General features: G+C 34.2%; 3 protein-coding genes across 3 annotated transcripts; 1 reads left to right on the plus strand and 2 right to left on the minus strand.

Moving 5' to 3' along the window:
• Positions 1–200: 200 nt before the first annotated feature.
• On the minus strand, positions 201–171,519 carry LOC129004634 (uncharacterized). The gene is made up of 42 exons (XM_054433182.1): positions 171,462–171,519; positions 157,777–157,810; positions 143,188–143,543; positions 140,432–140,465; positions 139,476–139,804; positions 135,990–136,029; positions 121,442–121,854; positions 121,197–121,230; positions 118,602–119,017; positions 117,931–117,964; positions 112,567–112,889; positions 112,131–112,170; positions 110,165–110,529; positions 107,915–107,945; positions 105,905–106,302; positions 102,555–102,594; positions 100,753–101,183; positions 97,228–97,332; positions 94,022–94,073; positions 93,469–93,830; positions 92,758–92,788; positions 90,078–90,481; positions 88,553–88,583; positions 85,394–85,776; positions 78,131–78,238; positions 70,106–70,166; positions 69,015–69,370; positions 68,493–68,523; positions 55,706–56,091; positions 54,232–54,256; positions 51,461–51,816; positions 50,002–50,032; positions 44,456–44,919; positions 40,371–40,407; positions 26,190–26,614; positions 21,765–21,798; positions 19,766–20,193; positions 17,480–17,510; positions 6,990–7,411; positions 5,709–5,742; positions 1,772–2,118; positions 201–367 (listed from the first exon to the last, which is right to left on the minus strand). Exons 1-42 carry the CDS (start codon positions 171,516–171,518, stop codon positions 299–301), a joined length of 8,388 nt encoding a protein of 2,795 aa, XP_054289157.1. The 5' UTR covers position 171,519; the 3' UTR covers positions 201–298.
• Positions 171,520–230,234: 58,715 nt separating this feature from the next.
• Positions 230,235–232,781, plus strand: LOC129004681 (uncharacterized). Its single transcript, XM_054433241.1, has one exon. It carries the CDS (start codon positions 230,235–230,237, stop codon positions 232,779–232,781), a length of 2,547 nt encoding a protein of 848 aa, XP_054289216.1.
• Positions 232,782–251,315: 18,534 nt separating this feature from the next.
• On the minus strand, positions 251,316–251,748 carry LOC129004614 (insulin-like growth factor 2 mRNA-binding protein 3-A). The gene has a single exon (XM_054433146.1). It carries the CDS (start codon positions 251,710–251,712, stop codon positions 251,419–251,421), a length of 294 nt encoding a protein of 97 aa, XP_054289121.1. The 5' UTR covers positions 251,713–251,748; the 3' UTR covers positions 251,316–251,418.
• Positions 251,749–288,358: the final 36,610 nt, after the last annotated feature.

Below are 288,358 nucleotides of genomic sequence, written 5' to 3' on the forward strand. Positions count from 1 at the left end.
AACAAACAACATAAAATGAAGTTGCTAGACAACATAATTCTACCAATAAGCTAAGCTTTTCTAATAAAAAAAGGTTGATTTTGTAAAGTGGTGTGTTTGTTGTTTTTAAGTTTGAAAGAATACTGTGATGAATATCGAATGTATAGTTGTTACAACAGTAAGCCTAACATCTAGAACATCAGGATTTATTAATGAACATATTATTATCATTTGCATTATATTGTCTGCATTACAGTTGGATTGTTTTTGACCACTATCTTTTGCCCTAGGGATCAGTAAGTCGGTTAGTTTAAGGCCTTCATTTCCTACCAATCTTCGCTCCAGTAAAGTCCATGAAATTCAACATTGACAACCTTAAATTGGAAACCTGCAACAACAAACATTGTAAATATTGCATCATCCCTCTGGGGTTCAACATGGATGACATAGGTTAATAATTTAAATGAATTTGTGTGCATATAAGATACTGTGGTTCTTCACTACCTTGTCCAATGTGAACTTGTAGATGAGGCTTGTTCTTGATTTAAATCAGTTTATACAAACTTAAACCCTCTTCAACAGGGCCCATTTATTAAAGCGGCCCTGAGCCTTCCACAACATTAAGCGTGGTGGCATTCCATGGGCACAAGCTGCAATCCACCTACTTGAAATCATCCAGCCAGCCGCTTGGGTTCGATACACCAAGCATGCCATTGTAGCCTGGGGTTCTTGGTCGCCCTCCTGACATCACAGCTACAGGCTGAGGCTCATACGCCTCTCATCCTAGTAGGCTGGTATGGGGCCAGCCTGGCCGTCGTTGCCATCTAGGTCTTACGTGACCTCTTTTCGTAGCTACTACAGTCATGACTTGCACTCCCAATTAATTGGTAGCCGCTGTCGTTTCACACGCAGATCCCTGTCGGTGCTGTCGTCTGACCCCCGTCACTGCCCCTTCCACTGCATGAGCCGTATTGGAGGTTCACACGCATTAATTATTGCTCCACCAATGAACTACAGTATCATGATTGCTCGGCACTAAGAAACGAACCGCAATGAGTTTTATGAGAACTCCGACAGCGAGTTTAAGTTCAAGTTGTCGGTTTATATTACTCACACCGCAATACCGTCTTTGGTACGGATTTTCAGCCTAAGGATCTTCGTGTTTATCAAGTGTAGAAAATATCATCCAAGTCCTAAGACCCATAGCTAAGCCCTAGCTTTCGAACGCATGTGCTGGTGACCCAAAACGATATAAAACTCTGTTAAGATTTATTTCACAAAAATACAGTATAAATAACTCACATTCTACACTTGGTTTTTACCAAACGTAGCAGTTTAGCATGCCTATGTTTTAACCGGCGATGGTTGAAACATATGCTAGACTTCTAACCTCTAACCTCAGCTAGGGGTTTGCTTATGGTTACGCCAGGCTATTGCAAGACTAGCTTACCCCCTCAAACAGGCACGTTAAAACTTACCAAGACTAGATTAACAGATTTGCATAGGTACTTTAAACATAAAAATTTCTGAAACGAAATTCTCTAAAACCTTCGAAGTTTTATGAGTACAGTATTACTCATAACTGTGGTACAAAGTCTTCACACAGTAGATCCGTACATTAGATTTACGCGAAATATACTTCTGTACAACATATATTCAGAAAGTTAAATTTACCTAAGTAATTATCGTTACTTTCACTAGTCGTACCACTCGTGTTTATTTTTAACACAATGTCTACACCTTTACGTGGTTCCATTACAACTTAACCGTAATTTGCTGCATAAATTCTTACCAGCTTCCACTCCAGCTCATTGCTCATCAACTCCTCGTCAAATATGAAGACTGTCTTCTCCTGTGCGGTTTTCATTTCTTCAGTTATTTTCTGTTTTTGGTTTAGTCTGACTAGGCTGTACGAACGGTCGTTATATTTGGTATGTAAATACACCACTTTCACGACTAAATCGCATGCAAATCTTTTAACACTGAAGAGGTATCCATTTGGCCCCTTTACGATTGTCTCAAATGATGACTTTCCCTCATACCTTTCCCAATATACCTCATAACATTCCATACTGTAATCATTATTCTCAATGTTAACATGCTTCGAAAACAGTTTTCCTTCAGACAAATCCCGGTTTTCTGTAAAATAGTAACACAGTTATGGTATTTGGTGGGATCATATTGGTTTGACATAAGACTGACTTTTAGTGACTTTCCTATAGGGAATAATATATTAATGTAGGTCTCATGGTGAGACTAAGACCTGGGTTTTAATTTTTCGTTTTGATGTCCCAGAAGCCAAAAACGCTATCCTTTCAATTGCATATGAATATATATGCTTTATTGTTGGGGGAGGTTATAGAGAAAAATAGTTTTTTTACGATTTTTAACCATAAAACATAAACTTTGGAATTGCATTCCAAAATATTTTGTTGCGCGTACAAAAAAATAATTTGGTAAACTGAAGCATTGTTGTAGAACAATAAATTAATGATCCTACAAAACTATAAATTAGAAAATCCTATGTTAGCCTACTCTCATAGGAAATAAAAAATCTGTTATAGTTTGATTGTTTAGGTTGTTTTGTTTATTTGATATCATATATATACATATGCCGTCATCACTGTACGCGATTCACTTACTTGTGATATCACAGACGAAATGAAATTCAGGAATGAAAAAATATAGGGTTTAATTTAAAACACAAAAATGAGGTTGTGTTCTTTACCAATTCAAACAACAAACTAAACATGTTTACATTATTCATAAAACAACTAAAACACATGCAAATAGCTTATGAAAACAAAACAGACTTAAGCAATAAGTAAAACCAGTCTCTCAGCAAAAAGTGATTTTAAATATATATTGAAGTTTTAACCAATGACTTATAATAGTCATATAACGGCACATATTAAAACGTGACAGGGTTTTTTTTATTTCACGATTCTGAATCAACCACTAGACGGATTTTTAAGGTTTTTGTGTTAAAATAAAGATAATTTTGAGTACTAGGGAATGTTGAAGCCAACATTTTAGTTTAGGGTTTCAGTTTTTTAGAAAATAAGTTTACATTTTTAAAAAGTCTAGCAGCCGACGCCAACATTATAGTTTGGCTTTTTGTACTGTATAAAACTATTTGCTTAACGTAACAGCTGTAAACATGTTTGTGACACAAATTCAGCATTTGGATAGAAATGAAAGACATACGTAGGATTGACTTATTTATACTATGTGTAATGCTTTAATAATACGTTCATTTATTCGGTAAGGGGATGACAGATTATTCTAAAATACATCGTAAATATTTTATAATCTAATATTTTTTTTAGAGCAGTCTTTAAACTCTTGGGTTTGTTTTAGTGCAATATAATTTGTTTGAACTAACAGCTGGATGGATATAAAAATATTCTATGGAACTAGGAGGTTATTTAATTTAGTCATTGATTATAGGAAATAAGTAAGATTAGTAGGGATTAGGTAGACAGTAGAGATAAGGAAACCCTTTGCCGTATACAAATCGAGGCTCTGCCCACGACTCTTCAAAGAAAAGCCTATGCAAATTATTTTCGAGATTTATTCTGAGATAAACAAATGGATGACAGAGTTATACGATTTTATCATTGACCTAGGATACTGCAAGTAGGCCTATAATAACTATCCTTTTGTCAAATCCAAAACGTTGGCGTGTGTTTATGTGTGGCTACGTTTGGGTGCGCTGATGTACGCATAATGTCGATTTTATTTTTTAACTAATTATCTTATAGTTTGGATAAAGAAATGTGGGAAATGTACATAGATTCAATGAGGGTGGGTAATTATCACAGATATTAAAACGGATAATAGTATGGATAGTAAACATAGAAAAATTACGTCACTAGCTTACTTGCGTGTGTACTTTTTTCAAATTCCTCTACAAAATATGACAAGAGATTTTTTTTCAAATGAATGTTATTTCAACTGAACATCTCTTTCAAAACAAACTATCTGCTACTTTTTTTTAATTTTCTTCGTTTACTAATTTAATTATCAATAATTAATGCAGTGAAATCGATGCAAAGGATAGGTATGGATGATTTATTTAATAATGTCACAATATGTTGGCATACCAAATCTTTGGTTGGTAATTCAAATGTCAACAGTTGTAGTAGGTCACTAGAAAACTCTCCAACAAGCTGCAGGTTGTCAGTAGATACTGAATTGGATTCATTTCATACCATAATATCCCAGTAGTGTATAGTTCAGAAACTTGGGCACTGACCAAAGAACCGAAAAACCCTATTGCTGGGTTTGAGAAATAGAGTGAAGATAAAATATACGGGCTATTTATAATAATGGAGGTTTAGATACGAATGAACAGAGAGCTAAGAGGAATATTTAAATACCTAGATATGCGTGGAGGAGAGAAGATACATAAAATTTTAAAATCTTACCAATGAGTACCACAAATTAGATGACCCCTTGGAGGACCAAGCAATGAAAGACTTCTCCAGACTGGGATCAAACATTAGAACAGGCAAGGGATAGAAGATAATGGGAGGCCAAAATCCTCTTAAGGTTTCAGTGTCCATAGGTAAAATAAGGTAGGCCTACAGTTAGTGATAATATGCATTTAAAGGTGGTATGTAGCTGTACTTTAAACCAGTGTGTGTGAATCGACCGCAAATCTCACTTCAAGGTTATTAAATCGACACAATTGTAGTTTTTACTGTAAAATTATCGGATTTAAATGCATATCGTATATGCCTATAATCAGACGAAAGAATTAGATGGTCACGTCGTATTAACAAGACATTTCCTATATTAAGTCTGCCAGAATTTTTCTTTATGCGTGTAAACTAGCAGTTCCAATTGACTACTTGATTCCCGTACGTAGGACGGGCTAACAGCTAGTTAAGATAATAACTTTTCAATGAAAACATACTTTAGTATTACCTTTACTGTGGTGGTAAACCTAACCTCATTAAAATTTATTTGATTTAAAAAGGAAAAATCTTACATTTATAGGTGAATATTCTAAAAAATATATAATCAAGTAAACATAAATTTTCGTTGTACAAGAAGAAATTTAGAATACTTAAGAAAATACTTTACGTCAGACTGCAACAAAAACAGCGGTTTTTAATCCATGCGTTTCGGGTCTAAAGTAGCATTTTTAGCCTCTAGGGAGTAAAACGTGTTTTTAGCCCCTAGAGAGTAAAAGTCAGCTGTTGTCAACTCAGTGATAAATTTTGATTGTTAACAACCACATACCGAAAGTATATATGGATTGTTTAATTGATTTTAGCGTGTTGTTGTATTGTTGTATTGTAAATAGTTCGACATGTTGATAGTATACAGTACGTACACTAACACAATTGTAATCGACACGTATGAATCGCTTACAAAACAACTGCTCGTTTCAATAGCGAATTAAATTGAAAACAAGTTAGTAGTTTCGAGAGGTTATCTTTAAATAACAACTGTTGTAGTTTTGTAACATAGTTTGTTCGAATAATTGTGCGATATGACAAAACATACAGTTCATCACATGGGAAAAAAGTGTCTTTCCAAACCTCATTTCCCGACTTCCGCTTCGCCTCGATCGTTAAACTTGAGGTTGGGTCGAAAAAAGTCACTTTACGCCCTAGTGATAAAAATAGTTACACTATTAAATCGAGTATCTCAATTCATATATCTTATAATACGGTAAATAAAGATCAGTATTTATAGTACGTGCTTGCAAAACTTACCAGTTTTGGGGTCCGAGGACACGTCTATTCCATTCTGTAAAACAATTAATTTATTAAGTTAAGAAACTTGTATAATCACGTCCGTATTTTTTATAAGAAATGATTCTCGCTTATCAAACAAACATTCAACATATGTCCGTTATTGCGACAACTCGAGCAAGAATGATCCGATTATGATAAAATGTAGTACAAACGTGAACACCTACGTTTATTCGAACGGGTTTGCGATTGGACAGGGCCTTTTGGGTTTTATGGGGGAAAATTGGTTTTCCCCATTTTTGTCTCTAAAAACATACAATTTCACAATTTATTTCCAAACCATTTTGTAGAACTTAAAAAGAAATAATTTTGTATATTGAAACGTTGTTGTATGCCTAACGGTTACGGAGATAATTTAAAAATCCCCAAGATATTCTTATCGAGAATAACCAAACTGTTGTAGTTTGCTTGTTTATGGATATATTTTAATCAAATTTAGAAGTTCTGTTTATTTCTTACTAAGCTATCAACATATCAATAAAAATTACACCTTTAAAACCTTCTTTGTAGCAGCAAACTCATTAACAATCAATGTCATTTATATAAGAAATGAATATGACAATTTTAATGGAATACTCTTATTTTAGTAAAAGTCCAGCCAGGTAAATGGAAATTCGCTTAGTCTGCAGGTTTCCTGCGGCTGGGGTATTTTTTTCATCAGATTGAGTGGTTTTGAACTGAACCCGGGTCGACTTTCAATGAATTCTCCTTATAAAAAACCTGACCTTAAAACAGGACTGGGTTCAAAGAATTTGTATTAATCTAATATCCTCTAAGGTCAACTTTACTGTTGAAAAGGTCACAAATAAAATTGTATGTTACATTCAGTAAAAAAAAAAAAATTACTGATGAATTACTACAGTACAGGCTGGGATACTTAAAGCTGGTTTAGATTAGATTCAAATCCATACGGTGCCCACCAATCTGTGTGTGTCAAAAGGTGATGGATAACTGTAAAAATAATTAAAGTACAGATTTTTATTTTTTTGTAAAAAAAATAAAACAATTTTCCGCCGTAAACCAGATCAGAGTAACCATAAATAAACCGCTGACCTTTTTCAGAATACCCTCCAAAGAGTAGGCGATGAGTTTATTCACTAATACAGGTGTTATGTTGGATACCTTCTGATGTATAAAAACAAAAGCGTAATGTTTTGTCGAGAAAAGGAGTAAACATTATTTGCTTGCTATAATGGACAATTATAGCCTAATGGACAAGTTATTTATAAATAAAAAACTTACCTGCCACTTCATCCTCCCGCCATAATAGGCAGATTTGGTGTCTACCATGCTAATAATCTCTTTACTTTGACACTCAACACAAACGTCATAACGGCACCAATTTTCCGTTTGAGTAAATTTTTCGTCTTGAGTTATGAAAGTGAAATATGTTTTCCCACCATTTTTCTGAACATAAGTATACATCCTTTTTGTTTTCTCAGACAGATTGTATTCATTGAACGTTTCGGGTGACGAGCAGTCAATAGAGGTTATCGAAACAACGTGCGTTCCATCCACTTTTTGTACACGTGTAGTAAATTTACCATCAGCAATCTTAAAGCAAGTCATCAAGAACGTGCTTTCATTCTCCTTACTATAATTTATTAGTGAGTTGTGTTTTCTTACACCATCTCTGACTTGGTCATCCAAATGTATGTTTTTTTCTGTAAACAATACAAATATTTAATAGCAGGATTTGGATATGCATGAGTGTATGTACATATTCGAACAAGGAGTTTTTTTTTATTTTAAGTACCATATAATCTATACTATTATATAAAAATTTAATGGTGTCTGTCTGTATGTTTATTGCTAATAGGCGCATAAACTACTGAATCGACTGGGCTCAAATTTTACAAAAATATAGTTACCATACCAAGGATGGTCATAGGACTATCCACACTTCGGTACTGACCGTGGGCTTTGCCCCTTTAGTTTTAAAAGTTCTGAGGTGAGGATTTCAAAAGTAAATATTGATTGGTCTCCATGGCTGCTATGAGAACATTCAATGTTTAAATTTGTATTTCAATGTAAACAAGAACTGCCAAATTGCTTATTTCACAATTTCAGGCAGCTGATCCGAAAAAATAAATCTCATGTACTAAAAAAACCTTTGCAAAACTTACGACAGCTAGCCTGGCCATACTACTTGACCGAATTACGCGCGGTTGGTACTAAATGCAAGATATTTTCCTGTAGATGTGCAGAATCCCTTTATAAATTAAAATAGGCTCAACAATAAGCACGAAAAATGAATTTGAAATTTAAAAAAAATAGCATGGGTCTTATGGGTTGTTATGCTGGTGACAAAATAACTAAACAGAAAATTTAAACAAATTTCAATCACATGTTTTATTTAGAGTGTGGGGGAAAATGGAGAAGTCTATCGATCGTCTGTACATTACATATTTTTTTGCGAGTTTTCAACCACTAGACAGATGATTTCTAATTTACTATATTAACTATTTTACGGAGTCGTTCAAAGAAGGAATTTTCTGTGGCAGTTAGATTAATGTATTCGCCTGCAATACTTAAATGATATGGGAAGGGAGGGAAACAGGTCCACGACGCTGGAAGTGGTAGAGGAAGTCGTAAAGGCAAGCAGTGCGGTGTGTGGGAACCGTTTGTGGCAGTTGGATTATCGTATCTGCAATACTTAAATCACAGACAATATAATACAGTACTTTAATGCAGACGGTCAGCTGGATCTGCGCTAGGCGCTGTTTCATGATGCGGCTGTATTGCCGCGCCACTGTAGCGGAAGACGCGAAGCGTTTCCTCCTCGAGTGGCGCCGTGGGATTCTATTTAAATTTGAATGAACGCGCTTTTAATGAGATATTTCTCGAAAACTATTTAAGATATCTTTATGAAACTTGGTATACAGTTTTAATAAGTCATAATGTATTTAAGGAAAAATAATCATTAAAAAATATGATCCTGTTTCAAAATTGCTGTGTTTTAGCAAATTTCCCATACATAGAATAAGCTATTACCGTAGTAAAACCTGGACCTGGGACGGTAGTGGCGAACTACCGGTTTAACGACACTTTGAGCGTTTTTTTACGGTGAGTGCCAACATCTATATGGCGTTAAAAAAGTCTCACAGGAATCCGCCCCACTGGGTCTCAAAGTTTCAATGTAATCCTGATGGAAGCAGTATTTGACACATAAACAAAGACATAGGCCTATGATCAGCTGTTGACTTTTAAATGCAGTAGATAAAGAAATAGCTGTTAGGATTATTCCACAGATATTAGAACAGAAACGGTATGGATTAAAAATATAATCAAATAACGACACTAGCTTGAGGTCAGTGACGTAGGAAGTGGCGAAGGAAGTAGTAAAGGTGAGCAGTCTGGAGTGTGGAAACTGTTTATGACGATTAGTTTTAGGTATCTGCATTCCTAAAATTCTTTGGGAAGGGAGGAAAACGGGTCCGCGACGTAAGAAGTGGTGAAGGAAGTAGTCAAGGCAAGCTGTCCGGAGTGTGGGAACTGTTTATGACTATTAGATTAAGGTATCTGCAATCCTAAAATGCTATTGGAAGGGAAGGAAACAGGTACGCGACGTAGAAAGTGGTGAAGGAAGTAGTCAAGGCGAGCTGTCCGGAGTGTGGAAACTCTTTATGACGATTAGATTAAGGTATCTGCATTCCTAAAATTCTATGGGGAGGGAGGAAAACAGGTCGGTGACGTAGGAAGTGGTGAAGGAAGTAGTCAAGGCGAGCTGTCCGGAGTGTGGGAACTGTTTATGACTATTAGATTAAGGTATCTGCAATCCTAAAATGCTATTGGAAGGGAAGCAAACAGGTACGACGGAGGAAGTGGTGAAGGAAGTAGTAAAGGCGAGCTGTTCGGGGTATGGGATATGTTTATGGCCATAAGATTAAGGTATTTGCAATCCTAAAATTTTGTTGGAAGGGAGGAAAACAGGTCCGCGACGTAGGAAGTAGTGAAGAAAGTAGTCAAAGCGACCTGTCCGGAGTGTGGAAACTGTTTATGACGATTAGATTAAGGTATCTACAATCCAAAAATGCTATTGGAAAGGGAGGGAAACAGGTCGGTGACGTAGGAAGTGGTGAAGGAAGTAGTCAAAGCGACCTGTCCGGAGTGTGGAAACTGTTTATGACCAATAGATTAGGGTATTTGCAATCCAATAATGCTATGGAAATGGAGGGAAACAGGTCAGTGACGTAGGAAGTGGAGAAGGAATTAGTAAAGGCGAGTTGTTCGGAGTGTGGGAACAGTTTATGACGATTAGATTAAGGTATCTGCAATCCTAAAATGCCAATGAAAGGGAGGGAAACAGGTCCGTGACGTTGGAAGTGGTGAAGGAAGTAGTAAAGGCGAGCTGTAAGGAGTGTGGTTTTCGTTTATGACCAGTAGATTAAGGTATTTGCAATCCAATAATGCTAAAGGAAGGGAGGGAAACAGGTCTGAGACGTAGGAAGTAGTAAAGGAAGTAGTCAAGGCGAGCTGTCTGGAGTCTGGGAACTGTTTATGACGATTAGATTAAGGTATCTACAATCTTAAAATTCTATGGGAAGAGAGGGAAGCAGGTCCGCGACGTAAGAAGAGGTGAAGGAAGTAATAAGGTGAGCAGTGTGGAGTGCGGGAACTGGAAACCGTTTGTGGCAGTTCGATTAATGTATCTGCAATGCTGAAATGCTATGAGATGGGATGGCAGCATGACCACGACATAGAAAATGGCGAAAGAAGTAGTAAAGGCTAGCAGTGAGGAGTGTGGGCAATGTTTTTGGCAATTAGATTTACGTATCTAAAATACTAAAATGCTATGGAAAGTGATGAAAGCGGGTCCACGATGTAGGAAGTGGCTTAGAAAGTTGTAAAGTATGAGTATAGTGTGACAACCGTCTGTGGCAGTTAGAATAATGTATCTTCAATCCTAAAATGCTATGAGAAGGGAAGGAAACAGGCCCCACGACGTAGGAAGTGGTTAAGGAAGTAGTAAAGGCTGGCAGTGCAGAGTGGGGGAACCGTTTGGGCATCTAGATAAAAATGTATATAATTTTTAAATTCTATGAGAAGGGAAGGAAACAGGTCTATGACGTAGGAAATGGTGAAGGAAGTATTAAGGCTTAATTTGTAATATAACCCAGTTTCAAGAACATTTTTAATAAATTACATTTTTGTTTTTATGTTGCGTTGAAGTTCTTGTGGCGAAATGCACATCAGGAATTTAATAACATCAAGAACTTCAAGGCAACATAAAACAAAAAGCTAATTTAGTAAGGCTTGCAGTGCAGAGTGTGGGAACTGTCTTTGGCAATTACATTAATGTATCTGCAATCCTAAAACGCTATGGGAAGAGAGGGAAACAGGTCCACGACGTAGGGGGTTTTGAAGGAATTTGTAAAGGTGAGCAGTGTTGGGTGTGGGAATGGATTAATGTATCTGCAATGCTAAAATGCTATGGGAAGAGACTGTAGACTGTAGGTTAAAATGATTACGAAGCACGAATCGATACATATTTCGATACATGCAATCACTTTCAATAGATATTTACAACTGATTTGACAACAGCTGATTTTTACTCCATAGAGGCTAAAAACGATTTTTCCTCACTAAAGAGTAAAAATGATACTTTAGAGCCGCAATGCAAAAAAATTAAAAAATTTAAAATTAAAATTTTAAAGCTTAAAAATTATTTAAAAACGACTGTTTTTACTGCAGTATGACAAAAACAATATAATATGAACCCTTGATGACTCCGCTCAATTTTGTGGATGCCTCGGCGAACGCCACCTAGTTAAGGCTACATCTTTTAATAGGACACGCATATTCGTTACGGAAAACTCTGACCAGGGCTATCTTCCTGAAGGTAACTTTAAGGCTAAAATCGTAGTATTCATGGAAGTGCTTTTGTGATAAAAATATTGTTTTTTTAGTGTTTATTTTTAAAAGTGTGTTTTCTTCAAGCAGCATTTTTATGACTCTCAAAATATGCTACATAGGCCTATTGGTTTGATATGGTAAAACGTTTTGTTAAATGTGTTTTAAAAATCTTTAAAAAATAACTACCCTACAACCTTGCTCGCTGCCTATAACATACTTGAACTTGAACACTTATTAATTAACTAAATATAATCAAGGCCACACTAAAAAAAACTATTTTTTTAGTGTGGCCTTGATATAATACACATACAGCTAGGAAATGGATGGACTGCTTCCCTTCCAAGGCTTCATTATTACTGTATTTAATTTTCGACGTCAATATATAATACGATGAATTTGTTTTCTAAATTCAAATGTTATTTTGCGGGGCATTGAGCCGCACAGGTTCGCTAGTATCTATCTATATATTAATAGGCAAGCATGTTTCTTTAAAACCTTTTTTCTCAGCTCGTGTGCATCGTAGGGAAAATCTACGCATACCGTTAGAAAGCTATTTTCCTGTAGGTGTGCAGAATCCCTTTATAAATTTAAATAGGCTCAAAGATAAGCGCAAAAAATGAGTTTAAAAATTTGAAAAAATTTACATGGATCTTATGCGTTGCCATGCTGGTGACGAAATAACAACGAAATATAAACAGAAAATCAAAACAAATGGAAGAAACTCCAATCACATGTTTTATTTACAGTGTGGGGTGAAACATTAACATAAGTGAGTGTAGGAACATATAGGTATAAGTGAGTACATTACATATTTTTGGTCGAGTTTCGACCACTGGACATTACTCGTACTTATTTAATACGCAAGCAGGTTTTTTGTGACAATTACTCCTCCGAAACTACTGAACCGATTGACATGTTTTTGGTGTCATTGGAAAGAGCGTAACGTGAAGTTGTGCAGGAAACTTTCTTTTTAGGGAAATAATTAGAGAGTGAGGCCCTAGGGCCCTTTAAAGTTTCATATTTCTCCATAAGATTAACAAGGGAAACAAATATTGTTATGAAACTCCAGCTGTTGTCAGAAATTAAAAGTGAGAAGAAGAACATATGTTAATTGTAAAATTGTGACAGAGAGCTTAAATGCAGAAAATAAGTAGTTAATGGTTATTTGGTGCTATTAAAATAAAGACTGAAATTTGTAAACGTACTGGCGACAATGGGTGATACTATCATAGACTAACCAACACAAGTAGACTTCTCGTCCCATTGTAAATTTTGAAGCACGTTTTTCGTGTCTAGTTCATGTAAGTGGCACAAAGGCGCTAGTGTCGATGAAACTTTGTTTCCGTTATTTTAGGGTTAATTTCTTGATTTGTGCTTTACTGTTTGGTTATATAACTAGGGGACAAGTTATTGTTCTGTAGTCGGCAATCTTAATTCTTAAGACTGGGACGGGTGGCGTCGTCCTGTAATCCAGCTACTAGGAGGTCACGAATTGTGGATATTTATAGGGATGCACTGTGGATGCGATGCTCACTGGTGTGGATTAACGTCCGCACTAGTGAGTACTACGACTATCCGCAGTACTATCCTGATAATTAGACCAATTCGTAAATTACAAGGAAAAATGTGGTTCGGATTCCACTATAAACTGTAGGTCCCTTAGTTGCCATTAGCTGTATGGGCTATTAATTAACAGCTGTGTCTAAGGAACATGTCGGCCTTAGTCACTAACAAGACTACAAGATCGCGCCACTCATCCTACACTCATCCTTCACTCATATTTGGGTTAAAATACGCACATAGTGGCGTCCCCATCTTAAATAATTGATATAATTGATTGATTTTATGATTAGATCGAATTATTTGGTTAAACGAGGTTTTAAATGGCTGTAATAACGGGAAACAAATTGTAAACAAAACACGACCTCTACATAAACCGTACATGAAAAGTGTTCGACAAGTTGAAGAATATCCTGTCATTAGAGAAGACATTAGTCCCAAACGACATATCAAAGCCGATCATTGTTGAATGTGATGCTTGTGAACAAGGGGTTGGTGTAGTACTGTTACATTTGATGCCGGATGGAACGGAAAGGCCAGTCATGTACGCCTCGAGAACACGTACGGAAAAAAGGTATGCTACAGTTGACAAGGAAGCGATGGCGTTAGTTTTTGCAGTGAAGAAGTATAGACAATACCTCAGTGGGAGCCTTTCATGGTGTGGACTGACCACAAGCCACTTGAAAGAATATTCGAAATGCATCGAGGTCTTACCAAAGTAGTAAACAACCGTTTGGTTCGTTGGGCTTTGTATTTAATGGAGTATGATTTTGAGATCCAGTACATCAAAGGACAGGATAATTGTTTGGCTGATTTTTTGTCTCGGTTTTCACTCAAGACACAATAAGTATTGGATCAAGATGAGAAAGAGATTCGAGCATTGGTTCAAGAGAAAGTTATCCAAATCATGAACTTGTACTGGAGTATAAGAAATACCCAAATATGAAGAAACTTATAGACTACCTGGAACATGGTTGGCCAAAAGATACAGGAAATTTACCACCATCCATGAAACCATATTGGAATAAGAGAGAAGAGCTGACATTAGAAAACGGTATAATCATGCGATTAGGAAGAGTTGTGGTGCCACAGATTTTGAGAGAAAATGTATTGAAAGAACTCCACAAAGGACGTCCTGGAATAGAGGCTATGAGGTCCCTATCAAAGTATTATGTCTGGTGGCATAATCTGAATAAGGATGTTGAGTTGTATGTCCGTATATGCCACCCTTGCCAGAGTAACCGCTCATTTGACACAGAAGTACCTCTATATCCTTGGGAGCGAATTCATCTCGACTTCGCAGGCCCATTCGACAACCGATTCTGGTTAGTAGGAATCGATGCTTACTCAAAATGGGTCGAGATTGAAGTAATGGACCGTACAACAACTGCTGCTCTTGTAAATAGATTAAGGACTTGGTTTTCGAGGTACGGCGTTCCTAAAAAAATTGTATCCGATAATGGCACCCCCTTTACGTCCAAAAAGTTTAAGACTTTTTGTAAGAACAATAACATATGTCATGTCACATCGGTACCGTATCATCCAAAAAACAATGGTTCAGTAGAGAGGATTATCAGAACGTTCAAGAGTAGATACAGTGCTTGCAAACAAGAAGGTCTCAGTTCATCACTTGCACTTTTACAAGTGTTGCTTGCTTATCGGAACACCCCACAATGCCACAAAAGACCACAGGACAACCACCATCAGTCCTTTTCTATGGTAGAAGAATACCAACAGCTTTGGATATGTGGAGTAGTAATAGCAGAGAGAGAATAGAGAATCAAGTGTGGCGACAGAAGTACTATCACGACTTAAAATCCAAACAAAAGGAGTTTTCTATCAAACAAGAAGTGTGGGTTCAAAATGAAACGAAGAAGGGCTGGAGACCAGTAATTGTACAAGAAAGGACGAGAGGGCTATCATACACAGTTTTAGTTGGGGGAGAAATAAAGAGAAAACACGCTGACCAGCTGAGAGCAAGAGAAGGTGCAACTGATCCATTCCAATGGAAAATGCAAATGGAACCTGAAAGTGAGTTTCGGAAACTCAGCCTAAATTGGGTGGGGAGAAATGTAGGATTATTGTTATCAGCTGAGTTATAAAGTTATGAATCATCTGCTATTTGGTTTGTTTACATTATTGGTTGGTTTTTGTAAATAAATAGTTTTGATCGAGTTTACTTAAAATGAGTTTTAATAATTAATCTATATAAATAAAATTACAGTTTTGTCTGTACATTGCTTAGAATCATGCAGTTTTTGGTTACTTTTACGTTTCATAGCCTAAGAAAGCCGAAACGAGTCTTATCTCAATTTCTGTCTGTATGTCTGTTTGTCTGTTTGTTTGTCCATTCTGTGACTCCGTCTGTAACGCCAAAATGTCATTTTACGCGGCCTACTCCTAGAAAACTAGAGTAACGATCAAGGTTCTAATCGTTTTTCTGTATTTACTGGATTGGCGAGAGTGTCTTTGGCTATAAAAACATGGCCTCGCTTCTTTGAAAACAAAATAACGAACCACCAAAAACACAATTTTGTTCGATTTTTGTCAAATTTTCTCCCAATGTTTACTATTACATTTTATGAAATAACGATCAGCTGTTTGGATTAGTTCTCACTTCTAGCTGTCACTGATATGTTTACATTAAAAGTTGTTTACAAATACCGCAACCATTTCCGATCAAGTTTAGTCAGCACATCCAAACCAAGTGAGATTAAAAACGTTGTGCCTTACTTAACCGGTTTAATTAATCGCAAGTGCAACGATTGTTCTTGAGTTTTGATAACCGGGGAAAATACCGTGAATCAGTGTTGTATTAGTGCAAGGAAACTTATTTTTTTTTAATCATCGGCACCAATACCGTAGCTTACAAAGGTTTCCACTCATTGACGGCGCTTCAAGGACAGTTGTGTAAAGTGCAAAGTAAAAAATTACAACTGCAGTGGGTGATCGTGGATGTTGCTGCGATCTTGGAAGATCTTTCTGATTTCGCTGTGATCGTACCGTAACGGAGGTTTAACTTAACAGATGTAGGCTAAACTCGCTTTTCCAATGTGTCACTTTTGGTTTCTACTTACTTACATTTCGACAACGATATCGGTACGTTTCCTACTTAGGAAATAAAACTACAAAAGTACAAAACCCCAGATTTGTGCGTTTTTTGTCACATTTCCTCCGAATGTATGCTAAATATATGTACCTACCGATTATCGTTTAGAGATTACGTAGTCTTTTAAATGAGAAACCTTTGTTTGGATAAAGGTGGTTTCTTCAAACTGCCATTAATATGTTAACATTAAAAGCTGCTTACAAATAATGCTATAAATGGGAAATAACTTTGATTTTCGAAAACTAAAAAAAAAAAATTAAAACCAAAGGAGATTAATAACTTCGGTACTGCACCACATCAAGTGAAAGTTTTTTTAGCAAACCATAGTAAGTTTTTAAAGCTTTACGTTGTTAATGTTACATGTTACATGTTTTGTGGCCTGTGTATTTATTTATTTATATATTTGCCAACAGATTAATTAGCACCTATAATACAGTTTGATTAGAAGGACAGTTTGAATTAGTCGTAAATACTACAGTTCTTTTCTCAAATGTAAAAGTTGGTTTTTGGTACTGCTACTTTTCCTTAGAACCGGTGGTAGCAGTAAGAATAATTTTTACATAAAAACACATCACTATTTTCATTTTCACTATTTATTTATAAACACTGCCCCTTATTGCTTATTAAATTTAATTGATGTATTACTGTATAATTTTTAGCGTTTTCTGTCTGGACTCAATTCTGTATTTGTGTGTGTATGTCTGTTGGTAACGCAATTAAGTCCTTATTTTTCGTGGAAAAGACAAGAGCACCATTGTTAATAACAATTTCGACCCGAATAAAGTGGGCAGTAGTGAGGTTGAGGTAGTGTTTTAACTACTTTTAACCAGTGTGAAAAGTAACTTTAAATTACAGGCCTACCTTAGGGCTATGCCTCATAGACCTATACTGTAAAGCAATTATTTTCATCGTTTGATATAAAATATGGACTAACACGATCGGGTGACATTTAATTGCAAAGCATTCGTTATGGCTTTGAAACTGTCAGATATTGTATTTGAGAAGGTTTATATGTATTCCTAAACAGTTATAGTTTTGCCATCATATCTGGAAAAATGCACACTAAATATGCAAACCAACTCCTGTTCTGAATATAAGGTTTTAACTTACTACTAGATTCCCGTACGTAGAACGGGCAAACAGCTAGTTATTCTATAAATAGCATACGACGAAAATAATTTCAGCAAAACTTATAAGTCATACTCACCTTGGAATTCTTTACAAAATGCGGTGGGTAGCTGAAAAAATAAAAAAATAGAGTTTTTACAAGTCATAAGTAGATTCTGTTACTATCGTTAACCGTTGAAGCCGGACTCTCCAAAGTCCATTCACAAATGTCGGTGGTTTCAGGGGAAGGTTTCCTGGAAACCCCCACTACTTTTTAGCTTAATCTCTCGTATCATCTGATCAGCTGTCGGTTGTAGTTTCAACGTTGGAGTGGAGGGGATGGAATCGCTGCCCCTCAAACCGTCTACATTTTTTGAATGGAGTACTAAGAGCTTGCTTCGTCAAGTCAATATATAAGCAATACATAAGCAAAGGAGTGTGGTATAAATGACGTAAGTCATGTTAATGGTAAAAACTAGGTGATACTTCAGCCAGGAACATCACCAAATAAAATAAACTATTGATGATTGACTAATGGCCAACTTAGCCCAGTTACGAAATGCCTAATCTTTTACCCACTCTTATAGACTTATAAATTATTTTGCACACACAGGAAATATTTTACATCACTATACATCCATTCTGCTCACAACTATTTATATAGCCTATGAAATCGCTATTCTAACTATTCCAGTTTGATTTCTCGGCTGTACATCGAAAAACAAGTACAGAAAACACCCATGAAAACAGATTATAAGAGCACATGAAATCTGCTTCGACTGTTAAATAATTTTTCCAATAGAACAATGTACGGAATGTTATGAGCTTTGATACATAACTATGTAATTTACTGTTTAAACGTAAATTACAAGTTTGAAGCATGGATTTTTTACAGCTAGAAAAAAAACTACCTTGACATTATTTAGTAGCTATTGATATCTGTCGGTTATCATACATAGTATTCATTCCATTTTCAAGAGTGAAATTTAGAACTTTGTTTTTCAGAGGAGATATTTTAATATGTAAATAAAACTCCTATACAAATTAAGTATATTTTAACATTTTATTTCTAATCTTTTCAATTATAACAGTACAGATAAATGGAAATCGGAATTAGTCTGAGCCATAGTATTCCCATATGGTATTTTTTTTACCATATGAGAAACATAAATATAAATCTCAACTATACATCCAGGGTGCCCCAAGAAGAGGTTTAAACTTGGATTTTAAATTACCTGCCCAATTTAGCACAATATTTTGAAAGGGTGGTGTGGTGAAAATTTTTTTAAATTTGTTTCCCAATTACTACTTTCTTCAGCTATTACCTGATATGTTTACTGTTATGTAGTTTTAAAACCCTTTTATGGAAACTCAATTTCTAGGAATAACTTTTGATGTTACACAAAAAGTGATGTATACAAAACCGTGAAATCGTCTGATTTCTTCGGTAACATTACCAAAAGTAATATTCCTCAATCAAACAGCCGTTCAGCATACGTGACGATAATAAGTGACAAATAAGTGATAAAGCTGTAACCCACTAAACGAACCAGGTAACAAGTTAATGTAATTAGTACTAGCAGCCAGCGTCACTCACTTCGTGACTTAAAAATCCGTGATATATTTGAATTAATTTGCTATTTTTTATTGCTCTGAGTTAAGTTCAATATCATATATTTTTACGTGATAGACTAATGATTGACTTATCCCTGACTTGTAATTTTTCAAAGCAAACCCTTAAAACTTTGTAATTAGTTTTTTTCAAATACTAATGAAACATATTACGAAAATACAGAATCTAACTTAAGTCATTTTCTTCTTTACGTTTTATACAAATGACATTAGAATATTTTACTTGAATTCACCAAAACATCACCAACTGTAACGATAGTCCCATTTTCGTATGGATGTAAACAAAATTGTATTATGGCTATCTGTTTTGATATAACCAAATTTAAACTTGAAAAAGTTCAGATGATTGACAACAGAATCCAGCAAAAATTCTGAAATTTTAAAAGCCTATAGGACGAAAAGCTTTCACGAGATATCATCCAAACCCGCAAAAGGCACATCTAGAGGATAAGAACTTAAAATTGATACCCATTATGCCTATAAAAATAAATATTCAGGGGTCGATTTGCTGAATACAAAAATCCAACAAATTCTTTCAATAATATAGATAATTAACTTGCAATATGCGACTATTTTGCTTCTGAATATGTTAGGAAACTATTTTTTGCTAAGAACATGTTTTTATTCTTGTTTTAAATCTTTCAGCGCATAAATTGTCAATTCATATTAAATCCACAATTTAAACGTCTTTGTGGGACACCCTGATACTTATTTGGAATCTTCGCCACCACTTGATTCGAGTAATATTTCGTACCATTTTCCATTGATCGCTTTTACTGTAGGAATTTCCCCAATCGTAATATTTCCAGTTTTTCACCTCACAATTTTCACAAGATATCAAAGAGTAGAATGTAGCAGGACATGTGATTCTGACCGTAAAAATAATCAATTTAACGTCGTGTTCATTGTGTTCTTTCACGTTAAAATCACGAAGTGTGCTTAGAGAATCGCATCGACGAACATTCTGTATGATGCCTAAGGAGGACGTGTCTTCTTTAAGAACTTGCAAATAAAACTGACGCTCCGTTTGATCTTTTTCATTAGGTCTCATAATGGACTTTTCGTAGCATTTTAGTGTAAGCTTTTTAGTGAGGCCACTGTTTGGATCAGGCGTAAATTCATATTCTGCAACCAATTCATGTTCTGGTAGGAGAGTTCCAATATCTCGTTCATTTGTATAATCTGCAAATAAACAAACATTGATTACCTAAATTTCCAAATTATTACTAGAAATTCAATTGAGACTTATTATTAGATATTGCTGTTAGATAGTTTATTTATGAACCTGGTGTATTCTCACAAAAATGCATATTATTTGGTCAATGAAAACATAGCTTTTCTTAAGTCTATGATAATGCACAATAAGCTTCGGTTGACGTGCTTGGACCATGAGTCCTCCCCTCACAAACAATCAAGTCTATAATAAAAACACACAAAAACATGTATTTGTACCGAAGATGGAGTTATACGAAAGCAATCATTATAATTATTGTAGTGAATGCAGAGAAGTTATAAAGTTAAAGGTTTTGAGGTAGCCTATGTTTTCAGGAGTATAAGAGTGATTTGCACCCTAATGTTTACTGTAGACGCAAAAAATGCTTGTTTTTCAAACTATACTGAGTTTTACAATTTTAAAACAAAACCAAAACCTATCAAGGCAAGGGGCAATATTGTGGAAAGATACAGTAATGCTTTTGACTGTTTAAACTTACTTAACGTGTAATTACATAATCATTTTTATGCCTTGGTGTATTAGCGAATTTCCCTATAGGGAAGTAGCTATTTTTTATATTGTTCGCTTTTTTAATTATAAAAGCTATTGTCCTAATAAAAATTGGGGTGTACCGGTACATTAATTTTTTTCCATACCCTACAGTCTACAGTTTTAAATGCTCATTTATATATTGTACTCATGTCGTGTTTTGATCTGATGTTCTACGAAACTAGATTTCATAGTTGTTCTATTTACTCATTTTAAAGCGTACACTCATACTTGGGATATAATACACAGTGGTAAATATAACTAAGCGACTATACAGAAACATTTTAGCATTCATTACCGAGGAACAAACACGATTAACTTTCAGCACCTTATTCAAAATTAAATACAGTAAGAAATTAAATAGAACTAACAATTTTAAACAGACTTTTAAAACAGAGGTAAGAATCTTATACTAAATATTATACAACAATGATAATAATAATAATGAATGTAGTTATTTAAATAGCAGTGAAATGAAATTCGATTTATTTTCCTTTAGGCATTGTACAAATGCAATGTGCATCGTCAATATATACAAACACTATACACGACTTAACCTAAGGAAAAAACATGCAAACACAGCACGCAAAATAGGCTTATGCCATAGACAAAAAGAATTCTTTTTGTCTATGCTTATACTCACATTTTGCTAGAATGTTAGGTAGCTCGAGAATACTGACTCTTAGAAAAATATATACAATTTGCATCTTAAAATTATTAATTTTTTATTAAATTTTGTATACGTTAATTTAATTTAAATTTTATTTATTAAAATAATTATTAGTATAATATGCATTTAAATAGTGATCATTGATGTGCCGTGATCTGGCAATGGTTCTAGTCATTTCCTACTTAAATTGGTAAAACCTTTAAATCTTGATATTGAACATTGTGATGCGTTGATATGGTTTTAAAAGAAGTAATATTCCTATATATTTAGGATTATTAGAGTTAAACTTAAATGTAATTCATTTGTAGTTCATTCACTTACGAATTGTAGGACATGTATCATCGCCATCGCGAATCTGAAAAGGTAAAAAGAAACAAACATAAGCTTGAAGAATAAATGAATATTGCTACTCAGTATTCAGTAATATTAATACAATATTCGGTCAAAAGCATGAGAAATGGCAAAGCCCCTGGTTTAGACAATATTGCGGCCGAGATCCTAAAATCTGGCGATGTCGCCACGGACCTACTTCATCCACTACCTTGGCAAGAGGGGAGAACACCAAAGGAATGGAAGAAGGACATAGTTGTTAAAATACCAAAGAAAGGGGATGTAACAATCTGTAACAATCGGAGAGGTGTTACCCTTTTGTCTGTCCTAAGCAAAATGCTGGTCAGAATAATCCTAAACCGGATAAAAGGATCCATTGAACTGAAACTAAGGAAATAAAAGGTAGGTTTTCAGGAAGCAAGAAGTTGTGTGGATTTTATTAGTACTCTCTGAGTCCTACTAGAACAGAGCAAAGAATTTCAAAGTACTCTCTGCCTGGCATTTGTCGATTTCGAGAAGGCCTTTGACGCATTGAAACACCAGGTGCTGTGGCATGTTCTACAAGAATATGGCCCCCTTAAATCATAAATATTATCAAAGCCATGTTCAATGGTTTCCAGTGTCAGGTTTCGCAGCAGGGAAAGTTGACTGCAGCAATCCTAGTTAAAATAAGTGTTCGCCAGGGCTGCATCTTATCACCAATACTGTTCCTTTTGGCACTCGACTCAGTTATGAGGAAAGTAACAAATAATAGAAGGCGGGAAGTGCTGCAGTGGGGACTGAGGGAGTGGCTGGAGGACCTTCACTTTGCTGACGAGTTTTGCTTGATTGCTCAGAGGTACACCGATATACAGGCGAAACTAAGTTCTCTACAAAGAGCACTTACTAAACCTAATGTTATCAATGTAATGATTTGAAACTGTTTTTCTTTGTCTCCACTAATTTCAGAGAACGACTGGGCGTAGAAACTCGGTAGAGGTGTCTTAAGAAAGGTCTTGGTGTGTAGATAAGCCCTCAAAAGAGAAAGAGGTCAATTACTTTTGGGCTCTGCCCCAGTGGCCTTTAAAATTCCATTCCTATGTTGTTATTCTATGGACGATAAGAAACAGAGGTTTTGTCACAGCTTTAAGAGAACGGCTGCGCGTAGGAATTTGGTAGGGGTGTCTAAAGAAAGGTCTTTGTCTGTAGATGAGCCATCAAAAGAGAAACGAGGTAACATCTTGTACGAGGTACCGAGGTAACGAGGTCCCTTGGGGCTATGGCCTAGAGGCCTTTAAAGGTCCTTCCCCAGATGGATAAGCTTACAAAATGTTTTTATGACACAGCTGTTAATAATGGTTGTTCGTATTGTAAAGGTCACGACGTGATATAAACATTTTTTTAATCTGTAAAAGTGAAATGGTGACATTATTTTGTGACTAATATGATCAGGTACATACCTTTACGTCAACAGTTCCATTTTGTAGTGAATAACTCACAACATGTTTCGCCTATTCAGGCATCGTCAGGTGATATCCTAGCAAGAATGCTTTGTCTTCATCCATGATGGAGTCGTCAAGAAACATTTAAATAAATACACAAACACGCACGAAAACATTTAACAAATAGAGTAGGCCTACTATTACCGGTCGCGGTACGGAGGCAGATCTCTGCCTCCGTACCGCGACCGACAAAGGTGTGCTATTCCCGTAATTTGCTGTTGAAGTCACAGTCACCAAGATTGCAAACACCATTTCACCATTTAGAACAAAAATATATAAACAATAACAATCAAATCAAAAACAAATATATATATATTTAAATATGGCAATACTGTACAATCAGGTGATTTTTCGTTTGCAATCTGGGTGACGTCAGAATATGACGGGAATAGCACACCTATGTATTTTCCTTCCACCATGACTTGAACCTCATTGGTCCGTTACCTGTGTTATGATAAAACTATGATGTTATGAGAAACTTTTAAATTCTAACAACTGAACTGAAACGGCTATTTTAATAAACGGTCGTAGGTAAATGTATTAAAATGTGAATCCAAATATATAAAGTTTTAAAACTGTTTCGAGTAAACATTTGTTTGATCATTCACACAACAAATTCAGCAGTATCTGATGGTTCAAAAATAGTGTTTCCTCCCATGCAACACCTAAAAGGTTTAAATTCTTGTATTTTGAAATGTTTATAATTCTTATGGGTCATGTAAGGGATGTCCTTACCCTCAATGTATAATGGTTCTCACTGTTATAATTTATTTCTGAATGTTGTAGAGCAATGAAACATCACAAAGTAATTGTTGGAGTCTCTATAGATTGACAAACCTAATATTATTTAGCATTTTCGAGCAATATTGCTGCTTTTAAATACATCGGAATACATTCAGTGATTATACATAGTTCCTTAGTGAATTTTCTCAAACCTGCCTAATGACCTTGGACCAAGGTCCCTTTCATATACCAACTCCCTGATTCCTGGTCCTGCTTTAATGACGCAAGTCCAAAGTACAGTAAAGAAAATGTTTTGGTGAAAAAGTATTATGGATTTGGTGTTAGTGCCTTAATGAAGTTCAAACTGCTTGAGCAGCTGATCAACTGATATGAATGTGGATAGGCCTACTGTTAAATAACATTTTTTTATGTATGAAATGGTCTTCGTTCATTCTCATACGTGACTTCGGAGCGTACTCCTAGTAGTAGGCCTACTCTATTTGTTAAATGTTTTCGTGCGTGTTTGTGTATTTATTTAAATGTTTCTTGACGACTCCATCATGGATGAAGACAAAGCATTCTTGCTAGGATATCACCTGACGATGCCTGAATAGGCGAAACATGTTGTGAGTTATTCACTACAAAATGGAACTGTTGACGTAAAGGTATGTACCTGATCATATTAGTCTAATAAACAGTTCAGGGGCTAAATCATGAATTTTAATTATTTTGTGGTTTTAAAATTGATTTTCCCCTGCATGATACGTTTTTAATAAATTAAAACAGAAAAAATTAAGATACGATTTAAATTTGATTGTTAAAAAATCTATGCTTTAATGCATTTAGAAAATGTAATAGGCCTAAAATTATGAACATATGAATATTAAAGGAATAGATCATTATTCCTTATAGGGCTTGCGTATATTTATTGTAGGGGTTTGGTACTCGCCTTTTTGGTCTAATTTCAATAATATGATTTATTATTACATAAAATAAACGCAAGAGCTTTCGTGAGATTATTAGCATACATGTTTTCTATAATCGGAATAATATAGTTTTTTCGGGAGAATATTGTGTCATAAAATAAAAACCATGCAAGTGTAAAGGAGTACGTTGAGGAAGTGAGCCATGTTCAAGTTCTATCGTTCAAGATCCATGGTTTTGGTAGAGGAGAGAAATTGTAATAGCAACTAAGTTTATTTTTATGATGTCAATTAGAAGTTTGTTTTTGTAGAGAAATCTGAGGTAGATGCTATGATCTTGACAGTTGATTTATAGTGACCTATTTCGACAATGGCTCACTGCTCTCGAATGTGATATTTGTAAAACACTGCACTTCAACTGTGAGGATATTTAGCACAAGAGTGATTGACCTTCCTTCCTGGTACAACCTTTTCAACAGAAGATGACTTGATACAAGGTTTAATCTCCTTGAAATCAGATCCCACCATTCTTTATACGGGAATTTACTACATAGGCCTACATAAGATTCGGAATACAGCTGCCTCCCGCTGATAAAAATTCTGTATTGCTTATGACCAAAAAGGGCGATTCACTGATACGGTCCAAATACCATCCAAATAAGATTTTAATAACTACACTATATCTAACGTAGTTTTATGAATTTGTGTGAAACCTCAAGATAACAATCGATTTCGACGGGTTTCATCTATTAATAGTAAAATATAAATGTGGCATTCTAAAGGAAGCATTTTAGTGACAGTCCAACCAGGAAAATAAAGGTCCGCCTAGTCTACAGTGTTGCTGTGTAGCTACTATACTTGGTTCTTAATATTATGTACATAATCAACAAATGTGTTATTATTATGTTATTATTAGTAATATGGCACGAATCTAAAAATTTCTTGAGACGGTTTAAGGATTAATTCAGAATGAGTTTTAAATAGCCTGAGCCTGGGTACTAACCCAGATCATCATAGTTGTGTGAAGTTTGCATAGCCACTGTTAACTTATCTTTCCTTTGGGATAGTGATGTATATTGCTAGTATGATTTATTGTGGCAAGATTATATGAAATTTATTGAACTCAAACAATTAATTTACAAATATAATATACAAGCAAAAGGGTTTGAATGCTCAATGTAAACTTATATTGACGAGATCAAATTGTACCCGTCACTTTAGGTGGAGTAACGTATAATCTTTTATTGTTTGTTTTTAAACCCATTATTGTACTATTGTAACTTACGTACCATGCTCCATAAATTATAATGAGGACTTTTTGACTTTTCCATGAACAAAATAACTTCAGTATCTGCAGTTGCACTTCCGTAGAACCAAGACTCTTGGCCAAGTTCTGGTGGGGTTGTGAAGTCCAGATCAAGAGACGCTCCGCTTCCATCACCTTTCTTTATCATAACATAACTCAAAACGATTTTAAATATATTTGAATCATCAAAACAGTTTAAGGCTTTTACTTTTGCCAAAATAAGTCCTTGCGTGGTTTTAATTACCCCGAAGAAAGTTGTAACTCCTCTTGATGATTTTGGATCACTAATTTTGTAGCATTCAAGGATGATGTATTGTATTACTGACGTTTTGGAATGTTTTTTAAAGTATCTTTTAACTTCAAATTTCTTTTCTTCAAAGCTTGAGTCGTCCTCAACTAATCTTTGATCTGAAAATTGGTTTTAGGTTGTTAATACAATAATTATAAATTAAATGTCATTTCAGAACACAATTGCAAATAATTTTAAAATGCCTTATTAATGATAACCTTATGAATGAAAGAGTTTATAGGAAAAAATTTTTCTCTTTGCCTAAAGTAAACAACAAAATTGTTGGAGGTGAATGTAAATAAATAATACCCCCGCCGCAGCAAACCTGCAGACTAAGCGAATTTCCATTTGCCTGATTGGATTTACACTAAAATGCCTCCTTAAAAATATCACATTTATTCCCTATTTAAATATCATTAGTTTAACGAGTACTTAGGTTTGCTGCAACAGGGAGGGTAAAAAGGTGTTTTTGTAAAATGTTAATAGCTTAGTATGAAATGAATGCATTATCCAAATTTTATTAAAATATGATCATAAACAAGCAAACTGCAACAGTTTACTTATTCTCCATAAGAATAACATGGGAATTTTAAATTTACAGTTTTTTGGAATTTTCTCAGTAATCATTAGGCGCATAATAACGCTTCAATATACTAAATTATTTGTTTTTTTAAGCTCTACAAAATGGTTTGGAAAGAAAATGCTAAATTTTAAGTTTTAAGGGGAAAAAATGGGAAAAACTAATTATTGCCCCATAAAACCCCCCATAAACCCCTGTTCCCATAGTCCGATCATGCTGGTTCGCGAACTTGTTCAAATAAACGTAGGTTTACACGTTTGTACCAAATTTCATCAAAATCGGATGATTTTTGCTCAAGTTATCGCGCAAACGGACACATATATAAATATATGTATATATAAATAGATATATAAATAGATATATAAATATATATATATATATATATATATACATATATATATATATATATGAATTTGAACGGATGGTGTTTTTGGTCTCTAGGGACCTCAAAACGAAAAAGTAAATCGGTCCCGGGTCCAGGTCTTACCATGAGTACTACGGTAATAGCTTATTAGTACAGGTATAATTTATTTTTGTAAAAAAATACAACCGACTTCAAACGCTCTAAAAAGAATGAAATAATTTCAATAAAGTAAACTTTTGTATTAGGCAAGCTCACGTATTTTAAGTCGGCGCGGCTCTATGGTGATTTTTGATACAAAATTGAAAGAGGGTGTCCATACTGCAGGTGACTATAACTAAAGGTGTTAATCTGCATGTCTTTTTCATAGTTATGCGTTAAGTGTTATTTTATTACCGTAACCAGAGATCGGCATTATAGTGGTATTAACGAGGATCTTTAAAAAGATTATAACGCATTTAAATGTTTCTAACTTGGAAAAGTAACGTTTTAATACTAAACTAGCTTTTTTTCCTATCATAATATCAAACTAAATTATTTTCCTATTCATATAGAACATTTGTGTGCGTTATTTTCATAATGCATTTATTCTGAAGTAAACAAAAAATACAAGAAAATATTTCCTTTAATATATAAACAAAACAGTTCAGTATGTGTTTTATATATTTATGTTATCCAGCTACAATTTATTGATTTTCAAAATACACACACAACATTTAATTTCCATCATATTTGCAGTTTGAGCCGCGCCGACTTGAAATACGTGAGCTTGCCTAATACAAAAGTTTACTTTATTTAAATTATTTCATTCTTTTTAGAGCGTTTGAAGTCGGTTGTATTGTTTTACAAAATAAATTATTTCATGATTTTTAGTGACTGTATAATTTTTTATGTATTAATTACTTGAGGTTTTTTGATAAGCAAAACTGTTTGAAACAATCAAAAGTTCCCCAGAACAATTATTATTTTAAAACTGCTTGAGTCACCTGTTCAGGTTACATAATCAATGGGTATGAAAATAAACATTTTTAGATATTCCTTAAGAAAGAAAGAGTTGTCCATTACATTAGGCCTAATGAAAAACTAATTGTCTTTTCTAGATACATTGAAATGTCAGACATCATCGTTTCTTGCAATCGGTGTACATTATAAAAAGAAATACAGTAACGTCTCAAGCCTTTTGGAACAATATGAAAGTTATTCCTCAGCCACCAGCACAAAAAAATCTTTCAAAAGTGGAAAATTGGTCGTTAACACGTATAGTACCTTTGGAAAATATTATATGAAAGATTGGTTCAGCTAAAAGTGGTGTAAGTCATGTAGGGGGTTTTGTTTGATCAAGATATAGCCTAGTAAAAATTGCAAATCATCTTCCTCTAGGACTTTCCGAAGCAGGCATGATAGTATTGATATGTTATAGTAACTGGGTAGAAAATATTAATAAACATTCCACATCTGCAAATGAAATATGTATATGAAAGATTGGTTCAGCTAAAAGTGGTGCAAGCCATGTAGGTGGTTTTGTTTGATCAAGATATAGCCTAGTCGAAATTGCAAATCATCTTCCTCTAGGACTTTCCGAAGCAGGCATAATAGTATTGATATGATATAGTAACTGGGTAGAGAATATCAATAAACATTCCACATCTGCAAATGCATGTTTAGTAATTAAAACATTTAACACTTTTAAGACAATTGACGATTATGCACTGTCACACTTCTTAGGTAGTGTAAGGAATAATTGCATTTAATTTATATTTAGACCTGTTTTACGAATGCTTTGGTTTTCACAATACACCTTTATTTGTCAATATCATACAGCTATTCACTGAAACATATATGTTTTTGTAAGTCAGAATATTCAATACTAATAAAAAATGAATTACTGTATACACAAATCAGGCCAAACGTTAAAATACATTTTTTATAGTAGCCAAAACAAAATGAATTTTTCTCAATGTAATTCATTTAGGCTCCATGGCAAGAAATAGTTTATTGATCAATATGAAGCAACTGTTTCATGAAGAATTGTCTGTAGCTTCATTTAAATGGTTTCAACTAACAGCTGTAGGAATGTTATTTATTGCATTCTCGGCACAAATGTAAACAATCTGCACAAATGTAAACAAAATAAATGTTGAATATTTAAGTTTTTCAGAATTTTTCACCGAAACAAATATTATACCTAAACATAATATATAAGGTACCAAATAGAAACTCTCCTGGTTATTTTGGTGGTGGGACCACACTGATCGGTAAAAGAATCACGGAGAAATTGGTGAACATACATAGAAAAAAAAAAACATCGCCACAAACAAATTGAGAACCTCCTCCTTTTGTTGGTAGTGGGGAAGTCGGTTAAAAATAGGGTTTTATAAACAACAAAATTTGTACATTCATGAAATTTCACCTGTGAGTTACTAATAATATGAGAAATGAGGATCCGATGAGTCCCCAAAATTTTGGGTGTCCTAAGGCCCTTTTTGGGGCCCTTTTTGTTCCGAAGGGCCCTTGTTTCTGAATAATTTTGTTTTTACGTTTAAGGTCGAGTGAAGTTTGGTTTTCGATGGTTTTAGTTATTTTAAATCGATTGGGACTAGTTTTAAGTGTATTAAACCACTCCATACAGGGTGTTTCGAAATATTATTACTTTTTACGATATTTAAACATTTATTCTACAAGGAGGCTAATAAAGTGTGTTTATAGTAAAATATTAATAGCCTAGTAAAAAAATAAAATAAATTTGACAAGTTTGATCAAAATATATCTATTAACAAACAAACAAAATCATTTTACACTATTCTACATAAGAATTACATGGGAATTTTAAATTTAGAATTTTAGAATTTTTATCCGTAACTAATAACCATACAAAAACACGTTAATACTAAATTATTTATTTTTAAGCTATTTAAAATGTTCTAGAGAAAAATTGGGAAACTTTGTGTTTTGAGGGTAAAGTGAATAAGAAAACCCAATTTTTACTCCATAAACCTCGTTCCCATTGTTCAGGACAAAAATGCTTGTACCGACAATGCTGCTCTGATGTCTTAGTGCTGTCCTGGTCGTCATAACCACGAAAGATAACTGTACTTGTATTGATTGAAAATAAGTTTGAGGAACTTAAGATACAAGTTGCAAACGTCAGTATGTATGAAAGATGTTTTTGCACCACATTGTTCGTGCTTTAAGATTGGTGTTGCCTGTTCTGCAATATGCAAGGTTTTAGGTTTGTAAAGGGGAATCCTGCTTGAACACCAACTTGGACAAAATCAGTAAAGATGGACAAGTTGCTAAGAATAATAAAATTGTTAATGAGTCGTCTGAGAATAATTATTGTGATGATTAAATTGTAAAGAGAGATACTACATAAATTGTAGAAAAATAGCTTTAGTTTAAGTACTTCATTTTAACATGTAATGTGAGGTTTTACACAAATACAATTGTTTTAATTTTTAATAAATGTAAAAAAATAAATTAAATAACTACCTTAGAAAAATACATATCAATTTGAAATTGGTCTTAATAGATTTGCATAAAAAACACGTTGAAAGATTATTCACACCACCTTAAAAGTTGAAATTTTTGCTTAGTAACCTAGATGTTATTATGTTATAGTGTAAAACTTAATCCATCACCTTTTAGCGAACATCCCATTTAGGAGATAAGATATTACCGAAGGTCTTATGGTAAAACATAGACCCGAAACCGATTTACGTTTTCATTTCGATGCTCCCAGAAGCCTAAAGCACCATCCACTCAAAATATTATACATGTGTTTATATACAGGGTGTTTTTTTAAAAACTTGCATCTTTATTTATGTAAAAACCGCAATAGATAGAAATATGCAGTTTGCGGGAATCATCTATTGACGTAGGGGGACCAATTGTTTTGAATTCAACGTTACATTCACATTCCCCCCCTTTACCCCCTGCCCCCAACTTAATTTTTTTAAATAGCAAGGTACCCCTTGTGACATATCAAATAAAAGAGCATGAAAAAAGAAAATGTTTGATGAAAAAAATTGAAAATCGGTTCATAAATTTGTGAGATATTCCCCCCCTCACCCCCCCGGAACTTAATTTTTTTAATAGCAAAGTACCCCTTGTGACATATCAAAAGAAAGAGCATGAAAAAAGAAAATGTTTGGTGAAATTTATTTTTCATTTGATATGTCACAAGGGCGGGTACCTTGCTATTAAAAAACAAGTTATGGGTAGGGGAAAAGGGGGGTGATTATCTCACAAATTCATGAGCCGATTTTAATTTTTTTTTCACCAAAAATTTTCTTTTTTCATGCTCTTTCATTTGATATGTCACAAGGGGTACTTTGCTATTAAAAAAAATTAAGTTCCGGGGGGTGAGGGGGGGAATATCTCACAAATTTATGAACCGATTTTCAATTTTTTTTCATCAAACATTTTCTTTTTTCATGCTCTTTTATTTGATATGTCACAAGGGGTACCTTGCTATTTAAAAAAATTAAGTTGGGGGCAGGGGGGGAAAGGGGGGGAATGTGAATGTAACGTTGAATTCAAAACAATTGGTCCCCCTACGTCAGTAGATGATTCCCGCAAACTGCATATTTCTATCTATTGCGGTTTTTACATAAATAAAGATGCAAGTTTTTAAAAAAACACCCTGTACATATATATAATATAATATATCCATGTTATATACGTGTCCGTAAACATGATAAATCGAGTAATTTTGGTTCAATTTTAACGAAACCGGCATAATCGGTCCATAGAACAGGGTTTTATGTGGTAAAAGTTTGCAATCTTTGACCCTCAAAAGACAAAGTTTCCCAATTTTTCTCTACAGCATTTTAAAGAGCTTAAAGAAAACAAATAATTTAGTATATTAACGTGTTTTGTAAGTGGATTAGTTACGAATAAAATTCAAAAATTGTAAATTTAAAATTCCATATTATTCTTAAGGAGAATAGTGTAAAATTATTTTGTTTGTTTGTTTATAGATATGTCTTAATAAAACTTGTCAAATTTATTTGTTTTATACTAGGCTATTAATATTTTACTATAAACACACTTTATTAGCCTCCTTGTAGCAGCAAACCTAAGTAATCATTAAACTATTAGACCTCATTTCATTAAACTATTAGATTTAATTGAAAATCGGGCAAATGAAAATTCGCTTTGTCTGCAGGTTTGCTGTGACGGGGGTATTTAATATTTTCTCTTACTCCTTGAGATCCTTCCCTCTTATATAGTAAAGAATTACAGTTATTTTCAATCATCCCTTTTTATATAGAGCATGAGGGTAACTAATTTTATTACTTTATGAATAAATGTTTAAATATCGTAAAAAGTAATAATATTTCGAAACACCCTGTATGGAGTGGTTTAATACACTTAAAACTAGTCCCAATCGATTTAAAATAACTAAAACCATCGAAAAACACACCTCACTCGACCTTAAACGTAAAAACAAAATTATTCAGGAACAAGGGCCCTTCGGAACAAAAAGGGCCCCAAAAAGGGCCTTAGGACGCCCAAAATTTTGGGGACTCATCGCATCTTCATTTCTCATATTATTAGTAACTCACAGGTGAATTTTCATGAATGTACAAATTTTGTTGTTTATATGGAGTGTTTTTGTATTATTTTACCTGTACTATATTCCCTATAGGGGAATTTCGCTAAAAAGAAGAAGGTAGCTTCTAATGTTATTATTATGGGACAAATTTAAAATTGTATTTTTAGGGTTTTATTGTTACTACCAAGCATCGATGTATATAACCTAACTGGATCGCGCTCGGCTGGTAAACGAAAACGGTCCGCCGCCGCCGCGCCGCTCCCTCCACCACAAGTGGGGAACCGCAGTGGGCCATAGCATTGAAGTAGCATTGTGACCGCCGACATATCGCACATTTTTACTTATTTATTATCACCAAAATGTTTTAACGAATTTCTCTTTTCGTGTATGGTACTGTATGTAATTATTTTTCATAGGTACATTCTTTAAATTATAATATTCCGACCCAGAACACATATTTAAAATTAAACTTTCTTGTAGTCTTGGATTTATAACACAGTTTTGATGGTATATGTATTGATATGGATTATTTTATTCTGTCATTTGGGTTGGATAGTACATCCGTTGACATTAAATCATATTATATAAAATTATTTTTTTACTCTTACAATATTAAGAAAAACTACAGTACTGTAAGACATTTCCTGGGTATAGTAGTTACGATGTAGAATAATCAAAGCTAATAAAACTAAACAACTGTCGTAGATATATTTACAAGTTAAATAATCTAATCAACAATACAACTTTTACATATAACAATCATTTGCCATTGATAGACCTGGATACACAAAATAAGTTTATTTAGCTTCTGCCGAACGCCGAGGTTTGAAACATTACTTTTTAGGTTTTTTTAAATACTTTTGGCAATATACTTTTTAAAACAACATGCATATAATTTTAATGAGCGTAAGATCATGATTGTCTTCACTAAGACCTCTGTTTGATCCGTGGTCTCGGAACACAGCCACCATTTTGTTTCTTTCACTTATAATTTTTTTTTCGTAAGAGTGGTTAAAGATACGAAATTGAAACTTTGCACAAACATTTATGACAACAATTCAAAGCTACAAAGAATTGAAAATATTTCAAATTCATAAAACAAAATGTCGGCTATTTAAAATTTTCTTTCATAACTAACTCAAAATTAACCACTTTTTAGAAAAAAATTAATAAGTGAAAAACAAAATTGCGGTTGTGTGAGTAAATAAGGACTTCCGGACAAATTAAATATCATATATAGATCTTTTTCTTACTCAGGAGCAATGCCCCACAATATTGGTAGTGAGTTGGAGCTCCAGGACACCCTGTACATATTATAGGGAGCTATAATTCTAAAAATTGTCTTATAGCTTTTCATATATCTTCAGTTTGAATGAAGGTAGCCAAAGACTTCGTTTTGGTCTTGAAATAACTGTTACATTACGGGGTTTTATATGAGACGTCAATCATTCAAATCAAACAAGATTAAGGTAATTTATAAGCCTCTAATGAAGGAATATTTGAATTTTTCCGAAATTTTACTACAATTAAAGATTAGTATCTCAAGTTAAGATTGTGATACGTCATATGTTTAGGTCTAAAGACATTTGGTGAAATACCGGCTTTCATTTAAGCTATTAGTATTCAAATCGGACGAGTTTCAAGCAAATGCAAGGTGAACAACAAAAATAAAATGTATCTTTTATTAGGTCTTTCGATGATTAAAAATAAATAGCTTCAGTATTGTTCATGTATTTTATATGTTTCAAACTAAAAATAATCATTAAATTATGGGCCTTAATTTGAGGTTTTAGCTATTCAAATCGGACAAGATTCTTTCTGAACTGTGAGCCTCCAAACAACGAAAATAAAAAATGTTTTGTTTTTAATCGACGATCCATAACTCCAGTTCTATTCCAGTTAGTTTATAACAATTGGTATCAAATTATTTATTAAAATTAGCGGTTTTCATTTGAGCCAATGAGCATTTAAATCCGATAGGTCAACATGTATCATTTAAACTCCGAAGTCAACGCACGAGTCATTCTTCGGCGCCGCGTGGGTATGGTGATACCCCACTTGTGGTGGGGGGAGCCTATTGAGCGCCGACTCGTTTTCAGCGCTGTACTCTCGTTGCAGGGCGCGATCCAGTTAGGTTATATACATGAATAATTTTCTTCTTTCAGTTTTAATTTATATTTTATTATTAGGTAGCCTTATCTTAATTTATTTGTAATCTCAACTAGTATTTTGATATTCAGGATTTGGGTTTGGGGTCAACTGTTGGCCAATATCATACGAAGGGAGTATGTTTTATATATGTTAATAAGTATGTATAACAAATTGAGTACTGTATCTCATTTAAGTAATAAATGGGCGAACTTTTCTTAAACAATTTATTATAGGCCTACCACTGTGGAAAAACAATTTATTTCGTTTCTGTTGTTCAATAACTCATGCATTTTGTTTCTTTAAGCACAAACAATGAGCTATATTATTTCATGGTTTGTACTGAGAAAGGTAATCGAAATACCTGTTGTAAAATGTAGTTGTAGGCATTCAGTACAAAGTATTCAACCAATTGTCGTGTTGACTACTGCAATGAAACCCATTTGTTTGTATATACATATTAACCAACAGTTCCAAAAATCTAATCCCGAATCTCGAATATCAAAATCTATATATATATATTATCTATATATACTTATTTAATACGCAAGCAGGAATTTTGTGACAATTACTCCTCCAAAACTACTGAACCGATTGACATGTTTTTGGTGTCATTGGAAAGAGCGTAACGTGAAGTTGTGCAGGAAACTTTCTTTTTAGGGAAATAATTAGAGAGTGAGGCCCTGGGGCCCTTTAAAGTTTCGTATTTCTCCATAAGATTAACATGGGAAACAAAAGTTGTTTTGAAACTCCAGCTGTTGTCAGAAATTAAATATTGAGAATTGGTCTCCATGGAAGCATGAGAAAATTCACAATGTTTACTTTTGCTTTGACATTTAAATGTAAACAACCAGAACTGTCAAATGCCTATTTCACAATTTTAGACAGCTGATAAAAAAAATAAAACAACTATGTGGTAGGTTTATTTAATCTTAAACTATATGATAGATTATTATAAATCTATTTCAATAATTATGAAACAAATTTTTCCCGTTGCGAAGCAAAAATTAATAGCGAGAAGAAAAATATATGTTGTAAACAGTCAATGTGTAAATTATCGAAGTTGTATTAAAAATGTGTATAGTTTTGGATGTTGGTTTGTGTTTAATGATATAAGTTAGTTATTAAATTTTTATTTTAAGTTTTAAGGATTTGGCATATGACTAAGCCTATGATAAATAACACCATTTCAGATTTCTGCCAGTTATTACCTAACTCTGTCCTGTAGAGTTTAAAGTAGCCTACACCTTATTGTCTACGAATTGGCTAGATAACTTAGGTACGATACTTAATAAAAGCTGACAGCCTTTTTTTACGTCGACCTTAAATTGTAAGCTTACCTTTTCCCGTCCATGGGCAGTTTGATTGTTAAAAATTCACCCTTTAAAATGGAAAAGGACTGTTATGTAAATTGTAAGTCCATTGGTTGATAATCTTTTAGTTGGCTCTTTTGCTTTTTTAAAATCATTGGAAATTATGACTGTTATAAGTTTTCAACCAAGTAATTTGTTTGTAAATAACTCCTGTACTTCTTTGCAATTGCTCGATTTCGAGCAAGATGTACACTAGTATCTATACTTATTTAATACGCAAGCAGGTTTTTTGTGACAATTACTCCTCCGAAACTACTGAACCGATTTACATGTTGTTGGTGTCATTGGAAAGAGCGTAACGTGAAGTTGTGCAGGAAACTTTCTTTTTAGGGAAATAATTAGAGGGTGAGGCCCTGGGGCCCTTTAAAGTTTCGTATTTCTCCATAAGATTAACATGGGAAACAAATATTGTTATGAAACTCCAGCTGTTGTCAGAAATTAAAAGTGAAAAGAAGAACATATGTTAATTGTAAACAGTCAATAAGTTTGCTAATTTAACAGTTAGTTTGCCACAAACATTTACTTACTCGGTTGAAATGAAATAGTTACTATTTGAATTTGGGTTGGTGTAATTATTACAATGGGAAAAAACGAGAGAGCCTGGATAAATTGATATACTAAAAAGAAAACTGAATTAACACTGTACTGAATTTCTTAGTAATCATTGAAAGAGACGATTTGCAAACTATGGAAATATAGGAAAGTCATAGAACACCACCAAGGGGAAGAAATAGAAATAATGTGTGTTATAAACACTAAAAAACAAAATCAGCTTTTGAAATATGATAAGATATTTGCAAGAAATTTTGATTATATCGATCTGTTATGTACATCTTTAGTATTCCATAATCTTTGAGTCGAATCTTTTATAGTCATAAAAAATATGACTGTTATTCGTTTTAAAATAATGCCTGTAATACTTAGCAATAATTGCTCGATTTCGAGCAACAGGGACACTAGTACTTATTTAATACGCAAGCAGGTTTTTTTGTGACAATTACTCCTCCGAAACTACTGAACCAATTGACATGTTTTTGGTGTCACTGGAAAGAGCGTAACGTGAAGTTGTGCAGGAAACTTTTTTTCTAAGGAAATAATTAGAGAGTGAGGCCCTGGGGCCCTTTAAAGTTTCGTATTTATCCATAAGATTAACATGGAAAACAAAATTTGTTATGGAACTCCAGCTGTTGTCAGAAATTAAGAGTGAAATATTTATTAATGGTATCCATGGTAACAAAGAACAAACCCACAAAATTAAAAAATGTAAACAAACAGAACTAACTGTCAAATTAATTTTGATTTCAACACAGCTGGTTCAAACATATTAAATACTGCATGATTATTAGAACAGGAACGGTAGGGATCATAAACAATTATCAAATATGTCACTCGCCCGAATCATTTTTGTCTATGCCCGAATGTTAACATTTAACATTGATTAAATGGAACTGTCAAACTATATGTTAATGTCATTAGTATGGAATTCTTTCAACATCATTTGTTGATCGAGTTAGTTTCAATATTTTTGAACTGCTGTAATAATATTTTACAGGAAATAATTGTTAGATAAATTCATGGTATAAGTAATTCAGATTCTTCAATCTTTGCTGTTATTAAAATTGTGTTTCCGCAGCAAACCTTCAGACTAAGCGAATTTCCATTTACCTGGCTTAATTAATACTAGGGTTGCTTTCAGAGAGGTGAAAGCCAGTTGAGCGGAACAAACGTGATTTGAGATTAAATATCGATTTCGATGCGGTTCGATATATCGCTTATTAAATTCTGATTTCTAACATTGGCTGTTTCTAATCAGCTGGCAACACATATAGGTTCCCAAGAAAGTAGTCACCGGTCAGTATCCCTCCGCTCCTTGTTTATGCTCAACGTATTGAGAAAGTAGTGAGAAAGTTTTCTCGATTTGCAGTGAATTCCGCGCCTTAAAAAAATGTTTTAACGGTATTTTATGGTTTATTAAGATCATAGGAATGGCTTAAAAACGTTTAAAAGAAAAGTCTAGAAGGTTCAGAAATACCTTATGGGTATCTTGTTTACATTTTTCTTGTAAACAAAAAACCTGTCATGGCTACTTTAGTCCCATAAGCCTAATGTTAAAAATTGGAAATTTTAAGTTCGTTTTAAATTGCATTAGCAATATCTAATTGAAATTTGTTTGTTTAAAAACCATCTCACTATTAGTCTAAGTAATTTTGTTAAGTTTTACTAAAATGCGTTCAGCCGTTATTGAGTGATGTTTCTCTATTTGTTGCATTGAAGTTGATCCCAAAGAGCTTCGCTCGCTCCGCTCAACAAAGGTTAGTTATTCCCTTAAAATGGTCATTTTTTCCTATCTAAATAATATTAAGTTAATTTTAATATGAGTACTAAGGTTTGCTGCTACAGGGAAGGTAGGTGTGATTTTGTTGAAATGTTGATAGCTAAGTATGATTGTTATTGCTTTGCAAATCCTGTAATACTTTACAATTGCTCGAATTCGAGCAACATGTACACTAGTTAATATTAAAAACCTGTTTGATTAGTTAGGGTTACAGATAAATTAAGATAGGCTACTTAATAATACAACGTTTACTATTAAATTAAAACTGAATAAAAAGAAAATATATCTGGCCATGGGGTAAAAGTCCGGGGGTATAATTCCGGCCCGTACACTCTAGGTTTTTATAATTTGATGCGTTCTGATTAAATTCACAACCGTAAAAATATGCGTTTAGTTTCACCTTTAATCCATCAAACTGATGTTGTGCAACTCGAAAGTTCGCGGCCGGAATTTTACCACCTGGTTTGTGACGTCAGTTTTGCCCAGGGGTAAAATTCCAGGGGGATAAAAATCCGCTACACCGATTCGTTCACTTCGTTCACTCATCTATCAACAGATAAACTTTTATTTAACTAAAGTGTGAGTTAAGTAAACGAGGACTCCAATGTATGAATCTTAGTACTATTAGTTTTAATCTAATAGAGAAGACTTATACTTCTATACAATTTACTGAGGCGATGGGATGGTAGAAAATGAGTGATATGAATTCGAACGGACCAATCAGAGGTACTCTTTGTTGACCTCTGGGCGAGCTGGTCTAGTGGAAGAGTGTGGATCTTCGGAGCCCCAGGTCTCAGGTTCAAATCCCGCCAATCACCAATCGACTTTATACATATGGTAATGCCGCAACCCTCTAGAACTACCCTGAGAAGATGTGAAATAGTTCTGGGCTAGAACCTAGCGTTTTTGGATGTGAAGGTGGACATATCTACCACCAATATTCCCACTTTAGTGTAGCAAGAATCCCTAATAGTGTAGCATATTGTTGGAAAGCTTATAAAATGACGCAGTTTTTAACATATTCCAACACTTTCTTGTATACAGGGTGGGAAAAATGCAATAGACCATTGTTTTTTTTTTAATTATTATCAAACATCTTAATTTTTATCTTTGAATCTATTTACAATGGAGTTTTTTCAACTGATCCTCCATCATTTATCCATTATTCTTGTTCAAAATTTAATGTAGAACACGAAAATGACATTATCTACTCAAATCCATATACAGGTAATTGAGAAATCGCTGTACTAAGTTTAAAAGCATGGTTATTTTTTTAAAACATGAAATAATTTTTTGGGAAGCTAATTTTTAGACTTGGAACATTTGATATGCATCATCACACTTCATTTACTTTGTACTTACACCAAAAATGTTGGTCACACTGAGTACCAATCACCCTGTATAGATAGCAGTAATGAGCTGATGGAGTAATTCATAAACAATTTGGTCTCTATTCATAAGTTTGTATCTTAGTAAAACCAGTAGGTCTGAAACATTAGCTTTCAAGTAGCGTTAACTTACCCTTGAATGAAGGGTTTTTATCCAGCAAGACCCCTTCCTGAAAAAAAAACATATAGCATTGTATGAGAGATACGGTAGGTCACGCAGTGAAGGTCTTTAAATAAACCTACCTGAGTAAGCCTACAACCTTTAGCTCGCTTGATGTACAGTACGTGTGTGACCATGGTCGTAAAACTTTATATACATGTGTTTCGTGAACTGTGTTAATATGTTTTGTAAATTGTTACAACCACTTCTGTGGGCAATGTTGAGACCTGTGACAGCGACTGAAGATGCAAACGCGTCTCGCAGGAGATAAGAATTTTGGACACCTTAGGCTACCAAAAAGGTAAAAATATTGATTTTAAATAAACATTGTTCATCGGTGTTTTACTGTTATACGAGTATGTTAGTAAAAAAACTAAACCCAGAGAAAGATTTTACTTACGATTGACTTAAGAACAGGTATAGCATAACAATATTGAAATTATCAAGGTTAGGACCATTACTGTATATTGTAATGGTCAGTATGTGCATTAGTCAGTATTTATATATTTAATTACGTTAGCCGATTCTTTGCGTCAGAATTGTGGGAAGTCGTAGAACGACGAAAAAGATTTTAAATTAAAGGTCCCTATCCCGTAATGGCGAGAAAAATAGTGAAATTCCAAAATTTTTAACACAAAATAAGATATACGTAATTGGACTTAGAATGGCTGAAAAATAATGAAGTTTCAAATATTTTAACGGAAAATTTAATAAAGAGTATAATAATTTTAATAATTTACCTGATTAAAACACTTTGTTTTTTATTTTAAAACATATGTTCGCGAAGTTAACAATAGTTATTTGTGTAACTAGTGAGCAAAGTGCAGCAAAAGCCTTTTGCACTCGTGTTACACATTATATTTTTCCTACAGTCACTATAAAGCATATAAATAATTAGTCTTTCAAACACTATACAGCACGTTTTTAGGTTCAGCTGCAACACAAATAGGTGCCCTAGAGAAAGTAGTCCCCGGTCCGAATCGCTCCGCTATTTTTTCCTCGGCAAGCAATGAGCTCCGCAACTTGAGAAAATAGTACCGAATATTTTTGTAATTTGCAGTGGTTTCCGCGCCTTAAAAAATGCTTTAAAGGTATTTTCTTGTGTATTAAGATCGTAAGAATGTTTTAAAAACGATTAAAAGAAAAGTCCAGAAAGTTCAGAAATTCTGAAAAGAGAACATAAACTATAAACACGAAATGACAGGTTAAATCGTAGTTATAATAGTCAATCAGCTGCTCATAGTATTATTATCTTTAAGTGTTGCCAACCTATTTCCAAGCGTACACGGATTACGTGCATAATAGAACCACGCTTATTTGTGTTGTTTCGTTGGAATCCTGATGTGCGCCAAAGCATAAACCGTACGACAAAGTATAAACCGTACGACAAAGTATAAACCGTATGACAAAGTATAAACCGTACGACAAAGTATAAATATGCAGCAATTAGCAGCTTTCTGTACTATAAACAGTACAAGAAAGCCAACTTTGTCGGGCGACAGTAGGAAAAATTATTTTACTTTTTTACATTACTTCACATTTAAAGGTTATTGTTGTGTTGAAGGAATGTTAAACAAAATAACCACACTGACTAAATAATCAACGTTTCAAAATTAAATGGAACCCGTCTGCTTTGTTTTTATTTCAAAAGATATGTTGGCGATGAATTCTAAACCTTTTTGTAACATTTAACTTGACGCTTATTGTAGTGTTTAATTAATTGGTTAATTTTGTATGAAGTGGAATAACCGTAATGGCTACTCTAAGAAAATAACCTGGGAATAAAGATGAAATAGGTTCGTACAGGCAATAATGTTTTACTAAGTAATTAATATGACACGTTCCAATGGGCGGAAAAATAATACTGTCTGGAGGAGAGTATAATCAGGTGAGGAACTGCCTGTTGTTCTAAGGGAAAAAGTTTGAAATAATATAGCCTAGCATGAATAGTATAGATTGCAAAGGGAGCATCTATATATAACAGTAAACCTAGAGTTAGTTTCCATTTCTTTAATATGCATGTCAATGCTGATGAAAAGTAATTTCGTGATTTGTTTCGATGACTGGGTAATGGAACCCCCACCAGTGACAAAATATTTAAGCCAATCAAACAAAATGATAACTAAAAATAGGCTTTACATTCGTCATACCAGCTCAAATGGTGTAACTACGTGTGTTACGGCCGTTTCGGCAATACGACAGTCGGCACCTTGCTCGGAACGGGAACATGTCAACCTGTTGCATTTAGTACGACAGGCTGATAGTTTTTGTGAAATGTGTAAATTTAATTCGTATTGCTCTTGAGTGTTATGTGTTTTAACATAGATAAAACAGGGACTATGTATTATGTATGGTTTTAACTTCAACGACGCTACTTCAGCCGAGATTTCGATGTCTGACGATGGCATTGTAATGCCAAAACAGCCGTAACCAACGTAGTTACATAATTTGAGCAGGATTGACGGATAAAGCCTATGTTTGGTTACGATACAGCTCAAAGGCCAAACATGGATTTTAATTCCAAATAATAATGTATCCATTAAATGAAAAATGTATACTATTCACAATTACATAAAAAAAGCGGACGAATAAGCAAATGAATAACTCAGTGTGGTCTTAACTGTGAATCCGATGAACGTTTAAATATGCCTATTTTGATAGAATATGTAAATTCAAACGCATTTTTAGGAGTAATACCACCACATAATTTTAAACTAAGTGTAGTTTCTATTTTTATGTTGATCAGAAACAAATCCAGGATTAAATTTGGTCAATAGGATACCTTTTCATTAATTTACAAAAGGAGTTTACCGAGAACTACTGGACTGTAAGCTTATCTCAACACACCTTTTTACTATGCCTTTTCAAATTTCACCAAGATGGTTTCCGAAATTCCTTACAGGTAAGCTTTTTTTGTTATCTTTTAAAATTAGACAAAAAATAACTTAGTAAACCAGTATTTTATTCACAAACAATTATATGTTTGCTGCCTTCAACACTTAAGACTTAGGAGAGGAACCTCTGATTCAAATTATTTATTGAAAATAACATTAACAAAGCAAACAAAGAGACTGTTTTCACACAAAAGATAAGGTGTACAGTATTCATCATAACACATACATAATTTGATACTGAGCTTGTCAAATATTACAATATTTGTTTAACATTTGAGCTTTTTAGGGACTTATGTTCCTAAAAGCCAATAGTGCAAATTTAATGTCATAAAGGTGTTAATATAATTTAGTGTGATCAATGTATTTTCCTAGTAAAAAAGGTAAACTTACCTGCTAAACCTGGTAAACTTATCTGATGAATAGCTATTGGAAAGTATAAGTGTCACTTTCGATGGCAAGCATTGACTAGTAACAAGGACTAAGAGTATTTTGAAGCCATCTAATACTTTTTTACAAAGTGTGATTAAGTAACTATCCGTCTGTAAAGCTTGTTTGATGTAACGAACACATCAGAGTACTAAGTATGGCTTATGAATTTATAGCCTTTTTAACATAATTCAAAGAGGTGAATATGGAGTTCCATAACTATTTTACAAAAAAGTACTCAAATTATGTTGAATTTAAAATGGTCGTGGTTCGAAAACAAACATGGCTCTGAATCAGCTCTACATAGTTAAGTAAAGTTTTTGACCCTTCTTTAAAGGATTTCTTAAGAATGCATGTATTTTAAAGTCTACAAGAAGGACCTGAAATAGTTATTTGTGTAACTAGTGTGCAAAGTGGCACTTTGCTGCACACTAGAGAAATGTTTACGCATGAGCTTCCTAACTAAAGCTGTAACTGTATTGTAGGAAAGAAAAAAAATTATATTTGTAAAATAATACTATATTATTCTTAATGGTAAAATAAAGTTTGTTGGAACCTATCGAAAATTTAAACAAAAAATAAATTTTTAAATGGTTATTTCTCATATTTTTACTCTAAATATTATAGCTCTAGGATAAATTAAATTGTCAAAATACCGTTATGATTTTCTATGTAATGTAATATCCTAAGATTCTAGGTCATTTTGCAATATTAAGGTACTTAATGTTATTGTCGTACCTTGATTGATTCAAACCCTCCTGGGTTGGCAGCATATTTCAAGAATACCTGGTCCGAGTCCTGACACTTCTCTACACAAATATCGTACTGGCACCACTTGACAGTGTCAACTCTACTTCTAAAAGACAAAATGTTCTCTGACCCGTCTTTGAATGTGAACATGTACACTTTTTCATGTAAAGGGCGATTAGATTCAGGAGCGCAGTCGAAATCATCGAATGCGGCTAAAAATACAATGTTATCCTCAAAAGGCAGTTTTTCACGGTATCGATTTTCGGCATTACTTTCTTTCCGTTCTGCTATCGTCAATATGTATTTGGCGTCTTTATCATTTTTACGATAGCATTGAAGTATAAACGTTTGTAGTTCTTCCTCCTTTTCTTTCTTGACATCAACTGAGTATGTAGATACAAGGGTTTTACTAATTGTTTCTACTTTTAGAGAGCTTGTAATTATGTTGGCCCCTAGAAATATATTCGTAAATGAATTATTAGTTTCTAAAAATAAAAGTGCTTAGTCGCTTTACTACCATCAGTGATACAGTAATAATATTAACTAGGTGAAACCCGTCAAAATCGACGGTTACTTTTAAGGCTTACGCTAATTCATCTAACTGCGATAAATTGAGTGAAATCTTACTAATTTTATAAATGTGAATGTTAGTGTGTTTGTTTGTTTGTTTGTTTGTGTGTTTGAAGTTCAATCACGCATAAACCACTGGACAGATTGGGCTGAAATTGGACATGACGATAGCATACATTCCCGATTAACAGATAGGCATATTCTTATCTAAAAAATTCTTTCGGGCTCCACCCCAGTGGCTCTGTTAACCTTATGAGTATTCATATTTAAAGGGAATTAAAGAATTTAGTCAGCTGTTTCAACTAAAAAAAGTTGGTTCTATGATATGGAAAAGCATTAAAAAGTTATAAGATTTACCAACAAGGTGCAGCACTATATTTTTTTGCATTTGTGAAACAGCTAATTTGAACTAAGCATTAACAAAAAACTGTGATTCGCAATGAGAACTGTCAAAGTAGGATTGTTTACAGTTATGTTTATGTTTTTCATTTCATGAATAATTTGTGATATTTTGCGAATTGTTGATAATTTATTTTTCTCTATTGTTTAGGTGAAGTGGTAGAACATTATGGCTATGGTAGATGTGTAATACTATAGAATACTGTAAATTTAAATAAGTTAATGATTGTATAATTATTATGTAAATACCACGAGTTGTATTATGCCGTTGGGAAATAAAATATTTTTATTTTTCTATCTATAATATTAAAACGTAACAGGGTTTTTTTATTTCACGATTCTGAATCAACCACTCGACGGATTTTCATGATTTTTGTGTTGAAAGAAAGATAATTTTGAGAACTAGGTAATGTCGAAGCCATAATTTTAGTTTAGGGTCCCAGTTATTTTGAAATTAGATTTTAATTTTTTATTTAATTTTAAGTCTAGCAGCCGACGCTAGAATTCTAATCTAGCTTTTGGTATAATATAATTTGCTTAACATAACAGCTGTAAACAGTCAGCGTTTGTAACACAAATTCAGAACTTGGATCAAATTAAAAGACATACTAAGGGTTGACTTATTTATACTAAGTGTAATGCTAATCATTGATACGTCCAATCCTTCGATAAGAGGATGACGGATTATTTAAATAGGTATACATAGTAAAATACTAGGATGTTCAAATAATTTTTTGTAAGTAATCTTTGTAATCTTCGGATTGTTTAAGTGCAATGTAATTTGTAACTAACAGCTGGTTAATTATAAAAATGCCCTATAGAACTATGAGGTTATTTACTCAGATTTTGTCATTGATAGGAAATAAGTAAGATTAGTAGACCACTAAGATAAGTAACACTATCGATGTGTACAAGTCGAGGCTCTGTACACGAGTAAAAAAAAAGTAATATGCAAATTATTTTACCCCTCAACTTTTATGGAAAGGGTAGGAAAATCACAATTTTTACATGTTTTAATTAATCTTGGCAGCTTTTTGTTTACAATCAATGTTTTTGAATGCTTGAACTTTGTTTGGATTAGGCCGGAAATATAGATGTCATAAAGATGGAGATCAAGAATCCTCAGGAATACGATTTTAAATTACCACCACAACCTCAAACGGGTTTTATTTAAAGATATACAGATGAATGACATAGATTGAACACAACGTCATCATTGACCTAGGATACTGCAATTAGACTAACCATCCTTTTATGAAATCTAAAAAGTTATTTGGAGTGTGTTTAGTTGTGGTTACGTTTGTAGGCGCTGAATATTTTATAGTTTAAATAAATGAATATGGGGAATTACGATGGACATTGATTCAATGAGGGTGGTTTGATTATCAATAGACAATTAATTACGTCACTAGCTTTACTAGCGTTTTTACTTTATAAATTCCTTCAACATGTGACCAGTTCTTTTGTCGAAATGAATATTATTTTATTTTTGACTCAGCTGTTTACAAAACAAACTAATATGTTGTTGTGTTTACTTTTCTTTGTTTACACTTATTTATTTAGCAATTGATGCAGTGAAATTGACATAAAAGATGTCTGTGGACGATTCGTTTAATGATGTCAGGACACCAACGTTATAATTATATGTACTGTGAATTTTATTGGATGTTTTCGTTTTATTTCAGTTTCAATTCAGACCTACTGGAAATTGTGTATAGTATGAGCAATTGTATTGTGATGATATTGATTATGGAAGAGACAGGTATGCGATGGAAGGTGATATCATTGACTAGGTCTATACACTTCTCAATTGATAATTACTCTTTTTACTGTAGGCTGCAATAAAATTTGTCTTTATACGTGTAAACTAGCTGTTCTGAATTATAGGCCTACGCAGTTTTAACTGACTATACGTAAGACGTACGTAAGACGGGCTAACACCTCGTTTCATTTCATTTCATTTCACATTACTGCTATCAGTGAAACAGTACTACTATCAGTGAAACAGTAATACCATAAGTGATACAATACTAGTGATAAAGTAATACTATCAGTGATACAGTACTTCTATCAGTTATATGGTACTTAATACTATCAGTTATACGGTAATACTATCAGTGATACAGTAATACTATTAGTTATACAGTAATACTATCAGTTATAAAGTAATACTATCAGTTACAGTAATACTGTCAGTTATACAGTATATAAATAAGTATTCAGGGTGAGTTTTAATTGTCCCCCCCAACTTTTTTCTACATTTTTTCAAATATCAATCCCAGACCACTTCCAAACATTGTTGGGTAGTAAGTACTTCATTTTGACAAGGTGGTCATTTCCGGCCGCCATCTTGGATCCGCCATATTGGATGCAAAATATTTTTTTCAAATGTAAAGGTGGGGTTGTGACCCATTATTTCGAACTAGAGTTTTACCCTGATTACAATACAGCAAACAGTTTTTAAAAATCTCGATTTATTCTAAAGTTATGAGGCCTTTTTAAAACTTTATTTTTAGCCCATTTTAACATTGTGCTTGTACAAACTAAGACCATAATCTCAAAATAGTGCTAGATAAAGATAAGTATACACTACCAGTCATTGCCAACCTATTTCTACTTGATTATGAATGATGTATTTTTTTCGGCCGCCATCTTGTACTTTTGTCTGATACTTTTTTAAGCTGAACTCAATTCCATGGTCCATTTTTATTTCATATTTTGATTTTGAAATATTAACATTTTTAACAAAAATATCGCAATGTTTTATAAATAAAACTTCATAACAAAAAATGGATTAAGGCATTGAGTTTAGCTTAAAAAAAGTAGTTCAAAATGATGGGTCACAACACACCCTTCATATTTAAAATAATTTATCCCATTTCAAAATGGCGGATCCAAGATGGCGGCCGAAAAAAATACATCAGTCATAAATAAGTGAAAATAGGTTTACAATAACTGGTAGTGTATACTTATCTTTATCTAGCACTATTTTGAGATTATGGTCTTAGTTTGTAAATGCACGATGTTAAAATGGGCTGAAAATAAAGTTTTAAAAAGGCCTCATAACTTGAGAATGAATCAAGATTTTTAAAAACGGTTTGTGGTATTGTAATCAGGGTAAAAATCTAGTTCGAAATATTGTGTCACAACCCCACCTTTACATTTGAAAAAAATATTTTGCATCCAATATGGCGATCCAAGATGGCGCTTAGAAATCACCACCTTGTCAAAATGAAGTACTTACTACCCAACAATGTTTGGAAGTGGTCTGGGATTGATATTTGAAAAATGTAGAAAAAAGTTTGGGGGGGGGACAATTTAAACTCACCCTGTATACACGATTGGTATATACACTATTCCGTCGTGTCCGCCGTGCTACCTGCGTCAGTGTGTCCCTTATAAATGTGGCCAGCTACCACCATTAAATGTCTTTTGTGTTAAAAATGTGTAAACTTTATGTGTCGTCGTGTTGTATCTCATAACGAAGACTTCTGTTGGATTTATGGAAGAACCAATTTGATGACATAAGTTTGAAAACGGGTCATTTCTGACCCGAAACTAGTCACCCTTGAATATTTTAAGGACTGGAGACGGAATAAAAAGGTACGTAATATATACGTAAAAAGGTACGTAATAATATGGTTTGATTGTCAAAATATACACTCACGTAAACGTGTGATTACTTGAAACCTCTACCTTTATTTTTGTCTGTTTGAAAAAAAATAGTCCTATATTATAAGCTATCGTAGTGTGGCAGTAAAATAAACTAGTGTACCTGTTACTCGAATTCGAGCAATTGAGAAGTATTACAAACGTATAAAGTATTGAACGTATGAAGTATTTAAAACGAATGACAGTCATAATTTCTGATGACTTTAAAAGAGTCGACTCAAGGGTTATGGAAATACTCACGATTTACATAACAGTTCGATATAATGATAGTTTCTTGCAAATATCTTATCATTTTTCAAAAGCTGGTCTTGTTTTTTAGTGTTTTCTAAAAATGTTACCCACTCATAGCTGCATTAGGTTGTCCATAATAACGAGTATAAATGTAAATAAAAAAACATTTCTATTTCTTCTACTTGATGGTGTTCTATGACTTTCCTATGTTCCCATAGTTTGCAAATCGGCTCAAGAAATGCAGCGTGTTAATTCATTTTTCTTTTTAGAATATCAAATTGTCAAAGCTTTCTCGATATTAACAGCAATCAAATTATCCATCTGATCATAATGTAAACAAATATGTACTTCATAAGGATAACATGGGAACTTTAAAAGCCACTGGGGCAGAGCCCATGGGACTTTTTCAACCATGTAGGTTCAGTTTGCAAATCTACATCTACACACCTATACAAACATTTTGGTATACTGTATAATATGTGGGGTTTAATCTTAAAACAAATAAGTCTTATTGTTTACAAAGTTTCATGTAGCGTTTTAATGATATGGATTAAGTAGACACAGATCCCGAACTAAAACTGTTAAGTACGTAGTATATGGTAATATACAGTTTGCAAAACTACAATTTCGCATGTATGAAGTATCTAGTTTTCGGAACTTACGTGAAACGCTGGGACACTCTGCTTGAGAACCCTGAAAATGTTATAGTTTGAATTAAATTGGTAATGGACATATAATAAAAGAAAACAATTTGTATTTAGTTAATACTCTGTAACGTTATTTGAAACATTTGGTATTCTATTATTATTTTAAAACTGAAAGAAATTGCATGTGCATAATTTTAAATTGAGCTTAGTGACTGTTAACTTAGTTCTTCTTTAACTTCTTCTTTAACTAAGTTCTTCTTTAACTATGCGAAATTAATTGACAATTAATTAAATTAATTAAATTAAATTAATTGATTTAATTGACAGGTAAAGCTCTCCCAAAACACTTAATGCTTTTTACCATGCGGTTGGCATTCTGGGTTATAGTAGTATGTTTTCTGTGCTTTCAGCCACCAATTAACGTATGTAAAACAGCTAAAACCATCATAGTGTGGTGAAAAAATCATTTTTCCTACAGTTACCTAACAATGTACATGTTCTCTCACTGATTTGAGAAAGCAAAGTGGCCAATTCGCTCATCAGTGAGACAGTTAACATTGTCTCACTCCAGATTTGCAACGTGAAGGCACGAAATAGTGAGCGCGTAACATGCAGGCAACGTCGTATGCGCGCGAAATACGTTTGGCAGCACTGGCTGTAAATCAGCTGGTCAGCTGTTGTACTGTTGTATTTGTCACTTCACATTAAATGTTATATTAAAAGTTCACTTCTGTGTAAAAATAGGTTATGTTTTTTCACCAATTTATTTGTTTTATGGTAACTGTAGGAAAAGTATAATGTGCAACTCGAGTTCAAAGTACAATTGCCTTACTCGAGAAACCATTCCTCACTCACCTACGGCTCGTGAGTAAGGATTTCTCTCGAGTGAGTCAATTGCTCACTTTTCTCACTAGTTGCACAAATAACTATTTAGCCCCTAGGGAGTAAAAATTAGCTGTTGTTAACTCATTTGTAAATTTCAATTGTAAACAGAATTGCATGTATCGAAAGTATGTTTCGATTGTATAATCGATTGTAGTTAACTGTTGCCTTAGTGTAAATAGTTTGACATATTGATAGTATAATGTACAATAACACAATCGTAATAGACAAAACTATTGAATCACTTTTTAAACAGCTGCGTGTTACCGATACAGTACAAATAAAATTGTAAACTAGTTAGAAGTAGTTTTGCGAGAATAAATGAAAACTATTTAAGTTTTTTAGCACAGTGTGTTCAAATAATGGTGCAATATGACGAAAAATATAGTTCAACACATGGGGAAAAAAGGGTACCTCGTCTTCGCCTCGATCGTAAAACTTGAGGTCGGGTCGAAAAGAGTCACTTTGACCCTAGTGATGAAATATACTATTTTGGTATTTAATCTTATTTCCAAACGAGGCACATTGCGTACCAAAAGGAGCTACGTTCACTCCTAGTGATGAAATATACTATATGTAAGTGTGTACTTACCATGTACCATCGAGAGAGCAAGACGCTTGGATCTCGTCCACCTTCTAGTTTAATGTCTTTATCTTTTTCACGTGGAATTGCATAGTAACACCAAGATGAAGTGGGGGATGGTCTACTTCCAATAATGATGTCACCGGAGCCTTTATCTTCGTCAGCAAGAAACATGTCATCTATTTTGTTGACCGATGCACAGTCCAAATCGATTTTAATTTCGTAACTGTTTATACTGAGGATAGCGTGTGGTTTCTTTAACGCGTTTTCATAACAGCTCAGTTGAAAAGGATTCGATCTTCCGTTGTAATATGTAGCTTTTACTCTACCGGTAGATATTCCTTCCAATCTAGATATGTCTCTTGCTGAAAAATATGTTAGATTAATGTATTTCAACTTAATGATCGAATACAAATAACTGATATGATTCTTAAATAACAGTGGAAAGTCCTACGTAAAGTACATTTAGCCAGTAAAAGAATGTTTGTCTTACATGAAATTGCTTCGTCAAAGCCTTTTCTGTTGAAGTGCATATTGGGGGGAGGGAGGGGGAGGGAGGTGGTTAAAATGCGTTTACGGGTATGTAAAGTGAGTGATTCAATGTATTCTCAGTAGTGCCGGAATCCCTTGCCGTCCCTGGGACGTCGACTACAGGCTAAAACCCCCCCATCTCGTAGGACCCTAGCCTGGAACTATTTAGCACAATAATTTGAGCCTTTTGAACCCTGCCATTATTACTTTCCTTCTTATTTTTTTCCGAAGGCTAAGGCCGATCGATATCGATCTTCTTAGCCGGAAGTATAGCCTCGATGAACATTTACACAGTTTCAGTATTACAGTTTCAGGTGCCCTCTCCATGGAGCACAGCTCCAACTAATATCGAGAGTAATGTCGAAGCCGATTTTCGAGATCAAATAGGCTCGGTGGACATGCCACCTATCACAAAAGAAGAAGGTTTGTTCGGCCGTGTCTGCAATGCTGAGACAGTACAGACAGTCTGAGCTAGCGGTTTTCCCTTATTCTGTGCAAAAAGGCCACGAAGTACCTGTGGCCCGACAAAAACTGGAACACAAAATACCCAACCTCACGATGCTCCCGTTCCACCCATGTTAAGAGGCTGGGAATGAGCCTGGTGGCCCAACGTCCCTAGTCTCGGCGTCCCATTCGCGTTGCCAGAGGTTGAAACTGCGGTCTCGTTCTTCTGTAGCTGTAATCTCTCTGCCTACTTCAGGTCTTCTGCGGTAGATCACCTGTCGCTCCTTTGAAAAATGGAAGTCGTTGATCGGAGCACTGCCAATCTCCATGACTGCAGGCTCAGAGACCGTGCGGTAGGTAAAAGCAACTCGCAAGGCCCCTCACAGCTAAACGTGGGAAATCCATTTACTGAAGACACGCCTCTCCAGCACATGGGCCCTGGCCTCAGCACCGTACAAGAGCACTGATTAGACAACAGCCATCTGTAGGTGATGTTTGTAGGAACAGGAACCGCCAGCGTTTGGCATTGGCATACTAAAGGCAGCGAATCCTCTTCTTGGTTAGGACCACGATCTCGGCCATTTCGACCACCATCTACAAGCTGTGGTCCTGCATCCATTCGTTGATATTGAGCATCACTACACACGGGTTTTAACTCTGCCTCTTTGACGTTGGTGACTGCAAACCGAGCAGTGACGTCATCAGCGTAGCCAAAGAGGAAGGCATTTCAAGTCTTAGCTGACACTCTTAAGACAGGTTCCAGAGATTGGGTCCCAGGATCGATCCCTGTGCAGCCCCAGAAGTGATAGATATCAAATGCTGACATTCAGTGATGTGATAAAACAAAACATGGTAGGAAGGTAGGACTCGAAGATTCGGGGGATGTAGAGAGGAATGCAGAACGTATGCTCGAGCGCGCGCAGCATAACAGAGGAGTTAAACGCGTTCCTCACGTCAAGAGTGACGAGGTACTACCACCTCCGCACTCTGAGTGGGTGGGCCTCCGCACTCTGCATTGCCTCAACTACCTCTGGATGGCACCAATCAAGTGACCGAAAGGAAACCCATGCTTCTGCGGGGAAAAATCACCCGCAGAGACGTTAGCCTCAGTCTGACACGAATTAGCTTCTCTATCACTTTGCCAGTGGTGTGACGCATAGACATTGAGAAGAAAGAAGAGAGGCCTTCTCCGGTGCACAATTCACCTTGGGAATCAAGACAAGGTAGACCACGGAAAAACGACGCTGACGGAAAATGCTGTTTGCCAAGCATCATTGAACATATCCAAATGTATGTTTGCAACGTAATTAACGATGAGCTTGAGGATTTCCGCAGGAATGCCATAAGCCAGGTGCTCTACGATCTCTCAGTGATTGGACATTGGAGGAAAGTTCCTCTTCCCGAAAGGCTGGGAACACGCCCAAATCCCCGAATTTCCTTTAACTGGAATAATTTCATATTGTAAATAATAATTTTTATTGTTAAGAAATAAACATGTATCAAGAGTTGTGATCATATATTTTTTATTAATTTTCATTTAATACAGGGGATACTTCTAATCTAATGACATAGCCGCACGACTATTAAGATATTTTAAAAGTGGCAAAATATAATAATATAACCCTACGGAAACGAAGCATGAGGGAATGGCGAGAGAGTTAAGAGAGACACTGGTGAGTACAAGTTATTGGCTAAAGTAAGAATAATTTTAACAAAAACAAATTTGATTAAATAAACTTACTTATTGCCAGACCTAACATAAAGAATATACTGCCGTACTGTAGATAATATTTGTTCAAACTTACATTTTATTGCACGGCATTCTCTCTCCTGAAACATAGGTTTACATTAGATTGTCAAATGAAGTACACTCCGTTCTTAATAACGTAAAAACGTATTTAAAATTATCCACTTACTCCCTCTATACATAGTATATTATGGAAAAAGTATTGTTTTGTCAACATTTTCGAGAGTTTTAGGGGGATATATACGTTTTGGGTCGGTCCCTCTGAACCCGAAAAAGTGGTTTTGGAAGTAGTGTGTGTGTGTGTTCTGGTGTTTGTGTATGTGTGTAGTGTCTGTATGGGTGAATGGGTACAGAGCTACAAATCACACCTGTGGTACCCGATTTTGATTAAATTTTGTATGTAGGTAATAATCCGTAGTACCCCTTGTTGGTCTTATACTTATTTGCATTTTTTTCTTTTTATGGTGATTTTCATATTAAAACCCATTACAGTATATACAGAACAAATTGGATTTTCAAACACGACCTACACGATTTTAATTCAAATGTAGTATGTAATATCGTCTTTTTAATTTCAAATAAAACAGCGCAACCCCCATTAATGTAAAAGTTACGGCTCAAAAGTTATGAAAACTTTTGTGAAATGCTCCATAAAATGTCATAGTTACTCCCACAGCTTAATCATGCAGGCTTGTTAACAAACTAATGAGAGAAAGTATATGTCAGACTTCTGACACCATTTCTTATTAGAGAATAATGTTTTTAATTTTATTGAGGAAAAATATTTATAACACTTAGAATAAGAGCAACGCAAATATGCTTCCAATAGTTTGAACATTCTTTAATCACAAAGCATTTTTAAGTAGTGCTTGTATTCATTATTAAAATATAGTTTTATTAGTTGTGTACATAGCATAAATGTTGTTAAATTTCTTAGAGGAACTGAATGTCGTCACATTTACTGTGATGTAAAAACGACTAACAAGGAATTAGGGTGTTAGGGGTTTCTTATGGTTATTTTAATAAAACTTAGCGATATAAAAAATGATAACTATTACAATATGGACAGCAGTATACTACAAAAATAGCAGTTAGAAATGCACGTGCTAAAGATTTTACACCATGACATGCTAAATGTATTTTCTAATTTCTAACTAAGATCCTAAAAAATTCATACTCCTAATCATTTGGCAATGGATAATCATCACTAACTTAAATTCAAAAACAATATCATTAAATCGTGTTATACCTTTTTCGTTTATTAAAACAATTTTTAAATTATTTTTGATATATTTGCAAATAAAAAAATAACTATTATTATTTATAGATTTAAAAAAATCTTGTAATTGCAGCGCTGGTTGAAATGTATAAAAAAACACTAATATTTTACCTAAACGATATACTTTTACTATGGTCTATCAGATCACATATATCCACTTCAGCACGAATAGGATTGTAAGTTTATACAAAACTTAACTAAGTTATGTGAATCTTTTCTTCTAAAAAAACAAAAATAATTGAGTGTTATTTACCTCAATCCATTTAATAGACTCTCGGAGTTTGTCATAGTATTCCGGTGCGATGACGTTGGGTACATAGACTTTGTAGACACACCAAGGATGTTCCAGTTTCAAAAGTCTGCCGTTTTGACGGGACTCCGGTAAGGTTGCATATACCCTCATCACATTCGGGTATGGATGTTCGAAAAGAAACATGGAATTCACATCCTTAGAATACGAACAATCTAATCCTTTAATAGATATTATAAATCGGTTTGATTGTCTTATGACCAATATATGTTCCTTTCCTTCACTTTTATAGCAATATATATTATAGCCATTTGGCTCACTGATGTATCTGGCGACTAGTTTATCTTTCTGTACTGCTAACTTGTTTTCGTCTACGTATATATCATCAGCTGAAACAGTATGATAACCGTTAGGTACTGACGAAGAGACAACACTCTGTGATAAGTTTCAAAGATTGTAAGACTGTTTTTTGTTCGAAGTGGAAATAGAGTTAACGTAATGCAAATATTACACACATACATAACAAGAAGCATCCTTAAATACAGGGTGTCCATAAAAAACGTATCAGAACTTTGGGAAATGAATCATCATACTAAAAGGAAGAAAAAAGTTTATGTGAAGGTATGACCGAAAATGCATATTTACCCTGTTATCCGCCATTTTGTTTTTTATACAAAAATATTTTTATCTGTGAAGTTTTTCATTCGATGATTATGAAATTTGGTTACCATGTTAACATATACAAGACCTATTATAGAAAAAAATAATAAAGTTGTTCCGATTGTAAATTTCAAAATGGCGGCCGTTTGAATTCTTATAACTTAAATAACTCAAAAACGGCTAATTTTATGAAAAAATTTCAAGAATACTTTTGTTGGCATTTTAAATTCCCTATCAAACGGAACCAAGATCAAAAAGGTCGGACAAAAGACAACTGAAATAAAAGGTTTTTTAGCTGTAAGACAAGGCCAAAGGGTTCCCCAACTAACTTTGCCTTTATTTTTACACAAAAAAACGTTATATTTCAGTTATCTTTAGTCCGATCTTTTTTATCTTGTTATTGTTTGATAGGGAATTGAAAGTGCTAAAAAAAGTATATTATAAAATTTTTTCATAAAATTGACCGTTTTCAAGCTATTTAAGTTATAAAAATTCAAACGGCCGCCATATTGAAATTTACAGTCGGAACAACTTGATTATTTTTTCTGTAATAGGTCTTGTGTATGTTAACATGGTTACTAAATTTCATAATCATCGAATGAAAAACTTCACAGAAAAAAATATTTTTGTATAAAAAACAATTTTTTTTAAAAGAGGTTGGCGGCCTCTTTTAACCTTGCATTTTCCCGTCCACATAGACTACAGATCTGTGCGTGGAACGCATCCAGCAAAGCAAGGGGTGAGCCGGAACAGTACAAAGGTGAACCGTACTGATAAAAGTTAGTGGCAGTGACCAGGATCCGAACCCACGACACTACTGACTTGGGCCCGAAGTCCGCGACGCTACCGACTGAGCCACCGACTCACCCGCGTGAAGTTGGCCCCACCATAATGAGCACAAATTATAAAAACATGTCCATAATTTAGTGCTGAATTTGTGCTTCTCAAAGGTATTTATAAAAAAAAAATGTGCTCAACAATAACACACCAAAAAATTATAAAAACTGTTGGCGGGGCTAACTTCACGTTCAGCCCGCCACCAAAAGAATTAACAATGTATCATACATAGGCCCGATTTCACCAAATTCTCGCTAACGATGGTTTAGTTAAACTTAGGTTAAAACTAACCGATGATTTAAACCACAGTTAAGGAAATCTGGTTTAACCAACGAAAACGCGTCAAAACTAACGCTGGTTTTATAAACGAGAGTTTAGAGTAAAATCCAGGTGGCAGTGGCAGTGAACTGTCATAATACCGGGCTGTTACGGGAGCAAGTAAACATAACCTAGAAAATAAATCAGTGTTTATGAGGTAGTGAAAACAAAACTGGAGATAGCAAGCTTACAGGAATACAATAGATTCTGAGCAAAATAACAACAGAAAGCAAGAATAAATACCAAAACAATTAACATAAGTAATTAAAGGCAAATCAATGTTGATCAAACACATTCGAGGAACAAATTGGTTGAGTTTTGCGGTCGAGTCAAGACTCACCAATCCAACTTTTTACAGGGATGTTCAATATTCTGTTTGTTCGCTAACCAGTTTGGTACATTTGAAGTAGTGTTAAAAACTGGAGTCAAAAGAATTACAAGAACGAGACACAATGTAGATAACACCAAAATAATTATTTTCTATAAAATACTAGCAGAATAATGACAATTTAGGTTTAGATTTTGGTTTACTTAATACCTTAATACCTGCTGCGACGTCGTTGACCAGAATTTCTGGATAGACTGTGTCATAAACTAAAAAATAATATTTACACTATTTACAATACTTTTGGCAAGATGGCGTTGAGCCTATACTCGATGGAACGCATCAAAATACTCGTCAACTGAGTACAGTGGTCGGTCGACTAGCCAGGCTTTAACTTTCTTTTTAAAAGTGGGCGGTTCACAAGACTTAAATCTTTGGGGGAGACTGTTGTACATCTTCAGAGCCCTGATGCGGAAAAAGCTTTGCGTTTTGGACAGCCTGCAGTAAGGTATGTGGAGCTGGTCTCTGTTACGAAGGGCGACGAAGGGGTCTCTGTTACGACAATTGTTTGAATGTTGGGTTAGGGTTACCCAAAGCCGGGAGAAGGAAAAGGGAGCCTATTTTTTCGAACAATGAAATAATAAATTTGATAATGTTGGTAGAAGAGCCGGGACACTCTTTTTAGCCGGGATAAAAGAGTACGGCTCTTGATCGCCAATCATTTCAATGCGGTCGCTGATCACAGATATACGCCTTAACTAAAAGCCTTGTGGGATAACCTAAAGCAATGCACTATGTGGGATAGCCTAAACACAAACCACTACAGTGGTTTGTATTCATTTCCTAAAGAAAAAGGCTAAACGTTTTGATAGTTCATATCTAATAATAAAATCAATTTCATCTTTGTTATTAAAATCATTAACCCTTTCTCTTATCCACCTAGTTAGGCGAACAACATAGGCTACTTTTCATTGCCATCACATCACTTACTTTCAAAAGCTAATTCGTACCGTATTCTCTTCTACCATTTCGCCTTTCCATATAAACTTTTAACTTACAACCAGCTGATATTTACTTAACGAAAGATTAAAGAAGTTAACCGGTCAAAATTGGGCAGTTAATTATCTAACGACGGTTTAGTCTAAACTAGCGCTAACGGCGAGTGGTGAAATCCGATTTCGTCAGTTAAGAGCTAACTGCAGTTAGAGCAAGGCTTAACGGCGGTTTAAAAGTTTGGTGAAATCGGGCCATAGAAATTTAGTGCTCATTTTGTGCTACAACAATATATGGTTTTTATAATTTGTGCTCTAAAAACAACCGAGTAAATGAGGAAAAACTGCCGCTGGTAATAACGTCATCCGCCCCGCCACATTGAACAAATCGGTTGAAAATGGTGTCACGATTTAGTGCTCATTTTGTGCTACAACGATATATAAGTTTTATAATTTGTGCTCTTAAAACACCCGAGTAAATGAGGAAAAACTGCTGCCGGTGATGACGTCATCTGCACCGCTACATTGAGCAAATTGTTGAAAATAGTCACTTAGAAATCTCTTATTGAACACCCTATATTTTTATCACGTTTTCGGATAGAAAATGCAATTTAAAAACTATTTTATCCATACATTTTTTCCGTAAACCCACTCGTTTAGGAGTTACAGCCTATGAAAAAGAGACTTCCGGTGTAAATTTAACTGTATGTAGCCCCTAAACAAGTAAGTTTAGAGCAAATGTGTGAGGATTAAATACATCTTAAAATTGCATCTACAATCCTAAAAAAACATAAAATACACAGTTTTCCACTTTCCAAGTTTGCTGCCATACTTTTTTATTCTTCACATTTTTGCTCTAAACGTACTCGTTTAGGGGCTACATGATATTAAAAGTACACAGGGAATTTTTTTTCATAGGCTGTAGCTCCTAAACGAGTGGGTTTACGGAAAAAATGTCAAGTACAAAATAGTTTTTAAATTGCATTTACTACCCGAAAACGTTATAAAATATAGGGCGTTCCATAAGAAATATCTAAGTTGGCCGCCATGTTGGAAAAATGGCGGCCATTTACAAACATGACGTTTACTTATTTTTCAACATCTTTAAAAACAAGAGAATGTTCCCGATTTTTTAAGTTTACTGTAAGATGTATCGTTTACAAGAATCTAATGGTGGCTAAAACACCCTATATACTGTATGAATTTAATCTAAAAGTGACTATTTTCAACCGATTTGCTCAATGTGGCGGGGCAGATGACGTCATCACCGGGGGCAGTTTTTCGGCATTTACTCAGGTGTTGTTAGAGCACAAATTATACAAATTGTATATTGTTGTGGCACAAAATGAGCACTAAATCGTGATACCATTTTCAACCGATTTGCTCAATGTGGCGGGGCGGATGACGTCATAACCGGCGGCAGTTTTTCCTCATTTACTCGGGTGTTTTAAGAGCACAAATTATAAAACTTATATATTGTTTTAGCACAAAATGAGCACTAAATCATGACACCATTTTCAACCGATTTGTTCAATGTGGTGGGGCGGATGACGTCATCACCAGCGGCAGTTTTTCCTCATTTACTCGGTTGTTTTTAGAGCACAAATTATAAAAACTATATATTGTTGTAGCACAAAATGAGCACTAAATTTCTATGTATAATACATTGTTAATTCTTTTGGTGGCGGGCTGAACGTGAAGTTAGCCCCACCAACAGTTTTTATAATTTTTTGGTGTGTTATTGTTGAGCAAAAATTTTTTTATAAATACCTTTGAGAAGCACAAATTCAGCACTAAATTATGGACATGTTTTTATAATTTGTGCTCATTATGGTGGGGCCAACTTCACGCGGGTCACCGACCCACCACATGGCGCATAACTGGGTAAATATACATTTTCGGACATACCTTCACATAAACTTTTTTCTTCCTTTTAGTATGAAGATTCATTTCCCAAAGTTCTGAAACGTTTTTTATGGACACCCTGTATAATTCTGTAAGACAACATTTTTATTACATTTATTTATACTGTCTGGTAAGTCACAGAAAAGCGGGAAAGGTCTTAAATTAAAGGTCTTGACTCCAGGGACTCGGGAATAATAGCAGAATTCCCAAAGAGTTACCAGAAAACGAGGTAAAACGTAAAATTGTCTCCATAAGAATAGCATTAAAAGCCATTTACTGCTGATTTTTGTTTACTTCAATACAGCTGATTGTGATCTATCATCAAGCCAGTACGCAATGTTAACATTTAAATTACTTTTTTGCCAGTTAATTCTGCAATGTAGGCTACTATACAGGGTGAGTTTTAAATGAGTTCCCCCCCCCCTACTTTTTTCTACATTTCTTAAGATATCAACTCCGGACCACGTCAGATCATTGAAGTAGTAAGTACTTAATTTTGACTGGGTTTACATTTTTTGCCGCCATCTTGGATTTGTCATATTGAATACAAAGTTTTTATTTTCAAATGTAAAGGTAGGGTTGTGACCCATCGTTTTAAACTACATTTTTATGCTGAATACGATGCTGCAATCCGTTTTTAAAAATCTTGATCCATTCTAAAGTTATGAGAACTTTTTATAACATTATTTATAGCCCATTTTAAAATTGTGCATTTAGAAACTAAGAACATAATCGCAAAATAGTGCTAGAAAAAGATGTATGTATATTATGTGGTGTATACTTATCTTTATCTAGCACTATTTTGTGATTATGTTCTTAGTTTCTAAATGCACAATGTTAAAATGAGCTAAAAATAATGTTATAAAAAGTTCTCATAACTTTATAATAGACCAAGATTTTTAAAAGCATCGTATTCAACATAAAAATCTAGTTTAACGAAGGGTCACAACCCTACCTTACATTTGAAAAAAAAAACGTTGTATCCAATATGGCGGATCCAAGATGGCGGCCAAAAATTTATACCCAGTCAAAATGAAGTACTTACTACTCTACAATGATCTGACGTGGTCCGGAGTTGATATCTTAAGAAATGTAGAAAAAAGTAGGGAGGGAACTCATTTAAAACTCACCCTGTATAATAAAACCAAGGATAACGTTACCTATCTATCTATATATATAAAATCCAATGTATGTTTGTTTGTATGTTTGTTTGTTTGTTTGTTTGTCCTTTATGGACTCCGAAACCGCTTGACAGATTGTAATGAAATTTTCAGGCATTATTAAGCATTATTTAAGGATGGTTTGTTCGAAGTTAGGTCCAGATCCGTCTAAAGGGCTCCGCCCCAGTGGCTGTGGAGTTTCCCATGTTAACCTTATGAGTACTCATATTTAAATGGAATTAAAGAATCTTAACAGCTGGTTCAACCAAACAATTTGATTCTGTGATGTTCAATAGCATTAAAAACTAATAGGTTTACCAACAGGGTGCAGCACTATTATTTTTTTAAATTTACTAGCTGTACCCGCGGGCTTTGCCCCGCTTAACTTCATAAGTATTCGCATGGCTCAATCACGTCCTGGTTGAAGTTCGTTCGCTACGCTCAAAATATGTACCGGGCAAGAAAGCGAGCTAATAAAAACGTTATTCATGATTGAGGTATCAAATTGAAGGTATGCACGCACAGACTTCACATCATGCATCGGCATATATTAATCTACAGTCCCACTAGGCTTATAAGTAAACGAAATTTGCTCCCTATATATTTCATATGGGATGAGTTAAATTTGATTTTCTTTTCCGAGTGTTTGATTCTCTCTTCTACCCGACTGATTTTCATGATTGAGATCTCAAATTGTATGCACGCATAGATTTCACATCAAGCATCGGCATATACTGTATTTATCTACTGTATTACTTGACCAAAAAACATAAATTTAATTTATTTAATATTCTTAGTTCAATGTAAGACGTATTTCACCAGTTATAATTATATAATCATACTAATATTATAAATGTGAAAGTTTGTGTGTTTATTTTGTTTATTTGTTTGTTTGTTAACTACTGGTCGGATTGTGTTGAAATTTGGTATGATGATAGCTCACCTTCCCGATTAACTTATAGACATATTCTTACCTCAAAAATCCTTTCGGGCTCCGCCCCAGCGGCTCTAGAGTTTCCCATGTTAACCTTATGAGTATTCATATTTAAAAGAAATTAAATAATTTTGCCAGCTGTTTCAACTAGCCTACACAATTGGTTTCTATGATGTTCAATAGCATTAAAAGGTTATACGGTCTACCAACATGGTGCAGCACCATTAGTTCTTTATACATTTATGACAACAGCTAATTTGAACCAAGCAGCAACAAAACCTGAGTGTGTGAACTTTACTTCTTTCTATTGTTTAGGTGAAGTGGTAGAACATTATGGCTATGGTAGATGTTCTATATACTATAGTATACCGTAGATTATAGTAAGCAAAATTTTCTCAAAACGTGTCCTCCCTCATTGCAAATGCAAAGCACGAGTATTTAACTGCAATAAGCATTGTATACCAACCCCGTACGAAGGACGGGTACTCAGCTAGTCCTATATATTTTGGTCCAAGCACCTTCAGTGAAATACCGGCTTTCATTTAAGCTATTAGTTATTCAAATCGGAAGAGTTTCAAGGTCAACAACTACCATAAACATTATTTGAATAAGGTTTTTCTATGATTTAATTTTTTTAGATTCAAAATAATCAGTAAATTACAGGCTTTAATTCGAGATATTAGAGTGATTGTTTGAATCATTTCAGTTCAAGATACTGTATTACTCAATCAAAAATCATAAATTTGATTATTTCTCGGATATGATATTTATTTCAACGCTGCGGAGCAGCATGGGTCCTCTAGTTTAATTATACTGTACTGCATTTTTGTTTTAGTGAATGATACTGAGGTATTGGCCATTTAAATTGTAGGTATGCATTCAGTCTCTTTTAGAATTCAATGTAATACCTAAGTTTTTTTTTTATATGTATTAACGGCACTAGGCTGCCTATAGAACCTTTACCATAAAATAAAATACAACGTCGTAGGGGTACCTTCACCACAACTAAAAGAAAAGTATTTTTTAATAAAGGAGTACAATTTAGGTTTAGTTGTTTTATCAACTGTGGATATTTAACTCTATAGCCTAACATCCAATAACCAATGACTCTACAGTAGATGTTTGTAGAAACCGCCTCTGTGTTGTATCCAGTCAAAGGAAGGTTTATCCAACTAGTAATGAATACATGTATTACCAATACTAAATGTTCAAGTAACTAGATATACTATCAATGTTGATTTACATAATTGATTTTTCCGTCTGTTCACTCATTTACGCAAACTTCGCCCTTTTAGCGAATTTCCCATATAGGGAATAAGCTATTACCGTAGTACTCATGGTAAGACCTGGACCCGGGACCGATTTAATTTTTCATTTTGAGGTCCCTAGAGGCCAAAAACACCATCCGTTCAAATTCATATATATATATATATATATATATATATATATATATATGTGTGTGTGTCCGTTAGCAGGATAACTCGAGCAAAAATGATCCGATTTTGATGAAATTTGGTACAAACGTGTAAACCTACGTTTATTCGAACGAGTTCGCGATCCAGCATAATCGGACCATGGGAACGGGGGTTTATGGGGGGGTTTTATGGGGTAAAAATGGGTTTTCCCATTTTTGACCCTAAAAACAAAACAAAATTGCAATTTCTTTTCAAACCATTTTGTAGAGCTTAAAAAAATAAATAATTTAGTATATTGAAGCGCTGTTTTATGCATAACGGTCACAGAGAAAATTAAAAAATAGTGTAATTTAAAATTCCCATGTTATTCTTATGGAGAAAATGAAAATTGTTGTAGTTTACTTGTTTATGGATATATATTGATAAAATTTGGCAAATTTATTTATTTCATCCTATTCTATTGAGGTATGGTCAAAAATCACTTTTTACCTTCCCCGTAGCAGCAAACCTAAGCACTCGTTAAATCTAATGTTATTTAAATAGGGAATAAATACCAATGTCTTATTTATGGAAATATTTTAGTAAAAATGTAATCAGAGAAGTTGAAATTCGCTTAGTCTGCAGGTTTGCTGCGGCGGGGGTATTTAAATATACTTACTGACACGGTAAAATTAGTTTAGATAGGAAAGAAAAGAAATATGTTCAATTTTTCCAAAAACCCCTTTCTATATAGTTAAGACCTTACGTAATACATACACGTAGGTTATTAAAAAGCCAATCTATATATATTACAATTTCTTACAACAATCGAAAAAATATACAAATACAAATTTTTTAGTAGTTTTTCTAAAAAAAAAGATCTATTATAACATTCTGCTTTAAGTAATTTAAACTTGAAATGTTTATTTACGTTATTCGATCAGCAGAAACACGTGAATTAAATTAATCAAAACAAACGATTAACTCCTCAGATCCGGGTGTTTTGTTTTTACTTCATCCATGACAACCATTCGTGATGACAACCAACAAACTTAGTCTGTGCTTTCTACGAAAAATGACCCCGGAGTTGAAATCAGACTATTCACTTTAAACAAGTCTAAGCAAGAACAACTAAACAGTAAGTACTGGATGGATTCTTTTGCTTTTATATTTAATTACGAGAAACCTTGCTCAAAACTGCCCATTATTTCATAAATTGCCCTTTAAGGTCATAATTCCTTTCTAAAGGGAACTTTCCACCTAATGGACCTAATAACCTGGAGGCGAGTTAGCGTAGCGAACGAGCTATCCTGAAAACAAGTGAGCGCAGCGAACGAGCTCCAACCTAAAGGTGAGTGAGCGTAGCGAACGAACTTCAACTGGGACGTGATTGAGCCATGCGAATTAAATACTTATGAAGTTAAACGGGGCAAAGCCCGTGGGTACAGCTAGTCATAAATGATGCTGTAGCCGATGTGGTAAAATTTGGGAGAAAACTTGACAAAAATTGCACAAAATTGGGTTTTTGAACGTCCGTTATTTTAGTAGTGAAGCCATATTTTAATGGCTAAAGATACTCTCGCAAATCCAGTGTGAATATCGATCTATGCTCTAGTTTTTAGGAGAAGGCCGCGTAAAATGCCTTCTGGTGCATACATGTCAGTGACAGCTAGAAGTGAGAATTAATCCAAACTGTTCGTTATTTCATAAAATCTGATAGTAAACATTAGGAGAAAACTTGACAAAAGTCACACAAAATTGGGTTTTTGAGGGTTCGTTATTTTATTTCCTAAGTAGCGAGGCCATATTTTAAAAGCCAAGGACACTCACGTTAATCCGGTGAATACTGAAAAAATGATTGGAATCTTGATCTGTACTCCAGTTTTTTAGGAGTAGGCCGCGTAAATTGACATTTTGGCGGTAAAGACAGAATGACAGAGCGATAGACAAACATACAGACAGACAGACAGAAATTGAGATAAAACTCATTTCGGCTTTCTTAGGCTATGAAACGTAAAAATAACTAAATACTGCACGATTCTACGCAATGTACAAACAAAACTGTAATTTTATTTATACAGATTTACTACATAGCCTTAATTTTGACAACTCTTGTCTATTAAGAATTCCACCTTCAAATATCACCTCTTATATTATCTTTACTACAGGCTTCAACGAATGGTTGTGTTGTGTCAAATCTTATACTGACAGGAAGCGGTTTATATCCGTTTCGATTCGACTTTTACCAAGGGACGTAGAACACTCTGTTGTATCCATTAGAGTGTTTTTAAACTCATTAAGCTCACTTGGGCACCTACACTATCAATGCGAAGTCGGCAGATTCTAGTCATACTACGCAATAGTCTGCAATCCTTTCAAACTGACTAAGAAGAAATTTCCCTTAAAAGCTACCATTGCTATGACTTCCACTATGAGATCCACTTCGATCAATCTAATTCTCTTTGAAGACCACATGGTTTTGGCATTTGGGTAAGGACTACATGTTGACTGCATTTATCTTGATTACTCGAAGGCTTTTGACCGAGTAAGTCATAAACATCTGCTGGGCAAGTTGGAGGCCTACGGTGTGACCGGTGCACTTTTTAATTTAATCAAATTATATCTGACCAATCGCTCCTTGATGGTAAGGCACTCGTTGGCCTTATCATATCCGATTAGTGTCACTTCGGGCGTCCCTCAAGGGTCTCTGCTTGGCCCTTTTTTATTTAACATCTTCATAAATGACATCATAGATATCCTGGACGTTAGGTTTCTCCTCTTTGCAGATGACCTGAAACTCTTCTGTGAGATTTCCTCAAAGGATGACAATGCTCGCCTTCAGAGAAACCTTAACAATGTTATTCATTGGTGCCAAATCAACTCTATGGACCTGAATGAGAAAAAGTGTGTAGTAATGCAGTTTCAATTACCATATAGGTCTTCAAGTTCTGCAGTCTGCCAAAGAGGTCCGCGTCTTGGGGGTACTCTTCTCACCCAACCTTCACCCTGGCGCTCACATATCTTGCATATGCTCCAAGGCCTACTCCGTGTTCGGTTTAATCTTCAGAGCAACTAGAGGATCCTTTTCTCTTACCACCATTAAAACTCTCTACATGACTCTCGTTCACTAAATTCTGGAACACAAATCAACTGTGTGGTCCCCTTACCAACTGGGATTGATTAATTAACTATAAAAAGTCCAAACCCGTTTTCTTAGATTGATTGGAGTCAAGATGGGTCTTCGATACCCGGAAGTTGAAATCAACGAGATTGGTCAGCTTCTTGGCCTCCCGCCGTTGCTTATCGAAGAGAGTTTATGGACGCAGTATTCCTCTACAAGATAGTAAATGGTTCATTTGACTGTTCTGAGCTGCTGGGTAAGATTGATTTCTACATCCCTCGTCATTCCAGACATCAACAATATCTCTACTCCCCCACATTCAGCACAGCCAGATCTCGCCTGATGCGCACAGGGAACAGCAACCGCGGTGACGTCAACTAACTCTTCTTTGACCGCAGTGTCCCTCCTCCTTCAAGTCAGAAACGAGTGCCGTACTCAGAAGAAACTACATGTAGTATCAGTCTTGTCAATAGTGTCATTCATCTGTTTTTCATTCTAATATGCTGTTAAATGGTCTATTTATTTTGTTTTTATTGTTAAATAGTATATTTATATTGTTTTTGTTGTAAACGGTCTATATTGTCTTCTTGTAAATGGTTTATTATGTATTTTTTGTTGTTAATAGTCTATTTACATTTGCTTTTGTTGTTTTAAATTGTCTATTTATATTGTTTTAACGCAACATGCCTGTATAGCTGTTACGTCCTGTTAAATCTCTGTATATTTAATTAACAAAACAGTGTTGTATATCGTATTTCACATTAATATTAATTATTGCTCACCTCTATATCTATTTCCCATAACATTAAGTTACCTGTTCTTATCAATGTCAACTCAACACTCTTGAAAATGGTGTTTGCCGTGCATGTAATAAATAAAAAAAAATAAATAAAATACCAAGTTTCTTAAATATCGGTTGAAAAAAATCAAAAAATCAAAATGTTTATGTAAAAAAACAAAATGGTGGATATCTGGTTAACGAAGTGGTTTTAGGAAAAATGTTATTCTTATTTTCTCTTTATTTTGACCCAAGGAATCAAATTCGTAAATTATGTCCCCACCTTTTTTGAACACCCTGTATATGCCACTAATTTTCTAGTGTTCTTATTCATAACAAAGTGTGATCAATATTTATAGCGCTTACCTTTCAGAGGGCATCCTTCTATTATAAGCTCCTGAAAAAGATCTATTATGAGTAAAACTGTAAACACCACAAAACAAATTTCGTGATACCTATGTGTACAAAAATGACTGCTTGTCCTAAAAAAAAAAAATTAAAAAAAATTAAAACTAGATCCTAAAATGACATTAAAAGTATTTTTGGTTTCAGTAAACAGGTCTAAGAAAATACATCCAGCCAATGACAGTTAATTTTGAAATGCTAAATAAATAAATCATCCCAACTATGACCCTAATAGATAATATTTAGCAATAATGTACTCAACATCACTAACAGCATGATAGGGAATTTCTTGGCTTAATATATCTTTTTGCAGAAAATAATATCAGACACAAATAACAAGGACTGCAATGGAATTCAGCCAAGAAAAAAGTAAACAAAACCACAACAATTGTAATTAATAACTAAAACATAATATGGTGATAAATAAATACAAAGTACATAGAACACTGTGTCGTCATGAAACATATTACACTTTTCATTTACCTTTTTCCATTCAAGAGGTTTCCCGTTGTTGTAAAGGGACAGATGAGTAACTGACTTACAAACTCTACAGACGCTAAACCATTTATTACGAACCCATATGAAGACAAATTCTTTGCCATTTGTTTCATCATTTTTATCAACAGCAATCGTCAATGAATCAGATGGTGATAAATAAATTGAAACCCCGGAGCAATCGTAATTTACAGTCAAAATGTGATTGTCGTTGTCGAACAAACTAAGGTAGTATTCGTTTTGTTCTGATCGTAGGCAAAGTAGTGTCAGTACTGTATACTTCTCTTGTTTGTACTTTGCAACCAAAACCATCGACCTGGTGTTGTCTTCTGTAGTGATACCACCTGTAAAACAGCCAGCAGTGAATTATTAGCATAGTTATATTGATGTGTTGTAATCGTAGCGTATTGCAACTATCGTTTTTAGTGAATTCCCCATATAAGATATATAAAAATAAGATTTTACTATAGGTCTCATGGTAAGGCCTGGACGCGAGAGTGATTTAATTTTAAGTTTTATGTCCCCAGAGGCCAAAAACTGCAGCAGTTCAAATGCGTATATTATATAATATTATATATAAGGATAATTATGTGAAATAGTAAATCTTATTAAAGCTAATACATTGGTATAGGCCTACTGAAGCGGTTTTTTGGAGGATAAATCAAATAATTGTTGTATTTAGCCTAAGGATATATTTTGTTCAAATTTCGAAAACAACTGTTTCTTTTTTCTACCAAGCTATTATCATTTCAATAACAATCTCCAATTACCTCCAATGTAGCAGAAAACCTAAATTTCTAACCACAAATTAAATAATTGTCATTTAATTAGAAAATAAATAACAATATAATGGAAATATTTTTATGAAAATCGAACCAGGTACATGACAATTCGATTAGTCTCCAGGTTTGCTGTAGCGAGGGTATTTTAACAATTAGATGGTTCATTATAAAACATCATATTGGAATTTATTTTCTTAATTTAATTATATTAATTTAGGATATATCTTGAACGAACCCAGAAAAATGGACTTTTATTACCATTGTAAACTAAATACAAGCATTGTAATTAAAACTTACTCGCTGTAACAACTTCGTCGTCTTTGTTTTTGGTCTCTCTATTTTGGGTAGACTTAGTTGGCTGGAAAAGAAATTCACTATTAGGACCAAGTTTAAGGCTAAGTAGATATTCTACGAATCGCACATTCATCGTTGCTTACTTCAGGGTCAGTTTATATTCATTTAGAGTAAATAGTTTTATATTGTGTCAGTACTTTAAATGAATTTTTCCTACACCGAAAATATACTACTTCTTGTAGCAAGCAATGATCCTTCTGCTGCCTAATGTAGCAATTTACCTACATGTGGGGTTTTTTTTAGCTAGAAGTGGTTAAGGTGTGGTGGAATATTATGTAGATGAACCTTTTTTGGCTATTGTGCGATCGTGTGTTCATATGTGTCAAATTTTGAGGTTAAATCAAAACAAACAAACAAACAAACATAGATGTTAAGAGTTTTTAAAACTAAACGTAAATCATTATTACTGTATGTACCAACAGTAATTTTATGTGTATTCTAGTCACAGCAACCACATTATTTTATTAATATAATGATTGAAATTAATTATGGAAGAAGATTCAATATTTTAATATTATCTCATATAATTAGCTATTTTCATAGCAACCATCAACTAATTTGGAATACAATAATTAAATAACAACTTATAAACTATATAATAAACTAGTTGAATTGGATTTAGGAATCACGTCTGGTTTTCACAGTAAATATTCTCTAAATGGCTAAGTACTTTATAAAAGTAGGCTAGAGTAAGTTTAAAGTATATTTAATCATTGTCAATTCCAAAAATATAATTATGCCAGTTTGTTTTGATTTAACCTCAAAATTTGATAGGTATGAACACATGATCGCACTACTGCCATAAAGGTTCATCTTCAAAGATATTCCACCACTCTTTGACCGCTTCTATCCTGGGAAATCTCTTGAGCTGGTTTGGCAGCTACTTGTCTGGAAGGAGTCTCTGTGTAAAATTCGCTTCCGCAGTATCAACTCCAATTCCTACTTCTTCAGGAGTGCCACAGGGATCCTTGATGGGACCCTTCCTATTCTCTCTTTTCGTGAATGGCCTTCCCAGTGTTTTGCTAGTCCGTTCTCTAATGTTTGCCGACGATGTGAAGCTCATCCTGGAAATCAACACCGTGCGAGAGTGTCTCCACCTGCAGAGAGCCCTTGACTCTGTCCTCGAGTGGTCAACAAAGAACTTAATGTCGCTGAACCCAACGAAGTGCAAAATCATTTCATTTCATAGAAACATTCAAACAATCGAATTTCAGTATATGGTTGACACTACTTACTTAAAGCGTGTCACAAGCATTCGTGACTTAGGGGTGGTTCTCTCATCTGACCTTTCACCTGACTTTCATGTTGATGAGATTTGTCGTCGAGGCCACAAAACTATGGGTCTCCTTTGCAGAGTATCTAGGGATCTTTAAAAGTGATATCAAAATTTGTAGGAGAGCGACTGGCAAGCTTATAAAAACAAGCCCATCCCCATGGGGCGTAGCCTAAGGGAAATATGAAAATTAAATGATATAATATTGCATTGTCATCCATTTGTGAGCTATGTTTCAAGTTTCAAGTCTCTAGCTCATCGGAAACTTAGTATAAAATTGATTGCAAAATATGTACCTGACAAGAAAGCGAGCTAATAAAAACGTTTTAAAAAATAGAACAATGATGTTTTAAAAATGTAAACTATTTGCCTGATGCTATTAGAGAAATGACATAGGTGTGTAACCTATCCATGCATTTTTTCTATCATTCACATACAACGCACTAATAATTTCATTCTTAAAGTACCTCAAAATTTGACTTATAGAGATAATAGTAAACAAATAAGAAGTGAGCGCCATACGAATTTAATGCTAACGTAAAAACAACAAATATTCGTTACTAGTGTACAATGTATTTTTGCAATACTTTGTTGTATATTGAATGAATAAAACCAGTAGAAAACGAAATTACCTTTAGTTAGGCTCTATTGAACAAAAAATCTAGCATGATATAAAAAGCTAACAATATGAACCAACTAACATCAAAGTAAACAAAAACAATTTATAAACATTTGAACACATGTCACAATGTACAGAGAAAGGAATTATATGACATTCTTCCCCTCCTAGCTGACATAGTCTTTTAAATACAAAGGTGGGTGTTTACTCCTGGAGCTTCTTTTTCAATACACTACGGCTTTAGTTGAAATTGTGAATTGGTCTGTTTTTAAATCCTTAGAGCAACATGGTCTTGACTCAGTTTTTCTTCGTCTTGGAAGATAGGCTCAAATTCGACCTCAACTTCAGAACTTCTTTAATTTATTTGTAGATTTGTGTTTGTGTCTTCTTCATGTCTTAGATTGGAGTTTGAGTCTTCTTCATGTCTTAGATTGGAGTTTGAGTCTTCTTCATGTCGTAGATAGGAGTTAGAGTCTTCTTCATTACGTGACACTTCTCCTACAGATGCTAAATGCCTGGAACTCACTGTAGTTTCACGGACATCTGCATATCTTATGTGAGAATACTTAGGATTCCCCTCAAGGAGCAGTACTTCTTCAACGAGTGGTTCGTATTTTGAGCTCCTGACAGGCCGTTTGATGAGCACTGGACCTAGGTTCATGAGCCACGAAGGAGTTGTCTTACCATTACTAGAAATTATAGAATAGAGAAATAGTCTTTCATGTGGTGTTGTATTTTTTGAGGTACACAATAACGACCGGATAGAGTGCAAAGCTTATAAATGTACTTTCTCCTAATCAGATATGTCCAGATGTTTACTTTTAAGTGATAGTTCGATTGTCTTCCAAATTATACCAACATACCTCTCTGCTTGTAATGAACATAAAAATGACTTGGGTTCTTGAGACATAAAACTTGAACCTCTGTCAAAATGAACATAAGCTGGTACTCCAAACATTGAGAAAAGAAGAAGTTCCTTAAGTCTCAGAATAACAGTTCTAGCAGTTGTATCTTGAGTAGGGAATGCGAATGGAAATCAAGAATATTCATCCACGACTATTAAAAGATATCGATTTCTACTTGTGGATGGAAGTGGCCCTTTCAAATCGATGCTAAGTCTTTCAAATGGTTGAGTAGCTTTGATGAGTTGCTTCATGTTTGTGGAATCGAGGTTTTACCTCTAAGCAGGTTCGACAGGAGGAAAGTTACTTTTCAGATCTCATCCAGTGAATAAGGCAAGTTTTTACTCCAAGTCCAATGATACATCCGAGACACTCCTGTATGACTTAAAGCGTCATGAAGTGATACTAGATTTGATAAGCTTCCTTCCATTGATGAACATACCCTGGATAAAGCATCTGCTGTTTTGTTCTCTTTCCAGCTCTATAAATAATCTCATACTTATAACAAGATAACTCAACTCTCCATCTCATTATTTTATCATTCTTGATTTTGCTTGCATTTCGATCACTGAACGTGAAGGCTACAGATCGTTGATCTGTTATAAAACTAAAGTGTCTGCCTATGAGATAGTGCCTCCATTTTCTTAACGCTTCCACTATTGCATATGCTTCTTTCTCAATAGATGAATGTTTCCGTTCCGAGTTCGTTAGTGTTCTAGAGAAAAATGCTACAGGTATACCATCAATAGCCAAAGCTGCTCCTATTGCATTATTTGATGCATTGGTTTCGACTGTTAACAATCCATCACAGTCAATTGAAGAAGTTACTGCATTAACAATGGCTTCTTTAAGTCTTTCAAATACACACTTAGCTTCTTCATTGAGTGGAAAAGAACTTCTGTTTAAACAGCTCACCTTCTCAGAAAACTTAGGAATGGATTGTGAGTAGTGGGAGAACATACCAAGAGCTCTGTCAAGAGAGTTTGAGTTAGTTGGAATGGGAAGATCTTGAAGGGGTTGCAAACTATCTGGATCTGGTCTTATTGATTTTACACCGATTACATAACCTAATAGATGGACCATGGTTGTAGAAAACTTGCATTTATGTTTGTTCAAAGTAAGATTATATTTGGAAACAGCTTTCATAAAAATTTTCAAGTTCCTGTCATGTTCAGCCTGATCATTACCACAGATTGTTATATCAACCCCTTCAACCCCTTGAACCCTTGAACCCCTTCACGTTTTTCACAAGTAATTATGTTGGTTAAAGTACGTTGAAAAGCAAGGACACCATTATGAACTCTAAATGGCACTCGGGTAAATTGGTACAAGTTCCCGCAAGCCTCAAATGCCGTGTAAGCTTTGTCATTTTCTGTTACTGGGATTTGGTGATAGGCACTCCTAAGATCAATAGAACTACAAATTTTGTGTGAAGCTACTTCGTTGACTATGTCATCAATCCTAGGGAGAGGAAACGCATCAAGTTCTGTAAAACGATTAATTGTCTGTGAATAATCCACAACCATTCTCCGCTTGTGGTTATCTGATGAAACAACAAGGACTTGTGCTCTCCATGGAGACCTGCTCTCTTCAATAATACCATCTTTCAACAGTAATTGAATTTCACTTTCAATAAATTGTTCGTCAATTGCTGAGTGCCTTCGAGATTTTGTTGCAATAGTCTTGCAATCTGGAGATAAATTACCAAATAGTTCTACTGGCTCAACGTTAGCTAAGGCTACACTACATATGTTGAGAGGAGACTCTTTTCCTCCAAAATGGACTTGTAAACTTGAGTGTCTTTTCAGAATGTCATGCCCTACAATAATGTCAGAACATAAGTTTGTAAGTACGCTGAAGACCACATTCTTGTAAATATGATCTTGCAATTTGAGATTGATTTTACAGTACCCTTTTATTGAGGAACGCAGAGTTTTTGAAGCCATAGATACCTCTCCCCCATTACATGTAATGACAGGAATGTTGAATCTAAGGGCTGAGCTTTGATTGATAAAACTACCAGAACTACCAGTATCTATAAGAGCGTATGCATCGACTCCATTTAATTGTACTGGGACTACAGCTTTACTCAAACACGATGGTACTGAGGCAATACAGTTTGACTGATGGACTGAGGCCTTTACTGTAGAGGTTTGTGTTTTGGATTTTCTACATACCTTTTGGTAATGTTCTTTAATGCCACATCCTCTGCATATAGCTTCTTTAGCTGGACAAGCAGCTCTGTTGTGTTTCTTAAAGCCGCAGAAGTAACATGTCTGATTGAGTGAACATGTTATACTTTATTGAAATGGATACGATTCTGGTTCGGCAGCATAAGGTCTTGGATCAGGGCTAGACAAGTATCGATTCTTTTCACTGATAGTCTTTGAAGCTGCAGCGTTAATGGTTGGTAAACACTTCTCTAAATTTTACTGTTCAGAATGATATTTAGCAATTTCGAGTGGTCTGGCTTGAGAAACGGCTTCATCCAAAGTCAAGGCAGAGCTTTCCAACAATCGTTGACGAATGTGAGGTACTAGCAAGCCATCAATGAATGTGTCTCTGATGTATTCATCTCTACAAGATACAGCATTTAAAGCTTTAAAGTTACAATCCTTGGAAAGGCGCTTCAGAGATTCTACATAAGTATCAATGTTTTCACCAGTATCTTGTCTTCTGATTCTAAGTTTATGACGTGCGTAAATTCCATTGACAGGTTTCAAGTACAACTTTGTCAACACATCAATTGCTTGATTGTATGTTTTACAGTCATTTACATACTCATAAACGGAAGGTGAAATGAAATTGGTTAATACCAAATTGGTATTTGGTAATTGGTTAATAAATTGGTTAAGCCTCAGTTCTTCACTGATTTTACTAACTTCGATGAAGTTTTCAAAGGTGTGAAACCAATGTTTCCAATCTTGGACTTCAATAGGATTGACATTAAATATCTCAGGTCAAAGTATAAGTTCCATGACAAAAGGTTGATGTATATTTTAATAAAAGATTCTTTGTTCAATAAATTGTTGTAGATTGAATGAATAAAACCATTAGAAAACGAAATTACCTTTAGTTAGGCTTTATTGAACAAAGAATCCAGCATGATATAAAAAGCTAACAATATGACAAGCTAACTAACATCAAAGTTAACAATAGTTATTTGTGTAACTAGTGGTGAAAGTGGCACTTTGCTGCACACGAGAGCAATGTTTACGCACGAGCCGCAGGCGAGTGCGGAATGATCTCGAGTGCAGCAAAGGCCTTTTTCACTCGTGTTACACATTATATTTTTCCTACAGTCACTATAAAGCATATAAATAATTAGTCTTTCAAACACTATACAACACGGTTTTAGGTTCAGCTGGCAACAGAAATAGTGCCCTAGAGAAAGTAGTACCCGCGGTCCGTATCACTCCGCTATTTTTCCTCGGCAACAAATGTGGTCCGCGTTTTGAGAATATAGTTCCGTATGTTTTTGTAATTTGAAGTGGTTTCCGTGCCTAAAAAAATGCTTTAAAGGTATTTTCTTGTGTATTAAGATCGTAGGAATGTTTTAAAAACGTTTAAAAGAAAAGTCCAGAAAGTTTAGAAATACCGAAACTATAAACACGAAATGACAGGTTAAATCGTAGTTATAATAGCCAATCAGCTGCTCATAGTATTATTATCTTTAAGTGTTGCCAACCTATTTCCAAGCGTACACGGATTACGTGCATAATAGAACCACGCTGTTTTGTGTTGTTTCGTTGGAATCCTGATGTGCGGCAAAGTATAAACCGTACGGCAAAGTATAAACCGTACGGCAAAGTATAAATATGCAGCAATTAGCAGCTTTCTGTACTATAAACAGTACAAGGAAGCCAACTTTGTCGGGTGACTGTAGGAAAAAAGTATTTGCAAAGTTATTTTCTGATTTTAAAATTGATTTTTGTCTGTATCATGTTATGTTTTGCAATATAACATCCCATTACGAAATCAGTAGAAAATCCTTTTATCACAGTAACTCTTACAATTATTTGTTATTAGACTATCTTATATTTATTGTACGGGTTGGTGTCTGCCTTTTTCACCACTTTTGGCTATATTTTTTCATATTATTCTAGACAGATCATCATAGGTTCATGAGATTAATGTCATAGGTACATGTTTTCAATCATTGGAAAAATCTTCGATTGCGTAATACAATACAGTACTGTACAAAATAATACAAGTGCAGAAGTGTTTTATTAGCTTTAACAGTAACCCCACAACTAATTTCTCAAAACTATGCTAGAGGGTTATTCTTTGACACAGAAGTATGAACTGACGCGACGTGACAAAGGAAAAATCAAACTTACACTGTAACGGATGGACCTCCCTTTGAAGCTAGAACGTGTCTTCTCAACAAACAGATATTTTTTCTCAAATAAAATCATAGATTAATCTTTATTGCACTGATGAAATCGCATAAGTTTTTAACTACAAAAGATCCACCAATACGATTTTAATACTATTTAAAGGTTTTTCCAAAGTATGGGAAATATTTTATTCGTTGAATGATCAACCATATTATTTGGTAACTAACGCAATTAATATCATTATTGGTTTACACTTATTACTCTTTAAACAATGCTAAATGCTCAAAATATTTATAATTTCACTCAATTTATCGCAGTTAGATGAATTAGCGTAAGCCTTGAAAGTAACCGTCGATTTCGACGGGTTTCACCTAGTCAAATAAATAATGTTATAGGCAGCTGGTATGGTAAGGTGTAATGTTGGCAAGCTGACTATGCCACAACACTTGTCATTGGGAAGAAAACTATATAGAGGGTATATTACACTCACAGTTTAGGTGATTTTTACCGACATTTTATAACCACTTTTTGTAATTACTACAATTTTTTTAATTAATCTTAAAATTTGTACAATAATTTATGACCAAGGTATTTCTGAAGACCGTGATATTGCAAGAAACCAATCAATGCATTTTGGAATAGTGAAATTTAGTTTTAAGTTAGACATTATAGAACCAATAATGAGTATTCAGAGATATCCGTACACTAGCTTTAAATTACAGAATACGCTTCATACACACTACCTCTCAGACGACAAGCCGTCTCAGTTGTTATAACTGCAAAAAGACCTTCACTTACGACAAAGTTCATAATTACAACCTAATATATACTTGCCTGTAATGACTGTCGTTGTGTCTGTGTTGTAAGTGCTGAGACCTGATTCTGGTTTTGGTCATTTGCAGGGTTGTCTTCGTCTTCTGGTTGTAAAGGCTCGAACGGAGACTGGGGTCCAACAAACATATAGTTTACTCTTTTTATTAACGAAAATTACTTATATAATAATTTTTATTTATCCTGGATGATTGCCTTGATCCAAAATAAAACTTTAAAATTTTGATTTTGATTTGTTAAAATATGCTTTTAAATTCAACTGTTTAAATTAAAAAGATTCACTTTGCCGCATGATTTGCTTACTTTACAGCACTAGTGTGGTAAAGACGGACCAGAGAGAATGTTTCAAGGAGTAAAATTGTAATGCTAAAACGCCAACTTGTCAGCTGGTAACGTCCAATTCAATTGTCGATCTCCCGACTTCTACTGATAACTCAAACATAACCTAAGAATTATTGAGCCAAACGATTTGTAAACCACGAGTTTCAGGAAAGTATATTGAAAGATCTTGATCAGTCCTATATACGAAATAGAAGTAAGGGCTTGAACGGTTTGTACTAATCTTTTACCACCTAAATTAAAGCCAAGTTACGAAAAAATAATACGTTTGCAAAAATGTTTATTGATTCTTCTTCAATAATAATGTTAATAATTTAAGAGACATTTTATTTTTAATTGTTTTTATTTAAATTTGGTAACTAAACTGTGTCCATACATTCAGTTTTGCCACAAATGTGCAATATTTGTCTATTTTGTACCTAAAACAGTACTTAGGATGTCTTATTCAGCAAGTCAAAATAAACAAAAAACTGTAATATAACATGTGTCCTATCTCATTCCGTTTTCAGTCCATATGTGTGTATGCTTTTTTAACCATTTTTTTAACCTTAACCACTTGAGCCAGAGTGTTTTTTTTAAATGTTCTTTTTGACCAATATCTTTGTGAAAAATACCAATAAAAACTCATGAACCGTTTAAAATTGTCGGATTTTAAAAATATTCGATGCCAAATTCCATGAAAACCGTTAATTTTACAAAATATTGAAAAGTGATGTAAAATCTATTAAAAGTTATGCAGATTTAAACAAATCTATACTATTATATAAAAATCTAATGGTGTCTGTCTGTATGTGTGTTACCAATAGGTACAAAAACTACTGAACCAACTGGGCTTAAATTTTACAAAAATATAGATACCATACCAAGGACCCTTATAGGATTATTCACATTTCGATACTGACCGTAGGCTTTGCCCCTTTGGCTTTAAAAGTACTAAGGTGAACATTTTAAAAGTAAATATTGATTGGTCTCCATGGCTGCGATTAGAACACTAACAACGTTTGTTTACATTTGCTTTGACATTTAAATGAAAACAAGAAGAATTGCTAAACTGCATATTTCACAATTTCAGACAGCTGATAACAAAGAAATTAAATATAATATTTTCCATAACTATGAGGTAGGTTTATTTTAATCTAACCTTTTATCATGGATTATTTATTCTAAAGCTATGTCAATGATTATAGAAAAAAAAGATTCTTTAACCATTGCTGTATCAACTCCGGCTCTGCTTTGGATTTTTTAAAGCGTCTAAGTTATGAAAATAATGTTATTGATATGTTTTCATGGAAACAGTATGAAAATTACAATGTATAGATGTTTTGTATGAATTTGGAGGCTACTGTAAATAAATTCTAACTGCTTAACATGTGTTAGATTAACTTAACATAACTTGCACATAACATTGTTTTTTATATGTATATTTAGGTAAACTAAGTTATTGTGTTTTGCTAAACCTATGCTTTAATTAAACTAGAGAATATCATCAATAACTAAATTGTATGTCGTTGATTTTTGTTTTCTAAAATATGTTTTATATGTGTAACTATATTTACGCCACACTACATTATTTAGACGAGCCTCCCACGCAAGGATTCAGTCCAGAAAACAGCTGTTTGCCGCCAGCTTATTCAAATGGGGTTTCATTGCGTGATACTGTTCTGCAATGAGTTTTACCGGACACCAATCAGCTGATTATACTGTATTTGCGTAGGTAGCAATAATTGGTTATAAGCAAAAACATAACCTCTCTTAGAGGTTATGACTAGTGATTTTTAGTCCTTTAGTTGGTGGAAATATATAAGGATTCGTACGGATTAAGTAGTATGGCGTAAAATATCGTACGTAACTCGTCCAAAATGTGTTTACCGGACTCGTATGGTAATCCCGTACTCGACTTCGTCTCGCACGGGAACGACCACACTCGTCCGGTAAACACTTACTTTCAGGACTAGTAACGTAATATACTATTAATTATCAATACATAGCGTATTGTAATGATGCTATTAGAGAAATAACGTAGGTGTGTAACATATATATGCATTTTTTCTGTCATTCACATACAACGCACTAATAAATAATTCCATTCATAAAGTTCCTCAAAATTATAGAGATAATAGAAAACAAATAAGAAGTGAGCGCCGTACGAATTTAAGGCTAACGTAAAAAAAAACGTTTTAATTAACAACAAACATTCGTTACTAGTGTACAATATATTTTTGCAATACTTTGTTGTAGATTGAATGAATAAAACCATTAGAAAACGAAATTACTTTTAGTTAGGCTTTATTGAACAAAGAATCTATCATGATATAAAAATCTAACAATATGAACCAACTAACATCAAAGTAAACAAAAACAATTTATAAACATTTGAACACATGTCACAATGTACAGATAGAAAGGAATTATATGAAATTCTTCCCCTCCTAGCTGACATAGTCTTTTAAATACAAAGGCGGGTGTACTCCTGGAGCTTCTCCTTAGACCAACATGGTCTTGACTCAGGTTTTCTTCGTCTTGGAAGATAGGCTCAGATTCGACCTCAACTTCAGAACTTCTTTCATTTATTTGTAGATTTGGGTTTGTGTGTTCTTCATGTCTTAGATTTGAGTTTGAGTCTTCTTCATGTCTTAGATTGGAGTTTGAGTCTTCTTCATGTCTTAGATTGGAGTTTGAGTCTTCTTCATGTCTTAGATTGGAGTTTGAGTCTTCTTCATGTCGTAGATTGGAGTTAGAGTTTTCTTCATTACGTGACACTTCTCCTACAGATGCTAAATGCCTGGAACGCACAGTAGTTTCTCGGCCATCTGCATATCTTATGTGAGAATAAAGGATTCCCCTCAAGGAGCAGTACTTCTTCAACGAGTGGTTCGTATTTTGAGCTTCTGACAGGCCGTTTGATAAGCACTAGACCTAGGTTCATGAGCAACGAGGGAGTTGTATTACCATAACTAGATCTTATAGAAAAGAGAAATAGGCTTTCATGTGGTGTCATTTCAAATACATTGTTGAGGTAAACAATAACGACCGGATAGAGCGCAAAGCTTCTAAATGTAGTTTTTCCCAATAAGATATGTCCAGATGTTTACTTTTAAGTGATAGTTCGATTGTCTTCCCAATTATACCAACATACCTCTCTGCTTGCCCGTAGCCCAGAGCATTGTAAGCGTGTTGTACGGCTGGTGGCAACTCCTAGTGAACATAAAAATGACTTGAGTTCTTGAGACATAAAACTTGAACCTCTGTCAGAATGAACATAAGCCGGTACTCCAAACATTGAGGAAAGAAGAAGTTCCTTGAGAAATTCCCTAAGTCTCAGAATAACAGTTCTAGCAGTTGTATCTTGAGTAGGGAATGCGAATGGAAATCGAGAATATATCCACGACTATTAAATGATATCGATTTCTACTTGTGGATGGAAGTGGCCCTTTCAGATCGATGTTAAGTCTTTCCCGTTTGAGTAGCTTTGAGTATCGGGTTGAGTAGCTTTGATGAGTTGCTTCATGTTTGTGGAATCGAGGTTTTACCTCTAAGCAGGTTCGACAGGAGGAAAGTTACTTTTCAGATCTCATCCAGTGAATAAGGCAAGTTTTTACTCCAAGTCCAATTATACATCCGAGACACTCCTGGATGACATAAAGCGTCATGAAGTGATACTAGGTTTGATAAGCTTCCTTCCATTGATGAACATTCCCTGGATAAAGCATCTGCTGTTTTGTTCTCTTTTCCAGCTCTATAAATAGTCTCATTATTATAACAAGATAACTCAACTCTCCATCTCATTCTTGATTTTGCTCGCATTTCGATCACTGAACATGAAGGCTACAGATCGTTGATCTGTTGTAAAACGAAAGTGTCTGCCTATGAGATAGTGCCTCAATTTTCTTAACGCTTCCACTATTGCATAATATGCTTCTTTCTCAAAAGATGAATGTTTCTGTTCCGAGTTCGTTAGTGTTCTAGAGAAAAATGCTACAGGTCTGCTATCAATAGCCAAAGCTGCGCGTATTGCATGATTTGATGCATTGGTTTCGACTGTTAACAATCCATCACAGTCAATTGAAGAAGTTACTGCATTAACAATGGATTCTTTCAAATACACACTTAGCTTCTTCATTCAGTAGAAAAGAACTTCTGTTTAAACAGCCTACCTTCTTAGAAAACTTAGGAATGAATTGTGAGTAGTGGGAGAACATAGGTACCAAGAGCTCTGTGAAGAGAGTTTGAGTTAGTTGGAATGGGAAGATCTCGAAGGGGTTGCAAATGATCTGGATCTGGTCTTATTGATTTTACACTGATTACATAACCTAATAGATGGATCATGGTTGTAGAAAACTTGAATTTATGTTTGTTCAAAGTAAGATTATATTTGGAAACAGCTTTCATTAAATTTTTCAAGTTCCTGTCATGTTCAGCCTGATCATTACCACAGATTGTTATATCAACCCCTTCAACCCCTTGAACCCCTGAACCCCTTCACGTTTTTTACAAGTAATTATGTTGGTTAAAGTACGTTGAAAAGCAAGGACACCATTACCAACTCCAAATGGCACTCGGGTGAATTGGTACAAGTTCCCGCAAGCCTCAAATGCCGTGTAAGCTTTGTCATTTTCTGTTATTGGGATTTGGTGATAGGCACTCTTAAGATCAATAGAACTACAAATTTTGTGTGAAGCTACTTCGTTGACAATGTCATCAATCCTAGGGAGAGGAAACGCATCAAGTTCTGTAAAACGATTGTCTGTAATAATCCACAACCATTCTCCGCTTGTGGTTATCTGATGAAACAACAAGGACTTGTGCTCTCCATGGAGACCTGCTCTCTTCAATAATACCATCTTTCAAAAGTAATTGAATTTCACTTTCAATAAATTGTTCGTCAATTGCTGAGTGCCTTCGAGATTTTGTTGCAATAGGCTTGCAATCTGGAGATAGATGACCAAATAGTTCTACTGGCTCAACGTTAGCTAAGGCTACACTACATATGTTGAGAGGAGACTCTTTTCCTCCAAAATTTACTTGTAAACTTGAGTGACTTTTCAGAATATCATGCCCTACAATAATGTCAGAACATAAGTTTGTAAGTACGCTGAAGACCACATTCTTGTAAATATGATCTTGCAATTTGAGATTATACAGTTTGACTGATAAACTGAGGCCTTTACTGTAGAAGTTTGTGTTTTGTATTTTCTACATACCTTTTGGTAATGACCTTTAATGCCACATCCTCTGCATAAAGCTTCTTTAGCTGGACAAGCAGCTCTGTTGTGTTTCTTAAAGCCGCAGAAGTAACATGTCTGATTGAGTGAACATGTTATACTTTCTTGAGATGGATACGATTCTGGTTCGGCAGCCGAAGGTCTTGGATCAGGGCTAGATAAGTATCGATTCTTTTAACTGATAGTCTTTGAAGCTGCAGCGTTAATGGTTGGTAAAAACTTCTCTAAATTTTATTGTTCAGAATTATATTTAGCAATATCGAGTGATCTGGCTTGAGAAACGGCTTCATCCAAAGTCAAGGCAGAGCTCTCCAACAATCGTTGACGAATGTGAGGTACTAGCAAGCCATCAATGAATGTGTCTCTGACGAATTCATCTCTACTAGATACAGCATTAACAGCTTTAAAGTTACAATCCTTGGAAAGGCGCTTCAGAGATTCTACATAAGTATCAATGTTCTCACCAGTATCTTGTCTTCTGATTCTAAGTTTATGACGTGCGTAAATTTCATTGACAGGTTTCAAGTACAACTTTTTCAACACATCAATTGCTTGTTTGTATGTTTCACAGTCATTTACATACTCATAAACGGATGGTGAAATGAAATTGGTTAATACTTTAAGCCTCAGTTCTTCACTGATTTTACTAGCTTCGATGAAGTTTTCAATGGTGTGAAACCAATGTTTCCAATCTTGGACTTCAATAGGATTGACATTAAATATCTCAGGTCTAAGTATAAGTTCCATGACAAAAGGTTGATGTATATTTTAATAAAAGATTCTTTGTTCAATAAATTGTTGTAGATTGAATGAATAAAACCATTAGAAAACGAAATTACCTTTAGTTAGGCTTTATTGAACAAAGAATCCAGCATGATATAAAAAGCTAACAATATGACAAGCTAACTAACATCAAAGTTAACAATAGTTATTTGTGTAACTAGTGGTGAAAGTGGCACTTTGCTGCACACGAGAGCAATGTTTACGCACGAGCCGCAGGCGAGTGCGGAATGATCTCGAGTGCAGCAAAGGCCTTTTTCACTCGTGTTACACATTATATTTTCCCTACAGTCACTATAAAGCATATAAATAATTAGTCTTTCAAACACTATACAACACGGTTTTAGGTTCAGCTGGCAACAGAAATAGTGCCCTAGAGAAAGTAGTACCCACGGTCCGTATCACTCCGCTATTTTTCCTCGGCAACAAATGTGGTCCGCGTTTTGAAAATATAGTTCCGTATGTTTTTGTAATTTGAAGTGGTTTCCGCGCCTAAAAAAATGCTTTAAAGGTATTTTCTTGTGTATTAAGATCGTAGGAATGTTTTAAAAACGTTTAAAAGAAAAGTCCAGAAAGTTCAGAAATACCGAAACTTTAAACACGAAATGACAGGTTAAATCGTAGTTATAATAGTCAATCAGCTGCTCATAGTATTATTATCTTTAAGTGTTGCCAACCTATTTCCAAGCGTACACGGATTACGTGCATAATAGAACCACGCTGTTTTGTGTTGTTCAGTTTGGAATCCTGATGTGCGGCAAAGTATAAACCGTACGACAAAGTATAAACCGTACGGCAAAGTATAAATATGCAGCAATTAGCAGAGTACAAGGAAGCCAACTTTGTCGGGTGACTGTAGGAAAAAACAAACATTTGAACAGATGTGACAATGTACAGATAGAAAGCAATTATATGACATACTTACATCCAACCAAACCACTTTATCAATTTGTTGCGGATCAGCTGGAGTGACAGTTTTAGTCCCACTTAAATTTACGTCATACTGACACCAGATTTGTTTCTCGGGGCTATATAGCCGAATGAACCCTACAGTCATTTTCATGTTGTCAAGTGATAAGAAGAAAACTGATTGTAAGCTTGATAGGGACAAACAGTTCAGTCCTTTAACAGCTAGTTTGAAGGATCCAAGTTGTTTGATGACAGATATATGTTCCGAAAGTCCACTTTTGTAACACAACAAGGTGTAATGGTTACTCCGTCCATAGTCAGCATATTTACTTAGGTATACGGCTTTAAGATCACTCTCTTCTACAGTTATCTCATGTTCTTCCAAAAGTATATCTTTCTCTGAAAAATACAATTTAACTCTTATTAAAATTAACTTCACAATTTATTTGTGATTCGCATCACTTTAATGCAATATCTGACTTGATTATTGTTACACACTAGTAGAGCGGAGGGTGGTCTATACCAAGGCCGCACTAGATATACTATACCCCCCTCCCCTTTGGTGGGAATTTTTGAAATATACATTTTTGTGCTTGTATTGACACGTACATTAAGATTTTAGGGGTTGCCACTTGTGAATTACAGCATGTTCCAGAAAACACGAAAATATCATGATAGTTAGAATATATATACATAAAAAAATTAGTTTTACTTTTCCGATTTCGTTTGGTTGTTTTACCCGACCGATTTTCATGATTGAGGTCTCAAATTGAAGGTATTAATGTACAGATTGCACATCAAGCATCGGCATATATTTGTCTACAGTCCCACTCGGCTTATACGTAAACGACATTTTCTCCCCATGTATTTCTTATGGTAGTTAAATTTTGGTTTTCTTTTCCGAGTTCGTTTGGCGCTTCTACCCACCCGATTTTCATTATTGAGGTCTCAAATTGAAGGTATGCACGCACAGATTTCACATCAAGCATCAGTATATATTTATCGACAGTCCCACTCGGCTTATACGTAAATGAAATTTGCCCCCTTGTATTTCTAAAGGGAGTTAAATTTGTTTATTTTTATTTTCCGAGTTTCTTTGGCTCTTCTACACGTCCGATCTTCATGATTGAGGTCTTAAATTGGTAGTATGCACACATATATTTCACATCAAGCATCATCGTATATTTATCTACTTTATTACTCGACCAAAAAACATAGATTTGATATATTTTTTAATTTGTATTTCATTTTAAATTGTACGTAATTTTACCATTCATAATTGTACCCTATATATTTTGGTCTAAGAACCTTCAGTGAAATACCGGCTTGCATTAAGATATTAGTTATTCAAATCGGACGGGTTTCAAGCAAACGCAAGGTGAACATCCAACATAAAAAAAAACAACATGTTCTACATAGCTGTATAACAATCTAATCCTGTGATTTGAATGGCTGATGTTTCTCCTGATATTATGTCCAATACGTGTTCATTGTTGTTACTTTCATAGCAATTGAGATTGTAGAGTCCGTCGTCACTGATGTATCTGGCGACTAGTTTACCTTTCTGTAGGCCTACTGGTAACACTTGGTCCCCTCTGAGTATATGGGTAATAGTGTTAACGGTAATCTTAATAAGGTTTTTCTATGATTGAATATCAATAGCTCCAGTATTGTTGAAGTTTTTTTTATATGTTTTAGACTCAAAATAATCAGTTAATTATAGGCTTTAATTTGAGCTATTGATCGTTTGAATCAGTTAAGTTTAAGCTACTGTATTACACAATCAAAAATCATAAATTTGATTATTTTTCGGATATGATATTTATTTTAACGCTGCACAAATATGCATAAATTCAAACAAGCTTCAATACACGTTTCTAGGGTAATGTAAGGTTCTTTTTGGTGATATTTTGAAATTCACCCCCCACCTACAAACAGGGTTGATAAGAGAAACTTATTTTTTTTTTAAGGCAACCCATATCAATCGGCACATTATTTTAAAGAGATTTAAAAATAAAGTCAGTGTCGCAAATCCGATTTTGATACGAGGAAAACAAAGTTTTAGACGTTAATTTTACTGAAACCTTACATTCTAGTAAAATTTACATCAAAAATTTCTCAATAAAATTAATTTAATTTAAATAGAATCTCTTAAAATCTCTTTCCTAGAGGTACTCGTTAAATCTAATGTTGTTTGGATATATTTAATTGAAAATCAATTCAGGCCAATTTGAAATCCGCATTGCCTGCAGGTTTGCTGCAGCGGGGGTATTTTATTAACTTTTTTTATTTTTATTTGAAGCCTTTGTGTTAAGGCCCAATTGATATAATCCTAATTGATATAATCAACCCTATGCACTTTCATGTTATACTGTAAAGAGAAGAAATAGAAACATATGTTAAAAGAACAACAAAAACAATGATACAAGAATAATGTTGTAAAATAAAGAATTAAAATATGAAGTGAGTGTTACATTTATGTCTAACAAAAGTATTTAAAACCAGTTTATCTGAAAATACACTTTAAATACACACTGAAGAAGTCCATAAAAAATATTTCACCAGTAATTAACGTAGGCTACCCTTATGTAATCTTAATAAAACAGTTTTTTTTAAATTTGGCAGTTTTTCTTTATTTTCCGGAATACGCTGTAATTTAAAAGAGGCAAACAACTGAATTCTTAATCTGGTAGGTAATACAAAAAAAAAGTATAAGTCATAAATTCCCACGGGGGGGAGGGTTTAATATTGGTGGCTCATGGTCTATAGTACAAGCTACTAATAAACTGTAAGAAATCATTTCTGTAGAAAGGTGAATATTATTATAGGCCTGGGGTTTTATTATTGGTTTTATGGGGCCTTGCTTGCTGATTGGTAATTCGGACACTCTTGTTTGATTCCGTTTACAGGGATCTAAAAAAATACTCTGTATTAAAAAGCCCGTGGATTTCAAGCTACAATTTCAAGGTATTATTGTATTATTTAATTATAAACAGACAAGTATTCAGAAAATCTTAATAGCGTATCCTCGTACAATCAAGATTCGATTTTTATTCTATAAGCATTTTTATTTCTTTATTTAGTTTATGGTACCAAGATATCATTTTTGTAGTTTTCGGTAGATATAATTTTACAGCATTAATTCTACCTCCCATTCGTTTAGCCTATTACTTACGTTTCACCAGCAAGTTAAAATCTAATGACACCTGAAACAATTTTTTGAATTACTATGTATTTGCCATAAACAGGCAATCGCTTGTATACTTTAATACTAATCAGGTTAACTAGTAACAGTTATAATTAGTTTTATAGCCAACTTTTTACTGTAACAAACAATAAATTAAACACATCTCGTCATACATATTTTCATGACATGTAATCGTAGAGTATATTTTATGCATACGTTTTGGGGGTTATTTATTAACCGTTTAACCCTGGGCTATGAGGGAACCTATTTATTATGGTGCCGTAAGGATAACGTAAATATAATTGTGTTATTAATAACAATCGTTTCCTTACCGTGGACACGACTGAAACAAACTGATTTAAGCTATGGAGTAGGCCTACTGGCGAGTCTCATGATTGACCACTGCTCAACTGGTCAATTGAAGATTGAAGTTGAGGAGAACGGTAAAATGCAATTTTACTCGAAAATGGGACTCCCATTTAAAATTTGTGGAATATTTCTAACGGTTCATATTATTTACTAGCTGTGTGTCCGTTCTACGTACGGGGATCTTGTAGTAGTCAGTTGAATGTGACAAAAATCACACAATGTTGGGTTTTTGGACATTTGTAATTTTATTTCTTAAGTAGGTAGGCTATGTGTTCTATGGAAAAGTACTGGTATCAAGGATCGTCGTCGAAAAGGTTGTTATATGAATAAATATGAAGGCGTACGTACCCAAGAGATGAGCTATGGGCCTATTTGCTGTATGGTCCAGCGATTGCATCACACCCCGCAATAGTGTTAAAATCCCGAGACTTCATATTTCATATATTCAGCTTATCATGAATCATGGGGGGAACTCAGTGAGGAGCCTATTTTCAGATCCTAGGCCAAAATCTTTCCGCCATGCCACAGTAAAATGTAAATATCGTAAATATTGTAAATATTGTAAATCGTGTAAATATATCTGTTTATTGACAAGCTCTTATAAGTTGACGCAATTTATCCGACAGTGTCGGTCAAAAATGAAGACCTCAAGTATTTCAAGTAAGAGTAAGCACGAATACTAGAATGCTTTGACTATAAGTAAGTAAATATTTCAAGTAATCAAAATTTGCGAAGAGCATTGTAGTGAACGATCGTTATTACATCAATTTTGGCTCGATATCTATAGGTACCGAGAACAGGTCCACAGGTCCTTTGTCACGAGATTCCAGCTCTTTTAGTAATCCAATAGTTTGATTTTACAGAAACGAGAATTTTATTACATTAGCCTAAATGAACAGATTTACTTACTATGACTGAACGTGTAAAAATCGAATGTTCTGCCAGTAAAGCCACTTCGCTAAACACAATCATTGACTAACCAACACCAAGAACACAATTAAAGAATGCAAAAAATACTTTTTTGCAATTCGTTGTTAATTTTATCAGCTGACTAAGTGCACGAAGCACATAATGTAGTATGAAGTAAATAGTTTTATTAATATTTTCTGCTCGGAAAAATGTAAATAAATGAGGTTAATTTTACCTTGATCCATTTAATATTTGTCAGGGCTTCATTATAGATTTTCGGTTCGATTGTGGTTAATTCAGCTAAGGTGGGGGACCAGGCATTGTAGATACACCAAGGGGTTTTCAGTTTGAAATTTCTGCCGTTTTGGGGGGACTCCGCTAAGGGCACTCCTACAGTATAACTGCCATAACTGGATGCGAAATAAAATACTGAATTCACGTCCGTAGAACAATCTAATCCTGTGATTTGAATGGCTGATGTTTCTCCTAATATTCTCCTGATGTCCAATACGTGTTCATTGTTGTTACGTTCATAGCAATTGAGATTGTAGAGTCCGTCGTCACTGATGTATCTGGCGACTAGTTTACCTTTCAGTAGGCCTACTGGTAACACTTGGTCCCCTCTGAGTATATGGGTTTCTGAAACGGTATGATAATCATTAGTTACTGACACAGAGAAAATACTCTGGGATAAATAACTACCTAATATACTTGCGATTAATAAAACCCGAAATTGATTGCATTTACATTAAACTTTGTGGCAGAATCAAAACTAATCAATTTATCACAATAGGCCATTCTATACGAAAGGCAAATGCGTCGCGTTAATGCCGCTAACGTTCAGCATCTCGAGCCGGCAAAACCATTTCGGTCCTTGGTACGAAAGCTATTTTTCACCACACACTATACCCTATTACAACTTCACCGGAATAATACAGTCAACACCACAGTCAACAAAACACAGCTTTAAGATTATGTGAAGAATTATTTTGAGGAATCGGCAAAAATAATAATAATAAACAGTTGCTAGGCAGTGGTGATAATAAAACAAGTATATTGCAATGCTATGGATACTGATTGTGCATTTAATATGCATTAATCTATACTCTATACTTATTATATAAAAATGTAATGGTGTCTGTCTATATGTGTATAACCATAGATAAAACATACTCCCTTAGTAGATTTCTCATCCTTGTGGAACAGCTGAAGACAATTTTATTGTTAGTTCTGTACGGTTTATTGTAGAGGTCGTGTTTTGTTTACAATTTTTTTCCCGTTATTACAGCCATTTAAAACCCCGTTTAACCAAATGATACGATCTAATCATAAACAATAACTTGTCCCCTAGTTATATAACCAAACAGTAAAGCACAAATCAAGAAATTAACCCTAAAATAATAGAAACAAAGCTTCGTCGACACTAGCGCCCATGTGTCACGTACATGAACTAGACATGAAAAACGTGCTTCAAAATTTACAATGAGATGAGAAGTCTACTTGTGTTGGTTAGTCTATGGTATAACTAATAGGTGCAAAAACTACTTAACCAACTGGGCTTAAATTTTACAAAAATATAACTACCATACCAAGGACCATTATAGGACTTCGACCATTATTTATACTTCGATACTGACCGTGGGCTTTGCCCTTTTGGCTTTAAAATTTCCGAGGTGAGGATTTTAAAAGTAAATATTGATTGGTGTCCATGGCTGCAATGAGAATACTCACAATGTTTACATTTGCTTTGACATTTCAATAAATAAAAAAAAAAAAACATATTCTAAAAGCGTTGCTGTACCAACTCAGGCTATGCTTTTGATTTTTAAAGTGTCTTAAGTGTTATGAAAATAATATTAAATATATATTTTCATGGAAACAGGAAGAAAATTACAATGTATAGATGTTTTGTATGAAGTTGGAGGCTACTTTAAATAAATTCGAACTGCTTAACATGTGTCAGATTAACTTAACATAACTTGCACATCACATTGTTTTTTTATATGTATATTTAGGTAAATTTAGTTATTGTGTTTTGCTAAGCCTATGCTCAAAGTAAACTAAAGAATAACATCAACAGCCTAACTAAATTGTATATCGTTGATTTTTGTGTTCTAAATCTGTTGTATATGTATAGCTATATTTAATAATCAATGGTAATACAAAATACTCTTATTTCATCTTAACATAGATTTCAGTTCACATTTAATTTAATTGACAAATTTATTATTTGTGTTTTGCCACACCACTGATTAAATTAAACCAAGGAAAATATAATGAAACTGAGCAGTGCACAGTGTTCTTTTGTTTCTAAAATCAATGAAATATCTGTTACGTTGTGTTTTATAAGAAAATAAGTGAACAGCTGATTTTCGGCCTTAGGATGTAAAAACCTGCTCGGCCACCAAATAACTATGACAGCTGGAATGGACATCCATACGTAGCTTTCGGCCTCCAATAAATTTTTGTAAAACGGCTTTTTAGCCGATGTTTTTGAAAAAATCGTAGTGTGTTGAAAAAATGTCACATCTGATGCTTCTGCAATAGTTGTGATTAATTACAACCCTTTAGTTGAGGTTCGTACCCTTAGGAGAAGGTTTATCGGAAAACTGATATTTTCACACTAAGACCTTTCATTCAAGTATGCGGATGATATTATTGGTACCTAAAATGGAGTTGGACTTACATAGCGCTGATAATTGTATTTTAATGTAAACAATTGTACTTTGTATCCATCTTAATAACTATTTTCATGTTTAACCCATATTATTTCATAACATGTTGAATATCTCCTTATTTTGGATGAAAAATATATCTTTTACTAAAAGGTGCTAGCCATTTTTTTATAATTCTTTGTCATATGTTCATAACAGACTTTAACAAACACTATACAGTATAATCTCATTATTACTTACTTTTCAGTGTGCATCCTTCCATTATAGGCTCCTAAAAAAATGTTATCGTGAGTAAGATTTAAAACCCATCAAAACATTTTTAGCCGCCCTTAACCATTATGCATAAGATTTTACTTACTTTTTAACGGATCTTGCGTACCACACCAAAACAACTGCTTTCCTAGTTGATTTATACTGAAAATATAGATGGAAATGCCCTTGTCAACCATTATGTTGTGATTTTAGTAGATAGTACTGTTCTGACAAATAAATCATCGGTCTTGGTAGTAGCCTTAAGAGATCGAAAAAAGTGTCTAACGAGTAACGGTTAAGATAATAATAATTACAAAACTCTGTAGTGTAAGAACTCTTAAAATACCCCCGCCGCAGCAAACCTTCAGACTAAGCGAATTTCCATTTTTGCCTGATTGGATTTACACTAAAATTCCTCCTTAAAAAATAGTAACGGTTAAGATAATAATAATTACAAAACTCTGTAGTGTAAGAACTCTTAAAATACCCCCGCCGCAGCAAACCTTCAGACTAAGCGAATTTCCATTTTTGACTGATTGGATTTACACTAAAATTCCTCCTTAAAAAATATCACATTTATTCCTTATTTAAATAGAATTATTTTAACAAGTACTTTGGTTTGCTGCAGCAGGGAGGGTAAAAAAGGGTTTTTTGTTGTAAAATGTTAATAGTTTAGGATTGACATTTCTTTACATTTACCTGATACCAAGATGAACGTTTCCAGGCTTGATAAGCAGGAAGATATTCAACTGACTTACATTTTCTACAAATGCTAAACATGGCATTGGCTGACGATTTTACAAAGACAAACTCTTTCCCACTTGTTTTGTCTCTTTCATCGATTGAAACAATTATCAAAAATCCAGAATCTCTCTTGGGTGAGCAATCGTGATTTGCTATTGTAAGAACGTGAACTTCGCCACTGAAAACACTAGAGTAGTATTTGTTGTCCGCTGATTGTTGGCAAAGTAGTACAAATCCAGGATCGTATTTCTGTCGGTACTTTGCTACCAGAACCCATGATCCTGTACTGGTAATGTCTTCCAGTATTATTTCCTCACCTGCAAAAATCGCACAACAGTAGATTTTCAGCTAAATTGTTTAGCTCAGTTATAGTTTCATGTGGTTCAATTATTTGTTTTATTTTAAATTTACCATATAATGGCTTATTTTACATAGGTTACATTAAAAACGGTTCCAGAAAAAATGGGGCTTAATTTTAATTGCATACTAAATATATAGTGAAACTTACGCTTTATAATATTCTTGCCTTCTATGTCAATGTTCTGGAGATGTCTAGTTTTCTGGAAAAAAAATTTACTCAATTAAAGTTACACATTCTAAAAATTATTCCAGAGATGTATGAGAATGACGAAGCCCAAAAGGTATATCTTTATATCCAAACGAATTCGTGGAGAACTAACTGAGTATAGAGTTTCAGAATAGACACTGGGCGCACACTGATCCAGCATTTCACCTGAATCAAAATATTGCACAACGCTTTGCTTCAAGTGTTTTCTTCTTTGCTCATCGAGTGTATGGTAGGTTCAAGCACGACGCAGTATACTGTATTTTCAAACAACAGAACTTCATTATTATTTGTTCATTCGCTTCTACAGTAGATCCTCAACATGTTTGACGAGGAAGTCAACGTTGCCTTTACTGTATGGCAGGTTTTACAAATGCTGGACCCAGAACAAAGAAAACATTACGTTCGCCCAATCAATCAGGTGACAGACATTAGGTCTTTCTTCTCAGAAATTAAATCAGATCCAGGATAATTTTACAATTAAAATTTTTGAATATGAGTGAAATGAGAGTGGTCAGTGAGAATTAAGAATATAATAATGTGTGATGTGTGAAATTAATATGATTTTTTATGAAATTATAAATCACAGTTTGTTATATTACATATTTTTGTTTATTTGGACATGCTGAATAACGTGACAAAGTTTGTTCATATGGACTCTCCTATTAAGTCCAATGCTTTTCTTCAAAGTAGCCATGAAATCCACTCGAAATGCCTCCCAACCCGGTACGGAAATCAATAGTTTTATTTAATACTGTACGGGTTGTTTCATAAAATATCAAATATAAAGCAGTTTTACAGTATATAGTAACCGCAAATAAATAATAATTAAAACTAGCTGTTATACCCACGGGCTTCACCCCGTTTGACTGCATTAGTATTAGTAAGACAGCATATGTAATCTTTGGTAAGACTATTGACTGATTAAGTTAAGCTGAAATAAACAAAACAGAATACAGTTATACAAACAAATAATCACATCTGATTTTAATAAGGTATTAAGTGAAAGAATAACAAACAAATAAGTACAGCTGAGGTATTTTGAACATTAGGTCTATGGAAAGTTCCCTTTAGAAAGGAGTTACAACCATTAAACAATTAAAGAGCAATTTATGAAATAATAGATAGTTTTGCTTAAGGTTTCTCGCCATGACGAACATTTTAGGTATATGATTTATAGGGGTGTGACTTGTAGTTTTCTCAAAAGTTCATCGGTACTTTGGGATTTTTATATGGATGTCAGTAATTAATTTTTTCTTGTACACTAGTAATCTTGATACTGAGGTCAGTTAATGTTTGATTCATCAAATGAATGTCATACACAGCTGGTATGGTGAAGGTCTAATGTTGGCCAGCTGACTTATGCCACAACACTTGTCATTGAGAAGAAAACTATACAGGGTGATTGATATAAGTGTGCCAGTCGTTTTATTCGATAACTATAAGAGATATCAAAATACCCCCGCCGCAGCAAACCTGCAGACTAAGCGAATTTCCATTTGACTTATTTGATTTACACTGAAATGTCTACTTACAAATATAACATTTATTCCCGATTTAAATAGAATTAGTTTAACAAGTACTTAGGTTTGCTGCATCAGGGAGGGTAAAACTTTTTTGTTTTGTAAAATGTTAATAGTTGGTAAGAAATAAAAACATTTTCCAAATTTGATCAAAATATGTTCATAAACAAGCAAACTACAACAGTTTACTTATTCTCCATAAGAATAACATGGGAATTTTAAATTTACAATTTTTTGGAATTTTCTCCGTAACCATTAGGCGCATAATAACGCTACAATATACTAAATTATTTGTTTTTTTAAGCTCTACAAAATGGTTTGGAAAGAAATTGCAACATTTTATGTTTTTTGGGTCAAAAATGGGAAAAACCTATTTTTACCCCATAAAACCCCCCGTAAACCCCCGTTCCCATGGTCCGATCATGCTGGATCGCGAACTCGTTCGAATAAACGTAGGTTTACACGTTTGAACCAAATTTCATCAAAATCGGATCATTTTTGCTCGAGTTATCGTGCTAACGGACACATATATATATATATAAATATATATATATATATATATATATATGAATTTGAACGGATGGTGTTTTTGGCCTCTAGGGACCTCAAAACGAAAAAAAAAATCGGTCCCGCGTCCAGGTCTTACCATGAGTACTACGGTAATAGCTTATTCCCTATATGGGAAATCGCTAAAAAGTTAAAAATGGTAAGTGCCTTGGATTTTTTATTTAAAAAATTGTAGTCAAGTCAAAAAAATTATTTTAGCCACCATTTTTCCAATATGGCCGCCAACTTTGATTTTTCTTATGGAACACTCTGTATTTTATTATGTATTCTGGTAGAAAATGTAATTTTAAGACGATTTTATTCTAGTGATTTTTTTCATAAACCTAACCGTTTCAAAGATAATAATGGTTAAAGTTTTGAAATTTCTGCTTGAGAAAGAGTTTCAAAAAAGGCCTAAGCAAGCATGCCAGCTGTTTTATTCGAAAACCATTCAAAGTTTCACAACTTAAACCATTATTATCTTTGAAACGGTTAGGTTTATAAAAAAAAACACAAGAATAAAATCGTCTTAAAATTACATTTTCTACTAGAATACAAAATAAAATACAGGCTGTTCCATAAGAAAAATCAAAGTTGGCGGCCATATTAGAAAAATGGCGGCTAAAATAATTTTTTTGACTTTACTACAATTTTTTAAATAAAAAGTCTAAGGCACTTACCATTTAACTTTTTTTGATATCTCTTATGGTTTTCGAATAAAACGGCTAGCACACTTATATCAATCACCCTGTATAGAGGGTATATTACACTCACAGTTTAGGTGATTTTTACTGACATTTTATAACCACTTTTTATAATTACTACCATTTTTTAAATTAGTCTTAAAATGTGTACAATAATTTATGACCAACTTATTTCTGACCGTGATATTGCAAAACACCAATGAATGAATTTTGGAATAGTGAAATTTAGTTTTAAGTTAGCAATTATAGAATCAATAATGAGTATTCAGAGATATCCGTACACTAGCTTTAAATCACAGAATACGCTTCATAGAGCCGTCTTAGTTGTTATAACTGCACATCTAAAGTTGATAATTACAACCTAAAATATACTTGCCTGTAATGACTGTTGTTGAGTCTGTGTAAGTGCTGAGACCTGATTCTGGTTTTGGTCATTTGCAGGGTTGTCTTTGTCTTCTGGTTGTAAAGGCTCGAACGGAGACTGGGGTCCAACAAACATATAGTTTACTCTTTTTATTAACGAAAATTACTTATTTAATAATTTTTATTGATTCTGGATGATTGCCTTGATCCAAAATAAAACTTTTAAATTTAGATATTTTTATTTTTTTAAATATCCTTTTAAATTCAACTGTTTGAATTAAAAAGATTCACTTTGCCGCATGGTTTGCTTACTTTACAGCACTAGTGTGGTAAAGTAACGGACCAGAGGGAATGTTTCAAGGAGTAAAATTGTAATGCTAAAACGCCAACTTGTCAGCTGGTAACGTCCAATTCAATTGTCGACCTCCCGACTTCTACTGAAAACTCAAACATAACGTAAGAATTATTGAACCAAACGATTTGCAAACCAAGAGTTTCAGGAAAGTTAATTAAAAGATCTTAAAAAAGGCACATCAGTCCTATATACGAAATAGAAGTAAGGGCTTGAACGGTTTGTACTAATCTTTTACCACCTAAATTAACATATTATTTTCCAAGTTACGCAGCTTTCCAAGTGACGAAAAAATAATAAGTTTGCAAAAATGTTTATTGATTCTTTTTCACTGATAATGTTAATAATTTAAGAGAAATTTTAATTTTATTTGTTTTAATTTAAATTTGGTAACTAAACTGTGTCCATACATTCAGTTTTGCCACAAATGTGCAATATTTGTCTATTTTGTACATGAAACAGTACTTAGGGTGTCTTGCAACCATATGAACAAACTTTGGCACGTTATTCAGCACGTCAAAATAAACAAAATACCCCCGTCGCAGCAAACCTGCATACTAAGCGAACTTCCATTTACCCGGCTTGATTTCTACTAAAATATTCCCTATAAATTTTCAGATTTATTTCCTATTTAAATAACATTAATTTTAGTGAGTAGTTAGGTTTGCTGCTACGGGGAAGATGTTGAGGTGTGTTTTTTCAATTGAAATATTGATAGCTTAGTATGAAATAAACCAAATTGCCAAATTTGATTAAAATATATCCATAAACAAGCAAACTAGAACAGTTTATTTATTCTCCATAAGAATAACATGGGAATTTTCTCCGTAGTCAATGAACATTCAATAACACTTCAATATACTAAATTGTTTGTTTTTTTAAGCTCTTCAAAATGGTCTAGAGATAAATTTAGAAATTTAAAGTTTTTAGGGTCAAAAATTAGAAAAACCCATTTTTACCCCATAAAACCCCCCATAAAACCCCGTTCCCATCGTCCGATCATGCTGGTTCGCAAACTCGTTTGAATAAACGTAGATTTACACGTTTGTACCAAATTTCATCGAAATCGGATCATTTTTGCTCGAGTTATCGCGCTAACGGACACACATATATATATATATATATATATATTAATTTGAACGGATGTTGTTTTTGGCCTCTGGGGACCTCAAAACGAAAAAGTAAATCGGTCCCGGGTCTAGGTCTTACCATGAGACCTACGGTAATAGCTTATTCCCTATATGGGAAATTCACTAAAACTGTAATATAACATGTGTCCATTCCGTTTTCGGTCCATCTGTGGGTATGTAATTTTTACAAAAAACATTCATAACTCCTTAACCACTTGAGCCACAGTGTTGGATTTTTTTTTATGTTCATCTTATTGACCAATATCTTTGTGAAAAATATCAATAAAAACTCGTGAACCGATTAAAATTGGCGGCTTTTAAAAATATTCGATGCCAAATTCCATGGAACCGTTAATTTTACAAAATATTTGCAAGTGATGTAAAATCTATTAAACGTTATGCCGGTTTCAAAAATATTTTATAAGCTTAGTTTGTACAAAGAATAACTGAGAAATTAGTTTTATGTCTTACCATACCTTCATCTTTCTCCGTTTAAACAATGTTATTCGTTGTACAAACTAAGCTTATAAAATAGACCAAGATATTGGTCAATAAGATGAACATGTTTACAGAATTTCAACAATGTAGCTCAAACAGTTAAGGAGTTATGAATGTTTTTGTAAAAATCACGTAGTAGACAGATAGACCGATAACGGAATGAGATAGGACACATGCTATATTACATTTCGTGTTTGTTTTGACATGCTGAATAACGTGACAAAGTTAGTTCATATGGTTGCAAGACACCCTGTAGTAAGAGTGCTGCTAGCAGTACATATTCCCTAAAAAAATTAAAAGAAATAATTTAGGTTATGAAGTTGTACAAACCTAATTGACAAACGATCGGAAAGGAGTGTAAACAACTCGCTTAATTAGCCTTTACGGCACTCGTAGAAGTTTTTGAGGCATTCACTAAGTCTCGTGCCTTAAATTTCTATTTGTGTCGTAGAGACTATCTTTAGGTGCTGGTTGCGTTAACAACTATTTACCATTATTGCATTATAAACAGTTTCTGAGAGACTTTAGAAGGAAAAAGATGCAACAAATTATTGCGAAAATAAATAACTAGAATAGTTTGTTTTAATGAGAAAAATTGTAAACTAAATATCAGCTGTTACGGTCTTATCTCGATCAAAATATTTTGGGAATTGCCTGAGTCCGCAGGTTTGCCATAATTTATCCCTATATCAGCCTTTAACGAAACTCATCACTATTTTACACACAGCCACACCTTTAACTCCAGGCCACGGTCTGGTAGAGTTGGCAACGTCGCAAGTAGTGTTGTTTAGCACCTGATGGCTGATGTCCCTTGATAACATGGCAAACAGGTGACAACAGCTAATTAATTCGCGTATAATTCATTAAAATTAAAATTTATAAACATAAATTTGTTATGAGATTGAAAATAAAAAAAAATAGAATTTAAAACGAAAGCAATATACAAGGTGTTTGGTAGTCAGTGGCAAATAATTTCAAGGCATTATTAAACACGCAAATTGCGATAAAAATACGCTATTTGGATAGTTATATCTCACTCCTACTTCCGGCAACAGCCATTTTTACAAATTTATTGACATTGCCTAATAAAATCTCATATTTTTCAACTTTTAAACTACATAATGATAATTTCAATTGCATTTTTAAAATTGAAATTAAATTTTTATCAGAACACGTATAATATGGTACAGCTTAACTCATTCAAAAGGTTATATTTTTATATTAAGGTATTAACACGATTTCAGCTTGCTGGGAATGAATTTCTCAAAATGTGTTTTTAATTCTAATTTACTGGCCTAAATAGTAAATGAGTTTATTTTGTATAATTTTATTCTAAACCTTAATAAGTGAATATTTTACGGAATAATATTGCTAGTTTTACAAAACGATTGTTGAATTATAATCGTTTACTTTGACGAACATTCCAATAACCACTCTGCCGGTGTGTTTCATTGATGTTATCCTTAATTATTCTCATAATTTTATATTGGTTAATTTAATTGTATGATTGGCTAAACTATAGCTTGGACCGTGGTATTTAAGCATTCCATTCCCTCACCTCTACGATACGCCATCCAGGTTTAGTGGTTGTTTGTATTTCTCCATTAGTGTCCTGTAAAGATCCCGTTGATTCTTCGGGCCAAAAGAAAAAGAATATCATGACATTCTCATTTGGGTCCTTTTCTTCGTCACACCCATAATACCAGCAATATGGTTCTTTCAGACGATTCCCATATTTTAATCTGTCTTCGGAGAGAATCCATTTGTTACCCTTAGTAGTGACGACCTTATACTCGTAAAATTGGTTTTGTAAACAATTTATGCCTGTTATTGTCCCAAATTTGACTCCGCTAGGAGAGGCAATTACAGAAATGTAGCTGTTTTCAATTTTGTAGCAACGAATCAGAAATCTTACGGACGCATTTGAATAAAACATTTTTTTGAAGTCCTTTTTTTTTAGCTCCTTGCCGTTAAAATAATCTTTTTCATCTGAAAAAATATATAAAACAAATTCAATCGAAAAGTTTGTTAAATAAATGTTATGTCAATTAAGTAGATAAGCCGAGGAAAAAAATATTAGTAAAATAAAAAATAAATAAATATGAAATACGACCCAATTTTTTAAGGGCAGCTAGCAGCAAGTTTAAATTATGTATATCTACACTATCTAGGCTATGTTCAACAACTTTCCTCAGACTCACTGTGAACCACAGTCAACAGGAGTCGTTGATTGGTAACTGCAGAGATATTCATGTTTAATAGGTTTGGGACTATTGTGATACAGGGCAAATTACTCACTATGTTGTTTGCTTATGCCATTGGATATTGGATACTGAAGTAGACATCCCATCCATATGGACCAGCTGTCGAAAATTTTTTATTAAAAAAGAAAGTAGATGTGTGAGCCAATCAAAGAATGCACTAGTGTCTAAAATTCTAATTTATACCTTATTGTTTGTTGCTGACCACGTTGATGGATCATAACAATTGTTATAGCTCACCACAAGTCATACCCAATGTTTGACTTAACAAGTAAACAAGTTTGTAGGTGACTTGTGACTTGTAGTGCAATCTGTAGGTGACTCACACCAACTACGACGATTTGGATAAAAAATCTGGCTACAAATTTAACATGGGGATGGAATGTCTATATACATTCCATCCCCATGTTAAAGTTGTAGCCAGGTGTTTAATAAAATTTGTCTTAGTTGGTCTGAGCCACCTACAGATTGCGCTGATCTAAATTACTGATTTATGCCGATTACATGATGGTTTTTACCAAGTCAAACTGATGGAATAACTTATTATGAGCTATAGCAACTGTTGTGACCCAGCAACTATGTCAGTAACGAAAAATAAGGTACAAAATAGAGTTTTAGACACTAGGGCAATCTGTGACTGGCTCACACAACTACATTCTTTTTTTATTAAAAAAATGGCGACAGCTGATCCATATAGATGGGATGTCTTCGTTATACCTAAAAATATATCATTGACTGATATATTTTTATTGACTGATACTGCGACTAGCAGAAGTGACAATTTGGAACTTATTGTTTTATCTCAAGAGTATTACGATCTGTGTGTCATGCGTGCTTTGGTGTTGGAAATAAATGTGTTCTTATTTTTAATAAACTTGATCATGACATATTGTTTTATAAATTGTGGTTAATTTAGTTGTTGTTTAGATGCACAGCGGCTTCAATAAAATCAACGGCGTTATTTTAAAATTAAGCTGCTTGCCATTATTTTCAAGGGACCAAAATTGTCTCTTCTGGATCTTAACCCCGTTGCAAGGCACGGGTATAGCGGCTAGTTTTTTTTCTAAAATAATGAAATAAGTATGCAAGTTTTACTTACGTTTGAATGTTATTGGCTGACTTATGATTGTAAAGCCTGGCTGCAACGTAAAACTGTCATTAGACTCTAGTGTCAATCACATAATAGGTCTTTATCATAACACAACAAAAGTGCATAGTAGTGTTTAGGCATGTTTCATGGAATTAAAACGGACTGTTTAATAGTTAATACAGTTAGTTTAAACACCATCAAGATAACTAAATGTTTTCTAGGTTATTAGTATATAGTAGTTATTAGTAATATTAACATATTAACATATTAGTTATTAGTATTAACAGATATTACTGTTTATACATTATTGACCGGAGTGTGCCAAGCTCTTATAGGCTAGGCATATTAGGAATATAAGTGACAGTTAGCGGAAAGTTTAGGTACAGTCCTAATCATCACTTTTCTTTATGTTTTTTGGGTCGCTGAACACGAATATGAGGTTTGCTGACAGATATTTTGCCCGGAACATTGGTTATTTTGTGAAAAACCTTCAAATTTGGGCACATTTTTTGGTTCTCTTGGCAAATCTCAGTAAGTATGGGGTTTTGAGAAAATCCTGCTTTGTAAAATTAAAGATGACAAAATTTACTACAAGTTTCCTATATAATGTTTGTTTCTACGACGAACCGTTTTGCCACTAGAGCACATTCAAAAAGGCCAGAAGTACAAAAAAATTAAAAACATTGCTAAATGCTACCGTTTTACATTACGTTTCCATGGAAACAACCCATGTTACGATAATTTTAACTATTTATTCATGATAACAAACTGAAACACACTTAAAAATACCCCCGCCGCAGCAAACCTGCAGACTAAGCGAATTTCCATTTCCCTGATTGGATTTATACTAAAATGTCTCCTTAGAAATATCACATTTATTCCCTATTTAAATAAAAGTTTAAAGAGTACTTAGGTTTGCTGCAACAGGGAGGGCAAAGAGGTGTTTTTTGTAAAATGTAATAATTTAGTATGAAATGAATGCATTTTCCAAATTTGATCAAAATATGTTCATAAACAAGCAAACTACAACAGTTTACTTAGTCTCCATAAGAATAACATGGGCATTTTAAATTTACAGATTTTTGGAATTTTCTCCGTAAGAAGGACAAGAAGTGTTTTAGTTCTTCATCAGAATTCTTAGCGATGCTGATACGTTGAAACAATGTGTTGGGGTTTACGGGTAAGAATTCTCTACTTTCATCGCGTTATTTATTATGGCAAGTAGCTGGACACGGTCTACTCGTCTGAATTTGACGTTACCAAAGTTAATTATCTACAACTCTTTTAATGTATTTCATCCTTTTTTCTCAACCACTATAGCAGTCAACCCTGTGGCCAGCAACATCCCTGTGCTGAGAAAATAAATGGGGGTTTTGTGGGAACAGGAAATGTTCCAGCAAGTCAGTCATACATCTTGGCATAGATTTTAGATTTATCAAGTGTGTTTCAGTTCATTATCATGAATAAATAGTTCAAATTATCGTAACATGGGTTGTTTCCATGGAAACCCAATGTAAAACCTTTGTAAAACGGTTAGGGGTTATTTTTATTTTTGGTTTTACATCGGACTATGGGAACAGGGATTTATGGGGGGTTTTATAGGGTAAAAATGGGTTTTTCCTATTTTTGACCATATAAACTAAAAAAAATGGCTGCGATTTCTTTCCATACCATTTTGTAGAGCTTAAAAAGCAAATAGTTTAAGCGTTTAAGTTAAAGCTTTGTTATGCGCCTAATGGTTTCGGAGAAAATTCCAAAAATTTGTAAATTTAAAATGCCCATGTTATTCTTATAAGGACTAAGTAAATTGTTGTAGTTTGCTTGTTTATGAACATATTTTGATCAAATTTGGAAAATGGATTCATTTCATACTAAATTATTACATTTTACAAAAAAAACCTTTTTGCCCTCCCGGTTGCAGCAAACCTAAGTACTCGTCAAACTTTTATTTAAATAGGGAATAAATGTGATATTACTAAGGAGACATTTTAGTGTAAATCCAATCAGGGAAATTGAAATTCGTTTAGTCTGCAGGTTTGCTGCGGCGGGGGTATTTTTAAGTGTGTTTCAGTTTGTTATCATGAATAAATAGTTAAAATTATCGTAACATGGGTTGTTTCCATGGAAACGTAATGTAAAACGGTAGCATTTAGCAATGTTTTTAATTTTTTGTACTTCTGGCCATTTTTAGTGTGCTCTAGTGGCGAAACGGTTCGTCGTAGAAACAAACATTATATAGGAAACTTGTAGTAAATTTAGTCATCTTTAATTTTACAAAGCAGGATTTTCTCAAAAACCCATACTTACCGAGATTTGCCCGAATAACCAAAAAAAGTGCCCAAATTTTAAGGTTTTTCACAAAATAACCAATGTTCCGGGCAAAATATCTGTCAGCAAACCTCATATTCGTGTTCAGCGACCCAAAAAACATAAAGAAAAGTGATGATTAGGACTGTACCTAAACTTTCTGCTAACTTTCCTAATATGCCTAGACTATTAGTCGTCAACTCTCGTGCATTTCGTAATACGCAAACTCCGCCTAGACGGCTGAAGCAATTATTTTCAAATTTCGCATGGCGATAAAGACTATATCAGTGAGTGCTAAAATCGATATGGCGTTAAACAAATTCTCTATGGAATCCGCCTACAGGCTCTCAAAATTTCAATGTAATCCTTGGAAGCAGTATTTTACACATGAACAAAAAAGGCATAAGAACAGCTGTTGACTTTAAGGAATGATTGTAACTGTTATCACGGATAATAATAGTAAACTGTAATAGTAAAATGTATGGCTCGTAAACATAAATCAATTATGTCATTAGCTTGAACCAATAATAACAAAACGTATGGTTTGAGCGATAATACAAACATATTTGCATCCGGGCTAGTGACGTCAAATGCCGTTTCTGTTCTAATATTCTTGCTGCTTGATTAATTCTTGGTTTAAGTTGACTAGGTATATTTATACCGGGTGAATACAAAGTCAAGAGCCCCCTCTCTAATATTTTTCTAAGTAAATATACAGAGATATCCTTTTGGTGGTCATGCAACCTTAGAAGGAAGTTTTATTTTATGATTGTAAAATTGTTGAGCGTCCCCCATAACCCCTTATGGGATTTGGGGGGCAACTCAAAACTTTTTAAATGTAAACCCCCATCAAGCGACACCTCATTTTGAAGTGTTTACAAAAACTTAAAGAATGGTGAAAACCAGAGTTCGCTATCTCTTCTCTATCCAAAATGGTAGCCAATATTACCATTACGAACCAATATTACCATTGATTTTCCACAACATTTGACGGGCTACCATTTTGGAGCGTGTATCCTTATCTACTCAACAACGTTGTTCAGATTTCGTACCTCTGACCACCTCGTTTCCTCCTTTGGCTTAGCTTCGTCAATGTTAAGTCTGAAGTTTTGCGACTTGCAAGTGACGCATGCGTCGTAACGACACCACCTCGGCCCAACCTGGATTCCAACAGACAAGTAATCTTCAGAGAGTCCTTTCCATGAAGACACGTGCAACTTTTGAAGATCGCTTTTAGATGAACATTCCAATCGTTTAACTTCAACGGAAAATAAAACCAAATCTTCTCCTCTCAGTAGGATTTCTGAAGAATAAAACTTTCCGTCATTGTCTTCGTAGCATTCTAACTTTACTGCGAATTTTTTCGTCATGGCTAAGTATGTTATTTTCTTATTGCTCGATTCTTGTGTGTTCTTGAGTTCAGGTACTTTCTTAAAAAGTATGTCCTTCTCTAAAAAAAAAACAAACGAAAATGTATTATTTGGGAATAGATTAGGCCTACACAACGTTGTTCAGTGATGCATTTTCTTAGTTACACTTGAGATTTTGTGTAGGCCTGATAGAGTGAATGCTTGGTTAACTCATTGACAAGGTAGAAAAATGTAAGGGAATAAATAAAATAACTAAATAATTGAATTATGTAACCCCAGGAAAAAGGGAGGAATGTGTTACTTCAGATATTGCTTCGAATCATTTAACATCAACCACTACAAAGCAAATTGCATACAATGTGGTAAACCATATTTATTTCAAAATATAAAACAGTAAAATTTAGGTAACCATAACCCATTCTTTTGAAATCCATAATACCATGACGGAAAACAGGATATAAGCGAATCACTAGATTTTATTGAATGTTGTCCAAGTCAGTACGAAGTTAAAGGAGGTGTATGTTAACAATTGCTCAAGTGCAGTATAACAATTTGACGCTCAATAAGTAAACAGGCGTAACCCGAGGAAAACACAAATAAATGAGGTTTCTTCAATTGGGTTTTAAGTAAAATTATTTATTTATTTATTCGTACATACGGCAATCACCATTTTACAAAATATGTTTCATTAGGTATACAGAATATTATTATACATTTTTCTTTCAAGCCGCTTATTCAGTTTTTATTTTTTGCTTATTCAGTGGAATAAGCCGTTTCCCAAGTTAAGTGAAGAAGATTCCATAAAACTTCCATCTATTGACATGGGATAAAAGATAATAACTGCGTTTAGTTTTCAAATAATTAAATATTAGGTGTTTAATTAGTCCGAATTAGTAGGAGGGTGAAATAGTCCGTACTTTAAGAAGCATTAAAAAGTAGGTTGCAAAATATATTTAACAACGAATAAAACTTATTGGCAGGTTTATAAATATCTGTTCCAGTTATTAGAATTAAAACAAGCCTGCAAAACATAACTTTCGTCTATCAAATGTCCTTCCAAAAAATAACTGATATGACTATATTCTGGTTAAAAATAATTGATAACAAACGACTTTGATGGTTCCCTAGTATAATAACACCCTTCTCGAGGGTAAAACTACTTATGGAACCCTACCCTGGTTGAAAAGCCTCAGTCAACAGGGCCTAGCATAGCAAAGCCGGGTTTACACGAAGCCAGTAGGCGAGACAATTGTCTTAACCAATCGTCATCGCGTTTTTGCGGACTTGTCGTAAGCTTGTCAAGTTGAACGAGAACCTGTTCACACATGGCCAACAATTGCCTAGGCATTTGAAAGTGAATTAGTATACAACTACCAAAAGACAAGACAGCGCTATTGGCCAACACCGTTTACACAGCGCTAATGGTCGCGACAACTGGGTTTTCGGGTGGTGGGGGCCTCGCTGGGCCCAGCTCATTGTCCTCAGTCTACTCTCGGAGACAACTGAATTTTGGGGCAATTGTGAGGGCAGTTGGCAAGGCAAATGTGTTTACACGAAGCCAATAATTTCATGCCAGTCAGTTGTCTTCCGAAACTTGTCTCATTAACTGGCATGTAACATGAAAACCCGGCTTAAAAAGCCGCAATCCCCTCCTCCATCTTTAAAATAAGCAAGTAATCTTAACAAACTTACTTGTGTCGAAAGGGCAATTGTTTGAATCCTCCTGAAACAATTAACTTTATTAGAAAACTTTCAGTATCAATGATTGATTATTATTGTAACTAAACATTAGTAATATTTTTTCGTAACTATTGTTTATACAATTCTTAACCGAATTCAGCTAAAATGTAACACGGAATTTATTACCACATATACAGGATGTTTTTTAATGCAACCTAAATAATCACAACTACATCAAGACACCTTTTACCGAAAAAAAACAGCTTACATGTTGGTATCCCTGTATTCTTGAATTAATTACTAATCAACTTTATGAAATTGGTGCGTAGTTACTCATGGATTTTAGAGTTATTGAATTATATTGTCGTAAATAAGACTCAACGTGGTGTTTTCGCAAGCTCAAATAGAGTATGCATATAGGTTTACGTTTTTTGTTTTTTCCATAACTGATTTTGTTAGTTTTTGAAAATTATAAAAACGATTGTTTTTTTTTCAGGAACTGGAATTGCAATTGCAAACTTAACTTCAAGCCTATCTTGGCATAATGCCAATGATTTACTTTTAATGTGCAATACATTTTTTTTGAGCATGCGAAATCCACACTTCGAGACTTATTCACAACCAATTCTTAATTACATTAAAACTCATATAACTATGCAAAAATGCATATCAGCTGATTGAAAATGAAGTACAAAAAACTGGGATACCAACATGTAAGGATGTTTTGTCGTTAAAACGCATCTTAAGGTACTTTTCATTTGGGTTGCGTTTTAAAATAAATGTCCAGTATAACATGAGGGTTAGCCTGTGTATAACATGTGTGTATCACATTACATAAATGGCGAAGAATACGTTGCTAAAAATTACTAATAATGAAAAATACCCCAGCCGCAGCAAACCTGCCGTCCAAGCGAATTTCCATTTGGCTAAACTGATTTTCAATTTATCTATTTTAATAACATTAGGCGTAACGAGTACATAGGTTTGCTGCTACAAGGAAGTGTGTTTTTAGGTAAAATAATTATAGCTTAGTACAAAATTAACATATTTGCCAAGTCTGATCAAAATATATCCATAAACACGCAAACTACAACATTTTACAACATTCTCCTTAAGAAAAACATGGGAATTTTAAATTTACAATTTTTTTAGTTTTCTCCGTAACTAATAACCATATGAAAACACTTTGATATGCTGAATTGTTTTTTTTTTTTAAGCTCTTTAAGAAGGTTTAGAGAAAAATTGGGAAATTTTATGTTTTGAGGTTCAAAAATGAGAAAAACCCATTTTTACCCCATAAAACCCTGTTCCCATGGTCCGATAATGCTGGATCGCGAACTCATTCAAGTTTATCCCGCCTTACACCTTCAAACCAAATTTCATCAAAATCGTATAAAAATTACTCAAGTTATCGTGTTCGAGGACATATATATATATACACACACACACACACACATATATATATATATATATATATATATATATATATATATATGGGTACCTATATATATTCTTGAGGAGATCTTGATAGAGTTTATGATAAATGAAACATGAAACATTGCAAATTTTCGTTTAATACAAACGTTTTCAAGCAAAGAGAATGAAAAATGTAAAGATGAACAAATAATAAATATGAACTGTTTACAAATACAGTAGTTTAATTTGAGAACATATGATTGAGTACAGATCAAAGAAAATAATAAAATCAGCCTAAAGGAAAATTAAAATTCAGCTGAGTTGAATCACCTTTTTACTATCTTAAATTTAAACCAGAGGGGAACTTTGTTTTCAGTACCAACTGGTGAGCCAATTCAGAATTTCTTAAAACCAGTTGGTTGCATTTAGGTATTTGATGTGGGTTTACTTTGTGAAGGGCTTTAAGGGTATAGCAGCCTTCAAAATTTTGGTTGTGGTGAGCGGCATGATTATAGATTGGTTTTCTCTTGTCTTCATGTACCACATCAAAACGATGGCCTGACATTCGAACTCTTAAAGAGTTATATATATATAAATCTATATATATATATCTAAAAAATTTGAACGAATGGTGTTTTTGGCCTCTGGGGACATCAAAATGAAAAAGTAAATTGGTCCCGGGCCTAAGTCTTACCATGAGACCTACGGTAATAGCTACTTCCCTATAGGGAAATTCGCTAAAAATAATATGAAAGAATATTTTATGTGTACAGAGAAAATGTCCACATTGGTCGGGTTCACGAGTAACATTCGCCTACGTGTTTTAAACACAAAATGGTTACCCACCTCGTACCACTGATGCGGTGGATCAACCTCAGGTTTGTAGTTGATGAGAACATTAGTATAAAGTTTTTCTTTAGTTCTGACCATATTGTGCCAACACACTACTTTGTCTCCTTTTCTTACTCCATAAATTAGTTCCTTGTTTACTTTCTCCGCGCTGGAGGTAAACATGAGTAAATTCTTTATGTTAACCTTACTTGAACAATCAAAGTCCTTCAATGTCAAGAAATCATTTTCAACAACAGCTGTGTTTTCCTTTGTGCAACAACGCATTGTGAGTCCTGGGTTGAAGTTTGTGGTGTAAGTCGTGATATCCTCATCAGAACATAGCTCGTGTCCAAATGTTTTGCCTTTTCCTAATTTCTTTCCTGATAACAAAACCTTGACTTAGTACATCAGAGGCAAAACATTTACCATTTATATTTATGTTGCATGTATTGATATTTTAAATTTAAATGATTACCTGATCATTTGAAGTACAAAATACCCCCGCAGCAGCAAACCTACAGACTAAGCGAATTTCCATTTGCCTGGTTTGATTTTCAATTAAATCTATTTAAATAACATTATGTTTAACAAGTTCCTAGGTTTGCTGCTACAGTGAGGATAAAGTGTTTTTTTGTGAAATATGAATAGCTTAGTATAAAATATAAATTTGCCAAGTTTTAACAAAATATATCCATAAACAAGCAAACTCCACAGTTTACTTATTCCCCATAAGAATAACATGGTAATTTTATATAAACGATTTATAAAATTTTCTTCGTAACCAATAACCGTAAAAAACACTTCAATATACTAAATTATTTGTTTTTTAGCTATTTAAAAATTTTAAAGAAGGAGTTGGGAAATTTTTAGTTTTAAGTGTTTAAAATGTGAAAACCCAATTTTTACCCAAAAAACACCCCGTAAAACCCTGTTGCAATAGCCCGATCATGCTAAATTGGCGAACTCATTCAAGTTTATCCCACCTAACACCTTCAAGCCAAATTTCATCAAAATCCGAAAAAAATTACTCAAGTTTTCGGGTTCACGGACGTATATAAATATAAATGTAGGTATGTATAAATTATGTACATGTATACATACATACAAATTTGATCGAATAGTGTTTTTGGCCTCTAGGGACATCAAAATGAATCCTGGGTAAGGGTCTTACCGTGCCACCTACGGTAATGACTACTTCGCTATATGGTATACAATACTGTTGGAACTACTATATAAGTCCGGTTACAAAACAAACATCGCTAAACTCATATTGTATGGATTCCAAAATGTTTTATATAATAATCGAAATAGTTATTTGTGTAACTAGTGGGCGAGAGAAATGTTTACGCACGAGCCGTAGGCGAGTGTGGAAAGTTTCTCGAGTGCAGCAAAGGCAGTTTGCACTCGTGTTACAAATTAAATTTTCCCAAACCAAATTTCATCAAAACCAATTAATTAAATTAATTTAATAGTAACTTTTAGTAATTTTATTGTTTATGGTTTGTCATTTACTTAGTTTTTCAAACACCGTTCAACACGTATTACGTTAGGTTAAATCCGAACGAATTGGGAAACGCTGCACCAGCTGATCGTAGTCGTAATATCTCTAACCTATATATCAACCTATAATATCTCTAACCTCTTAGTTGCCAACTTATTTTCAAGCGTACACGGATTACATGCATAATAAAAGCACACTGTTTTGTGTTGTTTCGTTGGAATACTGTTGTGTGCCAAAGTAAAAACTGCGCACCAAAGTAAGGCTTTCTATACTATAATCTGTGCAAAACAAAGTTTCACTTATTTGGTCAGTCAAAATGTCCTTTTCCAAATTACTGTTCATACTCCGTGTTTTATGCATTCCATCTTAATATCTTTACAATAACTTGTTACACTACCGTTAAATTTCATGCTTATAGAGTTCATGTTAAGTGTTAGTATGTATTCAAATATAGTTAATTAAATAATTAGGACTACTCACTATCTATTATAGACTGACAACCTTCCTTGTCTTCGTATTTCTGAAACAGGATTAAACTCAGTAAATACAAATGTAAAAACGTTGAGGTTAGCTACACCAATGGCAAAACTATTCTTAACATATTTCCATTCTAAGCTAAAGTGTTATCTACGTATCCATGTAAGATCGTTATTCAAAAGTAGACTAAAGCAAACTTTGCTTGGGATGCAAATCTGCTGTGCCGTACTTTCTTTAATTGGGAATAGATAGCATAGTGATATTCCAAAATCAACAATATGAATCATACTAAAATCAAGTGTATCTATTCCCAATTTAAGAAATTTGCTAAAATGACAAATCAATGACCGTTCCATTCTCCATCCTTTCATATTCCCATTTCTATACGCATGAAAAGTGCTTTGGTGTCCTAACTAAAAGAGTAAGAGGTAACACTTACCACGAAATAGGAGTAACGGTACGATGCCCTTTGACCAAACTCGTAAAAAAAGAGCCAAATTTTCTTGTCATCTCTCGTCAGCTGTTCTATACACGATCTATTTTCACAATCAATGTAATCATATCCCTTTGTTTCTTTTTTTCCTTCAAAGAATCCCATGTATACTTTTTTAATGTCATTCAAATCTTTTAAAACTATGGGTGAAAAATGTGTTCCAAACGAATTTCTGAGTACAAAGCCAGTTTTGGACGGATGCATAATTATAATATTATAATCTTGTGGTTGGTAGTAATAATTACTAATGACGTCTTCATCATCAAAACCTGTAAGAAAGATGAATGAGTTATAAATATTAATTATACGTTTTTACTTTCCCTCCTATAATTAAGAATATTGAATAGTGTGGTGGATACGGATAAAGTATTGTTTTCATCAAAATGGTCGAGTTTGAGTTTTGAGTGGATATATACGAAGGGTGCACAGAAAGATCGATCACAGTCCAAAAACCAATATTTTTCAGGAGAGCGTTTTAAAAGTTTAAAACATTATACTTTCTTAACTATTAATTTTAAGTTTACTTTTGCATATGTATTACTTTGGAGTACTATCTGTTTGTAAAAGTAAAGTACATTATGAAATGTATCTCCATATTAAACCTCCCAAAAAAAGTTTTATTGTATCATGGCATGGACTCTGATCGTTATTACTCTGGATTTAATCTATTTGAGTATGGAGTAAAAATAATAAAACCAGTTTAGTAAAGAGTTTAATCTTAAAAATGTTAAATTGAAACATTAACTTAATATTATAAAATAAAAATTGTTTTTAATGAAATATACAAATGAAATAATTATATAAAAGTTATTGCAAGAAGACCTATTAATGTTTGAAGGTTAACTTGCTAAGCACAAGCTTGGGAACTATTTGTCTTCTTTTGCTCGAGTCTTAAATCTGAAATACAATAAAATATTGTTAAATCTAATAATATACATTCCTGATTTTACTAAAGACTAAACAATACCTAATCTTAACTTTAAAAATCACTGTTTCTTGCTTCGTCATCTTCTCCAACGTTGCCTGGCCGTTGGTGGTGAAGTGAGTTTATAAAATCCTGAGCTTCTTGTCTGCAATACCGTTTTAAAGATTGAAGGTCATTAATCTTCTCGTTTGACAAAGGAATCGGTCCATCATACGCTTTTTCAAGCTGTACTTCTTGTAGGTGGCACGGTCGTTCATTTTTATTCTTCTTATTTTGTCCTTTCTTGACGATAGCTGTGGAGCTAAAAGCACCATTGTATGTATCACGATTCTGGACTGTCTGCGTGTTTTCAGATCTGAATATCATCTGTTTGATAGGACAGGTTTCTGCGTTGAACTTCATTTGGTAGTTAGTAGCCAAAGCCTTTTCCCAAGCATAAAACATTTCCTTATTACAATCCACAACAATAAAAGGACTAAGCTTCACTCTTGCGCTAGCGATTGCATTTCGCCAGTCTTCTGGTGTTTCCGCAGGGGTTTTTTGATTTACGAGTCCGACATTTTTGTCACACTCCATGTATGAGTGTCCTCTGATCGGGTATGTTACTGTGATCTTGTCAAACCTTTTCAGAGCTACTGTTACATAGTGTAAAAACTTTATAATAGTCTTATTTTTATTTTGCCCTCCACACGAGTCACAAAAAATGTGGATTTCTCGGACATCAGGGCTTAGAATGTTCATGAAAAAACTGTACATCTGCAAAGCTACATCATCACTTCCCTTTTTAGCTATAGTTTGGTCATACGTATAAAATACAGATGTGCCATTTGAAAGAATATGAATGTTAAACATATAAACACTTAGTTGTCATTTGTAGTAAACTTCCCCTGTAGATATATTTGGAATAGGAAGATTCTTGCCATAATCCATTGTGATTGCTTCAAATTCTTTAATTTTCATTGCACGCTTCCTAGCTGATTTTTTTCCGCATAGAAACTGTCTGCTTTTCTTTTATGTAACTCCATTTCAGTTTTTAGAGTTTTCAGTTGCTCATCTAGTTTTTTAATTTCATTCAAATCGGTTGCATTACATTTAAGTGTCTGAATTTTTGTCTCCTGTGCTTTCTGAGCATCACATGTGCTGCTTGTGTCAGAACGAGGATGGCCGAAGGCAAATTTATAGTTGTTTTGAGCATATTGCCTAAACTTTTAATACGAAATTTCAATACCAATGTTTTTCTGTAAAAAAAGTTCCAACAATTTCTTGTAGTTTAAGTGCTCAGAAAGATACAATTTTTTCGAATCTTTCAAACTGTAGTGAGCTTTACGTCCCTTTAGGGATTTAAAAAAATCATCCATTGCATTGTACGTTTCTTGTGATAGTTTGTTTTTCCCCCTGTTTTTGTGTTTGCCACGTTTATCAATAGGTGCTAATCCAGTTGATGCAAGTGAATCTCTAATAGTTTGAAGACGTCGGTTTGTAATACCAAATATCGATAAAAAGCCCTTATAACAAACAGGCACTTCTGCCAAGCAAGTGTCCCTACTAACTCTTACTTTGTAGGAATATGAAAAATTATTTAATTTTTCATCCTGTTCAGCCTGCCTGGGTCGTCTACGGTTAATCGTCTTAACACTAACCATACCTGATAAGTACGCATTTTGGGCATTCCTATCCGCTAAATCATTAAAATGTCGAATTAAGGCACCCCTCTCTTCTTGTGAAACATTTTCGAAACATTTGTAGCGAGGAACAGTGACAGTCAACGCCAGTTTCGTAGGTTGAATTTCTCAGTTTTTTAGAGGCTTCGAACATACTTCTATATTTCCGCTTTTTGATAGAGACACTCTCACTAACACTTCTATCTTCACCTTCATCACTCACTTCATCCCTCATTGCCACAAGAAATAATCTTAAAACACTGTTAAGCAAATAAACCAACACTCATATAAGACCAACACACCAACACACCAACACATCAGACTGACTGGAGTGACTGCACTACTAAAAGTAGGGTTAGGTTCGTGCGACTGGTGACTTGAGCGCTGAGCAGCTGATTGAGTCATTTGGACTATGACTGATACTTCTCTGTTCGCTGGTGACCCTGATCGTTACTTCTCTGTGTACTAAAACTTCAAACGTGAATAACGAGGACCCTGATCGAATATTCATTGAAACATTTACACATGGTCATACATCTACGTCATAGCTTTCAAAAGCCATCATAATCTAAAAATTCGTTTTTTGGACCGTGATCGTTCTTTCTGTGTACCCTTACCCCTGTTTTGGGCCCCCATAACACCAAAAAAGTGGTTTTCGAAGTTATGCTTGTCATTGTGTGTGCGTGTATGTGTCTTTCTGTATACGTGGATGTGTATAGGCTATAGACAACACCAAAAGTGCTATAGTGGGAAAATTTGTTTTTGTAGGTACTAATTCATGATATCTCCAGGTGTCTAATTTTTTTATTTAGATTTTTTAAACTGTGATTTTTTCAAAAAAAAATCATAGATACCAAGTGTGGTATTGTAATGTATCTATCAACTGTGGTATTGTGGTGTTTATAACAAGTGTGGTGTAGTGGTGTATCTATCAAGTGTGGTATTGTGGTGTATATAGCAAGTGTGTTGTAGTGGTGTATCTATCAAGTGTGGTATTGTGGTGTATATAGCAAGTGTGGTGTAGTGGTGTATCTATCAAGTGTGGTATTGTGGTGTATATAACTAGTGTAGTGTAGTGGTGTATCTATCAAGTGTGGTATTATGGTGTATATAGCAAGTGTGGTGTAGTGGTGTATCTATCAAGTGTGGTATTGTGGTGTATATAACAAGTGTGGTGTAGTGGTGTATCTATCAAGTGTGGTATTGTGGTGTATATAGCAAGTGTGGTGTAGTGGTGTATCTATCAAGTGTGGTATTGTGGTGTATATAGCAAGTGTGGTGTAGTGGTGTATCTATCAAGTGTGGTATTGTGGTTAAAAAAAATAAATAAATAGAAATGCCTTTTTCCGAGCGTCTTTCAGTACAACAACAGTTTTACAAAGTAGCTCAGGCCAATATAACTACTTAATACCCCCGCCGGGTATATGAATTTGAACGGATGGTGTTTTTTAACCTCTAGGGACCTCAAAATGAAAAAAAAATAAATCGGTCCCGGGTCCAGGTCTTACCATGAGTACTACGGTAATAGCTTATTCTCTATATGGGAAATTCGCTAAAAATCTACAACAATTATGATACAAAAACATTGTGTTTGACAGAATTACAGGCTATATATAATTGTGTAACTACCAAGTGTGATGTTGTGGTGTGTCTTTAGCAAATATGTTATCTTTATTTGTAATTGTCGCTTTGGACCGGTCATTAAACTCTATAGAAGAGTACAGGAAAGTTATGTCTTCCATCACAGTTCTTATACCAGCATGGATATTATTTGTAGCCGGTTTCAGGTCCACGACGGATTTTAACTAGGTGACTGTATTGAACCAATACAGATTGGTATTGAACAATTGGAAGATAGTTTGTGGATATTTGTATTATACTGTGGTTATTAACAGCATCCTTATTTACTTCTTTATTTACTGGTTGTACTCATTGTATTATCATGAGATGGCGAGAGAACTGGTCCAATCGATGAGCGCGGAGCTTCGGAGCCCGAGGTCACGGGTTCAATCCATCAATCATTTGATTGTAATCTATGTGATAACAACGCGACCCTCTTGGAGTAGCCTGAAGTAATGCTTGAGAACAGTTCCAGGCTAGAATAAAGCGTCCTAAGGATGTGAAGGTAAGACATAAAAAATACAAGGGGTAAAAAGTTTCTAGACCTATTCTAGGTTGTTCTATATTTCATAATTGTATGAAACATTTTATTTGATTGTAATCCACGTCTGAAGTATCTCAGATGAAACTCACTATTTTTATTTAAACGCAATGAGGTTAGTACATTCCTAAAACTTAACGATGTTTCTTAAACCAAAGCTATTTGTTTATAGTAAGTTACCACAAAATCACACTAAAATTTGTTTATCTTACAACTAAAAGATTAAAACTATATTTAACATTAATAATGGGTTTATATGGCGAGCGATTCGGATCAAAACATATTACTTAAACTTTTACTACCAGTACTTTTACTTGGCGAATCTCCAACATGTATTAATCTTAAACTCTTTTTGAGAATATTGAAAATGTTTCATTGTACAACACTAGGCCTACCACAAGATTTTAGTTACCCATTTTACGATACCATGAACTGTTTCTTTCAAAAGGTTATTTTAATTATTGAATACGGTGCTTAAGATTATTTTATAAAAATGTTTTACTCAATATATTAAGTAATTAGTGAAATAAATATTGATAAAATTATTGTTTCTCCTCACGTACTTGTGTCATCAACTCGTTTCCAAGGGACGGCAGCCTGAAAAACACATTTTAGTTACGACTCAAATTTAAGGAAATCAACAAGTGGAAAGTGCGTTATGTAGAACAAAAATATAGAGTAACATAAATAGCATGACTTCAGTGTATTGCAACATTAACATTCAAACAGAAAATGTTATACTGTACTCATCACTTACAATACTGGAATGGTAGCTGCCTCTAATCACAGAAAACGTACTAGTAGTACGTTTTCTGTGCTCTAATACAAGACCATGGCATTAAGGTCCCACCGCACGTGGAGTGCATGGCTGGATGTACGCCACGGCGGCATCGCTGGTCACGCTAGCTACGCGCCAATTCACACAGCCGCGGATGCTATACCATGGTAATGATAGTTATAACAAACGTAGAATCCTAAACATTGAACAGAAATTTCATTATGAATAGTGCAACAGCTGTAGTGGTAGTTGGTAGGCCGAGACTGCGACGTTGCCGCTTTGGTCTCGCCACGGCCTTGTACTCCAGGAGGCTATGATTGAGTCGCTTATAACTGTTGTGAATTCATAAAGCGCAACGCTTCACTCGATTTTAGGATAAACATATGGGAATTTTAGAAGGAAAAATCCTCCGTATGACTTAGATATAGAGTGCCTAAACATTATCCTAAAACTCACCTGTGACCACTTAACAATATTTTCAATGTCGGGTTCACATCCCAAGATGTAAGTCTTGTGTTTTCTCGTCCGTGTTTGGCAATCCAAACACATATTGTAGCAGAACCAATGGTCTTCGGCAGTTTCACGACTTCCTATCGTAACGTAATTTTCTCTCTCTCTTTTGTTATATACGAAATGTATATACGATTTTATATCCAAGTCCGAATTCGACTTGCAGGGAAAACCTGTTATTGAAACTATAACTTTATTTTTCGAAGACTTTATAACTCCAACGTGTCGTCGTTCATTTTCTAAATAGCATTCCAGAAACTTGTAATCTTCCAAAGTGTATTTCGACTCTAATGATAGATATCTTGCAACTGGTTCGGCTTCAGGCAGGAAATCATAGGATGTTTTTATGTTTTTGGCTGTAACTGAAAAGTTAAACTTATGTGAAACACTTAGTATTTTTATGTTTATTTTCTACCTCTAGCCATAATAAATTATCACTATTACATGTAATGACTCAAAAACCAATGTTTGTAAATATCGTCATTAATTAAATTCCAAACTAAATTTTGTTTATATTTTTAATATTTGGTCATGTTTATCTTATAAAACATTTTTAACAATTTATTTGCCTAGATTTCCCCAAATAACCTGTGTTAATATTAGTAAAACCATATTGTCTCGACATATATATAATTTAATCATAATTTATTCATTGGCTTATCAAAATTATTATTACAAACTACCTCTACAATTAAAATACCATGTAGCTGGGTTCAAGATTACAAACAAATTTCAACACATGTTTTAAATGTGTGAACCCCATAGAAAGTCAAAACGGCACACGGAAGATTTCTCAGGTGCCGTTTGTCAATAACTGCTGACGTCACTTTGAGGGAACACCATTACCGCAACGATACGGGTGAGCTATCGGCCTCGGTGGTGTAGTGGATAGCGTGTCGGGCTGATGTACCTTCCTAAAGTACCGGGTTCGAATCCCGCTGGAAGCACTAGCTTTTTGTCAACAATTTTTTCATATCAGCAAGTTTGGTTGGTTTGGTTAGGTTATGACAGTTTCATTTTATAATTGAAAAATTGAAAAATTGAATTTTGGCATTTATAATTTTATTTTATTAACAAAACTATTTTTTAGATTAGTAAACCTTCATTCGATTTTTTCACTATCAGCACGTTTGGTTAGTTTGGTTAGGTTATGACAGTTTAATTTAATAATAGACAAATTATACAATTGTCTGTTTCTTCAGACGCAGCAGTTAGTGACGTCAGCAGTTAGTCAGTTAGTGACGTCAAAGTGTCAAACGGCACCTGAGAAATCTTCCGTGTGCCCCACCGCATAAAAAGTAAAGAAATGATTGTCAACAATGAACAGTGCAGATAAGGTTTCCATGAAGAAGAGATAATCAGTTAATATTTTAACTTAGTTGTGCTAAATTAAATTAAAAAGTAATTCAAATTATAAACTAAAGGGAAATAAAGAAAGAAGAATTATGCCTATTATCCAGAAGAAAGATTATTTAAAGAAGATTGTTGAGAAAATTCCATTTAATTATTAATTAATAATATAGACTTCATCAGCATCTATTTTGGGACTAGACCTACCTCCTTTTCATTAACATCAACAAAAGGAAAGAAAAAAATAATCAGAATCAAAATCTGGCTAAATTAAGTTATTGTTATTGTTTCCAAATTATTTTATTGAATTTTACATTAGGCCTAAAAGAAATCTTTTGATTCACAGTCTACTAAAATCCCCACCCCCTGAAGAGTTTTGTAACCTAGTTTTTATAAATAATTTATATACCATTAAACATTGTATTTTAAAACATCTGTCCCTCGTAATTACTATTGTTTAAACTTAGTTAAGATCAGAATAATTATAAAAATAACAATGAAATATATAGAGGTTTATTTCATACAAAGCTTGATATTTGTTACACATTACCGCTGTTGCTGTTACATTACTTTGAAACTGTGTCAAATATGTAGTTGATATGTTTTACATACTTTACACCTGCCTATTTATCTTGATTAGGCAAAATTCTTCTGTTTTTCTGGAATAGCGTGACATGATGTATAAGCCAAGACCAATTTACCGTATATCTTTACTACTGAAGAATCAAAGGGGGAGGGGGTCTGTTTGATTATTACGTTGAAAACAAATTAAGATGCTTATACGGGAAATACTTTCACCCTACATATTAGAAGTCATCTCTACTGTAAATTTGATCTAAGTTGTTCATAAACAGTCTTTGAAACATATACTAAATATGGCCAAAGAATTATAGTAGTTTTTTAATGTTTTAACTTAATTGTTTATTTAGAATCTTTTACTCCTAAATTCCATTTTCAATTTTTTTTGCCCCAAAGGTTATATTGATAAAGTATAGTTTTCGTTAAAACTTCTTTGGATTGAGTTATGGTGGGATATGTACTTTCTGGGTCCTCTGAAAAAAAAAAAAAAAAAAAAACGTTCGAAGTCGAACGACTTTAATGAAATGTGTCGTGGTTATTTGTTTTTTTCACAGTTCAATTAAACTTTGTCTGTCTCACAATTCAACTTAAATTAAACAACAAATTTCTTACCTTCAAGCGATGTGTAAAGTGCGTCTGCAGAAATCTGAAAAAACGCACCATTAAGAAACACTTTAAACACATACAAGATGAATGACGTCAAGGTGTTTCAACGGTGACATTCACCATAAAGTTCGATCTACTAGTAAAGCTGGCAAGATTTTTTAAGTTTTCCTCGTGTTCAAGTGTAATATTACTAAGTATTAACTACCTAATTGAGGTCTGAAACCCGTTAATCCAAAAAACTAAGTCCTTACCTCATTCCAATGGCCATCCTTAGGCTTGAAGTCATAGTAGACCCAAGCATCAAATGGTGTTGTTGTCTCATAATTTTTTATTTTTGGTGTAATACCGTAAGAACACCATTCATCATTTTCCGATCTTCGACTTCCTACTACAGTCACCCAATTATTTTCATCAAATTTGATTCTTTCAACAAATAATATTTTGAAAAAATTATCTTTTGACGAACAATCAAACATTTTAATAGTTACAGCGTGGGTTTTTCCTGCATCGGAGAACACCGAATAAAATGTCGAATCTTCCTGTTTAGAAGCTTTGTAGCATTCCAGAACCAAATTAGACGGTAATCTGTAGACTGTCACTAATGTCAGGGTGTTTTCATGCAGACCAACTTTGTATTCTTCATGTGCCGAAACCATTTCTTGAACTGTAAAAACAATCATTGGGTTATAAAAGGCTAATAATGTGTGAAACATCAGCAGGGGTTTTTTTCTACACTCACTGTGGATTCATATCCAGTTTAAAATATGCATTCAAGATTCTCCGCCGCTGCCTCAATGAATGAATTTTTATTTGTAACATTTAAGGGGAATTGTTTGAAACACAGATATGCTTACTTGAACTAGGTATGCTTGTTAATACAACTATTGATTGGGCCCAGCATCATTGTAAGCTTTGGGTTTGATATTGAAATTAACGTAATATATAACTAGGTTTAATAAGAAAAAAACAACTTTTGTACATAGTGACCTAGAGACTAAATATTTCCAGTTTTATAGATTCAAATATAATAATTAAGCTTTTTTAAAGGGAAGATTAAAAATATTGTATCATATTCTCTTTGTAAATGGAAACGCGTTCAAAGAACCTATATACAAATTTAAATGCAAGAAAAAATCTCATAATATTCTAAATGAAAAAAATGTTGTTTGTGAGTCACATATTACATAACGTGAAAAAAATTGGACTGATTTCAAACACCTAAAACCATCAGGTTTGTATTGGACTGTGTAAGTTATTTAAAGATAAAAACAATACTACATAAACCCTGTTTTAATACCAACTAGATAACCTGTTGCTCGAAATCGAGCAAAAATGCAACTTGTAATAAAATAATGAAGAAGAAAAAACATAAACAGCAAAACCTCAATCATAGAGTCACTCTAAAGTAATTCCTATGACTGATTATAGAAATATGAAAAATATTATGTTGTAAAAAATTATAAAAGTAATCTACGGTACAATAATATTTAAATAGAGATCCGTTCTCATACGGCTTTTGTTATCTATTATGTACTGTAGGCGGGTGCCTTCTATAAGAAAGTAGATATCAACCACACACTGTAAAGTGAGCTTTTCAGGCCTAACGTAGCAAACTAAATCCCTCTCTTGGCGCCAACCAGTACGACACGTACTAAAGCATAGTTAATTTATTTCTACGATATGTTCTGTTTTAGGCATGTTTGAATTAGGTGCCCCAACCAAAGTCTCCGGTTGGGAACATACGAGTGGATTTAAACGCATCTAGAACGGATTCACGTTTAACACTATTAGTATTTGAAAATAAAACAAAGATTTATTTGGCCAGGTGGTGCTCTGTTTTCAGATTTAAAATAGCTGCGACATATATACAGGTAGCATCATTGTAGCGAGGGAAGTCGCGGTTTACTTCTTTTGTCTCTTACCATGCACATAAGAATCTAACTCCTCGCAGCTCTCGTCTCTACAAAATTCTGCCACAGTTTTTAAAATTGGGCAAATGGGTTGGCATTGTAACCCTATTTCTCACGTATTTTTTCATTGCATTTTTTGTTTCAATTGTTTTACATGCGCTGTTGGGTTCCAATGTCGAACTTATAGATCCGTGCGTATTTAGGATTATGACCTTCTTGAGGAATTAGATTACCTACTCGGTGGTAAAACGTGTCATGGATCTTAAAATTGTGGATCCCCTGTGTGACCCTCTCGTCAAAATGAGCTTTAGAGCTGACCATGGCAAAGGTGGAATTGAATTGACTAATTTTATCCAGATAATTTATGGATCCAAGCCTCACAGCTCTGTTTTTTTTCAGATTCGGAGTTTACAATAAGTTCCTGAAAGTATGATGAATTCTGCAAATGAGGTAAACGAACCTTTCATTTATTGCAACAAAGAGTAAAAATTTAACTGTCTCATCCAGTCTTTTCTTGCTTAAAATGTAAGCCACCACAATGTACAAATTTAACGTTAATTTGTCGGAGGTTAGATGTATCACCACGGAGCAGTACTGCCACTTTGTATCCATCAAATTGGGATGTTGATGCAAGTGGTCACTTTGGGGTCCCTCCAGCCACTCGCAGTTCTTCGTCTTACTGGTAGCATTTAATTTTAAACTGAGATAAAATACTAAAGTTAACCATTAAACAGAAAACACTACAAAGTAATATTGATACGCATAGTAAATTACATGATAATATGGTAATGTAATAGGTAACTTCACTGTGAATAATCACTTTCAAACATTAACTTAATCACTTCAAACTGTAACCAAAGCTTCATGATAGTTCAGTAAAATACGATGTAAGGTAAGTAAATTCAACTATTACAAACAATTTGTTAGCAGGTCTTGCTAGGAATATCTTTATTTATGAACCAGACTTAGTTAACAGATGTATGAAAATATAAAATTCCGGCTTTGCTCTGGAAGTAATAAGTCCTGAAGTCTGTGGTTAAACTTAAAAACTATTTCAAACTACGTCCATATGTTTAGTTGTAAACAAAGGGAATTGAGCTTGATTGTTTGATAATGTCAACAGATAGCACCGCCGTTCCCTAACTTTACCCCTAACTGTACTAATTGATGCCCTTTCTCAATACTCTGATACGTATTTGCACATCTACGTGAAAATACCTTTAATTTGACACATCAAACGTTAAAATCCGCCAAGCCGTTATAGAGTTATGACTGTGAAAAGAAAACTGCTCACGTATTTATATATATACAGGTATTAATAATTGCAAACATTATAACAACATTAAGTATCCTTTTAAATTCATTTTAATTAATGTTTCTTAATTAAAATGAATTTAAAAGGGTACTTAATGTTGTTATAATGTTTCCAATTATTAATATAGTAGTAGCCCTAATCACAACCATACTTGTTATATATACAGGTATGTATATAGATACAGATATAACAGGTATAGATATAAATATATATATATTTATTTATTTAAATATATATCTATATAGATATAGATATAACAGGTATGTATATAGATAAAAAAAAACAATCAAATAAGTCAGCTGATACATATTAAAACTCAATGGTCTATTTAAAGACAGAACAAATCTTCCCCCATAAAATTAATCTTCACAGCCTTCTCTGAAGGTATTCTCTCTAGCTCCTCTACATAAGACTGAGTTTTCCTCAGCTCTTTAAAAAAATGTTTTGTTGTATATCGTCCTGGTCATCAGTGTAGAACTCGTGAAGCTCTCTCCTCCTTTAACTCTAGTGTGAGTCCTCGTAGCTCATCCAACAACCCATTACATTCTTCTACAAACCGCTAAACCGCTTCAACTGAATGTCTACAGACCCATATCTATGTTATAGGACGTCTGCTAGTTCCTCTCCAGCCTTCTTCAGGGGTTTGGTCCTCGGTTTTTTGAACTCACCCTCACCATCATCCTCTTCACCCTCTACAACCACAAGACCCTTATCCTGAATCAATTGCAACAACTCCACAAACTGAGCTCCTAATACTTCCAGATCTTCCTGTAGTTTGTTCTTTCTCCTTTTGATGTGTTCAAACTGTCGGTAGGTATTTTTGTGTTGTTTCAACAACTGAATATGTTGTTTCTCCAAATCCTCGTATTTTTCCTTTGACATATCCACCTGATACGGTAGTATAGCCTTCTCTCACTGTCCAGTTGTGTCTTGGCAACCATAGCCTTACGGAACTTCTCCTCACATTCCCTTAGATCCATCCTGACAACTTGTATGCTGTTGACTTCCTCCAGAGAGTCCTCAGAAGTACAATTTGACGAGTTGTAGCTGTTCTTTGAGCATAGCTGAGATCTAGTATTGGTGACAGAGCTAGTTCTGGGATGTTTGGTACCTACCCTATTTTGGAGTGGAGTATATATCGTAGTTTTTAAAGTAATATTCGCTGTACGGCTGATGACCTTCTAGTTCCCTCATCCTGATTCCTCTGGCCTCAGCTCTCGCCTGTCTCTTGGCGGCCGATCGAGTCTCGGCCTCTATGATTATCTGGTCTAGCGCCTGGTGTTTAGATCCATTCCTATCGTGGCACCGGCCTCCTGTCAATGACTTGTTGTATCCCACTGCGTTTCCATCCTGCTTACTTGAGTGATCCTTCTGAAGCTCAATGATGAATAGTTTCAACCATTCTCATCCAAAAACCCTGTCAACATTTCCCCGAATAACATAAAGGTTGCCCACAGATATTTGATCATTATGACAAATTTTGACCGTTGCAAAACCTAAGGGGCGAATTATTTCTCCTGTATATGTTCCTAACCTTATTCTTGTTCTATTGAGAATCTTTTCTGGAAAATATTTTCTAAACAGATGCAAAGGTACGCAAAGGTACTGATAGCAGCACCAGTATCCAACTCAAAAGAGTTACTCTTGTCGTCAACGGTGCACTCTAACATAATTTTCCTCGGCCTGTTGACCACTTCTGGTTGATATGCACTATCAGAGAGTTTAGTAAATTTACTACATTTCTTCTGCCTATCCACAATGGGTAACATAGACATGAACGGTGGATTTTGACACTCACCCTCATCGTCATATCCATTATCTGGCGTAGCGTCGTCAGCTTGTCATATGTTTTCATTCTTTCTCCAACAAACTTTGCTGGGACTTTCCTTTCTTAGGCAATTCCAACACTTTATGTCTGTAGGACTTTCGCAGGTACTAATGTGATGGTTTCCTCCTCACCTAAAACAAGCTTAGGTACTACATTTCTTCCTTGCGAATACCCAGCGTTCTTCCTTGAATCTGAAATTGTTCTTCCACTATTGAACACGAATTTGATTCTTGGATTCTTGCTGTTTCACTTTTGATTTGTTCAAAGTTACTAGCTATTTCAAGACATTGGTTAAAACTTTATTTTAATGAGTTTCCATTAATTTTGACAACAACTTTCCATCATAAAGTCCTGAAATAAACTGCTGTCGCAAGTGGACGTCAGTTGTCGACGTGTAAAATTTTGGTCATTTGCAATCACATTTGCTGGCTAAGTTTTTTAGGTCTTGGAAAAACTACCTACAGATTCCCAAGGTTTCTGGACTTGTTTAGAAAACTTGTGTTGCTCCGCGATAATACTACCCTTAGGCTTAAGTAATATTTGTAAAATTTCACACAATTCATTGAGCGGAGCGAGCGAAGCGAGCGAAGCGCTTATACGTCGACTCTTATGCATTTCGTAATACGCAAACTCCTCCTAGACGGCTGAATCAATCGTTTTCAAATTGTGCATGGTGATAAAGACCATATCGGTGAGTGCCAACATCTATATGGCGTTAAAAAAGTCTCTCAGGAATCCGCCCCACTGGGTCTCAAAGTTTCAATGTAATCCTTATGGAAGCAATATTTGACCCATAAACAAAGACATATGATCAGCTGTTGACTCTTGCTTGAATGCAGTAGATAAAGAAATAGCTGATAGCATTATTCCACAGATATTAGAACAGAAACGGTATGGATCATAAATCTAATCAAATGACGACACTAGCTTGAGGTCCGTGACGGAGGAAGTAGTGAAGGAAGTAGTAAAGGAAGTAGTAAAGGTGAGCAGTCTGGAGCGTGGAAACTGGTTATGACGATTAAATTTAGGTATATGCATTCCTACAATTCGATGGGAAGGGAGGAAAACGGGTCAGCGACGTAGAAAGTGGTGAAGGATGTAGTAAACGCGAGCAGTCCGGAGTGTGGGAACTGTTTATGACGATTAGATTAAGGTATCTACAATCTTAAAATTCTATGGAAAAAGAGGGCAACAGGTCCGCGACGTAAGAAGAGGTGAAGGAAGTAGTAAAGGCGAGTAGTCTGGAGTGTGGGAACTGTTTATGACGATTAGATTAGATTAAGGTACCTGCAATCCTATAATGCTATGGAAAGGGAACGAAAAAGGTCCGTGATGTAGGAAATGGTGAAGGAAGTAGTAAAGGCGAGATGTTCGGAGTGTGGTATCTGTATGATCATTGGAATAAGGTATTTGCAATCCAATGATGCTAAGGGAAGGGAGGTAAATAGGTCCGTGACGTAGGAAGTGGTGAAGGAATTAGTAAAGGCGAAGAGTCCGGAGTGTGGGGACTTTTTATAACGATTAGATTAAGGTATCTGCAACCCTAATATGCAATGGGATGGGAGGGAAACAGGTCCATGACGTAGGAACTGGTGAAGGAAGTAGTAAACGTGAGCAGTCCGGAGTGTGGGAACTGAAAAACCTACCTACAGATTCCCAAGGTTTCTGGACTTGTTTAGAAAACTTGTGTTGCTCCGCGATAATACTACCCTTAGGCTTAAGTAATCTATATATCTAATTCCGTAAGCCCAAAATTTTACAATGAAATTGTGAGCGAACCGGAGGGCGTAGAAAGCTGGGAGGGGTCTCATTTTAAAGGTCTGGGCATGAAATTTTGGGGAAAATTATTCATTTTTCTTAATTATGCACCAAAAGGTTGTGACAGAATAAAATAATTCACATTTAAATAACATTGGAATCTAGGTCATGTTTGCTTTGTTTACATTAAAACATGTGGTTTAACTTTATTTAAAGCATATGGTAATATGTAATATGCACTGTAATATGTATACTAACCCTTAAGAGAGGTTGAACCTACCAATTGACTATATTAATTTAATTGCACGATCTGGAATGCCACCACACAAATTAGTTTTAAAAGTTGGTTCAATAGTGATGCTCATTAGAAATATGAAGCTAGGGTCTGGATTAGTTAATGGAGTACGATTGGTTGTGTTAGGTATTACTGGAAAAAGTGTAAAGTTAGTAGTAATTACTGGAGTAGGCAAAGGAAACGTATTTTCCATGCCAAAAATAATACTAATATCCACAGATCCTAATATGCCGTTTAAGTTTACAATGAAAATTTTCACAAAAATTGGCATTTATTTGAAAAATTTATCTCCATGTATTTTATCTAAGTGAATTTGTCTATATTCAAAGAAATGTATATACATTTAATTAATAGTCATGAAGATTATCATTGAAAATTATCCTTAGTTGTATTATGATTAGAAAGTTTATACTATAAACACACCGCATGAAAAATCCTTTGTAATTTTTATTTTTAACAGAGCAGACCTCAAAATGCATTATGCAGGTATGTAATAACTATTATACATATTATAATATACAATAATGTTAAACGATAATCAAGGTAGGGTAACCCATGGGACTAATAATTTGTACAAAATAATTACTACAATATATACATAGGGGCTACTGCCCCTACAAGCCACTAGTATTTGTAAAATTTCACACAATTCATTGAGCGGAGCGAGCGAAGCTCTTATACGTCGACTCTTATGCATTTCGTAATACGCAAACTCCTCCTAGACGGCTGAATCAATCGTTTTCAAATTGTGCATGGTGATAAAGACCATATCGGTGAGTGCCAACATCTATATGGCGTTAAAAAAGTCTCTCAGGAATCCGCCCCACTGGGTCTCAAAGTTTCAATGTAATCCTTATGGAAGCAGTATTTGACCCATAAACAAAGACATATGATCAGCTGTTGACTCTTGCTTGAATGCAGTAGATAAAGAAATAGCTGATAGCATTATTCCACAGATATTAGAACAGAAACGGTATGGATCATAAATCTAATCAAATGACGACACTAGCTTGAGGTCCGTGACGCAGGAAGTAGTGAAGGAAGTAGTAAAGGAAGTAGTAAAGGTGAGCAGTCTGGAGCGTGGAAACTGGTTATGACGATTAGATTTAGGTATATGCATTCCTACAATTCGATGGGAAGGGAGGAAAACGGGTCAGCGACGTAGAAAGTGGTGAAGGATGTAGTAAACGCGAGCAGTCCGGAGTGTGGGAACTGTTTATGACGATTAGATTAAGGTATCTACAATCTTAAAATTCTATGGAAAAAGAGGGCAACAGGTCCGCGACGTAAGAAGAGGTGAAGGAAGTAGTAAAGGCGAGTAGTCTGGAGTGTGGGAACTGTTTATGACGATTAGATTAGATTAAGGTACCTGCAATCCTATAATGCTATGGAAAGGGAACGAAAAAGGTCCGTGATGTAGGAAATGGTGAAGGAAGTAGTAAAGGCGAGATGTTCGGAGTGTGGTATCTGTATGATCATTGGAATAAGGTATTTGCAATCCAATGATGCTAAGGGAAGGGAGGTAAACAGGTCCGTGACGTAGGAAGTGGTGAAGGAATTAGTAAAGGCGAAGAGTCCGGAGTGTGGGGACTTTTTATAACGATTAGATTAAGGTATCTGCAACCCTAATATGCAATGGGATGGGAGGGAAACAGGTCCATGACGTAGGAACTGGTGAAGGAAGTAGTAAACGTGAGCAGTCCGGAGTGTGGGAACTGTTTATGACGATTATATTTAGGTATCTGCATTCCTAAAATTCTTTGGGAAGGGAGAGAAACAGGTCCGAGACGTAGGCAGTGGTGAAGGATGTAGTAAACGCGAGCAGTCCGGAGTGTGGGAACTGTTTATGACGATTAGATTAAGGTATCTACAATCTTAAAATTCTATGGAAAAAGAGGGCAACAGGTCCGCGACGTAAGAAGAGGTGAAGGAAGTAGTAAAGGCTAGCAGTTCAGAGTGTGGGGATTAGATTAACGTATCTAAAATACTAAAATTCTATGGGAAGTGATGAAAACAGGTCCACGATGTAGGAAGTGGCTTAGGAAGCAGTAAAGTATGAGCATAGTGTGAGAACCATCTGTGACAGTTAGATTAATGTATCTTCAATCCTAAAATGCTATGAGAATGGAAGGAACAGGCCCCACAACGTAGGAAGTGGTAAAGGAAGTAGTAAAGGTGAGCAGTCCGGAGTGTGGGAACTGTTTATGAGATTAGAATAAGGTATCTGCATTCCTCAAATCTTTTGGGAAGGGAGGGAAACTCCCTATTGTCTCATTTGGCAGTGCGAGTGGGGGGACCGTTTGGGCAGATAGATATATGTAACTAATACTTAAATGCTATGAGAAGGAAAGGAAACAGTTCTATGACGTAGGAAATGGTGAAGGAAGTAGTAAGGTTTGCAATGCAGAGTGTGGGAAGGGAACTGTATTTGGCAATTACATTAATGTATTTGCAATCCTAAAATTCTATGGGAAGAGAGGGAAACAGGTCCACGAAGTAGGGGGTGGTGAAGGAAGTAGTAGGCCTAAAGGTGAGCAGTGTTGAGCGTGGGAATGGATTAATGTATCTGCAATGCTAAAATGCTATGGGAAGAGACTGTAGACTGTAGGTTAAAATGATTACGAAGCAAGAATTGATACATATTTCGATACATGCAATTATTTACAATAGAAATTTACAACTGAGTTGACAACAGCTGATTTTTACTCCATAGAGGCTAAAAACGATTTTTACTCCCTAAAGAGTAATAATGCTACAATTGACTATTGGATACAGAAGTGGTATTAAAGTCAAAGATGCTACTTTAGACCCGCAACGCATGCATGCATGCATATGAACCCTTGATGACTCCGCTCAATTTTGTGGATGCCTCTGCGAACGCCACCTAGTTATAACTTTTATCTTCTGCGTTAGATGGGCTTAGGCTAATCCTTAGATCTTGGAATACTTTAGGTGTTAAACAAATTATCAGATACTGCCTTTTCTTTACTTCTGATGTGATCACATTTAAGTCAAAGAAATTGTCTATTCTTACCAAGTAGGTGCTCCAGGTCTCATTGTCTTCATAAAATTTATCAAAATTAGAACAAAACATAGGTTTATTCGGTATCACTGTACGTTCCTCCTCTAGTTCCTGGTGTCTACGACAGAATCTTTTTTTATTATTATAGCTATTTGAATGGTCCACCATGGGTCAGACCACCATGGGGTGGTCTGAGATAGCTGTGATAATTACATAGGCGTTTACATTTTTTGGTTCAATATTTGTAAATATATTGTCGATCCTTGATTTTGAATTTTTGAATTCACGAGTGTATGATAATATGGTATCGATTAATCCAAAGCTTGACATGATATAAGAAAGTTCTTTTTTCACTTTTACTTGAACAGTAGTCTATATTGAAATCTCCAGCAATCAGTGTATTATGCTTTAAATTATTTATGTCTTGTAAACAGTTTACAAATTGTCTAAAAAATATATCAAAGTTGTTGGTTGGAGGTCTATAAACACCAATTATTGTTAAGGCATTTTGTGCATTTAGTATTTTAATTGCTGTGAGTTCACATTCAGTTTCAATGCTGTAACATTTAACATTTAGTTCTATAAATTTGATGGTTTCTTTAACAAATATACATACTCCGCCTTTTTGTACGTTATCTCGGCAATACGATGATGCATAGATATATCCATTTAATAACAATACAGTTATCTCATTTTCTTTTAAGTGATGCTCAGTGAGAATGAGTTTTTTCCTAATAAACCATTAATATTTTGATGCATAACTTTAAGATTACTAGAATTTGTCTGTACAACTTGGTTTTTAATGCTGATATTTGTTAAACTATGTGTCTTTTGTTTTGACATTTCTCAAAAAAATAATTTCTTTCGGTTTTTCTAACAGGAATTTGTTTGATAACTGATTCAAATTTATTGTTATAGATATAATTGGTTATTAATTTGGTAAGCTCTAATTTACCCTTTCTATTGAAGTGGAGTCCGTGGTTTGCGTAAAAGGAGCGTGAGATATGTGAACAACTTATGAAATTTGTATGTTCATGTAAAATAGTCAATTCATATAGCGTTTCATTTATTGTTGATATTTTTTTGTTCAGCATTGGGGAATCGTATCTCCAAGGTAGGCCAATAATACAAACATTTGTGTAAGATAATCTTCTTATTCTTTCTTAAATGTTTTTGAAAAATTCATCAATATTTAATTCTAAGCAAATGTCATTTGTTCCACACATAATTATTATAAAATCATTTTTATCTATACTATTTTTATTATAGTCAAAACTATTTTCATTACTTAAAATTTGGACCATTTTTCCATTATTTAGTGTTACAGAACTATAAACTTCAAATGATTCGTCATGTTTAATATGTTTGTTTAGCAAGTTTCTTATGCTTCTTCCATGACTGTCTGATAAAATTCGTATTTTATTTTTTATTAATGAGATAGAATTCAATTTCGTTTTCTCTTTGCGAGTATGGTTATTTTCAATGTTTTCAATCTTTTTGTTTTTTATCATACTAGTAGAAGAATTCAGTACATCAACATGATTTTCCGTTTCGTCTTCATTGTTGTTTGGTACGTTATTATTAATTTTAGCTTGACAATCTGGTAAGAATTTGGTTTTATCTTTTAATACTGTACTAAAATGTTTTCCTTTTTTTGATTTTTTATGTGATTCAGTTTCATTGGTTATAGGAGTTGAGTTTTTATTAAGATTATTTACTTTTTTTGTATTTTCATTAATATTTGTTATATTTGTGCTAGTAATTTCTACTTCATTTGATCCAAGTATTGAAAATCTGTTTTTGAATGAAGTTTGGTTTATCACTTTTGTAGATTTTGGTCTTAATTTTATTATAGGTTTGTTAATCTTATGAAATTGATCCGTTTTTTTTTAGGATTGGACTGGATGTACTTTCTTCTCCTGAGGATATTTTCTGTTCTTCAAGATTTTTACAGTCATTTACTTCTTTGATTTCAAAGTGGGTGTTATTTTTTTGGGGATTGGGGTAAAGAGTTTTTTTTTTTTTTTTTTTTACTTCCATATGAACATACTTATTGTTTACAATTTGATTTATTATTAATTTCGCATTAACTATAACGTGTAAACCACATTCAAAGTTTGGTTTTTGTTGGGATGTTTCAACTGACTTGAAGGAAGCATCCATTTTCACATTTGTTGATAAAAGTTTAGCATATTTTTCATTTAAACCATATACACTGTCATAGTGACGAAAAGTATTATAGATTTTACTGTACACCAATAAACTCCAATGGCTTCCATTGTTTCCATTGCTATTTTGATTTTTTGGAGAGTTGTTGACAGAAAAGAAAACATATTTAGCTTCATTGAAATGTAGAGATGTTTGTGTTATAATATTATCATATTCGGAACAGTACATGAGTAATTGTGTAACTGTAGGTCCTACTAAAATTATGTCATTTCTAATGGCAGATATTTAATCTGAAATACATTGAAAGTAAGACTGTAACTGTATGTCATTTAAGTAATTATCTTCATCATTATTTTTATATACAATTGGTAAACATTTTTTGCTTGTTTCTTTAGAGGTTTTATTCATAAATCGGTCATTTTTCTCTTCCTGTAGAGTTTGTATTTCTTTGTTTAGATTTTTCCTTTGTATTCTAAGTTTTGTTAATTCTTCTTTTAATGTGTTAATTTTATCACTGAGTTCATTCACAGCATTTTCAGATAGAAATTTGTCTTCGGAAAGATTGTTTATTAGTGTTTTTGTTTTCTTGTCTGAATTATAGATTTCATATTTTGACACAAAGTAGTATGGTATATAAAAGAAATAATGCAGCTGACTATGAAATTTTTAGTTTAGTTTGTTTATAGGTTATGGATATTGTGGGTTGGTGTTTCACTGAATTAGAATTATAAGTTAGAATAATGTTTTGAAAGTAAATAATTTTGAAATATAATCCTAGTAAAAACTAATTCCGTTCTTCCCCATCCTCGTCGCCATTGTAAGTTAAAGATAAAATAAAACCAACATTGCATAAAGCCTGTTTTAATACCAACTAGTGTACATGTTGCTCGAAATCGAGCAATTGCAAAGGAGTAAAGTAGTTATTTAAAAACTAATAAAAGTTATAATTTCCGATGAGTTTAAAAGACTCAACAATTCATAGATTATGTACCTAACAGTTTCATATAATAAACATTTCTTGTAAATATTTTATAAGCTGATCTGGTTTTTAGGGTATTCTACACATGTTTCCCACTTATAGCCGCATTAGGTTGTCCATGTTGATTTTCGTCAATGATAATGTAGTCAGCATGGTAACATTGTCGCCAGTACGTTTACAAATTTCAGTCATTTTTTATAGCGATAACATTTTGATTACATTACTTAAGAAATGCCTGATTTTCTGCATAACCTCTCTGTCACAATTATATTTGCTTCAATTGGCATTAATTTGGCAAGGTACTGTTATAACGTAAGTTATACTTACCTGGAAAAATGCAGAATTGAAAGGCCTAATGTTCAGATGATTTTTTTGTTTCCCTTGAATGTGAATAATAATCTGAATAGTGTGAATTTCACAATGAAAGTTTTATTAAGGTTTCTTGGATGTAGTCATATTATTTTAAAATCACTTGACTTGTATGAAAACATATATTTAATGTCCTTGCCGTACCAGTTTAATTCGGCCTTAGAGAGGTTTCCTTTGCCAATCATCATAAAGTTAAGTCCGTGTTTCCAACAAAATAGTAGCACTTCGGCTAACACATCCTTGTTCATTAATTTTTTGTGGGAATCTTCGTATTGTATGTGTTCTTCTTTATATAGGATGATAACGATTGTATTTTCTTAAATCTCTATTTCTTCTACTTTTTTGGTGGTGTTCTATTACTTTCCTATATTTCCATGGTTAACAAATCAGTTCTTTCAATGATTGCTCAAGAATTACAATACCCTGTCAATTCATTTTTCTTATTTGGTAAAACATATAAAATTGACCAGGCTTTCTCGATTTTTAACATTGTAATATGTACGAATGTAAATTGAAATAGTAAATATTTAATTTCTTCAAAATCAGTAAATGTACCCAATGCGTTTCGTTGAATTGAAAAATAAATAACAGCAATTAAATTCTACAGCTGATCAAAATGTAAACAATTAAGTTCTCCATAAGGATAACATGGGAACTTTCAAAGCCACTGGGGCAGAGCCCAAGGGACGCTTTCAAAACTGTAAGGCCAGTTTGCAAATCTACGCGACACGCTCTTTCCAATGAGACTTCAATGGATAAAATCGGTTAAGAAATGGCGGAGGAGTTCAACCGACAAAGTTTCATGTAGCGTATTAATTATATAGATTCCAAAAACTCCTAACAAAACAAACAAATAAGTCAGCTGATACATATTAAAACTAGTTGTCTATTTAAAGACAGTACAGACTGAATAGCTCGCAAATCGTCGGCGACGAAAGGCCCCTCTTCCCATGCTAAACAGAGAGAGGCGGGGCAGTCCGTTACCTTATCATTTTGGAACCTCTTCATATCCATTTTACCATTATACATTTGATATTTATTTTTGTCTCCATCAAACCGCATTCATCATGGTAAGGTTAAGAACATACAGCCTAGTAAAATTGTATACATATATTAAAAACAACACACACTTAATATTTATCTTTCCAACTTACCTTTTAGAAATGGGCAGGTATTAGGAGTCTCGTTAGGGATCTAAAAAAAAATGCATTTAATTTAGATACATTTTGCATTTTAATTGTTTTGTGCCCTTTGTCAATAAATAAGGTATCAGGCATCCGGTTTTGATATGTGTACATCGGTTGCCTGGTGATCGTTTAGTTAAGTATCGTTTACTATGTAATCCTGAACTACTTTTATTTACAAGGTATTAAGAGTAGGCCTATGGCAGTAATAAAACTGAGCTAGATTCATATTATTTTAATAAATGCCAATATTTTATTAAACAATTATAGGTCATGTGCTTTGCACACAAAATGGGTCTTATACAGGCTGTTCATATAAGTACAGTACTGTAACACGTAAAACATATTTTCACTTATTAATCTCCTTGTTTTTCATCTCCCTAATAAAATAATTCCAAACGAAATGCAAGGTATTTTATCGACAAGGAAGAGAGCTTTGCCAGGATTCGTTAACATAAAATTTACTAGATTATTATAGTTATTTATTTGAGTGTATGTGACTTTATATAAATGTTCGTGAGATTTAGACTATATATATTCCACGAATACCTGAGCAGAACTGGTATTGATCGAATACACATAACAAATTACGTTGCTGGCCCGAATCCTATACTAATAGCATTAACATATTGTTTAGACAGTTCCATTTAAGCAATATAAAATTATGTTTATTTTTTGGCCAGTAACATAATTTGTTTATATTTATGATCTATACTGGGTCTGATCAAGTATTCGTGATACATTCGTTAGATTAAAATTACTGTCAGTTATTACTAACGCAAATAATTTAATGTTTCCTTGTTTAAAAAAGGTGTAGGCTTTAAGCAAACATAGCCTCCTCTAATACAAGGATGCTGCGAGACAAAAATGGCAACACCGCAGTGCAGGCCTACTGAGACAGCTGTAGCATCAATATACAAATCTATCTATATCTATATATTAATAGGCAAGCACGTTTCTTTAAAACCTTTTTTCTCAGCTCGTGTGCATCGTAGGGAAAATCTACGCATACCGTTAGAAAGCTATTTTCCTGTAGGTGTGCAGAATCCCTTTATAAATTTAAATAGGCTCAAGATAAGCGCAAAAAATGAGTTTAAAAATTTGAAAAAATTTACATGGATCTTATGCGTTGCCATGCTGGTGACGAAATAACAACGAAATATAAACAGAAAATCAAAACAAATGGAAGAAACTCCAATCACATGTTTTATTTACAGTGCGGGGTGAAACATTAACATAAGTGAGTACATTACATATTTTTGGTCGAGCTTCGACCACTGGACATTACTCGTATATATTAATATATATTTAGTATATTTTGAAATCAATTATTGATATGATGAAAGAAGACCCATCACGCATTTGGAACTCAATATAGCTGTTTGAGTTATATAAATCCCAGGGTGTCAAACATAACACGTAAAACTATAGTAAAAAAAATTACAGGCATAGTTGGACCTAGCTAGAATTTATTATCTTCTCCTGGAAATGCTAGCATCGTTGCTTTTAAAAGTCAAATGCCATTTGTGATGAAACTGACATTATCTGATGAAGATGAAGAACGTAGTTTTGGAAACGTAGTGAAGAAAATAGAAATATGAACTAGAAATAGAAAATAGAAACTGCATCACGCACAGTTAACAGAGACAGCTATGAAACCAAATTAAATTATGATAGCCTTGAATCTTGAATCTAATATGAGCAAGACATTGTTGTCATTTTTAAAAGAGTTTGGTATAACTCACTGGTCTACCTTCCTTGATGATAGGTAACATTGCTACTTCTATATTGACTAAACAAAACACCACACTTCAAATGGCATTATCATTACTGCTAAATAAGAAGAAACTGATCAATTAACTACACAAATTTGGTATACAGTGAGGCTCGGCGGCTTAAAGCATCAGCGGCTGCTGCAGCTAGTAAAAATCCAATGTTAAGAGGCTTAAGAGACTGCAAAGATGGACTTGTACAAGCTGTAGGTGACAATTTCGATACATCTTTATTTACACAGAATTGCTTACGCCAAACCCACAGCATGGCTCTACTTATAACTCAAGTTGAAACCTCAAGCGACAACTCTAATGCCAATCTAGATATACCAAAGTTAAGTAATAAACGTATGAAGGACACTCTAAGCAACCCTGTAAACATCTATAGATATAATGGTCCCAAAAAACCTCCAATGCAAAAATCTGCAAGCTGGGAAACTGCCTTTGCACAATATTTTGTAAATGCTATGGCAAAGAGTGTCTGAACCACCAAACTAGAATAAAAAAAATGGGCTGCTTCCGGAAGAAGAAATTCCTTACAACGAAATTAAGTCTTTGACAGTATTTACATGGTTTCTCAGTTATATGTAATAACTTCATTATTTACATAACTTAAATATAAATCCGTAACTGTACCAGCATTTTTCTTTTTTTCATCACACCAATAAGTTCTTTAATAGTTGCTTAAAATAAACCGGGAGATTCTCGCTGTACTTGCAGATTTGGGCAATACGAGAATGCGCAGTGTAATTGGTTAGTGGCGAGTGTGATGTGGGGGTGGGCGGTCTTTGAAGGGACTAATAACAATTATTTTTAACAAAGGTTACTTGCACAAATGTATATTGCATAATATAACTCTTTTTTTAAGAATGAATTTATTATGTCATAGGTATTGACACGAAATTACAACTATATATTAATAATAACTTAAATTGTTAAAACCGTGAGTAAAAAAAAATAGTGTTGAAATCATTTCTGTGTAGATTTTGACGCTCTATATTTTATCCCTCCACATAAATATCTCTAAAACTAACCGGTTTCAAGTATTTATTGAAAACCCAGTTTTGGCCGCCATTTTTCAAATATGGCGGTGTTTGTCCAAGGGTGTCAAGGTTATTATATACCACTCGGCATATTCGCAATCAGCGCAAAAAACTGAGTCAGAATCAGTCAAAAAACCTTTTCCCACCCAAATTTCCAGGTCCCCCTAGCTGACGCCCAGACATTTTATTGGGCTAACACCTTTGTGAATAAGTTTGAGAGGCAGAAATGCATTTCTGACATGCTTAGTTCTAAGCAATTGTAAAGTTTTATTCAACATAACGATTAAAAAAAAAATTATTCTACTGATTTCTAATTTCATTCTGCCCCCACACAAATCTGACCTCAGCTTAGAGCCAAGCCGTTAATTGAAGGATAACTTAAGGAAAATGAGCTTAACATTTTAAAGCCTATTTTATAATTTAAACTAAGCCATAAACAAGTTCATACATTTCCTCTACAATCTTCGTATATACATTAAACTCGTTATGCGTTTGGTTCCAAAATCGTTTAACATTAGACAGGAGGTTTACTTAGTTACAATTGTACATAAATTACACAAAATATATACATTATGGATTTAGTCATTGTTTTACAGTATTGCTAGACTTCTAATAACGTTTTCCAACTACTTAAAACTCACCCTCCTCCAGTAAGAGTTCTTTGACGGAGAATTTAATGTAGTAAACACAACCGTTGTGAAATCTTCCTTATTGTACATCCAAGAAAAATCATGAAGCTTTCCTTTTTCACCGAGATGAAAAATCTCCCTAGCAGATAAGTCTGTTTTTAGCGCCATAATGGTGAATGTTCGTTTCAATGCTTCAGAACAACTAATACCATCGATTGATGCTATTTGATGTCCTATTGGAGTTCGCAGTCTTATCTCCCGGTATCGGTCGTAGCAGCTCAACACAATTTTCGGACTTCCAACGCTCACATACTCTGCGCTAATTCCAGTAGTCCTATAATCTGAGAAAATAATAGAAATTTAACTCAGTTTAATAAATTCAACGAGTCATGCACACGCACAAAAATACTTATTTCATTCTAAAGTGAATTGACATCTGAATTGAATACTGTCCTGCCAATAATCATTTATTTGACCTAAATGGAATTAGTGGGTGTCGGGGTTTAGGCTACTGGTACTATAGTAAATTCAGGGGCCATATTTATAACATCTAACCTAACCTAATCCAACCAAACTTCTATATGCGGATTAGGGCTAGAGGTGGCCGGTTCTCCGTTTCCCGGAATGTAGTATGGCCTTGAATTTGAAATATGAATTTGTTAATGGTTTCTTATCCATTGCACGATTAAGGGTGGTCTCTGTGGCAACTAAAGATTGCATTAATCTCAAACAATGTAACAATAAGAGTCTAACAAAATAATTAACCTTAGTAGTTCAATTACAAATAAATTAATTTTGTTGAAGTTTTACAGCTCAGGAGTAGAAGGCACTGTAAAATTAACTTGTCAAAAGTTAGGCTATATTTTCTTAAAATAGTGTTTGTTTTGAAACAGTATGACACTTTGAAGTCAAATACGTTTAAAATGTATCTAATAAATGCAAAACCAATCCGTAATAAAACAACTCACCCGTTCTATAACGAGGACCAACGAAATCTATACCCTGAAACAAATAAAGTGATCTCATTAATGTTTAAAATGTATGTAGGCCTACATTTTATCTCCCCACTACTCCACTGATACAATCAATACTTCTAATATATTAAACAAATTTGATTTTTCTTTTCCGAGTTCGTTTCGCTCTTCTACCCGACCGATTTTTATGGTCGAGGTCTCAAATTGAAGGTATGCACGCACAGATTTTACATCAAGCATCGGCATATACTTATCTGTTGTTTTACTCGAGTATGGTGTTCAGTGTTTTTTGTTATTCATATTCAAATTCTGTTAACGATATATTTTACCAAGTGAAAATAAACGTCTACTAACAAATAAACCACTCTAAAATTTCCCATTACTTACTTGATTCCGGCTTACATTATTCTCCAGGGATTAAAATACGGACTTCAACTAAAGTTAGACATCATCGTTGTTTGTAGTCAATTTTTTGTAGTATGATATCTAAAATTAAATATATATTTCCACCCTAACTAACAAACGAGGTTCCAGTTTACTTTTTTACAGCCGAAGTTGTTATGTGAAAAATAACAACGAGACAATGGATGATCTTCCATCAAAGTTAGATTTTCTCCCATAAGATTAACATGGGAGAATCTAAAAATTTAATTGGAAACTTTGTCTCCACTAATTTGAGAGAACGGCTGGGCGTAGAAACTTGGTATAGGTCTCCAAAGAAAGGCCTTGGTCTGTAGATGAGTTATCAAAAGAAACACGAAGTAAAGTCCCTTAGGGCTCTGCCCCAGAAGCCTTTAAAGATCCCTCGACAGATTTGTTTACATTTTGGCCATGTGGAAAATACTTTTTAATGAAACAGCTGTTAGTTTTTAAATTGTGTTTTAAACAACACACATTTATTGGGAGTTACTGAGATGTCCAAAAGAAGTACTGTATTTGCAATGTTATTTTCTGATTTTAAAATTGATTTTTCTCTGTATCATGTCATATTTTGCAATACAACTTTCCATTACGAAATCAGTGGAAATTCCTTTTCCTACAGTTACCTAACAATGTACATGTTCTCTCACTGATTTGAGAAAGCAAAGTGGCCAATTCGCTCATCAGTGAGACAATGTTAACATTGTCTCACTCTAATTACTTTGTCTCACTCCAGATTTGCAACGTGAAGGCACGAAATAGTGAGCGCGTAGCATGCAGGCAACGTCGTATGCGCGCGAAATACGTTGGCAGCACTGGCTGTAAATCAGCTGGTCAGCTGTTGTACTGTTGTATTTGTCACTTCACATTTAATGTTATATTAAAAGTTCACTTCTGTGTAAAAATAGGTTATGTTTCTTCACCAATTTATTTGTTTTATGGTAACTGTAGGAAAAGTATAATGTGCAACTCGAGTTCAAAGTACAATTGCCTCACTCGAGAAACCATTCCTCACTCGCCTACGGCTCGTGAGTAAGGATTTCTTTCGAGTGAGTCAATTGCTCACTTTTCTCACTAGTTGCACAAATAACTATTTATCACAGAACTCTTACAATAATTTCTCATATGAACTATCTAATATATATTTTACGGGTTGGTGTCTTTTTTCACCACTTTTGCCTATATTTTATCATATTATTCTAGACAGATCATCATAGGTTCATGAGATTACTGTCATACATGTTTCCAATCATTGGACAAATCTTCGATTGTGTAATACCATACAAAATAAAATAATACAAGTGCAGAAGGTCATGTTGCCCATTTGAGCCGAGTCCATATTTTGTTAAATTAATAGTAATTTACATCAACTGGATAAAACATTTTAAAATATTTATGTAGAACTATGTGAGAGCCTATGAATGTTATTAGAATAACGAAATGGGTTGTGCATGTTTACTAGCGCTACTCAGCAACAAAAACCTTTTAATTTATCTCTAAAAAATATATTCATAAAGTGCACTGAGCAGCACCCTAAAAAATACTATGTAACTTACCCATATAGTTACAAAATGCTCGAACTCGCATTGTAACATTTATAATTTGGCTTATTATTTCTCAAGCAGATTATTTATCTGCAGAAGAAATTTATTGTGCTCTTATCGTGTCTAATAACATCCAAAGACAGAAACCTTGCCTAAAATGGTACCTATCTTGACAAATTATTTGCAGTGGCCTATATAACGGACCGTGGCCCACTGGGTTGTTAACACGATTATAACACGACATTTCGGCTGTAAAAAAGGCATAGAGTGTAAATACTAAAGTAGCTACTGTCATGACAGAAAGATCATATTCCTTTTAAACTAGATCACATCATCCTTCATAAGATACGTTGTTTAATAATGCATGTAAATGTCAATATTGACGTAACTGCCAATTTTACAGTGTTTTTTGCTTTTTGGAAATGCCGCATGTCATTTGCATTATTTGTTGCCAACAAAGGCACACAACCATATAAACGAGGAGGTCCCTAACAGTCCAAGAATAAAAGCCAACTTCACTTCAAGTATATTCCACTATACCTAACTTTTCGTAGATGAATTAGCGTAAGCATTGAAAGTAACCGTCGATTTCGACGGGTTTCACCTAGTAACTATAATTAGTTTAGTTATTTAACTTAGTAGCTGGGCTAAGAGTATTTTCTGTTAAGCAAATTACATTTCCCATGCAGCTAAATACTTTCAGATACAAACTAAAGCGATCAACAGCTTGCGTCGGAGTGCAAACCAAGTCACATAATCTCTAGCATTAGTAAATTACCCACTTACCTTGGACCACTTGAAGTAAGCAACGTCTGGTCGCTTATCCCCGTTTACAGTTGGTTTCCGATCTTTGCCATTGCAACTGACACAAATATCATACCTACACCATTCATTGAAAGACAAAGAGATTACAATAGACAAATATTCCTTGCTCTTTTGTGTATTGAGGAAGGCGTAAAATTGTGAATCTATATCCAAGCGCCTATTAACAGTAACGATATGGCCTTTCTTAGACGATGCGATCGCAATAGAATCTCTAAACTTGTACAGTATGTAGGGATCATCTTCCAAATTATTTGTAAAGATCTTGAAAGAGCCTTTTTTTTCAATATCCCCAATGGCATCGGATGAAATTGTTTTACCTGAAAATATGCAAAAGATTAGATACTAGCAACAGTGTCCGATGTGGTTAAGTACAACGGTCTCTAGTAAAATAATAGTTATGAAATCCATACACCACTTTACTCACTAATATTAATGGTACAGTTTAAGCACATAACATTAGAATCACACAATTAACATAAGGAACACACTTTAAACACAAATGCAAATTGTTAACAACATTTAATCAAAGAAAAATTAATTAGATTGCAATACTGTATAAAAATAAGCTGTTGAATTATTAACATATGTTTCGTATGATTAGATTATGCATACTGTACTGGTAAACCAATTATTACTATCTATAAAAATAAATGGTTTTTGTTTTCCAAGTAGTGATAGCTCTTATACCCGAACGATTTTCATAATGTTTGCCTTAAAAAGGCATGGACGTACCGCATATTTGCCATCAAGCATCGGCATTCATTTTGAGTTTTGCACAAACTGCCTCCCTGTACATTTCTTATAGGAGTTAAATTTGTTTTTTTTTTCGAGTTCAAAGTTTCGCAGGTGGGCGATGGTTTACAGGAGGGCTCCTCTTTCTATCCGCCCGATTTTCATAATTTTGGTCTTAAAAAAAAGCTATGCAAGCACATATTCGTAATCAAGCATCATCATTAATTTATCTAATGTATAACTTGACGAAAGAATTTTTTTCACTTCAATTAACAATGTATTCTAGCAGCTCTAATTACATTATACATTTTGGTCTAAAAACCTTAAGTGAAATACCAGCTCTCATTTGAGCTATTGATTATTAAGATCGGACTACCTAAAGCACACTGCTGAATCACGAATCAACAATAAATTACAATCGTTTTAGTACCTATCTGCAATCAATGATACGTTACTCTATTTTTATTTAAGTTATTTTATGTGTCTTTGTTTTAAAATACTTCAAAGACTTTCACTTGAGATATTGATAGTTTTAATCAGTTTAGTTCAAGATACTGTATCGCTCAATCAGAAAATATAAATTTGATAATATCTTGGATATGGAATTTAGTTTTATAGATATATTTACTTAATTCTAATTACGTTATTCTATTTGTTTTGACCTAACAACCTTCATTGAAATACCAGCTTCCATTTCATTAAAGCACACAGCTAAATCACGACCAACACAAATTGTTCAAAAAATGGAGTTATTTATCATCGATTTATAGTCAAACGATCTTGCTTGCAACCTCAACAGTACTTTCATAATTATTTGCAAATCTTCACAAATTAGGCTATCCAATGACCTATTAATTAATAAAATTGGTTCAGTAGAAGTATAGATTTAATTGTACAAAGCTTAATAACAACATCTTTAATTCAGTATTTTCTCACTACTATATATTTGGAGGTTGCTTAACGTTTTTGCAAATAACTTTAAAACGGTGAGGAAATCGACCAAATTGGAAGGTGATATTCTAAAAGAGAATAAAATTTCCTACAAATTACTACTATGTACTTCTTGAAAATACTCAATAAAGGCAGCCTAAAGTTGATTACAAATATAAAATTGGAAATATAAACTTGGAAAAAAGGAGTTTTAAATGTATTATTTTTTATTTTTATTTTTTTTACCTCAAATATCAAATAAAATCAAACTTTCATAATTATTTGCAAATGTACACAAATTAGGCTTTTCAACGACCCATTAAGTAACAAAATCGGTCCGGTAGAAGTCTAGATTTAGTTGTACAAAGTTTAACAAAAATATATCTAATTCAGTATTTTCTCACCACTATAAATTTGGAGATCACTTAGTTTATTGCCAATATATTTTAAATGGAGGGGATACTGATCAAACTGAATGTGATATTCTGAAAGAGAATAAAATTTACTACAAATAACTACTATGCATTTCTTGAAAATACTTAATAAAGGCAGCCAAAAGCTGGCTACAAATAGAATCTTGAAAACAGAAACTTGAAAAAGCAGTTTTTAATGTATTTTTGTTATTTTTACTTTTTAACCACAAATATTTAATAAAATCACAATTTTATAATTATTTGCAAATCTACATGAGTTAGGCTTTCTAATGGCCTATTAATGAACAAAATCGGTCCAGTAGAAGTCTAGATTTAGTTGTACAAAATTTAACAAAAATATCCCAAACTCAATATTTTCTCATTACTATAAATTCGTAGGTTGCTTAACTTTTTTGCGAATAACTTTTAAATGGTGAGGAAATCGACCATATGGAAGGTGATATTCTAAAAGAGAATAAAATTCCCTACAAATTGATACCATGCACTTCTTGTAAATATAAAAAAAATGGCAGCTAAAAGTCGCACCCAAATAAAAAGTGTGAAAAACACAGTTTTCAATGTATTTCTTATGGAAAACATGTTTTTTTAATTTTCCCTATAAACCATAACAAAAACAAACTTTCATAATTATTTGCAAATCTATACGACCTAAGCTTTCCAACGACTCATTAATTAATAAAATCGGTCCAGTAGAACTCCAGATTTAGCTGTACAAAGATTTTTCTGAATTATACAGGGTTATTCAAAATGAATGACCCAGTTTTAACGCTCTATAACTTTTAAAATATAAAACTTATCGCTATAAAATACACATCAAACGAAAAAGCAACTCAAAGAGTTTACGCCTTCCAAAGACACATCATTTAACAAAATCGATCCAACAGAACTGTAGCTTTAATTGTACAAAGTTAAAAAGTAATCTCCAACTTTTTTACCACTAGAAATTTGGAGGTTACTTGAAGTTTTTCCAAATAACTTTTAAATGGTGAGGAAATCGACCAAAGTGGAAGGTATTAAAAAATACCTTACGAAAGAGAATACAATTTCCTACAATCCACTAATATGCATTTTTTGAAAATACTCAAGAAAGGTACCAAAAATTGCCTCAAAATGAAAAAAATGAAAATCCCCGTCTTCAATGTAGACAATAAACATAGCAAACATTAAATTTCACACTTTTTTATTTTAAGCCAAATTTAGGCTACATTTATTGAGTATTTTCAAGATATGCGTAATAGTAGATTGTAGGAAGTTTTATTCTCTTTCGGAATAATACCTTCCACTTTGGTCGATTTCCTCACCATTTGAAAGTTATTATAAAAACGTCATATTATTCGACTAAATATGTCATAATTTACACCACATTTGAGAAGAGGTAGAATTTGTCATAATCATCAGTAGTAAAAATATTTTATAAAGAAATTCTGTAAATGTATTTTGTAATATCACATTCCAGATCTGTGTCCGGTTGAATTATACATATCAATTTAGTTTTATAATTTTCATTATTATTTTAATTTTATTGTTTCTATAATAAATGCAGTAGACAAATTTGCAGTATCAGCAGGCTTCTTTTAGTCTTCCTGTTTTTAAAAAACATCTTTTAGGCAACAAACAACAGGCGGACTTTTTGATATATTTTCAACTTTTTACAATTGTTTGTAAATTTGTAGGTGCCAAATTTTGACTGAGCATTCTTTCTAACAAAGATAAAAATAAATTATGGTTTCAGAATACAGTGTGTAAATTAAGTATTGAGCAAAATCAGTATTTTTTACCGAAATAAATACTAAGAGGGGTTCACCTTATCATCAAGTATTGAGAAAAACATGTATTTTAGAAATGAACATATTTACAATAAACGGATGGTTAACAGTCTAACTTTTTTCATTATTCATAATTGATTGGGATCGTTGAGACTTTAGTTATTTGTCTGGAGAGTGTTCCTGTTGAAGTTTTCAATAATTGTACAACTCGTACAAGACCATCTTGCTCTGGGGAGGTTGAAATGACAAGTCCCATTCGCCATGAAAGGGGAGGTTGGTTTGGTTCATGCTATAGGACAAGATCTCCAGTTTTGATGTTACGTTGAGGAATTCTCCATTTCCCTTGTTGTTGCAACGTGTAGAGGTATTCTTGTTGCCATCTTTTCCTAAAACCTTTGGTTTAAGGCTTGAACGAACTTCCACCTTGACAATCGGTTTGTTGAGACATATTTCTAGTCAGGTTCGGGAAGAGATAGAGGTGGTCCTCCAATCAGAAAATGACTCGGAGCTAAGCAATCAATTTCGCTGGGGTCAGATGATAGTGGGGTTAATGTGATGAACTCTGCAAGAGTGGATCTATTCACCTATGACTCTCTGAAGATGGTGTTTGACACTACGGAAAGTTCTCTCCCAAAGGCCACCTTAGTGCGGAGCAGCAAGGAGGTAAGAAATGACATTTAATGTTTTTTTTTTCATGGAAAACTTACTAAGAGCTTCTTGAGTTTCTTTCTGAATAAAGAATTTCTTTAAAATCTTTTTAAATTCATTAGTGGCACCTACATAATTTGCTGCGTAGTCCGAGTAGATGTCGCTACACAACCCTTGTCGAGAGACAAAACTTGTCAATGCTGCTAGAGCCCCGTACCGTACACACATGGCGATTTGTCACACACTGCGGAAACATTGTCTGCCGACTGTCTCCAGCGATGTCTCCAAGTCGGCCGAACAAATTTCGGTGTTTTTGAAGACAAAATACAGTGTGTAATGGGCAAATTTCATTAGGGGGTTCATTTTCATTATTTTAAGGCCGCGAAGGCTCGAGCGCGCTCGACTGCTCGACAACAATGTCAAACATGTCCATTCCACTGCAAGTCAAGTCTCCTAGATCGTGACTTGGCCGCCGCGACCTCGGGGCGCTGACGTAGTGGTAGTGGGGATTGGCCAAGACCGCCGGAGGCAGTCGACGGCACGAACCACAGCCACCTCTAATACAAGGCCGCGACGTTCGAACCGGCAACGCCGCAATCACACCCCTTCTGGGTCCGTCTTCATACGCGCTAGGTTACAACTATAATGAAAGTTTTGCTGTTTTCACTGCTCTATAGAATGAATGAAAGATATTTAAATGGTATATGATAGTGATTTTTGTACTAAAATATAAACATAATGTTTGGTTGCTTGTATGCCTATTTATCGTATTGTAATAATTGCAATAAATGTGAACATTTCTTGTAAAACTTGCAATTACAAAAGAAAGAGTAAAATCAAACAATATCTTGGATTGTTTATATAAAATTATTTTCAATTTTAAATATTCATATTATTGTTTTAGCCTACATGACGAACCATAAGCTACGACAAAATTTTAAAATTTCTTTTCTCGTTTGAAGGCCTACTGACTGAATAATTTATTTTCTCTGAATAATATTTTAGCAATACGTTGCCATGGTGGAAACGATCTCAGATGCTAGGCCTTCATATGGCTTTCCACATCCATTATAATGTGCAAAATGACGCTAATAATATGCGTCAATTTATTATTATTATTTATATTTATTTATTATGTGCTAATATACAGCCTTAATTGATGCAAAATGAAGTAAGGTTCGCGACTTCGTTTTCTTTTGCTAGTCGAATTTCTCCATAATGTTGACTCTTCTTTATCTTGTTGCCTTCCTTTTGTTTTCTTAATTCAGGAGTCTTTCTCTTTGTCGTTTTTCGTATGTCAAGATACAGAGGTAAATTGGGAATAGTCTAGGTACGGCATTCTCACCTAAAACTGGCTTCTCGCGTCTATATTCGCACCAAGCACCATCTTTATTCTTGTATTTTACCAAAAAACTAAGGTCACCTTCTTGAAAATGTTTCACGCAGACACTAGAATTGTTTGAAATTGTTTGACCGAGGAATAGCGAGAATCCACTGTTGCTTACGCACCGGATGACTTGGAATCTTAAACACTGCGTGTATCCTCCAGTTTTAATCGAGCTTTCGTAATTACTCTTGCACCCAGGCACAACGCATCTATCTGACATGATGTAGTAGCAATTTCAATATCATTACGAATAATTAAGTGTAATGGAAACGCAAATAAGTATCACGGTATGCGACTCCTCCATTCAATGTAATGGTAAGACGACCGCACGCCAAGACACAGATGCGACGTTGCCGCTTTTCGCTCGCCGCGGCCTTGTATTAGGTGGCTGTGCAGAGTGCACTCGTAACAACACCCACCAGCGCGCCTTCCCCCACCACCGCGCCGCCGTGCCAAACGCTTCTGCTGTAAGCTGTTGTCGTCTGCACGGCATATTGTTATGGTTCCAGTTCCAGTTTAGTGTCTCTTGTTTGTTAGTTTGTTGTCTTAGTTTGTTGTTGTAAAAATGTTTATTTGTATATTGTGCGATAAACAGGACACAAGACAATGGGTCCTTAACCGTCACTTACGTGAAGTGCACGAGTATACCGCCGATGAGAGTCAGAAACCGAAAAGAAGACCTAGTCCTCTGATAACCTGCACAATTTGTAAGAATGTGTTTAAACGTAATGATATAGAAACAACTGCCCCAAAGATTGTATCAGCTGGTAAGAACAAAATTTATTATCGTTGTCACAAGTTGTCATAGATATGTTGATCCTAAGAAGCCTAAATCTGGCATAAGACAAAGGGAAACAAGAATACAGGGCTCCTGTAAAATAAATGGTTTCTGTCCTTCCGCAATAAAAGCAACATTTTGTGAAAACGGAAATGTTGAAGTAGGTCAAACAATTGACCTTTAATGAAAGACAAGATATCGCCGCAAAAATAAATAATAAAATTCCTTATGCCACGATACTTGAAGAAGTTCGTTCAACTTTGAAACCAGACATGCTAAAAAGGATACATTTACTGACAAGACAAGATCTGTATAATATTGAAAAGAATTTGGTCTTAATGAGACTGTGCGTCATTCGAACGATGCCATTTGTGCTGAGGCATGGGTACAAGCCCAAAAGGCTGAAAATGACTGGGTTTTTATTCTATAAACCACAAGGTGTTGATGAAACTGCCACGTTCGCCAAAAACGATTTTGTTCTCGCAATAATGACCGACGCACAATAAGAACTTTTTAAAATCACTACTGTTTAAAATCAGAAGTGCATTTTAATTTGAACTATTAATTAACTCAATCAAATAAATTCTTGTATTTTTATTTTTGTAACCATACCTACTAGCATGCTACTAGCCTATACTCGTACCTATACTGACAAGTAGTAGAGTCAGCTCCATTTATCAATCATATGCCCTTCATAGCTATTATGCTATTATCATTGACTATTGCTATTATTTAAATTTCCAGGTATAGGTGTTGAACTACAATGTATGTGGATTTGTGGAAACTAAGCCTAAAGGTTACTGTGAATTAAGTTAAACTATTTTTTTTAACTATTTCAGATTTCTATTAACTCGCCCAAAGCTGTTGAAATCTCTGAAAAGGCTGTCAAAAGAGAAAATCGGAAAGAAACTGTTTAGTATTGATTCTTTGCAGTAAACATTTATCTGATGACACGACGATGAAATTTAAGTTATATAGGACTTGGAGCACTTGTCAACGATTATGTACAGCAGTTCAGAAAAAAAAAAACGCCGCCGTGGACAACTTTTCTATGGATAGCCTGATATTGTTGAGGTTAGGCTGATAAGTTAGGCTTTTACATCTTAAATACATATTAAGTTAGTTACATATTAAGCTTGCATCGCAAAGTTTCATAGACACAGAAATCGGTGCTTATCAGCTAACTTATAACTTATGATAATATTTTGGCCTTAAAACTCAAGCAGACCTATAACCCTATCAGAACTACAATACTACCTACTACTAGGGTTGCTTTCAGAGAGGTGAAAGCCAGTTGAGCGGAGCGAACGTGATTTGATATTTGTATAGTTTTGCTATGGTCAAAGGTCCAAATCCAAATGTTCTTTTCATTTGGTTTTTATGTAGTAATTTGCTAGAATCATTGACTTTATATAACTGACTTTATGCTAGAATACTGTAGATGACCATAATGCAATCATTTTTGAAATTGTTTCACTGTTTAACCAACTATTCCAAAAAATAAAAATGATATGGTGCAACACAAATAAACAACCCGATCACCTATCTATAACCTACACTTTACCTTCCTAATCTAACCTTACTTCAAAACACTTAATGTAGTCACGAATACTCATAAACCCCGACCTACCTTCCCCACATGCCTAAATTAGATCAGTGTTCAATCTGCGTTTTATTAATAAGTGTAATAACTTACTGCACCGTCGATGTAATTCAACATAATATAACCTGTGAGGTATTATCGGATTAAATATCGATTTCGATGCGGTTCGATATATCGCTTATTAAATCCTGATTTCTAACATTGGCTGTTTCTATTCAGCTGGCAACAGTGGCAACAGAAATAGGTTCCCAAGAAAGTAGTCACCGGTCCGTATCCCTCCGTTCCTTGTTTATGCTCCGCGCATTGAGAAATTAGTTCCGTATATTTTCTCAACTTTCAGTGAATTCCGCGCCTTAAAAAATGTTTTAACGGCATTCTCTTGTTTATTAAAGACATAGGAATGGTTTAAAAACGTTTAAAAGAAAAGTCTAGAAAGTTCAGAAATACCTTATGATTCTCTTGTTTACATTTTTATTGTAAACAAAAAAAACTGTCATGGCTACTTTAGCCCCATAAGCCTAATGTTAAATATTGGAAATTTTAAGTTCGTTTTAAATTGCATAAGCATTATCTAATTGAAATTTGTATGTTTAAAAACCATCTCACTATTAGTCTAAGTAATTTTGTTAAGTTTGGCTGAAATGAGTTCAGCCGTTATTGAGTGATGTTTCTCTATTTGTTGCATTGAAGTTGATCCCAAAGAGCTTCGCTCGCTTCACTCGCTCCGCTCAATAATATTCAGAAATAATTAGGCTGATGTCCTATTAAAGAATACAATTTAGCCTACAGTGTCAACATTTCAGGTGCTAAGTGTCTTTATCGTTATTCATAGAATGTTTTAAAGTCCTCAGATTATCCTAAAATATTCCTTCCGGATCGATATCTGCCATATGAATCTGGTGACAACCTTACCTAACATAGGCCTAACTGCCACAGTGAGAGTAATAGTGACACTAACTTATTACTCTCACTGTGGCACTTAATAGTGGCTGTAATTTTAATGAAATCTCTGTAAAGAAAACAATAAATTGTATTAGCTAATTTTGGTTGCACTTCCATATGAGGCCTGTGGCACAGAAATATGGAAGTATTTAGTGTAAAGTAATTTTGTTATCTAACGGTACTTTGAAACCTAACTATACCTGATTTAGTATTCTATTATTTTTACTTTTATTACTTCTACCTGGTGTCAGCGCAAGTGTAGCCTTGATTTTTAAATTTTTACAGCTCATTTCAGTAGAAGCAAATTATTATCTCACACTCACAGTTTTGTCTAGTTTGGTTTAATCTTGATTGGTTTTTTGATTGAAACAGTTAAAAAATCTGAATCAGTAAAGGACCACCTCTCACTTTTTTTTATCGAGTAATGTTATAAAAAAATAAGGCCTTTTTTTGTTTCAGACTCCAATTGAACCCATGGAGATTAAGACGCCAAGACAAAGCACAGGGAAAATCAAACGGACATCAGCCAAATCCACCACAGCAAACACACTCAAATTGATAGTTCAGTTTGTCCAACGAAAAAAAACTCCAAATGTAATGACCTAAGAAGATTCACTTTGTTTTTGTGAAATGTTTAAATACACTGTATTTGACTAATTAATTTGTTTTATTTACTAAACCTCAACTTCTTCATCAATAAAATTTCTATTGTGCCTATTGGGGTTTCTAAATTAGTTAAGTTACTCTTGCAAAATATATTTTGTTTTATTTCACACTCATTGTTTTTTAATATTATCATTCTTGCAATTCGGAACTTTAAGTTATTCAAAATCCTTAACTGTCCTTCAGCATTGGAATTGTGCAATGTAAATGTTTCACAATAATTATAATTGCCTAATGAAGATCTCAACTTATAGTGAAGACAGTCAAACGGTAACAGTGGTAAAAAAATAACATTTTTTAGCACTCTAACATGGATTTTTACATAGCCTAACTTGAAAGAATCAGAAGAAGTTTCAGAGGTTTACTGTTTTCATGCGTCTTGTTAATATCCTAAACTTAATATAATATTAGCTATTTTGAAATTTATTTAATTACCCTTAAAAAGGATGATTATAATCTAGTAAGGAATAACTTCTGGTATTGTGTCTTTAAAAGTCTGATATAACAAATTCAAGAATTTTGTAAATGTAGCCTATTTGTGAGTGAATCAGAATCATAGCCTATAGTAATAGGCCTTAAAATACATTCATGGTCATGCCTTAATAAAATAATATATTACTTTTATTTGCTTTTACATACAGTTCTGCAATGCTAACAGATTGTTATAATCAAAATTGTTTTAACTGTATTAAAAAAAAAACTACATATCCTGTTACTTTTAGGTCATTAATGATTAGTTAGAAACGTTAAAGTATGATTTTTAGCCAGGATATATACTCTCTAGTTATAAAACAAAGGAATGCTTGCCATACTAGAATCTTGATTATAAATATGTTTAGAATTTTTGGCCCCAAGAACTGAATATGCAATGAAAACCTACTCACGTTCAGATGTTCAAATGCAATTTATCATGTAGATATATTACATGTATCTCTGAATTGTTGGCTATGTCAGGTAATTGTAAATAAAGACTAATATTAACAGAAATGTTATCACAACAAAACGCATTTATTTAACTTTTTTCAAGTAAGAACTCGAAGGTTGAACATGAGCTATCAGCCCATTTATTAACATGCAATTTTAAATTTCGCGCCAACTCCGGCCTCACGCAAACATGGCGGGCGTTTGACACGGCGGTGCGGTGGTGGGGGAAGGCGATGGTGGGTGGTGTTACGAGAGATACGGGTTCGTGTCGACGGCGAGCGCTTGTTCGCCAAACACCCTCCCTAAAGAGCGTACAGCGGACCTGCGAGCATAGGTCGTGGATTCGACCCGCAACGTGCGAGACAAAATAAAAGCGACAATAATATCAATCGAGTTGAGTAGCGACAGACGTAAGTGCTGCATTATACCCTTACATTATTAGTCTTATTTTCCCGTTCACTTTGGCGAGTAAAAGTAAATTTTCGTTCCGATAATCTTAGTTGTAAGAAATTAGCGTATTGTATTTCTCAGGCCGGCACTGCGAGTGCAGTGCCGCAGTAGCCTACACTTTTTAGTTTGTTTATCTAAAGTGGTTTTATTTTATTTTATCTAAAAGTATTTTATTTAGTTATATTTCGAAGCCAAGAAGTTCATTGGCATATTAGCGCTGACTCATTACATTTCGTTATTGGGTGAGGTGAATAAAAGGTAGTACTTGGTAGTACGTACTTCTTTTTGAAGTATTTACTCGGTTTTCGGTGAATAAACATGCTAGTTGATACTAGCCCCTAGTACAAACTATATCTTGCAGGTGAATAAAATGTTAGTTCGTACTACCCCTAGTACATACTTCGTCATTTAGGGAAAGTAGTATCTACTAGGCCTTTTCGGTGAATAAAAACTGGCTCGCATAGTAGTTACTTCATTTTTATGTAGTACGCTCATGGCATGCTTCCGTTTGGTCGTTTGCGAAGATGTCGATGTTTATACAAGTCCATAAAAGGAAAACGTACCTTGAAATAAGCAATATTGTAAACTGTAAGCAGTTACTGTGATTTGAGAATGACATTGTTGATTTGTTTACAAACAATTTTTTTCCTTCTCATTTCCTCCTATCAGATCTAAATTCCTGTATGCTTAGTCGGTTTATTTTCCTTAACATTCCTCTCCGTTTTTCTTCATTACATTTTTCATGCTATCTGTTAAAATCCTTACCAAGAGTTTTTTTTTTTTTTTGTATCATCTAACATTTTCTACATCGCCCTGTTTTCCCCTTTTTACGCCCGAAATTTTAGATTTCTCAAAGTAATAGAAATGTTTTTGTCGCAGCTCACTAATCACTACTGCCTTATCACCCCTTGCAATAACTGGTCAAATCGTCATCAAGCGCAGTTAACCAAATACTAGGCCTATTTGATCAACATGACTGAGAAAACTGCAGGCGCAGACAGAAATGGCAAACAGATGATCACCGCGTGCCAGTTGTGACTTGATTATGAGTACGTACTAGGGGGTAGTACGTACTAGGAGGGTAGTACATACTACATCATTTAGGGAACCCCTAGTACTTACTACCTAGTTCTAGCTAATTCTTATTCACATAGATTTGAGCAAGTGCTAGAACTACGTAGTACGAACTACGTAGTATGTACTAGTTTTTTTTATCACTTCACCCATTTTATTATTACGTGTGACGACATTTTATTTCACTACGAGAGTATTATTTTTAGTTTTTATTTGAGAAGCGATACCTTTTGTTAGGCCTAGAAGCTGGTCACGTATTTTAGTTCACATAGAAGCATCGTATTTAGTGCCGATATATTCCTAGTCAGTGCGTCGTTGTGCTGGCATACAACCATAGTATAGTATACCATAGTATAGTATGGCATACACCATAGAGTGCGTGTAGGACGACGAAGGTACCATCCACGGAGATCGAGAAGTGGTTAGCGAGCGACGGGGCTGTCAGCTAGAACCCTCTCGAGTTGTCTAGAATACTCTCGAGCTGTCCGAGCAGATCGGAGGTAAGTTTAGGCTAGGTTGACCCTACCCGAAATAAACACCTCACAAGTGTTTTCTGTTTCCCGTTTGAATGGTAAACACGGAGACAAGAGACAAAACTTTTGTCTCAAGTCTGCATGTGTGGACGTGTCTGGAGACAGGAGACTGGTAACAAGCCGAAGGTGTTCAACATTCAGCCCATTTAGTTAGACTGTAAAGTGGTAATATTACAAATTTTGGGCGGTATTAAAATAGATGGATTGAGTTTCTTGAAAGTTTTGGAATTAGTTTTCAATGATTTATATTATTACTAGTTGTAACCCGCGGGCTTTGCCCCGTTTAACTTCTTAAATTTCAAGATTATCTCGTTCGCATGGCTCAATCACGTCCTGGTTGAAGTTTGTTCGCTACGCTCACTCACCTTTAGGTTGGAGACCAACAAAATCAAAATCTTTAGAAGTTAACCTCGTTTTAAAGTTCCTAAATCCTCCACCTAATCTGAAGGTGTGATAGAATATTGTGACCATAGTACGAACCTTTCTCGAGAAAATGTTGGGTCCATCATCGTCTTTTCCTAAATTCATTAGGTCCATGGTTCAGAAAAATGAAGCCCGCACAGGATATAATTACGCCCTCCTCGGTCACCATACCAACAAACATGGAAACACTGGCTGGCTAGTGTGGACGCAAAACACACCGGAAACTTGTATCCGAAACTGTGTTGACAGGCAATTGGTCGACTGTCTGTCAACTGTCTTTCAACTGTCTGCCGACCGTCTGTCCGCGCACAGTCGGCAGACAGTCGACTGACCATGTGTGGACTAGGCTTAGGGTAAGCTTCAGAACTGAGATCCGTAACAACTTCTAAATGGGCCTTGACAGAAAACGAATAAAGATACAAACGTAAACTTTGATTGGACTGGACTTCCATAATTTGCAAGGTTTAACTGAGAAATTACCTAAAAAGTCCATCCCGCAGTTGTTGAACACTCTTGAGGTGTAGGAGAGGAAGATCGTTGTGGAGGAAGATCTCCCATTTTCTGAGTGGTGGTCTTAGGATTGCATTTGAAGCATCGGATGCACTTGTATATACTCTTCTTCGAATAACACTTTGAGAAGATAGGATCCAAATATTCTTAGATATAACGGCTTGTAAAAACTGAGGTCCAGCGTGCAAGTGTTTCAAATGGTAATGATCAACGATGATATTGGTGACATAGTTAGTTTTGGGCAAGACAATAGGATGCTTTGCAGCGTAGGATCGTTGAGAGTGCTTAAGGTGGCCTCCAACATTAATCAATCCATTTTTGTCTAAGAAGGGGGAGAGAGACCCAAGACGGGAAGAACAAGGTTTTCCAGAAAAAGAAAGAAAGAAATACTATAACAAATTATAACGATACTGAAAATTACAGACAGGGTCACTCAATAGAGGTTGCTATTAAAATAAAATACTGTAAGTCACCCACTATCCTGTTAGGTGGGTTAAAAAATATTTTTGATGTAAAAAGTTGCGAATTCTTTGTCAACTATCAATGCTACGAACAGAATATTTCTATCTATTTTGGTTTAAGAAATAATACAGATTTGTTTCAATACTTAATTTACAAACTGTATATTGCATTCGGACATACACATTTAAAAAATTATGATCGGGGTACCAGGTCAAAATTTGTAAGTTTTTAGTGTTAATATATTGACAAGAGGAAACGGATTTATTAATTTATATTATCTAATAAACTCACCAGAAAGATGTTTGTTGCAATTTCTGTCAGCCCCCTAAAACAACATACAATATTTAACTCTTAAGATTAGCTTGTAACTTGAGTTTTAGCTTAAATAGAATAATTTACTCTAGCTATTAAAATGATCAGAACTGCATTGCACACCCACAACTAATGATGCAAAAGCTTGTACTCTTATTGAGTAAGATTTAAAAAAAAGTTATGCATCAGAATCTAAAAAAAATGATGGTAATGAATTTACTAATCTATTCTATTCTATATATAATTCAGTTTTGAAAATCTTTGTACAACTAAATCTAGAGTTGTAGGCCTACTGGACCGATTTTATTAATTAATGGGTGGTTGGAAAGCTTAATTCGTGTAGATTTGCAAATAATTATGAAAGTTTGTCTTTGTTATGATTTATGGTGAAAAATTTCAAAAAAACATGTTTTCCATAAGAAATACATTGAAAACGGTGTTTTTCACACTTTTTATTAACTGTGTACTTAACTCATCTGTTAAGTAGGTTAAAATCGTCTTGTAAGTTTTCACTGCAGTTTTAAAGTTTTATGTCCTGAGAATATAAGGATGTCATCAGTATATGCCGATATATCACAATTGGTTATCCTATTTAGTAGATCATTTAGGTAAATAATTAAAAGTACGAGTATCAGTCCAATTTGGCTCCCTTGAGGCACAATACATTTTATCTCCTTTTCATCGCTAAATTCATTCTTAACTTTCACTACAAATTTTCTGTTTGTAAGTTATCTATTAAGTAATTTCAAGTAGGAGCCCCTCACACCTAGTTTTTGGAGAGCTAAGACTATAAGATATCGAAGGCCTTAGCAAAATCAATAAATAAGCCTAATTTATGGCAGGGTATTTTTAAAAACACTATTTACAGTATTTGAACATTCTTTTAAAGCGTGCTCTGTACTGCAATTCTTTCTAAAGCCAAATTGTTTGCTACTCAAAAAGTTATTGTTTTCTATGTACTGTAAAGGTAGTTTAATAAATATTTCTCAATTATCTTTTTCGAAGGATGGAAAAATTGCTATTTTACTGTAGTTTGGAATTCATTCTTGTTTTTAATCTTATAAATAGGTCTAATTACTGATGTATTTAAACAATCTAGAAAGGTTTCTTGTGAAATTGAGAGTTTAATTAGTTTTGATAGTGGTTCTGATATGTTTTCAACTACTAACTTGATGTCATTCATTCGGATACCCTCAATATCTGGTGATGTTTTTTTTTTTTATACATATATAACATACAACATAATACAATAACATAGTAATGTTATTTTTTTTTAGAGTTGCTTTCGAGTGTAACATTTATTGATGTCGGTGATCCCATCTTTTGAGTTGTTTTTATATGTGTTTTTTCGTAATAGAACATCCCAAACAGGTCTTTGACCTAGGGATGAATTGTTTCATAGTTATAAATAAGTGTGTGAGTTAGTTAATCTAAGTTATTCTTAAGTACTCTGTGTAAAAGCTTGTAAAAAAATATGAAACAATAAAGATTTTCTGATTTCTGATTTCTGATGTTTCAGAAGCCGTACTTTTAATTCTGGCGTTGATTTTTTCTTTTGTAGCAGGTGGTATATATTGGCTTTTTGGGGATTCCCCGTCATATTCTGGCTGTGGTATTAAGGGTCTACTTGCATTACAATATTGTGTTTAATGTTATCCATTCCATTAATAAAATAACAAGCTAAGCCACTCACAATATCTTTTTGGTTTAATATCTTTCCATGGCATTTTTTACCGTATCATCGATACAGTTTTTTTTACTTTCTCCCCCTATACCATAGTATATGGAGAAAGTATTGTTTTCGTCAAAATTTTCGAGTTTGAGTTTTGAGTGGATATATTCGTTTTGGGTCCCCCTGGACCCAAAAAAGTGGTTTTCGAAGTGATGTCTGTGTGTGTGTGTGTCTGTGTGTCTGGATGTGTACAGAGCTAGAGCCTACACCTGTGGTCCGATTTCGATGAAATTTTGTATGTAGGTTCTAATCCATGGTATCTCCAGGCGTTTTTTTCATTTTTTTGAAATTTTGATTTTTAATGGGGATTTTCCCATAAAAACCCATAAAAAACCGGAAAAATCGGATTTTTTCAAAAATGGCCCGAACGATTTTGATAAAAATTTAGTATGTTGTAGCCCTTTAAATTCTGAACAAAATGGTACAAATCCCATTTCTGTAAAAATTACGGTTCAAAAGTTATGGTAAATTATGTTATTTTCCCATAAAACCCCATAAAATAACGAAAAATAGGATTTTAGACAAAAATCCGGTTTTGATTTAACATTGTATGTTATGGTCCTTACAATTGTGATAGTTTTTTTCATTTTTTAGAAATTTTTATTTTTAATGGGGATTTTCCCATAAAACCCCATAAAATAACGGAAAAATAGGATTTTCCCAAAAATGGCCTGAACAGTTTTGATAAAAATTTAGTATGTTATAGTCCTTTATATTCTGGAGAAAATTGTACAAATCCCATTTCTGTAAAAATTACAGTTCAAAAGTTATTGTAAATTATGTTATTTTCCCATAAAATAACGGAAAATCAGATTTTTCCAAAATTGGCTCGAACGAATTTGATAAAAATGTAATATGTTATAGTCCTTTAAATACTGAAGAAAATTGTACAAATCCCATTTCCGTATATTTACTCTCACCGCTTACACATGATAAAGGTTGTTGACAAGCTTATGGGAGAAAGTATGTGTCAGAATGCTGATACCGTTTATTTTCTTTCTGCTTAACAGACTGCTTATATTTTCCCATATATTCCTTGTACTTTTACTGTTTTCTACAAATAACGTTTTGTAGTAGTTATTTTTTGTGTTTTTAATTTGGTTACCAAACTTCCATAGCCTAAAAATTATGTCTCTTTCCTTTATCCGGTCTAAAGTCCTATTATCCATCCATTCCTTACGCTTGTTTTCTCTGTGAGTGCTTCACTGCCCAGTGTGCCACCTGAGGTGGTAAATGTAGTGGTTCTGTCTTGATATTTTTTTATACTTTAAGACTAACTCTTCAAAACCTTTACATCGTCATAATTTTTAACATCCCAGTTTTCCTGTTTTAGTTTGCTTTCTAAAAGTGTCTAATTTAATCTGGGGTTTCTACCTGTGTGTCTCTTTTTCCTCCTCCTGTCAAATCTATCTTTGCTACAATTGGGTAAGGACCTGAAATAATTTGTTTTTATTGAGTCTGTATGTATTTTTTCTAAGGGGTTTCTGAATCTGTAATAAATATGGTCTATGCATTGTATATTTAGCCTTATATCCTCTCTATTATTGTCTCAGATACCTCAATCTAGACCCCATGACATCAGCATAGTCTCATATTCTTAAACGTACACATTGGTTTTATTATTTAAATTTATATTTAGATCCCCAAATAGTATACAGTTTTAGCGAATTTCCCATGTAGGGAATAAGCTATTACCGTAGTACTCATGGTAAGACCTGGACCCGGGATTTACTTTTTCCTTTTAAGTCCCTAATGGACAAAAACAACATCCGTTCAAATTCATATGTATACATATATATGTGCGGGTGTCCGTTAGCACGATAACTCTAACAAAAATGAACTGATTTAGATGAAATTTGGTATAAACGTGTAAACCTAAATTTATTTGAACGAGTTTGAGAACAAGCTTGAACGGACTATGGGAACGGGTGTTTATGGGGTGTTTTATGTTTTTTTATTATGTGTGTATTATCAAAAAACATAAAATTTAGCAATTTCTTTCCAAACCATTTTATAGAGCTTAAAAAACAAATAATTTAGTATATTGAATCGTTATTACACGCCTAATGGTTGCGGAGAAAAAAAAATATTTTAAAATTCTCATGTTATTCTTATGGAGAATAAGTATAACAATTTTGTAAACTGTTGTAGTTTGCTAGTTTATGGACATATTTTGATCACATTTGGAAAATGCATAATTTTCTTATAGCCCAGGCAAATTAGACATATGCTCCCCAAAAAATCGTCTAAAGCTGGAAAGTGTTTTAATACCTTTTAGGGGTCCCAAATAAGACTCCTGTGAGTTTGCGACGGGTTCTGACGTCTGCTTAAGTTTTGGGAGTTGAAAAACTATGAAAATTTTGCACTTTTTTCAGATTTTTGCTTATAACTCCTAAATAACGAATCCTAAGGAAAATGTTGTTCAAAGGTGTCTTTTAGTGCATCAAATTCCGCGTCGATTGATGTTAAATATGTCAAAATCAGCCGAGCCGTTTAGCCGCTGTGGCTTTTCAAAGTTGGGATATTTGCATCAACATGGCTAAAAGGTTAATTATTTGACCAGTTTTCGGCTTACAAATCCTAAACAACGCATGCTATACAAGAATGCACTTGTAGTTAGTTTGGAAAACACAAAATTCTGCGTATAATGTTTTTTTTATTAATCAATAATGGCAATTGATTGTTACCTACTTTGTATGGTCGCCATTTCATTGAAAAAAGTATTAAAGTTAAAGTTGGGAAATTTTACTAAAATTGGTAACATCATAGATAGTGTCCTTAAATGGATTATGAATTATTAGATAGTGGTTTATTCCATGATGGTCATCCAGAGGTTTATTTAATAAGGTGTGATGAGAGTAAGACCTCCTATGTAATTTTAAGTCTAATATTGTTGTCTGAGGTTCCGAAAATTCTAGGATTCATCCCAACCACCCATTATATACTATCTATCCCTGTATTCGTCTTTCAGTTTTTGGCTTACATCTTCTAACGCATGCTATAGAAAAAATGTTCCTGTAGTTAGTTTGAAGAGCATACACGTCTGCGTAGAATGTTTTCAAATTTATTAAGATCGGCTTCACCATTTAACCGCTATTGATTGTTAACACTAGATCAGATGCTTATCAAGTTTCCGAAGTTTAAAATCTTACCATTGAAATCTGGCAAACAACCAGCCTAATTACCAAAAACATAGGGGATATGGCAGTCAATCTATCCACTAGTGTGACGTCATGGATCGTGCAGCATGGCCTATGAACAAGTAAGTGTTCATGAGAGCAACATCTTACTGTGGAGAGCTTTTCCGAGATAGGGGAATCAATAATGGGGATCTAGCCCGATGGTTCGCTGGCAGGCCCATCGCAGTGAGTGCTACCCATCAAATTAAGGGATATTGTGGGATCACCTCTTCAACATATTATTAGCAAGTTGACAATATAAACTCCACGGATACGGTGGGATCAAGAAGAAATTCATCAAATGGTTCCAGTGTCACGACCCATTTACTGAAAATAGTTCGCTCATGTCAATCAGCTCAGCAGTTATCCCATATGATAACATCAACGCGAAATATGTATAAAGCATAATGAAAAGGCACAGCTTGCAAGAAAATCGTAAATAGGCAAGCCTATAATGACCATAAACTGTGCAGAATAAAATAAAGATGTGACCTTAATTGCGAGCTGTGATGGCAACAGCAAAGATTAAAGAAAAATCTGCCCCCCTCAGTCAGCACATGATATATTCCACATTAAATCCAATCGTGAACTTGAATCATGCTTTGGATTAAAAATAGGGCCGTACCCACTAGCACAGTTTGATGACGAAAGCGTGATGTAGAAGAGTCGAAAATCTAATTATTCATGTAGCCTTAAACTACTCATGCTGTTTACTCCAATCAATGTGGAACTCACTGTGTTCTGACGGGTTACAACGCTTGGCGAAGTTGCAGAAGCAGGTTGGCACTAAACATGGTTGAGAGCAGAAAATATCCAAATCAAGTGAGGGTTGGTCTCTTCTAGAAGACACTTTTAACTAATTTTGACTTTGATTCTAACAAAAGGGGCTGCTCATCCACCAATCCTTTAGAGCTCATTTAAAAGTCTACTTAATTCAGAGAGATAGGTATCGAAAATTAACGCCAATGGGTTAACTCCCATCACTACGGTTAATCCACCGGTTCGACAAGAACTTCTCAACTCCATCTACCTATCTCGACTATCGTGTACATGTTAAAAGAGGTTTACATTATCTTGCTCCTTTTGAAATGCTCTACTGTCTGAAAGACTTGCGAGGGACACGATTATCTCAATTCGATATCTAACGAAAAAGATGGTACCAAATGTCACCATTTGTGGCAAGACCAATAAGAGCAAAGAATGAATCCTTATCCTTAAGATTCGAATGACGAGAAGTAGAAAAGTTATATGATAAAATTTACGAAAACTCTCAATCGTTTTTTTTAATAGGCTAAATACAGAATAAAACTATGTACATCCGTCCCATTATCATCTTTCGTTTATTAAGCTAAAAAATAACATTTTTGCTATATTTAATAACATTTTTCTCGTTGTAATATCTTATTTTATATTAGAATCGCTTAACACCATTTTGGAGTGTCCAGAGATGGGATCGTGTAAATGGGAGCTTAGGACGAATCCTAGAATTTTTGTAACCCCAGATAACAATATTAGATTTAAAATTACATAGGGGATCTTGCTACCCTTCCCTTCAAACATTCTTGGACAAACCTCTGGGTGATAACCATGGAATAAACCACTATCTAGTAATTCATAATGATAATTCTACGCCGAATTTGGTGTTTTCCAAACTAACTACAGGTGCATTTTTTGTATAGCATGCGTTGTTTAGGAGTTGTAAGCCGAAAACTGGTCAAATAATCAACTTTGTGGCCATGTTGATGAAAATATCCCAACTTTGAAAAGCTACAGCGGTTAAACGGCTCGGCCGATTTTGACGTATTCAACATCAATCGACGCGTAATGTAATGCACTAAAAGACACCTTTGAACAACATTTTCCTTAGGATTCGTTGTTTAGGAGTTATAAGCGAAAATATGAAAAAGGTGCAAAATTTTCATAGTTTTTCGACTCCCAAAACTTAAGAAGACGTCAGAATCCGTCGCAAACTCACAGAAGTCTTATTTGGGACCCCCAAAAGGTATTAAAACACTTTCCAGCTTTAGACGATTTTTTGGGGAGCACACCCTATAGTTAGTATTTGATCTAATTTGCCTGGACTATTACTAAACTATTAACATAATAATTTATTTTTGTAAAAAAAATACAACCAACTTCAAATGCTCTAATAAGAATGAAATAATTTCAATAAAGTAAACTTTTGTATTAGTCAAGCTCACGTATTTTAAGTCGGCGCGGCTCTATGATGATTTTTGATACAAAATTTAAAGAGGATGTCCACATTGCATTCGACTATCTATAGCCTAACAAAAGGTGATTATAATCTTATATTGATATTAACGAGTATCTTTAAAACAGATTATAATGTATTTACATATTTCTAACTTGGAAAAGTAACGTTTTAATTTTAAACTAGCTTCTTTTCCCTATCATAATATCAAAATAAATCATTTTCCTATTCATATAGAACATTTGTAAGTGTTATTTTCACTATGCAATCATTCTGAAGTAAGCATAAAATACAAGAAAATGCTTCCTTTGATATGTATAAACAAAACAGTTCAGTATGTTTTTAGCGAATTTCCCATATAGGGAATAAGCTATTACCGTAGGTCTCATGGAAAGACCTAGACCCGGGACCGATTTACTTTTTCGTTTTGAGGTCCCCAGAGGCCAAAAACACCATCCGTTCAAATTCATATATATATATGTGTGTGTGTGTCCGTTAGCGCGATAACTCGAGCAAAATTGATCCGATTTTGATGAAATTTGGTACAAACGTGTAAACCTACATTTACTCGAACGAGTTCGCGAACCAGCATAATCGAACCATGGGATCAGGGGTTTATGGGGGGTTTTATGGGGTAAAAATGGGTTTTTCTCATTTTTGACCCTAAAAACTTAAAATTTCTAAATTTCTCTATAGACCATTTTGAAGGGCTTAAAAAACAAATAATTTAGTATATTGAAGTGTTTTTGAATGTTCATTGACTACGGAGAAAATTTAAAAAATTGTAAATTTAAAATTACCATGTTATTCTTATGGAGAATAAATAAACTGTTCTAGTTTGCTTGTTTATGGATATATTTTAATCAAATTTGGCAATTTGGTTTATTTTATACTAAGCTATCAATATTTCAATTGAAAAAACACATCTCAACATCTTCCCCGTAGCAGCAAACCTAACTACTCACTAAAATTAATGTTATTTAAATAGGAAATAAATCTGAAAATTTATAGGGAATATTTTAGTAGAAATCAAGCCGGGTAAATGGAAATTCGCTTAGGATGCAGGTTTGCTGCGACGGGGGTATTTATATATATTTATGTTATCCAGCTACAATTTAATGATTTTCAAAATACACTCTCAATATTATTTATTTTATTCATATTTACAGTTAGAGCCGCGCCGACTTGAAATACGTGACTTTGACTAATACAAAAGTTTACTTTATTGAAATTATTTCATTCTTTTTAGAGCATTTAAAGTCGGTTGTATTTTTTTACAAAAATAAATTATTTCATGATTTTAGTGACTGTATAATTTGTTATATATTAATTACTTGAAGTTTTTTGATAAGCAAAACTGTTTGAAACAATCAAAAATGCCACAGAACAATCATTTTTTTTACTGCTTGAGTCATCTGTTCAGTTTACATAATCAATAGGTATACAAATTAACATTTTTAGATTAAAAAAACAAAAAACAAAGAGTTGTCCATTACATTAGGCCTAATGAAAAACTAAATGTCTTTCCTAGAGACATTGAAATACCAGACATCATTGTTTCCTGCAATTGGTGTACTTCTACATTATAAAACGAAATACAGTAAGGTCTCAAGCCTTTTGGAACAATAAGAAAGTTATTCCTCAGCCACCAGCACTAAAAAATCTCTTAAAAGTAGAACATTGGTTGTTATTACGTATATTACCTTTGAAAAATACGTATATGAAAGATTGGTTCAGCTAAAAGTGGTTTTAGGGGTAGGTGGTTTTGTTTGCTCAAGATGTAGTCGAAATTGCAAATCAGCTTCCCGTTTCCGAAGCAGGAATAATATTATTGGCAGTAAAGAATATTAATAAACATTCCACATCTTCAAATGCATGTTTAGTAATTAAAATATTTAACACTTTTAAGACGATTGACGATTATGCAATCTCACACCTCTTATGTCGTTTAAGGAATAATTGCATCTAATTTATATTTGGACCTCTTTTACGAATGCTTTGGTTTTCACAATACACCTTAAATTGTCAATATCATACAGCTATTCACTTGTTTTTATAAGTCAGAACATTCAATACTCAAAACAGAATCATACACAAATCAGGTCAAACGTTTAAATACCTTTTTATAGTAACCAAAACAAAATGCATTTTTTCAATGTAACTTATTTAGGCTCCATGACAAGAAATAGTTTATTAATCAATATGAAGCACCTGTTTTATGAAGAAACTGGCTGCAGCTTCATTTGAATGGTTTTAACTAACAGCTGTAGGAATGTTATTAATATTTATTCCCTTCTCTGCAAAAATACAAACAAAATAAATGTTGAATATTTGAGGTTTTCAGCATTTTCACCAAACAAATATTTTTATTGTATATGGTACCAAATAGAAAATCTCCTGGTTATTTTGGTGGTGGAACCACGCTGATCGGTAAAAGAATCACAGAGAAATTAGTGAACATACATAGAAAAAAAAACATCGCCACAGACAAATTGAGAACCTCCTCCTTTTGTTGGTAGTGGGGAAGTCGGTTAAAAACACTTTTACCCTCCCTGTTGCTGCAAACGTAAGTAGGCACTCGTTAAACTAATTCTATTTAAATAGGGAATCAATGCGATATTTTACGGAAACATTTCGTTATAAATCCAATTAGGCAAATGGAAATTCGCTTAGTCTGCAGGTTTACTGTGGCGGGGTATTTGTAATTGTCATAGTTCCTCCTATTTTTTGCATTAATATCTATGATTGCTTGTGGAAGGAAAAACCGCTACAGATGGAAGGGGGTCTGTAACTCATGAATGAGGCATCTACTGTATATTATTAATACGCTACATGAAACTTTGTGAATAATAAGACTTTTTGTTTTAAGATTTAACCCCACATTATATATACCAAAATGTTCGTCTAGGTGTGTAGACTTGCAAACTGACCTTACCTTTATAAAAGTAGCTTTTAATGTTCCCGTGTTATCCTTATGACGAACACCATTTGTTAACATTATCAGCTGGTACAACATTGCATCAAAATCGGACAAAAATTAGTCAAGTTAACGCGTTCACGGACATATATATTAAGACAATTAATTGAACGCGTTTTTAGCCTCTATTGACATCAAAATGAAAAATGTACCGGTCCCGGCTCCAGGTCCTACCGTGCCACTTATGGCAATAGCTCCTTCCCAATAAGGAAATTCGTTAAAAGCGAGAAAACCTAGAAAACTGTATATACTAAAAAAAATTGAGTTAACACCGTGCTGCATTTCTTGAGGAATCATTGACAGAGCCGATTCGCTAACTATGGAAACATAGAAAAGTTATTGAAAAACACCAAGTAGAAGAAAAAGAAATTATGTTTATTTTAGAATCGTTATTAAAAGTAATTATGGATCGTTATTATGGACAACCTAATGTGGCTATGAGTGGGAAACATTTGTAAAAACATTAAAAAACAAGATCAGCTTTAAAAAAATTATAAGATATTTACAATGTTTATAATGTTGATTGTATCAAACTGTTATGTACATCGTATTTCCATAATCTTTGGGTCGACTCTTTTAAAGTCTCTTTTCTATATTTTCTATGTATCTTTTCTATGTTTCCATAGTTTGCAAATTGGCTCTTTCAATGATTGCTCAAGAAATGCAGCACACTCAGTTTTCTTTTTAGTATATACAGCTTTTCAGGCTTTCTCCCTTGAGATACGGAAAAATGGTAGAAATTCTGGCACACTACGTGAGAATCAAATTTTGATTATAAACAATATTACAACAACAAATACCTCCGCCGCAGCAAACCTGCAGATTTACCAAATTTCCATTTGCCTGATTGGATTTACACTAAAATGTCTCCTTAAAAATATCACATTTATTCCTTATTTAAAAGGAATTAGTTTAACGAGTACTTAGGTTTGCTGCAACAGGGAGGATAAAAAGTGTTTTTTTTTTGTAAAATGTTAATAGGTACTGTAGTTTAGTAAGAAATTAATTTATTTTCCAAATTTGATCAAAATATGTTCATAAACAAGCTAACTACAACAGTCGACTTATTCTCCATAAAAATAACATGGGAATTTTAAAATTACAATATTTTTGAATTTTCTCCGTAACCATTAGGCGCATAATAACGCTTCAATCTACTAAATTATTAGTTTTTTAAGCTTTACAAAATGGTTTAGAAAGAAATTGTGAAATTTTGTGTTTATAGGGTCAAAAATGGGAAAAACCTATTTTTACTCCCCATAAGCCCCCGTTCCCATAGTCCGATCATGCTGGTTTGCGAACTCATTCAAGTTTATCGCGCTTTACACCTTTAAGCCAAATTTCATCAAAATAAGACAAAAATTACTTAGGTCTTACCATGCCCCCTACGGTATTAGCTACTTCCCTATAGGGAAATTCGCTAAAAATCAAAAAGTCCCAACAAATTTAACATCATTTTATATGAATACAAAGTTACCACGAATATTTTCAAGATCCAGCCTTTTTACATTTTCCCACACTTCTAAATTTCCAAAAAGTCCATAAAATTGTTTAAAAATGCTTATATCTCGAAAACCGCTTTGAGATACGGTATCCTAACGGCTTAGATTCTGGCACACTACGTGAGTATCAACTTTTGATTATAAACAATAATACAACATAAAAAAAATTAAAAAGACCAAACAAATTAACATTATTTTATATGGGTTTGTAGGTGAGTGATGTAAAAAGAGTTGGTTTAAAAAAATATATATGTGGATTTGAAATGTTTATGGAGTTGGACATTTGTATGGGATGTATAGGCAAAGATCAGGGGTTTTGAAAAAGTGGCCTAAAAATGATCCCCATGTTATTCTCATGGAAAAAATGTTCCAAGTGATGTCTCTTTCTCCTTTTTCCCCTACTATCAGGATTGATTTTGTTTGTATTACTGTATTCTGTTTTGTTTATTTCCGCTTAACCAATCAATAGTTTTATTAATACTTATCAAGACAAACTGGGTGAAGCCCGTGGGCAACAGCTAGTATGTGATAACACGTCATAAGCTGGCTATTAAATCTCGGCAGGGAGCAATCAGAGGGATTACTCAAATCGTTGTACTCATAATTTTTTGCAGGTTCATTCATCACCAAAATCACTTTTTTTCTTCATTGCTATATACCACTTACAATCACTAAAATTGAATTTTGGATGTTTCGATGCAGTTAGGTTTTTTCTTTTCATGTTGTTAATATATATTTATACATATATTTTATTTACTATCATCATTAATTGTCTAAGTACTCCTGAATATTTATGGACCTGTGTATAGCTGTATTAGCAACTCATTCCCAAACACAGACGGATAGTCTACTTGGGAATTATTTTTCCTGTACATACACAATTGTAACCACATGTAATATTATTCAGGAATAAAGAGATTTTTATTTGATTTTGATTTGGCGTACAATGCTGATCAAGAAGTAATCTATCTAAACCATTTACCATATTATAAATAGAATAAATAAGTTGGCTACAATAATTGAGAAAAACTTGTAATAAAATAAAATAGATAAAAAATGGTAATAAATAAACTCTGAAAAAAAAATTAAATAAACTCTAGGTAATACCATTGAATATTATACGTAATAACCTATAAACTCTGAAATAACAACAACAATAGTAACAATAACAAATATTGTATAGACTCTGGAAGGTTAAAAATATTAAAATGGTTCTTGAAGAAAACATAAATAAACTGGGTTAAAGAATAATAATACCCCCGCCGCAGCAAACCTGCCGACTAAGCGAATTTACATTTGTCTGAATTAATTTTCAGTTAAATCTATTTAAATAACATTACGTTTAATGAGTACCTAGGTTTGCTGCTACAAGGAAAGTAATAAAGTGTATTTTTTAGTAAAATAATAATAGCTTAGTATAAAATAAATAAATTGGCCAAGTTTAATCCAAATATATCAATAAACAAGCAAACTACATCATTTTACAATATTCTCCATAAGAATAACATGGGAATTTTAAATTTACAACTTTTGGAAGTTTCTCCGTTACCAATAACCGTACAAAAACACTTTGATATACTAAATTATTTGTTTTTTAAGCTCTTTAAAACGGTTTAGAGAGAAATTGGGAAATTTTGTGTTTTGAGGGTTAAAAATGACAAAAACCATTTTACCCCATAAAAGCCCCCGTAAAACCCCGTTCCAATGGTCCGATCATGCTGGTTCGCGAACTCATTCAACTTAATCCCGCCTTACACCTTTAAACCAAATTTCATCAAAACCGGACAAAAATTACTCAAGTTATCGCGTTCACGGACGTTTAAAAATTTTAACGAATGGCGTTTTTGGCCTCTGGTGTCATCAAAATGAAAAAGTAAATCGGACCCAGGCCCAGGTCTTGCCATGAAACCTACTAACTGTTTTTTGCTAAAACATGTTTTGTAAATTATACCTACACCAATTAAGGCTTGGACAGCTAGTACTTTCATTTTAAGAAACGTATTTTTTAAAGCTTAATTATAATACATCAAACACATCAATTTTTCTAAGTATTTGGACTTACCACTATCAAAAATAGTCTCAGCGATATCGCCAGCAGGAGCGGCGATGTAGACATCATCTTCGCCTGGCTCCAACTGAACAGTTTCACAAAACCATCTGGCAATTAATTCGCTTCTGACGTAACAGCCAATACAGTATTACGACTAAACCATCAATCTTCAACGTTTTAGCGTGTTCATCCTGGTTCATCACTTGAGTTACAAGTTTTGTACAAAATTCAAAACTGAGCAACCAAACAAATTAATATTCTAAATGCATCTATTATTTTTCTCCTTCGTCTGTTTTTGCACGAAACTCACGACTGAAAAAGAAACTTAGCTTTGTTCCTAGTTTTAGTCAGTAATAAAGCTACACGAGACATTAACCCAATTCCATACTCATTCTTCACTCACGTTTGGTTTAAAAACGTACCTAGGTTGGTTTAAAAACACACATCTCAATTAACAATAACACTCTACGTCCGACGACGAATTTGAATGTGACGAATATTTTAAGTATATGGGGGTGTAACTTTTAGTTTTCTCAAAAGTTCATGGGTACTTTGGGCTTTATATATACACTAGCTGTCCCTGCGGGCTTTGCCCCGTTTAATTTCATAAGTGAGCTCGTTCGCATGGCTCAATGACGTCCTGGTTGAAGTTCGTTCGCTACGCTCACTCACCTTTAGGTTAGAGATCATTCGCTGCGCTCACTTGCATTCAGGTTAGCTCGTTCGCTACGCTAACTCGCCTCCAGGTTGAAGTTCGTTCTTTACACTCACTCACCTTTTGGTTGCAAATTAGCTGTTGTCATAAATAAAAATACCCCCGCCGCAGCAAACCTGCCGACTAAGCGAATTTCCATTTGTCTGAATTGATTTTCAGTTAAATATATTTTAATAACATTAGGTTTAACGAGTACCTAGGTTTTCTGCTACAAGGAAACTAATAAAGTGTGTTTTTGAGTAAAATATTGATAGCTTAGTACAAAATAACTAAATTTGCCAAGTTTGATCAAAATATATCCATAAACAAGCAAACTACAACATTTGACAATATTCTCCATAAGAATAACATGGGAATTTTAAATTTACAACTTTTGGAAGTTTCTCCGCTACTAACAATCGAACAAAAATACTTTTATATACTAAATTATTTGTTTTTTAAGCTCTTTAAAAAGGTCTAAAGATAAATCGGGAAATTTTGTGTTTTGAGGGTCAAAAGTGAGAAAAACCAGTTTTTACCCCATAAAACCCCCCGTAAAGCCCCGTTCCCATGGTCCGATCGTGCTGGTTCGCGAACTCATTTAGGTTTATCCCGCTTTACACCTTTAAACCAAATTTCATCAAAATCGGACAAAAATTACTTAAGTTATCGCGTTCACGGACGTATATATATATATAAATAAGTCTATATATATATTTATATACATATATAAAAATTTGAACGAATGGTGTTTTTGGCCTCTGGGGACATCAAAATGAAAAAGTAAATCGGTCCCGGGTCTTGGTCTTACCGTGCCACCTACGGTAATAGCTACTTCCCTATAGGGAAATTCGCTAAAAAATAATAGTGCTGCACCCTGTTGGTAATCATTGTACTTTAATGCTACTGAACATCATAGAACAAAACCAACTTGTTTAATTGAACCAGATGTTAAGATTCATTAATCTATACTTATATATATAATACGTGAAGGCGATTTCTACGAAACACTACTCCTCCGTTAATAATGGACGGAATCTTACAAACGAGGTGTCAAAATGAAGTATTTTTTGTGTAGACGCCCCCACAGGCCATCAAAGTTGGGGTTTCTCCCATAAGATTAACATGGTCGAATCGAAATATTTAATTTTAAACTTTCTCTCCACTAATTTGAGAGAACGGCTGGGCGTATAAACTTTGGAGAGGTGTCCAAAGAAAGGTCTTGGTCTGTAGATGAGTTATTAAAAGAAAAACTAAGTAAATTCTCTTTGGACTCTGCCCCAGAAGCCTTTAAAGATCCCTCCACAGATTTGTTTACATTTTTGCCATGTGGATAATGCTTTTTAATCAAACAGCTGTTAATTTTTAAAATCCTATTCCCTCTCTAATATGAGCAATGTTTGCTTGTACTTATTTAATACGCAAGCAGGATTTTTGTGACAATTAATTACTCCTCCGAAACTACTAAACCGATTGACATGTTTTTGGTGTCATTTGAAAGAGCGAAACGTTAAGTTGTGCAGGAATTTTTCTTTTTAGGGAAATTATTAGAGAGTTTGGCTCTGTGGCCCTTTAAAGTTTTGTATTTCTCCATAAGATTAACATGGGAAACAAACATTGTTTTGAAACTCCAGCTGTTGTCAGAAGTTAGATATTAAAAATTGGTCTCCATGGAAGCATGAGAAAATTGACAATGTTTACATTTGCTATGACATTTAAATGTAAACAACCAGAAGTGTCAAACGCCTTTTTTACAATTTTAAACAGCTGATCCAAAAAATTAAAACAACTATGTAGTAGGTTTATTTAATCTTAAACTTTATGATGGATTATTTATTAGAAATCTATTTCAATGATTATGAAAAAGATTTTTCCCGTTGTGAAGGAAAAATTAATAGTGATAAGAAGAACATATTTTAGTTGTAAACAGTCTATGTGTAAATTATCTATGTTGTATTAAAAATGTGTATAGTTTTGGATGTTGGTTTGTGTTTGATGATATAAGTTATTAGTTATTAAATTCTTATTTTTAGGATTTGGCATATGAGTAAGCCTATGATAAATAACCACCATTACAGATTTCTGCCAGTTATTTTTTAACTCTGTCCTGTAGAGTTTAAAGTAGCCTACATCTTATTGTCTACAAATTGGCTAAATAGCAACGGTACTTTATAAAAACTGACAGCCTTTTTACGTTGACTTAAATTGTAAGCTTACTGTTATGAACATACGAATCAGTTGTTACCATAGCAACCAAAATGTTAATTATTACCAAATGCTGTTTACTTTTCTGATTTTTAATATAACACAGTTACTTCTATTTCAGCATTTTGTCTTTTTATATTATAATATTCCACTCAAGTCATCTCAGTTGGCGACGATTTGGTAAAAAACTAGTATAAATTCTTGTTTTATTCTATTATTTTCGAGATATTTTATTTTGTTAAAAATTAACTTAAAATGAATGAAGAACAATTTGAAAGGCTCATGAATGTTTTGGCTGCAGCTCTAGGTAATAAAACTTCAACTTCTCAGATCAATCCTTTGGAACATTTTGATCCAAATAATGATAAATTCAATTAATATTTGGAACGTTTTGAAAATTATTGCAATTTGAAGAATATTAAAGAAGACAAGATGACAGCTCAACTCCTGTGCTCATCCATTGGTAAGGAACATTACAATAATCTGACAACTCTTTTAGGCCCAGACAATCCTGTAAAAGACCTTAATTTTTTAAAATTTATAGAACATTTCACAGTGATGTTGTCACCTACAGTATCTCCTATTGTTGCACAACACTATTTCCACAGTGTTTCACAACAGTTGCATCAATCTGTCTCTGATTTTGTCACAGTCCTGAAAAGTAACCTGAATGATTGTAATTTTTACACTTCTTACAATGAATGTGAAAGTAAAATTTCAATTGCTGATGAATTTCTCTGTCCTCAATTTATTAGAGGACTAAAAGACAATTGGATACGAGAACAACTTCTACAAGACACTAATCTCAACAGTTTTGACGCACTCCCCAAGAAAGCAATTGCCCTAGAAGCTTCCCGCTATGAATGAAATAAAATTTGTATTCCTGCCACACAATCATCAAGTGAAAATGCGGATACACACAAAATTGATAGACATTCAAGGTCTAAGACAAAGGAATATCAAAGTGTCAAGCAATTTAAGACTCCCAAATATGATGATCGCGGTTCCAATAGATCTCAATCACAACATGTCCGTAACAAAAGCTTAAAAAGACAAGTTGACTACAAAGCTTTGGGTATTAATGGACTTTGTTTCAAATGTGGTCGATCAAACCATCAGTCTAATGAATGCAAAACTAATCGGAATTATCTTAAATGCACTTCCTGTGGAAATCAAGGCCACGTATCAAAAGTGTGTATAACGTCTCTACTAAAGAACTCTAAAACAAACACCCTGTTGTCTCACTACACAGAAGATGAATCCAGTCACCCAGATTAGTATGGAATCACACAAATCAACGATGTGAAAGATCTTTACATAGTAGGACCAGACTCAGACAAATACATGGTTACAGTCACTATCAACAACAAGCCTCAAACATTTGAAGTAGACTCTGGTGCACGATTTTCCTTAATCTCAGAAACGGACTTTGATAAACTTGGACTTAAAGTGCCACTTCAACCAACTCCTATCTCATTTCGCTCCTACTCTGATCATATAATAAAACCAACTAAACTAAAGTAACTGTCTCAGTCTCTTACAATACAAAATCACTAAATAATACTGATTTATTTATAGTACCTGCTGGTCATTCTGCTTTGTTATGACGAATTAGGATTCGTGGACTTGGAATTGAACTCAGTGAGGTAGACAACAGAAAGCAATCACCGATTGATACAGTTGATGTTAATTTAGTACCGTCTCTAGAGGATATATTCGAAAAATACTCAGCAATTTTCGAAGAAAGAAGCGGATGTGTTTCTAATGTTGAAGTCAAACTCCAACTCAGAGATAATGAAAAACCAGTATTTACTAGGGAACGTGTCCCTTTCGCATTACGAGAGAGAGTAGAAAAGGAACTTACAACCCTCGAGTCTCAAGGAATCATAACTCCAGTCACATCAAGTGATTGGGGTTCTCCATTGGTTGTTATCACAAAGCCAGATGGAGGAGTCAGACTATGCGTAGATTACAAGTGTGGGGTTAATTCAAAACTTGTCTCATCTAACTACCCCATTCGACGCATTGATGATGTCTTACATAGTCTCCGCGGATCAAGATACTTCTGTAGGCCTAAGTTGGATCTTCATAAGGCTTATTTGCATCTAAAAGTCGATGAAGAGGGAAGTAAGATTCAAACAATATCAACCCATAAAGGAATGTTCAACATAAATCGTCTCAGTTTTGGAATAAAAACAGCCCCTTCTGAGTTTAATCGAATGTTGTCACAACTGTTAAACGGATTATCAAAGGTAGAAGCATACTTTGATGATATCATTTGTCACGGTGAAACTCTCGAAGAGTGTATGAAGAACCTTATTGCATGTTTGGAATGTCTCAAGAAGAATGATCTACATCTTAACAGAACAAAATGTGTTTTCTTCAAGGAAAGTATTAATTACCTTGGACATGTGGTGTCATTCAATAAGATTCAAAAATGTCCTAAAAAGGTTGAAGCAGTTACTCAGATGCCTCACGAAGGTACAAAGAGCATGGGAAAGAGTGCATATTGATTATGCCGGTCCATTGGATGGAAATTATTTCCTCATGTGTGTAGCTAAATCAAAGTGAGCAGAAGTTCGCATTCTTCGAAATGCTCCTTCCTCAGCAACGACGATGCCACTACTTGAAAACATTTTCTCGGTTCATGGGTACCCCTCGTTCTTAGTCTCGGACAATGCCTATATATTCAAAAGTGAGGAATTTATCAACTACTGTAAAGAACGTGGGATTTTCCAAAACTTTACTGCTCCTAACCATCCTGCAATAAATGACGAAACTTACAAACTTTAAAGAGAAGACTTATTGCTGCTGCCGATGATCCAACCCCCAATTACCACAAAGCTACAAAACATGACGTTCAGATATCGAGCAACACCTTTGGCATCAGGCAAGACTCCAGCAGAGTTGTATTTGAACAGGAAGATTCGGATTAGACTTGACACACTTCTCCCTAACACGAAGGCAAAACTTCCATTAAATCAATTGCTCCTCTTCACGCACGCTCTCTTAAAGTGTGGGAGAGGGTTCAGGCAAGAGTTCGTCTTGGAAATAAAGACATATTACAGTTTGGTACAGTCAAGAGAAAATTAGGTCAATACCATTACATTGTTGAATTGGATTCTGGACGAAGTTTTAAACGACACATAAATCAATTGATTTCGACTCTTGTATCCAAGAAGAAAGTTACATTTACAACACACTCCGAACAAGATAGTTCTGTTGTTCCAAGACGGATACCTATTATAGACTGTCAAGAACCACCACAAGAGATCCACCCAGAGTCTGAATCAAATTCAATCAATGCAACAGAACTAGACGGTACTCTCTAGACAGACCTTAAGCCACAGAACAAAAAGAAAACAAATTAACTCGTCCTTCCAGACAGCGCAAGGTTCCGTCCTATCCTAAGGACTTTGCTCTCCAGCGATTAAGTGGTGGAGAATGTTATCTATATCTATAAAAGAGAAACTATGTATATATATATATATATAGATTTATATATAGATTCAACTCAGCTGAATTTCAATTTACTTTTAGGCTGATTTTATTATTTTCTCTGATCTGTACTCAATCATGTTCTCATAATTCAACTATTTGTAAACAGTTCATGTTTATTTCTTTTGTTCATCTTTACATTTTTCATTTCTCTTTGCTTGAAAACGTTTGTATTAAACGAAAATTTGCTCTGTTTCATGTTTCATTCATCATAAACTCTATCAAGATCTCCTCAAGAATATATATATCCGTGAACGCGATAACTTGAGTAATTTTTGTCCGATTTTGATGAAATTTGGTTTGAAGGTGTAAGGCGGGATACACTTGAATGAGTTCGCGAACCAGCATGATCGGACCATGGGAACAGTGTTTTACGGGGGCTTTAACGGGGTTAAAAATGGGTTTTCTCATTTTTGACCCTCAAAACACAAAATTTCTCAATTTCTCTCGATACCTTGTTAAAGAGCTTAAAAAAACAAATAATTTAGTATATCAAAGTGTTTTTGTACGGTTATTGGTAACGGAGAAACTTCCAAAAGTTGTAAATTTAAAATTTCCATGTTATTCTTATGGAGAATATTGTAAAATGATGTAGTTTGCTTGTTTATTGATATATTTGAATTAAACTTGGCCAATTTATTTATTTTATACTAAGCTATTAATATTTTACTAAAAAACTCGCTTAATTAGTTTCCTTGTAGCAACAAACCTAGGTACTCGTTAAACCTAATGTTATTTAAATAGATTTGATCGAAAATCAGTTCAGACAAATGGAAATTCGCTTAGTCGGCAGGTATGCTGCGGGTATTATATATATACTAGCTGTACCGCGTGCTTTGCCCCGTTTAACTTATTAATTTTCAAGATGAGCTCGTTCGCATGGGCACAATCACGTTCTGGTTGAAGTTCGTTCGCTACGCTCACTCACTTTTGGGTTGGAGCTCGTTCGCTGCGCTCACTTGCCTTCAGGTTAGCTCATTCGCTACGTTAATTCGCCTTAATTTATATGTTCTCTTCAATTAGAATTATCTTACGACTTAGTTTCATGAGCCCTAAAAAAAATACAATGATATTAGAATACTAGAATTAATCATGAAATAACCTGCAATGGAGTAGATGAGACATAGATTAAATCACAATTAAAACTAATAAAATTAAAACAATCAATCAAATATTCTTTATTAAAGTTTAAACAATATGTCTTAGCGTCATTAACCTAACATAAAAAAAAATTATAAACGAAATAATTAGGTAAAGTCATTCTTTAAAAAGGATCTATATAGTAAAACTAATAAACGGTATCAACATTCTGACACACACTTTCTCCCATAAGTTTGTCAACAAAGTGTAAGCGGTGAGAGTAAATATACGGAAATGGGATTTATACAATATTGTTCAGAATTTAAATGACTACAACATAGGCCTAAATTTTTATCAAAATCGTTCGGGCCATTTTTGGAAAAATCCTATTTTTCGTTATTTTATTCGGTTTTACGGGAAAATAACATAATTTACAATAACTTTTGAACTGTAATTTTTACAAAATTGGGATTTGTACCATTTTGGTCAGAATGTAAAGGGCTACAACATACTAAATTTTTATCAAAATCGTTTTGGGCCATTTTTCAGAAAATCCGATTTTTCCGGTTTTTTATGGGTTTTTATGGGAAAATCCCCATTAAAAATCAAAATTTACCTACATACCAAATTTCATCGAAATCAGACCACAGGTGTAGTCTCTAGCTCTGTACACATCCAGACACACAGACACACACACAGACATCACTTCGAAAACCACATATTTGGGTCCAGGGGGACCCAAAACGAATATATTCACTCAAAACTCAAACTCGAAAATTTTTACGAAAACAATACTTTCTCCATATAGGCTACTATGGTATAAGGGGAGAAAGTAAAATGAGTTTTATTACTTAAAAAAATCTAAAATCTTGAGTCTACCTATAACCACGGCCTTGTCATGGTAGTGTTATCTTGTTGTTTAGTTAATGTAAATATCGTGTTTCACGCCTACTTTTTCGTGTGTAAATTTAAATATTTTTTAAGTGTTGCAAGCTAGGAAGATGATTCATTACAACGAAACATGTAAGCTGTAAGTAAGTTTGACGTAAATTGGACTACTGACGTAAGTCTAATGTTTTAAAATGTACGCACTAGGCAGCAGCCAATACGAAGCGAACACATGTTCGTCCTAGCCTTGCTAATTTATGAAACTGTGACACCATGGCTGAAACTGAAACTTCTAGGCCAAACAAATACAGGTGTTACGGTGTTGAAAACTGTTGGATTCTGTCGAAAACATATCATGTAAACTTATAACTGTGAATATTCGCCGAGTTGTAATATTCGCTAGTATTATTTTATACCCGATTTATTTACATTACAGTAGCACATTTTATTAAATTCCCTCACTTGGTTTTATTCAATTGAAATGATGGATTTCGTCATATAACCATGACCATTTAGGCTGTGAAAAACATTAACTGAAATCCAGTTGTCATTAAGATTCAAAATTATTTACGTTACAAAGTAAAATATGCAATACAGTTGTTTTTTTAGATAATCGAATTTTGACTATCTAACTTACACTTAAAAACATGAATCGTTCGAACAGCTTATTTTACTATACATCCAAACAATTTGTGTAAAGAGGAATGTAAACATTACACGTTAATCTTTACTGATGTTCTGGGTAGTATTTTTATTATATTCTTATTATTAGCCCCAGGGGACCGTCACAAAAATCACATTTTATAATTTACGACACATTTGATAATTTACGAAAAAAATTTGTATTACAATCCATAGACATTTGATTGCTGAAATAATAAAAACCTTGTAATGTAAAATTATGCAACCAAACAAAAATAAGATACACTTTTACGATTGATCAAATCTATTCCTGCTTCTGTAATATTCCGATATAAAACTTCATAAGTCCAGTGGACTTTTAGTTACTAAATTAGTTCCTTCAGCTACATTCAACCAATGAATACACAATTCATTGATTCAACTTTCCCTGCGATACTGGCCCACCAATAAATTTTTTAACTCCAACATTTCCTACTCCTAAAATTACAACCATATTAAACGTTTAGTAAAAACTAACCAATACGGTTATTTTTGTTTACACGTAAATCAAAATGATGACAGTAAAAATAATCTGTATCAGCTGTTTTTGTTAACTTCAGCAACTAAAAGGTATTCACGATATCGTGGGCACTTTCAAGGGCTTTAGGACGGAAACTGGATTTTCCCCAACATTGTGACCAACTCCAAACAAATTCTCGTGGCCAAATACAGTTTGCAAAAAAGAAAAAAAAGTTTGCACCTACATGCGCTTGTTTTAGATTATAGGATTGACTTCAAATATATACAGGGTGGTAAAAAAGTCCCTGGACAGTTAAATATTTTAAAAAATAATGCAGATAGAGCTACAATACTTGGTACAAAGTTACAGGGCATAAAACTCTATTTTAACACATATTCAGTGATCCAATAACTCTTCAGGGGGACGGCCCACAAGGAGTTGGAAGAAAATCTGAAATAGAAGCATAGGTCAATATGTACATCAAATTAAAGGTATTTTTTATTAGAATACAATGCCGCAAACCGCACTTCAAAAGGTTGATCCTGCGCAAAATGACAGTTGTTCAAAGATTCATTTAATTTACATTGCTATTATACACTTACTCCTCGGGGGGCACAGCCTTAGGAATCGGAAGAAATTTTTTAACGTAAGCATAGGTCGATATGCACATCAAATTAAAGGTCTTCACTAGTAGATTACGATGCCGTAAACTAAAGCTCAAAAGAATGCCTGAGTAATAAATGACAGTCGTTCAAAGATTCAAAATGGCGGATTCAAGAAATCTTTGAACATCTGCCATTTTGCGCAGGATCAACTTTTTGAAGTGTGGTTTGCGGCATTGTATTCTACTAAAAAAAGACCTTTAATGTATGATGTACATATTGACCTATGCTTCTTTTTAAGATTTTCTTCCGACTCCTTGTGGGCCGTCCCCCTGAAGAGTTATTGGATCACTGAATATGTGTTAAAATAGAGTTTTATGCCCTGTAACTTTGTACCAAGTATTGTAGCTCTATCTGCATTATTTTTTAAAATATTTAACTGTCCAGGGACTTTTTTACCACCCTGTATAATACTAGCTGTAACCCGCGGGCTTTGCCCCGTTTAACTTCTTAATTTTCAAGATTATCTCGTTCGCATGGCTCAATCACGTCCTGGTTGAAGTTTGTTCGCTACGCTCACTCACCTTTAGGTTGGAGCTCGTTCGCTACGCTCACTCACCTTTAGGTTGGAGCTCGTTCGCTACGCTCACTCACCTTTAGGTTGGAGCTCGTTCGCTGCGCTCACTTGCCTTCAGGGTTAGCTCGTTCGCTACGCTAACTCGCCTCCAGGTTGAAGTTCGTTCGCTACGCTCACTCACCTTTTGGTTGCAAATTAGCTGTTGTCATAAATGTAAAAGAAATAATAGTGCTGCACCCTGTTGGTAATTTTTGTAACTTTAATGCACACTCGAGCAAATGGCATTCATAGAGGCAAATACCTTGCTTCAGTGGTTTGATGACAACCTTCTGAAAACAAACACTGCAAAGACCCACCTGATCAACTTTCGAATCTCAAACAGATCCCACAAAGATCCGAATCTGTCACTTCTTCTTGATCAAACCTTCATTCATCCTGTACAGTCTGTTAAATTTTTAGGCATCCACTTAGACGAATGTTTAAACTTCAAATCTCATGTTGAATACGTGATAAAACGTGTAAGTATAGGCATTTTTGTACTACGAACATTGGCCACAACAGTCTCGACAGAAGTTCTTCTTTCTGTTTATTACGGCTTAATATTTCCATATCTAGTTTATGCTCTGCCTGTTTGGGGATATGAAAATAATCATACCTCCTTTCTTTTTAAAATGCAAAAAAAGGCTATTCGTGTTATATTTTCTCTTTTCAGAAGACGATCTTGTAAGGAATCATTCAGGTCAGCTGCAATTTTGACTCTTCCCTCACTATACATCCTTGAAACCCTTTCATTTGTAAAAAAACATCAGTCATTATTTACCACCAACATTAGCTCCAGTACATATAACTTACGCACATCATACAACTTAAACATTCCCGTCCATTCAACTTCATTTTTCAAACATCATCTCCTTTACGATGGAATTAAACTTTTTAACCAACTTCCTCAACATCTAAAGCTGGAGACTGATTTGCTCAGGTTTAGGAGAAAACTTAAACAAATTTTGGTTGAAAATGCTTGCTACAGAGTCCGCGATTTTTCCACTGTCATGTAGTCAGTGATTTCTGTCTTGTTAGATTACTAGAAGGTCACATTGTTTTAGTTAGTAGAGTTTTTTTATATTTTATCTTTTGTACATTTCATTATAAACTTGACTATTCCAATGCAATGTAATTTTGTAATTCTGGAATAAAGAACTTATGACTTATGACTTATGCTATTGAACATCACAGAACAGAACCAACTTGTTTAATTGAAACAGCTGTTAAGATTCAATAATTTCATTTCTCATAAGATTAACATGGTTCATTGATTAATATTTTCTGCTATAACTTATTTGTGAAGATTAAATATCACATGTTTTAATATCGTTTAAAGAATAGTAAATAAACAGCTATTGAAATGTTGTACTGAAATTGGCTATTCTTATTTTGACTTTGATAATTGACAATTTAATAGGGATTACGTTTTGGTAGGGAAAGCAAAGAAAAATAATCAGTAGTTGATCAGAACTATTTGCCCCATATCGAGTAATCTTCAGTGTAAACTTTGCTCAATAGTTACAATTGATGTTTTTTCCCTTTGTACTGTATTTTGTTATTTGCTAGTATACTGTGGATGACTTGTTACGAACACGTGTTACAAGTCCTTTGTTTACCTTTCCTTGTTATTTTGTTCAACCGAAATAGTTACTTAGCAACCGATAAGGCCAATGTTAAATTTTAAATGAGTTGTTGCTGAGGGAAGCTGGCACCAATCACGTTTTTAGAGCTAAAAGTTTCTAATTCCATACTTTTGTCAAATTCCTTCCGCTAGATTTCGAGATATATATTATAGACAGTCAGACAGACAGACAGACAAACATGCATTGCTCTTATTAGAGAATAGGATTTTCTATAATAATTACGTAAACCGATTCTTTGCGTCTAAATTGTGGACGACTGGGACTTAGATATAACCTATAACGTTAAATGTTCTCCATAAGAATTTGCTGATTTTTGTTTACTTCAATAGGCTATAGCTGATCGTGATTTATCATTAAGCCAGTAAGCAATATTACATTTGGATTACTCATTTGCCAGGCAATTCTGCAATGTCCTGTATACTATATAATATAAAACCAGCAATAAAGTTATCTACAACAATTAAGACTTTTTAGTTATTTATTAGAAAGTTGAAATCAATTGTTTTACTGTGCAATTTGCGAACTTTTGTATTTTTAGTAGGTAAATTAGTAAAGCGTTTGATAAGTAGTAGAATGATAGGAGATGGCTCAAATCAAAGGGATTTAGCTTAGAAAGGCTGAAAAATAATCAAGTTTTTTCTTCGAATTTGAAGGTTGCAGTTGTGTTGAAGAAAAGTTTAACATGAAATAACCACATTGAATATTGTTTGGAGATTTTAAACATGTACTGTCGTTTGCTCTAAGCAAAAAAGGTTAAAATAATATAGCCTAGCATGCATGGTGGCAAAGGGAGCATCCATTTATAACAGTAAAACCTAGAGGCAGTTTCCGTTTCTTAAAACTGACGAAAAATATGCATGTCGAAGATGCCAATAAAAAGTAATTCGGTAATTTGTTTCGATAACTGGGTACCCTAACCAGAGACAAAATAGCTAGGGATCAGCCGTTGATTAGGCCCTTTTTATAGAATATTTAAAGTCAATCGCACTTTAGGAGGAATACCACCACATAATCTAATAATATACACTAGGCTAATGGTGGTTTTTTTTATCAAATCTGGCGTTAGGTTTGGTCAATGGAATGCCTTTACTTTACACTAATTTTGTTAAACCTTTACAAAAAGAGCATAAACTTAAAAACAATAACTGGTGCTGATTTAGCGGGTTTGACCAAGAACTAACACCTTTATTTGCCTTTTCATATTTGACGAAGACGAATTCCAGCATTTAAATTTAGAGAAGCCTTTTTATCATCATTATCCAAAAGATCAAAGCTACCTTAGTAAACCAATAAAATTTTTGCTGCCTTAAGCAGAGTTAAGCCTCTAGAGTAATTTAAACTATTTATTGAAAATAACATCAACAAAAGCAAACAAAGACGAAGAACAAACTGTTTTTTACACAACAGATATGGGTACAGGGATACCTATCCTGACACATAGATAATTTGATTATGAGTTTGTTTAAATATTACAATCAGTGGTTTTACATATGAGCTTTTTAGGGAGTTATATCGCTACAAGCCACTAGTTCTATATATTGTGGTTTTCTTGTTTAGCTGGCCGGACGGATGTCGTCCTGTCCTAATGTGGTTTTATGTCAAATACTCGTTCATTTTCAAGATGAGCTCGTTCGCATCGCCAAATAACGTCCTGGTTGAAGTTCGTTTGCTACGCTTACTCACCTTTAGGTTGGAAATGCTCGTTCATTTTCAAGATGAGCTCGTTCGCATCGCCCAATAACGTCCTGGTTGAAGTTCGTTTGCTACGCTTACTCACCTTTAGGTTGGACCTCGTTCGTTATGCTAACTCGCCTCTAGGTTGAAGTTCGTTCGCTACGCTCACCTACCTTTTGGTTGCAAATTAGCTGTTGTCATAAATATAAAAAAATAGTGCTGCACCTTTTTGGTAAATCTATTAACTTTTTAATGCTATTGAACATCACAAAATTAAATTGTTTAGTTGGACCAGCTGTTAAGATTCTTTAATTCGATTTAAATATAAGTACTCATAAGGTTAACATGGGAAACTCCAGAGCCACTGGGGCGGAGCCCTTTTGACGGATCTGCACCAAACTTCACACAAACCATCCTTGACTGATGTTTAATAATGCCTGAAAGTTTCATTACAATCTGTCGAGCAGTTTCAGAGTCCATAACGGTCAAATATATATATATACACATTTTTTGGAATTTTCGGATGTAATAAATAAATTTTCCAAAATTGATCAACATAATCTATATTTAAAAGAGGAAGTTTGTATATATCTAAATATATAAAAGGCAAAGCCCTCACTGACTCACTCAATCACTCATCACTACTTCTCCCACTTCCCATTTACCTAGGAGGCTTAAATTCGGTACACCGATTCTTTGGGCATTAAATAGGAAAACTAAGTAGTTTCTATTCTGATCGGGCTTTCGGGCTCCGCCCCAGTGGCTTTGGAGTTTCCCATTGGAATTAAAGAATCTGAACAGCTGTTTCAATTAAACAAGTTGGTTCTGTGTTCCTATGATGTTCAATAGCATTAAAGTTACAAGGATTACCAACAGGGTGCAGCACTGTTATTTTTAGCGAATTTCCCTATAGGGAAGTAGCTATTACCGTAGGTGGCACGGTAAGACCTAGACCCGGGACCGATTTACTTTTTCATTTTGATGTCCCCAGAGGCCAAAAACACCATTCGTTCAAATTTTTATATATGTATATATATATATATATATATATATATATATATATATACGTCCGTGAACGCGATAACTTGAGTAATGTTGGTCCGATTTTGATGAAATTTGGTTTAAATGTGTAAAGCGGGATAAACTTGAATGAGTTCGCGAACCAGCATGATCGGACCATGGGAACGGGGCTTTACGGGGGGTTTTATGGGGTAAAAATTGGTTTTTCTCACTTTTGATCCTCAAAACACAAAATTTCCCATTTTCTCTTTAGACCTTTTTAAAGAGCTTAAAAAAACAAATAATTTAGTATATAAAAGTATTTTCGTTCGGTTATTAGTAACGGAGAAAATTTAAAAAAATTGTAAATTTAAAATTCCCATGTTATTCTTATGGAGAATATTGTCAAATGTTGTAGTTTGCTTGTTTATGGATATATTTTGATCAAACTTGGCAAATTTATTTATTTTGTACTAAGCTATCAATATTTTACCCAAAAACACACTTTATTAGTTTCCTTGTAGCAGAAAACCTAGGTTCTCGTTAAACCTAATGTTATTAAAATATATTTAACTGAAAATCAATTCAGACAAATGGAAATTCGCTTAGTCGGCAGGTTTGCTGCGGCGGGGGTATTTTAAATTTATGACTACAGCCAATCTGCAACCAAAAGGTGAGTGATCGTAGCGAACGAACTTCAACCTGGCAGCGAGTTAGCGTAGCGAACGAGCTAACCTGAAGGCAAGTGAGTGGAGTGAACTAGCTCCAACCTAAAGGTGAGTGAGCGTAGCGAACGAACTTTGACCAGGACGTGATTGAGCCATGCGAACGAGCTCACTTGTGAAGTTAAACGGGGCAAAGCCCGCGTGTACAGCTATTATATATATATACAAACTTCCTCTTTTATAAATATATATTATGTTGATATATATACAAACTTCCTCTTTTATAAATATAGATTTGTTCATCAATTTTAGCAAATTTTTTTATTTCATCCGAAAATTCAAAAAAATGTGTACAAAAACACACTTTTGAAGGCAATTTCTTCAAAACACTACTTCTCTTACGAACCACTACTTAATAGATTTTTCAAAATTAATTATACTTTTTAAACGCCCCATTTTATCAATTCCTGGCAAATTTATTTATTTCATCCTAAAATTCAAAAAAATGTGTACAAAAACACACCTTCCCCGTAGCAGCAAATCTAAGTACTCGTTAAATATTATCCTAATATATAATACGTGAAGGCGACTTCTACAAAACACTACCCCTCTTACGAACCACTACTTAATATATTTTTCAAAATTAATTATACTTTTTAACGCCCCATTTTATCAATTCCTGCAACAAAAGTCCTCGGAATTTGCCCCACAAGCCATCAAAATCCCAATGTATTTCTTATGAAGAATAGTTATTTGTGTAACTAGTGTGCAAAGTGACACTTGGTTTGATACAACGGGGGTATTTTACTTTACACAATATGGTGTTTTACATCATTTCAAACTATGTAATAATCAAAGAAATTGTAAAATCAAGTTCACTATTGTTAAGGTTTTACTTTAAGTGTTTAACTGCAACTAAATAACCATATTAAGGGATTTATGGTAATTTTAAAGTCAAATTAACAGTAATTATCAAGTTTGTAGGGGTTTGTTTGGATCACTTGTATTCTTACTATATCTGTAACTAGCGGAGCACCCGTCCTTCGTACGGGGTTGGAATATAAGTATAAAATGCTTGTTGCAGTTATACTCAAGCTTTGCGTTTGTAATGGGGGGAGGACACAGTTTGATAAAATTTGGTTCATAAATTTACGGTATGATATAGTATAACACATCTACCATTGCCATAATGTTCTACCAATGCACCTTAACAATAGAAAAATATAAATTATCAAACATTCGCACAATATCACAAATTATTCATTAAATTAAAAACTCAAACCTATCTGTAAACAATCCTACTTTGACAGTTCTCATTGTGTATCACAGCTTTTTGTTGCTGCTTAGTTCAAATTAGCTGTTGCCATATATGCACAAAAAAAATAATAATAGTGCTGCACCCTGTTGGGAAACCTTATAACTTTTTTATTGCTATTGCATATTATACAGGGTTAGTAAAAAGTGTGGAGACCCCCTGTTATTTTTTTAACGGCCCATACTAGAAAAACTAAACTCGGCACACCATTATGGCATGTTATGAAGTACTTTTTGGGCATAACCGCCACTTGGTGTTCATTCCCAAAATGGGGGATTTTGGGGGAAACTAAAAGATTTCAAATACAAAGACCCATCGAGTGACCCCTCATTTTGAAGGTCCTGGTAAAAGAAAACCAACAACCCAAACTAGAGGTCTCTATCTCAGTTCAGTACAAAATGGCAGCCAACTGAAATTCTCATAAGTTCCCAAACCCAAAATGGGGGATTTTGGGGAAAACTCAAAAATTTTAAACTATAAACCCCATTGAGTGACCCCTCAATTTGAAGGTCATGATAAAAGAAAACTAACAACGTAAACTATAGGTCTCTATCTTAACACAGTAAAATATGGCAGCCAATTGAATATAAAATTGCAAGTTATTTCCGATTTCTAAAGATTTCAATCAGCTTCCATTTTTTACTGGATTGAGATAGAAACCTCTAGTTTGCGTTGTTAGTTTTCTTTTACCAGGACCTTCAAAATGAGGGGTCACTCGATGGGTCTTTGTGTTTGAAATTTTGTAGTTTTCCTTAAAATCCCCATTTTGGGTTTGGTAAGCAAGTGGCTATTAGGCTTAAAAAGTACTTCATAACATGCCAAAAAGGTGTGTAGAGTTTAGTTTTCCTAGTGTGAGCCGCTACAAAATTTACAGGGGGTCTCCAGACTTGGAAAGCTGTAAGTTAAATTCAACTTCTGAGAATTTCAATTGGCTGCCATTTTTTACTGGAGTTAGATAAAGACCTCTAGTTTGCGTTGTTGGTTTTCTTGTACCATCACCTTTAAAATTAGGGGTCACTCGATGGGTCTTTATATTTGAAATTTTTAGTTTCCCCCAAAATCCCCCATTTTGGGGATGAACACCAAGTGGCGGTTATGCCCAAAAAGTACTTCATAACATGTCATAAAGGTGTGCCGAGTTTAAATTTTCTAGTACGGGCCGTTAAAAAAATAACAGGGGGTCTCCACACTTTTTACTAACCCTGTAGAACCAACTTGTAAAGTTGAAACAGCTGACTAAATTCTTTAATTCCCTTTAAATATGAATACTCATAAGGTTAACATGGGGAACTACAGACCCACTGGGGAGGAGCCCGAAAGGATTTTTGAGTTAAGAATATGCCTAAATGTTAATAGGGAATGTTAGCTATCATCATGCCAAATTTCAGCCAAATCCGTCCAGTAGTTTATGCGTGATTGAGCAACACAAAAACATACACACAAACTCACAAACTTTCAGATTTATAATATTAGTAAGATGTATAAAACTCTAGAAAGTTCATCAAATGTTTGTTGGAGTGATAACCATGATTTCGATAGTTGGGACACATGTTCATCTACGTCATACTTGATTAGTCTTAATCGTGCAAGTGCGCAGAAGAGTGTGTTTCACATCTGATGGGTTGAAAAATTTAGTCGATTATACATATGAATATCGGCTGTGATGAGGTTTTTCAATTCTTTACTTGAAAGTCATTTTTCTAAAGAAATGTATGTAAAATATGATTATTGCATTTTACTGAACTTTTTTCTTTTGGTAACTTGGATGTGTATCTTCATCTTAGTGAAAACGCCATACATACTTAAGGCCTTTAAAATGATTAGAACAACAAGATAACGTGCAAGGGTTACAAGTACAAATACAAGTACAAGTACAAGTACAAATACAATTTAAAGCAACATCGGAATGTTGTTGTTTTAGATCCACATTTTACCAGGAGAGTAATGCAATTGACTTGAATATTTGGAAAATAGAAATATCGACGTATTCATTTATACAACATGTAAGTTATTTAAAGGATTCTCACTTCGTTCGTGAATGATGTTGTACTAAAACGATATACTCACGAAATAGGGGGGTCTGAGGAATATAATTTCCATCGCCACTTCTTCCAAGATTTATTGCACCTCTACATACAGGGTAAGAGGTGATGTATCATATGCACGGCCTCTGCCACCTTAGCTTGAATTACTACAGTTCCTGGCTTCATAGGCTAAGAAATTAATTTTGAGTGCATATGTAACACGCCAAGAAGCATGTTATTGGGTCATATCCCTTAATTGTAGTTGGTCCTGGATTAGTTTAAACTGTGGTAAACAAGTAGAAGATTGTATGGAACTATAAAGTAAACCGTCACTATGATTAACATGGACCACGCCATACATGCTAACAGGTTCGACGTCCTTAATAAGCCAAAGTATATTTCGAGATATGGTAGTCTGGAAAATGCTTTTATATGTATTTTTTTATTTATTTTTGTACTACCCAAACTTAAACGAAAGAGCAAAAATGCTCTCCACAAACAAACATTTCCTCCGGGTTCAATTTTTTTTTTATATCCCATAAAAATTTCAATAAAATAAAATTAAAAACTTCAAGAAATAATTGGTGCAATGCAACTGAGACACACTATGTGTTCGAAAACACGTTGGAAAAATCCAATTTATTAATAGTAAAACTTAATATGATTTTGACTTTGACTTTACTTGACAGTTCCATTTGAATATTGATCTAAAATTGTCTACTTTTGGACCAGTGACGTTATTAATTTATTTGTGTGATTCATAACACTTCTTTTCTAAAATTTTCGGATTCTACCATTGACATTTACTTACGCTCACCTTGCAATCATATTCGGCATACAATACACAACAAAATGTGAGTCTCCGTCAGAATGGAATTGAATTGAAATAGCCTTACGACTTAGAAGCTGAATAACAATTCCAAATTGAAAATCAAATTTATTTAAATATGTGTTGTAATCCAATCGCTAGAGTGGTCCATGTTTATTGTGGGCTACAGTTGTTGTGGAATGAAGGGTTCACCCCATAACCTTGGCTCGACACGAGAAACCGCTTAGCTCTGGCTGTGCGATTGTACACTGTACAGAGTAAATAAACCACCCTCCAGCAGGTCTACAGAGGTTTCTTCCTCAGCTGAGCTATCAGAAGATACTTTTACGAGTAGGTTTTTTTGGGTTGGAGTTGCAATTTAATATTATGTGACAAATATTTTAAATAATATTTGAATCATGATGTATTGTGTTTATGTACCAATTTCTCATTCATACATCCTCATAATCTCTCAATGAGGCTTTTTTAATTATAGTGGTTTGACTGGCCAATTCTTGTCAATTCATGTTGTTGGATGAATATAAAAATTGATTGGTATCAGTATACCAAGTATATTGATTTCTTGGTGAACACATAAAACATGATTATTTTTCAACTATATATAGTAGCCCTAATCACAATAATATCCATTATGATTTATTGGTATTATACAATCCAAGTATGTTATGGAAACGTTTTCGGAGGCAAGATTAGGTAAAGTAACTAGAAATACTAATCTACATATTGTCAAGAATATTTTTGATAAATTGTATGGCAACTATTCACTAGTATGTGAAAAGTGAGTTATGTCATACTTTCTCACCAGTTTGTTGTTTGAGGGATGATATAGCTTGTGTAAGAAGAAAAAAGTTGTTAAGGTACGTATCCATATAAAGCCCAAAGTACCCATGAACTTTTTCTTCTTACACAAGCTATATCATCCCTTAAACAACAAACTGGTGAGAAAGTATGACATAACTCACTTTTCACATACTAGTGAATAGTTTTTCCAAAGATAATTGGACTATAATGGGATTCATGTATGATAGTTTCTTTATATCAGATCCATATACTATTGGATCAACGGAGGGGTAACAGATGGCCGATTTTTTCTTGTGGAAGTGAGTTAAAAACTAAGAAGCAAATAGTCAATGATTGGTGTTTGACTGATTTTCTTGGAAGATTTGCCCAGCTTGCCAAAGTAATAGTTAAAGTGAAGTATCATTTAAATCAATTTCGCATCCGGTAATATTTGGCTCGGTGAAGACCAATATAGTATTTTACATCACTGTTATATTTCATTGATAGTACATTACATTTAAACTGAGCTCAGTTGCTCCGTACCACAGGGTTTCATTAATACATGGTAAATATATAGAATCATTTTGATACCATTTGATCTGGATGAATAAAAATCATTTCAGAGGTGCGGTCAAATCGTTTAACTGTCATTCACAAAATTAAATGTAAAATAAAAAACGATTTTTTTTTAAATTTATTTCCACTAAACGAAAATACTAGCTGGACTTTGCCGTAAGTGAAAGTAACTTAAAAAAGTTTAGTGTTTAAAGCAGGAGCGCCCCCGCAAACATAAAACAGTGAGCCGAGCAGTCCGGCGCCGGTTAGCCTAGACTCAGTCTTAGCTCAGGAATCAATGTTAACCTTTGCTTAGGTTCAATACTGCAATTTAAATATACCAATCGACTAGTTTCACTTTAAAGTCCTCAGTTTTATCGATAAGGTCTGCGGGAGAATAATGATATTGTTGCAATCGTGACGGTTTCTAACGGGTAAGCTTTGTAATTTAATTAAGCTTGTAATTAATTAACCAATTTTCAGAAGACTTGCTGCATCAAAACTAGCCCACCTTTTTAGCTCCAGCAAACAATTTCAGCTCCAGTCTCATTTTGAACCTTTTTTGATGACGTCCAATGCACTGGTGTATATATTCTCAATTGTAATATCCTTCATAAAACCTTCCAGTAAATTAGGATTGTACAGTTTTAGGGATATCAAAAAGTGATGGGAGATGTAATTAGTTGTATTTATGAATTTCAATACAGGTTAAACTTTTTTTGTAAATTAGTATTAGACAAAATAGTCGATGAAATGCAAATAACACTTCATTTACAGTTCCATATTGCTGAGGTAACCACTTGCAAACCATAGACTAACCGTTTTATCCATGGCAATACTTAACTGACACCATTGAAATACAAATAAAGAAATCATTATAATGATTTAGTAAAAGAATGTTAAAAATATATTGTTAAACTTTTAATTTCATAACTGATTTAATCATTTAATTGTTGCATGATTTGCCAAAATGTGTAACAATAAAACCAACGTGCTTGAGGTTTGTAGTACAAATTAAATGATATTTCTCCAACAAGTGTCATTAATTATAACAATTTATAACATAATATATTTAACATATTTTTAAAATATCGATTTCTTATAAGTTAAATTTTAAGTTTTTGTTATAAGGAACTGATAATATAGTTATTTCTGTGGAGTAACATGTATAACAATCTGAGAGGGTGATACAAGGAAGGGCAGAGGCACGTATCCTATTGGTTAGATGACGGATGGGTCTGGGATTACTTGTCTGACTCTCGATCAAGCGACCTTGCCGATCTGATTAACATATCTGTATAATCTAATGGGTAAGCTGTATAATTGAAACGTCCATCCAGCTTGTCTGATTTTGATTAAGCGTATTAAAATGCCCCGCTGCAGCAAACCTGCAGACTAAGCGAATTTTAATTTACCTCACTGGATTTCCACTAAAATATTCCCTTGATTGTCAGACTCAATTCCAAATTCAATTGCAATAATTTTAATTAGTAGGCCTACTAAGGTTTGTGGCTACAGGGAAGGGGTTTTTATTGATACTTACTTGTGTAAAAAATATCAAAGACAGACAAGACTTAAAAGGTAAACAATATTAATAGACTGGGTATGTATTTTTTGCTACACTACTGTGAAATGACATGTTTTCGTTGCATGTTTATCACATGCGAAAATCCATCATTACATTGTTTACTACGGCAAAAGAATGTTTACTATGCGAAGGTAATGTTTACTAACTTTTTTGGTTTTCGCCGACGTAAACAAAGAAATATTTGTTATCAACTGTTTCAATTTTCAAAAAAAAAATAGTTCATATTAACTTTAAATCGAAGGTATAACCTAAAAATGCTACGAGTTTTGAAATAAAGAATATAATTATTCTTTGTAGTGTAGCGAAAAGTAACGTTCAAAACAAGAGTGAAAGTTGGTCTATACATATTCTCAACCATTTAAAGTGCTTCATAAATCTTGCACGTCAAACATGGCACTCACTTTCTACTCTTGTTATGAAATATACTGTAACAAAATGGACAATGATATTAATTTACAAAATCACAATAAATATAAGAACATATGTTAAGTTATAATCAATTAGATAACACAAGATAGGCAAAGATACATAACAATTTATATGAAACAAACAAATTTTCCAAATTCGATCAAAATTTATCCACAAAAAAGCAAAATACGGTTAATTTATTCTCCATAAGAATAGCGTAAGCATTTTTAATTTATAGTTTTTTGGGGGGATTTTTTCCTTGACCGTTATGCATACAACAATGCTTCAGTGTTCTAAATTATTTGGGCTTTTAAATAAAATACCCCCACTGCAGCAAACCTGCACACTTAGCGAATTTCCATTTGCCTGATTGGATTTACACTAAAATGTCTCCTTAAAAATATCACATTTATTCCCTATTTAAATAACATTAGTTTAACGAGTACTTAAGTTTGCTGCAACAGGGAGGGTAAATACCCCCGCCGCAGCAAACCTGCAGACTTAGCGAATTTCCATTTGCCTGATTGGATTTAAACTAAAATGTCTCCTTAAAAATATCACATTTATTCCCTATTTAAACAGAATTAGTTTAACGAGTACTTAGGTTTGCTGCAACAGGGAGGGTAAAAAAGTATTTTTTATGTAAAATATTAAAAGGTACTGTGGTTTAGTAAGAAATTAATGTATTTTCCAAATTTGATCAAAATATGTTCATAAACAAGCAAACTACAACAATTCTCCATAAGAATAACATGGGAAATTTAAAATAAAATTTTTTTTGAATTTTCTCCGTAACAGTTAGGCGCATAATAACGCTTCAATATACTAAATTATTTGTATTTTTAAGCTCTACAAAATGGTTTAAAAAGAAATTGTAAAATTTTGTGTTTTTAGGGTCAAAAATGGGAAAAACCTATTTTTACCCCATAAAACCCCCCATAAACCCCCGTTCCCATAGTCCGATCGTGCTGGTTCGCGAACTCATTCAAGTTTATCCCACCTTACACCTTCAAACCAAATTTTATCAAAATCGGACAAAAACTACTCAAGTTATCGTGCGGATGGACACACATATATATATATATATATATATATATCTATATATATATATATATCTATATATATATATATATCTCTATATATAGATATATAAAAATTTGAACAAATGGTGTTTTTGGCCTCTGGGGACATCAAAATGAAAAAGTAAATCGGTCCCGGGCTTAGGTCTTACCATGAGACCTACGGTAATAGCTACTTCCCTATAGGGAAATTCGCTAAAAGGTGTTTTTTTTTTTTTTTTAATGTTAATAGTTTAGTATGAAAGAATGCATTTCCCAAATTTGATCAAAATATGATCATAAACAAGCAAACTACAACGGTTGACTTATTCTCCATAAGAATAACATGGGAATTTAAAATAATAAATTATTATAAATTTAATATTTTTTTGAAATTTCTCCATAACAATTAGGCGCATAATAACGCTTCAATGTACTAAATTATTTGTTGTTTTAAGCTCTACAAAATTGTTTATAAAGAAATTGTGAAATTTTGCGTTTTTAGGGTCAAAAATGGGAAAACCCCATTTTTACCCCATAAAACCCCCCATAAACCCCCGTTAACATAGTCCGATCATGCTGGTTCGCAAACTCATTCAAGTTCATCCCGCCTTACACCTTCAAACCAAATTTTATCAAAATTGGACAAAAATTACTCATGTTATCGTGCGGATGGACACATATAATATATCTATTTATAGATATATAAAAAATTTAACGAATGGTGTTTTTGGCCTCTGGGGACATCAAAATGAAAAAGTGAATCGGTCCCGGGCCTAGGTCTTACCATGAGACCTACGGTAATAGCTACTTCCCTATAGAGAAATTCGCTAAAAAAATAGTTTAGATATAAATTCTATAATTTTATGTTTTAGGGGTCAAATGGGGGAAATCCGTATTTTATATACAACTCTTTCCCCATATTTTCATGCCGTACAGTCGTATGCATAAAAAATATGATTCATAACTAGTGTGATTGACCTTGCAGTATTCCAATCAATTTATAACACTTACCGAAAATTCTTTGAAACTGGCATGATGGTGAATACCAAACACTAATTTCACCACTCAACATTTAAATTGACCTGAAAAGCTGATTTGTTGAAGCTCGAATCATTACAAATTTTACTTATTTTCTCTCAATCCTTCAACCTCATTGGTCCATTACTCGTATTTTCATGAGTTAAACTATGATGTTATGAATGTAAACAATGCTGGCATGAGACACTTTTCAATTCCAAAAACTGAATTCGAACGGCTACTTTAAAAAACGGTCGTAGGTAAACATGTTTTTTTTTTAATTGTTATCAAATTAGATCTAAATGGAAATTAAAGAGGCTTATCAAAAAGTCTATACCTTTTTGGCCATAACGACCTTTAGGTAATATTTTGACCCTTGAGGCAAAGTTGGGAGTTTTATCTCTCCCTCGTGAGATATCCTGCATTTAGACACTTCACTTTGGTGATTAGTTTTCTTTCGTTCCAACTTAGGAAACCACCTTAAGCTGCTGCTAGTTATAAGTTACAGGTAAACTAGTTAGTATTAGACTCATAATATAATTATTTGTTTAACAAATAAATGTTGCTTCATCCTGAAAAGAGGTTTTGCATAAATTAAGGAAAACAAATTCACAAGATCAAAGATTTTACCATACGAAAGTTAAAAAAAAACCATTTGAATAAGTTGGTGATATTTTTACTGTAGAACTAAAAGGGTGGACTTTTATTCAGGCTACTGGAAAGTTAGTTGTTCGAAAACAAAATTCTTAAAACTCTACATTCATAAAGTACTGCACAACCAATAGAGAAACATTGTAAATACCAAAATTGTAACTATTTTTTATTATTTCATTCATAACCTGTATTTTGAAATAGAATTATTATTAAATTCTAAATAGTTGGTTTAACCTTTCTCTGAGGTTTAAGTAACTAACTCATATGTCAATGTAAAAATTACAACAGATTTTATTGTTTTGTTGAGGTATACTAGAGCATTAGTAAGCCGTTTTTAGTAGTTTAATTTAAAATAGAAAGTACTGTCTGATTTTTGCTCAAGTTCTGGAGATCTATTTACCAAAAGAAATAAATTTAAATTACGTAGGAACTACCTCCAGATCTCAGATCTTACTCAACCATTGTCTACTTATTCTGCTCGGTACACGGTATACTACTACTGATATGTATTTGAGTTGCAGTGTTATAAGTCGGTTTCACTAGTTTTCCAAAGTTTCAAAAGTAGAGATAAACTCACGTAGCTCAACCCCGAGACACAAACCAAGACTGACACATCAACTCCCTCTGTTCTTGTCTCTAGATGTACTTTGCCCTCTTGATGTCGTTACACCTGGCTTTGAGTCAAAGACAACAAAAATCTCAGGGCGTTATTGAATTGACACTTCTTAGCCTTAAACTTTCTTTGGGCCAACTTCCCACAAACCTTCATCTTGTCCACTGAAAACAGTGAAAGGCGACAGATTACGTAATTGAGTAATGTCTTCAGTAATACGTTTTTCATAAATGTTGTAATGTGTTCTATTCAAAGGGAAATACTGAATAGTTCGTAAGAGTAATGATGTCTATAAGACATTACTGATATAGATATTTTGTCGGGGACAACCTAATTCTAAGTAAAGGAAAATGTCTTATACTTGTGTCCTTTGCTTATATTTGCAACGAGTGTTCCGTCGAATTGAGAAAGTTAGTTATACTAAAGAAATACTGTAATCAATGCCATCAAATAAAATTTGATTAATAAAATGTTGTTTTTCCATATAGCCAATTCAATTTCATAATATAAGTTGGTTAGCAGCAAAATAATTAAACTAATTAAAGAACCGTCAACATTTATTGTTGTCATTGAGATAATTAATACTCAATACTTTTCAATGCAATGGCGACCATACAAAGTAGGTATTTTAAGCCAAGTATGAATGGAGATGAGTAGTGCGATCTTGTAGTCTGTCTTGTTAGTGACTAAGGTCGACATACTTAGACACAGCTGGTAATTAATAGCGCATACAGCTAATGACAGGACCTACAGTTTATAGTGGAATCAAAATTAAGTAGCATTATGAAACCCCAAAAGTTAAAAAAAAAAAAAAAAAAAAAAAAAAAAAAAAAAACCCCAGCCCTTTATTATGTCAAATGGACCATGCCTTGAGTAGTCCTAGGATACCACGGAATTTTTGTGCAAAATTACAAAAATAGTTTTGGACCAGGTTATGTTTAACATAAACTACATTAAGGCAGAAATTTAATTTGTATACTAGTACGGTAAGCTGGCACTTTTTGAAATTTTGAAAAAGTATCATATAATCAATTTTTGCTCAGTTTCACACTAATCAACATCCCTCGATCGTAGTGAACCCGAAAACTGAAAAGTGAAAACTAAAAAACTTGCTAAACTAATTTCTTGACTGATCTTATAAAACAAATATTCGCTTAAAGTCGACAATTCCCTTGCACTCTAGGACTATGTGGGTTAACATACACCAGTACATGACTGAATGTTTACAACACATCCGGTGTGATCCGAGAGTTTTTGGATGATCCTGGCTCAGACAGACTTTACAGCTTTCCTTCGATCATGTTTATTTATCCTTCAGCCTATGCAGCAGTTCTAGCAGCTTTACAAACATCCTCTCACCATCTAATATTTATTTGAAGAATCTTCTAGAAAAGGTTGTCAAGAGAGAATACAAAATGTTAAGATGGGTTTTACCTTGTCTTGAACGAAATAAAATGTTTAATCGCTCAACCGACCGTAGTCATGGAGCTAATATGAATTGACAAGGAGAACCTGTGCAAATTGCGCTTTTTAATAGGGTTCGAAACTCGATTCCGAGGCAAATAAATTCAAGATTGTAACCTTTCAAAGATTTTGTTTGTTTGAGAAAAATTTGTTAGTTTTTAAAAAAAGTCCTAATAGGTATGAGATAAATATATTTGTCTCATTCGATCAAATTACATCTTTAAAACAAGTAAACTACACCAGTTATCTTATTCTCCATAAAACGAAAAATATTTTGGAATCTTAAATTTAAAGTTTTTGAACTTTTCTTAGTAGGCAATGGTGTTAGACGTAAGACAACGATACAATGTACTGAATTGTTTGTTTTTAAGATCTACAAAATGGTTGGGAAACAATTGCAAAAGTTTGTTTTTAAAAACGGTATCAACCAAATCCTAAACAATTATACCCGGTTCGATCATCCCGGTTCTAGACTGCACTGAATGCGAGACCTGCGGTAATAGCATATTGCAAAGTAATGGTAAAATGTGAAATAAATGATCCTCATTTAAATTAGTTACAAACAATAATAAGTGGCCGTAGTTTCTTACAATACGATGAATGAAAACCATAAATAATGTGAGTTTAAAAGTAATATTATTACAAAACGCGGGGTGTTATCGGCAGACTCACTGCAACATTGTGTGAGCGATTCTCCGCGTTTTGCCATCTGCCTTAGCCGCCATTCTTTGCTAACAACACTTTAGAAGTCGCATCATCTTCTCAATAGCCAAAGTTTTCAGTCCCGTTTACTAATGCCACTGCAGTGCTTCCTTTCGCCTCGTCTGCAAAACCTTTCAAACTACTCTAATCATGTACACTTACTTTTGGCAATACATTGTCAAAACGTTGTGCCAGACTTTTACTGAATAAAGGTTTGCATCAATGTTTTGAACTAATAAGTGGAAGTGTATGAGTTTGAGTACGTAATATTACGGACGAAAATGTATTTTAGACGTCCTGAAGCAAAAAAGTCGATTTTAATACATGCATTGCGTATGATTTTATGGAATCGAATGATATGGTTATGTCAAAGCTTATCTCAAAAACAAATCAGCTGTTCTGTATATTCTGTATATTTTGTGCCTTGTATTTTGTATTTTCTGCTATACCATATGATAATGTAATGAAACATATTAATCGTAAATCGTCCTAAAATGCTCACAAAAGTGTCACAAAAGTCACAAAAGTGTGACTTGATCAAATTTACGGACTTGGCAACGCCTCGTCCGTTAAACACGATATCGTCCCAAAAAAGCCTACTTTAGGGACTAGTAACGAAAACTACTATTTAGTTTTGTGCCTTAGTTTACATTAAATAATGGGACAATCTGAACAAAACAAAGTGAAAAATATCCTACTAATATTATAAATGAGAAAGTTTGGATGTATGGATGTATGGATGTATGTTTGTGACAAGTGAACGCGAAAAATACTGGTCGGATTGGGCTGAAATTTGGCATGATGATTGCTCACATTCCCGATTAACATATAGGCATATTCTTATTTCAAAAATCCTTTCGGGCTCCGCCCCAGTGGCTCTGGGGTTTCCCATGTTAACCTTATGAGAAATGGAATTATTGAATCTTAACAGCTGTTTCAATTAAACAAGTTGGTTCTGTTCTATGATGTTCAATAGCAAAAAAAGTTTGCAAGTTACAAGTATTACCAAAAGGGTGCAACACTATTATTTCTTTTACATTTATGAAAACAGCTAATTTGCAACCAAAAGGTGTGAGCGTAGCGAAAGAACTTCAACCTGGAGGCGAGTTAGCGTAGCGAACGAGCTAACCTGAAGGCAAGTGAGCGCAGCGAACGAGCTCCAACCTAAAGGTGAGTGAGCGTAGCGAACGAGCTCCAACCTTCAACCAGGACGTGATTGTGCCATGCGAACGAGATAATCTTAAAAATTAAGAAGTTAAACGGGGCAAAGCCCGCGGGTTACAGCTAGTAGTTATATACACGGGCAAAGAGTGTTTTTAACCTTCGTTCACTTCTCCACTTTAGCTTTGCTTCGGTCGTTACACCTAAGCACATGTCGGAAAGATTCACTTTACGCTTAAGTGATGAAATATTTTATTTTAGCATGGTAAATTACGGTGTGATGATTAAATAGTAAACTACTTCAACTGCTATAGTATGTGTAGCTCATTAACAATCGCTCTCACTATTGTGTTCAAATTATTCAATAGAAACACTCAAAATGTCTTAAGGCTTTTCACAAATATAAATTGAATTCCAGTTAAAGGGTGATATTAAAAAATATTCATTAAACTATGGTCTCGAAAATTAAAACACCATGCAAACTTTAGCCTATATTTAAATGTATACTATCGAAACACCTAAAACCATTGAAGCTTTCTATAAGTATAAGCTCTCATTCAAATAGAATCAGGACAATGAAAAAATCACATTAAACTTTGATCATGGACATTCAAACACTTGTGACCTTTAGCTAAAATTTAATCTACATATATAAAAGGCAAAGCCCTCACTGACTGACTGACTCACTCACTCATCACTAATTCTCCCACTTCCCACTTACCTAGGAGACTGAAATTTGGTACACAGATTCTTTAGGCATTAAATAGGAAAACTAAGTGGTTTTTATTCTGATCGGACTCTCGGGCTCCGCCCTAGTGACTCTGGAGTTTCCCATGTTAACCTAATGAGTACTCATATTTAAATGGAATTAATGAATCATAACAGCTGTTTCAATTAAACAAGTTGGTTCTGTTCTATGATGTTCAATAGCATTAAAGTTACAAGGATCACCAACAGAGTGCAGCACTATCATTTTTTTTTAATATTTGACAACAGCTAATTTGAAACCAAAAGGTGAGTGAGCGTAGCGAACGAACTTCAACCCGGAGGCGAGGTAGCGTAGCGAATGAGCTAACCTGAAGGCAAGTGAGCGCAGCGAATGAGCTCCAACCGTAAAGGTGAGTGAGCGAAGCGAACGAACTTCAACCAGGACGTGTGAGCGCAGCGAATGAGCTCCAACCTAAACGGACGTGATTGAGCCATGCGAACGAGCTCACGTATGAAGTTAAACGGGGCAAAGCCCGCGGGTACAGCTAGTGTACACATAAAAGGAAGCTTTTCCCAAATTTTAATTTGCGTCAAATGAAATCATTATAGTCAAAAATATTCATTTAACTGTGGTCTCAAACATTAAAACATCATGCTAACATTATTTAAACACCCCTTTTCACAAATCTATAATATTAAAACGAAACAGTGTTTTTTTATTTCACGATTCTGAATCAACCACTCGACGGATTTTCATGTGTTGAAAGAAAGATAATTTTGAGAACTAGGGAATGTCGAAGCCATAATTTTAGTTTAGGGTCCCAGTTATTTAGAAATTAAGTTTTAATTTTTGAAAAGTCTAGCAGCCGACGCTAAGATTCTAAACTAGCTTTTGGTGTAATATAATTTGTTTAACATAACAGCTGTAAACGTTCAGCGTTTGTAACACAAATTCAGCATTTGGATAAAATTAAAAGACATACTAAGGGTTGACTTATTTATACTATGTGTAATGCTAATCATTGATACGTTCAATCCTTCGATAAGAGGATGACAGATTATTTAAATATACATAGGTAAAATACTAGGACGTTCAAAGGATTTTTTAAATAAATCTTTGTAATCTTCGGTTTGTTTTAGTGCAATATAATTTCCTTTTAACTAACAGCTGTAGCCCAGGCAAATTAGACATATGCTCCCCAAAAAATCGTCTAAAGCTGGAAAGTGTTTTAATACCTTTTGGGGGTCCCAAATAAGAGTCCTGTGAGTTTGCGACGGATTCTGACGTCTGCTTAAGTTTTGGGAGTCGAAAAACTATGAAAATTTTGCACTTTTTTCAGTTTTTCGCTTATAACTCATAAAACAAGAATCCTACGGAAAATGTTGTTCAAAGGTCTCTTTTAGTACATTAAATTCTGCGTCGATTGGTGTTAAATACGTCAAAATCGGCCGAGCCGTTTGGCCGCTGTAGCTTTTTAAAGTTGGATCATTTTCATCAACAAGGCCAAAAAGTTGATTATTTGACCAGTTTTCGGCTTACAACTCCTAATCGACACTTGCTATACAAAAATGCACCTGTAGTTAGTTTAAAATACCCCCGCCGCAGCAAACCTGCCGTCTAAGCGAATTTCCATTTGGCCGAATTGATTTTCAATTGATCTATTTAAATAACATTAGGTTTAACGAGTACCTAGGTTTGCTGCTACAAGGAAACTAATAAAGTAGTGTGTTTTTAGTAAAATATTGATAGCTTACTATAAAATAAATAAATTTGCCACGTTTGATCAAAATATATCCATAAACAAGCAAACTACAACATTTTACAATATTCTCCATAAGAATAACATGGGAATTTTAAATTTACCATTTTTTTAGTTTTCTCCGTAACCAATAACCGTACAAAAACACTTTGATGTACTGAATTTTTTGTTTTTTTAAGCTCTTTAAGAAGGTTTAGAGAAAAATTGGGAAATTTTGTGTTTTGAGGGTAAGAAGTGAGAAAAACCAATTTTTACCCCATAAAACGCCCCATAAAACCCTGTTCCCATAGTCCGATCATGCTGGATCGCGAACTCATTCAAGTTTATCCCGCCTTACACCTTCAAACCAAATTTCATCAAAATCGGATAAAAATTACTCAAGTTATCGTGTTCACGGACACATATATATATATATATATATATATATATATATATATATATATATATATATATATATATATATATATAAATCTATCTATCTATATACATATATATATATATATATATATATATATACATATATACAAATTTGAACAAATGGTGTTTTTGGCCTCTGGGGACATTAAAATGAAAAAGTAAATCGGTCCCGGGTTTAAGTCTTACCATGAGACCTACGGTAATAGCTACTTCCCTATTGGGAAATTCGCTAAAAAAAAAAAAATTCTGCGTAATATGTTTTTTTACCAATCAATAATGGTAATTGATTGCTACCTACTTTGTATGGTCGCCATTTCATGGAAAAAAAAAATAAAGTTAAAGTTGGAAAATTTTACTAAAATTAATATTTAATATTAACATTTTTTTCAATGAAATGGCGACCATACAAAGTAGGTAGCAACCAATTGCCATTATTGATTAGTACAAAAAACATATTACGCAGAATGTTGTCTTTTCCAAACTAACTACAGGTGTATTTTTGTATAGCAAGCGTCGATTAGGAGTTGTAAGCCGAAAACTGGTCAAATAATAAATTTTTTGGCAATGTTGATGAAAATGACCTAACTTTAAAAAGCTACAGCGGCTAAACGGCTCGGCCGATTTTGACGTATTTAACATCAATTGACGCAGAATTCAATGCACTAAAAGAAACCTTGGGACAGCATTTTCCGTAGGATTCGTTATTTAGGAGTTATAAGCGAAAAACTGAAAAAAGTGCAAAATCTTCATGGTTTTTCGACTCCCAAAACTTAAGCAGACGTCAGAATCCGTCGCAAACTCACAGGACTCTTATTTGGGACCCCCAAAAGGTATTAAAACACTTTCCAGCTTTAGACGATTTTTTGGGGAGCACTCCCTATATTTGATCTAATTTGCCTGGACTACTGGTTAAATATAAAAATGCTCTGTAGAACCATAGACTAAGCAACACAAGTGATTTATCTATGGTAGAACTATGAGGTTATTTTATTTACTCTGATTTGTCATTTATTTTTAGGAAATAAGTAAGATTAGTAGACCACCGAGAAAAGTAACACCATCGATGTATACAAGTCGATGCTCTGTACAGTGTACACGAGTCTTAAAAAAAAGACACCTCGTATACATTTAAATCAAAATAAAAAGCACTCTAGTCAAACATTTGCATTAAACCTTGATATGGAGTATTCAAACACCATGTGACCTTTTGCATAAAATATACAACTTCAGACTGCCTACAATCGGACGTCCTCGTCCAAATGCAATAGCTGTCAAGCAGATTATGATTAGTGTAAAGTAAGAGGGGCGGGCGCCCAGACCAACCCTCTACCCGCCCAATACACGCCCAATAGTAGCCGCCTACCCGCCCAGTACACCCTTTGCCACCCACTACATGCAATACCATATTATCGGGTGGGTGAGATAGAATGTAAGGTCTCCTTGAACTTGGCGTGCATTTTGACTTTTTAGAGGCAACCTTCGGCCCAACGAATGCTACAAGAGTTAAATTATACAAGGTGAATTTAGCAAATTATCCATAACTGAATGATCCACTATCAAAACTCATAGCTCATAAGGAATATTGGGATCTGCTAATTTTCAAGAGAAATTTAGGATATTATAAATAACATAAAATGTTCCACATAAAAATAAACCTTGTTAAAATGCTTGTGTTTAAAAGACCTTTACAATTATGCATAATACAACATAGCCTATATTTATTTGTATCTAACAATTGAGAGATTTGTACTTGTGATCATCTGGATTGGTACATTATCTATTCAAAAGACATTTTAAATACTCTTATGTTGTTCCTCGGGGTTGGTATGACTATGGTTTATCTCAAATAAATAGTGAACACCTTACAACATTCACCCTGTATAATATGACCGTAGATTGAATGTAAAAGTTATATCATCGAATTTGGATTCGAAAGTAGACATCCCATATAATTATATGGACATGCTATAGAAAATAATTTTGATAAAAAAACACATAATTGAATGGAGTCACCCTCAGAAAGCCCAACTTTCTAAAATTGCATTCAAACCATAGCTTTCAATACCGTTGTAGTTGATGCGACATAAAAAATACAATTATTGTAGTATGCTATCCTTTCATTTTTGCTTGGTTGAAAAGGATTACGTATTCGACAGAAGGTAGTAAAGGAAACCAACTTTTTGCGTTAGTGGCCCAGTTCAATTACGTAAATTTTCAACCTAAAAATTTATGAAAATTTAACAAGTGAATATAATGTTTAGCCGATAGCATGGTAATACTACTGACAAAAATAACAACTTAATATTGTCCCGTATGACTCCTTATGTATCAACCTAAAGACAGTTTTTGTAAGTTCATAAATGAATGGCTTAAACGAAACTTATTTTTTAACTTACTTGAAAAACATCACTAGTGAATGACGAAGTATTTAAAAACATTTATTTGTCTTCAACGTTATAATGAAAAAAATATCCGAAAATTAATGTTGCTGTATCTTATACTGTAATACTAGCACTACCTGCACTACCTTTTTGTCTGTCTGTCATATATATATTTCGAAATCCAGCGAAAGAATATCGAGATCCAGTTTTGGCTAAATTTTGGAAATTAGGTCCTTATAGCCCTAAAAACTTGTATGGTACCTAACAGCCACTATCTCACGAAAATTCGTACTTCGTGACTCAGCACATTTAAAAAGTACCTGCTGGGGACCGATCCATGGCTCGGTGTAGTGTATTTTGATTGTAAAAGCAATATAAAAAACTCAGGTTTAAGTACAACATTATTTTGGTTTTTGTTATTTAAGTTTAATTGGATTTCAATTTATTATGATGGAAATTTTAACCTCAGGGCAATCCTGAAGACATTTATTTAATTTACGGTCGACAAAAAAATTGATGGTTTATAATAGCCTATACTTGAATAAACATTGTTTTGACATTTTGTTTAAATTAAAACAGCTGATTACTTTGGGGATTAAGTGTTGGTAGGAGAAAGCCAGGTAAAACAATCAGTATTTGATCGGAACTTGGAACTATTTCCAGCTATATCGAGTTATCTTCAGTGTAATCTTTGCTCAATAGTAACAGCTGATGTTTTTTCCTTTTGTACTGTATTTTGTAATTTGCTAGTATACTGTGGGTGGATGGCTCATTATGAACACATGTTACAACTTAAAAGTCTTTTGTTTACTTTTTCCTTGTTATTTTGTTCAACCAACATGGTTACTTGGCAACCAATAAGGCCAATGTTTTGACTTTAAATTTCATTTTTTACGTAATTAGATTTTTGTTGATAGTTTTAACTGCATTAAACACGTTTTTAGGCCAGAATTTTATTATTTACAACATTTGAAATAAATCGTCGAAGCCGTTTTCGAGATCTTTGTGCAAGCAAGCATAGAAGCGTACATACATACAAGCAAACATTGCTCATATGAGAGTTAAAGATTTTAAAAAATTACATTGGCCCAATGGGTTGCTAACTAGCTACTTTGGTTGAATAAAATAACAAGGAAAATGTAAACAAAGGACTTGAAGCATGTGTTCAAAACAAGCCATCCACAGTATACCAGCATAATATGGATTACTGTATTCAGTTGAATTAGTATTATGTTGATAGTAAACAATATATACATTTAAATCGGACTTATCTGTCTCAGCTAATCCATCATACGAGAGTATTTTTGAGAGTATATTCATGCTGAAGATTTACTTGTACTTAAATAAAAAGTACCATACCGAGCTTAGCTCGGATTGAATTACAAATTAAATTAATTATTTAAGTTAATTAGCTTAATTAAAGATATTTATTAAGTACAGAAATCAATGCGAAAACATTTTAGATGATACAAAGAAAACATTTTACTACACCATTATTAGGTTGTAGGTTGCAATGATAAATAACCTTTATCAGCTGTATTTATTAACTGCAGCTACAAAAAGTTATTGACAATAGCATGGGTACTTCCAAGCGGAAACTAGATTTTTCCCCGCCTTATAACAAATTCAAATTGATTTATCGTGCCAAATTCCCCATAGTCAACAAAAGAATTAAAAATTCTCGGCCAAAAATAAAAGTTTGTCCGTACACGTGCTTTTTTTTAGAATATATCATTTAATTAGTAGCCTACCGAAAATCAAATCACACTTATTACATACATAAATAATAGTATTTGTCATGATTATTTCTAAATAAATGACAATGGAATTTGACACAAAAGCATCCCTATATATAATACGTGAAGGTGATGTCTATGAAACACTACTCCTCCATTAATAATGGACGGATTTTTACAAACGATGTGTCAAAATTAAGTATTTTTTGTGTAGACGCTCCCTTTCACCGAGTCCTGTATTACAAGTCCTCGGGCTTTGCCCCACAGGCCATCAAAATTCCAATGTATTTCTTATGGAGAAAATATTTTGTTTACTTAAACAGACGAATATTTTGTATTAACCTATGTAAATAAAATTAGAGTTTTGTCTGTACATTGCTCAGAATCATAAATTTTTAGGTTATTTTTACGTTTTATACATTAAAGAAGCCGAAACAAGTCTCATCTAAATTTCTGTCTGTCTGTCTGTCTGTCTGTAACACTCAAGATGGCATTTTACGCAATCTTCTCCAGGAAAACGAGAGTACCTATCAAGACCCAAGTCATTTTAATGTATTCACTGGATTGGCGAGAGTGTCTTTAGCCATTAAAATATGGCCTCCCTACTTTGTAATTAAAATTACGGACGTTCAAAAATGCAGTTTTGTGCGATTTTTGTCAAGTTGTCGTCCAATTTTTATCACATAATCATCTATGAAATGACGAACAGCTGTTCGGATCAAGATTATTTTTTCTAGCTATCACTGAAATGTTTACAAATGTTGTTTACAAACACCGCAACCATTTCCGATCACGTTTTGAAAGCAAATCCCATCCAAGTGAGATTACAAACGTTTTTCTTACATAAAGGATTTAATTAATCGCAAGTGGAATAATATAGTGTAACCGTAAATTAAATAACTAGGCATCATCCAGGTCAGGAAACAGAGATTCTTTGTGTCTAAATTTGTTGTGGACTTTTGATAACCAGAAAGAAGACATTGAATCAGTGTTGTATACGGCTGGGAAACTTAAATTTATTAATGATCGTCGCCAATAGCTTAGAAACAAGGTTCCACTCATTGATGGCGTTTCAATGGCGGTTGTGTAAAGTGAAAAGTAAAAAATCACAACTGCAGTGGGTGATTGTAACAGAGATTTACGGATGATGCTAAACTCGATTTTCCATCGTGTCACTTTCTGTTTCTACCATTGACTATATATAGTCAATAGTTCCTACTCAACGTGTGATGCTTTCGCTGGACCATACAGCCAATAGGCCCATAGCCCATCTCTTGGGTACGTAGGCTTACCATAGATTAAAAGAAGGCTTACCCAATTATTTATAACAACCTTTTTGACGACGATCCTTGATACCGGTACTTTTCCCTAGAATACACGGCCTACCTAGGTACTTAAGAAATAAAATTACAAACGTCCAAAAACCAACGTTGTGTGATTTTTGTCACATTTCCTTATAATGTTAATAGATATACCAATAATTGTTTAGAAAATACAGACAGAAAGTTGTTGTATAAGGTTGTTTTTTTCTAACTGACATCTATAAGTTTACATTAAGAGTTGTGTACAAATAAAGCAATTAATGGGAAATAACTTTGATTGCCGATAACTTTTTACGAGAAAATCCAAAACCAAGAGATCAATAACCTTGATTAACGCATATAATTGGTCGGATGTACTACAGTTCATAACTGTAAACGTTGGTTTTTGGTACGGTACTGGTTCTTTTCATTTTAACCATGATTGGTAGCAGCAAGAATCATTTTTACGTACCAACACATCACAGTAATTTACAAATTAGTTATCGTTGGTGTTGCACCTTAAATTACAGGCGTAATCAATTTTATTGATGTCTTAGCTGTATAAGTTTTGCTTTTTCTGTCTGGATTCCAAAATGTTAGTTTATGCTAAGAAAACGATAACGCATTTAAGTAAAACATTTATTCAGCAAACCATCATGAATTGTTCAAACGCTTTGAACGTTGTTTATCTATCAATAGTTCGTGGCCTATTTTGGTAATTTTTATTATAAATTACCAATCTAAATCGTCTATAGTACTGTACTTCATTTCATATAGCAAACCGATTCAGATAGCATTTCGGCAGAATTTCGGGTTATCTTCGGTCCAAGCATATATAAATTGTTATGATAAAGTTTTTCAGATTTCCAAAAAGCGTATGATAGCATAAATAGAGAGAAACTGTGGAAAAAGATGGACAAATTTGGAATCCCAACCAAACTTATAAACCTTGCTAGAACAACTGTAGCAAATTCCACATGTTCAGTAAAAGTAAATGGGAGAGTCTCGGAGCCCTTTACAGTAAGTGCAGGGGTAAGGCAAGGGGATGGGCTCTCCCCAATCCTCTTCAACCTAGCAATAGAAGAAGCTCTACAAGAAGTGGCAACAATAGATAAGGGAATTTCAATTGGCTCCAGAATTAACATATTAGCGTTTGCAGACGATGTTGTCATTTTTGCAGAAACTTTAGAGGACCTACGCCAACTAACAAAAGTATTTATGGACAAAGCAGGACAATTAGGACTAAAAGTAAATGATGGGAAAACCAAATATATGCAATTTTCAAGAAATCAAGGTATAACCCAAGACCCACTGCAGGTGGATGACCATAAATTTGAAAAAGTAGAACATTTTAAGTACTTAGGGGTTATCTTATCCAGGGAAAACAAAGAAGAAATAGAAATTCAAAATAGACTAAATCTGGCAAACAGATGTTTCTACGCTTGCAACAGACTGATGTCCTCTAAGTTACTGTCAAAAAACACCAAAATTAGAATTTATAAGACAATAATAAGCCCAGTATTATTATACGGAGCTGAAACATGGAAACCAAATAAAAAAGAAGAAAAGAAGTTAATCACATTCGAAAATAAGATTTTAAGAAAAATCTATGGACCAATTTATGAAGGTGGTGAATGGAGGAAGAGACACAACAGAGAACTGAGAGAACTCTACAGAGATCCAGATGTGGTGTGTGAATTTAAGTGTAGAAGAGTTAGATGGGCTGGACATGTTTTACGAAGAGAGGAACAAAATAAGTTAAAATTAGTTTTACTAAGAAATCCCGAAGGAAGACGACCGAGAGGAAGGCCAAAACAAAAATGGTGGAGCCAAGTAAAGAAAGACATGGAGCAACTAGGAGCAACTGAGGAGGATGCAGAGGATAGAGCAAGATGGAGAGGCTTTGTTGGTGCGGCCAAATATCTTCTTAGATATGCATGGCCCTGAGAGTAAGAGTAAGAGTAAGTATGATAAAGTTTTACGACATTAACAAAGATTTCAAATACTAATTTTATATGTACTTTGTTATGCTTAAAGCGTAGCAAATTCCCTATTTAAGTTCTGTATTTTTGTGTGTATGTCTGTTGGTAACACATTAATGTCCCTATTTCTCAGTGTTTCACGGAAAGGACAAGAGCACCTTGAAAATTTCAACCCGAATAAGTGTTAAATTATGAGGTTGAGGTAGTACCTTAAATACTTTAACCATTATGTTATAGTCCTTTAAATTCTGAACAAAATTGTACAAATCCTATTTCCGTATACTTACTCTCACCACTTAGACATGATAAGGTTGTTGACAAACTTATGGGAGAAAATATGTGTCAGAATGCTGATACCGTTTATTTAATTTAATCATTGGATTTAACATATGGACCAACAAGATCCGGGTGACATTTAATTGCGAAGCATTAGTTTTGGCTGGATACTGTCAGATACTGTATTTGCGAAGGAATAGTTTTGTCAGCATATCTGAAAGTATGCAAACCAACTGCTGTGCTTTATATAAGAAGGTTTTAACTGACTATGATAAGATCCCCGTGCGTAGAACGGGCACACAGCTAGTTACATACTAAAACATATGTTCATAGCAAACACATGCTACACACAAGAGCGTTCGTTTTCAGAGTGAGTTCGTTCAGTTTCGATAACTGGAGTGAAGTGATTGACTACATTATCTTGGGTCGACTCTTGACAAGTTGACTCTTTTAGTCATCGGAAACAATGACTGTTAATAGTTTTGAAATAAATCCTGTAATACATTGCAATTGCTTGAATTCGAGCAACAGGTGCTCTAGTTTAACTTATTGTGGTTTTGATTAAATAAATCCTCTGGAAGGATATGGTTGTCATTTTAGGGAATAGATCAATTTGGAGCTAACAAATTGATAGGTGTACCAGTATTGCAGGGGACGTTGCCTGTAGCTGAAGAAACTAATTTATTAACTAAAAGTTCACTGGACTTTTATGGAGCTTCAGATCGGAAAATTACAGGAGGAGAAATCGACTTGATCAACTTAAGCAAGATCATAAAAGTGTATCTTATTTTTATTTGGTCGCTCAATTTTACATTAAAGAGTTGTTATTATTTCAGCAATCAAATGTCTATGGATTGTGATAAAAATGTTTTTCACAAATAATAAAATGAGTATATGATATTATTGTTTTGACGATTAAACCAAATTAACCACTACAATAAATTTAATTACTAAAAATCTCTAATTCTTAGAGAGGTTATGTTTTCGTTTATAACCTCTCATTGCCACTGACAGTGATGCAACGAAACATTGTACCAAACACTAATTGCACCATTCAACAATTAAATTGGCCTGAACAACTGATAGTTGAAGTTCGAATCATTACAACTTTACTTCTTCTCTCTCAATCCTTGAACCTTGAACCTCATAGGTCCGATACCCGTGTTGTTAAGTAAAAGTATGCTTTTATGTAAGCAACGCTGTCATGTGAAATTTTTTAATTCAAAGAACTGAACTGAAACTGCTTCTTTAAGAAACGGTCGCAGGTAAAACATTTAACTGGACAACAGTGGATAAAAGTCAAGCTGCTATTAGGCCTAAATAGAGAAAATTTGTGATTGCAAAGATTTACTAACAGTTTTTCTGTTACGAAATACTGCCGATACGTGCGATCATTGACTATATAGTCAATGGTGCGATGGACTACTTTTTCAAACTGCACCTTTTATTTAGGCGAAATAATTCACGAAATGTAAATTTATAACATGGTTTACCCTTATAATCTTACAAAATAAAACGTGACAGGGTTTTTATTTATTTCAAGATTTTGAATCAACCACTTGACGCATTTTCATAATTCTGGTGATGAAGAAAAGGTAATTTTGAACGGAAGGGATTGTTAAAGCCATCATTTTTAGCTTGAGGTTTCGGTTTTTTTGTAATGAAGTTTAAATTTTTTAAAAGTTCAGCAGCTGACACCAACAATTTGTTGTTTCAGTGCAATAATATTTGGTTTGATTATCTTAGCTTGATTTGGGTTTAAACCGTCATTGAAAAGTTTACGCTACATTTGTTTTAGCCTCCATACTTTTACCATTCCACTTTAAAATGTTGTTTTTTCGTTCCGTAAAGGATGTGCGATATCAGGAAGATCGTATGAAGGAAGATATCGGAAGATGTATGTTGAACTATACATCTCAAACATATTCGTATAATCAAGTTTGATCATAAATCTCTATTAATAAATGCGAAATTCCGATCAACGCACAGGACAAACCATGGCACCTAGAAGCGTAAGAGTTTGCATACATATTCCTCTGGTAGCGTAGGCAGACAATAAGAAGCGATTTTACAAAATTCCCAATGGGCCCCGCCCCCCAGAAGGTCAAAGTTAGAATGGAGTTTGTATAGGAAGAATAATTTGTTTTGGGTTTTTGTTTACATTATCTCAGATGAGAACTATTTGAAATGACAGTAGGTGTCTGCAATTTATTTAATTATCAGCTGTTAGAATGAAAATCTATAATAAAGTAGTAAGATCCATTATGGGTAAACTTTAAGGTACACAATCCTTGATTGAAATGTAGTAGGTATACATTAAGAGTCATAATACACAGAAATTATTATGTAGTAGACTTTGACTATTTTCAAGTAACAGACATATGTTTCTGTAAATAAAAATTATCTCCCATGTTATTCTTATGGAGAAATACGAAACTTTAAAGGGCTCCAGGGCCTCAATCTCTCATTATTTCCCTAAAATGAAAGTTTCCTGCACAACTTCACGTTACCCTCTTTCCAATGACACCAAAAACATGTCGATTGGTTCAGTAGTTTCGGAGGAGTAATTGTCACGAAAAAACTGTTTGCGTATTAAATAAGTAAGTATAGATAGATTTTTCTTGATGCTCGTGTGTATGTTTTTTGGTTAGTAATACCAACAGTAATACAAGTTTCAACCGGCGTGGTAGGTCTCTAGAAAACTGTTAAAGTCCAAATCAGCTGGAGGTTGTTAGTAGAAACCAAATTAGATATACCATACCATAACTATGTCAGTTAGTAGTACCATAGATAAAACATACTCCCTTGGTAGTACTGTATGATTCAAAAACTTGGGAACTGACAAAAGAACCGAAACCCCGTTTTGTCAGGGTTGAGAGCAGAGTGCAGAGAAAGTATAAGAACCAGTTCAAGATAACTAAGGTTGGAAGATATAACAAAAATCATAGAGTTAAGAGAAGTGTTAACATAGGCTTTTCACATAATCAAAATGGCTGTTTTATTGTACTCTTTTAGGGTTCAAAATGCATCGTATAGGGCTATAATCTGATTGAAAAAATAGGTGGTCACAAGACATTTGTTCACAAAATTATTTTTAACATTGAAAATGCCAGAAATTTTCTTAATGCGTGTATACTAGCAGTTATGAATGATATGCAGTTTTAACTTACGACTCGATTCCCGTATGGAGGATGGGGCCCATACCGCCAATGGCAACTAAGGGACCTACAGTTTATAGTGGAATCCGAACCACATTTTCATTGTAATTAGCGAATTTGTCTAATTATCAGGATAACACTGCGGATGGTCGTAGTACTCACTAGTGCGGACGTTAATCCACACCAGGGAGCTTTGCATCCTCAGTGCATGCCTATAAATATCCACAATTCGTGACCTAGTAGCTGGATTACTAGACGACGCCACCGTCACACTTAGATAGATTATTAATCCACCAACACAATAATAGGTACATTCATACACAATACTGAAATTCTTTTACTGACAGTTTGTCCAAACGCCGCACCCACGAGAGTGTATATTTTTTGTCAATACACAACGACGCGATGATAAACACAAAAAATAAACACGATACTATAGTATTTTATATCACAACCTTTTTCTTCGGCATAATCAGTGGACGAATTCAAAGTCAGAAAATGTAGAGCTGATGTCCTCGACTCCAATTTCTTTTCGCCCTAGGGGTAAAAGAGTGATTTTAGCCACGCATGGATAAAATCAGACGTTTTTGCTGCAATACGACGAAAAGAAATATACTTGCAGGTGGTAACAGCTAGAATCTGTCACGTGACCGTTGTCGCAATGCAGACGGCCAATCAGGTGGCGTTTGGTCTCGCTGCTGCGATTAATTGCACTGTTGCCCAGTTTGTACCCTATAACATTGACGCCACTTGTGTCTGCTAATAGAGCGTATCAATCAGGGCTGGATGTGGAATTTAATTTTCAAACTAGTGAACAATGTTGCAGTTGTTGTCAACAATGTTTCCAAATGGCATAAGAGTACGTGACCATTGTATAGATTTTGTACGTTTTTTACGATGGTTGGCTGTAAATTAAGGTCTCCGTCGAGATCGCGTTACAGCCAAACAGCCAAGAGAGCTAGTTCAAATCCACCCAGTTTCTTCATATATCCACTACAATTCTAGCTGATTCCCACCCTCAATAGCCTATTAGTGTCGTCATAGGAGTCATACACGTTGTGAAAGAAATTTACGTTCTTGCCAAGTACGAAACCCGCTATGTGATTATTCTTTTAGGAAATCGGTTGATAAATCATGTTGATAATTGTTTTCAGTTAACACATGTGTATGCAGAAAAGTGATTTAAAGTAAAAAAAAAATCCAATGTGGTTTAGGTAGTTTGTAGATGAGAGTACACTGGCAACGGAGCTAGCAGCGGATGATCATCAGTTTCCACCAGGACAGTGTTTGAACTTGAGGAAACTTACTTGCTGATCAGCGAGTATCGGACTTTCACTGTAGTCCTTGCCCTTGCAGGAACGTACCTTAGTAGTTCGTCAGTCTCACTCGTTCGGTCTCTGTACGATTCGCATCAAAAATTCCCCTAACTAATGTTGCTGCTTGGACGGACAAGAGATCCGTGGTAATCATTTTGAAAATGTTTATAACATCTCTGAACTCCTTTCACCTTTTATGCACATCTTAAACATCCACACACTATTCTCCATTCATGTCCGCCAACTGACAAAGCACATGTAGACCACATCGAGACCTCCTGTAGATATTCAGTTAGTGAATATATAGATATTCACACAAGACGATTTTTACTTGCCGGGAGCTTCAGTTATCTTTTGTCAACGTTTTTGAAATATTATGACGAAACTATAAGTTTCATAGGGGCAACTATTTTCAAGATGCGTTCATGACTATAAACTGCGATATCAATGATATTTAACTTTTTCAATATGATGATAATGATAGATTTTATGACGCAACGCGAGTGTAAAAGTAATGTTCGAGAGTTGCAGTTCCCTCTTATTGTATTAGTTTCCAAACTCCTTTGCTTTGCGCCTTGTTTAGTGTTATGAGTTCAGTTCCTCCAACTCAGTTTTGTAATATATATATTGAAGTTTTTATGTGTAAATCAAAATTATGAAGTGTTAGATACGAGGGTATGCGCTATGTTGAAATGGGGCAGTTGTAGATAAATTTATCGTTCAAGTAGAACAAAATGAGTGAGCCACAGACAGGGTTAGCCACTAAAAAAATAATTTCTCATTTGTAATTTTATTTCTCAAAAATAGAACAAGAGTTTTATTTTCATGCTCCGATGATCTTTTGGTAAAATTAATGTACTACATTATGAGAATAGAATTCTTAAGATTCAATATTCTTTACGCCTCAATAACAGCATTTGATTGGTTTCGGGTAAAATCTTACCGGGTACTTTATCATATATAGAAAATAGTATTTCGATTACCAGAGATTTAATGGACTATATTTTTAATACCACGGATGAGAGCTTTGCTCAGAAGTAAGCATTTAGAACGCTCTAAGAGAAAACTGTATTTAAATCTTCATAAGGTCAATGTTTTAGTTTAAAAAAACAACGTTTTTTCTATAATATCTTAAAAATCGAAATGATCTTCCAAATCACTGGAGCTATTTTCGTGATAGCCATTAAATATATACACACACAAATTGCTCGTTTAAACTGAAATTTTGGATAATACTTGAACTTGCTTAAAAATTAAAATTATTGCATCAAGATATATTAGGTTTAGTTTTAGTCTCTGAACATTCAGAAACTTGATTGCATAGGTCAAGTTAATTAGTAGGACTGCTGTCGGTGGACACGGTCATACCGATGATGACGGAGGGTGAGGACAATTGGACCTGAGTGTCTCATTACATCGAGGGTATTCTCCGCGACAAGAAGCTCGACCTTGACCGGGATGCGGTTTAGGTCATAAAGAATCTAAATTGCAGAAACAGTGAGAGCCCTGAGGGCTTAGGTCACATGTTGGCTTGGCTTGAAGTAATGTGAAAAACTATTCCAGGTCTGTGTCCAACAGAGTAAGAGGGGTATTTTTAGTGAGTAGTCTGATAAATCAGGAGTATCACACTACAGGCTGGCTACCTGTGTGCGTAAACGCACTTTGCCTTCTCCCCCTAAAAAAAAAACAAAAAAACCAGGTAGTAGTAGGGAACTAATTTAGAAACCGTTTTAAACCGGTAACTTTTCAATCACTGGACAATATACTGAAAGTTCAAATATCAATTTATAACTGTATAAGTAAACACACAGACCAAGGTACTCTCCACCCTTACAGGGGTGTGTAATGATATACTTTTACTCACCTTGGCTGAGATAGCGAGTCCTATCGGGTAATTTAGTCTTGTCACAGCCAAATAGGGCGAACAACCCTGATGAGACAATATGGCCCGTGATCCCCTCATCTAGCAAAGTCAACCCGACTCCGCCTCAATTTCGCTGCTCCTCTCAGCTCGTGGACAAATCTTATTTATCTTGATATCAGCATCATTTCGTCAGTCTGTAACATTTTTGGGAAAACGGATAAATTGGTTGGATTTAAATAATATGTTGTAGATTCATGTTTTATGCACGAATATTAGAACAGAAAGTGGTATGGATCTTAATAACCAAATAACCTAACTGGCCCGGCTTATATACTAACTAGCTGGCCCGACAGACGTCGTCCTGTCCTAATGTGGTTTTATGTCATATGCTCGTTCATTTTCAAGATGAGCTCGTTCGCATGGCTCAATCACGTATTGGTTGAAGTTCGTTCGCTACGCTCACTCACCTTTTGGTTGCAAATAAGCTGTTCTCATAGATAAAAAAAATAATCGTGCTGCACCCTGTTGGTAAACCTATTAAATTTGTAATGCTATTGAACATCACAGAATCAAATTCTTTAGTTGAACCAGCTGTTAAGATTCTTTAATTCCATTTAAATATGAGTACTCATAAGGTTAACATGGAAAACTCCAGAGCCACTGGGGCGGAGCCCTTTTGAAGGATCTGAACCAAACATCACACAAACCATCCTTGAATAATGAATCCTTTAATAATACCTGAAAGTTTCATTACAATCTGTCGAGCGGTTTCAAAGTCCATAAAGGACAAACAAACAAACAAACAAACAAACATACATACAAACAAGCATACATTGGATTTTATATACATAGATAACTTTAACATATGATTTACACAGTTATATTTATGCAATGTTAAATAATGTTAATCTTCCAGCCAGTAAACATAGTTTGGTTATGTTTATGATCCATACCGTTTTCGTTCTAGTATTTGTGGATTAATTATGTTTCATTAAGTACGTTTGAATCAAGGGTCAGACGGTTCACATTATTATAAACGTGTTAGGTATTAGTCACAGATACTAAACAGAAACGTTATGCATCATAAACATAAACAAATGACGTAAGGCTACTGGAACGAAAGTACATGTTTATATTAATATTTAAACTAGCTGTCACCCACGGGCTTCACCCCTTTTGACTTCATAAGTATTAATAACACTATTGATAGGTTAAGTTAACCTGAAATAAACAAAAGTACCTGGGGACCGAGCTTTGCTCGGGGGAAATCATTAGTTTACTCTGAAAGCAGTTTAGTATTGCAGATACATTAGATTAATTAATCCACTCCCAAACACCACACTGCTCACCTTTAATACTTCCTTCACCACTTCCGACGTCGCGGACCTGTTTCACTTCCTTCCATCGGAATTTTAGGATTGCAGATACCCTAATCTAATCGTCATAGTTCCCACACTCCGGACTGCTTGCCTTTACTACTTCCTTCACCATTTCCTTCGTCGCGGACCTGTTTCCCTCCCTTCCCATAGCATTTTATGATTGTAGATACCTTAATCTAATAGTCATTAATAGTTCTCACACTCCAGACTGCTCACCGTTACTACTTCCTTCACCACTTCCTACGTCGTGGACCTGTTTCCCTCCCTTCCCATAGCATTTTTGGATTGTAGATACCTTAATGTAATCATCAATGATAGTTCCCACACTCCGGACATCACGCCTTGACTACTTCCCTCACCACTTCCTACGTCACCGACCTGTTTCCCTCCCTTCCCACGGCATTTTAGGTTTGCAGATACCTTAATCTAATCGTCATATACAGTTCCCACACTCCGGCCTGCTTGCCTTTACTACTTCCTTCACCACTTCCTACGTCACGGACCTGTTTCCCTCCCTTCCCATATCATTTTAGGATTGTAGATACCTTAATGTAATCTTCATTAATAGATCCCACACTCCGGCCAGCTTGCCTTGACTACTTCCTTCACCATTTCCTACGTCATGGACCTGTTTCCCTCCAGTCCCATAGCATTTTAGGATTGCAGATACCTTAATCTAATCGTCATAAACAGTTCCCACTCTCCTGACAGCACGCCTTGACTACTTCCCTCACCACTTCCTACGTCGACGACCTGTTTCCCTCCCTTCCCACGGCATTTTAGGTTTGCAGATACCTTAATCTAATCGTCATATTATACAGTTCCCACACTCCGGACTGCTTGCCTTTACTACTTCCTTCACCACTTCCTACGTCGCGGACCTGTTTCCCTCCCTTCCCATATCATTTTAGGATTGTAGATACCTTAATGTAATCTTCATTAATAGATCCCACACTCCGGTCAGCTTGCCTTGACTACTTCCTTCACCACTTCCTACGTCGTGGACCTGTTTTCCTCCCTTCCCATTGCATTTTAAGATTGCAGATACCTTAATCTAATCGTCATATACAGTTCCCACACTCCGGACTGCTTGCTTTTACTACTTCCTTCACCACTTCCTACGTCGCGGACCTGTTGCCCTACCTTTCCATTGCATTTAGGATTGCAGATACCTTAACCTAATCGTCATAAACAGTTCCCACACTCCATACTGCTATCCTTTACTACAATCATAGATTTAAAAAAGTCCTGCTACTATGTATTGAGTAATCTTCAGTATAATCTTTGCTCAATAGTAACAACTTATGTTTTTCCTTTTGTACTGTATTTTGTAATTGCTAAAATACTGTGGATAGACTACTTACAAGTCTTTTGTTTACTTTTTCCTTGTTATTCAATTCAACCAACATGGTTACTTAGCAACCCATAAGACTTATGTTAAAAAAATGTGACTTTCAGTTTCGTTTTTCTACGTAATTAGATTTTTGTTGGCAGTTCTAACGGCATGAAACTCGTTTTTAGGCCAAAAATAAACTATTTACAAGATTTGAAGAAAATCGTCGGAGCCGTTTTCGAGATTTTTCTGCAAGCAAGCAAGCATACAAGCAAACATTGCTCGTATTAGAGTATAGGATAGGATACAGTAAAACAAACAAATAATCACACCTGGTTTTAATAAGGTAACAAATTGAAAGAATAACAAACAAAGTACAGCTGGGGTATTTTTAACATTAGGTATATGGAAAGTTTCCTTTAGAAAGGAATTACGACCTTAAAGGGCAGTTTATGAAATAATGGATAATTTTGCGCAAGGTTTCTCGTCATGGCGAACATTTTAAGTATATGGTTTATGGGGGTGTGACTTGTAGTTTTCTCAAAAGTTCATGGGTACTTTTGGCTTTATATATAGATGGAACCGTCAAAAAACTTCAAAGTCAGATGTTATCGCCATTAGTATAAGAATAGATGAAACATTTTCCTTAGTAGATTTCTCATCTTTATCGAACAGTCAATTTTATTGTTAGTTCTGTCCAGTGCACTGTCGAGGTCGTGTTTTGTTTACAAATTATTTCTTGTTATTTCTGTCATTTAAAATCCCGTTTAACCAAACAAAACGACCTAATTAAAAAAAAAAAAAACTCGTCCCCTAGTTATATAACCTAAGAGTAAACACAAATCATGAAATTAACTTAAATAATCGAAACACATTTTCGTCGACACTAGCAATCGGTGTCACCGGACATGAACTAGACATGAAATACGAGCTTCAAACTGTACAATGGAATTGGAAGTCTACTTGTGTGGGTTAGTGCATGGTATAAGACCAGTGGAATTATTTGTTTATGAATTTGTGTTGAACTGAATTTGACACTATTTAACATAAATTTTGCAATCGAAAATCGTGCTGCCCTGACAAGAAAGTGAAACCTACACAATAAAATTGTTCTTTTTCAAAGAGCAATCATGATTTAAGCTAATCAATCTGTTTCTTTAACCGGCTATTTCTTAAGGCATGGGTTTGATTGAAAAAGTCTTGAAAACTCGTTGAAACCACTTGTAATCCGGGGGTGGGACCCTCATAATATCTCGCAAGATGTGACCGATGTGTAGGGTGTGAGGAGTGGGGGAGGGGGAGGCAAGACCGTGAACAATATCTGAGCCAATGTGGCGGAAGAACAGTTATCTTTCATGTCTTTTATTTGCTCTTGCGGCGCGGAGGGGCTTCTTATGAGGATTGTTCATCTTGGTAAGATTTACGATTTATTTTACTGTTAAGTTATTTGCAGTTGAACTGAAAAATTAAAAACAAAAATGAACTAGTTGTAAAATTCATTATGTTACCACCACGAAAATATACAGCGGAAAAATACTAGGAGGGCGTACAGACAAATGGGTTACAATGTACGCAACAAAGGAACAATACCCAGCTTACAGCACAGATTGAATTTAACTATGAACATAGTATACTCTTAAAATAATCCACAGCATACGTATCAAATCAAATTTATGACAGTATGGTTCTCATTTATGCTAGGCCCTATATTTATATTTTACACTCTAATCTTAGTAGCTTATGCAAACCATTTCATATGTATGGAGGAGGTATCTTTTTATTTCCAGGCTTTTAAATCCTAAATTGTTTACTTAAGTTCTTAAGGTTAATGTACTACCTTTGTACTACGCTGAAGAATTTTTTTTTCATTTGTCTAATTCCGCAAAATTTAAATATTTGCCTAATATTTTAGATTTCAGCTGTAATTATATAAATGTGATTAACTCAGAGAAATATTAAAAAATGATTAGTATAAGCGCAGAGAATAGACTATTAAAGAGCGTCCGAGATCATCGGCAGTATTTAAAAATATTTTCTAACGGTCGTTTCAGAAAGCGGTCTGTGGTGTTCTGTTGTCTACTCTGTGGTATAGGTAAATTTGAAAACCCTAACGGATATCCGGATTAGACTAATTCCTTTTTAATACAATAATTATAAATTGGTTTATGTTTAATTTTTTAAGACTGTTGAATGAATCTTAAACTCGGTTTTCCAGGAGCAGGCAATAGATTTAAATTACCTGGGTACCGAACTTTGCTCTGAGAAAATCATAAGTATACTGAAAACAGTCTTAGGTTAATGTCAAACGTCGAGCCAGCGTTTCGTCGACGCTCCTGCTCAAGATGACCATCTTGCGTGTTGTTCATCTGCTCGGCCACTATATGTGTCTACTTTTGATTCTTCGATGCGCGACTTGGTCGAGGTTCTGAGACATTTGTTGGTGAGATGTATGAGCTGGTTAGAAAGTGGGTTGGTTGTAGAAGAAGTGGTAATATTTGTTTCCTGACGATCCCCTCACTTGCAGATTCCGTATAAATTTTTGCTTCGGAGGTCTTCATTCCTTGAAAATTAACCTTAAAAATATTGAAAACTGATAGGTAGTACCTAATAAACCAAACTAAATATAACTATACATACTTAGTCCAAACTAACCAATATATTTGTTTTTGTTTACACGTCAAATCAAATTACGATAAATACAAATAGCCTGTAACAGCTGCTTTTGTTAAATGCAGTTAAAAAAAAGTATTGACGATGACATGGGCACTTTCAAGACCTCTAGGACGGAAACTAGATTTTCCCGGCCTTGTGACCAACTCCAATCGATTTTTCATGGCCAAACAACCCGTTTAAACACAAATAATCTAATATTGTCGTTCGAAGAAACAGTTTGCCCTTACACGCGCATGTTTTAGAATATAGCATTACTATTTAATTAACGATACAACCCCAAAGCGAAACCCTGGTACACTGTAAAGCTACTTGTAAATAGCCAAAGTAGCACATGAAATATTTTGTCAACAGTTTTAACTACCTTTCGTCGTTTCACTATTTATTTTAAGCCATTTTAAACGAATTTGTAATAATAGAACTGTAAACTTGTTACACCAATTATTGCTGTTATTTATCCCTTCAGTTGTACAATCTCAGTTAGTTTTTTGATAGTACTAACACATGCCACTAATTCGTCTGATAAGGACTGGCTGGATGGCTGAGTAAGTAAAGTGTTCGCCTAACAATCTTCCAAAGGTCGCCGGTCCTATCCTGAGAAAAGTCTGTAGCTTTTTGATGGTTCAAAACCAGGCCCAGCTTTTCATGAGCGTTGGGCTTAATAGTATATTTCGTACCTAGGGCTTAAAATGAGGTTTTGCCGGCTCGAGATAGTCTTTATGTTTGAGACGAAGTCGAGAACTTAAATCGATTGAGCAAAATCATTTCGATCCGTGGTACGAACGCTATTTTCACCACACTATACCCTATAACCACTATTCACCACTATAATTATGCACACTGATAGTCGACACAACTACAATTTAAGGTTGTGTGAAGAAATAATTTGAGGAATCAGCAAAAATAAAAATAAATAGTTGCAAGGCAACGGTGACAATAAAACAATTCTGTTGCAATGCTATGGATACTGATTGTGTATTTAATATGCATGCATGTCTTAAGTAAGTAAGCGGGTAGCTGATTTTGTGGCCCTAGGGATGTAAAAACATGCTCGGTCCCCAAATGACGATGACAGCTGGCATGGCCAGCAAAACGGTCCTTTCAGCCACCAGTTAACGTAATATGTAAAACCGCTAAAAACATCATAGTGTGGTGAAAATAAATTATCCGAAAAGATGAACCAGATGATCTTATTCAGTAAAAAAGCTACACAGATCATCTAACACCATTCTAAACTAACCATTCACGCACATGTTTGGGTTAAAATACGCACCTATATGGCGTCTCCATCTCAAATAGTTGATTGATTGAAGGCCACAGTATTTGAATAACGTTAACAGGAATTTCGACTATTTCTTCAGCCCATATTGCAATCGAATGTTTATCGAACACGCGCTCGCCATATAACGTATGTAAAAGAGTTAACGCTGTTTTCAACAAAAGGTTGAAGTAGGCCCAAGTTACGCGCCGGCAAACTTGGGTTATTGTGTTAGTTTCCAACTCTTCAGTGTGTATCTGTCAAGTTTACTGATTTACAATTTTGCCCACGTATTTCAGGCACTCCCCCCCCCCTATTTTTTTCGGATACAAATTGTTCGCAGTTGCTTGTAGTACGGCAGCGTTGCAAGCGTGGGAAGTGGAGAAGGTTTTCTTTTTAATGTAAAAAAGTTGTAGTATGTGAAAAATAACATTACTGCAAACACAGATTATTACCAATCCATCATCATTAAAATAATAAAGAATAACGAAGATCGATTGCACCAATTAATTATTGCACCAATCCTGCTTTGATTATGGTACTTAAAATAATATCTTCATTCACAGGTCACTCAGAACAAACTTTTCAAAGGAAACCAACAACTACACAAACAAAATCCACAAAGGATCAAATGGATGGCTATCAAACACCTTACCTGAACCTGAAAATATAGATTTTGCGTCTTTCACCTCGTTTCTTGTGGTTTAAGTGATCATTTGAGAGCTCGGGCCCTAAAAGGGTCCGGATGAGTTTCAGAGACGTTCCGTTTACCAACTGTTTTAATTCATTATACAAGGGAGGTACAACGATAGCCCATTATACGTGTTTCCGCCATGGTGTGTAGTTTCCCAGTTGAATACAAAGATGTATAAGTATATAACCCTATACACTGATTTCAGAAGTATGAAGTTATCTTACATCTTACATCTTACATACGTCCTCTTCATCGCAGTCGTAGAGACTGGAGAATCGTCATTTACTACTTTCTCACTTCTTCTTATAGTAGCCCTATGTAGTAGTTGTGGTCTTCATAGAACTCCTTGATGGTGTAGTATGGTCTTTGAAGGAGGTAGTGTTTTAGTGCAGCAGTGAATTTTTTTGTGTTATTTATTGTTTTGAGATGTTGTGGAAGTAGGTTGTAGAGTTTTGCTCCCATTGCAGTGGGGGTTTTGTTGGTTTTATTTAGTCTGTTTTGTTGGGTGTTATAGTTTGATTTTGATCTGGTGTTGTGGTTGTGGCATGTTTGTCTGGTTTCAGGCGGATTTTGTTTTATGAAATTGATGGTGTCAAATATGTATTGGGAGGTTAGGGTTAGGATTTGGTGTTTTATGAAAAGGGGCTTGCAGTGTTCAAGGTAGTGGGATTGGTCTATGATTCTGGCTGCTTTCTTTTGAATGATTTGAATTTCTTTTAATAGGCTTTCGCTGGCACTTCCCCATGCAATTAGGCCAAATTTCAGGTGTGAAGCGAAGATTCCATGGAAAGCCATCTTGGTGGTTTCTTCGTTAGTGATTTCCCTGAGTCTTCTAAGGGCATAGATAGCTGATGAGAGTCTTCGCTGGAGCCCTTCCAAGTGGGGGTGCCAGTTTAGTTGCTGGTCAAGAATGATGCCGAGGAATTTGGTTGTGGGGTTGGCATTTGTTGTGTCTTCTTGGGTTGAAGGATTGTTTGTATCCATCTTGATAAGACACGATCAAGAATTTATTTAAGAATTTAGAAATTTAAGACCAAATTTATTTTTATTGGTCTATTCAGTGTAATATGAGCTCTGCGATGGGTATCAGGCCTACACCTTACTTAGCTCAGACAATCAGTTTTGGCTTATTGTTTTTTTTTTAAATTCTTTAAATTATCCTCCAAATTGTAAAATGCTAATTTTTAAGAAAATAACATTTGTTGTATAGTATCATAGACAAAAATAATTAAATATATCAATAGACATGGTTTAGCCCCTGAGCTGAATTGATGACTAATATAATAAAATTACCTCGTCACAGCTCTGTAGTTTCTGTAGATTACAGCTGTTTCGGCATTAAAATGCCATCATCAGATACACATACATCCACCTGAATTGGCGTCATTATACTCGAACACGATAAAAACACAAAAACACGTAAAACAAGAGACAGGCCCTGTCGCGTACATGATTGCTACGAGTTCGGAAGCTGAAAACGTGTTTTTACGTGTTTTTGTGTTTTTATCGTGTTCGTGTATGTGTACAGTTTAACGACGCCAATTCAGGTGGATGTATGTGTATCTGATGATGGCATTTTAATGCCGAAACAGATGTAATCTACAGAAACTACAGAGCTGTGACGAGGTAATTATATTATATTAATTAAATATAGACTGTCAGCCGGGCTGTGGTTACCATGGTTCTGGCGCACACCGCTGGAAGCGCCGTGTAGTTACTTAGCGCGTATGCCGTAATTACATGGCGCTCCCAGCGGCGTGCGCCAGAACCTATGGTAACCGCAGCACAGCTTACGGTCTATTTTTAATTATTTTTGTCTATGATAGTATCCATTTTGGTCGATTCATAGGTCTTTATTTGGTTCTAGCACTATTTATACATCATCTGGCCGCTGAATTACTTATAAGTACTTTACCCGGCTAAAAACAACACACTAAAGTTGACCATGGGTAAACACTGTTTTTTTTGTTTTTTTTTAATAAATGCCAACTTTTGTGAAGGTTTGGCCTTGCGCTTTATTTATAGTAATAACGAAAGCTAATCGCAATGGGAATTGAATCCTTGTAAACTTAGACGGCATACTAGGATCTGTATATATTAGTTTTATTATTGGCATGAAAAATTAGTTCCATTTGCCTACTCCGGTAATTACTTCTAACTTTACACTTTTTTCAGACATACCTAACACAACCAATCGTACTCCATTAACTAATCCCGATCCTTCAAATTGGGAGAAAGTCTATTTCATTACAGTACATATAATATACAATATAACATATATAATACGTGAAGGCGATTTCTGCTAAACACTACTCCTCCGTTAATAATGGACGGATTTTTACAAACGATGTGTCAAAATTAATTATATTTTGTGTATACGCCCCCTGTTCAGTAAAGGCCAGCTGACCATATGAGCATATTAAAATAATCCCCACATGTCAACAACAATACAATAATAAAATTTTAAAAATGTAAACATTCCAAGAAAAACATTCTGGTTCAAGAAGTGCAACTTTTCTCTCTTGTAATATCGTTTCTTTGTGTAACATAATTCATTTCTCTCTCCTTTTATTTTGACTTATTTCATTTACCTTATCCTTTTGTGTTCATTAAATAAACCCTTTTTAATTTCACTCTAAATTCTGTGTACCTACTGTGAGAAAATTTGGACATTAATGAAACATATTATCTTCTCAACTAGAGCCAACATTCGACCAGATCTTCTTTCAAGACCTTAACGTCATGAAGTGGTAACATAACTATAGTTCAGAATTAAAAATTATACCAAAAGTCCAATATTTTCTGTTGTCAAAATTAAATTAATAACCCATATACAGTCCACTTTATTATTTCTACAATAACCTTTTGATTACGCTACATCTTTGGTCCGTTCGCGTCGGATTGTTGATTAACCAATTGATTGAACTAATTATGTGGACTTTTGGTGAAGATTAAAGACGAACATTACCTCATAAACTCTCTATATTGTCGTTCCCGCATATTGTGTACTCTCCCTCTACCTCTATCTCTCTCACTCTCTAGATCACAGTAGCCTAATTCACCTTAGCCTATCTTGGCCTACTCCAATGACTGAAAGACTCTGTGACATTATAGTCATTTTGTAAACATTGTACCAATCCTTCAGTGTTTATATTTTTTGTTGATTGGTTCCGAGTTTAGGCCCACAAAAGGGTTAATTGAACTAGCCTAATTCATTTTGTTTTATGTAACGAAGTGAAATAACTTTTGTGTCTTGAGTATTTTGACTGTATTTGTGTTCAATGATGGCTCTTGTGAACCTAGCCCCGATTAAGGTTTGTACTTATAAAAGACTAACCAAACAATTCAAAGTTAGGCTTGGAAAAATTCAAGAAAATATAGATTCTGTTAATGAAAGTGCTAAAGCAAACAACCTATCCTCTGTGCAAATAAAATCACTTCATAACTATTTAGATGAAATCAGGAAAAAGCGAGACGACTTTGAACTAAATTTCAGGCGCGTTTTAGAACATTGTTCTGACGAAGAACTCGATGACATTATTCTAAATGATGATGAAAACACTATTGGTGAACAATGTATCCATCTTTGTAGTACTATAGAGTCACTAATCCCTATTGACGAACCTCAATCTCCTCCTCAAGAAATGGTGAATAATTCCAACTGTACTGCTTTCATGCAACCTGTTCGCCTACCGCAACTTGACTTGAAAACCTTCTCGGGAAACTCAGCCGAGTGGATTAATTTCATCAATCTTTTTGATAGCGCTGTACACCTCAACACATCTCTGTCTCCAGTATCAAAATTTCAATACCTACTAAGCTGTCTAACTGAAGAACCTCTAAATTTAATTAAAAACTTAAACATCAGTGCATCTAACTACGAAATCGCGTACAATTTGTTGCGCGATCGATACCACAATCACAGACGCTTAACTGCTTTGCATTTAAATGCTATATTGGATCTTCCCATTGCCACATCTGAAAATACAAAATCAATACGTGAATTTCTAAATCATTTCCTGGAACATACACAATCACTTATTGCTTTAGAAAGTGACATCACTACCAATGACAATCCTTTGCTGTCAGCTCATTTACTCCGTAGACTTGATAGAAATTTACGGCAAAAACTTGAACATTACCGCTCATTCAAATCATGTGAAACTCATTCGTTACCATCTGTGGACGAAATCATTAAATTTCTCAATGAAGAATGCTCAAACAGTGAAGATGCCAACCTACACTCTTCAACTTTTTGTCACAAGGCTAATTCAAAGCCTGCCCTCACATCTAGTAAAAATTACTCCAAACCAAGCACCCGCTATACTGCACTTGTAAGCTCGGGTGATCACTCCACTTCTGTAAAGACATTTCCATCATGCTTTGCCTGTCAACAAACCGATCACAAAATCTACATGTGTAAGGTTTTTGCTAAGAAATCTCCAAACGAGCGTTACAAACTTGTAAAGGAGCAAAATAAATGTATTTCATGTCTTGGCAATCACACACTCAAAGATTGTCGCTCAACAGGCACATGTCTTAAATGTAAACAAAAACACCACACCTTGTTACATTTCGAAAATGTTGTAAAGTCGGTGCAGCCTCCTCCTATAGCCAAACCCTCAAAACCTTCAACTGCTACACCTTCTGTAGTCGCTTCTGCTCAACCAGAAATGTCGCTCTCGATTTCTCAGCCTGCAACTACGGTACTTCTAGGCACCGCTCTCATTAAAATTACCGCTACTAATGGAATCTCTCATGTCTTTCGATGTCTGCTCGACAGTGGAAGTCAACTCAACTTCATGACGGAGAAGGCAGCACAGCTATTAAACGTCTCTCGTCACCGCTCTACTCACACAATCGTGGGAATCTCTGCATCGCAATCCTCGACAAAGGGACATGCACTCCTGGAACTATCCACACTAGGCAGTGAAGTAATTGCTTCAAATCAACCTTTCCATATTCTAGATAGAATTTCCGCTCCTTTGCCGCGTACTCAACTTTCTTTTGAGGTTTACGAACTGGTAAAACCTTTTGTCCTCGCAGATCCGACCTTTCATATTCCTCAGAATATTGACATTCTCATAGGAGGTGCTTTGTTTCCAGAACTTCTTACTCATCAATCCTACCCATTGGGCTCAAACCTTCCATTCGTTATTGGAACACGATTGGGATTTGTGTTAATGGGCAATGCACCAACTTTGTCTAACTCTTCTCCCACCTCGTGCCATTCGTCTCTACTATCCACTACGGACGAGCTACATAATACTCTACTTCGCTTTTGGCAACAAGAAGAGGTACCGCAGTGCAATCTTATCTCTGAAGATGATCGCATCGCTGAAGATCACTTCAAATCAACTCACTCCCGCTCTCCAGATGGAACATATGTTGTTCGACTCCCTTTCAAGGACCAACATCAACCACTGGGCACTTCTAAATCTACTGCTGAACATAGACTTCAATCAATTGAACGGAAGTTTGAATCCAACTCTAATTTCAAAGAATTGATCCCCTCTCACTCCTGGCGCTACGTTCCCTCAACAGACAACCCCGCTGATTGTGCGTCACGTGGTTTGCTTCCCGCTCAACTCATTGATCATCCTCTATGGTGGAATGGCCCTCCATGGTTAATTCTTTCAGATGATCATTGGCCATCTAATCGCTTCGTTCCCATAAACTTGCAAGACACTCAAGAATGTAAAACTACTCCTCTAAATGTCCTAGTTGCAACCCAACCTCCAGAATGGGATCTTCTCTCCAAGTACTCATCGTGGTCCAAACTACTTAGAGTAACAAGCTATGTCTTGCGGTTTATCCACAATGCACGTAGCTCTGACCGAAGACATGGGCATCTCACCGTCTCTGAACTTAAGAACTCAGAGCGTACCATCATCAAGTGTGTACAAGCTACATGTTTTACGAATGAATTGACAATACTTCATAAAAACAAACCCAGTACCTCTAATCTTCAACGTTTAGACCCTTTTCTGGATGCTTCCGGCATAATTCGTGTGGGAGGCCGGCTTAAGAAGCTATCGCTGAAATTCAACGTCAAACACCCAATAGTACTTCCAAAGAAGCACCATATCGTTGATCTTCTCATAGACTTTGTCCACACTACTCACTTACATTCCGGACCACAACTGACCCAAGCAATCCTTTGCCAAAACTATTGGATTCTTTCGGCTCGTCGAGTCATACGGACACGTATTCATAAATGTGTAAAATGTTTCAAAGTGAAACCAAAGAACATCACTCCACTCATGGGAGATCTTCCTACCGCAAGAGTAACTCCAGCTCGACCATTCACTACCAGTGGCGTTGACTATTGTGGCCCTTTTGACATGAAAGTTGTCCATCTCCGCGGAATGCGTCATATCAAAACCTACATCTGTGTTTTTGTTTGTTTTGTGACAAAGGCAGTGCACTTAGAAGTTGTAGAAGATTTAACAACTGAGGGATTCATCGCTGCACTCACACGATTCATCTCCCGAAGAGGATTCTGTAAAGATATCTATTCCGACTGTGGCACGAACTTCGTAGGCGCTGATTCTGCACTGCGTCGAACAATCAAAAACACCCTGAGCACCAAAGAATCTGAAGAACACCTGTTGCATTTCACTTCATCCAGGAAAATAAATTTCCACTTCAATCCTCCTGCTTCGCCCCATCAAGGTGGTCTGTGGGAAGCAGCAGTGAAAAGTGTCAAATACCATCTGCGCCGTGTCATGGGTGAACACATTCTTACTCTCCTAGAATTCATGACTCTGACTACACAAATAGAGGCAATCCTCAATTCCCGTCCTTTGACACCATTATCTAACGACCCTAATGACTGTTCAGCACTCACTCCAGGACATTTCCTCATAGGATCTCCGCTGGCATCAATTCCAGAAGAAGACCATACTGATATTCCACTAACTCGGCTCAAAAGATGGCATCTAGTACAAGCTCTCCACCAAAGGATTTGGAAGCGCTGGCAACTAGAGTACCTTCATACACTCCAGCAACGATCCAAGTGGACTCATAAGACAGAAAACATAAAAGTTGGAGATCTAGTCTTGATCCACTCTTCATCGCCTCCTTTGTCCTGGCCCCTTGCCCGTGTCACACAGTTGCATCCTGGCACAGATGGACAAGTCAGGGTTGTTGATCTGAAGACTCAACATGGTTACCTTACTAGACCAGTTGTTAAAGTGTTTCATCTCCCTCAAAACTAAGCCATACAACTTGGAAGGACCTGTAAATAGCTGTAAATAATATTCAGAATATTCTTCAGTGCTCCGTTTTTTACACAATTTGGTGTTCATTGTTATAAAACTATCGTTTTATGGAGGCCGGTATGTTCAGTAAAGGCCAGCTGACCATATGAGCATATTAAAATAATCCCCACATGTCAACAACAATACAATAATAAAATTTTAAAAATGTAAACATTCCAAGAAAAACATTCTGGTTCAAGAAGTGCAACTTTTCTCTCTTGTAATATCGTTTCTTTGTGTAACATAATTCATTTCTCTCTCCTTTTATTTTGACTTATTTCATTTACCTTATCCTTTTGTGTTCATTAAATAAACCCTTTTTAATTTCACTCTAAATTCTGTGTACCTACTGTGAGAAAATTTGGACATTAATGAAACATATTATCTTCTCAACTAGAGCCAACATTCGACCAGATCTTCTTTCAAGACCTTGACGTCATGAAGTGGTAACATAACTATAGTTCAGAATTAAAAATTATACCAAAAGTCCAATATTTTCTGTTGTCAAAATTAAATTAATAACCCATATACAGTCCACTTTATTATTTCTACAATAACCTTTTGATTACGCTACACCCCCTTTTACGAATTCATGTAATAAAAGTCCTCGGGCTTTTCTCCACATGCCATCAAAATCCCAATGTATTTCTTATGACTGGGACAGGTGGCGTCGTCCTGTAATCCAGCTACTAGGAGGTCACGAATTGTGGATACTTATAGGCATGCACTGTGGATGCGATACTCCCTGGTGTGGATTAACGTCCGCACGGGTGAGTACTACGACTATCCGCAGTACTATCCTGATAATTAGACCAATTCGTATATACCAAGGAAAAAATGTGGTGCGGATTCCACTACAAACTGTAGGTCCCTTAGTTGCCATTAGATGTATGGGCTATTAATTTATAGCTGTGTCTAAGACCTTTTGGTACATAATTAAGAAAAATGAATAATTTCCCCCAAAATATCATGTCCAGACCTTTAAAATGAGACCTTTCTCAGCTTTTTACGGCCCGTTCGCTCACAATTTCATTGTAAAATTTTGGCTTATGGAATTAGATAAATAGATCCCTATAACATGTTGTTTGAAAAAAAAAACAGTGTTTCATTAAACAGTAGTTTAAAACTATCCATATGGTCATAATGTAAACAAATCTGGGGTAGGAACTTTAAAGGCCACTGGGGCAGAGCCCCAAGGAAATTTACCTCGTTTCTCTTTTGGTGGCTCATCTACAGATCAAGAACTTTCTTTAGACGCCTCTACCAAGTTTCTACGCCCAGCCGTTCTCTCAAATTAGTGGAGACAAAGAAAAACAGTTTCCAATTAAATATACAGATAACATTTTTGTTATCTGATTAAGTCTGTTGTTTACGTCTGGAAAAAAATTATAAGGTTCAGTTTTAAACTGCAGTTACAATATCAGAGTATTTTTTTACTATACAACTATCTTGTTATAACTAAAAAAAAAACAAAAAAAAAACAATAAGAATTATCCACTTTCGTACTTCTGCATTACACTACATCATAATCGTCTAATTTAGGAAAAGAATATCACTTATAAAACAAATATTTTCTTTAATTTTGGACTTAGATCCTATCAAAAATATCAATTTGGCCAGATAGCATCAAATCTTGACTGGCGACGACTAGGCCCGTTTTATGATCATGTCTAGACAACATTTGGTTGAAAACATTTTGTCTAAGATGCATCGAGAGATGAGAAATGCTCATATAACTTATACAAGTTTTTAGTTTATTAAGCAGCTGGAGTTGTATGGCAGTGTTACCAAATATAACACGTTCTTTCTAATAAAAAGCAAATATACCATAATTTTAAGTGCATTTTGTCGAAGGATTGTGATGGTACTTATAATTTGCTGTGTTTAGAGAAAACTACCTGCAAATCTTCATCAACTAACAAAATGAATCAGTAATTTTATGTTGCTCCGTGTAACCATTTGCGCAATGAAGGCTGTGTTTAAACAGGTAAACCAATCTTTACGTCATACCAGTTGCACAGTTGTGTGGCGGTTAGTTTTGTTAGCGAATTTCCCTATAGGTAATAAGCTATTACCGTAGGTCTCATGGTAAGACTTAGTCCCGGGACCGATTTACTTTTTCATTTTGATGTCCCTAGAAGCCAAAAACACCATCCGTTCAAATTCATATATATATATATATGTCCGTCAGCACGATAACTCAGCAAAAATTATCCGATTTCGATGAAATTTGGTACAAACGTGTAAACCTACGTTTATTCGAACGAGTTCACGAAACAGCATGATCAGACCATGGGAACGGGGTTTTATGGGGGGATTTATGGGGTAAAAATTGGTTTTTCTCATTTTTGACCCTCAAAACATAAAATTTCCCACATTTCATCCAAACCATTTTGAAGAGCTTTAAAAAAAAAATAATTCAATATATTGTTTTTGTATGGTTATTGGTTACGGAGAAAATTGTAAATTAAAAATTCCCATGTTATTCTTATGGAGAATAAGTAAACTGTTGTAGTTTGCTTGTTTATGCATATATTTGGACCAACTTGCCCAATCTATTTATTTTATACTAAGCTATTAATATTTTACTAAAAAACACACTTTATTACCCTGTAGGCAGCAAACCTAGGTGCTCGTTAAACCTAATGTTATTTGAATAGATTTATTTGAAAATCAAATCAGACAAATGGAAATTCGCTTAGTCTGCAGGTTTGCTGCGGCGGGGGTATATATTTTAATTTTTAAACCATTTGTTGGTGTTCATAATACAATTCTTAAACACATGACAAATTTATTTTTGGTCAATTATTATTTTTTTACCATTAATTCATATTGGCGAAAGGCTATACTACTCCCACTACAGGAAAACATGTTTAAGGCAATTCTAAATAAATCGTGCTTTTCCAACAATGTACAACTTTTAAGATTGACTGACTAACAAATCTTAATCGTAATGTAGAAGACAATAAAGCGAGAAGTTAACAAATGACTTCATTTGCCTTGATAAGCGCTTATTGTCCAGGGAGATACACGTATTTTTCAAAGTTAGTCTTTATTTTATACGAGGGAATAAAGTGTTTATTGAGATTAATTTGTGTATTGTGACGGGATAATCTGTATCCATCTAAATGTTTTAGAAGAGCATTTTTGTTTTAAGAATCAATTTATTCAATCAGTAGAAACCTTCTCAAGAAACCAAACTTACGGTGATAAAAAAACACTAACAATGATTTATAGCAAGTAGTAATTAGAAAACTGTATGAATATTTTTATTGTTTCAATGGATCCAATCTTTTATGGGTCTATTGAACAACGCAAATACTGCCAAAAATGTAAAAACTAGCCTACATATAAACTAGTTTTAACAGTGATCGATTCTATTTGGAATCCTTCAAATATCATTAATACAATTTTTTTTTTTTACTTTGAATTGAAATGGTGACCGTACGATCTATAATATTAAAACGAAACAATGTTTTTTTATTTCACGATTCTGGATCAACCACTCGACGGATTTTCATGATTTTTGTGTTGAAAGAAAGATAATTTTGAGAACTAGGAAATTTCGAAGCCATAATTTTTGTTTAGGGTCCCAGTTTTTTAGAAATTAAGTTTTAATTTTTAAAAAGTCTAGCAGCCGACGCTAAGATTCTAAACTAGCTTTTGGCATGACATAATTTGCTTAACATAACAGCTGTAAACATTCAGCTTTTGTGCCACAAATTTAGCATTTGGATAAAAATGTAAAGACAAACTTAGGGTTGACTAATTTATACTATGTGTATTGCTAATCATTGATACGTTCAATTCTTCTGTAAGAGGAAGACAGATTAATTTAATATACATTAAGGAACGCGGCAGCGTTCCGCCCCGCCAAGTCCCCCAGCGGTACACAGCTGCTGCAGTGTATATATACATGACGTGACAAAGTGGCTTTTTTACTCGTCTATAGCTCTGAAGAAACAAAAGCTATTAAAATAATTGTTCATCTACTGGATAGGGGCAATCATTCTCAACAAAATTTAAAAAAAGAATTTAAAAAACGGTTGTGTTTGAGCCAAGAAAAACTAGTTTGAAAATTCACAAATTTTCCGTGTTCTCCTTCTTCTCCTTAAATGTTGACGGACCTACAGCCCAAACCACTGGCTCAATTTTAATGTTTTTTATGTTGTTTGAAAGCCCTTAGCGTGTAGATGTGCCTTTGGAGGGTCTCAAGTCGGTGCGTTGACCCATAAACCCTTGGCAAGCCCTCAAAGTACGAGTTTGGCCCATTTAAATAACATGGGATTAAAATCAAAACAAAAGAAGGACCAGCTGCGATTAAATCTTAATTAATTAAATGTTAGAGAAATTCATAGGAACAGCTGAAAAATTATTTTAATACTTTTATAAAGTATTTTTTTCAGGTATACTGAATGATTTGAACTACTTACTATATAAAATTACTTAGAGCAGTGATATTCCCCGATACTTTCCATTGAAAAATGCAGTGTACCGATGGTACACTGGTACAGCAGCTCGTCATTTTTAACAGTTTAATACTACTTATCAAAATATATGAAACCTAGGAACTTGAAACTTAGAACTAGTACGCTAGTACTAAGGTTTGTTCTATGTTTTGATACACTAAAACAAATAAAACGATCGGGAAAATCACTCGACATATGTTAAACAAGCAATTAAAAAGTGATATGTAAATTTAGGATAAATGAGTTATTCAATATTTGTTTTGCCTTATGCTATTTCTAACAAACCTAATTAGTTTGATTACATTTTTACATCTCTAATAAGGGCTCAATTTACACTAGTCTTTAGATATACGGGTTTAATTATTAGAACACTTATGTAACATCAACACATTTTATGTTGTTCAAGATGAGCATTGATGAAATTTGAAACTGAGTTTAAGCCCAGTGGGTTTGTTAAATAGTAATTTTGGTACGTGTGTCAAAAAGTTTTTAATCTGTTTAAAGCAGATAAGACCAAAAATGTAGAATTTAGTTCTACATTAACAATATTATTGAAATTAAATGAGATGTAGTTGTGCCGTGGTCTATATATCAGAGAAAAGAGGATTTTTATTTTAACTGTTAATTTTCTACAAAAATAAATAAAATCTAACAAAAAACCACTAAGTGGTAACACTTTCCCCGCCAAGTCAGCAATCCAAATACATCTCTAATAAGGGCTCAATTTACACTAGTCTTTAGATATACGGGTTTAATTATTAGAACACTTATGTAACATCAACACATTTTATGTTGTTCAAGATGAGCATTGATGAAATTTGAAACTGAGTTTAAGCCCAGTGGGTTTGTTAAATAGTAATTTTGGTACGTGTGTCAAAAAGTTTTTAATCTGTTTAAAGCAGATAAGACCAAAAATGTAGAATTTAGTTCTACATTAACAATATTATTGAAATTAAATGAGATGTAGTTGTGCCGTGGTCTATATATCAGAGAAAAGAGGATTTTTATTTTAACTGTTAATTTTCTACAAAAATAAATAAAATCTAACAAAAAACCACTAAGTGGTAACACTTTCCCCGCCAAGTCAGCAATCCAAAAAAGTTAATAAATCATTACTTTTTCCGCCAAGAAAAACAATGTAATGTATGTAAGTTTGGCAACTTGGCGGCAGACTTTTGCTCGATCCCTTTAAAAAATACCATAAAACTAGTTTCATTGAGCAAGTATCCCTCCCATTGGTACATTGCTAGGTGAGAGCTTATTTTACAAAATTTGACCTTATTTGTGCCACATTTCATAAATTATACTTAGTTGGACTAATTAATTAGAGAAGTTGATTTGTGAAATTATCCACGAACGTAACTTAAATGAAAAAAACCAAGCAAAAGTCTGCCGCCAAGTTGCCAAACTTACATACATTACATTGTTTTTCTTGGCGGAAAAAGTAATGATTTATTAACTTTTTTGGATTGCTGACTTGGCGGGGAAAGTGTTACCACTTAGTGGTTTTTTGTTAGATAGTAAAATATAGGATGTTCAAATTATTTTTTAAAGCAATCTTTGTAATCTTTGATTTGTTTTAGAGCAATATAATTTGTTTTAACTAACAGCTGGTTAGTTATAAAAATGCCCTATAGAACTATGAGATTATTTACTCTGATTTTGTCATTGATTATAGGAAATAAGTAAGATTAGTAGACCACCGAGATAAGTAACACCATCGATGTGTACAAGTCGAGGCTCTGTACACGAGTTAAATAAAAAAGATGTGCAAATTATTTTACTGCTCAACTTCTTTGGAAAGGGTAGGAAAATCACAATTTGTACATGTTTTAATTCATCTTGGCTGCTTTTTGTTTACAATCAATGTTTTGAATCCTTGAACTTTGTTTGGATTAGGCACGGAAATATTGATGTCATAAAGATGGAGATCAAGAATCCTCAGGAATACGATTTTAAATTACCACCACAACCTCAGACGGGTGTTATCCAAAGATATACAGATGAATGACATAGATTGAACACAACGTCATCATTGACCTAGGATACTGCAATTAGACTAACCATCCTTTTATGAAATCTAAAAAAGTTGTTTGGCGTGTGTTTAGTTGTGGTTACGTTTGGAGGCGCTGAATATTTTATAGTTTGAATAAATGAATATGGAGAATTACGATTCACATTGATTCAATGAGGGTGGTTTAATTATCAAGGATATTGGAACTGATAACGGAATGGATAATAAACATAGACAATTAATTACGTCACTTTAGCAGCGTTTTTAATTTTTAAATTCCTTCAACATGTGACCAGTTCTTTTGTTCAAATGAATATTATTTTTGACTCAGCTGTTTACAAAACAAACTAATATGTTGTTGTGTTTACTTTTCTTTGTTTACATTTATTTATTTAGCAATTGATGAAGTGAAATTGACATAAAGGATGTGTGGACGATTCGTTTAATGATGTCAGGACACCAACGTTATAATTATGTGTACTGGGAATTTTATTGGATGTTTTCGTTTTATTTTAGGGAGTTTCAATTCAGAACTACTGGAAATTGTGTATGAGTAATTGCATTGTGGTGATATTGATTATGGAAGAGGTAGGTATGCGATGGAAGGTGATATCATTGACTAGGCCTATACACTTCTCAATTGATAATTACTCTTTCTACTGTAGGCTGCAATAAAATTTGTCTTTATACGTGTAAACTAGCTGTTCTGAATAATAGGCCTACACCGTTTTAATTAACTACTGCCGTACGTAGGACGGGCTAACACCTCGTTTTAATTATTATTAAAGCCAAGTATGAATGTAGATGAGCGTAGGATGAGTGGCGTGATCTTGCAGTCTTGTTACTGACTAATAGCCCAGTCAATAAATGTTTTTTATCGCAACTAAATGGTGGAAAGCTGGATTTTTATATGTGATAGAACCACATGAGAGGTGTATTTTCCAAACATAGAAATTGCAGTGTTTTACTTAATTGATCATAATTCGAATGCTATGTAAGCTATCGAGCTGCAATTTGTTTTGTTTCATTTCTGATTAGTTTTCCTACAACTTTTGTATTTATATTATTTTTCCAAATCCAATACTTACGGAGATCGTTAAAAGCCTTGTTTCAGAGTGCAAAATTTTGTTTTTCTCTATGTTACTTTTAAATAGAAATAATACGCAAATACGGTTTGAACAAACGTTTTAGTACGTTTTTCAAGGTTTACAAAGTGAAGAGCTGGGCGTCGGCAAAGAGAGCGCGTGCGGGCTAGTTGAACACCTCTGCGATGCGTCATCGCATCTAGCCCAGCCAATAAACGCAATAACTGCCTTTTTTCGTAGCTAAATAGTGGAAAGCTGTGTTTGTTATATGTAATGGAACCACTTAAGACGTATATCTTCAATATTTTTCTATATTTTCAAGTTCCCGATTCTCCCCCTTGAGCTTTCCCCCCCAACCCCTCCCAAACCTGGAAATTACAGTCGTTCACTTTACTGGATATAATTCAAAATCTATGCATGCCATCGTAGTAAAATGTGATTTGTATTATTTATAATAAGTTTATCTACAACTTTTGTACTAAAGATTTTTTTCTAAAACTACTAGCTGACCCGGCGAACTTCGTATCGCCTAAGTTATAGGTTTCCCCTAAGACAGACCGATGGAAAGAAAGTACCGTTACGTTTAATTTTCAAGATGATCTCGTTCGCATCGCTCAATCACGTCCTGGTTGAAGTTCGTTCGCTACGCTCACTCACCTTTGGGTTGGAGCTCGTTCGCTACGCTCACTCACCTTTAGGTTGGAGCTCGTTCGCTGCGCTCACTTGCCTTCAGGTTAGCTCGTTCGCTACGCTAACTCGCCTCCAGGTTGAAGTTCGTTCGCTACGCTCACTCACCTTTTGGTTGCAAATTAGCTGTTGTCATAAATGTAAAAGAAATAATAGTGCTGCACCCTGTTGGTAATCCTTGTAACTTCAATGCTATTGAACATCATAGAACAGAACCAACTTGTTTAATTGAAACAGCTGTTAAGATTCATTAATTCCATTTCTCATAAGGTTAACATGGGAAACTCCAGAGCCACTGGGGCGGAGCCCTTTTAGGAATTTCGAAACGGGAAATAGTTTACGTCCGATTCGCATACCTACAGAATTTACACACCAAATTTCATAACGATCGGTGAAGTCGTTCCGGAGGAGTTTGCAGACAAACACTGTGACACGAGAATTTTATATATTAGAAATATCCAAAGAAATAAAACATTTTATTTTTTTTATACCGTAATGTTTATGTTTTAGAGTACACAATATTGTTTTACCCTCTATATATTTTTCCCAAAAAAAATACGCAAAATGTTTCAAACAAAAATTTTAGTATGTTTCTAAAAGTTTATAAATATTTGGTTAGTCGGAATACCAGTTAGTTAGTTAGTTAGTTTTTCTTTTACCAGGACCTTCAAAATGAGGGGTCACTCGATGGATCTTTGTATTTAAAAGTTTTGAGTTTCCCCCAAAAACCCCCATTTTGGGGATGTACACCAAGTATCGGTTATGCCCAAAAAGTACTTCATAACATGCCATAAATGTGTGCCGAGTTTAGTTTTTCTAGTATTGGCCGTTAAAAAAATAACAGGGGGTCTCCACACTTTTTACTTACCCTGTATATATAATACGCTAAGCCGATCTTTTTCAAACAGAGCTCCTCCCTCATTTTTGGACCAATTTTAATGATTAAAGTGCTAAAAGAATGGCCCTGATCTGTAGTTTTGCAAAGTGTTTTTCGTTTTTTGAAATCTTTATTAGTATGGGCAGGATCTTCCATCAAAGTTGGGTTTTCTCCCATAAGATTAACATGGGGGAATCCAAATAGTTAATTGGAAACTTTGTCTCTGTTAAATTTAGAGAACGGCTGGTCGTAGAAACTTGGTAGGGATGTACAAAGAAATGTCTTGGTCTATAGATGAGTTATCAAAAGAAAAACAAAGTAAATTCCCTTAGGGCTCTGCCCCAAAAGTCTTTAAAGATCCCTCCACAGATATGTTTACATTTTGGCCAAGTGGATAATACTTTTAATGAAACCGCTGTTAACTTTTTAATTGTATTTTAAACAACACACATTTATTGGGAGTTACTAAATTGTCCAAAAGAAGTATTTGCAATGTTACTTTCTGATTTCAAAATTGATTTTTTCTGTATCATGTCATGTTTTGAAATATAACGTTACATTACGAAATCAGTAGAAAATCCTTTTATCACAGTAACTCTTACAATTATTTCTTATTGAACTATATTATACCTATTGTACGGGTTGGTGTCTGCCTTTTGCACCACTTTTGGCTATATTTTATCATATTATTCTAGACAGATCATCATAGGTTCATGAGATTATTGTCATACATGTTTTCAATCATTGGAAAAATCATCGATTGTGTAATACAATACGAAATAATACAAGTTCAGACATGTCTTATTAGCTTTAACAGTAACCCCACAACCAATATTTTCAAAACTATACTAGAGGGTTATTCATTGGCACAGAAGTACGATATGAACTGACGCGACGTGACGAAGGAAAAATCTTACACTGTAATGGATATACCTCCATTTGAAGATAGAACGTGTCTTCTCAACAAACAGATATTGTTTATCAAATAAAATCATAGATTAATCTTTATTACACTGATGAAATCGCGGAAGTTTTTAACTACAAAAGATCCACCTATACGATTTTAATACTATCTAAAGGTTCTTCCAAAAGAAGAGATACCAGTTAACATACTAATAATAACTCCGATTACGTACGGTATAGGAAATATTTTATTCATTAAATGATCAACCGTACTTGGTAACTAACGCAATAATTATTATCATTATTGTTTTTACACTTATTACTCTTTAAACAACGCTAAATGCTCAAAATATGTATAATTTCACTCAATTTATCGCAGTTAGATGAATTCGTTTGAGCCTTTAAAGTAACCGTCGATTTCGACGGGTTTCACCTAGTCTTGACAATTTGTACCTTTATACTAACCAGAGAGCGCAAACTAACCGTAAATGAAACTGTAATGCAAATATTTGTATTGGACATAAAGACGATTTTTAAGGGTTGCTCTTGCGATAAGAAGTGTGTAAATTTAATTTAATATCACACTTAATCATCACCGCTGGACATAGTAATTGATGTAAGTACACAGTTAATAAACTAACAGCTGCAGGACATGATATTGCTTTAATCCCTGGGAAGCTATTGTAGTAATTTTGTTAAATGGCAGTACTTGCTATTTTGCAGAGATATTTTACCTTAATTTAGCTCACAATTTTCTAAGCCATCTGTTTAACTGTTCTTCGCTCGGTTGGTCTTGGGAAGTGTACACAAATTTTATCAGCTATAAAAATAAATGTAAAAATTTGAAATATTAATTGTATGATAAAAATAAACTACCAACCAAATGGACTACTCCTCCAAGCCCTTTAAGTGTAAACATGAACCCGCTTTCAACAAAGTGCTTTCTCCTAAACTAAGTAATTTTGGAAGCACTGTTGTATTCCAATAATTTCTCAGCAACAAAATTCATTTTCAGGGTGATCACCCACAATGAGGCTCTATTTGGACCCTTTTGCAAGAAGGGTAATGCACTTTCCTGCTGCTGATAAATAACCATTTTGATTCCCCTTTCCATTTTAAGACATTTTATCATCCCAAACATTGTCCATTAACAATTAGAACTAACAGCTAAATAATTTAGATGCTGCTATCAACTACCTATGTTGAACTAACTGAACTACCCATGTTGAAAAGTTTGTTGAAATCGAAGCATTTGCTGCTTGTAATGATTGGTTAGGTATGGTTGTACCCTGTATCACTGCGAGTCCACGATCCCATAGTCTTTAAAGTTGTTCGAAACACGGTCAAAAACTGTCTGATATATTTGCTACAATCGTCGAACTACCTTTCTTAGATTAAGAAGACATGACACTCATTCCATATGAGTAGGCGACTAAACGCCACCAAACAAGTGAAGGTATTTTGTCTATCGAGTACAAAAAAAAATTACTGTACAAATTAAGGCACTCAGATTTAAAGCACGTAACATTCAAACGAATGTCTGTATCGGAAACAGCATTAACCATTAATAAGCTGTAGTGTCCAAAGGAAGTATCAATCAATTATATCAATTATTTAAGATGGGGACGCCACTATGTGCGTATTTTAACCCAAATATGAGTGAAGGATGAGTGTAGGATGAGTGGCGCGATCTTGTAGTCTTGTTAGTGACTAAGGCCGACATGTTCCTTAGACACAGTTGTTAATTAATAGCCCATACAGCTAATGGCAACTAAGGAACCTACAGTTTATAGTGGAATCCGAAGTAATAAAAAGTACAGTAACCAAGCAAAAAACACTTGAGAAGTTCATTAGCAAAACAGATCTATCTTGATATTGATTAAAAAATAAACAAATACGTACACTTCAAAACAGGTGGGACAAAGATCTACGAATTTTCAAACAGATGATGATTAACAAATAGGTCTAATTGGATATCTAAAAGCATCACATTGGACTTCTAGGCCGCAACCCTTTGGTAAAATCATTATGAAAACTGTTTAACTTTCCTAATTATAACCTGAATATACCAAATGTTTTACTTCAAGCTAGTAAGAAATTTGGACAATTAGTGATGAACAAGCCAGCGAGAGATGGCTTTCACTTTTATATGTTTAGAAATTCAAATAATTTCTAGGTAATATTAGACACATTAATTATTCATTGTGTAATTCTTGAATCTTGGAAATGTATCTTACACTATCCACTAATAATATTATAACTGTCCAATCTTAATTTCTTTCGGTTGTCATGTCAACAACTCTCAACAGAACATTAGGTAACTATTTTGAAACCCAATAATAATCGTATTTGAATAGTGCAAAACCACTATTTACTACAGTTATTAATCTAGAATTTAACTTTTTGATAGGTATTCAAAATAAACGGTATCAGCATTCTAAGTTAATTTGTAGTTACTATTATGTGTCGTAAGCGTATGACGGCTTCGTCTTTTTAAGAAAATGTTATCAACTGCGTACCGAGTTATGGCAAAAGAAAACCACGCAAAGTCTTTATTAGTTTGAAGGGATAAGGTCAAAGACGTTATTCAAGTCAGGAGTTTTGAAGACTGCAATAAGTAAAGACGAATCACAAAAACGTGCATGGACTGCGGTATGGCGACAGCACGGCCTATAGATATTTACATCGTCTTATTTTTGAAGCTTATATATTTTCTTCATGGACTATTTTGCAAAACTTTCAAGCAAGAAAAGAAATTTTAAAATAATGTTTAACTAAGTTGGCTACTATGTTCGAATCAACCCGTTAAAGTTATGCTTAATTTGTTGTACCCCTAAAATAAATTGTTGTTATCTTAATAGGCTGTGTTAACAAAGTCAGGTCCTAAAATAAAATACAGTTTGGTTTGAATAATCAACCATATTAGACAGACTTATCCCAACAAAATCCGACATAAGTTATTGTATCAGCCGTTTTTAATGGAACTGTAAAAAAAGAATAATCTGTCTGTGACTATCTGTAGATTGTATTTACTTATCTATTACTATTATAAAGAAGAGATGGTGTCTGTCTGTTTGTGTGTTTATGAGTCTGTGTGTCTATGTGCAGAATAAAAACTACTGAGCCGACTGGGATCAAATTGCACACAAATGAAGCTACAGCTCCGAGGATACGATTTATTCCTACTTCAATGTTGACCTAGGGCTCTGCTCCATGCGATTTCAAAAATCTGAGGTGAGAGATTTAAAAGGAAAAATCGATTGATAATATCCATGGTAACAAAGTAAATACACTACACAGTAAATACTATTTAACATTACTTAAATGGAACTGTACAATCATGTTAATGTTATTAGTAGCCTATAGGACTTTTTCAATTACGTCATTTGTATATGTTTATGATCTATACTGAGTCTGTTCTGATATTTGTGAGAGAAAAAAAATTACAGGGCAGCTAAAAATGATTAAGACAATGGTTATTAACAGTTATTTTGAACTGCCATTTTGTCATAAATGGTCAGGTTTCTATTTTCTTTATGTTAATTGTTTAAGACAATGGTTATTAAAAGTTATTTTGAACTGACAATTTGTTATTAATGGTCCGATTTCTATTTTCTTTATGTTAATTGTTATGTTTTGTCAAGACCTGTAAAATGATACCAAACTTAACTATACTACTGTATACTATTTTAAGCTACTCCCTACCCCCGCTACCCTAATGGAATCTTTTTGTAATTGGCCGTTATTATTGTAGCCATTCATATCCAAACAACTTGGCGCAAATCGATTTCAAATACCTCAAATAGTAAAAAAGTTAAAGGGGATGCAAGTTAATTTTCAGCCACCCTCATGATTATATGTATTTGAAACGTTTTAGGGTGCCATTTTATTATTAGTGAGCCGATTTTTGTTTTCTTTATGTCAATTGTTATGTTTCGTCAAGACCTGTAAAATGATAACAAAACTCAACTATACTCGTCATATGAAATTAATGAGCTACTCCCTAACCCCACTACCCCTAAGGGCGAAATTTTCGAAATTTACCATAATTATTGTAGCCCCTCATATCTAAGAATATTTCGGCAAACAGATTTCAAATATCTCAAATTGTTGACATGTTAAGGGGGGGGGGTTGTAAGTTGATTTTCATCAATACCCTGTATTTCATCAATAGGTTATCTATACATGAAAAGTATTTTAGTTTTATTACTTGTTTTGTCAGTAAGTGTAGTGATATGACAAAAAATATAGTTCACCACTCGGGGAAAAATTTATTTCGTCTGCAGAGTGAAACACATTTTTTGCCGACTGATTAACTATATTTTTTGCCATATCGCTACATTTACTGACAAAACAAGTAATAAAACGAAAATACTTTTCATGTAAAGATAACCTCTCAAAAATTAGCAGCTGTTTATTAAGTGATTCAATAATTTCGCATATTACTGTTGTATTACAACAGCGTACACTTGTATTACTATTGTAGTACATCACGAATACTTGAACTGATCCAGACTGTTCTGTTTAACTAATTGTGCTGTACATTATACCCTCGATATGAAGAACTTCTGACACGCATGTAACAATAAGCACAGCCTATTAAATAAATCGATAAATAATACACGGCATTGCACACAACCAAAGTTTAAAACGTCTTACTGCCCTTTTCCTTATATGGACTAATTTTTATAACAATAGTAGAAAGTGGGCAATTACATATTATTTGACACCATGTTTGAAGTGTGAGATTTATCGAGCACTTTAAATGGTCGAGAATATGTATAGACCCACTTTCAGTCGTGTTTTGAGCGTTACTTTTCACTACACTACAAAGACTTATTATTTTCTTAATTAAAACAGAAATTGGATATTCCTTCATTACAATTAGGAACATGACAAAACGCTTAGCATTTTTAGGTTATGCTTTCAATTTAAAGTTAATAGTTACTTTTGGTTGTACAGTTTTGGTTTTTGAAAATGCATTGTTTGTTTACGTGGGCTAAATCAAAAAATAATGGTTAACATAACTTTCGCTTGGTAAAAATTCTTTAGCCGTAGTAAACAATGTAATGATGATTTTTTCCTAAACATGGAACGAAAACAGGTTATTTCACGGTAGTGTAGCTAAAAGTATTTTTACTCACTAGGAGTAAACAAGATACTGTAAAGCCGCAACGCATCTATCAAAACCCGTTTTTTTCACTACACTACTATGAGTTGAGCTGTTTTCGTTATGTATTTACAACCTGCAAAACATTATATTTTCAACAGCTGTCTATTGTTTACTACGAAAAGTAACATTGTTTACAACTGAAAATTTTCTAATGTCAACAATTTCAAATCTACAATATTAATACCCCCGCCGCAGCAAACCTGCAGACTAAGCGAATTTCCATATGCCTGATTGGATTTACACTAAAATGTCTACTTAAAAATTTAACATTTATTTCCTATTTAAATAGAATTAGTTTAACAGGTACTTAGGTTTGCCGCATCAGGGAGGGTAAAACTGCTTTTTTTGTTAAATGTTAATTGTTAGTAAGAAATAAAAACATTTTCCAAATGTGATCAAAATATGTTCATAAATAAGCAAACTACAACAGTTTACTTATTCTCCATAAGAATAACATGGGAATTTAAAATTTACATTTTTTGGAATTTTCTCCGTAACCATTAGGCGCATAGTAACACTTCAATATACTAAATTATTTGTTTTTTAAGCTCTACAATGGTTTGGGAAGATTTTGCAAAATTTTATGTTTTTTGGGTCACAAATGGGAAAAAACTTATTTTTACCCCATAAAACCCCCCGTTCCCATAGTCCGATCATGCTGGTTCGCGAACTCGTTCAAGTTTATCCCGCCTTACACCTTCAAACCACATTTTATCAAAATCGGACAAAAATTACTCAAGTTATCGTGCGGATGGACATATATATATAAAAATTTGAACGAAAGGTGTTTTTGGCCTCTGGGGACGTCAAAATGAAAAAGTAAATCGGTCCCGGGCCTAGGTCTTACCATGAGACCTACGGTAATAGCTACTTCCCTATAGGGAAATTCGCTAAAACGAAACATTGTTTTTTTATTTCACGATTCTGAATCAACCACTCGGCGGATTTTCATGATTTTTGTGTTGTAAGAAAGATAATTTTGAGAACTAGGGAATGTCGAAGCCATAATTTTATTTTACGGTCCCAGTTATTTGGAAATTAAGTTTTAACTTTGAAAAGTCTAGCAGCCGACGCTAAGATTCTAAACTAGCTTTTGGTGTAATATAATTTGATTAACATAACAGCTGTAACATTCAGCGTTTGTAACACAATTCAGCATTTGGATATAATTAAAAGACACTATGGGTTGACTTATTCAATCAATCAATTATTGAGATGGGGACGCCACCTAGGAGCGTATTTTAACCCAAATATGAGTGAAGGATGAGTGTAGAATGGTGTTTGATGACCTGTGTAGCTTTGTTACTGACTAAGATCAGCGGTTTCATTAGTCAGGATCATTTATTTAAAGCCCAATGATCAGGAACAGCTGGGTCCAGATATTTATATTTATAGTTAGGTATTTATACTATGTGTAATGCTAATCATTGATATGTTCAATCCTTCGATAAAAGGATGACAGATTATTTAAATATACATCGGTAAAATACTAGGACGTCCAAAGGATTTTTTAAATAAATCTTTGTAATCTTCGGTTTGTTTTAGTGCAATTTGATTTTCTTTTAACTAACAGCTGGTTAAATATAACAATGTTCTGTAGTTCCCTTGTGTTGCTTAGTCTATGGTGATATCGTTGACTAGGCCTGTTATACACTTTCTCAATTGATAATTACTCTTTCTACTGTAGGCTGCCATAAAATTTGTCTTTATACGTGTAAGCTAGCTGTTCTGATTTATACACAGTTTTAACTGACTGAACTGAATTTTCAACAACTAAAGTAAAAATTAGTTTTTTTTTTATTTGTTTACTTTACAATCTGTTATATAAATATGTTGAACAATAAGTTAATGCCATCATAAACAAATAGATTTTATTTGTCTATGATGCCATGCTATACAATAACTTTAAAATGAAGTCATAGGCTAACCTAAAAAATTCTATGAGTTTTGTAATGAAGAAAATAATTATTCTCTGTAGTGTAGCGAAAAGTAACGTTCAAAACACGAGTAAAAGTGGGTCCATACATATTCTCGACCATTTATTTAAATTACATTTAAAGTACTTTCTCGCTCATCAAACATGGTCTCAAATATGTAATGACTCACTTCATACTCTTGTTGTGAAATGTATACTATTTGTTGCTGCAGCATGACGAATAGTTTTACTTCGTCCATGTTCGATTGAGCGTGAACTAGCATAACAGCTGTTATTGAACTCTGTCAAGTTGAATCAGTACAATACAAATAGTCAGACGTTTAATAACACTTAATTAACCCTTCTTACTAACTAAAACTTAGCTTCTGCTTTCAACTCTGTGCTACCAGAACATGTATTTATAAGATTAGTTCTAGGTTTTAGGTCGACAACTAGAACGTTTTGTAGGAGGGGGGACTCATTTCGATGTGTATGTGAACCTGTTCTTAGCAAAACATAAGATTTTCCCCACGTCCTATTGCATATAACCTAGCACAGTTAAGAGAAGGAAAGTAGTTGTTTCTTCTTGCGGTATAAACTACTACTTACATTTTAATGTGACTGATATAGTTAGACATTATGTAAATGACCACCAAGGCCTCATAGTAGGATAGAGAAAAGACCGCCCTCTATGAAAATGCATGGGGTGAGGCAGCCTCGGGATGGCTGAAAGCAATATCTGGAGTTAACGTTCCGGAAGAATTGTCCGGGAACGGTCCACCGTCCCTTTTTATTTAACCTCATCCCTACCTTTGTTTATATATTTCCTTTTACCTCTAAGGAACAAGATCTTCTATGAAATGAAATGAAGCTTTGTTACTGAAGACCATGTTAAGCACAGACATTCAATTTAATATTACAATGCTGATTAATAAGATATAAATTAAATATTTATTGTATACAATGCGTTCATTTTTATATCCATGTGAACCAGTAAATTTTGTTTCTTAAATAATTTAATCGTAGAAAAAGATGTCTACACTTAGAAATCCGCTGGTACGTGGTTTTATTTTTGTCAAACTTTGCGAAATTGTAGCGATATCTTAAGCGAAACACTGCAAACACCAAAAGACCCATAAAACAAGAAACATAAATTAAAGCGATAAAGTGTATGCTGCGTGTTACGATGAGTTAAGAACACTAATATCTGTAAGCCCGCATGGCGCCCCCTGATAGCGCAGACCCCATAGTTTGCCCATAAACATGAGAGCTCTTGAGACTTTCGAGTGAGGATTTTGGGGATGATTTACCCCCCCAAAGCTTAATAACTTCTACACATTGAAGCAAGTAGGATATAAACTTGACAAACTATAGAGAAAAAAACTGTTTAATATACAGAAGAAAGTACATAGCTAAACATAAGGTTGAGTTTACCTTTTTGTAATATTATACGGGCAATTCATGTTGATCCATCAATTTCCGTTGCTCTTGCTCTCTTCTGTCGATTCTTGTACTTTGTTCTTCGGCAGGACTGGTGTGGTACCAGCCACTGATGGTTCGACCACTAGTTGTGCTCCCATGAAGGTAGACCCGTTCAACAGATCAATCGCCTTGTCCGCAGTGCATTGGTCCAAGCAGTCCACGAAAGCGTACCCTCCTCGTTTGATCAAGATGGACTTGCTCGGCAAGTTGTTTTCAGAAAACAGTTGTCTTATTGTGTTCTCAGTTATGTCCGCTGGTAGGTTTCCTATGTATAACTTGCTCATTTTTTGTTTTCGGTAAAGGCTATTTACAGCTAGTAGAAAAAACACAAGTTCAGTAACAAAAATGCGACGGCAAAACAATTAAGTGATCTAAACATTGTAACAGCTGTATTTATAAGCATTTGTGAGCAGTTGCTTTACAAATCCAAAGCTACGAAAGTCTTAAATACATGCAGCATTGGATCCCAAAATAGTATATATTTTTATAATAAATTGAATTATAAAATGTAATTGAATGAACTGCATAACTCATTGAATACCTCATAAATTTTACAAGTAACAATAATTATATTCATGTTCAACTTAAACATTTGCCCTTGCTGCCCTTGTCAACGTATTTATCCTAATTAATTGAGTTGAAGTGACTGAAGATTATCACTTTGTTCATCACATAAATAATTAAATGTACGAAACACATTTCAACAGCCGAGAAAGACGAAGGGAGTGAATTGATGGACCGTTATATGCAAATCGTAAGGGGGAGAACTAGTCATGCACTCACCATTATATCATATCAATCCCATCATGCAATGCAGTAGTCCGCCTCACTTGCAGGCCAGTCCGCAACTGCTTAATCCCATTCAAATCAGCTTTATATCCTATGCGATTGTAATTCCTAGATATTTTTAACGTTCATTATGTTTTCTCACCCTCTATCTGAACATAAACATAAGTGAGACCGTGGATTACATTACGAATGCAATATAGAAATGTAGAATGTAGAATGGAGTGAGGTGACATGTGCTCCTTTCACCACAGAGAAGTAAGATACGAAGAAAAGAGTCAATGGTACACTTCAGTCATGTCGAGCACCAGCCGCTTGTGTCTAGTTCAAATCTATTGGCCGTCCCCTTCCGCTCTTCTCTCCCCCTCATTATCACGTACTATATTGCTCCACTGTAGGATGAGCATGTGTGTTACAACTGCTGTTGTAAACAATAAACAATAGCTCTTCGGGCTCTCCCTGGCTCGGTACTAGTATATTTATGCCACACCATTCCCGAGCTAAAAGCGCACGGTTGTTCCATAATCATGTTTCCTTTCTGTATACCTTACTTCTCTGGGCTTTCACCAACTGACCTAGAGATACAACTAGAGTTAGCAATGTATATGATACGTTGGCGAAAATTGACTTGGAGGATAAAGTACATGATACTAAGTACATTTGAACTAGATGATTTTAGGGTTTACATACCTAAAGCTATGAGCCTATGAGCAGATTACAGTACATTACAGCATATCAGCGACTCGATTTTCCAGCAGTTGCCATGACAGTGCTACTTGAAGTTGAATTTCTAGCTCATTGTTTGTTTTTCAATGACTAAGATTAGCTGGTTTTCTCTTTTGCCACGAGATTTTCTATAACCCTATGGTCAAGAACAGGTACTGACTTTTCTCAGGATCGGACCAGAAACTTTCAGACCTGATTGTTAGGCGATCACTGTACCCTGCAATTTAAATAGTTGCCATACCAGCTAAAAATGGTAAACTATATTATTAAGTCACTTCACTTTAAACCATTATAATAGTCCAAATAAATGTCATTCGTGCTGTAAGAAAACCCTTCAAAACATTTAAACCATACCAGACGATTGTGCAACAATATACGAGTATATCTGGTTTCCCATTGATCCAGTAAGTCTTAATCAGCAAACAAGATAACAACTAAACAAATTTCCCTGATTGCTTAAAGCTTGGTTTATGTGACATTTTAGGGCCAGACACGGCGGCGCCGACAGTAAAAAGTGTTAATGTAGCCAGACTTTGGTCTGGAGCCAGCACACTTCATAGAGGCAAGTGTAAATGAGAGTAGTTAGAGGAAATTAGTTGAAACGGTTCAATATTTGAGATTAAAATGTTACAGATGTGACGACCGGAGTGATACAAATTAACTGTAATTTTTATGTATGTGAAAAATTATGTAATTTAGTTCAAAATTAATAGCAAATATTGATTGATTCAAACGATAGTTGTATTGTTGTGGAGGAATAATTATTGTGTTATATTATTAGTTATATTTAATAAAATATAATTAGTTGTGTTTTAAATATAACTGTGTTTTGTTTACAGTTAGTGGTTATTTTTCATTCCAGTCGTTTAAAACTTCGTTTAACCAAATAAAACGATCCAATCATAAACAATAACTCGCCCCCTAGTTAACCAAACAGTTGAGCACAAATCATGAAATTAAGCCTAAAATAATTTGAACAAAATTCCACCGACACTAGCGATCAGTGTCACCGGACATGAACTAGACACGAAAAACGAGCTTCAAAATTTACAATGGGATGTGAAGTCTACTTGTGTTGGTTAGTCTGTGTCTACGTAAATGAACGTGTTTTACTTTAAAAATTAGTCCGATTATTTTGACGAAAAAGATAGTCTCGGTTGTTAAAAATACTATCGTATCCTTAATACAATTGTCGTTTCGTGTTCATCATGGTTTGGATTTCACAAAAGAAAGTAAGAGTAAGTGTATCAGTTATTTTAATTTTAATTTATTATTGTGTTGGAGAAGTTAACGCAAAAACTTACGGTGCAAACGTTCATCTTATTATGACGACAGATTTTCGCACATGAATTCATAACAAGATGGAAAGTATTATTGTATTAGCTTATAAAAAAAAAATATGTATGACCGTAGATGAAAAATAGTCTCGTTTTATCTATGGTATGACGTTTTAAGGTTTTTTAGCGAATTTCCCTATAGGGAAGTAGCTATTACCGTAGGTCTCATGGTAAGATCTAAGCCCGGGACCGATTTACTTTTTCATTTTGATGTCCCCAGAGGCCAAAAACACCATTCGTTCAAATTTTTATATATCTATATCTATATATAGATATATATATATATCTATCTATATATAGATATATATATATATCTATATATATATATATATATCTATATATATATATATATATATATATATATATATATATATATATATATGTGTGTGTCCATCCGCACGATAACTTGAGTAATTTTTGTCCGATTTTCATAAAATTTGGTTTAAAGGTGTAAGGCGGGATAAACTTGAATGAGTTCGCGAACCAGCATGATCGGACTATGGGAACGGGTGTTTATGGGGGGTTTTATGGGGTAAAAATAGGTTTTTCCCATTTTTGACCATAAAAACACAAAATTTCACAATTTCTTATTAAACCATTATGTAGAGCTTAAAAAAACAAATAATTTAGTATATTGAAGCGTTATAATGCGCCTAACTGTTACGGAGAAAATTCAAAAAAATTGTAATTTTAAATTCCCATGTTATTCTTATGGAGAATAAGTCAACTGTTGTAGTTTGCTTGTTTATGAACATATTTTGATCAAATTTGGAAAATACATTTTGTACTAAACCACAATACTTTTTAACATTTTACATTTAAAAAAATTTTTACCCTCCCTGTTGCAGCAAACCTAAGTACTCACTAAACTAATTCTGTTTAAATAGGGAATAAGTGTGATATTTTTAAGGAGACATTTTAGTTTAAATCCAATCAGGCAAATGGAAATTCGCTAAGTCTGCAGGTTTGCTGCGGCGGGGTATTTTATTACTTAGTTAGTGCAGTTTAACTAAGAATATACAGTAGTTTCATCAAGAGTCTTTCACATGTCTTTCCGAACCTTGCTCAGCTGAACTAGAGTAGAAAAATAGTCATTTTAGGCCTAGTAATGAACTACTGTACACCATTTTTGCTAATTCTGTTCATAATTCAACCGATTAAAACTATTTGTTATGCAAAACAGTCAAGTATAAATACTAAACACTGTAAACCAAAGAATCTGTAAAAATCTATAATTTAATTTAAAAGCGTAACCCTAGACGATCCTGCTGATTCCACCTAACTACTCACTGCTGAAGGCTGGCCGAATACTCAGCTGAAGTAATTAGGGAGCAGAACTACGTGCAAGGAATACTGCAGTAACGAACATTACGTGCTGCTGACCATACTTACGTGATACAACGAGAAATGCAGCACATGTACTGAACGAAACTAAGGCTAAGTATATGGTTAGGTAGTTAAACAATCAGTCTAGCTTTAATCGTACGATTTCAAATGTAGAACATGTATATCGCTCACTCATTAATTTGTAATTAGTAGTCATAATAGTCGTAACAGTGTTATACATAGTCAATTTTTGAGACGAAAACACCACTTAGGCCTACGTGCGTATTTTAACCCAAATATGAGTGAAGGATGAATGTTTAATGGTGTAAGATGATCTGTGTGGCTTTGTAACTGACTGTGATAAGCCGTTTCATCAGTCAGTATATATATTTATAAAAGAGGAAACTTGTATATTTGAACGTTATGGACTCCAAAACCGCTCCACAGATAGTAATGAAACTTTCAGGCATTATTAAGCATTATTCAAGGATGGTTTGTGTGAAGTTTGGTGCAGATCTGTCAAAAGGGCTCCGACCCAGTGGCTCTGGAGTTTCCCATGTTTAACCTTATGAGTACTCATATTTAAATGGAATTAAAGAATCTTAACAGCTGTTTCAAATAAACCATTTGGTTCTGTGATGATCAATAGCATTTAAAGGTTACAAAATGTACCAACAGGGTGCAGCACTATTAATTGTCTAAATTTATGACAACAGTTGCTAATTTTTTAACCAGGAAGCTGTGATACAAAATTAGAACTGTCAACGTAGGGTTGTTTACAGTTATGTTTATGTTTTTAATTCAATAAATAATGTTTGTTAGTGTATGAATAAGGAGTGAAATTTACAATCCATCCAACCGTTATTTCGTCATTTGATTTTAAAATTCCAAAAAATTGCCCAAAACCTGGAGGCGAGTGAGCGTAGCAAACGAGCTAAACCTGAAAGTGAGTGAGCAAAGTGAACGAGCTCCAACCAAAAAGGTGAGTGAGTGTAGCAAACTAACTTCATCCAGGACGTGATTGAGTGATGCGAACACGAGCTCATCTTGAAAATGAACGAGCATTTGACATAAATCCACAATAGGACAGGACGACGTCTGTCGGGCCAGCTAGTAATTTATACTAATCATAATGATCAGGAACAATGTGACGATGATATTTTGTACAAAATCACATCTGTTGGTTTCATTATGTCAGTAGCACGATTACTTCTAGTAATCGTGGTCAGTAGAGTCAAATCTGTCTAGGAGAATTGGACATTGAGGTTTTATTTCGTCACTCTCACGATTTCTCAGAGATTCGCGATTATTGTTTTACGGTGTATTTTGTGATTTGTCCGTTTAAGATTTCAGGGTTCGGACGTCTAGCATTGAAATTACTGATGTGAAAATAATGCAGAATCTATAGGGGGTGTAATCCTCTTAAAGCAATCAGCAAATAGTAGTGGTGTTCACATGCCATTGACTCATACAGTGCGGTCATCATCCCTCTCGCTATATCATGTCTACGGGGTGACGGGAGGCCCCTTGGAGGCCCAATTACTTTAGGATTTCCCGTCTTATTTCATTCAGTGGCTGTCTCACATGATATATGGACTGTGGGCAGACTTTATTGAACTTGTATGAGGTGGTATTAGTATCGGGGGAGAGTGGAATAATGTTCATTCCTAAAATATTAGTATTTTTTATCTGTATTATATTGTAAGGAACGCCATGTATATTGCTTAAATTAAGGAATTTTAACTATGTAAGTGATTTATAAGTTTTTCTTCCCTATCGAGCCAGCCAGTTTTATATTTTATTCATCCTGCCAGTAATATTTTTATGGTTATTATGTTTGGTTTAAGACAATTTTAGATTTTTGTCAACAATAATGTCCTCAACTATGCAAACGACTAGCCTAAAGAAAATAAAATAAAAAAAGAACTTTGTATTCTGGTATTAATTTCCCACCTCGTCGAAAGTAAAAAAATACAATTGAATTGTGCGATGACATAATACATTGTTGTACTATTTACTTAGTTCAGTGAAAACCAAATGAAGCTAGTACTGTGAACTCAAGGTTCAAACGTTTACATATTGATTCGTTGACTTATCGCTGATCAAATTGTGTGCAGCAATAATTCATTACCATACTACTGTACCTTTGACTATATATACCACTTCAGTATCTAATAGTCAATGGACACTTCATTTGATTAAGCAGGCGGCAAACTGCTGTTTGCGTCCGGACTAATTTCATGCGTGAAAAGTCTATTAAAACAGTGTAGTGTGTCAAAAACCAGTGGTTTATGCATTCAAGAAATTAGTTCATGAGCCAAGATGTAGGGCAGCTAGTCAAGTTTTGAATCATTGAAAACTGCTTTACCACTGATTCCAATTAACCAATTCTGAATTCCAAGGTACATATTTTGATCATCCAGCTGCAAATTCTTCAATAGATATTTTCACGACTTGATTTCTGTCTTGAATTGTAAAACTCTAGCCACATTATTAGCTGAAATTGAAGATTATTGATAGATTTTCTATTGTTACATGACCTAAAATACCTATTATTTCTACACACTGGTCATATTTACATTGGTCGATGTAGGCATAGACTATGTAGGTCCCAAAATGTTTGGTATTGCCTTATTCCTGCATACCGATCATACTCCTGATATGACTACTCGCGGATATAAATGGTACTAACTGAACGAAGGTGGTTTTTCTACTGAATACCAATAACTAACTAATTTATGTAAAATAATTACGTATAATGGTTTAAGTTACCTTGTTACTGTCCAAAACGATCCTTTGTGGTTCGTTATGACTACAGCTGTTTTGTGCTTCGGATGGAGCACATCATCAGGTCTGAAGAATGTCAAGTAGTTATTAAATATTCCACATGGTGGAGTTTGTCAACAGTTTAATAACACGAAAACGACACATAACACAAAAACACGAAGCGGGACATTTAAACATGGTCAACCAGACGGCAACGAAACATGTGGTACGGCACCAGTTGAGGGCAAGTCGTGACTAAAATAGTTTGTTTTAAATACAAAGCATGCCTATTATATTATTCTACATACTCTCTTCTACACACCTTAAGCTAAATAAAATTGAAAATTGTACTACATATTTATAACATAGATCCATTTTATCTTCACTAATTGGTGTTTTCATTTAATAATCTAGTATACGTATTGCAAGTTATTTATATAAAAACCATGAGATTAAACAAATTACTAGCCAATTAAGGGTTGAGCTAATAATTGGCTAGGGAGTTCCAAATAACATGCGTCCGAACACCTCTAGGGATAGAGCCGTTGTATTAGCTTGTCACCATTTGCATATTATTGGACCTAATCGATTATAATTACACATAGTGGCAGTGACAAAATATACCTGTGTGTATATAAATTTCTCTACATATACGATACATTGTACATTTATGTTGTTATTATTGCATAGTAAATGTATCAAATATATCAAAGCTAAACATACATCGCAGTAAAGTTGGGTAATTTTTCAAAGAACCGGTCACTATCATCATAAGTGGAAAGGATGAGAATTAGAGAGAATGAGAATCAGAATTAGAATGATTTATTTCCTAAAGCATAATATGTACAAGGAAACTTCAATACATCAAATACGTCAAAATCTTAGCCTAAGCCTGCAACACACCATGCAGAGAATTGAAAAACAAAAACAAAACTTATTTCCCCTTAAACTATATAAATTCACCTTCAATAATATTCTTTGAGATTCACATTCGACTAATTTCACTTTGACTAAGATACAGACTGGTTGTCTCAAGGTAGTAGCTCATCGTACTGTATTTCTAATAGTCTTCCATCAATGTTAGCGGAAATCGAAAGATTCATGAAGGAGATTTGTACTTTTACTTTAAATTTTTTTTATTGCATGATTAAAATTCCAAATACCAGCAATACAAGTTTAAACTAATGTGATATTTTATCACCCGAAAAGTAAAATTTTAGTAAATATTGTATTAATCATTAGTCTTTTATTACCATCCAAAATGTGTAATTTAGTGGTCCAATTATATTTACGACACAACTCCACCAATAGTATTGTTTTGCATTTATGACTACTGCTAATTTGAACCAACTAGCAACAAAAAGCTGTGGTAAACAATGAGATCCTTACTTTTTTCTATGGTTTAGGTGCAGTGGTAAAACATTATGGCTATATTTATATTTTGAAAATTTTTGAAAGTATTTTATTTTTATTTTAAAAGTGATTTAATAAAAGTATTTTATTAAAATAAAACAAAACTTTAAATTAAAAATGTTCATGTTATTCTTATGGAGAATAAATAAACAGTTTTAATTTGCTCTAGTTTATGAAAAAAAGTACCAAATTTGGCAATTTTGTTTATTTCATACTAAACTATCAACATTTAAATAAAAAACACAAATAAATACCTTCCCTGTAGCAGCAAACCTAGGTACTCGATAAAATTTATGTTTATAAATAGGAAATAAATCCGAAAATTGTCAGGGAATTTCGCTTAGTCTGCAATTGTTTTTAAGTTCCCAGAGCCCCCCCCCCCAAAAAAAAACACCATGAGTTCAAATCCATATACTGTACGTCGTATAATATGAGTGTGTGTCCGTAATAACAATTTAATTGAGTTCGTGAACCATTATGACCGGGAACTGGGGGTTATAGGGGTTTTATACGGTATAAATTGGTTTTCCCATTGTTGACCCTAAAAAATAAAACTTTTGAAATTTCTTATCAAACCATTTTTAGAGCTAAAAAATAGTATCACGAGAGCATTGTTTAATGCCTGACAGTTACAGAGAAACTTCTAAAAAGTGTAAATTAAAATTACGATGTTAGTCTTATGGAGAAAAAGAAAACTGTCGCAGTTTGCTTGTTAATAGATGTATTTTGATCGAATTTAGCAAATGTAATTTGTCCTATACTATTAAAATTTGATCGAAAACACCGTTTCCCTTCCCGGTAGCTGCAAACCTAAGTACTCGTTAAACTAATGTTCTTTGTATAGGGATTGAATATGTAAATTTGTAAGGAGATATTTTAATAAAAATCCAATCAGGCAAATTCGCTCAGTCTGCATGTTTGCTGTGGTGGGGGTATTATAATAATGATTTTAACATGTGCCATAATAAGAAAATAATTAATGAATTAAATACATTTGACTCGATTAACTCTGTTAAACGTTTCCGTTAAAACACTACAGCTATCAATAAAGTACAATAGACATGTGAACAAGCAAACAAAGCCCTATTTTGCAAAGTGTCACAATCAGTGAGTATAAATGCTATCGTATCGCTAAACGGCGTTTTCCCATGCCGTTATGTCGTCATGTTGGAGCTCATAACCAGTAACTGATAAAGTCAGCAACATTCTACTCAAATGGTTTGCTGGGATGTGATCAGCTGCTGAACGATTTGTTGAACACTACTGTTTTTATTTGTATTTTTACACGTGCCACCCTTTATGTTTAACTAGCCGACCCGTGCGAAGCATTCGCACTGAATCTTTCTGAAATCCCTCTTATCGAGGTATACAACATTCAGTTAGTTCAACGTAGTAAGTGTATAGTTGATTGAAGTTCGTTCGCTACGCTCACTCACCTTTAGGTTGGAGCTCGTTTGCTGCGCTCACTTGCCTTCAGGTTAGCTCGTTCGCTACGCTAACTCACCTCCAGGTTGAAGTTCGTTCGCTACGCTCACTCACCTTTTGGTTGCAAATTAGCTGTTGTCATAAATATGAAAAAATAATAACAGTGCTGCACCCTGTTGGTAATCCTTGTAAATTTATTGCTATTGAACATCATAAAACAGGGTCAACTTGGTTAATTTAAACAGCTGTTAAGATTCATTAATTCCTTTAAAATATGGCAAATCATAAGGTTAACATGGGAAACTCCAGAGCCATTGGGGCGGAGCCCGAATGCCCGATCAGAATAAAAACTACTTAGTTTTCTTATTTAATGCCCAAAGAATCGGTGTACAGAATTTCATCCTCCTAGGTAAATGGGAAGTGGGAGAATTAGTGATGAGTGAGTGTTTCAGTGAGTCAGTGAGGGCTTTGCCTTTTATAAGTATAGATTTAAGTATGGGTCCTTACTTCAGGAATATATGTAGGTTTACATTTTAGATAATTAACCTTTCCAAAATATAACGTAAAGTGATTTACGTATCTACATGTTTACAGGACCTATTTTAACATTATGTAATAATAAGACCATATAAGATGTTTTTGTTGATAGCTTTGTTTTTATACAGTCATGGTTTTTACTGAAAAAGCGCACCCTTGACAAAGCCACAAAAACTGAATGTGTAAAAAAATGGGGTCTGGCACGTACAATCCTTCCTTCGTAAGCGTCTGTCCACTGTCCATGTACCTTATTTTAAAATAATGGCAAAGGTAACTTTCATGCGAAATTCTATCTTAGTCAGTTTGAAAGGATTACGGAATATTCCGTAGTATGACAGTTTGACCGGAGTTAGCCAACTTCGTTTTCATAGTGTAGGTGCCCAAGTGAGATACAACCATTTTTTGACCATGCTTAGTTTTCTCATCTGAATGCTCTAATAGATACAGCAGAGCGTACTACGTCCCTTGATAAAAAACCGAATCAAAACTGATACAAACCGTTTCCTGTCGGTAAACTATTCGGATAGAATTCCTAAATATTCATAGAACGTGCGTGGTTGGTAGGCATGTCGAAATTAAGGCTATGACATAAATAAAGAAATGTAAAAGCTAACGTATCCGTCGGGTACTTATTGTTAAGTTGTTCTTAATCTGAATATCAAGATTGGTTGTTGCTTTACAAAATATAAAATCACCTGTCTAAAACGGTGAGTTTTTTATTCGAGAGTTTTATGAAATATAACAATGAAACGGATGTTATATTTCATACAACTCTCGAATAAAAAACTCACCGTTTATGACATTGACAAAGCATTCCCCCTTAAAAAGGTATATGCAATGCGATTGTATAATGTAATTATATCTTTTCAAAGCTTTTGATGATCAGTTGAAGAAGTATGAACATCGTGATGATGGACGGTGGACCGTAGATGAAGTCTTCGGAACAGCCGTTGCGTTGAACCATAACCAAGGGAGAAATGATCTTAATGTTATTACTATACCGAAACTATTTTATGGTAGACTAGCTGTTACCCACGGGCTCCACCCCGTTTTACTATAAAAGTATTAGTAAAACTATTGATTGGTTAAGTTTTAAGCTGAAATAAACATAACAGAATACAGTAATGTTAATACAAACAAATAATAACAGCTGAGGTATTTTTAACATTAGGTAAATGGAAAGTTCCCTTTGGAAAGCAATTACGACCTTATAGGGCAATTTATTTTGCGCAAGGTTTCTCGTCATGACGAACATTTTAAGTATATGGTTTATGGGGGTGTGACTTGTAGTTTTCTCAAAAGTTCATGGGTACTTTTGGCTTTATATATAGATAATGTATAAAGTAACATATTCTTGTCCCTTCTCAAACCAATCAGAAAAATGTCGCAAAGCTAAAATAAAGTTAAAATACCCCCGCCGCAGCAAACCTGCAGACTAAGCGAATTTCCACTTGTCTGATTACATTTTTACTAAAATATTTCCATAAATAAGATATATTTATTCCCAATTTAAATAGCATTAGATCTAACGAGTGCTTAAGTTTGCTGCTACGGGGAAGGTAAAATGTGTTTTTGACCAAACGTCAATAGTGTAGTATGAGATAAATAAATTTGCCAAATTTTATTAAAATCTATCCATAAACAAGTTAACGACAACATCTGGTTGTGTAATATTCCACCCCTAACCGCATCTTGAATAATTCATTTTAAAGCTTTATTTAATTTTATATTTTTTTCTTTTTCATGTTGTGTTGTGGCCTTTTGAAGACTCCAACAAATAGATGAAACTGGTAGTCTTGACAGGACTACAAGAAGAAAAAAACAGTAAAAGGTATTATTTCAATTACTATTATATTTTTCTAGTATAAAAACTATATTCTTGTTTTAATGTTCAACAACAACAAAATTACTCAAGTAATTCATTTTTCGTACTAAACCTTTTGATTGAAAATGTTAAAAGTTGATTTGATTACAAGTGGTGAACACCCAAAATTTTCCCTCTCAACATGAGAAGCATTTCCCGTGTTCTTGCAAGGGAAGGGGAGATGAGGCTACTAGACGGTCCTTGGAGGCACAATTACTTCAGGATTTACTGCAATAAATCAGCCTGCCACTTCTACATTCTCTACTGAGCTTTATAGATTACCAATGGATTATTTTAAATATATAACCTCATCTAAAATTATTATGTATTAAATGGAAATTTAGGAAATTTGGGTGTACTATTTATATATATTTGGTGGCCTACTTAAAACATATTTTGATAAAAATGGTCACCAACAAGGAATATAAGGCGTGTAGCCTATCAGAATCTCACAGGGTATAGTTGGTTCTTTCATGATTTATTCTAATAAATGGGATGAGAAGGTGTTACTAAAAGAAATTAAATATGGATGACGAACAATTAGTGTAGTAGTTGTTGCACAATAGAGTTTTGACTTTTGAGAGTCTTGAACTATAAAGAATATTGTTGATTATTGCTGTATTAAGGCTTTTATAGAGAGATTGTCTAGGCTTTACAGCCCAAGTCTTTAACCATTAAGCCTTAGATTTAAATCTCCCTACTAACCCTTCCAGGGCTAAATTAAATTAAGGGCTGGAGCTTAATTATTTTTTGCCAAAAATTTAAAACTTAAGTGGTTGTGTTTTGTATTTATTTCACTAGAAATAATTCATGGAACATAAAAAGATTTGCCTTAGGGCTTAACTAATTTTTGTACAAAAGTTATGAAGAACATAAAATTTGATTTGACGGATACATCCGTCGTTAGCCCACAAAAAACGGATATATCCGTCTGCCGCCCTCAGTGATAATCACAAAATATGAACACTGCCAATAATCTTGAGTATTCTTGTGGGCAGCAGACGGCAGACGGATATATCCGTCAACCTTAGGCTATTCCTTCTCTTGTTTTATTTTAATCCATAAAAATAAATCCATCATTCTGAAGTAAATCTAAACCACTCAGTTCCGCTCCCATGTCCTCAATCCCATTCTCTGCCATGACTTCCACTACGTAAAGATTGTTCTTCAGGTTCATCATGTCCATCACATTCCATGCTATTATTTTCACTGCCAAGTATAATACCCCCCTCATACAGGCATGAGGCATGTTATTAAGCATCTCAATAACATCTTCAAATTTCAAAACGTTTGCATTAGCAACTTTAGCTCAATAACATAAAAATAAAGCACAAAACACAAAATGTAAACATCATTCACTAACAACCATGTTTGAAGTGACAGCAATATTTACTTACGCACACTCTATGGTGCAAAATAGCCGAAACAGCTGCGGCAATTATTATTGCCAACCACAAAAACAAAATAACCCATTTATAATGCAGTGTAATGTGTATTACCGTATTATATATATTGTAGATCAATTCGTTTTTTGGACGGATATATCCGTCTTTGGCCGAGAAAAAAAATTCTCGGGAAGGATATATCCGTTTTCAGCCCGGAAAGTAAACAAAGATTGACGGATATATCCGTCCATAGACCTGGAAGGGCTAAGATGGGCAACCTACTTTTGGGTAAATCTTTTGAATTAACGTGCTGGATGAGAAAAGGGTGGTTAGGTTTTTGTAGCTTCGTAACTAACTAAAGCCGGGTTTTCCTAGGCGCGGAGTCGGCGAGCGGAGAGAGGAACGCGGAGAGCGGACTCCACTTGTCTTAGGCAATTTAATGTTACTGTTTTCCTAGAAGCGGAGCGGAATGCCATGTTAATTTCAATTCCGCTCTCCGCGTTCCTCTCTCCGCTCTCCGCTTCCGCGCCTAGGAAAACCCAGCTTAAAACTAAGCTTGAGCGGAGAGAGGAACGCGGAGAGCGGAATTGAAATTAACATGGCATTCCGCTCCGCTTCTAGGAAAACAGTAACATTAAATTGCCTAAGACAAGTGGAGTCCGCTCTCCGCGTTCCTCTCTCCGCTCGCCGACTCCGCGGCTAGGAAAACCCGGCTTAAGGTCAGCTGTATCTTTAGCAATCAGTCATCAACCTCTTAATTTTAGTTGTTAATTGCTTAATTGATTAATCTGCATTAAGCTACAACTTGTGGTAGCACTTACACTGCAAGAAAATTGAGAGGCTAGAATTTTGTTATGTAGGTACCATCTGGGGGATTCAGCTTGTTGGCTAATGGCTTTATGCATGTACAATTTCAAAATCCCCTAGTTCAAAGGTACTAAGTACTATGTACATAAGCTTTAGTACAAATGGCGAAAAATGCCTCGTAATTCTTTTATACAGTGCTACCTCCGTTGTATATCTAGCTCAATGGTAATCTGTGTCTTTAGTATACTACTGCATACACTACACGTATCAACTTTAGCTTTACCATGCGTGTTTGAAAACCATAATTACTTTTAAGTTTCTTTTCGTCACTACATCTCGCTTCTGACTATAATACAACGAAACCTACCTCATGAACTTCTTTTTCATGTGAAAATCTACCAGAAATACATGAAAAAGCATTACTGTACTGCGATTCAAAAAATCTACTTCCTGTGTATACATCGACTGAGCAAAATAAAACTGATGCAATAGCTGTTTTGTTTTTAAACCTAAGAATGGCTTCGGTTTCTTAAATTGTACCTAATATCGTGAATATGCTACACTGATTATTACCCTTCCATTTAAACCTCAGTAATGATAGTCCTATAAAAGCGAAAGTAGCTCAAAAACTGTTAACAAATTAGTTGTGTTTCTTGTCTTTGATTTAACTACAGTAATGGGTAACTAACCAACAGCCATGATGAGTTGTCTAAACTACTTACATTACAGTCTGTCCTATAATAGAGATGCTGAAATCTTTGTCTCTTAAATAATTGACATTCAAAATGGAATAAGTGTAGAGAGTTTGATTACAATAAAATTGTAATACGTAGAGTTGGCTTTGACTATACTCTTTTTTTTATGTCTGTATGTCTATATGTCTGCATATATGCGTGGAACTATTTCTTAATATTATCAAGAACTGCGACACAGAAGTAGATATAGAGAGTTTATTTTGAATAAGAATCAATTATTCACAGTCCAATTACCAAGGTATGTAGGGGATGTCACTAGAAAGAATATTAAAGAACCGTAACTACCACCTTCCAAGCCTTAAAAAGTCCATTAAGAGAAAATACGGACGGGGGTTAGTGCTAGGGTTACTATCTGCACTAAAGTTCTAATCCTTTTAGATGAGAAGGGGGGAAGACTAATAAACCTTCTACAGAACAATTACATAATTTTATAATTGATCTGTATAAAATTTTTTTGGAACTGACAGGAAAAAAAAGAAAACAGTAGAATTTATGAATCACTTATTGTGTAAATTGTAGTCGTTCTTCTGAAACGGAATAAATAATTATACTTTATAATAAACGTAAGATAATTTAATGCAACAGTGCGTTGATAAAATACTATAATTGCTTTCTAAATAAACGTAAATAACTTTTGTTCCCTAATCATTTTAGGAAACAAGGGGTTTGAAAGCAGAAATTGAATTGTTTGCGCGTACCAGATGCTTGTAGGCAAATAATTATAGGCAAATGAGTGGAAGTTAAAGCATAATAAACCCTTCTTTTAAGTCTCTTCCATTTAGGTAACATGTTTGTACTTTTTCAAGCACAACCTTTATTTCGTATTATAATTCCAGAGGCAAAGGCAGTAGTATGCAGATGAACAGTTTGTTTGGTGGCACCAATCGTATTATTGGTAAAGTAAAGTATTAATACAACATTAACTGTTTATTATTTTATACAAACGACATAGAAATTAAAAGACGTGTCTGTAAAGTACGACTGATTAATTAGGTTTACGATAATTATGTATTTAGCTTGTGTATATAATTTTAGATCTAAAATAGGGAATGTATAATCTATGACAAAATAACACCTTTGAATTCTATCTTGGAATACAGCTGTCTTTGATTATTCGGCTTTTAAATAATAACGAGAGGTCGTCCAGTGGTCGAAACTCGACCAAAAATATGTAATGTACAGATTTCTCTATTTTCACCCCACACTGTAAATAAAACATGTGATTGGAGTTTCTTCCATTTGTTTTGATTTTCTGTTTATATTTCGTTGTTATTTCGTCACCAGCATGGCAACCCATATGATCCATGTTAATTTTTTCAAATTTTTAAACTCATTTTTTGTGCTTATCTTTGAGCCTATTTTAATTTATAAAGGGATTCTGCACACCTACAGGAAAATAGCTTTCTAACGGTATGCGTAGATTTTCCCTACGATGCACACGAGCTGAGAAAAAAGGTTTTAAAGAAACATGCTTGCCTATTAATATATAGATAGATAGATAAATAATCATCCTGACTGAACAGCTGTTCGTAGTCGGTAACAAAGTTACGAAGATCATCTCCCCAGATTCTACAATCATCCTCCCCTTAAATTTGGGTTAAAATACGCAATTAAGTGGCATACCCATCTCAACTAATTGATAATTGATAACATTGTGTGACAATCTGTAGAGCTGTTTAAACTTTTATCTTACTACACAAGTGTGAAATAGTCAGTTGAAATTCAAGCTGCACTTAGCAACTCAGAGAATAATTTTACATTTTACGAGAAAACATACATTAGGCATCAAGCAACTTACAGAAAGTATCATTTTATTTACAGTAAACAACAAAACGTGGACGCCGCCTTAAAAACACGCTAAGCAATTTGATAGCTGTACCTGTTTTGCGTCACTTTTCTGAAGGCACCGCACCGTCCATAAAGATGCGATTGTAGAAGGCTACCCCTATGTTAAGTATTTTTAGCATGTAACCAGATCTGCATTTATTTATATTGTATGCTGGTAGGATTATTTCATAGTTTACATCGGAATATGAGCATACTTACCAATATCAGTGTTTTGAAGTTGAATGTTTTACCAAAAACTATACATAGTGTTGTTAGCGTTGTTACCTCCTAAACGGATAAAATTTAAGTTCTATAATGAATGCCATAGCCAACTACTAATTGTTCTAGAACATATCTAGTGGTATTAGTTAGAAATCTAGCTGATTACAAATTACAAATACATTTGAAAACTGTATGAGCGCATTATGAACGTCACACTTAGATAAAGTTTTTGCTGGATATAAAACGAGATTAAGCTTTATAATTGATGGATATCTTTGGTACAGTACATATCATTGTATAAAATGTCATATAAATTGGGTAAACAATTTTTTTTTTCTAAAGGAAAGACGTGTAAGAAACATCAGGTAGGTCATACTGACACCTCATATTGATCATTTGATAACCTAATTGATTACCTAATTAGTTCATTAGTCAAAAATTTAAAGACACTTTTTCAAATAAATAAACTCTTATTTGTACATTACAAGAATATTTATTTAGATTAAACATCAACAATATGTTTTCCCAAAGGGGGTTTCAGTAGAAACGGACTAACATTGACTGGAGTGTTTAGTAGCTTGGGTCAGTCAATATCACTTCAGTTATTACTTCAATAACTCAAACAAACTAACTATCCTGGCATACAACTCTCTTAGCAACTGGAGTGATTAAACATCGCATAAACATACTGACTAAAGTCAACAACTCTGTAATTGTGAATTGAAACTATGCTTTACAAACTGTCCTACAAAAAATTATAGAGCTAACCATCAAATCTGAGGGTTGCTGGTTTGATTCCAAGCAAAACCAGAAAAATGAGATAATATCATACAGTGTTGTTTTTGTGAATGTTTAATATTAGGCAAACACTAGGTGGTGACGCCAGATAACGACGTAATTCCTATCAAACCTGATTGGATCTATGGCCACTGACAGACAAATCTAACCTCGGATTGCCGAGTTTGTTATTCGAATTTCCTTAAACAGTTTACAATATATTCATGTCAATTTTGAATGTTTCTACCAAAACTAAACTTTATGATTTGACTTAAAACTTCTTTAAAGTTTTTCAAGATTTATTTAAAATCAAAATAGTTTTAAAAACTAGAGCTAGTCCCGTGGTCAAAAACTCGGTCTAAAGTATGTATTGTGCAATCTTCTTTATTTTCACCCCACGCTGTAAACAAAACATGTGATTGAAATTTCTTCCATTTGTTTTGATTTTCTGTTTATGTTTTGTTATTTCGTCACCAAAATAGCAACGCATAAGACCCATGTAATTTGTTTTCAAAATTTTAAATCCATTTTGTGTGTTTATTTTTGAGCCTACAAAGTAGCAATAATAAAATAATAATATAATTATTTTTGTGTGCGAAATTACAATGTTTTGAATTTTCCCCTTTACCAATAACTGTACAGTGTAAAAATAACCATGACATACTAAATTATTTGTCTGTTTAAGCTCTTTAAATAGGTCTAGAGAGAAATTAGGATATTTTGTGTTTTGAGGGTCAAAAATGAGAGAAACCATTTTTTAACTCATAAAACCCCCCGTAAAACCCCGTTCCCATGGTCCGATCATGCTGGTTCGCGAACTCATTCAGGTTTATCCCGCGTTACACCTTTAAACCAAATTTCATCAAAGTTGGACAAAATTACTCAAATTATCGCGTTCACGGACGTATACATATATATACAAATTTGCACGAATGGTGTTTTTGGCCTCTGGGGAGGACATCAATATGAAAAAGTAAATCGGTCCCGGGCCTAGGTCTTACCGTGCCACCTACGGTAATAGCTACTGCCCTTTAAGGAAATTCGCTAAAATACTTATTGCAGTTATGGGAGAGGACACGGTATAAGAACATTTGGTTCTTAATTTATATTGTATGCTATAGTATAGATAGCACAATTACCATAGCCATATTATTCTACCACTGCACCTAAACCATAGAAAAAAGGAAAGATCTCATCGTATACCACAGGTTTTTGTTGCTAGTTGGTTCAAAATAGCTGTTGTCACAAATGCAAAAAAATAATAGTTCTGCACCCTGTTGGTAAGCCTTATAACTTTTTAATGCTATTTAATGTCATCATAAACAAAAAGAATTAAATATAGGCCATCTGCTGTGCTGCAGTTATCATAGGTTCTGGCGCACACCGCTGGGAGCGCCGTGCAGTTACGGCGTACGCGCTACGTAACTACACGGCGCTCCGAGCGGTGTGCGCCAGAACCTATGGTAACCACAACACGGCTGACAGTCTATATTTAATTTTTTGTCTATAATATCGTATAACTATCTTGTGCAGTTGATACAGCAGAAAAACGTCTTTAATTCCTTTTATGAATACTCATAAGGTTAACATGAGAAACTCCAGAGCCACTGGGACGGAGCCCGAACGGATTTTTTAGATAATAGTATGTCTATATGTTAATCGGGAATGTGAGCTATCATCATACTAAGTTTCAACCCTATCGTGTTTACTTATCACGAACATACATCCAAACTTTCTCACTTATTGCTGTAGTAGGATGAATGGGTTCTGCACATCTACAGGCAAATATCTTTTCCTACAGTCACCCGACAAAGTTGGCTTCCTTGTACTGTTTATAGTACAGAAAGCTGCTAATTGCTGCATATTTATACTTTGCCGTACGGTTTATACTTTGCCGTACGGTTTATACTTTGCCGCACATCAGGATTCCAACGAAACAACACAAAACAGCGTGGTTCTATTATGCACGTAATCCCTGTACGCTTGGAAATAGGTTGGCAGCACTTAAAGATAATACTACTATGAGCAGCTGATTGACTATTATAACTACGATTTAACCTGTCATTCGTGTTTATAGTTTCGGTATTTCTGAACTTTCTTGACTTTTCTTTTAAACGTTTTAAAAACATTCCTACGATCTTAATAAACAACAAAATACCTTTAAAGCATTTTTTTTAGGCGCGGAAACCACTTCAAATTACAAAAACATACGGAACTATATTTTCAAAACGCGGAGCAAATTTCTTGCCGAGGAAAAATAGCGGAGTGATACGGACCGCGGGTACTACTTTCTCTAGGGCACCATTTGTGTTGCCAGCTGAACCTAAAAACGTGTTGTATAGTGTTTGAAAGACTAATTATTTATATGCTTTATAGTGACTGTAGGAAAAATATAATGTGTAACACGAGTGAAAAAGGCCTTTGCTGCACTCGAGATCATTCCGTAAATATTGCTCTCGTGTGCAGCAAAGTGCCACTTTCACCACTAGTTACACAAATAACTATTTCCTACAGTTACCCGACAGAGTTTGCTTCCTTGCACTGAATATAGTAAAGAAAGCTGCTAATTACTGCATTTACTTACTTTGTCGCATCTTTTACATTTTGTTGCACGGTTTTTACTTTGGCGCACACCAGAGATTCCAAATAAACAACACAAAACAGCGTGGTTTAATCATAGAATAACCAACACAAGAGAGTATGTTTTATCTATGGTTATATTATGCATGCAATCCGAGTACACTTGGAAGTAGGTTGGCAACACTTAAAGATACTATCAGCTGAATGACTATTTATACTGCGACTAGCTGTACCCGCGGGCTTTGCCCCGTTTAACTTCATATGTGAGCTCGTTCGCATGGCTCAATCACGTCCTGGTTGAAGTTCGTTCGCTACGCTCACTCACCTTTTGGATGCAACTTACCTGTTGTCATAAATTTAAAAAAATAATAGTGCTGCACTCTGTTGGTAATCCTTGTAACTTTAATGCTATTAATGCTAACTTTAATGAACATCACAGAACAGAACCAACTTGTTTAATTGAAACAGCTGTTATGATTCATTAATTCCATTTAAATATGAGTACTCATTAGGTTAACATTGGAAACTCCAGAGCCACTGGGGCGGAGCCCGAGAATCCGATCAGAATAAAAACCACTTAGTTTTCCTATTTAATGCCTAAAGAATCATTGTACCAAATGTCAGCCTCCTAGGCAAGTGGGAAGTGGGAGAATTAGTGATGAGTGAGTGAATGAGTGAGTGAGTGAGTCAGTCAGTCAGTGAGGGCTTTGCCTTTTATATATATAGATTTGACCTGTCATTTCGTGTTATACAGGGTTAGGCAAAAGTCTGGTTAACTTTTTAACGCGTTGCAGTAGGAAAAGAAAACTCGGCACATATTTGCAACATAAGAAACTGCACTTTTTTGATCAAAGTTATAACTTTTCCCCAACCCCCAAAATACCCTACATTTTCAAATGTAAACACCTATCATGTCACCCCTCATTTTAGAGGGTTTATCAAGAGAAATTGAATGGCGCAAACCAGAGGTAAATATCGCACCCCTAATCAAATTGGCAGCCATTTTTATCATTTAAGATGAGCAAGCCAGATAAAGTCTGGAAACCCCCAATTAACTTTTAAAATGTAATATTTTAATACTGACCAAAAGGTGAATTCTCTTTTTTTATAAAGGTATGCTGAGTTTAGTTTTCCTGCTATAACCTGTTAAAAAGTTAATAGGGGAAATATCAAAATGACTGCCATTTTGATTAGGGGTGCGATATTGACCTCTAATTTGCACCATTTAATTTGTCTTGAGAAACCCTTTGAAATGAGGGGTCACATGATAGGTGTTTACATTTGAAAACTTGGAGGTGCCCCCAAAATACCCCATTTTGGGGGCCTGGTACAAGTTACAACTTTAATGAAAAAGTGCATTTTTTATGCTGTAAGCATGTGCCGAGTTTGGTTTTCCCACTGCCACACGTTATAAAGTTAACTGGGAGTGTCCAGATTTTATCTTGCTTGCTCATCTTAAATTAAAATTACTGCCATTTTGATTAGGGGTGCGATATTGACCTCTGGTTTGCGCCATTTAATTTGTCTTGATAAACCGTTTAAAATGAGGGTCACACGATAGGTGTTTACATTTGAAAATTTGGGGTTGCTCCTGAAATCCCCCATTTTGGGGGCTGGGGCAAAGTTGTAACTTTGAAGAAAAAGTGCAATTTTTTTATGTTGTAAAAATGTGACGAGTTTGGTTTTCCTACTGCAACGCGTTAAAAAGTTAACTGGGGAGTTCCAGACTTTTGCCTAACCCTGTATTCTATTTTCGTTCAACGCTTCTTTTGAACAAAACCTAAAGTGTAGTATGTGAAAGAATAATTAAGTGGGCCTAACATGTTTGAGAATAATGATCTCAGTGATCGTTGAAACTAAAAGCCAAACTAAAAGATCTTATAACATAAGTAGTAACATCACTCGTTATTCTACCAATGTCATTTACCAAATTTCCTGCAAAAACTGTCCTAAAGACTATATTGGCAAAACCAATAAACGGTATCAGCATTCTGACACATACTTTCTCCCATAAGTTTGTCAACAACCTTTATCACATTGTGTAAGCGGTGAGAGTAAATATACGGAATTGGGATTAGTATAATCTTGTTAAGAATTTAAAGGACTACATACAAAATTTTTATCAAAATCGTTTTGGGCCAGTTTAGTGAAAATCCGATTTTTCCGTTATTTTATGGGTTTTTTTAACATAATTTACAATAACGTTTGAACCGTAATTTTTACAGAAATGGGATTTGTACCATTTTGTTTAGAATATAAAGGACTATAACATACCAAATTTTTATCAAAATCGTTCTTGCCGTTTTTGGGAAAATCCTATTTTTCCGTTATTTTATGGGGTTTTATGTGAAAATTCCCATAAAAAATTATTTTTTTTTAAATGAAAAAAACTATCAAAACTTTAAGGACCATAACATACTATGTTAAATTAAAACCGGAATTTTATTCTAAAATCCTATTTTTCGTTATTTTACGGGGTTTTTATGGGAAAATAATATAATTTACCATAACTTTTGAACCGTAATTTTTAGAGAAATGAAATTTGTACCATTTTGTTCAGAATTTAAAGGGCTACAACATACTAAATTTTTATCAAAATCGTTCGAGAAAATTCGATTTTTCCGGTTTTTTATGGGTTTTTATGGGAAAATCCCCATTAAAAATCAAAATTTCAAAAAAATGAAAAAAAAACGCCTGGAGATACCATGGATTAGAACCTACATACCAAATTTCATCGAAATCGGACCACAGGTGTAGTCCCTAGCTCTGTACACATCCAGACACACACACACACACACACACACACAGACATCACTTCGAAAACCACTTTTTTGGGTCCAGGGGGACCCAAAACGAATATATCCACTCAAAACTCAAACTCGAAAATTTTGACGAAAACAATACTTTCTCTATATACTATGGTATAGGGGGAGAAAGTAAAAATGCTTTTAGAGTTCGTATGAATTGCCACAGATATGATGTAAACCATCCTAATATAAAAAAACCTGTGGCTATTCATGCGACAGAGCATTCTCAAAACTTTCAACAATGTTATTCATTTAAAGGAATAAGAAAACTGGCAAAAGACGCATCAGACTTAAAATGAGGACAGCTTGAGCAAGCTCATCAATTAATACTTAAATCTAAAACACCATCTGATCCAAATTTGAGTTAGTATGCAAGAAATATTTTCTTTTATATCAACATTTTCTTTTTTACTTCCTTATTTATAAATTATATGTATTTTGGATTTTTTGCTAAACCATCCGATACAGAGTGGTAAAAACTTCTATTTGATTGTTTGTTCCTGAATAAGGCCAATGCCGAAACATAGATTTTTTTTAAAGTGTGTGATTAGTTTATTTTGTATAATAATTTAGCCTTTTGGCAATACCATGAAGAAATCATGTAAAGAACTCAGTGATTGTGAATATTATGTGTACAACAGAAGAAATATGTAGGTAGCAGAAACTACAGAGCACGTTTCATTAAACATGTTTCACGAAAAATCAAGAAAGAATTATGAACGAGCATACGAACTGTTTTCTTCTTGGTGCGTAAGTAAGAAAGTTACAAAATTACTTGTTTATTCTGTTTATACTGATTAAGTGTACTCTTGAAAATAAGTAACACCTACTAAAGATACTACGCCTACACATGCAGGCACTGATGGTGCAGTATTTCCCATTCCGTTCAACGCTTGGGTTTAACCCAACCTAAAAACGTGTTGTATAGTGTTTGAAAGACTAATTACTGTAATTTTTGGTATTTATATGCTTTATATGTAAATGTATTTATATGGCTTTATATGGCTAAATTTATTTTTCATTTGATATGTCACAAGGGCGGGTACCTTGCTATTAAAAAACAAGTTATGGGTAGGGGAAAAGGGGGGTGATTATCTCACAAATTCATGAGCCGATTTTAAATTTTTTTTCACCAAAAATTTTCTTTTTTCATGCTCTTTCATTTGATATGTCACAAGGGGTACTTTGCTATTAAAAAAAAATTAAGTTCCGGGGGGGTGAGGGGGGAAATATCTCACAAATTTATGAACCGATTTTCAATTTTTTTTCATCAAACATTTTCTTTTTTTATGCTCTTTTATTTGATATGTCACAAGGGGTACCTTGCTATTTAAAAAAAATAAGTTGGTGGCAGGGGGGGAAAGGGGGGGGAATGTGAATGTAACGTTGAATTCAAAACAATTGGTCCCCCTACGTCAATAGATGATTCCCGCAAACTGCATATTTCTATCTATTGCGGTTTTTACATAAATAAAGATGCAAGTTTTTAAAAAAACACCCTGTAGAACTATCCCCACGTTAATAATTCTTACTCGCTACCATAATGAGTAGTAGCCTAATTAATAGTAAAATTAGCATATTATATGTTTTAACGATACAATTGCAATGTTCGAACTCTTTTTATAAGAAACAACACGGTTTAATTCAATTAAAGAAGTTACTTTCAAGTTATTTATAAACATTAAATTTAGCAATCAGAAACTAAACGTATTATTTTCAAAGACGTTTTTATTAATTTAGCTTCACCCTACAGTCAAATTTAATACGTTACATATAAAGTATGGATTGTAATTTTATTGAATAAGCCAACTTTTACCATATGTCAAGGGAACACTAAACTAGCGTTGGAGTTTCGGGTTATTTCTATTCCAGACGCTCCCCTTCAAAACTCCCGATGGGACAGAAAGGTGGAAATCTTATATTGCTCGGGGATTTAGTGACTATAATCAGTTTACTAACATTCTTCCATAGAATTTCTTATATCAGAGATGCTGGGAGATATTAAGAGGTTAAACAGTCTATTTATTTATAAGTAGGCCTACTAGAGGTCGTCCAGTGGTAAAAAAAACTCGACCAAAGATGTCTAATGTACAGATTTTTCTATTTTCAACCCACGCTGCATGGCAACTCCTTAGGCCCATTTAATTTTTTGTTTTATTTAAAATTCATGTTTTGTCCTTATCTTTGAGCATATTTTAATTTATAAAGGGATTCTGCTATATTTATAAAACTGAGTGCGTTCTAGTAGATACTGTCCCTGATATAAGACACTTCAGGCCATATATCGTTCACCGTAATCTGGCTCAGTCTGTCAGGACATGGGATATCCCTAGGTTACTGTTGCTAGATATATCTTCCTACTAACCAACACACCTATAACAGTTATTCTGAGGTATTCAAAGGCAACTACTACATTTATCCAGCTTAGTGTGTTTCAGTAGATAATGTCACTGATATAAGACACTTCAGGCCATATATCGCTCACCGTAATCTGGCTCAGTCTGTCAGGACATGGGATATCTCTAGGTAACTGTTGCTAGATATATCTTCCTACTAACACAACAAACCTATAACAGCTATTCTGAGGTATTCATAAGGCTACTGCTATATTTATCCCACTGAGTGCGTTCTAGTAGATACTGTCACTGATATAAGACACTTCAGGCCATATATCGTTCACTGTAATCTGGCTCAGACTGTCAGGACATGGGATATCTCTAGGTAACTGTTGCTAGATATATCTTCCTACTAACACAACAAACCTATAACAGCTATTCTGAGGTATTCATAAGGCTACTGCTATATTTATCCCACTGAGTGCGTTCTAGTAGATACTGTCGCTGATATAAGACACTTCAGGCCATATATCGTTCACCGTAATCTGGCTCAGTCTGTCAGGACATGGGATATCTCTAGGTTACTGTTGCTAGATATATCTTCCTACTAACACAACAAACCTATAACAGCTATTCTGAGGTATTCATGTGTTTCAGTAGATACTGTCAATGATATAAGACACTTCAGGCCATATATCGTTCACTGTAATCTGGCTCAGTCTGTCAGGACATGAGATATCTCTAGGTTACTGTTGCTAGATATATCTTCCTACTAACACAACACCCCTATAACAGCTATACTAAGGTATTCATAAGGCTACTGCTACATTTATCCGGTTAAGTGTGTTTCAGTAGATACTGTCACTGATATAAGACACTTCAGGCCATATATCGCTCACCGTAATCTGGATCAGTCTGTCAGGACATGGGATATCTCTAGGTTACTGTTGCTAGATATATCTTCCTACTAACACAACAAACCTATAACAGCTATTCTGAGGTATTCATAAGGCTACTGCTTTATTTATCTAGCTGAGTGGGTTTCAGCTGACAAACGTCTTTCCTGAAGTGTTAATATCAGTCAGTTTTAAGTTAAGATCAAAACAAGCTATGCATTTTAATTGATTTGTCTCAAATGAAACTAAAATACCCTACAGTTTACTTTTGGCTTATTCTGCACTATAAATGTGTTACCATAATCATATTTGTCAATTGAAAAAATATATTTTTGACTGGTAAACCACATTTTAGGAGAGCTTCTAATGCATTTTAATAGATGTCAACAAATTTAAATATTAACTTTAGTATTAAAATGATTATAGAACGTCAAAATAATCATTACTAAAAAACCTCGAATTCGTAGGGAGATTACCGTTATTTTTAACTAATATTTTAATTGAAAAATTACAATAGCAAATTGCACAAAGTTTTTTTTTGTTTTACTGGGAGTTTAGGCAAACCTAATCTTTACTTATAAAACATATTACATTACGACGAGAGTTAAAGCCATAATTTCAAGAGCTTCCAAGAGGGTGATATTAAATTCTCGACGCCAACAAATTGTTGCCATCAACTTGAGGTTTTGTGCCTCATTAATTTGTGTGTCGCCTTCTCTACTTAATTTTCACAGCTGTTTTAATATTTTTTACTTATAATTTAACCTCGGAATGTTGTGTCGTTAACTTTGTTTGTCAAATAGTTTTAGTAAATACGTTTGTATTTGACTATACGGTTTATTTATACGTTTGTTTATCATATTATTCATATTATAATCACTATCATAATATTTTAATTTTAAATCTTTATAAGTTTAATACACAAAAGTATTATTTTTAGTAGAGTATCTCAAGTATATGAAAACATTTGTATAGTATGACTGAAGTTTATATTTATATTTTGCCAAATGAACGAGTATACAGGCTGCTATTAGTAGAATACACAAAAACAATATTATTGTTCAGTTAGCCCAATGTCAAAATTAAACATTAATGTATACTGACATTAAAAATAATCTAAACTACAGCCTTACAATGAAGTTAACTATTTCATTAGACCCTACAATACTACCGAGTATTTTCTGTTATGAAACATACAGTCACTTTTAAGCCTAGCTTAGCCTAGTTAAACGCGTTTTATAGAATTGCCATCTTGTGAAATTATTAATTTAAGTACTAGCCTACGTAAAATATCAAAACTTGATGTGAATAACCTCTGTACCAGATTATAGTTGTTATTAGTGAACAGTCCATATTAAATACAAATGCAAGCAAAAGAATATTCTAAAGTAATTTTAGATTTGCACATTTAAAATCAATATCGAGGTATATAAAATTAAAAACCTTGAATAGGAAAACCAAGAATAGGATTAGAAAACTTGTCAAAGTTTGTAAAAACCCTAATGGACATTTTAATGTTACAAGAGTAACTGTACAGTTTCATGGCCACGATACAAAGAAATTACAACATCAAGACTCAAAGTCATTTTCCGTTGAGGAAATAAACAACATTTGAAAAATAAGTTTAAAAGGACGACCGGCTTGAATTTGAAAACTCGGCAGAGAATAAAGGCAGGCAATTGTCTACGACGAGGCAGCCAAGTGGCTGTTTCTTTATGCATTGTTCAAGATAACTGTATATTATTGTCGTATACAAATATTTAATACACTAGATAGCTGTACGATGTTTCAAGAATATTTTACCCAATGATACATTTTAAACATTTTTGTACTACTATTTACAGTTGTGCAGTGCCAATTCTACCATAGCTCTAACTTACTTTGCATATAAATTAAACTTTATATGTGACAAAACCTAGGAATTATAATTTTATAAAATAATGTAAAAGAAATCTATTCCGGTTTTGGTCAAAACTATGAGTTAGAATTATTTTATTAGTTTGTTTTCAATGTTTTTTACAGTTTTGTATTACATAAAACTAAATAAACGCTTGTATGTGGAGGTTTTAATTAACTCTTTCAAATCATTTTGCAAAAAAAAAATCAAGCTATGCAAATTGTAGAAACAAAATATACATTACTATAAGCCGATTATCTAAGCTATTTCATTGGTGGCTACATATCTAATAATGACTGGAGTGGTTGTAGCGTTCGCCTAACAGTCAAAAGGTTGACGGATCGATCTTGAACAAAGTCAGTAGGATTGTGATGGTTCGAAACTGAACACAGCTGTTCCATTGGGCTTTAAATGAACTATCTTGGCTAATTAACAGCTGATCTTAGTCAGTAACAAAGCTACACGGATCATCTCACTCCATTCTACACTCATCCTTCACTCATTGTGTTAAAATACGCAACTAGGTGATAAAACTATGATCAAGTTTAATCCTTTCTAGAAGACAAAACCCAGTACATCAATGAGCTTACTGTTTAATTGTTATGTTTGTATAATTATTATAATTGTATGTTTGAACATGAAAGCACAAAAATACGTCAAATTACACTTGTAATATATTGTAGTATATTTTTAAAAACAACCTTTTTTAAACGTATAATTAAATTGAACAAATAACAAATAGGGCATATTTTTGTATATAATTTTCTGCGAAAATGGGAATTTCATCTTCTATTCTAAGATGGAATGATATTAGTGATAATGGGAGAGGCTGATAAGTATTCTGTCGGTGTTTGGCGAAGAGACGCGTCGAAACCGTCAACAAGCAAGGCGACATTGACTTGGGGAGAAAAACCTACCACCTCCCCACATTCATTTACATTTATATTATTAGTTTTTGTGAAAACACTTTTATTGTGCTCGCGATAGAAAATAATCTTCCTATATAAATTGTGTGGTAGTCATAAACAGATAAGTATTGAATATGTTATAATGGAATATTTTTTACGTTGAGATAGTTTTTAGTGATTTCTGTCATTTTCCACAAAACCTGCCGAGGTAACTGTGTAAACACAAATTTTTTACTTAACAGTAACACACTTTAAATTAGTTTTTTCCTTTTTATGTTTCAGAGTGATAGTCTCTTCCAACTTAATAATCGTTGTTTTACTCAAATTAAATCGTATATTATGACCATAATACGATTAATATCAGTCAATATAGTAAACCATGAAATACCTACAAAAGATTACTAAGACTTGGCTATGCTTGGAAGAGTTTTCCAAACGGAAGTTTCGCGTTTAATGATTTTAGTTAACGCGTTTTTGTATTATGAACTTGAATAAAACTCTCTGTTTTTCATTCAGTTGTTAAAAATGCGTTATATATTCTGTAATTTACACTGTTTTAAAAATCTAAAACTACAGTTAAAAACTCAACCCATGTATTGAAAAATTATATTTATGTGCAAAATCTGTTACTTGTTGTGTTATTGGTTCATTCATAAAAGATTCTGTTTACATCTTAAGTAAGTGCATCCACTAAGTTGAAAATCAGTGAGACACTTCATTGAGACGATTAAGCCCAATAAAAAAATTAATACTAGTTTTATTGTGTTTAAGTCGTTGAAAATTACATAATATATTACGATTCTTGCTTTTTCAATTTCTTTTAGTGTACAAAAATGTATTTTCTAGATATTCTACGATTTGTATATATAAAGAATTTGCAGTTTTTGTCTTATATATATTTTTGCCTTACCATGGTAATTTTCGTAAAGCACAAAAAAAACGTAAATTAAAAATTTAGAACTGCTTATTTTGCCCCTTCCATGCAGGGAGAGGGACAAATAAAGTAAATAAGGCGAAAGTCACCCTCGGAGCTAGGGAAACCTACATTATGTCTCAGATGTATTTTTGAGTAACAACGTCCTATATCAAAGTTGACGGGTCGGCCAGAGCCGGGCTATACGTAGCCTCCTTGAACATCGTTAAACATGTGTGTAGTTGGATATACCAGGAAAACCAACAGTCGAGCTGCGATTTTATTTGAAAATATCACAATAGAAAAATCAGGACGTGGCTTGATATCGTGATATCAGCAAAGAATTCGTCCCCAAAAAAATATCGAGGAATTGACACCATGTTGTTTAGTTTTAAATTCAATATAAGTTTAAACACTTTTTAACATTTCAAAACACTACTTTTATCAGGTTTAGTTGTAGTAAATGTTTAAAATATTTACTGCCAATTTTATCCATCACTAGATCTGAGGTAATATGTAACTTTGTATACCATGTATCCTCAATTGTCCTCTAATACTGTGTACAGTTGTTGGAGAGTGACTTAGCTTGCACCTCTAATCCTATCTGCCCTGATGATCGTGGCTGCAACGTCTTCGAAAGATCCAATCCGTATACGCTGCCCTTAGAAACCCCACACCACGGTGGAAGGAAAAATATAGGTGTGCTATTCCCGTCATATTCTGACGTCACTCGGATTGCAAACAAAAGATCACCATATTGTACCTGTCAAATTAGTATATGTATTTGTTTTGATTTGGTTGTTGTTGTTTTTATAATGTGTGTTTCATAAAAAAAACAATAACAATCGAATCAAAACAAATACATACTAATTTGACAGGTAAAAATCATGTGATCTTTTGTTTGCAATCCGAGTGACGTCAGAATATGACGGGAATAGCACACCTATGTTTTTTCCTTCCACCATACCCTCACACGATTAGTAAAAAAAATGCTGCGGGGGTTGTAATTTAAATATCCTATAAGTTATAATTCTGCTTGACAAAGAAATTGTTCTATATTCTGATGGATGTTTTTGTCTAAAATCATATGTATTAATTAATGTTTCTTAATGTATGAAATCACATGTTTCAAATACTTTTGTTTACAGTTGATTGTTTTTGTTTTTTAATCAAAATAGCTTTTATATTTGTATTTTATTCTGAAGTTAGTTATTTCATACATATTTAACAATGGTGACGAGGGTAATAGAAGCGAAAGGATCACTGCTGGCATTGATTGCATCGGCAAAAAACTCAACCAAACAAACCCAACAAGCAAAAACTTACTTAAAGAATGGAGACATTTTCAAAACAGAAATTGGAGAGGTTCCTGACTTCAAAGCTAAATATCAGGTAATGGAAAACACTACACCTATTTCATTACATAAAGCCTAGACGCAAGTACCATACACAAGTACCATACGCAATAAAAGTTGGAGAGGGAGATTGAACGTGTGTCTTGTATACTCACAGCGAGAGTTAGTATGCAGGTCACGTGATGTGTCCAATATGGCGATGATATCCATTACCACGTCATTCTCATCATACAGGTACGTGGATGTCATATAAAATAATTCACCCTAGCAATGTTGTCTTTTACCATTGCACTGCGATTATTTAGGAAAGCATAAAAAAGAATGTTGGTTTTTGAAAGCAACATTTGGAACCATTGTACATCTAAACTTTAATGACTCTTTCTGCAAAGTTTGATCAAGTTCTGTATAAGATAAAATTAGAATAATAAGTGGTGAAATATTTATATGAATTTTATAAAATCAATTTATAGCCGTGTTTTGCTACTTCTCTGTTCCTTTAGAGACTAGTATTTAGAGTATTACTAACAAATTAAAACTTAAAACTACGTAATAATACATATTGACAAAATATCACCTAATATAGGTTGTCTTGTTAAAAATGTGAGTATGAACACATATACACGTTTGACACCAATTCGCATTTAACATTAGCATAATATTACTTGATTTATATTAGCCTAGATACAAAACTTCACAGAGGTTCACGACGGGGTGAAGTATAAAATCTCACTAATCGTATTAACTTGATATTTACTAATACGGGAATATTAATAACTCCCTCATATTTTATAGAATATATTAGCCTTCATCTTTTCACTCTATATAAATACAATTAGAGTTTTGTCTGTACATTGCTCAGAATTACATATTTGTTTGTTATTTTTACGTTTTAGTAAATTTCACATATAGGGAATAAGCTATTACCGAAGTACTCATGGTAAGACCAAGAACCGGGACCTATATGATTTTTATATTGAGTTCCCTAGAGACCAAAAACATTTTTTTTTTTTTTTTTTTTGTTAGTTGGTTAGTGTGTTTGTTTCTTGTTCGTTTGTTTGTTTATTTGTTTGTTTGCTTGTGTGTTTGTTTTTTGTTTGTTTGTTTGTTTTGTATGTTTGTTTGTTTGTAGTTCAATCACGCATTAACTACTAGTCGGATTGGGCTAAAAATTGGTATGGTGTTAGATCACATCTCAAATATTTTATGCATTATTAATTCTATAAACACGAAAGAAACTGCACACTGATTTGTTTGGTAAAGTTTGATTCTTGTTTGATTTTTCACAGTTGGATTACGAGTTATCAATTATCAATTATTTAAGATGGGAACGCCACTATGTGCGTATTTAAATCCAAATATGAGTGAAGGATGAATGTAGGATGAATGGCGGTTTATGTAGGTTGTATGATGGTTTATTTACTAGTCCTGCATAAACTGCATGATGATAGTGCGAATCACGATGAATGTATTCTACGAACACGTACGGTAAGGGTTGACATGAAGGGCTGGTAAGTTGAACAATGCACCGTTTAACCAACAGGAAACTGTGACAACAGCTTTTGTGTTTGACAAATCAGCTGTTGATTGTTTTGGCCGGAGTTTCATCACTTAGAAAATAACAAGTGGCAAATGTACGCAGGACTATGCATAAATGTGCAAATAAAAAAATACGTGCTATAATTTTATGGTGCTAAACAAAAACCACGAGTAGATATTTAGCCTACTTTTAAGATAATTTGACCTTTACGCATTTTATCGTATTCATGAACTTATTATAGCCAATTTATCACTGTGCCCATACATCTCTTAAAATTGCAATTTTTCTTTATTCATTCAGATATAAATCTATTTTATTCTGGCATCACTTTTAAATCCATATAAAAGCGTAAAACCACTTCTAGCACAAGTTAAAACATATTCTCCATCGATACACTAAACCTTACACAATAAAACCGTACACAATAAAAGACCTAAGTTGCCATAAATTAAAGCGGCAAAACATTTTTTATAATTAACTGTAAAGAAACACTACGCAAAGTGGGCGAATCGAAAAATATATAGTATTTGAAAGTAAGCTTAGGTTATGGCTAAATCAACCGATCGTTCTTCCATGCTCAAGCGTTTGAGAAACAATAATTTTCATTCAAGTATCAATGACACTCTATGATAGTTGTTTCATGATTCGAAGCAGTAACCTTCCACATAAAACCACGAAACAAAATTATATCTAACATAATCTAGCATTGAAACTGCTAATGCTAATTGTTTAATCGGTATGAAAATATAACTATAAACGGAATATTTTATTTATTCATAAGCAATCAAAGGGTTGGGAAGACGCATAAAAACTACCAGCAGCCATTTTCACATACTTATCGTGCAGAAGTGGATGAAGTTTTGCATATAACATGTTTAATAGGGTGCAATAAACATTAATTGTAGTTGAGGTCAATAAAACGGCGCACGAATTATGTCGTGACTATTACATGCATTAACATACTTTATGGCCATGCAACTGCATGCACGAAACACTACTGCATCTCATAGCCACTTGGACTGAGCCTGTTAGCATATACCTACCTACGATATACAAACGTGTATGCTTCATCTTGTTTATAGCTCAAACTTTCAAATGAACTACTAAAGTCACAACATTCAGACTACATGATGTGAAATGTATGCTGGATAAAACGTTGGAGTAGTCGTTTTTCTTCTCAACATTATTTTACTTCGGTGATATTAGTATCAAAAATGTTTACAAAGTAAAATATATGAACACAGAATTAGGTTTTTACAACAATTTGGATGGGAAAAGTCAATCCAAATTAAACTGAGTAGGCTAGTGTAATTGTTTATTTTTATTATTATTAGCATTCAGAATTTAATTTTTACTTACCAAAAAAACTGAGAGTGAGGTATGGTAGGTTTGAAGTCGTACCCAATAGTCAAAGGTGTCTCAACGTTTAAAAAAAATAGTACTTTGGCAATTTTATAAAGTTTAAGTTTCCATGGTTTTACAAAAAATATTTACTTCGTGAATTACCCTAGAAACCGAGTGTAAATAAACTAAATACCCCACTACAGCAAACCTGCACTCTAAGCAAATTTCCATACAAATGGTTGGATTTTCACTAATTGATAGTTTTTTGTAATGACACATTAAGTCTCTATTTAAATAATTTTAGCGTAAATAAGTACTGTACTTAGATTTTTCTGTTACATGAGAGGTAAGAGTGTGTTTTTAGTGAAATGTTAATAGCTATGAAGTATGAAATAAACAAATATGTCATATTCTTTCAAAACATACTAGTGTACCTGTTGCTCGAATTCGAGCAATTGCGAAACATTACAGGCGGTTTCAAGATTATGGAAATACTCACGATCTACACAACAGTTAGATATAATAAAAATCGTTTGTAAATATCTTATCTTTTTTCAAAAAGCTCATCATGTTTTTTTAGTTTTTTTAGTGTAAAAAAAAATTATTTCTATTTCTTCTACTTGGTTCAGTTCTATGCCTTTTTCTATGTTTCCATTGTTTGCAAATCGGTATTTCAATGATTGCTCAAGAAATGTAGCACAGTGTTAATTCAGTTTTATTTTTAGCCTATATCAAATTGTCCAGGATTTCTCGCTCTTTTCCATTGTAATAATTACATTAACCCAAGTTTTGTCTACAGATGCAATATGCCAAAGAATATCACCTACGTACAATCTCCAAGAAGTGGTAAAAAAGGCAGAAACCAACCCATACAATAGATATAAGTTAACTCCATAAGAAATAATTTTAAAAGTTACTGTGATATTAGGATTTTCCACTGATTTGGTAATAGAACATTATTGCAAAACATGACACGACGCAGAAGAAAATCTATTTTAAAATCAGAAAAATCCATTGCAAATACTGTACTTCATTTTGACAAATTCAATAAATCACAATTTAAATATTAACAGCTGTTGCATTAAAAAGTAGTGTAGAATTTTGCATATGGTCATAATGTAAACAAATCTGAAGAGGCAACTTTAAACGCTTCTGGGGCAGAGCCCCAAGGGGATTTACCTCTTTCCTCTTTTGATGGCTCATCTACAGACCAAGACCTTTCTTTAGAGACCCCGACCAAGTTTCTACGCCCAGCCGTTCTCTCAAATTAGCTGTGACAAAACCCCCGTTTTCCTCCATAAGAATAACATGGGATGGGAATTTAAAGGCCACGGAGGCAGAGCCCCAAGGGAATTCACCATGTTTCTCTTTTGATGGCTCATCTACAGACCAAGACCTTTCTTTAGACACCTCTACCGAGTTTCTACGCCCAGCCGTTCTCTCAAAATAGCTGTGACAAAGAAAAACAGTTTCAAATTAATATATAGATACATAAACGAGCAAACTACATTACTTTTATCATCTCCATTAGAATACCATTTTTAATTTAATACACTTTTTTTCCTGTAACCATTAAGCGTACAACAATGCTTCAGAACATAAAATGATTTGGTTCTAAGCTCGAATCCATTTTTTTGGAGAGAATTTTATGAAGTTGATTTTTTGAGGGTCAAAATAGGAAACTCTGATTTTTACCCTATACTTCCATAATCCGATTTTCTGGTTCACAGACTCATTTCAATAAACTTAGGTTTACATGTTTGTACCGAATTTTTTAAATACCAGACAGTTATGTTTATTACCCATGCCGTATTTGTCGAAATTCCTGTGAATTAAAAGAAATGATGACCACAATCTTTACATTATCAATATAATAGATACGTGTGCCGATTTCAAAATGAATTCTGGTGCAACCTCAACCAATAACTCTCACGAATCATGCATTTTTTTATGATTACAACCTAGAGGTAAGACTTGGTAACTTCTACATTTTATTCCAGATTGTCTGATTCATTTCCTTTCAAAGTCCACAATACATAAGTTATAAAAGGCTGTATAATGGAGGTAGGGGCTGAATTCCGAGTGTATGCAGGACTTGTCCTTTAGGTGCTTTCGAATTCAGCTCAGCTCCCGAGAAAGACGCTTTTGCGTCCGTGAAAGACGGAAGGAAAGGTAAATACGAAATTCCTAAGATGCCGTCAGGGGAGTAGTAAATCAACCATAAGGGTTATTCGACACATGTTGTTTAGCCTAACTCAGCAGTCAATTAAATGTGAAATTCAGTACTTTCCTATTATACCAAACATGCCGATAAATCGAATTGCAAAAAATAAGATTTTAATTAGTTTCAATATCAAAATCTTCCTAACCTAACTGTTTTATTTTACCAATTTAGGTGTGGGTT

The sequence above is a fragment of the Macrosteles quadrilineatus genome, unplaced genomic scaffold (assembly GCF_028750875.1).
Source record: "Macrosteles quadrilineatus isolate MER2022 unplaced genomic scaffold, UCM_ALF_1.0 Scaffold_10__1_contigs__length_6754688, whole genome shotgun sequence".
Classification (NCBI taxonomy): Eukaryota; Metazoa; Arthropoda; class Insecta; order Hemiptera; family Cicadellidae; genus Macrosteles; species Macrosteles quadrilineatus.

Coding starts and splice junctions, on each gene's coding strand:
- LOC129004634 (XM_054433182.1), bottom strand. CDS start 171,518: ATGATGTCTACATCGCCGCTCCTGCTGGCGATATCGCTGAGACTATTT. Junction 140,466..143,187: donor CTTACTTCAAGTGGTCCAAG/GTAAGTGGGTAA, acceptor TATTTGTTTCAG/GGTATAGATTTCGTTGGTCC. Junction 368..1,771: donor ATGAGCTGGAGTGGAAGCTG/GTAAGAATTTAT, acceptor TTGTTGTTGCAG/GTTTCCAATTTAAGGTTGTC.
- LOC129004614 (XM_054433146.1), bottom strand. CDS start 251,712: ATGAGCAAGTTATACATAGGAAACCTACCAGCGGACATAACTGAGAAC.
- LOC129004681 (XM_054433241.1), top strand. CDS start 230,235: ATGTCGCTCTCGATTTCTCAGCCTGCAACTACGGTACTTCTAGGCACC.